General features: G+C 44.7%; 8 protein-coding genes across 18 annotated transcripts; 4 read left to right on the forward strand and 4 right to left on the reverse strand.

Annotated features, from left to right (window-relative positions):
• Positions 1–4,305: 4,305 nt before the first annotated feature.
• On the reverse strand, positions 4,306–17,593 carry LOC119159717 (tetraspanin-6-like). The gene is made up of 7 exons (XM_037412551.2): positions 17,368–17,593; positions 14,956–15,144; positions 13,708–13,881; positions 9,081–9,215; positions 6,064–6,147; positions 5,592–5,672; positions 4,306–4,701 (listed from the first exon to the last, which is right to left on the reverse strand). The coding sequence occupies exons 1-6, from the start codon at positions 17,443–17,445 to the stop codon at positions 5,604–5,606; spliced, it is 729 nt and encodes a 242-aa protein (XP_037268448.1). The 5' UTR covers positions 17,446–17,593; the 3' UTR covers positions 4,306–4,701; positions 5,592–5,603.
• A 3,658-nt stretch (positions 17,594–21,251) lies between these two features.
• Positions 21,252–80,783, forward strand: Karybeta3 (karyopherin beta 3). Its single transcript, XM_037412552.2, has 20 exons — positions 21,252–21,410; positions 30,156–30,429; positions 31,018–31,120; positions 31,483–31,579; positions 33,948–34,052; positions 35,842–35,967; positions 47,037–47,248; positions 48,361–48,467; positions 48,858–48,982; positions 51,466–51,948; positions 56,158–56,241; positions 56,306–56,438; positions 56,565–56,626; positions 56,694–57,023; positions 60,948–61,115; positions 63,497–63,619; positions 66,013–66,087; positions 69,208–69,581; positions 69,766–69,907; positions 80,510–80,783. The coding sequence occupies exons 1-20, from the start codon at positions 21,330–21,332 to the stop codon at positions 80,594–80,596; spliced, it is 3,291 nt and encodes a 1,096-aa protein (XP_037268449.2). The 5' UTR covers positions 21,252–21,329; the 3' UTR covers positions 80,597–80,783.
• Positions 80,784–83,316: 2,533 nt separating this feature from the next.
• On the reverse strand, positions 83,317–123,284 carry LOC119167214 (uncharacterized). 3 transcript variants are annotated; one of them, XM_075890110.1, is made up of 23 exons: positions 122,960–123,284; positions 120,603–120,677; positions 119,661–119,858; positions 119,050–119,097; positions 116,741–116,986; positions 114,432–114,572; positions 111,870–111,993; positions 111,351–111,454; positions 108,930–109,025; positions 99,667–99,807; positions 96,973–97,047; positions 96,383–96,487; positions 90,539–93,862; positions 89,619–89,717; positions 89,434–89,514; positions 88,655–88,715; positions 87,483–87,565; positions 86,556–86,629; positions 85,672–85,780; positions 85,535–85,582; positions 85,013–85,102; positions 84,732–84,770; positions 83,504–83,598 (listed from the first exon to the last, which is right to left on the reverse strand). In XM_075890110.1, exons 1-23 carry the CDS (start codon positions 123,038–123,040, stop codon positions 83,587–83,589), a joined length of 5,454 nt encoding a protein of 1,817 aa, XP_075746225.1. In that variant the 5' UTR covers positions 123,041–123,284; the 3' UTR covers positions 83,504–83,586. The 3 variants fall into 3 exon arrangements, with proteins under 3 accessions (XP_075746228.1, XP_075746225.1, XP_075746232.1); XM_075890113.1 differs by lacking the exon at positions 84,732–84,770 and having other exon boundaries at positions 83,317–83,598; XM_075890117.1 differs by lacking the exon at positions 90,539–93,862.
• A 214-nt stretch (positions 123,285–123,498) lies between these two features.
• Positions 123,499–174,288, forward strand: LOC119159719 (leucine-rich repeat flightless-interacting protein 2). 4 transcript variants are annotated; one of them, XM_037412554.2, is made up of 13 exons: positions 123,499–123,802; positions 134,933–135,046; positions 159,300–159,386; positions 159,473–159,544; positions 160,486–160,575; positions 161,340–161,510; positions 167,832–167,924; positions 168,025–168,121; positions 169,301–169,350; positions 169,524–169,644; positions 173,264–173,343; positions 173,576–173,680; positions 173,919–174,288. In XM_037412554.2, exons 2-13 carry the CDS (start codon positions 134,969–134,971, stop codon positions 174,018–174,020), a joined length of 1,146 nt encoding a protein of 381 aa, XP_037268451.1. In that variant the 5' UTR covers positions 123,499–123,802; positions 134,933–134,968; the 3' UTR covers positions 174,021–174,288. The 4 variants fall into 4 exon arrangements, with proteins under 4 accessions (XP_037268451.1, XP_037268450.1, XP_037268452.1 ...); XM_037412553.2 differs by lacking the exon at positions 123,499–123,802 and adding an exon at positions 124,089–124,121; XM_037412555.2 differs by lacking the exons at positions 123,499–123,802; positions 134,933–135,046 and adding an exon at positions 141,247–141,647.
• Positions 174,289–178,807: 4,519 nt separating this feature from the next.
• LOC119159722 (putative oxidoreductase YtbE) lies at positions 178,808–193,395 on the reverse strand. The gene is made up of 7 exons (XM_037412561.2): positions 193,211–193,395; positions 188,881–188,958; positions 184,326–184,616; positions 182,373–182,464; positions 182,197–182,307; positions 179,407–179,500; positions 178,808–179,276 (listed from the first exon to the last, which is right to left on the reverse strand). Exons 1-7 carry the CDS (start codon positions 193,272–193,274, stop codon positions 179,131–179,133), a joined length of 876 nt encoding a protein of 291 aa, XP_037268458.1. The 5' UTR covers positions 193,275–193,395; the 3' UTR covers positions 178,808–179,130.
• Positions 193,396–196,131: 2,736 nt separating this feature from the next.
• LOC119159721 (uncharacterized) lies at positions 196,132–209,866 on the reverse strand. 3 transcript variants are annotated; one of them, XM_037412560.2, is made up of 3 exons: positions 209,682–209,810; positions 203,439–203,668; positions 196,132–196,282 (listed from the first exon to the last, which is right to left on the reverse strand). In XM_037412560.2, coding segments are annotated over exons 1-3 (285 nt in total). In that variant the 5' UTR covers positions 209,684–209,810; the 3' UTR covers positions 196,132–196,229. The 3 variants fall into 3 exon arrangements, with proteins under 3 accessions (XP_037268457.1, XP_037268456.1, XP_075746288.1); XM_037412559.2 differs by having other exon boundaries at positions 203,379–203,668; XM_075890173.1 differs by lacking the exon at positions 196,132–196,282 and adding an exon at positions 205,236–205,313 and having other exon boundaries at positions 203,505–203,643; positions 209,682–209,866.
• A 604-nt stretch (positions 209,867–210,470) lies between these two features.
• Positions 210,471–232,886, forward strand: MED1 (Mediator complex subunit 1). Its single transcript, XM_037412564.2, has 17 exons — positions 210,471–210,573; positions 211,008–211,135; positions 212,701–212,779; positions 213,651–213,705; positions 213,769–213,898; positions 214,840–214,868; positions 214,961–215,032; positions 215,370–215,444; positions 215,935–216,002; positions 216,464–216,550; positions 218,126–218,240; positions 218,503–218,627; positions 219,608–219,714; positions 220,502–220,685; positions 228,986–229,081; positions 229,155–229,260; positions 230,005–232,886. Exons 1-17 carry the CDS (start codon positions 210,504–210,506, stop codon positions 232,688–232,690), a joined length of 4,212 nt encoding a protein of 1,403 aa, XP_037268461.2. The 5' UTR covers positions 210,471–210,503; the 3' UTR covers positions 232,691–232,886.
• A 5,933-nt stretch (positions 232,887–238,819) lies between these two features.
• icln (chloride nucleotide-sensitive channel icln) lies at positions 238,820–250,759 on the forward strand. Of its 4 annotated transcripts, XM_037412565.2 has the most exons (9): positions 238,820–239,201; positions 239,281–239,448; positions 239,823–239,958; positions 241,643–241,791; positions 243,959–244,033; positions 245,177–245,251; positions 245,325–245,429; positions 246,381–246,469; positions 250,261–250,759. In XM_037412565.2, the coding sequence occupies exons 1-8, from the start codon at positions 239,036–239,038 to the stop codon at positions 246,452–246,454; spliced, it is 948 nt and encodes a 315-aa protein (XP_037268462.2). In that variant the 5' UTR covers positions 238,820–239,035; the 3' UTR covers positions 246,455–246,469; positions 250,261–250,759. The 4 variants fall into 4 exon arrangements, with proteins under 4 accessions (XP_037268462.2, XP_075746312.1, XP_075746320.1 ...); XM_075890197.1 differs by lacking the exon at positions 239,281–239,448 and having other exon boundaries at positions 239,139–239,201; XM_075890205.1 differs by lacking the exons at positions 238,820–239,201; positions 239,281–239,448 and adding an exon at positions 239,488–239,563.
• Positions 250,760–258,547: the final 7,788 nt, after the last annotated feature.

A 258,547-nucleotide genomic window follows, 5' to 3' on the forward strand; every position in this document is an offset into this window, starting at 1 on the left:
TGCACTGAAGTGGTCTTTTATGGTACTGCTAAAATGAAGAGCACACTTTTTTTTTTTTTGGCAACAGTGAGCATATCCTGGTTGACTGCCAAGTGTTAGCAAAATTCAGCAAATGCGAGAAGCAAAAAATGCAGCCCACGATACACATGGGTTGTCTGAACAAAATTACAAGTTCCAGATGTCTGACCAGCACAAGATTAGCTACATCACATACACTTCTTTCCATTATTGTGTAAGCACACACACATCGGGAAGAAAGTATTGAAAATCAAGGAGTTCGTTTATATCGGTAGATCATGCTGCCAAGGGCGTAGTGGGACTGTGGCACGCCGGGCCAGGTTCACACTCGCGGTTAGTGGAACAGGCTTGTAACAGCACTGAGGCTGTCTCTTGCATTATCAGTATAACGATGATAGCTGTAATAATAATGCCTGCAGAACTGTAACACGCTCTTGCTATTTGAGTTTTCTAGTCATCTCTGCACGTTTTCCGTATGCATTTCATGTGCTTTGCATGAGATCTCTACAGGCATAGCTTGTACAGTGTGCGGTAGTTGCAGTTAGGTATACGATGTACAGATAATGCATAGGCCATGCAAAAGTTTTACTGCTACGAAGACAGCCTATATGTAACTGTTATTAGAGTTGTATAATATTTTTTTATGACTTTATCTGCTACTGTCAAGTGTAAACTGATCTGGAGTGAAATAGCTGAACGATTCCATTCCCTTTTTTATGCTTTTCGCCGTCATTAGCCGTCTGCGATTGGCCGAAGCGCACCTTGTGCGTGCTTTAACCAATCGTGCACATATAATGGCGACGAAAAGCATTGAAGAAAAATAAATGGAATCGTTCTGCTATTGCACTCCTGCTTCTCAATATCAATAAATTTGTATCTTCTTTTGCCTATGTTTAGTTATTAAAAGTGCTGTGAAGTGGCATCGCCGAAGACTCAATGTATAGCTATTCGAAAGTGGCCAGAGCAGTGCTAGCAAAGAAAAATCCATAGTTCCATAGTCAGTGGCCACAATGATTTGACAGAAAAAATACATAGCATTGTGAAGCAGTATCAATGCCATGCAATCAATGCCCCCGTTTTCAACTTATAGTACCATACCAGCATTTCGTCGTTAAGAACAATGATGATTTGTGATCATATTTTGAGGACTAGTCTCTCAACGTTGTATTTAGTTACCCTTCAAACTCTTAGTTGCACTTGGAAGGCTGCCAGAGCACCTCTGACATAACATTTTAAGTAAACAGGCACATTGTGTTACGAATGTCATCACGGTCAACAATGCCAAGCGCAGCTCTGCTACGAGCTGTGGGTGCCCCACAAATTCCAAGGAACATTCCGTTCTCTCTAAGCCTTTTGGCAGTGTTCAGGCCCTCTGTGTTCACTGCGACGTGAACATTTTCATCTGCTCATTATTCACAATACCCGTTTGTCAGCCCGCAGGTATGCGCGCTTGCTGCTTTTCCTCCTCACTCAGTGAGGGGAGTAGTGTTCAGGAGGAATGACAGGTCAATGAATGGAGCATAGCAAAGGAAATAGTGAAACCAGCAAGGGCCTTTTTTGTATAACCAAAAACATAGTGTTACGACACCATTTCGAAAAGTTCTCATGGCTAAGAGTTCATAATAGACACATGCACAACTATAACACAAACAAATTTTGACCACTGGGTGGTTTAAGGGTCCTTTACAATAACTGTTTGGGATAGAGTAATCAAAAGCAGCGTTATCATGACAGCAACAACTGTGATATTTAGGTGTTTAGGTGATGACACACGCTCAGCTCACCTTTGTTTGTGGACTACTTTATAAATCAGAAACGAAGCAGACTATGCCGTTACAGCATTTTATTTCAAGAGAGGCAAGACACACACATTTACCAAGCTGGAATCAAAAAAGATGTCTAGAACATGTACAAGCTGATAAACCGGTGACAGAAAATTGCCAATGGCCCCGCTCTTGTAGAAAAGTAGAAGCCCTGGCCCTGTTTCTTTTTTTTTTTTTTTCCTCCGACGAATTAATTAAGGCATGATCAACCCCCATAAAAACCTGCACTTAATAATTCTCTCTTTTAAAGGTTACTGGTAAATGCATCTGTACATAAAAACAATTGTTAAGCCTTTTGCAACATTCTAAGCAGTCAAGAAAAAAGTATCTCTTCAAATGACAAGTGCCAGAGTGTTATCAGAGGACACCAGGACTGTCAAAAAAAAAAAAAAAAAGAACAAGCATGAAAAAAACATTTCCAAGAGGCAACTGGCTTTGACACTGCAAGCAGACAGGATTCTCTCTCTTTCCGTCTTTTCTGCCCTCGTATTGTCTCTCGCACTGATGTTCAAGATTGTATAATATGCAGGGTTTTACACTACCTCCGTATAAATGACTGCCATGTCTACAGCACACAAGCTTTTTTTTTTTCCTGGCTTCCTTTGAGAAAACCACGAAGTGCCAAGAGCTGAAGTGCTTAATGTGTATGGAGAAAAAAACAGTGTACTAAAAAGGACATTGATACACTATGTAAAACCACATAAAAATTAAAAAAAAAAACATTTGCAATCCCAAATTGACGAGCTACAACAGAGACAGACTAAGTATTGAGGCACGAACACCGGGAAAATGTAAGAAGCACGGCTCCTGCACAGCTCCCAGGCACAGTGAAGCAGTGAAGGAGATGCCAAGCACAATAATCGCGTGCTCTTCGATTGCACAACGTTATGACCAGCTAGAGTGACTTGTGTGCAGCACCCAGTGCTAGCACGCTTAAATGCAGTTCAAGCAGAATGCAGCGAATTGAGACCAAGAGGCTTAGCTCCAGAGAAAATCCTAGGCAGCGGTATAACGTGCCCCCAGGAACCCTAAAGATTCGATAAATTGTACTCACAGAAAAAAAAAAAAAAGAAAGACTTCCGACCACCGAGACGGATATACGATGCAACAAAAGTAAGATCTCTTTAAAGCGTAAGGAGTATGTAAGTAAAACGAACACTAACGCTCGAGATTTTAAGACTGGAAATGGCCACACGAAGGCAGCAGATGCCGACACATTTTAAAAGTGACCGTAGCTTTCGGTACCGCAGTGAGGAAATTGTGAAAGAGTCGCGAGCTGAAGCCCTTACACTCTGCAACCCTGAAAAACGAGCTGTTCACGTGCTTGCAGAAACACTTTGGAATGAGAAATTTGTAAAAAGGGTTGAACACCTTTGCAGCTAGAGCATGTAGCCAGGTATGTAACCACATTGTCTGCATTGACACTATGTAAAATGTTCACCCTGAAGCGATACGAATGGCAACACTAGAATTGGATTCCTAAATATTTGCGATTCCCAGCCTTGAAGCACCTAATAGGAGTGCAGAATCGGTGGAAAAGCTACCACTGCAAGTTAAGACGTCGTATTCATATTTGTATGTCGCAAGTAATAGCTATTTGAAAAACAGTTTGCACTCTTTGGGACTAGCCTTGTCCCTAATCAATAACCATCATTCATATTGACTGCTTTTCCTTTCTTTAATGATGTATGTTAAAACTTCGTATGCAAATTTGTATGTCACAAGTAATAGCTTTTTGAAAAACAGTTTGCACTCTTTGGGACACGCCTTGTCCCTAACCAATAACCATCATTGATACTGACTGCTTTTCTTTTCTTCAATGATGTATGCTGCAATTTTACAGTCAAAATTATAAATGGCATTTACATTTAATAGTAGTGTTACACCCCACTCTTGAGTGTTTTTACAGAAGAAAGTGCATACATCACAAATAATTATTGTTTAGAAACAATAGACATCAAAAAGGAAGTAAGCAGTCTTTTCGTTGTTGTTGTTATTAATAAGTGACCCATATACTGCTCACAGTTGCACAGACCAGAACCTGGCGGCAAGCATGTATGTTCCAATTTTCATTGCCCATAAATTCTAATATCTGCCACAATCGTACGTATAATGAGCTCAGGGCAGGGCAGAGGCATCAGTACAATGACTGCCTAGGCCAGTACTCATCTCGCCAATCCAAAGCTGTGCCACTCAAGCCGCAGGCAACTGCTTCTTTCATGCGACCATTTCAAGGCTGCCAAAAGGGGCGCCAAAGTAGTTTCACACAAATAAATTGAGAGTTGAAGTACCGCAAAAGCGGGCAAGGGTCAGGGCTCATTCACACTGGTGGAAGCTGTGTCACATCAAGCTGGTCAGAAATGACCAAAGTAATTGTTTTGACTTGGTCGCCACTGGTAGATGTTTGCCATCACAGAACTCCAGTTGCAAACCTAATGACGCATTAATAGTAGACGAGCAGGATGTTGGAACGCACCGATACCGAGTTTACATTGCAGTGGCAATGAAAGCAAGGTGAAGGGCATGTATGGAGTGACAATCAGGCTGTCACCAATGGTTCCTTTGTTGCCAATCTTTGTTGGTCGTTCAAATCTTCCTCGGTATCCAGGTGAATGAGCCCTCAGGCGTGACCGCATATGGTGTGACTGAAGTGTGTTGTGCGGCCACCAACAAGTTGGCCGGTGCTCGGTGTGTGCCTTGAAAGCTGCACGAGCCCCTTACCCACCAAGAGCGGTTTCTGTAGATTCTGCCGGGAGACGTGAAGTTGTGCCTGGTGGAACAATGCTGGTCGCTCGGTGCCAGTGCAAGAAATAGTGTAAGCCTGCTGTTGTGATGTTCGACCAGCCAGTGTGCCCTCCACCTGTGCATATAATATCAGCAGAGTGTGAGGTTAAAGCGAAGTGTTGCAAATAATGGACGTGCATAGTGCATCTTAGCTGGAAGTACAATTAAGTATACCTGCGAAGGCCAACAGTGATATTTTCAGCTAAAACGCTTTCATCTTTGTTCATCCACTAATGCACCAATACTAAAAATTACAAGTGCAACACAAAACAAAATACATATGAGATTGTTCTCTTTGACTATGCTTGAAATTACAAAAGGCAGAGCTGTAGCTCATTCATGTCTGCTAAGCAGAAACCCCAAGACTAAACAATGCTTTTGAGACATTCAATCTTAAAATGTGTAACATGACATATGGTAACCTACTTGATAGCTTTACTAAAATCATCCCACTAACAGCTCAGGTAACTTCAGCTAGAATGCAGCTGTATTTTTTAAACTGTTTTGAAGATGAGCATCATGTATGTGATGCTGTAATCCTTATAAACAGACATAAATTCTCTACTAGTTTATAACCTAAAACAAACTGAAAAGTAAGCAAGCAAGTCTTCTAAATTGACCGCATGAACACTGCAACTCCTCATGAAACTGGCACCTGCCACACGACTGAAATCAACAGAAGGCATAATGTGGTTCATAAAAAAATATTTGAAACGCTAAAGCATATACTACCATCACAAGCACACACAACATAGGTAATGCTCCAGAAGCATTACCTATATTCCAAGTGCAGGTAATGGCCAATGCAGATGCATAAAAACTCCTCCAATCCTAAAGAAAAGTGAGAGATAGCAAGCTGGCCTAATCACAAGCCTGCATCAGAAACATATATCAGTGGGCTTTCTCCACAAAAATCATTTCTGAAAGCCACACATGACAAAATGGGCTCGTCAAATGGCTTCATACCTGGTGTGGCACTTAAACACGCTCGTATTTGGCTTTGTTGATATTTGAGGCCAAGCAGAAGGACAGCAACACACCAACAAGCTGAAAAAAAACAAAAAAATACTTTCACACTGAGAAAACATTGTCAATAAGTTTTTCCAAGGCTGCAGCCCATCCTCGAGACCAGCGGCATATTCTTCATTAAGCATACTAGCAATTCATATGCCCGATTTAAGTGTGAATGTATTGCTAGCATGTCTAAGCAAAATTAAGCAGCCTACAAGCAATCAGCAGTCAACAGCGCAATGGTCTTAGCTGCAATGGGAGTTCAAAATACCATTCGTGATTCTCATGAGTAAGTAGCATATGACTCCAAGCGGCCCTGTTATGTGAACTATCACTTCATTTTGATTTGGTTTGTTACAAGTCCCCGTATTCTGGCAAAATCAAAGAAGACAAAGAGTAATTAAAAGTTACCTGTTTGCAGCCTCACCTGAAAGAATGCAAAGCCGACAGCACCTCCCGCAATGGCACTCAGATTTGTGTCCAGGAAACGAATGACCTTCACATAGCAGCCCTGCAGAAACAAAATCAGAACACAAGTTCTGTGTTTCAAACAGATGCTTATTCACAACTCTGACACACAATGCATGAAGCTACCCTTAGCAAGAAAACATAAGTCAAGCTAGTTCAGGCTAATGTAAACCAGCCGTGCTTTTGTAATAAAATAATTAGGTTATTGTGAATACTGTTATACTCTCTTACAACTATGCTTGCACTAAATTTGTCATGAAAAATTTCAAATCGTCTCACTGCCACACAGCCCGCACATTTCATCAGTTTGAGACGACGTGCATGAATTAACGACTCTTTTATAATTGTATTTAACTCATTAATTAGGTATTTCCCTGCAATGCCGCATTTAAAGCAAGTACAGCGTTGTGAAAATCTAGTGAATATGGGACAACTGAGAACTCATAGACGAAACAAGCATCATGTAAGATACGATAACTGCAAATCAGCACAAGGACTGTTAAAAAAAAATCGCATTATTTCAAAATTTATTGGAACTTAAATGCAGTGAATGAATCTTGATTGCTCAAGACTTCTGAACAGCAACCAGGGTAAGGAGAACGAAATGAGTTTGTGACCACATCTCGCAGTGGAGCCGCTAGGTCACCTGCGCAAGTACTGCTACAGTATAGCTCCTTCTAAGAAGCTTGCGAAATATGACATCTTTAGGTTCCAGAAGTGGTTGTGCATTTGGACAGTGTAACTGGTATAAGTGCCAACAACTTTTCAAAAGCATCTACATATGCACACCTCCGCTTCTGAACTGTGCTGGGTGCTCAGTCATTACTATTTACAAAGAAAGACTATTAGGCAAGTTTCCTTTTAATTAATTCAGTGTGTAGAAATAAGATCACTTACACTCTTATCCACTTTGTCAGTTCCAAGCATACCTACAATTCAAGTGCTACAACATGATTAGAATGTGCACAAGTTGCGACCTGTAGTGAGTTTTTCTCCATTTAGAGCAGGTTTTTACAGTAGAGGGTCTGAACTTAAGCTGGAGGGTACTTACAACTAAATACAGTGCAAAACACAATGGGCCAAATATCCAGTCTTTCGTCATTTTATTTTGGAATATTTTTTGGCCACTACTAAAGATAGAGAACTCGGCAAACATGTCAATTAGCAAGCACCTCACAGATAAAAGCAATGCGTATGTACAACAGTAACTGTTTTTCAAAAAAAGCCGGTTCACAATGTACACACTTGATCTAATGATGTGGTTGCTTGTTTTTGAGCACTACAGAGCACTCTGGAGGTGTGCATCACATTCATCTGATCGAAATTGTGTGATTTAAATAGGTCTGGCTGATTCTTTCAGAGCACTGTGCTCTATCTCAGAGTGCTCTGAGGGCATAGCTATGCAAAAAAAAAAGTGGAGCTCACTCCGACCCACCAAAGGTTTCCTCAACAAGACTTACTCGGACTCAAACTCACTAAACTTTTTTTTCAAGTGGATTCCTTAGACTCGCAGACCGATATGGTCTGAGCGAGTCCGAGTGAGTTTTTTTTCCAAATTTTCGCTACCTAAAATCGACACTCGCGTTACAATCATGTTTACGAAATTCAAGTTGTCTAAAGAGCACTAGGATGCACACAATTTTTGTTTGTTTTACTTCTTTATTTTTTCTGGACACAATTAAAAGCCATCCCTTGCGTTACAATTGTGGTGACGTTACAATAAAGTAAATAAGGTATGTCGAACGTGTTCACACCAAGCCTGATCACGTGACTCTGGCAGTCTTCATTCTGGGATTACATCAGCCACAGCTGCAACTTACCGTATTTACTCGCATAATCCTTGCACTCGCATAATTCTCGCACCCCCGACATCGCCCGACAAAAATACGATTTCTTTTTTTTCTCAAGTAATTATCGCACCCCCGAAAATTACCGCAAAATGTCGTCTGCTTGTTCCAGCCACTGATGCCAATAGCATGCCCCGTCTGGTGCCATCTCCTAAGCATAAAGCTTACTATTACTGCACCGGAATTCAATCCAATCCAATCCAAGCCTAAGTGGCAAGTGCGCGTTGCTACGCGATTTGTATGTTGTGTCTGTAATCTTGCTACGCTATGGGGCGATGCGGAAGCTACATGGCTGCTTTCAAGTTGAAAGTGATTGATCATGCACTAAACAATGGCAACACGGCCGCCGGTATGCCTTCGTAGTAAATGAGTTTTGTGTTCGGTACTGGTGACGGCAGCTGAAAACCACCAAAGACATGCTGGGCCTTCCGTGTGCCTAAGGCTGGGATCGATGGTTAACTTTATTTCTTCAGAGGGCAACTGCAGACAATTCTGTTAAATGGCCATCAGCCCAATACTGACGTCCTTTGCTTACCTTTTGCGGACTCCTGTTGAGCGACGAACGCTACCGCTATGCCCGTAACGCCCACAAGGTTTGCGTGCCGTAGTCTAATTCTCAACTATTTGATTGCGCCTTTTGTGTCTCAAATAAATTTTGCCTTGTGTTGAATCTGTGCTTTTATTGTTCTGGCGTGAGAATCCCGACCTGCGGCCACTTCATTTTCCTTTTCGCTCTGTACGTTTTCGTGGAAAGTTTTCCCCGCGTAATTCTTGCACCCCCCAACTTTGCATCGGTTTTCCGAGAAAAAAGTGCGAGGATTATGCGAGTAAATACGGTAATTTGTTTGCAACAAAACATGCACGAGAGTGTTTCCTGTTCCGACCTGATTGCACTGACAAGCAACTGCATGTTCAATTTGAACACACCATCCCTGGCTCAAATCAACAGTGGCCTCCACGGCACTGGAATGGTCAGCCCAATGTGCTACAGGCTTGAAAGCCATAGCACAGAGAAAGTTGAAGACAGAATAAATTTGCCCAGGCATATTTCATACCTGATGTATGAAAAAAAAAAAAACGGAGCCAAAGTGAACTCAGTGAAGCAGACCACAAGGGTGCACATGCCTACCTCTTGGTGCAGGGTAGCATCCCCTGCGGTGCAGGTGTCACGGCTAGAGCAGCAGCTCTTGGGGTAATGCTGGCTCTTCTGGAAGAACTCAGTGTCGTTCCAGTCTTCCGGACTCTTCAGGCCACAGCATGACAACTGCAAGCACATAGCACGTTTCGTGTCACATTCTCATAATTATTTACATTAAAGAACACAAGGGGCTTTTTAGAACAATAAATGGCAAAAGAAAAATCTCAGTGTTATTTCTTCCATTACTGATGCAGAACCTCACCAACGTTCATACATCCTAGGTAACAGCAGTTTTAACCACAATGGCATTTTATATCACATCAGTGATCAATGATGTTTTTATTCTCTTAGTTTCACTTTTTTGTGGGGGAAGGGGGGGGGGGAGATATACAGCTCCTCGCAAGCTTTTCTTAGCTTTGACACAAACAATTTTGATCATTTTTGCTGTGCTGAAAAGCGAAATGTTAAAGGGTGCAAAATTCTATCAGGTGTAACTTCAGGAAATGCTTAGAAAAGTGTAACAAGAAAAGCCCTTTATTTTCAGTGATTCAAATGAGAACTTTGAAGCTTCAAGACCTTGCTTTATGAAAGCTAGAACCTTAAGAATATACATGTTGCACTCCTTGAAATTTGTGAATTCCAATGGCATTCAATACAGCAAGTACTGTGTAGCCAGTTTAATGAGCATGTGATCAACTGATGTTTGCATCAATATTTCACTTTAAAATTGACGGCATAGTCTTGTGGGGTCTCGGTAATGAAAGCGCCGCTCTCAAAGCGAACAGACACAGCAGACGGGGTTTGGCCAAGCCAAACAAGACGTTTATTTTAACTACTTTTGCATCGACAATATCGTCAGCCGAATCAAATACATTCTAATGACACGCTAAAACAACCTCATATAATATTCTAATACTCTAAATCAAACCTAAGAACAAATGCAAAGTAACGCGGAGGTGTCGCCGCCGATATTCGACTGACTGCTAGGGACCCACGGGAGACTGCCCATGATCACCGCATCCCGTGGGACCTCATCGGGAGACAACCATCCATGCCTGCCGCCACGTGCCAAAGAGGGTCCTCAATCATTTCTGTCCATCCTAGCCTCGCCGCCAGGCATCACTGCTGGCGATACCGCGCTAATCATAACCATGACCTACTGTACTCCTGACCTGCCCAGATAGCTTCTCTCCAGTGCCCACGCCTAGTTTGTACCTTCTGCCGCTAGTGCCATAACCTAAGAGCGACAGGGCGCTAGTCAGCACTTATTCACTGATGTCACCTTCAGCGTTAGTGGTCATATTCGGTTAACAAACACTCATAGTGCATAATTATTATGCACAAATAAAAAATAATTTGGAAGTAAATATACTAAAAGTCAATTGTTTGTAACTAAATGAATGCGACACCACATTGGCTGTCCTACACTATGTAAGTCTACGGGTTCACACGTTTGTCAACCAGTGTGCAATAAAAACTTTACCGCACTGAACAGCTTACTTGATCAGCCATCTAAGCGAAGAAATAGCCGCACATATGCCGGCAGTTCATCACAGAATACAGGCGTTCTTATTCCAGCGTCGTCCAAACAGCCGTAGAGTAGCAGACGAACAGGTTATAGGTAGTGCTATTAACTGTGAGTGGTTGAACGATAGGGAGGACACGCACTCTCATAGCAACCCCACCATATGGGCAGGTCAGGATTACAGTAGGTCACGAACATAACAATGATGATGATGATTATGAAGATCACGTGTGAATGTTGCGGCACCTACTGCCCAGCGACTTAAACCCTAAATGCGGCTCATCCGCGAGACACACGTTCGCCATATAGCGCAAACAACTTGGCAGGGGGTGGTAGCAGTCCACAGTCTCTACAAAAAATAGAAGTCATATTTAATATCAGCACATTAAAATACATTACTCAAGTGAGTTCCATGTTAAAATACAGCTAGATGAGGTAAGTAATGTAAATAAAGGAGAAAGACACTCATGTGCCAGTACAAGTTCAGCTGTAGAATAAATCAGCTTTAATACATGTGAAGAGCAGGAATACTTTTTCCGGTCCTCTTAAAGCTGCTGCAGAGACAGTGCTTGTGCTGTGTTTTATTAGCTTCACGTGGTACTGATGCACGAACAGCCCACATTTAATACCGCCTCCACGCAATTGTGTTTCTGGCGGCTGCTGAAAGCTCTAGATTCCTACAACAGTGACAGCTAGTCTACTAGCATCGTCCTAAAGTGTACCACACTACCAGAGCGGCTGGCCGAATGGTCTACCCACCACCTAGAGCACAGTCTACAGCAGCCAAACTACAGCGACCAGTGTGGTTACTATTACGTGTTTTCCTTAGTGTGGCAACAGTTATCTTGTCTTCTCCTGTAAACTTGTGCTCCCTCACTGCAAAATTTAGCCAGGTAGCAATAAACTGTAAGTTAAGCATAAACGAAATTATTGTATACTTAACCTATATACACAATATAACACTAATGAAAGTATGTATGTAACATAATGCTAAGAAATCAAGTGTTAGCAATACAAGTTCACAGAATGTGTGATATAAACATGGAAAAAAAATAGATTAAAAAAAATGAAAAGCTCTTTAAAGGTTTTAATAATGTGCACTGATGAGCTTATTAATATATGTGTCACCTTTGAAAAACTGGGCTCACGGATAAATTGGGAGCAGCTTACCAGGGAACTTTTTTCTCTTGTGTATCAACTTTTACCACTTCACAAATCCAGTGATGCCTCATCTTCATTTGTATGAATATTAAATGAGGTACACCAAGTGCCCATGTCAAATGGCATAGGGAAGTTTGATTTAACAATGTAATGCTTAAAGGGGCCCTGCGACACAAATTAAATGTGTTGTTTTCACTGCTTATTTTCAAACTGTGGAATGCACCGATACCGATGCGCGAGTGGCAACGTCAAAAATAAAGCTGTTGTACTTTTATTTCTACAGAAAAACTGCAATGCTTTCGGACTAACACAGTGGCTATCTTTGTGATCAGAAGTAATACTTACCACGTGGGAATGACAAGATAGGCCATACATTTGGATTAATTCAACGCAACAAATTGTACGTTCAACTGGATTCGTAGTTTTCTGACTAATCGGCAACAATTTGTGTACGCTAACAACCATTCATCTAACCATCTTCCCGTAATCTCTGGCGTCCCACAGGGCACAGTACTCGGACCCCTACTTTTCTTAATTTATATAAATGACCTCCCAGCTAACATTTCATCAAATATTCGCCTGTTTGCAGATGACTGCATCGTGTACCGTCCAATAAAAAACCCTACCGATATTGCTATACTTCAAAACGACCTTAACCTTATTGAATCCTGGTGTAACGACTGGCTAATGTCTTTAAACGTAAATAAGACATCGCTAATATCATTTCACCGTAAGCAACATTACCAGCAAGCGACTTACACCATTTCGGGCTCCACAATCTTAACAGCAGAATCCTATAAATACCTCGGCGTAACATTCTAAAGCAACCTCAGCTGGTCCACTCACGTTAACAACGTAGCATCCTCCGCTAATCGTGCGCTGGGTTTTCTTCGTAGGAATTTAAAACTTGCTCCCTCATCAGTGAAGTTGTTAGCTTACACCACATTTGTTCGCCCTAAATTGGAGTACGCATGCTCGGTTTGGGACCCTCATCAATCTAATCTATCTAACCTTCTCGAATCTGTACAAAATCGCGCAGCCCGGTTCATCTACTCCGTGTACTCTTATCATTCCAGCGTTTCCGAACTTAAAACTCGTGACCACCTCAACAACCTAGAATCACGTCGTCATATATCTCGGCTCTGTCTTTTTCACAAATTTTATCACGCTCCTTTCAACGTTCCAGCCATCTTGCCTGCTCATCGATTATCCAGCCGTACAAACCATCTCCGAGCCGTTTATCCACCGCCAGCGCAAACTACTGCCCACCTTCGCTCCTTTTTTGTTGCAACCGCCCGGGACTGGAACAAATTGCCTGCCTTCGCCATGCACCACTCCGACCCACATGTACTCAAGACCGTGATTGAATCGTTAATATGTTGCTAATTATGCCCCTCCCTCATGTAATACCCCGACTGGGGCCTTTGAGGTATACTAAATAAAAAAATAATATTCGCACGGTCCCAGAAAGACCACACTTGGGCACTAAAAATTATAAAAGCAGTTCTCATACATCCTGAGATACAAAATGATTTCTGTCTTTAAATATGAAAGTGCGAAAACAGTTGCAAAACAATATTAGGAGTTCTGAACAAAGGCCACCACAAGGCAACTCAAGTCGTCCGGTACGTCTCTGTGAGAGGCGCGCGGTGATTGGAAGCAGCCTTCGAAGTCGGTGGGAGAGTGAAATGTGAAATGGAACACTTTTTCTCGTCGTCTGCTAAGGTTTCAAAGTTTCAAGGTGAATAACTTCATTTCTGTGCATCGATTTTGACCATTTTTTCTTTTTTGGCGCTCATCTCGGTATTCGGCACTGTACGAACTCCAGTGGTGCAGAATGCAGACAAAGAAGTTCACAGGGCCCCTTTAAGTTTCAACGTCGTTCAACATGAACAGTGAAGAGTTCAATGGAAACAACACAGTAGTACTTGCCTTGTCCTGCACGAAATCCACTGTCTCGTCGGCCATGCCACCGTTGCCACTGTAGTGGGTTATGGAGACGTTCATGCCACGGCCAATGCCCTCGCGCACCTGCCGGATGTACACATATCCCACTATGCCAGCTGTGAGCTCTGCCACAAAGACCAGCACCAGCAGAGAGCCGAACTGAAATCACAACCAGCACACACTCGGCTTTATCAACACAATTCATAACCATCAAGAGGCCTATGCTAGTCACTCCTGAATGGCTTAGCATTAAAACGTGGTAAAAGCCTGTTATGTTTAGAAAAAAAGAGACAAGGTAAGGGCAAAACAGAAACAGTTGCCTGAAGTGTGCAATCAAATGACATATATACACAATGCTGGAGATTGGGCTAGTTGGTTCTTCATCTTCAACAAACAGCACAGTCAATGGACAAAGATAAGCACTGACTTACAACTAGAGATTTATTGGAAATGCACATACATAAGCAATAAGCATAATTTATCACAAGTAAAGTAGAAAAACTTTATCATACAGGATATAACAACTTGACACTCATTTGTTTTTGTCTTCCTTCCACATTTGCGAATCATTATTTATATCTACAGCAGGTTTCTAGAGGTCTAAACTTGAGTTGCGTAGTACTTACTCATAGCTAACAAACATCAGCATTCCTATTCTGTTCTCCTCCTTCTAATTGGTGTGGCAACCATTGCAGTGGCTTCGTTGCACACTTCCCATCATTAAAAGAGAAAGAAAAAGTCCCCTGAATCTTTTTATTACTTTCGATAAAATGCCTTTACTGTTTTGTACGTAAAGAAAATGCCACAACGCAGTGCTACCAGAGCTGATGCCAATGCAAACACCTACAGAACTCTGTAAACTTGATGAAGTTCAGTAGAAGTTGAAGTACAGGTGTCCAAAACAGGCACCCCATCGTTAAATCAGCATTGTCACAGCCTGACAAGGGTGCAAATTTAAGTTCGTTGCTTTTTCATCATGTAATACCTTGGAGTACAATGTAGCAAAAAATAAAGGTGCCAGAAGAAATTACTAGTGCAATCACAAGACACGATTACAAGTGCAAGAAACAAAGGCACAATTAAGGTGCTTGTGTGCACTTGTCATTTCTTGTATTCTTGTTTCCTGCTGCACAATACCATCCCACAAGGGGACTTGTATTTGACAGGACATCATATGCTCAGCGCTGAGCCACCAAAAGGACATTAAACTTCACCAGTGCTCTGCATACTCACAATGTACAGGAGAACAGACTGGCCCTTGGCTGTGGCCACACAGGCAAGTACGGCAACTAGAAGTACAAGCAGGCCAGTGGCAATGAAGAGCAATGGCATGTGCCGGTTGTAGTCAGTTGAGAGTTTCAGCACGTGGTACAGCGATACATTCATCCATACTCCGAGAATGAGCAGCACCAGGCCCGTCACCTACGAAGACAAAAATGGAAGTGGTTCGATCGAACATGCCCACAAGGGACTCGCAACAGCGGCTTGTCGACATTTCATGCACGTCTACGAGTAGAATCACTGCAGTGTACTGAGAACAGTTAGCTGAAAAAACAAAGCACAGAAAGTGCATAACAGGTTCTTTGCAGAAAAAAGGAAGGGTGGCAGGGGAAGTTACACATTACAGGTGCAAAGACTAAGAAATTGTGGAGCTGGTGGCATTCCATCCTTCTTTTTCTCCCCCATGCCCTCACTTCCCTTTCCAACCCATTTGTATATTATACTATACGAGACTCCCGCTTACTATACTACACATGGATATGCTATTCCTCACTTTATGCCTCAGTTCCCCCACATCACCCCCACATCATTCCTCAGTTCCTTCTCTCACCCATTCATAAACTATACAATACATGGCCATTTTATGCCACACCCTCTCCCCACTTTTCACCCTCACTTCCCTTACCTACCTTCTTGACATGCTTTACTATACTACATGTGGCTACGGTACTCTTTCTTTTGTTCATTCTCTCTCTTTCAGTCTTGCTTTTTGCTTTTCTATCTCATTTTTGTGCATGCTAAATCTTTTTCTCTCCCTGTGTTGTTCTTTCTCTGTCTTTCTATCTTTTTACGTCTTTCTTACATTTTCTCCTCTGGGTGCTTCTTCTCTTGCCCATCAGGGTTGTAGCATTCAATGCTGGGCAAACCGGTGCACGTGTTGGAGAGAAGCACATGAAGAAGACAAAAAGAGGGTGTGCCACTTCATATTGTTAATAATTTCCGTCTGCACTACACAATGCAACAAAAAGCTTAAACAGCCCAGCTGTTAAAGGGCACACTGGTCAATATTAATTAAAATTATTTTTCTTTGCTGTAACCCTGCTAAGTAATGAAGTGACTTTGATCAGTATATCGGGACGAAAAGCAACATACACTAGCCACTTAGGCAAACAGCTGACAATGACGTGCAACTGTACTTTGTGCTTAAAAGCGCTTCATATTACATGCAAGTAACTTGTAATAGGATGCATGGTTGAACCAAATTAATGAGGAAGCTGCACAATCATTGATAATCCAATACGGTGTTTTTTAGAAAACACACTAAGAAAGTAAAATGTAAGATATATACTTCGTCACAAGAGTTAAACTGGAGTTACAGTCCCACTAATTGAATTACCTCACAAAGAAGAAAACATCCACGGTCACTTCCTGTGCGTTCATGAGCATGCACAGCACCGATTGCTGTTCTTGTGTCCTGATTCAGTAACATAGACTAACGCTTCAAACTCTCTGCATATATTTCGGAGTGGTTCTTCTTGACAGTGCAGTGAATGTTGCAAGCGCACATTATTTCGTAACTCGTCACATGACAGTCTCTGCAGAGGCACACAGTGATAAATGAGTGTGTGAATTTTCACAAGTGCAGGTTGTTACGATTGCATGACAGTGCGTGAATCATACTGCACATCACAACGTGCACTGAAAAAAATAAAAAAAATGTAAGTTTGCATAGAATAGCAATCAGGTCAAAGCGATTAAATTATAAGCGATCACTCAGCGCGAAATGACTGAGATGTTTTATTCTTCTAGCAGGCGAAAAAAGGTGTCAACGCCTGGGCACTATTGCACACCGGCGTGTGCAAGTTACCTGGAGCCTTGCCTATCTTCGCGTTACATCTCTGACGCGGAAGTGAAGTAATTGTAAGCTTTTGGCATTGTGTGCGACCAAACATAACTAACGAAATGATCCAATTTGTTCATTAAACTCGAAAGTTATTGACCTTTTCGCGCCTCATTATGGAATGCGCGTCTCAAGTGTCATCCGCATGTCGTGATTGAACGGTTCGGTGCCCTCCTTTGTTTCTGCGCGTAAGCGAAACCAACTGCTGCAAGTGAAATTATTCTTCCAGGCTGGTAACTTTGAGATGTGCAAGTGTACGAGACTTCGACGAGGAAAACAGCATCGTACATTGCGAGAACTAGCACTCAAGACGCCAGAGCATCTCGCAGTACAGCAGCATTTCCTGATCGAGCATATGGCACTGCGAAATGGGAACACGAATCCGCTGAACCACCCTTCGCAGCGAACACCAGCGCGACACCAAAACTACTTGACTTCCAGTTACCCGCACAAAGTTCCTTCGATTTCAACGCAAAGAAGACGCGAAAGACGATGGTAAACAAAGTGATCCGGGTTCTACTTACGCCAAATATTATATTGAATGTCATGAGCAAAAGCTTCATGAGGTTAATGCAGGCCCCTGTTTGCAAGATTTTCCCCATCGCGATGCCTCTCTTCACACGTCGACGACTTCTCAAGTATGTTCACAGTCGCTCACAAGTGATGCAGCAACCGCAGTGGTATTGACGACTCGGCCGTGTGACGCACAAGCTCTGCAGGCGCACCGGCGCACACAAAATTCAGAAGCAACACATGCGGGCCCAGCAAAAGCAACAGTCGAACCAGTCCTGGCGCTTTAGCTCAGCTGATTCACGAGGGAAGGCGTTGTGAAGACAGGGGTTTAGAGAAAGGCGATCACGCTTAATGGCGCGCCAATCGTATTGTTACTTACTTTTCGCAAAAAAAGTTGTTTCGGTTTCGTTTTGGGTGGTTACTTGTCATTGGAGTGCATAGAGTTATTGCGGAGTATATAGACACGATTTTCTTTTCGTCTGATAGGTGCCACTATCTTGAACTAATAAGCGCTTGTTTTGTAGATTTTTTTTCATGTCACCATATAAAGTGATGATCTTCCTCATAAAACGTTGATTGTGCCGGCAAAGCGATCTCGTGCATGCGAGTTCACCGCAGAACTGTTTGTTTATTTGATACGAATACTAAACGGCAACGTTATAGAATATATAAGTGTATTCTAGACACTATAATACATGGGGTCATGAGTGACATAAATTTTTCTAAAATTAATCTTTATGTGAGCGAGTACCACGAGAGGCGCATTTAATGTGGGTTCTTGTGGCGGCGGAGCACATTCAAAGCAAAGCGAGCAAAAATAACCGCCAAGTCTTCTGGCTGCACTGATGGCAAGTACTTTTTTTTTCTGTCGCTGCTTTTATCCAATTTGCAAATAAAAGCATGACAACTGCTGAACTTTTTTGACATGGATCATTGTAATTAAGAAGGTATTAATTGTCTTTATTACCATCCGCTTTGTCTCTGTTCTAGCCTCCCCCTTTTTGGAGACGTGTATATAGAGGAAAACTGAGCTAATTATCATCGTTGAATCATATTGCCCTCCTGTATTCTTAGAGATCGTTTTACGTACTATTTTATCGCGTATGGATATATATGAGGTGGTCAACCATATACGCTCTGAGTGCCCTGATCGTGCCAATTAATTATTAATGTGGTAAGTAATTTTGCCGGAATATTGTGGAAGGCTATGATTAGCCGACCTACGTACATTTATTCTCCATGTCCTTCACAGTGAAAGTACCTGCAGTTATCACCGTCTCCTTTTTCGTCATGCGTATTTGTATTATGTTTTGGTAGCACAATATGGCAATATCGTTTTCATTTACAGTACTCTCGAACCAATAGGGTCGCTTACGCGGCCGAAAGGCTTCTTTCAGAAAAGTGGCTTCTTTCCAGAACGGCTTCTTTCGGAAAATATTGAACTCCCTAAAAGTAATCAGGTGAAATACCTTGCTGTCACGTTTTCAGCAAACTTAAGTTAGGAACCTCATATCGACACCGTCTGCAAAAAAGCAGTAGGGAAGCTATCCTTTCTTAGAAGAAGGTTGCGAAATGCTCCGGCCCAAGTCAAATTAAATGCATACAAGACTCTTATTCGCCCTGCCTTAGAATATGCCGACATAATATGGAGGCCCCACCAACAACACCAAAGTTGAACGCATTCAAAAATTAGCTGCACGGTTCATCTACTCTAATTATTCGCGGCATTCAACCGTCACCGACCTAGTTAATAGAGAGAATCTTCAGCCACTTTCCAAACGAAGAATAATATTAGGTTAAAATTCCTATACTTACTCTATCACTGTCATTTTAAGATACCGCGTAATCTGTACTTACAGGAACCATTTAAACACTCACTCAGGACAAACCATAACAAGGTCATTTTTCAACCTACTAGTCGTTTCAATACACATAAGTATTCTTTATTCCCAATGGCCATTAGTTTTTGGAATAGGTTGCTAGTCAATGCTGTGAATTGTTCTACGCTGAAATCTTTTGTCAACTGTCTAGAAGAGATAGATTTTTGTAAAAATGTATACATGTGAATGATGAAGTATCCTATGTGTATCAATACTTTCTTTTCTTTTTGTGGGGCGTTATTGTGTTTCATGTTACCTCTATGTATCCACTCCTGCATAGGCCCGGTTAGGCATGACGATAGTTATAGCGCGAGAACAAAACGACGACATAGAGACAAGAAGGGCACGAGCGCTCGTGTCTTTCGGGTCCTTCTTGTCTCTGTGTCGTCGTTTTGTTCTCGCGCTATAACTATCGTCATGCCATGCCAACTAGCCCAAGCTGCCACACGCCCGGTTAATTAGGGCCTGCAGTATGTGCAAATAAAAAATAAATAAAGAAAATAAAAAGTGCAGGTAGACTACAGAACTAAGAATAAAAAGTGTGACTTGTCACTACTATATATATTGTAGCGCGCGGCGTTTAATATCAGATACACAAAACTCTGAACGCATGGGGCGTTCTTCAACAAACAAAATATCTCGATGTTCGTTCTTACATTCCCCTACATATACACTGAACATCGTAGAACGTAGAAAACCAGGGAAGCCTCGCGGGCGAGTGCGAAGTGTTGTACGCTTTGAGGGCGCCGCTTTAGTGCCAGACTTGACGGCGTCGGCACATTGCGAGGAGAGAGCGGCCATTATTTCTTCGTAACGCGCCCATGCTGCAGCGTTTGCGTCGTTACCTTGCGTGCACGCGTTTCTGGCATTCCCCGTTATATTCAGGAGAGAAAATTTTGGCGTGGAAGTGAAAATTAATGTTTGATTCAGTAGCAGCGATTTGTTAATCAAATTTGACTTCAGTAATGTCGTTCTGCTGCGTTCCCTTCTGCATGTCAAATAGGAAAAAGCGGAAAAAGAAGCTCGGGCACGCAGTGGGGTTGTCGATGGCGCTGCCAACGCCGGTTTTTTGCGAGTAAGTGCGACTTTATGCCCCGCAAAAGCTGACTGGCTATCATATATGTGACTTCAATGCGTAATTCATGTCGTCGACTGCAGCCTTATTTCCCACCTCCCATGAATTATAACTGCCCTTTTCACTTGTCGGTACTGTTGCAAATGATTAAATCATGCATTCATTAGCATTCTGCCTGTTGGGTCAATATAATCGTCCATATCTTCTCTGTGCGCTTTCATAATATCTCCTAATATGATTACCTCGCACTTGATCTTTTTCTATGCACTGCACCATTTCTTGGTTTCCCTCTCTAACTTTTGCTCCTGTACACAAGTAAACAAAACCTAGGAGTGTCATCTGCCCTGCCACTTTCTCTTAGCCACAAATGTTCCCTGCACTCTTGCTTAACCCTTTGCCAGTCTGTACTTTTATGAATGCCCCGATACCACCCCTCTTTCTGCTTCCCTTTGTTCTATTACAACATTCCCATGCGTAGTCCGGATTGCTATAGGTGGTTGTTCCGCGTCCCTAAGATGTGTTTCTGCAAACCGATATACCATCAGCTTCTCCTCCCTAACCTGTTCTTCTATCTCTCCCTACTTCAATATAATCAACCTATTCCTGCCACCCTGCATATTATTGATATATATTCTATGTCTGAATTTGCTCGGCCCTCGTGCCTACGTCGACTTCTCCCCCGGACTCTTCGCGTCTTAAATATTGGTGTACAGCGTTCCTAGAACACTGTAATTGGTGCCACTTTGACCATATGAAGGAGCGCCGCGGTACGAAGAAAAGAGCGAGCCACGCCCACACACTTGCGCGCGCGTTTACCGTCTCGAAGGCCATGATCGCTTTTTGATAGTGCAACGAAAAACCGCAAGGTGCCACGACATTCGCTACTTCATTTTTTTTCCGCAAAAGACTGCGTCGCTGTGGCTCGCGTTCCACACTAGGTACCTCACAAACTCTTTCTCTCCTGCCTTTTTGCCTCCCGTGCGCGCCGTGGCCGCACGCCGTTTGAGCAGTGCCCATCATGGAACATGAACAAGTACAGTTTAACGCACTGCTTCAGAACCTGCTGAGCACAGATAATGAAACAAGAAGCAGCGCAGAGGTATGCATTGCTCTGATACGTCCTGTGTCACTTTCTTTGCTGCGCTGTCATGCACGAAACGTGGACCCGACCGCGATCCGAAAGGCGGTCTTGATAAATTCGTTCATGTGTTGCAAGGATTTTCTTTCAATTCCCCGTTATCGTTAGATTACGAATTTTCTTGCAATGTGTGCATCGCAACGCACTGTAACGTAATCCTGCGGCCTCGTTACGCTAGTTTCAGAGCGGGTCATTTGCCGGACGCTAGGCGGGAAAGGAGCACGTTGTTGCGCTTCTTCCGAAATCTAAGCCTAACTTGACACATCTCCGTAGTTGCGACGTGTTAGTTAACGTCGCGCGTAATAACAGCGTCATAATTTCACTCGAAGTTACCGTGAGATGTGACCGCTCGCGGTTCTCGTAGCCATTCATAGGAATTGATACCTGCTAATCTTTCGCTGTTGCGTTATTTCGCCGCCCTGTCACATTGCTACTCCCGTCAGCTGTCGTGTACGACTAATGCCGGTCATCGTGCGTGCGTGCGCTTCAACAATTATTGAGATCGGCGGAACGAAGCGATTTTACGGTGCCGAAAGCACACGTACAGCTGCAAAATTACCGGGAGAAGGGGGATGAGCAGAGGTGCGACCCGTGGTTGATCGTGCTCAATAAACCGGTACGCGCATTGCGCCTCGTTGCGTTCTAGGTTTTTTTTTTATTATTGGCAGTTAACAGCGTATTGACGGAGATTGTTCACAGTGGCACGTTTGTACGCACCCATTCGGTGTCGCCGCTAGATGCTACAACTTTTCCGTTTCGTTGCCCATGTGTGTAGCTCGGTAAAGCACCATATATTGAGTATGATCACTGCTATGATCAACGAAGTCGCAATGTCCTTACCCGAAAGAAATCGATTGTGTAGTTGCTCACCGTGTTCGAAACGCCGCCCGTCTAAAACACTGTAGGAGCGTGACAATAAAATGTTGAACTTGCAGGCTAGGTAACTGAATTATTCAGAACGTAATAAAGCACTCTTGTCGGAAATTTATGATGGTTTGACGCGACTGTCTGAGACCAAGATTTGTGGCCTATGGGCAAGGAACAAAATAATCTCCTCTTAGTAGTAGTACGCACATGTACTTCATAGACCTTTTTAACATGCAGACCGTTTTAAAGTCTGTGAACCTGTAGAAATTCTTAGATGGTCTGGTGCAGATCGTTCATTCATAGGCTTGTTTGCTCATTTCCATGTGTGATCCAGCCCTGATTAAAATTTTTGCATTCATTGCTCACTGAATTCCAAATACATACATGCCGGGCTTTGCGAATTTTCTAGAGTTGTCAAATACGGGTTCATTGTTAATTTTCAGAATATTTCGTCAAGGTTTACTAAATGTTAACACCTTGCGAAAAGCTTTGCTCATTTGACCACACCCTTGGAATCTACTGACCATGAAAGGATGCTAAGGAGGTACCTTCTTCCAGCAACTTTACTCAGAGAAGCTTCTGAAGCAGGCGTAATTGACAATAGTGGAGTCAACGAAAGGCGTTGCAGTTAGAGTTGCCTGTCAGCTTGTCGGGGCTCCAAGTTTGCTGGGGCTTGTGCGCCAAGTTTCAGGGGGAAGTATTCTTAGCAGGACTTGCACACGTTCCACAAACAAATGAAGGAACAGAATTGTTAGTACTTTTCCCCTACATGCCCAATTTTCTTCCCACATAGCTATCTTGGAATTTTTATCGATTTTGATGTTGGTAGATTGTCCGATTGACAAAAGCGCACTTAGGAACAGCTCAAAGTGTGATGCCAGTTCATTTTGTGAGGACATTCAATAAGTCTGTTGTGAGCAGTAATAAAGCTTCCTGCCCCATGCACTGTACCGCTTAGTCCATAGATGTCTCTGGTTCTAGATAAGCATGTGACGGGTATGAGAAACTGTTTAGCGCTGGGGTTCATCATGGTACATCATTCTAGCAGGAATTGTGCAGAACGCACAATTTCATGCATACATAACTGATGCACATTTAATAACAAACTAAAACATGCAGCCTTGTGTTTCATTTAGCTTAGTTAATGGCAGACAGGAACAAACCTTGCTGTTCACAAATAATTTGGATAAAGTGCGCCTTGGCAAGAAGCCAATTTCTTTTCTAAAGCTGACATAGTGATAGTCATTGCTTTTTATCATATTGGATGCAACTCTGAAGTCCTGTATATTAGCCATAGTTATAAGAAGAAACAGATTTTGCCACAATGAATGAAAATGGTCATTGGAATTTCAGTTTTTGCACCTCTTGCATTTCCTTCTTTGTTATTTCATGCATTAACTCATCAGGATTTGGCATACGAAATGAGCTAAAGCAGTCACATGAGTGCCAGTTATTAAGCAATGTGCATGTAAGCTCTCTTTAAAAGCTGGCCAGCCAATTGAAGTGCTTTTCATCTGCTATTCATGTCTGATGCGAGGTGCTGTCATTTGATTGAGGCCACTTAGAATGTGCTTTCTATCTGAGGTTCTTGCATATGCTTTAAGGGTGGGGCAGTACTTATTGCGCAAAAAAGGTCATTGTGTTGGAACACAAGCTGGAAAGAAAAAAATTATGCTTGCAGGGCTACAGCTGATGGTATTAGGACCTCTACTTATTGTCACTTTACTATAGTGTAGTAGCTTTTTCATTCTTGCATAACATGGCAGTTTGGGTCTTGAAAGCATTATGCTGTTGGAAGTTCTTGCTTCAATTAAATTTTGAAGCACTTTCCAGTTTCATTGAAAGCTTCAACTGAAAGAAAAGTGCCTTGTATTAGGTTTAGTTTTTATGCAAGCACTCTATGCTCATCGGAAAAAGGGTCGGAAGGGCTTTCAATCTTGACGTGAATTCAGTATTCACCAAAGGTGTTTCAAGTTCTCTGCTTTTTTTTTTTGCTTGATAAACTCCTCAGTCATGGCACTTTCGTGCGTGTAAGGCCTTGCACTCGCTAAGTACTAGGACAGTGATCCTTTCAATGAAATTACAACTCTGTCAGGCTGAGCTGCTCTAGTGGCAGACACTATAGATAGGCTAGGGTGCTAAATTTGCTGATAATGTTACCAGTTTTGTGTTAAACTTTTGATGCTGTGATTATACATTTAAAGCACACTTAAAGGGGCCCTGCGACACAATTTGAGCATGTGTTTTTCATAGGTTCTTCTGGCGCTGGAATGCGCCGATATCATTGCGCAAGTGGCATTGCCAAAATCGAAGCTGTTATAATTTTAATTCACGTGACAAACTACCTTAGTTTCCGACTATGGCGACACACATAGGCTATTTTTGTTGTGGGAAGTGACGTCATGCCGTGTAACGCGATGACAAAGACCGAATATTCACTTTTGATTGGCTTGATTGACAAGTAGCGTGAAATATTCAAATGATGGTAGCTAGGCTGGTTAGCTAGGTAGCTATGCTAAAAACAGAAAACTTTTTATATTTTCTCAGGAAAAATTCATTGCTGTGTCTAAATGATGTACTTTCAGAACAAAGAACATGACACTTAGTCTGCGAACAAGGCTATGGTACGCCAGCAACTAAATGTGGAAATGCACGCTGCGTTTTTAGCAAGCTGAAAATGTGACATGCGGCGAACGCAGTGTTGCAGTAGAACGCTTCTTGCTTGCAAGCTAAGAAGCGACCCTGTCCAAAGCGTATGTATCTTACACAGTGTGACCGTGGGAGCGTCTCCCACCCGAAGCGCATGGTTCTTAATAAAGATGCTTACCACTCCGTCAAAAAGAGCGGTAGAGAGGTATTGTGCAAAGGCCACGATGAGGTAAAAATTTTTGTATGTCTTAATGAGACGTGCGCTGTGATTGGAACCTTTCTTTGACGTCAGCAGGCAAGTGAAATGTGAAAGCTAACATTTCTCCTCATCATCTGCTCGAGTCGTGAACTTTGAGGACTCGTAAATTTATTTTTCGTGCACTAATTTCCATCATACTTGTTGCATGTGTCTAGGCAATCATTCCTACTCGCGTTCCTGTGCTAAGTAAGGCTGTCGCAGAAATGTCGCTGGGTCCCTTTATAGGGACACTATTTGTGCATGTATTTTTCATCGGTTCTTCTGGTGCTGCGGAACGAGCTGTTATCGTTGCGCACACGACAACGCCGCCCCGCCGCGGTGGTCTAGTGGCTAAGGTTCTCGGCTGCTGACCCGCAGGTCGCAGGTTCGAATCCCGGCTGCAGCGGCTGCATTCCCGTGGAAGCGGAAATGTTGTAGGCCCGTGTGCTCAGATTTGGGTGCACATTTAAGAATCGCAGGTTGTCGAAATTTCCGGAGCCCTCCACTACGGCGTCTCTCATAATCATATGGTGATTTTGGGACGTTAAACCCCACATATCAATCAATCAATCGCGACAACGCTGAAATCGACGCTGTTATAATTTTAATTCACAGGACAGACTACCTTGATTTCAGACTACGGCGACACACATCGGCTATTTTTGTTATGGGAAGTGACGTCGTGTCATGCGACGTGACGAGAAACACCGTTCGTTTTTGATTGGCTTGACGTGAGAAATGGTGTGTATTATTCATATGGTGGTAGCTAGGCCATACGAGTGAATGCTAAAAATGGCAGAAACCTTTTTTATAGTTTCTCAGAAAGAAATTATTCCTATTCCTAAATGATCTATCTTAAGAATAACGAACACAACACTTAGCCTGGAAACGAGGCTACGGTGCGCCAGCACGCCTCCTCTAGAAAGATGCCTGTAACATCACACGCTTTCCCATGGGGACGAGAGGTTCCCCGTAGTTTAGTGCTTTCTCCGCAAGGAGCTCCTAAAGCCGACACTACTACTTCCACTGGATTCGGAAGTGACACCATCTTATAAACATAACCGTGTTGCCTCCGAGACGGCAGTAGACATTGCTTTAATCTCAGAGGCTTCAAGGTTTTAAGCAGTCGCCACAACGAGCGCTTGCAGCCGACACTGTTTGAGGGGGCGGAGGAGGAGAGAACAGAAGAGAACCGGGAAATGGCTCTTCGGCTCAAGTCGCAGGCATCTTCGTAGAGGAGGCGTTGGCCAGCAACTAAAACTGAAAAGGCATGCTGCATTTTCGGTGAGCTGAAAATGCGACAGGTGGTGGGCGCCGACGTTGTCGCAGAATGCGTTGTGCATGCAAGCCGAAAAGTGACCCCGCCCAAAGCGTATGTGTGTATCTTGCATAGTGTGACCGTGGGAGCATCTGCTTCTAGACGCACGTAGTTCGAAGTAACCATGCTACCGACACCGTCAGAAAGAGCCGTAACGAGGTGTTGGTGACATTTCTGGAATATGTTTATGAGGCGCGTGCTGTGATTGGAAACGGTCTTTGATGTCAGCAGACGAGCGAAATGCGAAAGAGCACGTTTCTCGTCGTCGTATGCTCGAGTTTTGAACTTTGAGGACTCGTAACTTCTTTCCATTCACCGATTTCCATCATTCTTGTTGAGAGACTGCCACTCAATCTTTCGTGTAAACTTTAATGGGTGTGTTGTGTTTGCAAGATTACTACCATACAGTTGGCTTTGCTGGTGGTAGTGAGTTGCTTGTCACTTCAGAGTGACTTGATGCACAAAGTACCTGCTGTATTTTAAAATAGACAAGGCTTATCATTCTAGCACCTGTTCAGTTCCTTGTGCTTGTCATTGTTTTGCTGGTAGCAAACAGATACATACTGAAGTTTTATTTAAAAAAAAAATTATGGCAGTCTTGCACTCCAAGCCTGAAGAAAGAGTGCAGCTGGATGGCCTTCCCTGTGTCTCATTATTTTTCCCAGTATTTCATCTTTCATTCTCTATCTTTCGCCTCCCCCCCCACCTCTCTGCTTGTTTCTCTGCGCTTATATCACAATCTTATATCTCTTTCTCTCTCTATTTCCCCGCTTTCTTTCTTCCTTTTTCAGGTGTTCATTTTCGTTCCTGCTGTACACGGTAGTGTTGCTTGCCCAATTCTTTTGGTGCTTACCCACTTGAGTTTTCTCGTGACACTGCACAAACTGCGGCGAGTTACAAAGGCATCGCTTTTAAAAGGAGAACACGTTGAACTTGATATAAAACTGCCGTATTAAATATTTAGGGCTTAATTATCCGTAACTGTGTGAGGAAAGCAGCATGAATATTAAATCACCGGCTTTCTTCAGTTTTTCCTCACTTTTTTTTTTTTGACCAACACAGTGGCTGAATGACGTTGCAAAGCAGAGTTAGTGAGGCATGTTTATCATGTGCGAGCTCCAGTAAACTTCTCAAATCCATGTGTCATCAGAAGCTTCAGATGTGCCTGACTGTCGAGATGTCAAAGGCCAGAACGGAGGATGGCAGCTGCCTTCGCCACTGGTACTTTCTCAGGTAGAAAGTGGGATCAGTTTATACTAGTAGCCACCACCCTTACCCATGTTTTGTTTCTTTAGCATAACAGGATAATACAATACTTGGGATGTTAAACCCCACATATTAATCGAATTATTCAGGATGATAAAATATTACCTAAATATTCTTGTGTGGCTAATCAATGTACTATTAACAGCAAAAGCTTGCGGGACCGTCAAATGTTCGATAAAGCTAAATTCCCGCTTTGTCTGGGAATGTAATTTTGAAATAAATGTTCCATACTGCGCTTTGCATCCCATCCTATAGTCACCAGCTTGATTACAAGCTTTAAGCACCGATATAGCAGAAATTCGTATTTCGTTGTGAATCCAACATCTCACAATCTTTTGCTGTTGGTAGTACACTTTCAAGCACAAAACAGACATTATTTGTGGATGTGTTAAACATCAAGAGTCATTGTGAATGGCATCAGCACTACCTTTTTTCTCTGCTACATATTCTGTCCATTTCATGTTACTTGCATTGTCCTCAGGTGACAGCACCAAACATCATGCCAGAAAGGCGCTTGTTTAGTAGTCCATAGTTGCAGCAGCAAAGTTGATGGAAGTGTTCTAGAAGTTGTGCATCTTGTCATGGTCTGCAGTTTTCTGTTAACTGCTTGTCGGCTCCATCTAAAGGTACATCATTATTAATTAACAAAGCTTGTACTTATAAGGAGTGTTCACATGTCAATAGATGCCCTTGCATTGGGTGCGTTTTTTTCGAGTGTCGAAACTCCCAAGTTAGATATGAAAATGTGAATCAAGGTAAAGTGACTTTCTAAGTGCACTGCTCCCTACCTTACTTAAAGAGTAGGGACTTAGTTTGTGCCTGTGCTTCACGGCCTGTAGGATCTTCCTTCATGCAGTCTTTGCCCTTTGGCCTTGATGCTAGCCCCGATGGAGGCGGAAATGTTGTAGGCCCGTGTGCTCAGATTTGGGCGCACGTTAAAGAACCTCAGGTGGTCGTAATTTCCGGAGCTGTCCACTATGGCGTCTCTCATAATCATATGGTGGTTTTGGGACGTTAAACCCCACAAATCAATCAATCTTGATGCTAGCTGATCTTGAATATAGGCAGCGTTAACTTTTCAACGTGAATTCACCATCGAAATTTGCCGCAGCATTTCCTTTGGGCGCAAGTGCAATGGCTGATGATGGTGAAGGAATGCAGGGATGTATGATAGTAGTAGTAGTAGTAGTATTTTTATTTACAGTAAGCCAGATACAGAGCTCACTGCAGGGGCAAAGGGCTAAAGGCGAACAGCCTGACAAAGGCCCTTGTCCCTCCGCAGTCCGTGACAGTGCAAGCTTAAACAATATATATATTCAATACATTAGTTTCAAGCAACCTGAAATTGTAAACACAAAATTCAAACATAAATAGCATAAGAAGTTTACATAACACATTTAAAAAAGTGACTTTCTAAGTGCACTGCTCCCTACCTTACTTAAAGAGTAGGGACTTAGTTTGTGCCTGGGCTTCATGGCCTGTAGGATCTTCCTTCATGCAGTCTTTGCCCTTTGGCCTTGATGCTAGCTCCGATGGAGGCGGAAATGTTGTAGGCCCGTGTGCTCAGATTTGGGCGCACGTTAAAGAACCCCAGGTGGTCGTAATTTCCGGAGCTGTCCACTACGGCGTCTCTCATAATCATATGGTGGTTTTGGGACGTTAAACCCCACAAATCAATCAATCTTGATGCTAGCTGATCTTGAATATAGAATATAGATAGCTAATTAGCCACTGTTATCAAAAGGGCGTGGTTCACAAATGTGCCATTCACAATCTATATTCGAATATACCTAGGTGATGAACGACGCTGTGTAAACTAATATTTGAAACCACCTGCTTCCTCTTTTTGAAAGACGTACGAAAGCGAATATAGGCAGAAATACCTAATGATATTGCTTCTGAACTACGCACATTTTGTAACGGTGCTCACGTTGGTTTCATGTTCACTGAATGCCCACCGGCTCAGTGTATTTCTCATTTCATGGGTCCTCAGGGAGAGATTATATTTGCACAAAGTGAAGGTGAAGTTGATAAGGACAATGGGGAATGCTTAGAGAAGTTCGACATTTCACGGTGTGGGCATTTCAGAACGAGAAGCATCTCAAGTGATTGATCCTTCGCCAGTCTCTCTATGCCTTGCTTCCTCCTTGCCCATCTTCGGTATTCAGGGGAGGGAGTTGGGGAATGTTAAACACTCTACAGGGAGCTTGGTGGGCATTCATCCCGTAAACTGAATTACAATATCTGTTTAGTGTGATAGAGGGTACTGGTTTCTAGTTCATATTACAGTGCACTTTGCCAAACATTGTGAGCCATGACCATTGTGAAGCCACGTGGCAGTACGATAAGCATGGTCTTTCTTATGCAGACGGCCTACGATGCGGTTCCTGCGAGCAACCGTGTGCTGTTCCTGCTCGGGGCCATGGGCCCCTCTGCGGGACCAGAGGAGATGCGGGTGCTGGCGGCTGTGCTGCTGCGGCGCCTGCTGTCAACAGAGTTCGACTCTAGCTTCCCCAAGCTGCCGGCCGCTAACCAGCAGCAGATCAAGGAGCAGTTGCTGCAAAGCATTGAAACTGAAGCAAGCAACACCATGCGCAAGCGACTATGTGAATGTGCAGCTGAACTTGCTCGCAAGCTAATTGGTATGTTCTTGCAGGCCACCCCTGCTCGGGATTTCAATTTGTGCATGCTGCAACATGGCAATTGTAAAAGTGTGTTCTTATTTATGGTGGTCAGGGTGTGGTCAGCCTTGGCCGACTTAGTATGTATTTGTTTAATATTTAATTAACCCTTTTTATTTGATGCCCACTATATCTATCGATCTAGGAGTGTACACATTTTGTTTAATTTATTTACTATGAAACCCTGCAACGTTTTATAGGCATTATTCCTTCACGAAGTCTCTGGCCTTGATGCTAACTGAACTTGAACCTTGGCAGGATTAACTATTATAGCATAGTTGTAAGCGTTCAGAATTTCATACGTGATTCTATGAGCCCAGTATGAGAATAACATTCTAACACAGAAACAAATTTAGAATGAAAATGTGTAACTTCACATAAAACAGTAATGTTGTTACATTCACATATGTATACATGGCAGATAGCCGTGTCACTAATGAAAACTGTTTAATAAGCTGTGGAAGTTGTTAGGTATTGAGAAAGAGCATTATTTTTTCTATTATGTCAATTTTCGAGTCTGCCTGTTTTTTTCATGCTTTATTTGTGCAGACGACGATGCCAACAACCACTGGCCGGAGTTTCTGAGATTTTTGTTCCAGTGTGCCAGCTCCACCAACCCCTTGCTCAGAGAATCTGCACTGCAAATATTCACGTAAGCAGTCATACTCACCGTTACTGATCGAGATGTGAATTTCAGTTGCAGCTGCATTTTTCATGCTTCTGCCATTGGGTTAGTCAAACAAAATCAAGGGCAGCACTTCATTTTTGTTTCGAGTTCCTGCACATGTGTGTGAGCAACCATTCTTGGGCACTGTGCAGAGTGGTCCTCAAACTTGAAAGGTATACTAAATGGCATGGACGAATTGCACACCACATAGGTAGAAAAACACATGTGCTTACTGTGTTTTTCTTACTAGGCCGTGCATAACTTGTGCATGCTACATTTCACCTTTCAAGTATGAATGAACTTGTTTAGCAACATGCTTTATTAATGGTGATATTCAACCTTTGCAGGTCTGTTCCTGGAATTTTTGGAAACCAGCAGAGCCGCTACATGGAAATGATTCGGCAGATGCTGGTGCAAAGCTTAGCTGATGCAAGCAATGCCAATGTAAGTTAGTCTCTGATCGAAGCACTGTGCCTTGCAGGATATGTCTTGTTAATATGTTACCTGCTGCTTATTTGACACATTGCACACACTCACACAAGAGAAGTCAATTTGCTAAGCTTATTTTGTTAGAAAGTGTTTGGATCATTGTAACTCGTGATTTGTAATAGCCATCCTGTTACTTGATTAATCTCTGGCTCTGTTTCTGTGAGCGGTCTATGCAGTGCACCAGGAGCATTCAAAGAATTTTCATTTGTGTGAAAGCATAAGGTAGGCAACAATCTGAATTTGATAGGAACTTCATGTATTGTGGATGTTGTCATGCAGTGTTATGCACTGGGGTTGAAGGTAGGAAAGCCTATGATTCGAAACATTCCATGCTTGCAGCAGGTGTTTGTAAATGCCCACGAAAATATTTTAAAGATGCTAGTCTTTCTTGGTGATCTAGACGAAAAAATTTTGGCCTTCCTGTCTATCTGTACATTTGTCTGTTTATCCGCTCTTAACGATACCTCAAACGGCCGACCCCATCCGCAGCGCCCACCAATATTGCTCAAGATTTAGCATTCATACTTGTGCGATTGTCAAATAAAAAGCAATTGTTGCGCATATCTGAGGTACTACAACAACACATCAATGTTTTGTATGTGTGCCTTTATATTAGAGAAGGCACACACAAGTAATGCTAAGGAACGTAGCGTTAAACACGATGCGCTGGCAGTGCGATGCGATGCTCAAAAAGACAAGTGCTGAGGTGGTGCTTTGCTAAAACGAGATGGTGGTGGCACCTGTCCATCGCTTTGCGTTTTACACCTTATCGCCTCCGAGAATGGCACGCATCTTTCTCCGCAGGCGCGCATGCCTTCATTCGTTTTAGAAGATAAATGCCAGATGGTGCTCGTGTATAACGTGCCTCGATGCGCTCTTTTGCCTTCGCTGCACGCTCGAGGCACTCTAACGCAGCGCCTCCAGAATACCATTCACCGATTTTCTTGCGCAGAACATCAAATAAATGTTTTGTTCACTTTCTCTGGATGCAAGATTGTCTTTCGACGACATAACATGCAGATTCGGGGCCAATTTTTTTTAGAGTAATAATTTGCAAAATCTGATACTAATGTATAAATAAAGAACAGTGGTGAGATAGCAGAACGATTGGGGAGGCTTTTCATGTTTTGTAGCAGAGCACTGTCGAGAGCTGCGTGATCTGTTCATATTTTAAACAGACACTCGCTTTAGGAAATTTCGTCCTCAATTTGTACTTCTCTACAGATTCAGTAGCATGATTGGAAAATTCGCTTCCTTCTTGTTTTCACGTCAAACTGCATATATTTAAAACAAAAGCTGCTTTTTAAAAATTTTTAGTGCACAGTCGAACCCCGCTACAATGAAACTGAAGGGGTGCAGAAAAAAATTTCGTTGTAGTGAAATCGAAAAAAATATAGCCGATCTGAACTAGCAAAACAAAGGAACCTTTATTCTCAAAATTCAAAAAGGGTTCGCTTCTTTTTATACTATACCAGCTGCATCACGACACGATTCTCACCCATGCATAGCCAGGCCAAGGTGAAAAGCACTCTGAAACAATGACAACAATCGTTTTCGTGAACGAACCTAACAGTTGCATTAACACGTTAACACCAGCAGCTGTCCGCCGTCAAAACGCCAAGATGGCAGCAGGGTATTGTGGAGCGATGACTTTTGCCTTATTTTGTGCCATTCTTATCATCCATCACTCGCGGCAAGCTGATTTTATCGATAAGGCGGACGAACAGCCACTCTGATTAGTTACCACACTGGCCAAACAAGAACAGAATGATCATTGGAATTAAAAAACGCATCGTTCTGCAGATGCACCCAGCAGCTGCGCGAAGAAAACAATGAACTAAGCAACTGAGCTTCAGTTTCGGACCGTCTGCGGATATACAGTAAATCCAATCGTTGTGACTGCCCTGCTTTTGCCAGTGACAAAAGCAGGACAGTTTTATTGCCATCACTATTGAGCAATGGTGGCGCCCATACTTGCTGAACAGCAGTTGTTCTTGGTGGTGCCAACGTGTGTTTTAGACTTTGTCGACCTATTTTCAGGTTCTGAAAATGCATCAAAATGTAAAAGATTGGCTTTACTGTATAGCAATAAATATCTGAGCCTGGAATTGTATCGTGAAATTTGGTTGAAGCAGGATGGCAGGAGAAAAAGTGTTCGTTGTGGCAACAATATTTATGTATCGAATTCTATGGACTGCTGATGGGGAACCGTGAATTTTTCGTTGAAGCGGGAATTTCGTTGAAGCTGCGTTCGTTGTACCGAGGTTCGACTGTGTTACAGTTTGTGAAGGCTCTGCTTAGTAGCGAAACCTATTGTGTGCAGGTACGATTTGCTGCTGTGAAGGCCATCATCGCTTTCATTCTTGTGCACGAAAAGGAATTGGCCATTCAGAGGTTGTTTGTGGATTCCTTGCCTGCAATGCTTCAGGTGAGCTGGCTACAAAAAGGCTGTGCTTGCGCGATCACAAATTATTGTGAGAGGAGTCTTGTACGTGCAACATTTCCTATGTTTAGGTTCCTCTCAAATACTTTGCTAAGTTTAAGCAAATCCTTGTTGTACTGCATGCCAGAATGTTTTGTATGCAAAAGGATACAAATTCTGTAGCTGAGGTTCTTCTGCAAGTCTGGCATTACTCTTACACTGTGTTGCTGTGGCTTGTATAAAATTTCAAGAGCTTTCGTTAGGGCTATAAGTTGAAAAAAAAAAAAAAAGCGAAAAAATTTGACGTTTACTGTAAAGTGGGCATTGTTGATGTTAGCAAAACAATGCATGTGCGCTGGCAATTTCAGCAGCCACAGGAGGTGGGAGAGTTTGCATCATGTTCTCGAGCATCACTTTTGTGAATAATGCAAATTTTGCATGGCTAGTGCAAGAAGTTCGTATTGTAGCTTAAACTTTAATTATCTAATGTTGGATGTGTAGCGCGAAACTTGCACGACAAATGCACTGTGGCAGCTTTTTACGGCTTGGTGCCTGTATTGGCTCAGTCCGAGTGTTAGCCGTAGTTGGTGATTACTGGAGGTATTTTTAGTTTTAAAGGGGTTGATGATAAATAAAAACTAAAAATTTGCTATACAAATTTGTTTCCTTTGCCAAGCTAGCTTACGATTGGTTTGAATTATTGCATGACCTGTTGAACCTTGTTAAAAATAACATTATGCAGCCATTGTCAGTGCTGCAGAGCTGAGCAGACTGCATAGTGAAATTAGATAAGTCGACCCTTAAGCAGTGCACTTAAAGGGACTCTAAAGTCAAATAACAATTTATATCAGAGTGAAAGCTTAATGTATGACAACATTATCAACAACAGTGCACCACTTCCCGAGAAATTAAGGTAAATGCACAAGAACACATGTGCCGCAGTACGAAATTCTCAAAACGATCCTGATGACCTCAGACGGACCACCTACAATTAATCACTAGTGGTTGATCTAGCTGCCTTAAATAAGAAACCGTTCGTGCATCAAGAGACGCAATACAATGGTGCTTGTTTGTTTCTGTTTGGTTCACGGAAAAAAGAACCGCCGGGCGTTACTATGGGAAATGGCACGACTGGGTCAAAAATTCAATTTTCGCGTAGTTACACTGGACAGGTAGTGCCATCTATCGAGTCGCAGTTGAAACCAAAAACATCTGCAATCTCGGAGCCAATGGCAGGAAATTGATCGATGGCTGTTGTTGCTGCTGTGGCTCCCGCTGCTTTCGGTGTGCTGCTACTAGCACAGTAAAGCTCAGCAACGTTGTGCACGGCAACAGTGACATCAGTCGATCTGGTCGGTCTGCTTTTTGAGGTGGGTAGTTTGAAGTGTGCTAACCCGATGCGGACTACTAAAATGTGATTTTATTTCAAAATAGGCCTTTCCTTTGCACAAAAGTAACACTATGAGGTTTCTGGACCGCTATTTTTACAACCAACGTGGACCTAATAGTTGCCTTTAGTGTCCCTTTAAGATACAGTAGGGCTTTCAAAAGGCATCTGTAGGCTTGTGCCGATGCCAGAGCAGGCTCTGTGGTTTACCATTGTCTTGAGCAAGCATGCAATGCTAAATATCCCAGCCACTGCTTCTTGACTTATTCCAATATCTCTTGTAAAACAATCTTGAGGTTTCATATTTTCTGTATACAATTCTGCGACTCCCACTTACGAGTGGCAATTAGTGCAAGCCATTTGTTAGCACTTGTAACAGTTAGTGGTTTTCTGTAATAACTCTTGAAGGTGGTGTCTGAGAGTATAGAAGGCTTGGAAGACGACAGCGTGCTCAAGTGCTTTGTTGACTTGGCTGAAGTGTGTCCACGCTTTTTCCGGCCCCATTTGGACACCCTCATGCAAGTGTTCCTCAGGGTAAGCCGCTCTCATCAGCTCATCCTAATTGCAACAATGCTAGCATGACGATAACGACTTGAGTGCCATGCTCGCACAAATGTACAGTGTCAAGGCACAACACATTTGAACTACGTATCAATAAAAAATGGGGGAGTTACTTAGCATTCGTTAGGTAATAGGCAAGCTATTTGTATGCAGTACACACCTTTGGAATCAACATTGTACCATGCTTGAAATAATGAATTTCTTTGTATATTTTGCTGTAAAACATTGCCTTATGAGTTCATCTTTTCTCAGTGACTCATTATAGGCTATGCCATCTTGTTATTCATAATAGTGTTGTAATGTTTTACTTAAGGGGGGACGCGCCCTTTGAAAACCGAAAAATCGCGAAAAAGTCGATTTTTTGAAAACCACATACTCGGGCAGTATGACTCATAAACTGCCTCTACTGTAAATATCAATGTCTAATTCATCGCGAAAGTACGTCAAATAAATTTTATAACATGCCGCGGCAGCCAGCAAGCGGCGAGCGAGCGCCAAAAATACCCCAACTTCGCGCGCTCGCCATTTCCCAACCGCTCGGCCGATTGCCGCCATCTTGATGTTGTTTGGCTCGTGAATTCTTGCGCTTTTTTTTTTTTTCGCCACCCGCGGCAGTGGCGGTGGCGCTCCGAGGTGGGAGTCGCTCACGATTGGGGGGCTCGCGGAAGCTTTCGAATGTCCCGCTGCCTGGATGCGAAGCCGCGATTGGACAAAGCGCGCGCCTCTCGAGGGAATGGGGGAACGCGCGGCTCCTATTGGCTGCTGCGCGCGATGACGTAGCTGCTTCTCCGGCATGCGCCGGCTCGTCGTCTGCACCGGCGCTTGCAATGCCGGCGTTCTTTGTGTGCCCCGTTTGCCATCATTCCGATCGGTCGTCACACGTGCTCCTCTATCTTTCACCGTCTTCACGAGACGATCTTCTACCGTCTTCACGAGACGATCACTACCGTCCTCACGAGACGATCTTCCGCCGTGTTCACGGGACGCGGATTGTTGCGCTGACGGTCACGATGGGCATTTCGAAGTTTAAGACTCGGCACGCGTTCGGTTCAAGAAAGCGTCAGCTGAAGCTCGTACGCATGGCGAAGCTCACCTGCACGCCCACGCGCAGCGACAGTTGCACCGATGCTTCCGCTTCATCTTTTCAAGACGATTGCGTCGACGCTTCTAGCGACGAGACTTCTACACCATCGGCACAAGGATCCGTCGTGACGAGTGAGGCTGGTGTTTCGTGCTCAAGTGCGCCTGGTGTGTCGCGCTCGCCAACCGCATTGATTCCGGCCCCGAACAGTGAGACCGCGTCGTCGACTGTGCACTTCCAAACACGTTTTCGGACGTGCGAGGAGTTGGCGACGGCGGAGAGAGAACGTGCTGCTGTGCAACGAAAGCTTGGCGCTATGCCAGCGACCGAGAGGAAGTTTCAAGCGATGATGCCTGAACCCGAAGCTGCCACCGCTACGACCGAAGGCGAGAGATATTTCCTCGTGCAAGGGGATGCCCTTAGCGACATGCTGTCCAAGACCCCGTGCCCGCGCTGCCTCGCGACCGGGATGAAAGTTCAAGGAGGCACCCAGCTTGGACTTGCCACGAAGCTTGAGCTGGTATGTTCACATTGTGGAATAGTTTCAAGTTCGTGGAGCTCTGCTCGTCAGAACGAATCAAGGGCTCAGAAACGGATGAATGAGAAGCAGGAAAAGCGGCAAAGAAAAAGAGAGCCTAAGGACACATCTAGCTACTCTGCAGGGTCATTTTAGACCATAATAAATGTTTGAAACTTTCGAAGTCAATTTTCTCAGAATGACTTTTTTGGCCAGTGAGGCTGCTTAGTCAGGTGATCTCTCTGGAACTGCTGGTCTGATTTCTATCAGGTTTTTTTTATTATGCACCTTAATAAATTGCCCAGGGCAAGGCAAGCCCGCTTTTTCAATTTATTGTGTCTGTAATTTGTAATAATTAACTAAAACTTCATTGATGAGAGCCAAATTGTGAACACTAAATTCAGTGCTCTGCTAACATTTTTTGGCAAGGAAATTTAAAAAAAGGGCTCTGTCTTGCCCTAAAGCACCTATCCAGGAATCATCATAGTGAATTTCACAGTGCTAGCACATTTTTCAAATTCTCCAAACCCTGACTAAGGGACCCATGTGGACTACCCTGATAAATGGCTGTAACTTGGGAACCAGTGAACATAACTGCATGAAACTTTGTGGTTATTCAAATGGCTTTGCTATTAGTGTACCCTGAAAATTTCATTAAGATATCTCAACAAACAAAAAAGTTGCCCTTCGAAGGTAGCCTCCCCCCTTAATATACAAGAGTAGTGATTGTTACAAATTTAAGTAAACTTTCCTTAGTAATAAATATGCCTTGTTATTTCCTGTGGCATTCAATGCTGTCATTTTTATAGAATTCCAAAGGTCATCTCCATAGTTGTGATACCATACATAGTGGAACCCCGATTATACGACTTTCAAGTATTAAATGTGGCTTGTTATTTCCTTTGTCATTCAAAGCTGTCATTTTTTTTTTAAAAACTCCAAAGATTATCTCTATCGTTGTGTTAACATATACAGTCCAATTAATGACTTTCAGGAGACCATGCAAAATCGTTTAATCGAAAAACTAAGGTTATAGACAGTGACACTCGGCTTTGCTCGAAAAATGGGTACAGACTGCCTCAGTAAGCCCACGGCACCACCTTGTGTCTTTGCAAGAAAGGTAGATTAAATAATTCTTGCCAGTGGCAGTTGATGACTGAGTTACTTAGTTGAAGGAGGTGCGAGAGAATCTTTATTCGCAACCTTAGAAAATAATCCAATCCAACACGCATCTTTCTACCAATAAACAAAGTCAGAAAATTGCCTGCACGTGAAAATGAAACTAAAATTGTGTTGCCAACAGTCTCCCTTGAAAAGAGTCAGACAGTGTCATCGCTATCACATTATAGCGACAGATGAGTTTGTGCAGAATGCGTTTGTGCGCAACTTAGCTGTGTGCATTGTAATTTGCTGCCTTGTTAAAGGGGGGACATAGCAATGGGAATTGTGAATTTGGTAAAAATGTATAGTTTTTCAATTAATCTTTTTCTGTAATACTGAGATCATGTTTTACATCATAGTGGGATTTTAGACCAAGATAAGTACAGTAGAACCCCGCTGATGCGTTTTTCACGGGATCGTATAAAAAAACGTAGGAGCCGGGAAACGCAAGAGCCGAGAAACGTGAAAAATTGAGAAATAAGAGTAGTGGTGAACTGCACATAGTTTTATTTTAATTCTTTCGCTTGAAAAAATCATGCAGCATTGTCTGGTGCATCTTCTCACGCCCGACAAGCACAAGGTGTTTTTCAAGCACCTGTAGTGCCATGTGGCTCTCGCCATCGTCACTGGTGCGCACATATCTTCGCAATAAATCCAGTGCCGCTATGGCCGATGAGGACGTTGGCTCCGGTATCCGCTCCACCTCCTCCTCAACTTCCTCGTCACTGGTGCACGGATCGACGCACTCAGCCACGATGTCGTTGACGGATAACATCGTGGAGGTGACAACGGCGTCGTCAACAGAAGCGTAGTTGCTGTACGCGATTCCACTGGCACCAACAGTCTTCATGCCAGTCAAGCTGCACGTGCTCCGAACTCCGGGCTTGCTTGCACTTGACGTCGAAGGTTCGGGCATTTTCTTCAATGTCGATCCATTTTGCAACGATGGAGTTCAAGGTGGAAGGCGTCAGACCTAACTCCTTAGCTATGAACACCTTCTTCCGTATCGGGTTCTCTTTCACAACGCAGAGAATGTTCAACTTCTCTTGCAGCGAAAGTGATTTCCGCTTTCTTGATGTCATCCTGTTTGAAGACTATTTAGAGCGTTGGTAGTGTAAAGGCACTATGCAGCACACTTGTATAACCTGTGCAACGACCGACACGAAACAAAGGCAATGCGAGAAGACTGCAGCAAGCACGGGTAGCACGGGCACACATGGGCGATGGTGATGGCGATCGGGCTATACCCTTTGAATCGGGCCGCCTGCGCGACCCGGCGGCGATAAGTGGGATGCCAGCGTGACATCCCAAGAAAACAAAAACAGGTCTTGGAGACCTTACTTTTACATATGCCAAAACCAATTTTAGGTCCCCAACGCGTCATAGACACTATCTTTCTTAGAGTGTAAATACGGATCTCAAAGGTCATGCTTTTGCTGGCATGAACCGAAAATACGTCATAGGTGTTGCCCCCGGCACTTTGGGCGGCCAATTTCATCGTCGAGCCGCAAAGCCAAGCTACATGAAAGACAATATGGCCGCTCGGGCCGGCGCGTCGTGGCACTTCGCAACGTATGATGCGGGAACGGTCCCACAGTTGCGACGCAGCAGCGGGGTTCCCAATGCATTGGATGCTATGGGAGCTGTGCCGGGACCGGCCGAAAACGACGTAACAGCTAGGAAAACACAACACACGGGAACACAACAGCGCGGTTCTACTGTATAGTAGAAGTTAAGAAACAAGCATTTTACTGGTGGACTGTCGTCAAAAGCTATGTGAAAATTGGGCATAGCAAAATGCAAATTTACAGCTTTCCCTTGGCACAGGGCCATCATATTGGCATAATTATAAAGAGGACATATTGGAACTCGAGATGGCCACAAAGTTGCATTTCTTCTATAAAAAATAAAGCCAGCTTCCTTCCAAGTTGCGTTTTATCAAGTTCAAGCTCCTATTTCTTTGAGCTCCATTTTCTCAGCTTTCTTTTTTTTGAGCAGCTGCTGTCAGTCATCCCTGTGCCATATTCCAACAAATTAAGCTTTAGCCATTCCGTTTCCTGCAGTTAGATTCTGGGACATTAAGAGGTTTTGAGCAAACTACGGAAGCACGTTACGGAAAGGCGACAACACAGAACGGGCTGACGAATGCGCATACAGAAAGGAACCGTGTCGTATTTCATAATATGTTTCCGTAGCTTGCTAAAAACCTCTATCGGTGAGTGCCGTAAAGCTGCCCATATTTGTGTGCACATCATACAGACTTTTGTAATTGGCTTTTGTAAAAGTTGTTGGTAAGACAATATGTCCAAGACATTTCGGGAAGAAAAATTTTGTGTGCTTACTTAAATATTTAAAGTAAACCAATAGCATTACGGCACAAAATACCACAATACTAACGCACTTGAAATGGTTCAGCGCAAAGCTGTTAGATTTATTTTTTCTAAATTCCGTTCCACCGATTCGCCAACAGCGCTCATGCAAAATCATGGAATACAAACATTGAAATTAAGACGTAAAATACTCAGGCTCAAATTTCTTTTTCTTCTGAAGAATAACAAACTCTCTTTTCATCCTGGACCATATCTATGCCCGTTATCAACTAGACTAACCAGACATCATCATCCTCAATCTTTAACTCCATATCATACAAGAACTAACACCTTCAAATTTTCTTTTTTTCCTCGCACTATTAATGAATGGAACTCACTGCCATTATCATTGATTGATTCAGTTGAGTCGATTGACCTGATCGATTTCTCATAACCTAACATTGAAATTGAAATGTAAGTGTTTATTTTGTTTGTTTTTCGCCTTTTGAAATGCTGTGTTTTTGTTTTGCAATTTACCCCTCCTGCCTGGGCCCATGTGGGCCTGCAGTATGTTGTAAATAAATAAATAAATAAATAAATAAATAAATAAATAAATAAATAAAAATAGACCGTTGTGAATATACCGTACTCACTCGCGTAATCCTCGCACTCTCATAATTCTCTCACCCCCACATCGCCCAAGAAAAAATAAGATTTTTTTTCCCCTCGAGTAATTATCGCACCCCCCATAACTGCCGCAATAATGTCGTCTGCTCATTCCAGTCATTGATGATGATACCGCGTGCCATCTGGTGCCATGTCTTAAGCATCAAGCGTACTAGTGCACGGAGATAAAATCCATCGAAGCCAAGCCGAAGTGGCCAGTGCGCGTTGTGGCATTTTGTGTGTTGTGTCTACGGAGGAAGGAAAGGTAGGAGAGGCCCTGACGTCACTCGTTGTGAAGCCGCAATGAAGCCGGAAGTCGGCCATATTGACTGGGCAAATTCTCCTCTCTTGTTTACATATGAATGGAAAGCAGAAGGCGCGACTCCGTCTCTGTCTCAAAAAGCACGTGGCCTTCGCGCCGCGTGCGCCGGTGCTATCCGAAACCAACGGAACGGATTTCAACATGTTGTCTTGCCGCAATACGGCTGACGAAATCTCTGCGTATGGGTGTTGTAGTCTTGCACTGTCGGTGTTTACGATAAACACGGCAAGTTGCACGGTAAGCTTTTTTTTTATTTGATGTCTTCTTTGTGAAAATAAAGATAATATTTCGGACATTGCCGCGCGACGAACCACGCACCGAAGTTTGTTGTACGGCTTCTTTCAGATCACTCTTTCACCCTTTTGTGCTTCTTTTTAGGCTTTATGGAATTTTCGGTCAGGCTGTAGGCTAGACACAGTTTTGACGGACACTGCAAATTCGAAGTAAGTATACGCGCGCTCGTTTTGGGGTTTCTAGTTCAGACACCTGGTTACAACCACCACCGGAGGAAAATCGCGTCGCTAACAATGCGGCACAAAGAATGGATGCCGTCGAACACCTGCAGTACGTCACGGTTAGGTGCGAGGCTTATGATAACATGCACACCGCCGCTGGACCGCCTGAACGGTGCCGCACTGCACTACATCAACAATAACAAAACGCCGCCATTGTGCCCAGTGAATATGGCCGCTGTGACGTAATTTACGCCACATTTTTTACGCCCTGCGCCGGCTGGGCATGCCCTCTCCTACCTTTCCTTCCTCCGTGGTTGTGTCGGTAATCTTGTCACGTTATTTTTATTTTGAAAATATATTTTTCAAAATAAATATATTTTTCAAAATAAATAAATTTATTCTGAAAATATGTTTTTATTTATGAAAGATATAATTAAATCTGATGAAATTTGTACTATAAAAAGAACAATCCTTCTTGTAGTGGCCACTGCCAATAAAATACGCCAGCACCATCCCTTTTGGCTTTTTCGAGCGGACTCCTCACAGCCATTTCGTTCACAGACAGGGCCATAAAACACTTGCCAAACTTCCGCTCCATCTGCAGATCTTTGTGCCAACTGCAAGCTAGAAACCAGTTCGACCAGACTGCGAAATCAAAACTGAGCCCAGTGTTATGCCATTTTGTGGCCATGTTTGTGCCACTTGCCGTCGTACATAATGGCAATGTTGTCCCCGCTAAGTTCCCTAACTGCGAGCTCTTTTGACTTCGCAAGATTGACCTGACATCATCCATTGCCGCATCACGAACTTTCCAGCTGACGGGTGTGAATGACTTTTGATACATAGGCTTTTGCAAGCCAACAACTGCCGCAAATCAGACCAGCTGCTCGTAGGAAATTCCTACAGAGTGTGCCGCGCAACGGCTTTCATTTGCAAGCAATGGCTTTTTTTCATTCATAACGGAGACAACAACACGACAAAAGCATTGTTCAGCTGCGCTGCTCGACAAGACATAGACCCCGCAAATAGGCTTCACAGCAAATACAGGCGCGCAGCAACCAATGGCGGTCACCGATCTGTTCCTTGTGATAAGCCAGTCGCGGCACTCTAAAAACGTGCAGAAGCGTGCTTCTTTTTATTATTTCTTGCGCTGCATCAGCGAGGGAAACTGTTGTTATTTGAAGATTGAGGCTCAACTCTTCGCCTCATGCGATCAACAATGGCGAGCGGCGGCGCATTATCGGCGGCAAGGTTCTCGAAGACTGCACACATTGGACCTTTTAACAGGCACCTTTGGTAGTTAGGTGCAATGTTAAAGCATTTCCAGTAAATTTTTTTTTTCATAACAGTAGAGGTACTAATCTTATCAAAACAGGCTAAAATAAAAAATAGGTAATTTTGAAAAAAATGTCTTTTTTCGACCCGCATGTCCCCTTAAGTGCAACTACAGTGTAGACCGCTTATAACGTAAGTCACGGGAGTTGTAAAATTCTGCGCTATAAGCGGTACCGCATTATAACCAAAGCATGCTTCTTTCGGCCTTTGCATATGTCAAAAGGGCAACCCACCTTTCAAAAGCAATTTACTACAGTTTTCACTCGCAGACACATTCAACACAATCACAATACCGCACGGAAACAAAGTTCTCAAGTCCGGCATCAGCGGAAGAGCGCCGTTATTTTCGTCGGGCGATGCTTGCGAACAGCGCTGCGAACAATTTCGTCCTCCACAAAGCTTAAGCACTGAAGCGATTTCTCGCTCAAACTGTTTTTCGCACAGTACGTTTTCACTTTAGCGAGGTATTCTAATGCGTCTTTGCACGCGAAATCTGGTTCTGGCGTTGGGTCGACATCGTCTTCGCCGTCCGACTCGTCGTCCGTTGCAACCTCCGCACTACCGCGCACCGCTGCGACGATCGCATCATCTGTGCTCGCTTCCTCGCAGACAGAAAGTTCTGACTCCCCGGCATTGACAAATTCTTGGAAAGTGTCGGTGGCGGTTACAAAGTTCCTGTCAACGAGGCAGGACCACACGTCGTCAGTGTTGAGGGTCTCATCGGCGAGCGACGTGTCGCTCTGCTCATCGTCTTCCAGAGCCTCTGCATTGCGCACGAAGCCTGCCCTCTTGAAACACTTGCTTATGATATCGGCCTTTACCTGCCATCATGAAGCGACCACCATGTCAATTGCGTCTCTTAAGTTCACTTTAAGAGGCTGCTGCTGCTGCATGCTCAGCAAAACTCTCTCGCAAATGCGCTTTTTGTACAGCGCCTTTATGGTTGCCATGACACCCTGGTCGAGAGGTTGACTTTTTGCTGTAGTGTTGGCAGGCAAAAACTTTAGGTTGACTGCGGTCAACTTCGATTTGACGTTGTGGGCAATGCAGTTGTCGAGGGTAAGCACGACCCGCCACTTCTCTGCCACCATATCGTCATCAAACTTGCAAAGCCAGCTGGTGAGCAAATCCTGCGTCATCCACGCATTTTTATTGGCTTTGTAGGTCACTGGCAGGCACTCTCGCTTTTTAAAGCAATGTGGCCTTGCCGATTTACCTATGACAAAGAGGCGGCACTTGTCGCTCCCGTCCAAATTGGCGCAAAACAATACAGTTATGCGCTCCTTTGAGACCTTGCGGCTGGAGCAGGCTCCGGCTTTCAGCGCAAGCGTGCGGTTGGGCAAAAGGTTATAAAATAAACCAGCTTCGTCGGCATTATAAATGTCTCTGTCAGTATAGGTCGACAGCATACTCTCCAAGTTCAAGCGAAGCCAGACTTCGATAGACTCGTCGTCGACAGCTCCGCTTTCTTCGCACACCACTTTGCAGCTGATGCCATGGCGATCTTTGAAACGCTGAATCCGCCCGTTGAGTGGATTGAAGTCGACGTGGCCTAAAAAAGCTCCGAGACACTTGGCCTTTTGTTGGAGCATGGGGTCACTTACTGGGATGCTCCGAGCCCTAACTTCGCGGAACCACCTGAACAGCGCTGCGTCCACGTCTTCGTATTTTGACGTACGTATTTTATTCCGTGACAGGGAAGACGAATCTTGCTGCAGTTGCTGCCGCAGTTTGTCCTTGTTTTTGTAGATGGTCGACACGGTCGTGTCGGAAACGCCGTGTTTCGCCGCCACCGACGCCTTTTTTAGGCCACTCTCAATGTCCCTTATGACGCATTCCTTAATCTCCAGCGATAAGGTGCGGCGTTTTTTCACACCGCTTGAAGACGCCGCCGACGCCATGGCGACAGGAGCTACGCAGCACACGTGCTCTGGGCTCTCAGACGGCAACGACACGGCAAAGCGCGCACAGCAAATCCAAAGAGGCAAAAGAAGGAGGTCGAGAAAAAAAAAGCATGCTACCGCTTCTCTCCCCCACTTCGCGCAGCGCGCACCCGGATTGGACGCTGCCACGGTCGCCACGGTGACGAAAACACGCTCCCTCCTTCCAAGTCTCCCCGACTTCCTCCCTACTGTACCTTCTCTTCTCCTCCGCAATGTTTGACTTTTCGCGGCGGTCTCCAAGTGCACCCTCCCGCTCACACTCCCAACATTCCGGCGCGCCGGGAACGCCGCCGGGAAACCGTGCCTACCGTGCCCCATTCGCCGATTTTATGGTCGCGCGCCTAAAAACTCCGCACTATAACCGGTATTCTCCTTCGCGCGCCTACGCAATAAACGGTCGGCCTATACATTGAGTTCTATGGGCAACATATCGGTGGTCAAAAAACCCACGTTATAACCGGTCCCGCGCAAAAAGCAGTTACGTTATAAGTGGTCTGCACTGTAGTGCTTTCTCGCTGCTATTATGAACATTGACGTCTAGTGAAAATAATTATGTATGGTGAAAACAGCTGCATTACACCATTATTCATGCACAATTCAGTGACTGCGAGTGTGACAAAGGCAGGAGATCAGCTGTATGTCGACCACGAAAAGTTTCTACGGACCCTTCTTATGTGCATACTCTGTGAAGCTACTCTATGTGAATACAGCTTGACTAGGTATCGACCTTGGACACGTAAGTATCCAATTGAGGCGTATTATAAGCGCGTGAACTTCCAGATGAATAAATTTTCCATTCTATGAAGACGTCCTGCCTCACTCTCTACTTTTCCACTTGTCAAGCTAGGTGTATGCAAGTTCATATTTTGCTCTCGTGAATATTTGGTGGACTTTGATTTGAATAAAGGTGTTTTTTTCTTTCCGACAGAATCTGAAAGTCTTTGTAAAATGTGGTGGTCATTGTAAAACTGCGTCATATAAGCAAGGGATTTAATACATAATTTTCTTGGGGATTTTGCCGGGACCAATCCGATTCGTTGTAAAATGCGCGTCGTAAGAAATCGGCGGGGTCAAATGATCGAAGTTCCACTGTACTAGAAAGCTTTGGGAAGGTGATAAAATAATCTTTAGGTTTGAGGACTCGTAGTGCTGGTCTGTGGAGTTAAGGTATTAAATTGTGGCATGACCTGGTAGCTGATCAAGGAACCAGGTGCTAGGCATGTTTGTCAAAGCCAGATGTTGTTGGTGTGCAGGTAACTGGGGAGCCTTCCGCACCCGACACATGGCGTCACCTGTGCCTTGAAACGCTGGTGACGTTGGCAGAGAGTGCGCCAGCCATGGTGCGCAAACTGGCTGGTAGGCATGTTGCCCAGCTAGTTCCCCAGCTTTTGCATATGATGGTCCAGCTGGAGGATGAACCCGACTGGGCTACCCAGGACGAAGTTCTTGATGAAGACCATGACAGGTCTGTTCGCGTTTTGCGGTGCTGGCTTATTGCAATGTGTATGATTTAGCCTCAAGGTTTGTGCATACCTACCAGCTTTATATAGCAAAGCTGTCGTTGTCTGACCTGTGCCATCTTTGTCCTCATTGTAGTAGTAGTAGTAGTAGTAGTAGTAGTAGTAGTAGTAGTAGTAGTAGTAGTAGTAGTAGTAGTGGTAATAGTAGTCAGCATCATGCAGGTTGCATTATCAGAGGAGTGCATAAAGAAATAAAGTGAAATGATGATGAATGTCGATTTCCCAGCCAGTCACAGACTTGTGCACTTACTACTTTGCTGTTTCGGCAATTTTTTTGGCACGGAGCTGACTAAACTTTCTAAATCAGTGCTCTGGGTTGTAAGGTCAGGAATAATTATCTAGTCTTCCCAGGAAGAATAAATGGTGGAATACTATACAGTGGCATCATAATTGCCACTATGCATTAAGGCAGGCAGGTGGGTAGTGATAGGCGAATTAATATCAAGCTATTTGAGGGTAGGCTGTTTGCTTCAGATTAAGTTTGGTGTTGAAGAGTGCTTATGAAGAAAAAATTTAGATGCATTATGTGACGGGGTCTCCTAGATATACTTCACTTCAATACAGCCACACAAGTAGAATTTTTTTTTATAGGAGACAAGCACGGGGCAGCAATTTTGGTCTTTTATATGAGGTGTCACTAATAAGCAAGGTACCCATGGTCTTATCAACCCCTACTTCTATGCAGCACACTGGTGTCTCTTATACACCAAGTGTCTCTCTGAAAAAGGGGTTCAACTGTATTGCATTCAATCATGCTAAAATATTGCCGAAGTACACGGATGTACCTGTTCTCCCCGCTCACTGTATAAACATCAAGATGTCTGATAGCTGTGCTGATTGCGATCCTTGGCAATTTTTTATGTTTTTGTGGTACAGAACTGGCAAAAAAGAAAGTTATTTGCTGCACACACAGCTGAATTGACTCATAAGTACATTGCGTTACAAAGCGAAAAGGCTAACCTGTAGAGGTAAGCAAGATATTAGCACTTGCCTTGCAGCCCTCCCCATACTGATGAAGTAAGCCACACTCTTTGCCTTGTTATTGTATTGCATGCAGTGATCCTGTTGTTGGAGAGTCATCCCTAGACCGTCTGGCCTGCAGCCTCGGGGGCAAGACCGTACTGCCACTGGTCATGCAGTGCGTCACACAGATGCTCAACTCTGGTAAGTGGGAACAAGTAGAGTGCCAACGTAGTGGCAGGGGTGCTTAATGAGAGCAGGGCAAGCCTCTGCTTGACCCTGGCTGTGATAACCTCTGCGAAAGCAATTGCAATGAAGGCCAGAGTGGCGTATGTCCCTCTTACTGGGCATTGCGTCTCAAGAGTCTCCAACACTTTGGCCAACTTCCTTTAAATTCTGTGAAAGTAAGCAGTTTTTGCAACCCATTTAATTTTGATCGTTTCATGTTTACTGTATGCTAAATCAAAAGGACGGTAGTGCCAGTAGCTTGAACACTGCTCAGGCTGTTTTATACGTGAGCTGGTGCATTCTGAAAACTGCAGTGTTTTATGTGCAGTATTTTGCTACTAAATGTGTGCGGTTTGTTTGATGCAGAGGACTGGCGGCAGCGGCATGCGGCATTGATGGCAGTGTCGGCAGCGGGTGAGGGCTGTCACAAGCAGATGGAAGGCATGCTGCCGCAGTTGGTGGATGGCATCCTCAAGTATCTTCAAGACCCTGTGAGTTATGTGGGCGGTGACAACTGTTGGTGAGGGTTTCATGAAGATTGGATCGCATCAGCATGTCAATACTAAACATTAATGAACTTAAAATGCTGCTCTCGTCGCAAAGAATCACAGAACAGCTGTGAACAGCAATATTATGTATAATTAGTTACATAACTTCTAGTTGGCCTTGTTTCAGCTTATGGCACTAGCAACAGCATTGAAAAAGTTGGCAAGATGTTGTGGAGGTAGGGTGGAGTTATTGGGGAACAAGTAACATTGTAAATAGATTTAGGACTTTTGAAAAGCCCAGTTGCAGTCACAATTTGGGGCGCACAAGTTTCTTACATTGTCGTTTTTGAATAGGAAGAACTGAAATGCCTAACATCAAATAAAACTCAAACCTCAATATAACGCACATAGATATAACAAAATTATCGGTTATAACAAAGTAAATGAAAAATATCCTTACAATAGATAGTGTCAGGAATAGCCTTTACAGTTGAACCTCTTTACAAGAGACACTGATATAAGAGACAAATGGGTATAAGAGACACCAGCGTGCCTTCAGTAAAATATGGGTTGATAAGAAAATGCATACATAATACCCTGCTTATAAGAGACATCTCATATAAAAGACAAGAATTGCTGTCTGGAGCATGCCTTTTCTTAAGGGGTTTAACTGTATAATGAATTATTGGATATAACGAACTTATTTTCTTTCTAGGTGCAACTTTGTTATAATGAGGTTTGAGTGTATCGATAATATGAACTGAACATTACAAAATTCCTGAAGGAAAGCATCTGCTGCTTATGCACAGCAATTCACTTTCATTGTGTGGTAAAAATGTTGCCTGCTGCACTGTCTGTCACTTTTCTATCTAGAAATATACCGTATTTACTCGATTCTACCGCGCCCTCGATTGTAACGCGCACCCGATTTCCACGGGAAAAAAAAAAAAAAAACGTAAGACATCGATTGCAACGCGCACCTATTTTTCTCGCTGGCCCGCACGATCACACCAGTCGAAAAAATGACTCCTTTCGGGAGCGTCTTCCATTTAAATATGAGGTACGGGCGAAGCTTGTGCCCATCTGACGTGTAACAGAGCATTGCCGTCACTGTAGTTTTACCGTGGACCGATGTCAGCACGCGAACTTGCTTCGCCCCCTTCTTCTCGACGGTTGTGGTGCCAGGAATGTCGAAGTAAAGAGGCGTCTGATCGGCATTCCCGATTTGCCCAAGCAGGTAGCCGTTGTTGCACCGCAAGTTTAGGACGAACCTCTGAAAACTGTGAAACTTTTCATCTTACTCCTCCGCAAAACGTTTCGCATATGCATGTTCCCCTTCGGAGAGAAAAGCCTTTCCTCTTCATAAAGTTAGTTAGCCAGCACCTGCTCGCTATAAACTGGCTCCGCATTAGACCTTTTTCTAAGACTAATTGCATAGCCCGCACTTGGAGCAGTTCTGTCGTCACGGGCCGCTGTGCCGCTCGCTGCTCAAGCACATACTCGCCGAGCAGCTCTTTAATTTGCGGATACCGACCCTGCTGTGGTCCACTGAAGCCTTTGCGTGAAGCTTTGCTGTCGACAATCTTCTGCTTTTGTTTCCGCCGGTCCCGCACGCACGTTTCGGGAACTCCGAACGACCGCGATGCGGCCCGATTTCCGTCCGTTTCTGCACACGCGATGACTTTTCTTTTAAAAGCGACATCGTGGTGCACTCGAGTTTTTGGAGTCGGCCCTTCCACGCCGTCGATGCTAATGCACTACAAGATGATGAACTCCTCAGCACACGTACGAAGTGCCGCACATGGGAAACACATAGGCAGAAATGGCCGACGCGCCATGCCGACGCACGTAGGGGGCGGCCATTTTGAATTTGCCAATGGCAATAGATTGACCGTAATTTTTTTGTTCGTACTCGATTCTAACGTGCATGCGATTTATGAACTCGCTTAACCGGAAAAAAGGTGCGCGTTAGATTCGAGTAATTACGGTATATTGCTATGAAGCCTTTGCAATGAATTTTTTACATGTATAAGTGCACCTGTACAATGTTACTGTGTCTTTGGCTTTTTGGGTATGCTTGTAACGAAGAGGGTAGATGTCATGCACCTTTTGTCAGCCAGATGTGCAACCAGTAGGCGTAATCTTCGAGAGTATGGGAGGTGTGAATAATGGCCATCCTCTTTGTTCTTGTAATGGCGTTGCGTATGGGCTTTGTAGCGTTGCAGTTGCAGCGGTTATGTAAGAACTGCTATAACAGCTGGAATGTCCAGCTGTTTTGGTGCTCACATAATAGACCGAGAAAAGGAAGAAAACATGTGTTCACATAATAGACCGAGCAAAGGAAAACATATGTTCATTAGGATTGTTTTACCGAATCAAATTTGGGTACAACAAGTGTGTGCACAGCACTTACACACGCTGGCTTCAGTTTTTTTTTTTTTTTTTTTTTGATCTCTCACTTGACGCCTAGTGTCGCTGGCTTGCAGCATCCCCGTGTGCGCTATGCTGCCTGCAATGCACTGGGCCAGATGGCGACAGACTTCTCGCCTGGCTTTGAGAAGCGCTTCCACGACCGCGTGATCCCAGGCCTTGCGCTGCTGTTGGAGGACCACAGCAACCCGCGGGTGCAAGCTCATGCGGGCGCTGCGCTTGTCAACTTCTTTGAGGACTGCCCCAAGGTGGTGCTCCTACCCTACCTGGATGCGGTGGTGCAGAAGATCGAGGCAGTGTTGAATAGCAAGATGCGCGAGCTGGTCGAGAAAGGCACTAAGCTCATGCTGGAGCAGATTGTGGTCACTTTGGCTGCTCTGGCCGATCGTGCCGAAGAGAAGTTCGTAGACTACTACGACCGCTTCATGCCTTGCTTGAAGTACATCATCCAGCATGCTGCCACCCCTGAACTGCAGCTGCTGCGAGGAAAGGCTATTGAGTGTGTCAGCCTTATTGGACTTGCTGTGGGCAGAGAAAAGGTGGGTGCATGTTGGCTTCCTGTCGGTATAGCGCGTTGTGTTGCTGTATATATAGGCTTTTATGCTGATTTCAAATTTGTAATAAGTTTTGTAGTAAGTTGCACAGTTTTCTATTTGTTCTATGACAGTGTGCAAAGTATAGTTTGTTTTGAACAAACATTTTATGCCACTAAACTGTGGTTCTTATCTATTAATGGTTGATATTGCTGCACGTCGACTGTAGACTGCAAATAAGTATCAAGAAAAGGCAGTCAACACCCGATTTCCCGGACCCTCAAGGGACCGCGGAAACGTCCGGAAAAACGAATTCCAGAGAAAAAACACTTTATTACAGAGAGGGTCATAACAGGAGCAAGATTCTCATTGCAATTCAGCAAATGCATCGTTTAGGTGGCTCAGAAAAGAACCGGCTATATTTTACAAATATATTTAAGGGAAGAAAGAAAAAAATTCAATGTGGCCGGCGCTATCACATTTGTAATCACTTAGGTGCAAAAAATAGTTGCTTATTTTTGTTTGCACGGCGTTTCACTTGCCCACGATGATGTTTGCCTCAATATTAGTCAACATCATTCTGTGGCTGTGTCAGTGCTCGCAACTCCGATCTTGTTGGCTGTGTAGGTGCTGCCTCTTTGAGCTCGGTATCCGAGTCGTCAGAATACTTTGTAACTTGACGAATGGTTTTGTCACCGGTCAATTCCGCGCACAGCTCGAGGTTTTCCTCACTGTTGGCGAAGCCCTCTAAGGTCATCTCGGCTAGAATCGAAACACCGGCAGCGTGCAGTTCATCGAAGGCAATGTCTGTGGGTGGAAGTTCGTCACACACGCTGTTTACTCCGAGCGAGACAGCCGTTTCGGCGTCCAATATTTCAGGTTGCGAAGACAGTTCAAGAGGGTCTATTGCGTAACCGCCTTTCACGAGTCCGCAAGCATGCCAACAGAAGACCTCAGATAAACAGCGCAGCTTTTCCCACTTCGAGCACAGGCACAGCACCATGCACATGTGGCCACAGGTTTGACTAAGCTACGGCTAACAACAAATTGGTGAGCGCTGGATTGTAGCGTTTTCGGTTTCGAGAGTACGGCAGTCGCGGTGCGGTGGGTTTGAGGGTACGAAAACCAAAATAGCGGCATTAATAGTGACTGGGAGTCTGTGATTAGAGGTAAAAGAAAAATCCAGAAAATCGGGGGTTGAAAGCTAGAAACTTCCTGAATTTCAGACTATTTAATACATTGACTCTATGGGGATTACACAGCGTCACAGATGAGTCTGGGAAATCAGGCATGTCCGTACTTTCGGGCGTCTGAGAAATTGGACGTCGACTGTATCAGACATTTTAATGGACAAGAAAAATTGTAATGTGAGAATTCTTAGAATTCTGAGTCTAATTGGTTGCCTTGGGTTTATAGCAATTATACAAGCGATGTAAAGTGTTGAAGGGAATACTTGCACCCTTCGCATGTTAAGGAATATGTGGGTGAAATTTCATCCCAATCAGGCTATCAGAAGTACTATAAAAACGTGATGTCCAAACTCAAACGGTTGCTCAAAAATAAATCTTGAGAAAAACACATTTTAAAGGTGTCTTTTCAAGCTGTTGTTGGTTTATAATGTCTAGTCTTAGACAAATGTTTAAGATTTTGTGTGGTCAGTGCTTTTCTATTGAATTCAGGGGCTTATTAATGGGCCAGAAAACATGCTACAACTTTTCTTAACACCCCTAAAACAAGCTCTCCAATTCGTACAGTAGACTGCAGCTATCACAGTTTTCAAATATTATGGGGCTGAACGCCGCACAGACCCCCCATTTCAAAAAACAATCTCTACACCTGACCAATCTTTCTCGTACGTTCAGTGACGCCAACTTGTACGTGGCAACTCGACGTGCCACTGAGCTCTTCGATTGGTCTATTGCCCTACAAAATGGGGCCGTGGCCGTGCAATGATACAGTTTTTGTCACGCAATCCGCATTTTCATTTTCCTGTAGTGCCCTCTGCCGTTTTGCAGAGCCTGAGACTACAGGGAGAAGGGGCGTTGCCACAACGGAAGCCTTGAAATCTTGCTGCTTTACTGCTAGGAGAGGGGTGCTTTTTGCACTGCGCTTGCTTATCGTCACACTGCTATGACACGTGCTCATTTGGGAGAAGCCCTGCTCGGTTCTTGGTTGGGCGCCAATGCTGTATCGCTGGCATCTTGTCATGTAGCCGAAGTGGGAGGAGTCATGACGATAGCTACGCCTTCCGCTTCTTATGGCGCATATTTGACACCAGTTGAAATGAGTGTTGGAACCCCTGCAACTTCCTTATTATAGCGTGGATTTGCAAAATTCTTGCGGTAGCATGTTCACATAGCAAAAGTGTGCATACTTCTCTTCGTTACAATTTCGGGGCTTTGGGGTTGTTTATTAATCATTTAGTAGAAGTAAAGTAAAGTCTTGGTATAACGAACTTCAGGTGACTGTGGCAATTAGTTTGTTATTTTAAAAGGTCATTATGGTGAAAGCCCAGAAATTAACTACTTATTTTTCACCGACCAAAACGTCTTACCTTTACAACGTTAATTCGTTGAACTTGTTTTTCACGGTGAAAAACAAATGCGCGAGTGAACACCAAGAATGCACGTTTCTTTAAAAAAATCTGCGATTTTTTTTTTTTTTGACGCATGCAGCACAAACTTTGTAGTGTGAAGGCCTCCAGCTCATCCACTTTCTCCTTAGCGAAAACTGCTTCCCCTTCTTTGTCACAAGCAGAGATGAACTCATTGTAGTAGCACCGCAGCGCGAAAGCTGACTTGCTTTGCGATAAGTAATCACCGAAAAGATGAACATGACTGACAAGGCCACATCAGAGAACACGTATACCTCTTTGGCCTCCTGGATCACATGTAGAAGTGACAAAGATAAGAAAAACCTGAAGCATCGCGGCTGTCATTGCCTCTTATGAAGAAAAGAAAGAGCCAAAAAAGAAAATTTCTCGCATTTCCTTTTCTGCTCCCTCACTGTCTCAGGTTTTCCGCGCCCACGCTTTCTGCTCCGCAACTCCCACTCTGCTCTCTGCCTTGCTGACATTACCCTCCAGTGTTGTCCTCGCCTCTGCGCTTGTAAACCTGCAGCTATGGCATTTCAATAGAAAGAAAAGATAGTCGTCCTTTCGTTTTTTTCCCCCTCCACACCCTTGCACGTCTTCCTTTCGGAAGGAGTCCTTTCGCTGTGTCGTCTGCTTGGGTATCGCTCCGATGGTCGCGACAGATTTCAGAACATGAGTTTGTAGTACTGAGGCGTTGTTAATATAATGCGGAACTAAATTAGCGCTCGTTATTCTGAAAAGTTTAGTATTCTGAAGTTCCTAGTAGTGAAATAATTTCAAATTGAAACTATGTATTAGCAGTCGGCATGGGATCTTTTTAAAGGTTCGTTAATCTGAAAGGTTTGTTAAAATGGTGTTTGTTCAACCGAGACTTTACTGTACCTTTTGGATAGAGGCCACTGTTCCTGAGACGCTATGAATTGTTATAAGCTGGCATGTAGCGGGCAGGGGCGCTATTATAGTGCATGGGAAGGCCTGTGCCTAACCCCAATTCATATAGCCACCTGCAAAAACAAATGGGGGTTAGAGTGGCGTGCGTCCCTCTTGCTTGGATCGGTGCGTCTCATAAACCCCCAACATTGGCTCTTTGATAATGCTCAGGCATTTAGTTATTATTGGAAGCTAGTGGAAGAACTTTATCATGTAAGCAACTCTGCATGCATTTACTTGCTGGTAGCACTCTTGTAGTTTTCACGTAGATTTGCTGAACATTGCTGCTATAATGCTATCACACGGTGGCCTGCAACAACAGAGGTGCATTAGTGTGTTCCTGTGGTGAACGGAATAGTGGGAAACAGTGCCACAGTCAACAATACCTGAGGTTGTCAACGTTGCCTGTTTTACTTTCTTTTCCCTTTGCCCTCTTATAAAGTGGTAATTTGGTTGTTTTGCACATGCTGGCTGTTTTAGCAAGAAAGGCTACGGTTTCTTTTAAAAAAATCGCGCTTTGCCATAGATGACTCATTGCCAAGCATTCAATTTACAAAATATTTTATCAAAGGTTGTCCGTGGAACACGGTGGTGCCCTTACAGTAGCAGGGTCTGCAGAAAAGCGAGAAAAAGATGTCTATGCCACTTCTGCTCAGACTTGTGCTGATGATATGAATCGCTCGTCCTTGCAGTTCATCGCCGATGCAAGTGATGTGATGGACATGCTGTTGAAGACGCAAACTGGTGACATAGAAATCAGTGAGGACAATCCACAGGTGCGCGTTTTTTTTTTTTTTTTACTTTGAGAGTGAGTCCTTGAGGTACTTCCTTCTTTTGCAGCTCTCGTACATGATATCGGCTTGGGCCCGGATATGCAAGATATTGGGCAAGCAATTCGAACCTTACCTCCCGTATGTGATGGGACCAGTGCTGAAAGCAGCTGCACTAAAGCCAGAGATAGCCCTCATGGACAGTGAGTAGTCAAGAATATTGTTCATGCTCATTCATCCTGTAGACTGCCAGGGAAAGCCTGGGAAACTTTGCAAGTTGCGACGAATCGGATATCCCACCCTGGAGTGAGCTATTGTCTTATTTGCAGGTGATGACATGAAGGTTGTGGAAGGAGACGAGGACTGGCAGTTTGTCAGCTTTGGAGACCAGGTGAGGGGCAAACAGCAGCGGTTAGTGAACAGTGGCAGGCTGTGAATGGTGCTCTATTGTGTTGCAGCAAAACTTCGGCATCCGCACAGTGGGCCTGGAGGAGAAAGCAACAGCGTGCCAGATGCTGGTGTGCTATGCGCGTGAACTGAAGGAGGGCTTTGCATCGTACGCCGAAGAAGTGGTCAAACTGATGGTGCCCATGCTGAAGTTTTACTTCCACGATGCCGTGCGGTCGGCAGCGGCCGAGTCCCTACCTTGCCTCCTGGAGTGCGCTCGCATTCGTGGCGACGCCTACGTGGCTGAGATGTGGCAGTACATCTGCCCTGAGCTGCTCAGTGCCATCGACGGGGAGCCGGAGAAGGAAGTCCTGTCTGACCACATGTCTAGCTTTTCACAGGTGCAGAGATTTGGCATCTTTTATGGGGTACAACATAGTTTAAAAGACACCCGCACTAGCTCCAGTAACTTTATTAGCATTTAGAGTACAATGGAACCCCTGTCATACGTTTTTCAGTGGACTTGGTAGGAAAACTGTAACAGCTGAGAAAACGCAAGAGGGAGAAAAGCTCCAAAAATGAATGAGAGCACAGGAGCTTTAACTACAAATAATTTATTTCTATGAGGTGAGCCTAAGACTTATAATATTGTAAGATAGTTGACTGCCGTTTCTTTCGCTCGTTGGTAAGCAAAACACGTTTCTCAATAATCTGGAAGGCCGCATTGCTTTCAGCGTCGCTTTGGTGTGCGACGTACAGTGGACTCCCAATAAACGAAACTCGGCCTCATTAACAAAACTAAATGGGCTCATATAGCTGGATTTCTATGTGTTGCATAGTAAAATTGATCGGTTAATCGAAACAGTGCTTATTGGTCACCTACGGTTAAACGACACAAACTCTGAGACCCGCTCAGGCCAAAGGTAGTCTCACAACCATGGCAACACCTCGAGACAAGCTGGTGGCTGTAGTAGCCGAGTCGGTGAGTCAGTTTTGTGTTAAGACTATTTGTGCGGCTAAGTGATCACTTAGCCGCACATATAGCATAGCAGAAATAAGGGCACCATTCAGAGACTGTTTCAACAGTTGTCGGACAGCCTTTAGGGCAAAATGGCAAGAAGAGTGGCAGGCTCAAGTGCATAACAAGCTTCAAATTGTCAAGACTATTCTACAAGAATGAAAGTCGTGCAATCACCAAAAGCGCTTCATCGAAGTAATACTATGCCGCCTACGGATAGGTCATACTCACCTCACCCACAACTTCTTATTGCGCGGGGAAGTTCAGCCAGAATGCGAACATTGCAAGGAACCTCTGACTATCAATCATATTTTAATAACATGCCCAGTCTTCGAAAAAAGTAGACACGTTTGTTTTAAACAATTTTACAGAACACAAACACCTCTACACCGAATGTTAATACTGTCAGAAAATGCACTCATCCCCATACAGGATGTTTTTAGGTTTCTAGAAGCCGCAGGTCTTCTAAACAAACTGTAAACAGAAATCTGTTTTTCACCTCACATTTTAACCATATTATCAAAATCACCCAGTGTCTGGCGCATCATAGCCATTGTTGCTTTTGCGCCATGAAACTCAACGTAACTAACTAAGTGAGGTAGATCACGGCGTTATTTCAGCTTGATAGAAAGGAAGCGGCAGCACTATCCATTCTTGCTTGCAAAAAAGCTGCAAATTCTTCAGGAGCTTCATCGAAGCAGCCTGCCCAACATAGAGGTGGCAAAAAAAATACATCCCAAAATCGACGCTGTCGCGGACCTGCAAAGACAGAGAAAAGATTGAAGGCGCTGTAAAGAACGGGACATTTGCATCTAAACGGATCCGGACAATGCCTTATGAACAACTCGAAAAAGTTTTTTTTCTGTGGTTCAAGCGTGTACGGAGTTCCAATTTGCTCATAAGCAATCTCAGGTGAGAGTGCTGCAGTCAACAGGGAAATTTGCACCCACTGGCAACAGGTGCGGCTTAAGGAAATTTTGATGAGCTTTGAGCCACGAGACGTCTTCAACGTCGACGAGATGGGTGTTTCTTATAAAGTGCTTCCATCAAAGACTCTCACGTTCAAAGGCGAAGCCTGTAGTGGAGGAAAACACAGTAAAGATGGGTCCTCTTGCCCACTAGAGGCTGCTTCCAATTGTTGAGCTTTGATGGCAGGTTCCCCTTCATTGTACATACTGAACATACACCTTGCGAAGCAGTGCACTGCAGTGTACGCGCTCACTGCACTCCACGCTAATGCGACCATTACACGCTAATGCGACGCATGGCGTCGAGTGCCGAAATTGTCGTAGGCTGCTGTCCACGATCAATACGCGCGAGACAGCGCTTTCCACTTACGCGAGGCCATTAAGGCTTGACAAAGATTCCGTCGACAAGCTTAAGGGTATTCAACACTTTTGGCATTCCATAGTGAAACTTCTGTTGTAAGCACACTCGGTACAGTGATGATGGTGATCGCACTTTTCAGAAATGGCCATCTAGGCGCGGCCTCTACAACTCGCCTGCGGCTTCCTGCAGCCTGTTTGATTGATTTGTGGGGTTTGTGGGATTTGTGGGTGATTGATTTGTGTGTTTCGTAGCCACGCCAGGCCAAGACTGTGAAACGTCAAATTGAAATTATGGTACCCGGGCGGCGTGCCGAGCGGGTTCGGTGGACTAGGCTGCGGTGCATCATGCAGGAATGGTCTCGCAGTTGCGACGTAACAGTGGAGTTCGCAATACATGGGATTCTATGGGAGCTATGCTGGGACCGATGAAAGACAACGTAACCGTCGAGAAAACGTAGAAGTGAGGAAAGTAATAGCGGGGTTCCAATGTAAACGTGTTCATTGATTTCAGAATGCTGTCTCATGACAAACAATGCCAAATGTGGTAGCATTACAAGCTGTATGCATACCATAAATTTTTCAGAAACAATGTTTTGTCCTCTTCGGGCCTTTCAGTTACGCCTGCATTGGTCTAACGTCACCATTCATTAAAAAAGAGATAAAGAAAAAGAAAACCTGTTTGGTATGCTTGAAGGAGCACGCGCTCACTGCTATTCCTCCGCTTATTAAGGAGAGATGAGGCAACGAATCGAGCGTAGCCAAGGGAAGAGAGTGAAGGCTGCTTTTGGATCATGTAACATGTGTATCTCCGTTGTGATAATGTTTCGAAAAGTTCTGGCGGCTGCGCTATTGTTGTAAGACTCGTGCACAACTGCTGCACTATAACTACCAAATCTTGACCACAGGGTGGTTTAGGGAGCTTTTAACGTAAACTAGACATAAATACAAAGCTGTGTGCAGGAATTCAAATCTTTGTTTCCCTCATTGTTAAGAAAGGTCATCTTCGTTTCCCTCATTACGAAAGGTCAGGTTTATGAAAGCTTGGATCGCTTACGCTAACATGGGCATTACTGTAAAGAGCTTTTTAAAGACGATAGCCTTTCTTGGAGACCTTCGATGCCAAAATTTTGGTCTGTCTGTACATTTGTCTTTTTGTCCACGCCAACAATACCTTAAATATTAGCACCAAGTGATACCTCTAACAGCCAACCCCATCTGCAGCGCCCACCAATGTTGCTTTTGTTTCAGCTTTCATACTTGTGTGACTGTCAATTAAAGAGCAATTATTGCGCATATCTGAGGCACCGAAACAACACGTCGATATTTTGTATGAGTGTCTTTATACTAGAGAAGGCAGACAAGTAATTCTAAGGACAGTAGCGTTTATCACGTTGCCCTGACAGTGCAATGCGATGCCCAAAATGGCAAGTGTTTTCTAACGCTTTGCTAAGATGACATTGTGGTGGCACCTGCCCGTCGCTTTGCGTTCTACACCTTATCGCCTCTGACACAGGCGTGCATCTTTCTTCGTGGGCGCACACGCCTTCTTTCGTTTTCGAAGATCACTGTCAGATGGCACTCGTGTCTAACATGCCTCAATGCGCTCGTTCGCCTTCGCTGCACGGATCGAGACTCTAACGCAGCGCTTCCAGAATACAATTCACTGATTTTCTCGTGCAGAATGTCAAATAAACGTTTTGTTCACTCTCTCCACACGCAAGACCATCATTTTTTGACATTTGCAGTGAATCATGTTAATACAAGGCCAATTTTTTTTAGGCAGCTGGTTCCTGTTAAACTTGATGCTCATGTTAATTTCTTCAAATTGCATGATATTATGAAATGTGTACACACGCTTATGCACTCATCTTTCAACTTGTTGTGGAAAAGTGCTAATCTTTGGTAGGTATTGCGTCTCGTCGCTGTGGCTGCTGACCAATTTGATCATTCTTCATTGCTTCGTATGTGTGTCATTGCAGTGCCTGTCCGTATTGGGCACAAAGTGCCTGTCAGAGGAACAGATTAACACCTTGATTGCGATACTGGACAAGTACCTGAGGGAGCACTTTGAACGAGCCGACGAACGTCAAATGAAGCGTAGGGACGAAGACTATGATGAGCTTGTGGAGGAGGAGCTGCTCGATGAGGTAGGTTGGAGTTGTGCATAGCCCTCTGCTAGACTTTATTGACAGGATTGGATGATCCTTCGACATTTTTGAGCGACTGTAAGGTAAGTGTACTAGTTATAGTCCAGAACAGGAAAGATCTTCAGCAGTGCTGCTATTGTACAGTAGGAGCTTGAGGGGAAATGATTTTGGACCATCATTGTAGGGCACCTTTTGTGCCTATAAATGGAATGTCATAAACTGTCTTTTTGAGCCACTTTCGGAAGATTGGATATGCTTATACAGAAAAAAAAAAAAAAAAAAACACATCCGGGCACTATGACCTCCACAAGGCCATGAAAGTACTCCTGTGCTTCTACAGTGGAATCTCGATGATATGAATTCAAAGGGAGCACGCAAAATATTCGTATGATTCAGAATTCATATGAACCAAAAACAGGTAAAGCTTATCATGAAGATAAAGAAAAAATTTGTTGGGGTCAATTACTTCTTGCTGAAAAAGAAAAAAAAAAGCCATGACATTCTCCGGAACTTTCATGCTTCTACTGCCTCTTCAATAAAATGCGGTGGTTTCCTTACTCAGCGGCCGGAAAAATGCGCCAGGAAGCCGACACGAAAAAAAATCAGTTCTGGAGAATTCAAACGAAAATGCCAGAGGGGCCCGCAAACCACGTCCATGCCCGTTAAAAACGTTCACATTCGTTCCCCCCTTTGTACATGCTACCGCCGCCGCCTTCTCCGCTTGGGAATTCATTCCCTTTTGTCTGTTTTCTGAGCATTAAAATTTATACCAAGTTGTAGTTATACATTCAAAGCACTGAAAAGAAACAGTTTACGCCTTTACAAACATTGTTTTAGGAGATATGCCAAAAGAAACGACACGAGCGGGTGCACCAACAGCCGTGGCGGCTGATTCAGCCGGCAGTGCAAAAACGAGACACGTTAGGGCATGCCAACTTGTTGCTGCACCTTCTAGTTCCTGTGTTCTCAGATATTGCAAGCCAAACCAGGCGGTCGATGAACACGTCCTTGTCAAGGCCACGAGCTTTGCCGTGGTGCACGGTAGTTCGCAATTGCACCGATGCGAGTCAACGCCTTTGCCGCCATGTTGAATTTGCAGCTCGTTGTTTACATCACGTGGTCAGAGAATACCTACTGGTGTAGCCAAAGCCATGAAGCAAAAAGGCAATCTGCTATCTCGTGGCGGAGAAATTGGTTTTAGGTCTATTTTTTTTCGTGTCGACCTCGCTGCGAAGTTTTCCAGCCACTATGGTGGCGGCGAAGCTAGAGAAATTTCAGTGAGTTTTGCCGCATTCGCTCCCTTCGAGGCCAAGTGTGACCGGCCCTCCTCCCACAGACAAGCCGCATTGCGTCGTTTGTGTGCAGTGGTCAGTTGCGCATTCGTATCATCCACGGTGGCTGGGGAAACCGTACGTACAACACCGAATCATGGCGTATTTCATATACTGTAGTTCATCTGAAACAACCTTAAAATTTGTGCCATCGCAAAATTTGTATCAACTGCGATCATTGAGATTCTACTGTACTTTACCAGTCTTATACTACAGCATAAAGATTGAGTGTGCTGTGAGCATTTTCTTTTGTCCTGTATTCTATCCCCAGACCAAGGCTGTCTGTTGTTAAGCTTCCTGCATTTTAATTATCTTTTCACTTTTCTTATATGTCCATCTTGTGGGGTCTCGAAAAGAGAGCCACTGCTCTCGAAACACACAGACGAACACAATCGATCAGACCAACCAAACAGCATTCATTTATTTACTTTAACTACTTTTACCTCGACGATATCGTCAGCGGAATCAAAATACATCACTAGTGACCAGCTTGCTTAAACAACCTCATACACTATTCCAAAACACTCAATCAAACATAAGGAACACAAGGTAGCGCGGAGGCGGCGGTGGCAACACTCGACTAACTACGAGAAGCCACGGCAGACAACCCGCGGTTCCGTCGACTTATGGACCCATCGCGGGATACGACCGTTCACGCCAGCTGCCACACGGTAAAGAGGCTCGCCGATGTGTCATATGCCGGCACCCAGACTCGCTGCCAGGCATCGCTGCTGGTGCTACCTTGCCAACCATGATGATGATCGTGGTAAACGCTCGCGAGCACGCCACCTCCCGCCTAATGGTTATGAACCCTAAATGCGGCCTATCGCGATATATGTGTGCGCCACAAGGTGCAAATGACTTTATAGGGGGTGATAATTTCCCCACTGTCGTTTTTAAATACCCAGGGAGACTTTTCACCTTTCCAGTCTTGAGACAACGGCACACTTGTGCCATCTCCAGATTAGGCAACCCTGCCATAATGAGTTGTGTGTAAGCTGCCTTGGAAGTTTGTTCACGCTGAGATGGAAGTGGCATTTGTGTGTGCAGGACGACGAAGACGTGTTTCTGCTGAGCAAAATTGCCGACATTCTGAGGCCACTGCTGTCCTGCTACAAGGAGGAGTTCTTTCCTCACTTCGACAAGCTGTTGCCCCATTTTACGAGGCTGCTGGTGAGCATTATGGTTTGCTTGGCCATTGCGTTATTGCTGGTGCACTGTGGGAGTGGAGTACAGAGATGCTGATGACTTTGGCGGTGCAGTGTAGTCTATTCCTCAGCTAATCCAGTCGATGATAGAGTAATCACTTTTCTTTAAATAAGTGTTCATTTATTCATTTAGACAAGTGGTAATCTACAATTAATGATTGCGGTGTAATCAGGGCAGAGATGAGTTTTTGTAAGAAGCCCTCACAGCTGCTCTCTCCACTGGTAGCTTCAATGTACAGTTTTCGTGGCACTAGCCAATAGGATGGTAGCATGCGCCAAAGATGTCACACTGGCCCCTAAAAGATGGAAATGCAAAACTTTGATGGTTTGTAAAATACTAGGCTTGTGTGAATATTTGAATGCTTCAAATATTTGAACGAATAGTAGAGTATTCAAATTCACTTTAATTCAAGTTTAAATCATTGAAAATTTTTGAAGTACGTACTTGCAATGAACGAATAGAAAAACATATTAATCTCATGTAACTCCCCCCCCCCCTCCCCTCCCTGTAAAGGTGGTTTCACATTAGTGTAGGGGTGCTAAGCTGTGAAAACAGTCATCCAGGGGAAAGGCGTTTTGCTGCGAAGTTTTTTTTCAAATTTAAAGGGGCCCTGCTACACTTTGCGAGCATAGTCAGAAGACTCTGCCGATTGGTAGACGAGGCTACTTGAGTACTCGCGTGCCAAATATTGTAGTGCAGCACGTGGCCTGCAATTCATAATAAATTCTCAAAGTCAGCTAAAACTTGCTCTCTTCTGCAAATAATGCCACAAGCTCAAAAACCATTTGTCATGGCCGTTGTATCAGCCATTGGCTGATTTGAGCGTATTACCCTCAAATCAATTCATAATTTTTTTTAAGCTTAAAAGCTTGATATAGGCATATATGCTCTAAGTATAATAAATTTTAAAATGCTACGTATTTTAAATGGGCCGTGCAATACTTTTTGAGCATGGTCAGAAAACCCCGCCGATCGGTAGTAGAGAGAGGCTCTCGACGTCACCCGAGCCAAATAATATGCGCCGCACGCGGCCTGGAATTCACAATGAATTATCAAAGTCAGCTAAAAATTGCTTTCTCTTCTCTCGACAAATCACGGAATATACCCAAAAATCACACGTAGCAAGCCCATCTATCAGCCATTGGCTGATTTGAACATAGCACACTCGCTTGTTACAAAAATAAGTGGGAAGGCTGCTACTTGTCCACGCGTGCGCGTGCGATCATACTAAAAAAAAACGCGCATTCGAAGGAAAAAAAGTGCTCAAGGTCACGAGGCGCGCGTGACATTTTTCTTTGGCCCTGCCATCTCTCCTTGTGTAGCTTTCAGCGCTTTCGTCAGGACGAGAGGAGAGAGAATCCAATTGCAGCATGCAACAAATCTTTGCAACTCCGCTCGCACTGGACAAATTCTTAAAATTTTTGTGGCGTTGAATTCGTGAGAAAATAAGCTTTTCCAGTGAATTCATTCCATGGTTACTTGAAGAAGTGTTTCAGGGCCTCTTTAAAGGTTATCGCTTGCATCCTATCAAAAGTCAGATCCTGCTACTACTCGAAGTTGTTTCGACTTCCTTTGAACGAAAAAAAAAAAAGCATTTGCATAGAAGCCTTGCTTGAATTAAAGCAATATATTGTGCAGGTAAATATGGTCATGATAAATATGGCCATTTTTCTCCATCACATATACTATTTGACTTTGATTCGAAATTATTCGACCAAAATCACTATTCTCTTGGAACCTAAAATTCACTATTTGCACAAGCTTATAAATCACCAAGCTGGTCGTTCTTGATAGCATAAAAGCGAATTCCGGAAGCCTGAGTGTTCTTTTTTTTTTGCAACTTTGTGTTTAATTATGTATAAACATTTTTCGGGTATTTAGTGTGTTTTGAGTTACATCTAATTGCTATGGTGTAGGTTAGAGATTGCATGTACCAAAAGAAGAGTTTTTAAAACAACATTAGACGTAAATTTTGCAATACCAGAGTGGTCAAACTGCTGCATAGTTACGTGCATTTAATAAGAGGCTTATCAGAGATATTAGGGCAGAAAACAGAGATGTGCAAAGGTGTGCTGTAAATTAATATTTTTTGTCTGGAAGGAGTCAAACTTGGTAAATTTTTTGTTCATTTCTATGTAAGAGTTGGCTGGTTATGGACCGAAGAAATTCAAAGTGGCAGGAATATTTTGCATGCTGTAAGGAATTTGCTTTATTGAGATTCTACCATATAACAAGGAATACACCAAGTGCAAATATAATTGAGCAAGTCTAAAAAATTGTGCCTCAAGCATTGTGCCTCAAGCAAATTGTGCCTCTTTATTTATTTACCTTTTAATTTTCGGCGTTTTTTTTTTTAGGGTCCAGACCGACCGTGGCCGGACCACCAGTGGAGCCTGTGTGTTTTTGATGACATCATAGAATATGGGGGACCGGTAAGTTGAACTGTGTGTCTTTAAATACCTTATCTGAATACAATAAAGTTTTCCCAAACCAAACCTTATCTGAATACCTTTTTAGAGGTGCCTAATGTTATCTAATTGCATTGCCTGGAGTCGAGCTAACTGCTTTTTTCAAAGCCCCTGTTGACCATAAACTTGAAGGTGCACTGTTAGATTGCAGTGGAAAAAACAGCAAATAAAGTATTGCACGAATTTGCCATAAGGTTTGCATATAAAGCAGTGGCTCCCCACATTGCTCTTAGAAAATCGTTTATGGCTTGGTTACTGATGCACATGTAATTTATAACGCCGCAAAAAGTTATGCGTAGGCTTGTGCAAATAGTGAATTTTAGGTTCGAATATAATTCAAATAGCATATATCACATGTTATAATAAAAATTTGCATCGTCGTCATGACCTAAAAATTGCAACAAGTCCTGTGCAAATGCCATTCTTTTAGTTCAATATAGAGGAAGTGGTTGGAAGGAGCACTCCAAATTTTGACTGTTTAGAAACAGCTTCTTTTTGCACTTGACTCATCTTCGGTAGTTCATGGTGCTATCTTTTGCAATTAAGTTGTCCCTGCGCTGTCCCCGCATGCCATAAAAGCGTTTTGCGGCTATCTTTTCGCGCAATCGTTTGACCGCAACAGTTGTATCGGCTGTGATCTCGAGGGGCGCCCAAAAGCGTGCGCTGCGATGCCCTTTGCCAACTTCCCGGCAACCTCGCACAACGACTGTGACGGCGCCATTAACATTGCAGAAAGTACCGTATTTACTCGATTCCACCGCGCCCTCTATTGTAACGCGCACCCGATTTCCGCAATGAAAAAAAAAAGTAAGACATCGATTGCAACGCGCACCCATTTTTCTCGCTGGCCCGCACAATCACACCACTCTAAAAAACGACTCCTTTCGGAAGCGCCTTCCATTTAATTATGAGGTACGGGGGAAGCTTGTGCCCATCTGACGAGTAACAGAGTGTTGCCGTCACTGTAGTTTTACTGTGGACCGATGTCACCACGCGAACTTGCTTCGCCCCCTTTTTCTCGACGGTTGTGGTGCCAGGCATGTCGAAGTAAAGAGGTGTCTGATCGGCATTCCCGATTTTCCCAAACAGGTAGCCGTTGTTGTGGCGCAAGTTTAGGACGAACCTCTGAAAACTGTGACGCTTTTGATCGTACTCCTCTGCAAAAGTTTTCGCATATGCCCGTTCACCTTTGGAGAGAAAAGCCTTTCCTCTTCATAAAGTTAGTTGGCCAGCACCTGCTCTCTTTAAACTGGCTCCGCATTAGACCTTTTGTAAGGCTAATTGCATAGTTCGCACTTAGAGCAGTTGTGTCGTCACGGGCCGCTGTGCCGCTCGCTGCTCAAGGACATACTCGCCGAGCAGCTCTTCAATTTGCAGAAACTGACCCTGCTGTGGTCCACTGAAGCCTTTGCGTGAAGCTTTGCTGTCGACAATATTTTGCTTTTGTTTCCGCCAGTCCCGCACGCACGTTTCGGGAACTCCGAACGACCGCGATACGGCCCGATTTCCGTTCGTTTCTGCACATGCGATGACTTTTCTTTTAAAAGCAGCATCGTGGTGCACTCGAGTTTTAGGAATCGGCCCTTCCACGCCGTCGATGCTAATGCACTACTAGATGACGAACTCCTCAGCACACGTACAAAGTGCCGCACATGGGAAACACATAGGCAGAAATGGCCGACGCGCCATGTGAACGCACATAGGGGGCGGCCATTTTGGATTTGCCGATGGCAATAGATTGACCGTAATTTTTTTTTGTACTCAATTCTAACACGCATGCGATTTATGAACCCGCTTAACCGGAAAAAAGGTGCGTGTTAGATTCTAGTAATTACGGTAAGCAACATTCTTTCAGAATTGACGTACGCATACACTGTTTGGAAACGGCTTCTTTGTTGCACTTGACTCATCATCAGTGGCTGATGGCGCTATCTTCTGCAAGCTATGGCCGGGCCGCCCGCCCACGCCATAAACGCGCTTTCCAGCTGTCTTATTTCGCAATTGTTTGACCGCAACAGTGGTATCTGCTGTGATCTCGAGGGGCGCCCAAAAGTGTGCGCTACGACGCACTTAGCCAACTTTGCGGCAACCTCGCACAATGACCGTGACAACGCCATTAACATTGTAGCAAGCACGACGAGGTCGTGTTAGCAAGTAACCAACATTGCAGCAAGCTACCCCCGTAGCATCAAAAGAAACAGTCGATAGCAAGATTAACGACAAAATATGGCCGCCACCTCGCTTCTATATGAGAAGTTTCTCTACGCGCGGATAGCAAGCGAACCAAGAATCGGGGGTGCTACCGTGTTGCGAAAATCATCACAATCTTTTCTGGATGACAAGCGATTTTTTCTGGTTTTCCAGGAACCTGCGACGCGATAGTGCCTAAAGATCCCTCGCGACAGCAAATCCTGTCGTTGTCGCTCGAAAATTGCGTGCACGTGGTTGGGCTTTTTGAAACTGCCCGCGTCAGTTGGCTCGGGCAGTTTCGTGACCTTTGCTCGCTGTGTGCTTATCAGCTGCGATGTCTCTAAACTCGCACAATTTGTCAACACCGCTGTGGCACACAGATAAAATGGGGGACGTGCCGCGCACAGATAGAAAAATACAAGGCAACAGGCGAAAGGGGGAGGTGGGGAGTAAGCCGAAGTGGGTCGGCTGAATAATAAGACTGAAGAGATCCAACGGGTGAGAAGGCGCCAGGTGTCTGTTAGTGGGACTGCAATGGATGAATGTAGGGGGTGTGTTTCTGACACGGGGAAAAAAAAACATCCAAATTTTGATGACTGAAGTTGGGGGTGCGTTTATGCGAGTGTGTTCGTTTTGCGAGTAAATACGGTATCTATGCACTGTTGGCAGACCAGGCAGACACAGTATTTTTACGCACATAACATTCTCTTGAAAAGTTTTGTTGTACTGGAGAGCAGAATCTTGCAACTTCCCCTTGAGTTGTGCAGCAGAAAATAACATTAATATTTCAGAGCCACATGCTTGGAGTCTGATTGCCTCATTTTTGTAATATGCATAGTGTCACATTCTGCTTATTTGTTGCCATGCTTCAACTTTATCGAATTGTCATTGCAGGCATGCGAGCGCTATCGGAACTGCTTCCTTGAACGGCTACTAGCACTGCTGACCAGCACTAGTCCTGAGGTTCGGCAGGCGGCCAGCTACGGCATTGGTGTGCTGGCACAGTTTGGTGGTGAAGGCTTTGTCCAAACGTGTGTTCAGGCTGTGCCAGTGCTGGTCGCCATGATCGAAGCTCCGGACTCGAGGGCTCCCGAGCGTGTGTTTGCGACCGAAAATGCCATCTCTGCTGTCAGCAAGGTGTTGTTGTGGCGTTCCCAGGCCATCAATGCCGATGAACTTATTCCACGGTGGTTTTCTTGGCTGCCTGTCTGGGAAGATGACGAAGAAAACCCACATGTCTATGGGCTGCTTTGCTCACTGTTAGAAGTGTATGTACCCCTTGATTGACACATTTTTGTTAATGGCTGCTGTTCGATGTACATTTATTTTACACTTCACTGGCACATTTGCAGTAGCTGTGCGACACTGTAGACAGCAATTTTTCTGTTACAGATTTCAAAAAATGGATCATATGAAGTGAACATCCTTTTCGTATTTTTGTTACTGTCGCAGAAACCATCCGGCTTTGCTGGGAAAAGACAATGCCAACCTTCCACGAGTGGTAATGGTGATGGCAGAAGCATTTGCCAAGGAGGCAGTGGAGCCCAGTTCACCTGTTGGAGCTCGCATGGTGGCTCTGCTGAATTCTCTAAAGGTGTGTGCTTAGTGTTCATCTAAGAATACGTATGTGTGTGCTTACTCAATGCTACAATGATAACTTGATTCCTGTGTGGGCTGGACTGACAGGCATAGTGAGCTGGTAGGCTTGTGTGCATGTTTTATACTTTACCTTTTGGTGCTGATTACTCTCGCAAGTTTAGCTCTTTCGTTACCGCATGGTTATTTCTCATATGTCTCAGAAAAATCACTTTTGCCAGTTTGAAAAGTACTCCAGCACGCATCACAGCATACCAAACTTTACACAATGAAATGCTCTTTCCAAAAAAATATATGTTGTAGAGCAACAAAAACATTTTAGAATGAATAAAAATGTGAAAAGTGTGAAATTTTGAGTTACCAGATGGTAAACAGTACAATAAAAAACACTATGCATGAAAAAAGTATTCAAAACAAAGTTCAAAACAAAGAAAATTCTGAATATACATTTTGTAGATAAATGACCCAGGAACAGTGTAAAAAATAATGAATGTTGTAGAAAATGCTCCTCTTGACATAGTCAAAGAAAATCAGAACCAAGGTGCTGCTCCGTTGCTTGTGCCGTGCGGTGAAACATTGCATAGTTTTTCGTGAAAGACAAGTGTACTCATACTCTTTTCTCAGTAAATTTTTGTTGTCTTGTGATAAGAGTCTCCAGGTGTTCCAGTATAGATGGATACCCATGGTGTGAATAATTCCTCCATAAATGAAGTGTCCAATGAACTTCTCTATTTCATCTAGCGTGACATCTTTCCATGAGCCATCTCACTCCGTAAAGGTTGGCGTTCCCATATATGCATCCAAGCATATTTCTTTTTTCGTTTTTGAACATATCGTATTAAAGAAAAGGATATTGCGTGCAGTTCTAAAAGGTCTTGCACTGCACTGTAGTCAGGGCCAAGATGTGCTCCAGGAGCCTCCTCGTAGTTAAAGAAGCTCTACAGCCAGCGCCAGCACACCGCACTCCAGCGAAGTGTGGACCACGCACGTTACCAGCGCAGCTATAAGGTTGTGCACAAAGGTCAGAAGCTATACACGGTTGTGGCGGAGGAGACAACTTGAGGATGTACACAACAGAAACCCGTGAACGGCTGGCTGCAGATGTCTGAGGCTCATGCAAAACATCATTGCCATAAAACTTGAAGCTTAGGTGATGTCATCTTCGAACTCTTAAGCTTGTCCTCACTCAATTCAGGTGGGGTAACAACAGATTTTTGACGAGCGCTTGAGTTTTGCAGCGCTGATGAGCATCTATGCGTTCGTGACGACAGCGTCATAGGAGCTACTAGTGACACTAGATGCAACCCTGTTTCTGATATAACAATGCAAGCAAAACTAAAGTTGCTGGAAACTGTCGTAGAGACACTTTAGACATGCGGCGGACCTTCGCAAATATTTTTTGTAGAACAAATTTTCCCTGTTTTCCAGGAACAGCTCTCTATTGAATATCTGGCTTATTGTTATGGCACTTATTGCTGCTTAACATTGTCAAATTGCAAAGCTGACACTTTAGAATGACATTCGGCTTGCAAAGGTTTTTTTTTTTTTTTTCATTACAGAACTTCAATGTTACTGTACCATAATCACGAGAAGCACGCACTTCTGTCAAGTTCGCCAGCCTAGTGTACTTTTCGAGCAATACACGCACATTGATTCGTGCTAAGGTCTGTCAAAAATCACTTTGTTGCCGAAATGGGCGAATTCAAATTGATTCTGAGAGTTCAGTGTCTGAACTGACTACTAGAAAGTGCTGGGCACACGAGAAACAAATTTAACATGGCAAAATCTATGATCCAAAAGCGTCAATCACCGGTGATCGATTTGAATAGGCTTGGTAACGAAAGAGTTAAACCAACTACTTTTGAATTCAAACCTCGTTATCACAGTCAGGTTTGCCACAAAAATACTTTGTTGTATCCAAAAACTCGTTATGACCGTATATTCTTAACACCATTTACTACAAAAATATTCTTCATATACTTTGTTATAACCGATAGTTTGTTATATTGAGATTTCAGTGTGCCTGCAAAGCAGTCTTGGGAAGCCTCTCGTCTTTTGTACTGTCACGCAGTTTATTCACGTACAGACCTACTGGAAGGCCGAGGAACGCCAGAAGAGCGAGGAACGCCAACAGGCCGAAAATACAAAACAAACGCAAGCTCGGGTCGCGCGTGCACCAACGCTGTGGCTTGCCGTTTCATGCTGCTTCTTTGTCGTTCGCATAGTTCCCTACATTGGCCCCCGGTGAATAGCGTAGCCAACCTGGCGACTTAAGGGGAGATGCGGGTCGAAAAATCGCGTTTTTTGCGAAAATTTCCACTTTTGAGATATTGCTTCTAAAATCACTTTTGATCATTCAACTATCATTTCCCCAAAGGTCATAGCTGAATTCAAACGAGAAAGTGGTAAAAAGTCGATCTGCGCTAGTGAAGGTAGCTGCCGAAGTCGCGAATTCACGCATCCGACGGCTATTTTTGAAAATCCGCCACTCGGCAACACGATGACGTCCGCCATCGGGGTTTGTTCGGTGGTGTAGATCAAGGCTCCTTCTAGTGTACAGGCGTCCCCCTAGTTTCGTATTTTAGTGAGGAATTTCACAAAACAGTCGTTTCCAAGTCGGTTTGCAGCCAAGCTGCAGCCGCTTCGCGCATCTCTACCGGTCACATGGTACGCTACCGAGGCCGCCATTGGCTACATCTGATCGGCCTCGCTCGCTGAGCGCTTGCGACGATCGGCACTTGCCGTGCGTTTCTACGTTTTTCCGAGTTCACCATGGATAACTCGAAGAAGCGAGACTTCCGAGCACGAAAGTTTGCAAGCAAGAACAAGTACCAAGGGCGTCGACGTAAACCGAAGCGCAAAGCAGCGGTAGAAGAATGCGAGCCGCGGGCCACTAGGCCTAATCAAGGCAGCGGGGATACGGCGGCTTGCGGGAACTTTGACGAAATCGACGCCGCGATCAAGTTCATCAGCGCATCAGAAAAAAAGATTGAACAGTTCGAAAGCGAAAGAACGAAGAGTGTTTGTGGCTCTGTGAGCGGAGTATTTTGTGACATCGGCGCACTGACATCGATGGTAAGCCGTGCTGTTTGTCCAACATGCCACACCGCTGGACTCGTCGTTCGCGACACCGCAAGTAAACGTAAGGGCCTCTCTTCGTTCCTCGAGCTGCACTGTGATAACAGTGAGTGTCCTGAGTCAGTGGTTTCTGCCGCGCATAGTTCGCGGCGTGTTCTGCCGGAAAGACAGCCCACCGATGCCGGTGATGACTGGAGCTACCGAAGCGGCAGCTCGCGTGACAGCTTCGCTGTCAATGTGAAGGTAGTTGTGGCTGCGCGTGCAATAGGCATTGGGCATGAACAGCTGTCGCGTTTTTGCGCTATTCTTGGACTGCCAATACCTATGCATCATAAGACTTTTATTGCAATTGGCAAAAAAGTTCATGCTGCAGCTACCAAAGCTGTGCAAGAAAACCTGGCGAAAGCGCGGATGATAACTAAAGAGAAAGTGGATGGGGCTGATGTTGCTGTCATGTATGATGGCACATGGCAAAAAAGAGGGCACAAGAGCCACAATGGCATCGGCACTGCTGTGTCTGTGGACACTGGTTTGTGCCTAGATTTTGAAGTGCTATCGAATTACTGCCTTGCCTGTAGCCGGCACCAGGACTTGGGTGATGAGGAAGAAATATGGCAAGCATTCCACACACCTGTCTGCGAAAAAAATACAGAGTGCTCCTCTCATGCCATGGAGACTGAGGCAGCTTTGCGCATATGGGGCAGGACATCCTCATACACAACACCATTGCGCTTCACCAAGTTCCTCAGTGATGGGGACAGCAAAGCTTATACCGCTGTCGCTGAGGCCAAGGTATATGGTGAAGCTGTTGTGGACAAGGAGGAGTGCACAAACCATGTGGCCAAGCGTCTAGGCACTGCACTTCGGAAACTGCCAACAAGACTTCCACGAGGGGAAAAGCTGACAGATGGCACAATTCAGAAGCTGCAGAACTATTACCGTATTGCAATCACAAACAACAGAGGTGATATTCTGAAAATGCATCGTGCCATCTGGGCCTCATATTTCCATTCATCATCGAGCAACACAGCAGGCAGCCACCGATACTGTCCAGAAGGGGCGACTTCCTGGTGCAAGCATAGGCGAGCTGAAGCGCTTGGGGAGGCCCCACCCGACCACACACCAATCTTGACCAAGGCTCAAGGATTGGCTGTGCCTCCCATTTACAAGCGGCTCACAGATGAAAAGTTGCTGGTGCGTTGTATCCAAGGGAAGACCCAAAACGCTGCAGAATCTTTGAACAGCAAAATCTGGTTGTTGTGTCCGAAGACTAAGTTTGCCTCCCGGACAACAGTGGAAACTGCAGCTGCTATGGCCGTGTTGTGGTTCAATAAAGGACATTCAAGCTTTGAACACGTGCTACAGGAGCTTGGTGTAGTCCCACCAGATCAACTGATCACCCTGGGCCAATCCCGCGACCAGAGGAGAATCGAAAGAATGTCTGCGTGTGAAACAGCCGAGGCAAGGGCCCATCGGCGGAACGTGGCAAAGAAAGCGCGCCTTGATGACTCCCTTCTCAAGCGGCGAGAAGGATCCACATATGGAGCAGGACAATTTTAGGTGCTCTAGCTGTGTCCCTTCTATGATATCACCAAGTTTTGTGCAAATCGCACTGTGTAATCATGAGTAAACATATTTACAACTTTCAAATGCATTTTTCTCGATTTCCATTTTGAGGTAATTCTCTCATCTTGTGCACAATCTTTTTTAGGCATAAAATAGTCCTATCTTGATGAAATTTTGCACAGAGCTTAATCAGCCACTCTAGAATACAAGTATCTACTTTAGGTTGCATTATACATCACAGATTTTTTGTTACACAACTTGATACACTGATAGAGAGATGTAAAATATGCATTTAGTACTTTTAATTTTTTTTTTTTAATGTAGCAAATAAATTTTCTGTTTGAGGTACTTTTCTGTATTGTACTGCTCAAGTGCAGCAGAATGAGCCATTTTGCAATTCTGTGTGAAAATTTTTAGTAAGCTTTATTATGTGCACAAAAAACACTATATTTTGATATCAAAGTTGTAGTAACTCCGGAACTACTATAGCTATCAAACAAATAATTGCAGTTATGAAATCAGCACTGCAAGCTTTACTAACACCTAAAATTTCAAGGAGCTGGGTTATGAAATAAAAAAAAACCTTTTTCGAGTAGCATCTCCCCTTAAGGCGTAGTCACTATAGCGGGGTCGTAATACGGCTTCAGGCGACTCACATGCACAATTTCTCGGCCACGACGGCGTAAGTCATGAGACTGTGTCAATGGCTCAATCTCATAATTGACGGGTGACGTACGGGCGAGAATGCGGTAGGGCCCGTGGTATCGTGCCAGTAATTTCGACGAAAGGCCAGGAGTGCTCGGTGGAACCCAGAGCCAAACGAGAGCACCAGTCGTGAAAGTAGAGAGATGTCGGCCGGTGTCAAGCCGTAGCTTCTGGTGGCCTTGGTCCTCGGTTGTCAGAGAACGGGCCAATCGTCTGCAATCTTCTGCGTACCTGGCAACATCAGAAATTGCAGTGTACTCAGAGGAGTCGGGCGTGTATGGGAGGATAGTGTCTAGCGTGCACGATGGTTCGCGTCCGTACAACAGAAAGAAAGGGGAGAATCCTGTTGTCGCGTGCGTAGCGGTGTTATACGCATACGTGACGAATGGAAGGACAGTGTCCCAATTAGTCTGGTCTGAAGCTGTGTACATCGTCAACATATCACCGAGAGTGCGATTAAATCGTTCTGTGAGGCCATTCGTCTGCGGGTGATATGCTGTCGTCAGGCGATGAACCATGTTGCACTGAGCGAGCAACGCTTGAATGGCGTCAGACAAGAAAACACGCCCCCGGTCACTCAAAAGTTCGCGGGGAGCACCATGGCGAAGAACAAAGTTGCGCACAAATCGACGAAAGTATGAGCACAGGCCGATAAAACTTCGAAGCGTCTTGATGGAATTGGGCTTCGGATAGTCGGCCACGGCGCGGAGTTTCGCCGGATCCGGGAGAACACCCTCTTTGCAGACGACGTGACCCAGTATGGTGAGCTGACGTGCGGCAAAATGGCACTTCTTGATGTTAAGTTGAAGGCCAGCAGAGGTGAGACACGTGAGAATAGCACGAAGACGAACAAGGTGAGTGGAAAAGTCGAGAGAAAAAACGACGATATCGTCTAGGTAGCAAAGGCACGTGTTCCACTTGTAGCCGCGAAGGATGGTGTCCATCATCCGTTCGAAGGTAGCTGGGGCGTTGCAGAGTCCAAACGGCATGACGTTAAACTCATACAGCCCATCAGGTGTTACAAATGCAGTCTTCGATCGGTCAGGATCAGCCATTGGAACTTGCCAATATCCTGAGCGTAAATCTAAGGAGGAGAAATATTCTGCCCCTTGCAAGCAATCGAGAGCGTCGTCGATGCGTGGCAACGGGTACACATCCTTCCGAGTTATCTTATTGAGCCGGCGGTAGTCGACACAGAATCGGATAGACCCATCCTTTTTGCGCACAAGTACAACAGGGGACGACCAAGGGCTCTGCGATGGCTGGATGACACCACGCTTGAGCATATCGTCGACTTGTTCGTTGATAATACGGCGCTCTTCCGCTGAAACTCGATATGGTCGTTGGCGTAAGGGAGCATGAGTACCAGTGTCAATGTGGTGCGTGATGTTCGCTGTGCGACCCAAAGATGGTTGAGCGCAATCGAAGACAGAACGGAACTCTCGAAGAAGGGACAAGAGTTCGCTTCTTTGTGTCGGCGATAGCTCAGCGGCAACAGAGGGCTGGAATGAGTCTGGCGCGGGCACTGTGGCCACAGGTGGCGTCATAGCATTGAGCTGGAGGTGAGGTGCGTGTTCGGCGAACTCTAGAGGGCGCAAGAGGTCAACGTCTTGTATGTTACCCAAACATTCTCCGCGAAGTAAGGTAACTGGCGACGATAGCGAGTTCGCGACGAGCATGGCGGTAGCACCGGATTCCACGGTGAGTACGGCAAAGGGCAGGTGTAGGCTACGGCGGCGGGTAAATACGTCAGACGGAGTGAACAAAACAGTTCCGGCTGGAGCGGCCGTACAGGTCAGGGCTACAAGGGCGGATGTTCTCGGTGCTATTTCCGTGTCTGCAACAACGACAAGTTTGTAAGGTTCAGGAAGAGAATCCACAAAACAAGAGGTTGGCAGCGGTGTAAGGGCAACTTCTGCACGTGAGCAATCTATGATGGCCCGATGACGCGAAAGAAAGTCCCATCCAAGAATGACTTCGTGGGAGCAGGATGCCAGCACAAAAAATTCAATGGCATAAAGTTCACCTTGGATAATGACACGTGCAGTGCACACAGCTGTAGGTTCTATGCACTGCGAGTTGGCCGTGTGGAGCATCAGGCCCGAAAGAGGCGTCGTCACCTTTTTCAACTTGCGGCATAAGGGCTCACAGATTATGGAAACGGCGGCCCCTGTGTCGATAAGCGCTTGTGCGGCGGTCCCTTCAACATTGACGTCAAAAACGTTTTGCGGCGAGAAAGATGGAGGCCTTAAGCAGTTCGAATTGTATGCAGCTGTTGCCTCCGGAGCTGCAGCGATCAGTTTCCCTCTTCCGTAGCAGGTCGGCGACGCATAGGTGACAGGGAGCGTCGTCGTGGCGATGGTGACCGTTGGTTTGCGTAGGGTCGAGGACCGTCAGTGGTGTACCTTGATGGCGTCCTAGACGACGACGCCATTGGCCGGCCCACGGCGTCGACTGGAGGGGGATCTCGGCGACAGTGGCGGGCGACGTGTCCAGCGATACCACAGGTGAAACAGATGGGCCTATTATCTGGCGTCCTCCAAGCGTCTGAGCGACGATAAAATGGAGCTGGAGATCTCGCGTAGGGATACGGCGCCGCAATTGGGGTTGTAGACACGAAATAGGGTGGCGTGGCAGGTTGAGCATACGGCATACGCTGTTGCGTAGGCCGAGCAGCGACGGCGGCGTACGTGAGAGGCGTTGTGACTGGTGGTTGCTGATGCACCGGCGGAAGGGCTTCAGCGACTTGGGTCCGAATGACGTGTTGGAGGTCCGGTGCCAAAGCTTGCGTGGGCTCATGTGTCAGTGGCAGCAGTGACAGCTGGCGCGCTACCTCTTCGCGGACGAAGTCCTTGATTGTCGAAAGCAGCGGCTGCTGGTCGGTAGGATGGGCAGCCAGGTGCAAGCTTGCGAGCGTGTCTGGCGTCGTGATGGCTTGACGAGCAATTGCGCGCTGCCTACGCAATTCATCGAAGCTTTGACAGAGGGAAACGAGGACAGCAATGGTGGGGGGATTTCTCGCGAGCAACATCTGAAAGGCGCCGTCGTCAATGCCTTGCATTCAAGACGTCCGTAATAGCCGTCTTGAATGCAGACCACGTAGTAATGTCAGCTGCGTGGTTATTAAACCACAGCTGCGCGGTGTCCGCAAGGTAGAATGTGACGTAGCCAAGCTTACTTGGGTCGTCCCATTTGTTACTTGCGCCGACTTTGTCGTACCTCGCCAACCAATCTTCGACGTCCGACTCAGTGGAGCCCGTGAAGATAGGAGGGTCTCGTTGAGGATACACGGCACCGCAAGTGACATGGACGGTCGAAGGTCCCACCTGGAGAGGCGTCTCGGTGGCCATGTTCGTGTCACGTAGAGGGGGAAGCTTACGGGAGCGAAGTTCCAGGTTTGTACGGGAGTCCACACACCTCCACCAGATGTCACGCAGTTTATTCACGTACAGACCTACTGGAAGGCCGAGGAACGCCAGAAGAGCGAGGAACGCCAACAGGCCGAAAATACAAAACAAACGCAAGCTCGGGTCGCGCGTGCACCAACGCTGTGGCTTGCCGTTTCATGCTGCTTCTTCGTCGTTCGCATAGTTCCCTACAGTACTTACAAGAAAATTTCAGTGCGACTGTTGATAACTGTAAACAGAACCTTATTCGGTGTAGGAAAAGCAGTAAGTAACCTTTTGAAACATCTATTAATATTTGACAGAATGCTGAAAATTTTAAGTGAGAAACTTTAAATTTGACATATTCTAGCACAAGATAAGTTGTGCCCGCTGCTGTGACTCTCAGAGGTCATTTTTGTTGAATGGCTGCAATGCATTTGCTACTAAAGCAGGGTTCATGCAAGTCCTTAAAATCATTGAAAACTCCTGAATTTGAAAAGCTTGTTCTCAAAGCTTTGAGAGTGCCAGAATTTTTGTAAATCCTTGAAATTTCTTTTTTTTTTTTTTTTTTAGCAAACAGTGCCCCACATATCACAGTGCATTATTTGTGATGCCGTAAATGTAGCAGGTGGCATATAGAATGTGCATCACAAAAGAATTGTGAACATCAGCATCTTCTGCATGGAATCACCAGCCTTCCCAAACCAAACCAAATTCAGGAGGAGGTGGAAATGCCTACAAAAAAGCAAAAGAAACTAGAAGCTGCTGTCTTCTTCTGGTCAGTCTGCAAGCAGACTGACCAGAAGTCATAGGCTTTTACTTGACCAATCTCAGCATATTTGGCATATTCGGCTCGGCGCATCACGCGGAGACCCAAAAGGCCCAGAAAGAAGAAGAGATTGTTTCTTGGAATTTGTGGTGCCGGCGGCTCGTACCGCTTCCGCGTGTAGAATCGTTGATCGCGATCACATTCTGCACACGATGCGCACGTTTACTTAAAATGCTTGAAAAAATATCGGAGGTTGTTTATGGGTCCTTTGGAAAAATTAAGAAACAATCATTATGCCACGCCTTGTTGCTGTTCCTGAATCTTTATATCGTTATGCACTATCTCCTCCTGCTGCTTGGTCTTGGCAGTATCCCTAAGGCTGTTTGGCTTGATTCGTGTCCGGTCACTGATTGTCCCTGCCTTTTCTCCATACGAGTCCGCTGTAGCTCTTAATTCAGTTGTGGTGGGGAAACGCCAGCAAGTACGCAGCTACAACCACCCAGAGGTTTTTGAAAATGCACACACATTGCCTTGGAAGTCCTTGAAAACCCTTGAATTTTTGTCATTTAAATGAGCATGAACCCTGTAAAGGTGCCCTTTTTATTCCTTATGTTTTGTTGATATTGTGATGCTTTCATAGCTTGCTTTATGTGAAGCGGCAAAATAAAAATGCCATTTCATAGATTAGCTTTGTAAATGTTACACTTCAGGTACACTCAAGGCACCCAGAGTTTCTTGAATATGCACACACATTGTCTTGGAAGTCCTTGAAAACCCTTGAATTTTTGTCATTTAAATGAGCACAAACCCTGTGAAGGTGCCCTTTTTATTTATTTCCTTATGTTTTGTTGATATTGTGATGCTTTCATAGCTCGCTTATGTGAAGCGGCAAAATAAAAATGCCATTTCATAGATTAGCTTTGTAAATGTTACACTTCAGGTACACTCGAGGCATGCAAACCCCATCTTTTTGCACCGAGCATTGCTTATCATTGTAACACTCTAGGAATTGGCCTGTGAAAAAAGTTGGTTTAGGGGTGAACATCGGGGTTCGTGCAACAGAGTCATTACTTTGCACATTGTTTCTTTCTTGCAGGGCAACGCACAGATGTTTGCCATGTGCTTAGCTCCACTAAGCTTGCCACAGCAAGAAGCGCTACAAAAGGTTCTTGGCGGATGCTGATGCCTTGACCCCATATTTATTGGACTGACAGCCACTTTTAGGCAGCACACTCTGTGAATAGGATAATTTTGTACATTTGCCTAACATTAGGTTTCTTCTGTGTGATAAGTGCAGGCCCGTTGTCGTGGAGGCCCACCCAGCTTCCGGGTGGACGAAAATAAATGTGTGGAAGCAAAAATACACAAAACTGGTTTCTGTGTCTGGTTAAACAGCTACTACTCCGGGTGCCTTCGTATGTAGTTTTCTCCTTACCTTTTGAAAACATATCAAGAGTCATTCCAATGCTTCAGTTATCTTGGATGCAGGCAGTGAACCGTTTCTTCCAAGGTGACAACAAAGTTAAGCACCTTTTATCTGCCAATAACAAACGTTTCAGAAACCTGCTTATAATGCCTATAAACCTTTTCAACCGAGGTGGGACGCACCTCCCTTCTGAATGGCGGCACGACAGTTCGAAGGCTGACACGCACTGACGTCGCTGCCTCAGCAGTGCATTTTTGGGGAGTCCTGTGCAATCCGCCTTTTCTATTTTTCTGTGCTGCCCTCTGGTGTTTTGGTAGGGTTTAGTAGGGGCCGGGAGAAATGGCATAGCTGGAACGAAGGCTTCCCAGACTGGAATTCGCTTCGCGACTTTTCCGCCACGAAAGGGTGCATGTGCCGTGACATCGTAAAAAAGGCAGATTGGCACAGCCTAGAAGGGATTAAGAGTGCACCCAGGGAGCCCTCATTTTGATATCTGGTGTTTAATGTCCCAAAACCATGATCTGATTATGAGATGCCGCAATGGAGGGCTCCAGAACTTCCAACTATCTGGTGTTATTAAACATGCAATGACATCGCACAGTACACGGGCCTTTTGGTAACTTTTTTTCTCGTGAAAAAAATAGCTCCAAGCCACACGAACACACACGGAGCCAAAAGCAGGCCAGAAGTACGAATATTAGACAAATGTGTGTACTACCCATCATTCCCATGCTTGCTGAAGCGCCGTACGTTGCAGCTCCCATAGACACTAGCGCCAGAGTTCCCTCTAGTGTATATTAGGAAACTCTATGGTTGATACAAGTCAGGACATGAAACTGCAGACATTCCGGGCGTTGAAAGGCATCCTGTATTTTCACATCACTAACTGTCCATTGCACAGGGTCCACGAATGGATTTAATCTCGTCACATACGTAAGGAGCTCAAAATTGAAGGCAATTGTAAAATGCACGCGAGCGCAACCATGACCGAACTGCTGCTTGTGCTGCTGCTCTCCAGGGGGAGACCTCACAAGAACCACTGCCAAGGTACCCAATGGCTGTAGCGTGCGCATCGTAAGAGCAGAGATCTAGTGTACGCATCTTTCTTACGTACAGCGCATGCGCAGCCGTGCTCCCTCTCGGGCGGTGCAACCGCTAGGCCATTGTGTGCACTGAACTAAAATTCTCTATTGATCGATTGATGTGTGGCGCAGGAAGGCTTTCTTGGGTTCGAGGGTGTATCGATAAAATCAAACGAGAATAAGAATATGGTTTTAGTTTTTAAGTGGTATTGGGAACATCAACTTTCCTAAAATTTTACTAGAAGGGACTCTAGCATTGTGATTGTTGATTTGATATGTGGGGTTTAACTTCCCAAAACCACCATATGATTATTAGAGGCGCCAATGTGGAGGGCTCCGTGAATTTCGACCTCCTGGGGTTCTTTAACGTGCACCCAAATCTGAGCACACAGGCCTACAGCATTTCCGCTTCCACCGAAAATGCAGCTGCCGCAGCCAGGATTAAATGCCGCGACCTGTGGGTCAGCAGCCGAGTATCACCGCGGCGGGAGCATTCATGTCACATTAAACAGGATAACGCTAGCAGCTGCTGCAATGCTCAGCTAGGTGGGAGTGGTTGCTATGGTCCAAAGATTTCATATGTTCATTAAGGAGAGTGTTAATGCACTGGCCAGTCTGAGGGTGTGCTGATAACTGTGTAAGCAGCTCATTGATTGTTCTGACTAGGAGTTTGCCTGTTTGAGCTATACTTGACTTTTACATTCTGCTGTACGTTGTAGATACCATTTGTGTAAAAAATCACTACATTGTGCGTTTTGGTTTGTTTCTTGCCTTTTCACATACATGCGCTCTTGAGCTACCCTGGGATATATATTTGGTGTACTTCCTGAAATACCACGAGTTGTGAGCTTGTGCCCATTTGTCTTCTCGCCTTTTGTTATTTCGTGTATTGTGTGTGTGCCGAAATGTTTCCAAGGACATCAAGAACCACAATGGCTTTATCACAAGACCCTTGCTCAAGTGAAAGAAAAAGGGAATCAATCGATGGGCTCATTGCTTCGTTAGATGCAACATAATGAAGTCAAGGAAAGCATAAGAGACATTGCCTGTAGTTCTGTTTTCCTTCTTTAGCTCTCAGTCAAGTCAATCCTTAGTCGCATGAATCGGTCGAATAACCTTCTAACCAACACTGCTTGCAGTTTGCCAGATCAAGGCATCAAAATTTATGATTGTGTTTCTAGTGTATTGTGATAGTGTTTGGCTGTGCTTCGAATTGAGAAATAATCTCCAACACTGCTTCTGGGACATGCATAGCCTTCCCTAACTTTATTCAAAATCCATTATTTTTGGACCTCCTCCCGTTATCACATGCTGAAACTGGCCTCGCAATGCCACCTAGAAGCTGTATTGCAGACGTATCTTTAGTCTTGCGATGCTAGTCACAGTGGCAAGAAATGGTCGTGCAAGCACACATCCATTTGCACATGAATTGTCATGGCGGTACAGTCTACTTGAAGGGTGCACGCAGTGGGGAGCTTGATGAGATGTGTCCGTGCTTGTTAGGCCACACCATTGAATGTTTGATGTAGACGATATGCGCAGCACTTTTCCAGTGCTGCTGCAAATGCAGTGCCCACGGCGCTTTCGAAAAAATGAATCAGTCGTGTTCATTGCACAGTGTGTGCTTGGTGCAGGCACGCTGTGACCACCAGGACTTGTTCACATTCAGGATTTGACCTGCATAGAGTCGACACAAAGCTTTGGTTCCAGCTGAAGGTAACAGAATCTAAGATATCTAAGTTGATGTTTAGACAGTATGCCATTAGTCGAATATGGTGCACTACTTTATTGAAATATTCAAGTTACATTAAGCAGCCAACACATTTAGAACCTAGCTTACTGGTAGCTTTAGCACCACCCATAGTCTCTGGGTGTGATCTTGCATGGTTTTTATAAACCAACAAATATTTTTTGATGCATATATTTAGTCAAAGCTCGCCCATATGTTCAGTTTTTGTGCGAGCTTCAACCAGTCATGTGTGGCAGAAATGTTCATATGTTTGAACACTGTGTACAAGATAATACTCATGGATGAAACTTTCGTACACACTTAGAGCCATAGCTATTTTTCAGTATGTCGTAATGTAAGTAAGTACCTGTCCAATAAAACCTGGTTTTAAAAAAAAATACACTTGAGGCAAAGCCGCAGAAACAATTTTGAAGACATTTTATCGCACTTTGGGGGCCTAGCTCGTCCATCCATAGTCTCTTGTTGCATGGTCATGCAATGGTCAATACAGGCCTAAACCAAAGCTAACGATGCACAAAACCAGTGTAAGAAATAGTCTAAAATAATAAAAACTATAGAAATAACCAAGAATCAATCACAATAACTTACCTAAAATCTCGAAAACCCCTTTTTCAAATATAACCACACCATGCAATAGATGGCACGCTATCAATGAAGCGTTGCAAAAAAAATTATTGGGTTGCCCCTGCTACGCACTTCCTCGGCTTTCACGCTAGTGAAGCCACATTAGGCTCGGATTACAAGCTACACCAAGACCTACATATGTACGACATATGAGCAGCATTTTTCTTCAACCTTGATAACCTTTTCACCTGATGAGTGAAGTTTTCCTGGAGTGCAACTGCAAGCCCATTCATCCCACCAAACTCATGTAAGGAAAGTAAATAAAATTGGTAGATGGCGACATCTATTTTCTCTTATAATATGCTCCACAGAAGAAATGCTGAAATGGTAAAATGTAATTCACTTTACACTACTTCACTGAATGGTGACAATTGTAAAATAACAAATACATGCTCTTATAATTAAAGAATAGTACTTGTCCTTGGCAAAAACTCACTTGCGCCCCTGAAGATGCAGAGCTCGTCTCAGAATTGACCTAGAATAATGAAATTTGGTAGAAGTGCTCTTAGAACAGATGTAAGGCCAATCTTAAATGCTTCAGCATTATCAAAGAAGTACTTGTAGAAGTTCAACGTTTTGGGGTGCATAGACCTCCCCCAAGGAAATGGCGTTCTTTGTTCCAAAACCAGGTGCCCTATTTCCATGCTTATTAAGCCCCATCCACCTGCATGCTCTGGAGAAATCAATGCGGTCACCACTATTAAATGATGCCCTTACCTGTGGCTGTATTGCCTCTTGTCTCTGCAATATTTGGTTCTTCTGCTCATCACTAAACTTGAGCACAGCTGCAATGACTTTGGACAACGTCTGTAACAAAAACAAACGATTCAAAGCCAGGTCAAGCGTATCACTGTTAGTAAATTCAGCCAGTCTGGGCAGATTGTGTTTGGTATTCGCAGCCTCTCATAAATGCATTGAAAGCCACTTGATAGCGGCTGTGCAGAGCATGCGTTTTCAATGCAGTTGCACTGTACAGGGTAAATCTCCAAAATATTACTGCGTGCAGGGGTGTATATGTTAATTTCCGAGCTGAACCATTCTGCACCCAATCATTTTCTGGCTTCTTATAAATGAAGAAAGTGAGCATACCGAGAGTGTATGTACCTATTTAGTCGCTTATTATTCTTATCCCTTCGGCTAACATACTTTATTCCCATCGAAAGATTTTATGTGATAAGTGATTGACAGGTTTGACTTGACAGCATTTGCATACCATTGGTGAGAACAAAAATACCTTACCATTGTTTCTTTTCCCATCATGTACTCAAACAGGATGTTTCGCAAGTACTAGAAAAAAAAAGAGAGATTAAGTGGACTGGTCTCTGTTTTTCTTTTTCCATGAAAGGATACCTCTAAGGGTCTTTCCTATGACATACCTCATATTCTGTGGGCTCAGGGAGCTGCACAGGGTTTTTGCCAGTGTGATTTGTTGCATTGTTGTTCTGCTGGGCCCGCAAAATGCCGCGCAGGTCGTTGATTTCATCCCTGAGTGGAAGGAAACGAGCACTAAGGAATAGGCAGCAAATAGAGTACCTAATGCCCCTGTCAAACGCGACTTCTGTTTTAATTTATTTGTTAACAGCCGTTGATTGAACCTGACTGTGTTTTAAAGGGCTATGCGGCACGAGAACTACCATGACATATAAAGAAGCTTTCCATGATACTACGCTTCCCTCCGAACGATGCAGTTTTGTTTGCAAGCCTATTTTGAAGAAGAGTGCATAGTGCGAAAAAATAGTAACATTGCTGCATGTAAGAGGGGACTTGAGCTATTGGTCAGCTTCGATCTCAATAAATCAAACACTATAGTTAAAAGCGTAAACTTTCTTGTAACACAACTGGCAAACTGATCTGAACGAAACTTGTATTTGAAAGAAGCTAAGTTGTAATATAGTGGGGAGTAAAACCTAAGCTTGACACCTGAAGTTTGTAATGAAAATAGCCAAAATACTTTGTCTCTCTAAAGCACCATTTTTATAGCTCCGCAATGTTAAACTAAAAACAAACATCACACATTCTATAACCTATACCCGCTATATTGCCTATATCGGACAAATATGGTGCATGAGTATACAGCTTACATGAAACTTACATAACTTGCACAAGCAGTGAAAGTGATAGAAAAAAATACTGGCATATAACTTGGAGCAATGTACACATAATAGGCACCTTAGTTTCACCTTCTTAAGATGTTTCGGCAGATGATTCTCACACTCCACATCAGAAATGGGCTTCGTAGAAAGGCTATTGTGCCACTTACCGATAACGGCCAAGGGTCATTTGAAGAGCTTCTATTCGTTCGTCAGCTGGGCACTCACGAGGGCCCCACTCCTCCTGCAGGTATCAGCAAGGAAATTTCCATCGCCATAATGAGTGCCAATGGTAAGAGTCATGCCAATGCATGCATTTACGCTGTGCTTTATAAAAATTTAAAAATCTAGTTAATGTTACTGCTACATGCATGCAAGCAGGCATAAGTTCGTAACGAGAGGTAGGCAAACTTGTTACTAGTGTAGACAAAACAATTTGGTGGTAGCAATGGACCATGGTTGGAAGTCATAAGATTAGTTCTCATGCTTTGAATTGATTTAAATATAAAGGCGCAACTGCATCCTTACTGAGTGATAACTTGAACAGCTAGGGGACCCTTTCATTGGTTTCCGAGGAAGTTCGTCAACATGAACTTTGTTTGAGAAAGGCATACATTTTAGGTTTGCATTTTATGTGCTGTCATTGACTCTATCTTGTGACACCTGTGGCCATGCACAATCAGCTGTCGAAATAGCTGAACGTCTTGAAGTGCCATAATTTCACGTGTATAATATTAAGACAAAACATGAACGAGGTATCCCAGCTTCAAGCAAGCTTCACAACAGGTACATTCGAAGGAACATGTTATATATATCTCAAAGTGCTAATGACAAAGAAATGGATGAATTGAATACACAACACAAAACTCTATTTTTAGCAATGTGCTGTGTTGCACTTCCTGTAACTTGGTTGTATTAAAAAAATATAAGTGCAGGTTTAGGCAAACATTTGTGCATATGTGAACATTGCTTCGTCTTTTTATTGATGGTTGCTCTAGGAGTGGGGCCTGCTATATGAGTGAATATACAGCAGCATATTTCCGCTTAGCAATGAAGTGCAAATAGTCAATATGCATCTTGCTAAGTCATCAGCTCACCTCATCTGGCCAAGCATCATCCCAACCACTGCCGTGTGTGGCTGCTGGCGTGTCTGCCTCTTCGTCAACCTTGTCTGTATGGCCTGAACAAAAAACGTAGGTGAATACAATCATACTTTCAGTTGACTGCTCATTTACTTGTGTGGAAATGTGTGCGACAATGTGTAGTGGCACGAATCACTACAGAGAGTCTAAGAACACCAACTTTAGACTACACTAGCTTTTGCTAGAATAACACCACGCTTTGCAAAGTGATAACCATGTTCTCTATGCCAGAGATATGATTGTACTTGATGACGGGACTGCTGCTAAAGACATAACTACTGTCTACCGAATTTTAGCCCTGCCATCTGCTGGGCACTCTATCTTTTAGACCTGTCTTTCAAGTAACTACAAATGTTGTTAGAACAGATTTAAAAATTTCAATATTATTAAACAAGACATTTCAAGATATCATTTATGTACTTTAATTGCAACAGATACTTATACATACCATAGCATATAAGCACTATTATGAAGTTCAGAGAAATACCATTCAACAATCTCTATATACAATGTGCAAAACACTGCTGCTGCCACTACAACCAGCAAGAATGAAAAAAAGAAGTGTTCGTGACTGTGTTGTCCAAATCGCAATACAAAAATATATGTGCACAGCATTTTTCAAACATTAGTAGACAAATTTCTTTAGGATGTATTATGTTTCCAAAGCAAAAAGGCACAGACATAAGGGAAGGGAGAAAAAGGTACAGTTAAGCATGCTTGGATGAACTGCAATCAGTGGCGGAGCCAGATGCGGGGCGGTAGAGGCGATTCTTCCCCGCCGATGTTTGTGACAGCACCCCCCTCACTTCAGCGCTCATAGACCACCTCCTATCACCAATTAGGACAAATGAGTGAAACCACTGTTGGCACACGTTAACAGTTTTCATGCTATGAAGGGATTTGTCTGCTAGTAAAAAAAAAGTCATGACCACACCCCCTCTACGGTATTACTTCAGATGACCGCCCTCCCCCGCCTAAAATGAGTGGCTGGATTTGCACCTGACTGCAATTGAAAGACATTTTTGAAAAATGACTAGTGTGGCTACTTTTTACATACACAATACAATAAATCTACGTACAATGAACAAAAACATTTGCAGCTGGGTGAATACCAAAAAGGGGCTGACCTGACATTTCAGACTTGTGTGGCTGCTGTGGTTGCCCATCACTTGGCTGATGAGTCGCCACCTGTCACAAATCGAGGAATGATGAGGTAAGCCACTTTCAGCCTAAGAGCAGGCGCAATGACTCCACAACCGTAACTACAACTACAAAGGGCAATCTTTAAAGGGGCCCTGCAACAGTTTTTCAGCATGGTCAGAATACGCTGCCAATCAGTAGTCGAGGCTCCCAAGAACATGCAAGCCAAATATGGTGGCGCCAGCACGAGATCCAGAATTCGCAACAAAATCCTCAAAGTCAGCAAAAAAAATGCTTTCTCTTCTCTTGACAAATGACGCTACAAGCTCAAAAATTGCTCGTCACAGCCATTTTATCAGCCATCGGCTGATTTAAGCATTGCGCACTTGGTTGTTACTGGGGCAGCCCAGTAACAACTGCTGCGACTTGTCCATGCATGAACACACGATCGCACCGAAAAGCTACGTATTCAAAAGAAAAAAGAAAAGTGCTCAAGGTCACAAGGTGCACGTGACAAGTTTTCTCTTCCTGTGCTATAGCTTTCTGTTTAGCTTCCAGCGCCTTGGTCTGGACAAGAGAAGACAGAATGCAATTGCAGCATGCGGCAAATCTTTGCAACTCTGCTTGTACTGGACGGATTCTGAAAACTTTTGCGGTGGTGAATTCATGAAGCAATAAGCTCCTTTAGTGAATCCATTACATGGCTACACGAAAAACTGTTGCAGGGCCCCTTTAAAGCTCTTACCAGCGAAGTCAGTAAACGAACCGTTTTTGTGCTACTGGTGAGTCGATCTTGGAGGGCCTGCAACTGTTCCTCGTAGCTCTTGGCAAGTGTCTCAGCTTCTAACTGAAACGGTGAAAAAAAAAAAAATGTTGTGCTGTTTCACGCTATCTGAGTGGCAACTGAGCACGATGATACAGCAACGAGCATGTGGTGTATGCCGAGCTCACCAGCTGCTTCCCAAGGCTTTCTCGGACTTCCTGGAGAGATTCTTCCAGTTCCCTGACACGCTTTTGCTGATTATTTTCAGCTGCCGAAAGGCGCTGCCTCTGAAACGACACACGCAGAGAATGTGATGAGGAGGCATTCCATCAGAAATATAATATAATGGACATGAAACCAAGCGGTAGAACAGAATTATTCGGAACGGAACTAGAGATTGTGAAAGCCATATGCTACAGTGTACAGTACGATAAACTCTTACAACACTCAAATACACACCGCTCACACTGCTGGTGCTCTAATTGCAAGTGGTTGAGAAAACAATGTTGATGCATTGCACAGATTTGCTCAAAGGAGTCAAAAGTGCTAGCTATGGCTTATCTATTGCGATTCCAGGCTACCATGCTCATGTCAGAGAGAGCTAGATCCGAACATGTGCTGTATGCGAGTGTTTTTTAGCAGTAGACTGTAACATACACCATCTATTTCGAACTTGAGCACCCCATCCCTGCCTCAGTGCCCAGAAAATAAAAACACGAAAATAATAATAAAAAGGATGCAGCTGCATCATGCTTCAGGAACTGTGAAAAGGATGTTGTGCACTTGTACATGTTCCCTCAACTCTTTCTTTGTTCCGCGTTGAGCTGCTTTTCTATAGTTTGCTACAGTACTCTTAATGATGACAAGTGGCTTTGGTGAAGCCCCAGTAAACAAATCCCAGGATAATCCCTATTGTGGTACATCATCTCCGCACTGTAAGCTTTTATTACAGACACATCTGCAGTTTAATTTAAATGTCGTAGACATTGCACACTTTTCTGGCCTATAGAATGACCTAATGCTCACTGTCATTGGCAATGAAAATTACAGATACATAGTCAGCTCTCTTCCAAGGGACTGTAGCTTGCTACAGAATATGAAACATTACCTCTTGCAGAAGAGCAGTGAGTTTCTCCTTCAGCTGCACAATAGAAGAATGTTGTTCTTCATTGTTACTGTTGTGGAATGCTTGTGTCTGCAGCAATTCCTGCCTTGTGCAGACAACCTCCGACTCTCCTTCTACTAACGAACTTTCCACAAGCTGCTCTCCTACTGAAACAGGTTGTAGCCTTTCGTCGGCACCCTCACTCTCACGGTGGCTGTGTTGTGTTTTGGACATATTCATTCCTTCGACATCATTTTCGATACCCCTAAAGCACTCCAGAAGAGCATCCTGCTCTTGCTTAGCTTTCAACTTCAATGACTCCAGTTCTTGCATCAAGTGAAACTCTTTCCGCCTGCTTTGGTCCAGTTGAAATATACTCGCCTGCAGTTCTTTGCGTAGGTTCTCAGATTCGGAAGTCAGTTTTGCAACCTCCAACTGTCTGTCTTCCGCAAGTGACTTTGCTTCTTCAACATCCTTCTCAAGAACACCGCATCGCTGTGAAAGCACACTTTGTTCCTGTTCCACTTGTAGTTTTAACTGTTGAACCTCATCCGCTAGCTGCAATTCTCTTTGCTGGCTCTCTCTAACGTGCGACGAACTGAGCTGCAGCTCCCTTCGGAGACTCTCGGCTTCAGCATTGAGTCTGGAAACTTCAGCCTGCTTTTCATCCAACATAAATTTGACTTGTGTCATCTCCTGTTCTAAAGCCTTCCACGAATCCAACAGTGCACATTGGCCTTGTTCCGTTTGCAGTTTCAGAGAACTCAGCTCTTCAGAAAGCTGCAACTCTCTCTCCTTGCTTTCCTTTAACTGAGACGAACTTTCGTGCAGTTTGCCATGCAGCTCATGCACTTCGGAGCTCAGTCCAGCAACCTCAGAATTCCTCTCTACAGAAAGTTGTTTGAACCTTTCAACGTCTTTCTCTAGTTCTGTGCACCGGGCCAAAGTAGCACTCTGTTCTTGCTCTATTTGTGACTTCATACTCTTCAGCTCTTTCATTAACTGTGATTCTCGCTGCTTGCTTTGTTTAAGTGTAGCTATATTATCCTGGAGGTCCTTCTGCAAGACTTCGGCTTCAGCTTTTAGCCTGACTATTTCAGACTGCCTCTGATCCGACAAAAGTGTGGCCTGCTCAACATCCTTTTCCAGGCCCTTACACCTTTCCTGGACTGCATTTTGGTTTTCGCTTGCTTGTGATTTGAGCAGATGCACTTCTTGTACTAGCAGGGACTCTCTTTGCCTAGCATCCTCAAGCTTTGATAAGTTGACCTGCATTTTCTTGCGGAGGTCATCAGCTTCCATAGCCAGAGCAGCCATGGCAGAGTTCCTTTCTTCGGAAACCTGCCTGGCTTCTTGAAGCTCTTTTTCTAGGCTCTTGCAGCGTTCAGAAAGAGTGCTATGCTCTTGTTCCATTTGCGATTTTAGCAGATTCACTTCCTGCATTAACTGGGATTCTGTTTGCTTACTTTCCTCAAGCTGGAATGTACTTGTCTGCAGTTCTTTTTGGAGGCTACCAACCTCATTAGTCAGTCTATCCACCTCAGACTGGCTTTTCTCTGCGACTCGTCTGGTATTGTTGATTTCCTCTTCAAGTTCTCTGCATTGCTCGAGGAGTGTACCTTGATTTTGCTCTGTTTGGGACTTGGACAACTGTAGCTCTTTCACCAGCTGTGTTTCTTTTTGCCTACTCACTTCTAGCTGGGCTAAGTTTGCCTGCAGTTCCTTCTGAAGTACCTGGGCCTCGGAAGTCACTCTGGACACTTCAGACTGCTTCTCTTCAGCCAGTTGCCTCGTTTCATTTATTTCCTTTTCTAGAGATGTGCATCGCTCAATGAGTGCACCGTGCTCTTCCTTCACTTGCGATCTAAACAGCTCCAGCTCTTGTGCTAATTCCGATTCTATCTCTCCACTTTTCTTCAGCTGGACTACACGCAGCTCAAGTTCCTTCTGAAGGCTTGCAACATCAGAGGCGATTTTCACAACCTCAGACTGCTTTTCATTGGCAGCATGCTTGGTTTTGTGAACCTCTCTTTCTAGAGTTCTGCATCTCTCCAGGAGTGAACTGTGGTCTTGCTCCGTCTGTGATTTCAACAACTGCAACTCTTGTGTCAGTTGTGATTCTCTCGTTGTGCTTTCCTCCAAACGAACCAAGCTTGTGTCGAGCTCCTTCCGGAGGCCGTCAAGCTCCGACGTCAGTCTAATGACTTCAAACTGCTTTTCTTCAGCCAGTTTTCTTGATTCTTCAATATTCGTCTCGAGACATTTAACCTGTTCTTCAAGTACACTCTGCTTCAGCTCCATTTGTGATTTGAAGGATTTGCTCTCTTCCGTCATCTGATGTTCCCTTTGTTTAGCTTCCTTTAGCTCTAACGAGTTTGTCTGCAGCTCCTTGCGTAACTCTTCAGCCTCGGAAGTCAGCCTGTTCACCTCGGAAAGCCGCTCTTCTGCAAGTAACCTGTGATCTTCAACATGCTTCTTTAGGCCTTCACATTGCTTCAGGATTGCACTTTTGTCCTCAACCTGCGACTTCAAATATTGCACCTCCTGTGTCAATTGACATTCTTTCTGCCTGCATTCCTCAAGCAGAGATAACGTTGCTGCCAATTCTTTACGCAATTCTTCTGCTTCAGAACTTAACCTGGCTATGTCGGACTGTCTCTCTTGCTCCAGCCTTTTGTTTTCTTCAGCGCTGCTCTCCAAAGCTTTGCAACGTTCCACGATCGCAATTTGGCCTTGCTCCGTTTGTGATTTCAACAATGACAGCTCGTCCACAAGCTGCGACTCTTTTTTTCTGCTTTCTTCCAGGTGGGCTAAGCTCGCCTGAAGTTCCTTATGAAGCTCCTCGGCTTCGGAAGTTAATCTAGCAACCTCAGACTGCTTCTCTTTGACAAGTAACCTGCTCTCCTCGGCACTTTGCTCCAAGTGCTTGCATCGCTCAATGTGCGCAGTCATCTCTTCCTCAGAGTGCGATTTCAGTAACTGAACTTCTTCGGTCAGCTGCGATTCCCTCTGCTTGCTCTTCTCAAGCTGTGACAGACTGGACTGCAGGTCTTTTCGAATGTCTTCAGTCTCAGAGATCAGCCTGGCTACCTCAGCTTTTCTTTCTTCTGCTAACTGTCTAACACTTTCGATTGTCTTTTCTAAAGCATCGCATTTTTCTTTATGTGCTCTTTGGTCTTGTTCCACTTGAGATCTAAGTGATTGCACTTCTTCTATGAGCTGAAGCTCTCTCTGTCTGCTTTCTTCAAGCTGGGATAAGGTATTCTTGTCATCTTCGGCATGACTGTCCATGAGTCTCTTCAGTTCTTCACTGAGGGTGATTTTTTCCTGAGAGAAAACAAACATCCAAATTCTGAACATCAATGGTTCTCTTGTAAAACCATATAAGGCCTCCTATCGATACAAGACAGAAGCATGTCAGATCAGTTCTATATTGTATGACTACATCCTACCCGAGCTGCTGTCAGTAATGAAAGATGCACTGTTTCCTTTTGTTACACTGAAAGCAGTTTGTGATACCAAGACAACCTGAATCCAGATGCCGATATTTGTACATACGCCTCCCACGTGCTTATGTAGCACATGTGCCACGCAAGTGCTGAAGTACCTATGTGCATGTGAAATGCAGAAAAACAACCAATAACCTGAAAAGTCAATCCATGCATACCTATGTCTCCAGCAAACATATGCTATTCGAATTTCCGGAGTATGGCTGGCTGACCATTCCTACAGGCCATTCACAGTTTCCTTAATGTGAGTAGTCACTAGGTAAAGCCTCTTAATTTATACTACTGATGGCATGCCAATGGAACTGTTACATCTATTGCACCACATTTTAGCTCAATATTACAACAAAAGTGTCCATCAAGTCAATCAGAAGCATTAATTGTAAGACAGACCACTCTAACGGTATTTGTTTGCATAGTATATTTATTTTATTCAAGTACGAAAAAAAATTACACTTCAGAAAGAGAGGACTAAAGGCATTCACACCTGACGAGGTCTTCCCACCAGAAACAATAACACTTTGCACATAAGCAACGACAACAAAAATGGAAGCAACTGAACAACTTACATAAAAGAATAGTATTTCACGTACAACTTTGAATACATATAAAAAGATAGAATAAGATTTTACAAGTAGATACACTCAAACCACGTTATAACGAAGTTGAAGGGGAGGCACAATTATTTAGTTATATTGATTATAACAGTTTGTGGCATTGTATGCTCAGATGGGCGCACACCTATAAGCATGCGAAGAAGGAAACCGCCTTGTGGCCCGATGTACTGCTTGCGACCACGCGTGCGACGGAAAATAAACACAGTTGAATCTCATTGATCCGAACACGCTTAATTCGAACTCAGGCTGAGCTCCCGTCAAAGCTATGTGTATTCCACTGGGTGAAAATGCCCTGCAATTCGAATGCGCTAGCACTTGCAACGTTTAATTCGAGCATACCGCGTTCCAAAAATGCTCTCAGCACCATACCCGATCCCGCAGTGGCACCTCTCAACGCGGCGCGCGAAGCAGGAAAAGAAGAAAAAAAAAAAATACTGTGGCGGATCGTTTGCTCTCTCTCAAATGCCGGTCTGCGACGCGCCTGTGCCACACTTCTCCCTTTTCCGTCTCTGCACGTAGAGACCCTTCTCCTTTCAAAACTGCGTGCGGAGAGAGAGAGAGAAAAAGAAAGCTGTCATGGAGAGTCCTCCTTTCTTGGTGCAGAGAGTAGCAGCGGAGGCGCAGTCCTTGTTGTCGTCTTTGAAGGGAAATCGCTTCGCACCGCGGCGCCGCCTCTCGGTCATGTGACCCGCTGAGCGCTTCCTCAATCCTCTCCGTTGGCTGTGTGAGAAGGACGGCTCTCTTGGCTGCACGTGGCGTGGCTGTGAGGTCGGCGCGGGAGTTTCGAAAAAGCCGCGCCGAACGAGCATCAAACTCCGCAGAAAACGATATACTTAACACACTACAGTAGGTTTTTTTATAGACTATTTGATAGACTAATTTAGTTTGTTATATCAATTTACCAGTGAATTTTACTTCATTACGAGGCTTAAAATGCATGGTTCCCAATTTAGCTTTCAAAGGGAATATCAGTTACTTTGTTATATACCGTTATGTTATAACGAGGTTTGAGTGTATATAATGAAATGTATCCTGGTTGACACTGAAAACATTGAGTGCTAATAACAGGCAATATGCACTGAATGAAACACAATGAAAAAAAAACTATAAAAGAAGCAGCTGAGTTATTTGATGCTTGATTATTTTTCCTGATTTGCAATTTCTTATTATTTCTTCTATTCCTTTGCTGTTGTTCAAGAGTGTTCTAATCTGGTAGTGCAACGTTTGCAAACCGTAGCTTGTCCATATTCTGTTATTCCTGTAGCTAACACGTCGGAATGCCCACACTTTCCTTCTTAAATTTTAGAAGGAGCAACTCCTTCACAATGAGAATGATTCAGTCTCTGAGTATGCGAACTCTTTCTCTATACACAGAATTTGTAACTCACTTAATGACGAAATAGAACCATTTCTGATTCTGATAGCAATCTTCTGACAATGCATGCTGAATTCATTCCTGCAACACAGTAATACTAATGCTATTTCGCTTCCCCCCCCCTGCTAATATCTTTCAGTGATTTCGGCATCACTGCGGCTACAATTGCCTTATCCTGGGTACATTGGCAAAATTAATGTTCCAAATTTACAAGCTCCGCATAGACAGCAAGGGAATCGCACAATGGTGCGGCCTTGAATTCAATACGAGTGAGCCATGTCCAAAAGATGTGTCGCATGCTGTGTCAATTGAAATGACCAGCGAGCATGCACTGTTCCTGCACACTCACCTGCAGTGCTTTATCAAGTTGAGCCTGCAAGTCGTGGAATGCGCTCGTTTGTTTCTGCAGCTCTGCCTGCAGTCGACCCACTTCTTCATTCAGCTGTAACTGAACCTGCAAAAGTTGAGTAGCTTTTCGAACTGCCTCCTACTGGCTTTCGTCAAAGTGAAAAAAGCTGACTGGCAATACTTTTAAAAGATGCAACTAAAGTAAGAGAAGAAGGAAGAAAGTAAAAAGGAAAAGAGAAAGAAGAGGGAGGAAGAGACAGATGGAGAGCTGATAAAAGAAACAAAATAAGGAAGGAAGAGAGAAACTTGCTCAAGTTGGACTTTTTGTTGGGCTAGTTGGCGCATGTTTAACCAAAGGAACAAGGCGCCAAAAAGAACACAAGAAGTGAAATGGACAAATGCCTACTAACAGCTGTTAGTAGGTGCTCGTCCATGTAACTTGTCCATGTCATGTCGCTTCTGGACAACGCCTACTAACAACTAACAGTTGTTAGTGGGTGTTCGTCCATGTCACTTCTTGTGCTCGTCTTGCATTCCTTCTGTTTGAAGAGACTCGTGTGGACCAAGACTGGAGAAACAACGGTTTCTCACCTGTGCTGCCCGTTCTTGCTCAGTGGTGAGCTCAGCCTTAAGCTGCTGCACGCTCTGCTCGAGGTTGTGCTTCACCTGGGAAAAAGTTTCAAGAGAAGTTTCACTGCAATGCAGGAAGAAGGCGCTGCTATAACAACTGCAGTAAATATTAAGCAATAAGACCTTTAAAACAGCACCGTGCAGCAGGATTTCAGACAGTTGAACATTGTTGCTAAGCAGATAAGGGCCCTTTTTTGACCACGGAGGTTTCAGCTACAATATTTTATGTGAAGGAGGTACTATGTTTCAGGACAAGTTAATTCAACCACTGCAGCAGCAATAGCTTATGTCAGCACTGCACTAGAAAGCAGTAACTGAGACTGTACGTACATACAACATGTGGGAGTGCTGACACCCCCTGTAAAGTTGTTTGCGCCGTGTGGCGCATGTCTCTCTCCCCAAAGCCGCATTTCGGGTGACGACCGTCGGGCGATAGGTGGCGTTGTATCCGCATTGAGCACCGCTATCATCCTCATCATCATGGGGTAGCACCGACAGTGACCCCTGGCGGAAGCCAGCCTTGGTGGCGGGCGAGAGTTGAGAGAGTCTCTTCTGCGCGTGGCAGCTGCCGCGAAAGGTTGTCTCTAGCGTGGGTCCTCTGCGCGTGGCACCGCGGGCCTACGCGCCGGGGGGGCCCACGTGGTAAGTCAAGCGTTGGCGACACCACCTTGGGTGTGTTAGCGTGTTTGTTGTGTTGTGTGTTTGTCGTGTTATTGTGTAACGATGTTCTAGCATACTACATAACGAGTTATGTATCAATTTGGTGGACGATATCGTCGTTATAAATTAGTTAAATAAATTTATGTTGTTTGGTTTGTACCGACCGTGTCAACTGTGTCCATTCACTCCAAGAGCATGGCATGGTGCGCGCTCGCCATATCGAGAGCCCACAAACAATGGCATGTACTTTTATCATGATGGAGAGAAATGCAAACAGTACTGAATCTACACACACTGCCATTTCGCATTTCTTTTCACATGGCTGTAGCCTGGATGGTAATAAAAAGTCACTAGGGCCATCCTAGATACAATCAAGGGCAACTATAGCTTCTTTTTATTACCCCTAAGGTCAGAGGATGGTGAAAGCAGTGTGCTGCACTGTTCATGTTTCTGTCCATATCTCCTGTTCATATGTATCACACCCATCATTGGACTTCAGTGATACAGTCGAACCCCGCTACAACGAAACTGACAGGGCGCAAAAAAAATTCCGTTGCAGCGAAAATTTTGTTGTAGTGAAATCCAAAAAAATATAGCTGATCTCAGCTAGCAAAACAAAGAAACGTTTATTCTCAAAATTAAAAAATGTCCTTTGCTTCCTATCCTTTCTCAGCAATGTCGCGACATGATTGTCACCCATGCATAGCGACACCATGGTGAAAAGCACGCTAAAACAACGCCTAAAACCGCCTTCGTGAACGAACCAAACAGTAGCATAAACGCGTTAACACCAGCAGCTGTTCGCCGTCAAAAGTATCCGACAACGCTGAGATGGAGGCAGGATATCGTGGAGCGGCTACTTTTGCATTATTCTATGCCATTCTTATCATCCATTACTCCCCGCTAGCTGATTTTGTTGATAATACGGACGAACAGCCGCTTTGATTAGTTACCACACTGGCCAAGCGCGAACATAATGATAAGCATCGGAATCGGAAAAGGCATCGTTCCGCAGTTGAACCCAGCAGCTGCGTGACAGAAACCATGAACTGAGCAACTGATGTTAAGCTTCGGATTGTCTGCAGCTCAAACCAAGCCAGTGGGAAAAGAAGGGCAGTCTCACTGCAATCGCTATTGAGCAATGGCGGCGCCCATGCTTGCTGAACTGCGGCAGTATAGCGGCGGTTTCTGGTGGTGCCAATGAGTGTTTTAGACTTTGTTGACGCATTTTCAGGCTCTGAAAATGCATCGAAATGTTAAAGATTGGGTTTACTGCATAAAAATAGGTGTCTGAGCCTGGAATGGCATCGTAAAATTTCGTTGAAGCGGGACGATCGAAGAAAAAGTGTTCGTTGTGGTGACATTATGTATTGACTCCTATGAACTGCTGACGGGGAATCGTGAATTTTTCGTTGCAGCACAAACTTCGTTGAAGCGGTGTTCGTTGCAGCGGAGTTCGACTGTAAAAGTACTGAGCTAGTGTGGAATCTTCAGTTCATGAATTTGCTTTTCATTAGTTTATTTTCATGCTTTTGTATAATTTTTTTTACTGTGATTCATCCTTTTGTGTTGTCTTTAATTTACTTTCCTTCTTCTTCAGAAGACACGGCTGTCATAGACGAGCAACTCATGCATGCTTTTACAACCCTCTTCCCTCATAGCGAAGCTTGTAATTCATATACAATCCCCCTGAGAGACAGTTACGAGGCTCACTTTTCTCTTCATTTAAAACCACTCACATAAACAATCTTATGGCCTGCATCTTCTCACTTGACGCAGTGTGACGCAGCTTGTAATTGCGAGCACACCCAAGAATCTCAGGTGCACAACTTGCCTTGATGCCTTTCATTGTGTTCAGCTTGGCTACTAATTACATAAAATGTATTTTATAAGTTGGCTTAACACAAGCAGAGTGCATTTATCCTGCCCAACAGGTGCAGCAAGAATATCTAAAAAGCTCTTCATCAAGAAAACTCAGCGCCTGATAATACATACCAGCTGGTAAGATTCGATGTCTCTCAAAAGGCCATCCCCGTGTCCAGTTTCAGCATCCTCTGTTCCCTCTTGCTCTTCAGCCTCCTCAGTTATGGACTTCAGCTCCGACAGTTTCTTAGCCACTCGTCGCAGTTCATTTTCCTGCACAGATGGGCCAACAACGTATGTGAACATAGCATGAGACCACTCTCCACTCGCTTTCAGAGACAAACTAGACTTGACTTCTGCTGCTGTCCAAACAATGAGGCATACATATTGTAACAGCGAGCTGTGATAAGATGGTTTTATTTACAGGAGGTGAACAATGGTCGTTTGTGGCAGCACACTGCGATCGTGCCAAGACTCTTCGTCTTGCTCTGCTTCTCTTCTCTACCTTTTTCTAGTCTGTTACATTCCCCCGCAAGCAGACGAAGCCCGTAGGGCGAGTTATGATGCACAAGGAGGGTAGAAACGTTTCAGGCGAGCAATGTGAGTGAGCTGCGTTCTGCTCAATCGTCGACCATTGAACAAAAAACGAGCTATTACGTAAGTGAGCTGGCTTAGACGCTGCAAAACTACAAATGGGCCTGAATATCGTGACAGAAGCTTTTGACACAATCCACGCTTGCGTTGCGGTGTCCAAAGTAACACCAAGTCACCTTTTTCGAATAAAACCGGTTCGTGACGGTCGTCGTATCGTTCCTTAGAACGACGTTGAGAGGCCAAAGAACGAAGATGAGCGATTCGACGGGCTTCTTCCACGAGGCACAGGGTGTTTGATACAGAGTCGTCATTGTGAAGAATGAAGGGTAAGAAACTGTCTAGAGGGCTTAGTGGCAACCTGGCGTACAACAGATAAAATGGGCTGAAGTTCGTTGTTTCATGTTTTGCCGTGTTGTACGCGTACGTGATAAAAGGCAGCACTTCATCCCAGTTCTTGTGATTGGAAGAAACGTACATGGCAAGCATGTTGGTCAGCGTTCTGTTTGTCCGTTCAACGAGGCCATTCGTCTGTGGGTGATACGGTGAGGAATGACGGAACTGTGTCGTGCACATGCGTAGTAATTCTTCAACGGCATCGGCACAGAACTGGCAGCCACGGTCGCTGATAATAACACGCGGTGGGCCATGGCGAAGGACCACGGAGTGAAGCAAGAAGTCCGCCACGGATGCAGCGGTAGAAGAGGGAATAGCTGCGGTTTCGGCATACCGCGTAAGATGATCTACGCAGACGATTATCCAACGCTTCTTATTGTTAGATAACGGAAATGGACCCATAATGTCAATTCCCACTTGTTCAAAAGGTGTGCTGGGTGGTGTTAACGGCTGAAGGGGACCTGGTGTAGTGGTGGCCGGGCGCTTGTGACGTTGGCACGTCTCGCAGCTAGCGACGTAACGCTTCGTCGTTTCGTACATCTTGGTCCAGTAAAAGCGTTCCTGCGTGCGGTTCAGCGTTCTAATAAAGCCGAAGTGACCGGACGTCGCATCGTCATGCATGGCACAAAGAACATCGGAGCGAAGGCTCTCGGGGACAACTAGAAGAAAACGTGCTCCAGGTCTGGTGTAGTTAGTTTTATAGAGCAACTTGTCTCGGACAGTAAAGCGACCGCTGTGTTGGGAGGCACGTGCGGCGGCAAAATGAGGATCCAAGTGGAGATCGTTGCATTGTTCTCTCTGGAAATCAGCCGCGTTGGGGAATGTGCTTGTAACAGCAGCAAGGCAGTCGTCAAAATTTTCAGCATCGCAGTCAGTAGTCGCAAGAGGAATCCGGGAGAGGCAGCCTGCGTCAGCGTGACGACGGCCACTCTTGTACGACACTGTAAAGTCGTATTCCTGAAGTCGCAGCGCCCAACGTGCGAGGCGGCCAGATGGGTCACACAAACCGACCAGCCAGCATAACGAATGGTGATCGGTAATTATCTTAAATGGCCTCCCGTAAAGATAACAACGAAACTTCTGTACAGCGAAAACAGCTGCCAGATATTCCTGTTCCGTAACTGTGTAATTGCGTTCCGATTTGTTCAGGCAACGGCTGGCAAATGCCACGACATGCTCTGCGCCATTGTGACGTTGTACAAGCACCGCGCCTACACCGATACCACTAGCGTCCGTGTGGACCTCAGTCGGGCAAGATGGATCGAAGTGACGCAACAGTGGTGCTGACGTTAGTACAAACTTAAGTTGTGAGAATGCGGCGTCACACTCTGGCGTCCAGTTGAAGGTTGCATCCTGTCGCAAGACGTTTGTCAGCGGATACACGATCTCCGCGAATCGTGGAACAAAACGACGAAAATATGAGCATAGGCTGACAAACGAGCGAAGGTCTCGTGCGGACTGCGGTGATTTAAAAGAGCTCACTGCTTCTATCTTGCGAGGATCGGGTCTGACGCCATCCTTGTCGACCAAGTGCCCCAGCACGAGAGTTTGACGTTCGCCAAAGCGACATTTTTTAGAATTCAGAACCAGCCCGGCTTTTTCGATGCAGTCGAGAACAAGACTGAGACGGTTGTTATGTTCCTCAAACGTACGGCCAAATATCACAACATCGTCAAGGTAGCACATGCATATCTCCCATTTTAGACCACGTAATACTGTGTCCATAAATCTTTCAAAGGTGGCTGGAGCATTACAAAGGCCAAAAGGCATGACATTAAATTCAAATAAGCCATCCGGAGTTATGAAAGCAGTCTTTTCTTTGTCGCCGGGTTCCATAGGTATTTGCCAATAACCTGACCGCAAATCAAGCGTTGAAAAATAGGAAGCGGCATGTAAGCAATCTATGACGTCATCAATCTGTGGTAAGGGATATACATCTTTCTTCGTCACAGTGTTTAGACGCCTGTAATCTACGCAGAATCTCCAGGAACTATCCTTTTTCCTGACAAGATTTACCGGGGCTGCCCACGGGCTGGACGACTCTTGCACGACCCCTTTGTTCAGCATGTCCTTTACTTGTTCGGCGATAACTTTGCACTCAGAGGATGACACTCGGTAGGGCTTTTGGCGGATGGGGTGTGCAGAGCCAGTGTCTATTCTGTGACGAGCGCAAGATGAGGTTAACTGAAGGGGTGCATCTCTATGTTTGAAGTCGAAAGCAGCAACATGCCGGGAAAGGACCTGCACCAGCGCTTGCCGTTCCGTCGTACTGAGAGTCTTGCTGATCATAGTGAGCATTAGATCTTCATTATGGCGAATATCACAAGTAGAGGAAGAGGTGGGGAGGTCCGTAGCTATTGCTGCTATCGAGTTGCATGAGGCTTCATCAAAGAGAGCTATCTTCATCCCGCGAGGAAGCACAACCGGCGTGGCAGAACAGTTCAGCGCCCACAATGTTGCTACTCCTTTTGTCATGCACACCACAGAACAAGGCACAAGTATGTCCTTCTTAAAACAGTTCTTGCGTAGAGGTCCCACTACGAGGTCAACACAAGCATCATCAATCGCTGTGGAAGAAACTCGAACGGGTGTCAAGCACCAAGATGGTGCTATCACTTCATCAATCACACTAAGTGTGTTCCTGTCTTCGCCACGGTAGTCTTCTTCGGAAAGCGACGGTATAAACAAATTGTTTAGTGATATTTCCCCACTACCACAGTCAACGGAAGCACCGCATTGCTCCAGGAAATCGATACCAAGAATGACATCGTGCGAACAACGAGATAGAACCAGAAATTCCGATACAAATACTTTTCCAGCCAATGAAACACTGACAGCACATACACCAAGAGGATTAAGCCACTCGCCGCCTACACCACGAAAGGTGATTGTATCGTCCCATGAAAACATAACTTTGCGACCTAAGTGGTTTCTGAAGGCGAGGCTCATCACAGACACAGTCGCCCCAGTGTCAACTAACGCCATCGTCGGTATTCCATCAATCAACACATTCACTTTGTTTTTGATCATAACAATAGGCAGAGGTATATCTGGAAAAGACCGTCCGGCGACCTCATCTCCATTGGCCGCGAATGCTAGTTTCCCGGCGGCGGAGAAGAACGACGCAAAGGAGACGGCGAGCGACGAGAACGGTTGGATGGTGGTGTCAAACTCCGCTCGCATGCTGGCGAATCACTGCGTTTGGTCTCGCGCGAAAAACGGTTTCTTGGAAACAAGTCGGTTGTCCGCAGGTCATATGAAGCACCGGGTTTTGGTGGCGAAGACATGGCTGGTGTCCTTCGTGATTGGCGGCGTTGTTGGCGGCAATACCGAGCAATATGCCCACTGAAACCACAGTTGTAGCACACGGGAGGGTCACGGTTTATACTATATTCAATGGTACGAATCCTGGGCCGCTGCTGTCGGCGAGGAAGTTCGTTATCACGCAAAGAACGGGTTTCTGTCACTCTCTGGAATTCATTGTATTCGTAGTAGGGTTGGTCGTAGGGTTGGTACTGTCCTTGCCGCAGCGGGGCGTAGTCCGGCTGAGAGCCCTGAGTATAAGAATGTGGCTGTGCTCGTCGTGATCGTGCGTCATAGGCAGGGCCTCTATCGCATAGACGTGGCTGATACTGAGGTGTGGCATCACAATCCTCAAAGCCCTCCGCCACTCGGTGCGAGGAGAATGAAGCAACGTTTCGCTCGAACTCTGGCGGCTGATAGGGGGGATGAGTGCTTGGGCAGTTTGCCACTTGCGCGTACAGGCCGAGTTCTTCACGTACTATCTGCCGGATTGTTGTTGCAAGATCAAGCGCCTGGTTGCTGTCTATGCTCGCAATGGTCGTCACATTGGGTAGCCTGCCGAACTTTGGCGTGATGCGCCTCGTCTTTAGTTGCTCAAAATTGCGGCAATGACGAATGACATCGGTGACAGATGTCAAGGTGTCTTTCACGATGAGGAAACTGTAAACATCCTCGGCGATTCCTTTTAGAATGTTCCCGACTTTGTCTTCCTCAGACATTCCGGAGTCAATGGTCCTACATAGCTTTATGACTTCCTTAATGTAGGTCGTGCAAGTTTCACCTGGCACTTGAGGGCGTTGCATTAGCGTCTGTTCTGCTCTTTTCTTTATCGTTGTTGGGTCACCGAAACACTCTTTGATTTCAGAAACAAATCTGTCGCACGTCGTTAGCGTTTCCTCCCGATTCTCGTACCACATTAATGCAGTATCCGTCAAAAAGAATGCGACGTACAAAAGCTGAGAAGCGGCATCCCATCTGTTAGCAGAGCTCACGCGTTTGTAATGGATGAGCCAAGCCTCGACTTCTTCATCTGGTCTGCCGGCAAAGGGACGAGCATCTCTCAGTTGTGGAGCCGAACTGGTCGGCGCAGAAGTCGAGAGGGGTCGATGTTCATTTGCGTTGTGGGACATGTCCAGACCAGATGGATTCGGTGGAAGTCCAGCAATGCCACGGCTCCGTCGAAGAACTTGCGGTTCACCTTCCGTCTTCGGGTGTCGATTACCCAGCACCTCCACCACAACTGTAACAGCGAGCTGTGATAAGATGGTTTTATTTACAGGAGGTGAACGATGGTCGTTTGCGGCAGCACACTGCGATCGTGCCAAGACTCTTCGTCTTCCTCTGCTTCTCTTCTCTACCTTTTTCTAGTCTTGTGGGGATCCGAGGCGCGCCCGCGACCATTTCGCGGGCATTCCGCCACACGGCCACACCCTTTCGCTTTCCTGCTCTGTTAACACCACGTGGCGATAGATGGCGCCACGTGCGGGCACGGCGCGCGCCACTGCGCGCGCTGAGGGAGCGGGCTCTTCTCCGTTGGTCGGCGCCGGGTAAGCACGTGTTTTCCTTCGTCCGCGTCCCCTTTGGGAATCGCCGGACTGCAGCCTGCCTGGGGTGGCCTTGGGCACCTCGGCAGGCGTGTTTACTTGAGTGCTAGCTTCGGTAGCGTACGCTAAGCCCACAGCGGTGCCTAGTGCTTGAAGTGGTCGTACCACAACGAGCCGCACTTGCCGTAGGCCCAGCGCGTACGAGGTTTGCCCTAACACTCGCGACCAGGCCCAGTGGCCATCGTGAGAGTGCGCAGCATAGCCGCGAGGGACCTTTTCCCGACCGGCGTGTCAAAGCTCGCCATTGCCAGCTGCGACGTGCTCGCGGTTTTCCCCTTATTGTGAACGTCCGCCACCGGGGACCCGCGCTACAGACAACCGTTCGCGGCAGCCGCCACGCGCAGAAGAGACCCGCTCAACGCTCGCCCACCACCAAGGCCTGCCTTCCGCCAGGGGCCACCGCCGGCGCTACCACTCTACCAACAGTGGTACTGAAAGCAAACACAACGCCATCTATCGCCCGGCGGTGGTCACCACCGCAATAAAGCCTTGGGGCGAGACACGTGCGCCACGCGGCGCAGACAACTTTACAGGGGGGGGGGGGGGGTGTCAGCACCCCCACAGTCTGTTACAATATTAATACTTTCATATTACTTTTCTTGGTATTTCAACATTTCTCACACCACACTTAAGACGTAAAGTCACTCCACGCTTCGCCAAGCAATCCTCTTGTCTTATATTCTCAGTGACTTTTTTCCTCATAACTGCTCTCCTCTTGAGAATGGCGAAATGTCGTAGACTAAAAGCGAGATTTGCCTTGAAGTGCAACTTTTCAGCAGCACAGAGGTTTCAGTCACTTGCACTGTCACTAATCATGAGGCAGAACATGAAGGCATAATTCACATGCAGCCAGCACCCTTGCGTAGTGCTCCATGGTCTTGCTCAGGTATACAGAACTAGTGTTTATCACTCACAATTTGTGATCTGTGACAACTGCTTATCCTAACGAATATTATTATATAGGTGTAATTATTTTGTTTGCTACTGGCTACAATGACACTTTTCGCAGCTAACACAAGGCAACAATGGTTGAGACGTCTTACGCTTACATTGTAACTACCGATGTCAAACACATCAGATATATATCAGTCTTTGCCAAAATCACTACAAGAACTTTAGCTCTGACAGCCAATGTTCCTATGCAGGAATTGTTTTGAAACATGCAATGCTACAATGTCACTGTAACAGAAATTTCATTGACTTATAGCTAGCAAACGACTTGACTTATGTCGTGCCTGACTTGAAATCCTTCATAACTTTCAACACGTTTCACCATCTCGTTTAAACAAGCTCGCTTGCACAGTACGAATACAGTTATTAGGAAATCTATGTATCAAATTGACAAATAATGGTTCCATTAATGAGGTAGTGAGTGCAGTAACTTGGACATTTGCACATTTGCACCAAAAGTACAGTTACAAAGGCTATCAAATTCAAAGAAGTTTATCCACCACTTGCTACAACAGTCTATCCAGGATATAAGGGGATCAGGAAATAGTTTGATATATCGATAATTCAAAATACAAAATGTGCATATTTAAGGCCTAAATTAAAGCATTTCAGGCCAAAGAAATTGTTACAACTGCTAATATAACAATCGCTCACAGTATACTGAAGAACAAGGTGGGAACTGCAAGGGACTGCACTTTATTTCGCATGACAATAGTCCGTAATCTTGTCATGCTTCTTGCGCGCCATCAAGTTCCAGTCATCCTCAATATCACTGAAGCTTTTCAAATAAGTGAATCCAGCTCCTACGGCCACAACAGCGTTGACTGATGCAGAATGCCGATGCAAGCTTTGTAGCGTGGCAAAAGATTGGTTAGAGGTGGCAGCGAAGACGTTGGCATATTCATAACCACACAGGTACACTTTCGTGGCACGGGCAAGGAAAGCCATAATCTCAGCATCGATGCAGTCAAAAACAGCCACATCATTATCTGCCCCTTTTAAATCGCTCAAGAAGGTGCCTGGAAACGCTGATAAGCCGCGGAATTCTCCACGGCATTGGACGCCATTGTCAGCGGTCATAACGCATCCGAACTCGTCACTTGGCTTGCAAGGGAAGTTTACGACGGTGCTTTACTTACAAGCGTCAGTCATAATTTTTATCGCTACGTGCGGGACAGAGTTCAGTTCAACTCCCCAATGAGGCTTTATCAGCAATGAGGAGAGAAGTGCACAAGTCCATAAGGCGCAAAAGAAAACACAGAGTTGGCAGCTGTTGCTTTATGCTGGTTTGATGCGAAAAGCAAGAAAAAGCGCAGTATCCTGTACATGCGCTTTAAAACCAAAAGCAATAAAAATGAGCCAAGATCTTTTAAGCAACAAATCAAACAAAACAAAACAAACCATCACAAAGCTGCACATATCGAAGGCCGTGCTTTTTAGGCTCGCATGCCATTGAGTGCTAACAAACAAGGGAATGCAAACATTGCAACAAGATAGCCGAGTCACTTCGCATTCTCATTTTGGTGTCTTTGGCAATAGTTTTTTTTTAGCACTGTGCCCGTGCATAAAGACCTGCAGATTGCACATCAAACATACCGGTGCACTTGCGGTGCACTCGCGAGCGCTGCGCAACGAAACAGATCAGCGCAATATAATGACACCACATTTTAGTCACCTGCGGGCGTAAAGAAATCGGAACTTGTTATAGTGCAGCTGAAAATTAATCAATATTTGCTAAGAAAAATGCATTTTTTGGGCCTCAGCACGGCGCAGCGTTCGACATAGCAAATTTCTCGCTGTGCGGGAGTTCAATATACGGATGCACTGGTCCCATACTTTTGCATGAAAAATTCAAGCCAATTTTCGAACTGTTCGATATAGCCAATAATTTAATATATCCCAGTTTGATATATCCAGGATAGGCTCTATGACATCCAAAATGATAGAAAAATAAAAAGTTGAGCAGAAGTGACATTTGGGAAATTGCATCTCGATTGCAGGTTACAGAGCACAGAATTGATAAAGACAATGCTTGAATACAAAAAAGTATTGCATTATCAGCTGTGGGGGTGCTGAGACCCCCTGTAGAGTTGTTTGCGCCGTGTGGCGCACGTGCCTCGCCCAGTTGTCTCTAGCTGTTGTCTCTAACGGTTGTCTCTAACGTGGGTCGTCGGCGCGTGGCACTGCGGGTCTGCGCGCAGGAGGGCCCACGTGGTAAGTCAAGCGTTGGCGACGCCGCCTTGGGTGTGTGAGTGTGTTTGTCATGTTATTGTGTAACGATGTCCTAGCATGTTAATTGGAATTGATGCATCAATTCGGCAGACGATATCATCGTTATAAATTAGTTAAATGGATGTGTATTGTTCTTTAGTTTGACGTGTCTGCTGTGTCCGTTCACTTCAAGAGCGTGGCGTGGCGCACGCTCGCCAATTCGAGGCCCCACACAGCATAATGATTATGCCATTGCTAAACTTTTTTTGTACAGTAAGTACTATTTGCCATATAATGAAATGCAAAAACGTTCTGTGCTCAGAAAATCATAAAATTCACCTTTTCTGACATCCGTCTGTGGTATTCTTTCTCAGACGCTTCCAGCTTCTGAACCCAGTTGTGCTCAGCTGCTGCAATCTTCTTGTCACACTCTTGCTGCAATGCAGAACGAAAATTTCAGACATCACCAACAACAACACCAATGAATATAATTTGCACACCAGCCGTCATAACGTTTTATTAGAACTCTCACTGTCAAAGGACATGCATGTTGCAATAGTAAAGCTATAAGGGCATTCTGAAAGTAAGTTCCCATAAAATTTAAATTTGACAGAAACACTAATAAATAATAGTGCTCATTGTCAGTATCGTCAGATATACTGTTGTTTATGGGCAGGTTCTTCAGATGTGAACCACCTTTTGAGAGTAAATTTTGAGAGTAATATGGACACTCTCGACTAGATTTTGCCTCCGGTGTTGGCATCAATGTGGACGTCGCCGTCATTCACCGTATATGTACATGTATGTATGTATATGAAAATGCAAGACAGAAAAATAATCGAGAAAAATACTCCAGTGCACAGAATCAAATCTCCGACCTCTTAATTGCGAGTATGAGACATTAGCCACTGAGCCATGAAGAAGCACCTCCTTCAAAGTTCAAACGGGGCAAGCTATTTATATGTACCACTTACCGCTGGTGATGGGAATCTCGGGGCAACTACTCTATTGTTTTCAGCATTATTAGCGAGATGGCGCAATGAGCCCGCGTCGCCAGATCGTCACGACGCAGCGGCGCGTGCTCTCATCTGCCACGCATACCTGCCCTGCGAAGAGGGAACGCTCTTGCGTGCGCTCGCTTATCTCATGGTGGGGACAATCGTAAACCTTGGCTTTCACTGGAATGATTCTGTTGTAGTTACCGGGTGCACAATTGTCACTGCACCCGATGCACGGTCTCCATTAGCGAAAAGGGCACGCTTTTCAGGCACAGCAAATTGACAACTGAGACGCTTATTCGCGTTCATTTGTACCTGTGAGTACGTGTCATGCGTCATTGGTGCGTGAGAAATGCGGGGCACAATTCGATCTGCTTGCCATTCTTCCATGACCTTCCAATTTGTTGCTATCGCGTTCTTTGCTTTGCCTTTGCGGCAAAGCTGTGACTTTTTTTTTAGAATGGTTTCGTAGTGAGGTTATGCCAGTGACTGAAACAAGGATGTTCTCTCATTTCTAAGTTTTAACTTATTTTCTGGATGTTTCTTTCAAAATGCAATAAAGCAGAAAACATGTACTAATGACCATGCAAAGGCTGCCTACTATGCATTCCTTCAAAGAAACAGCATCGTTTGATAAAATATGCTCATCAATCGGTAATTGCAAACAATTTTTGTAGTAGTACTTTATCAGTTATCAGCCGAAGGTTACAAACCTTTTAAAACCAATAAACATACGTAACCTGTTCACCCTACCTCAGCCCTACTTCTGTATCATATTTAGGGGGGGGGGGGGGGGGAGAAGAAAAAAAACTTTAACGACCCTTTTGGTGATGGGTGAGGCATGCTTCAGAGTACTAGTATCCTATTATCTCAAATGGCCAAGTTCCTGTAGTCACAAGCAAGAATAGGCTATAATACTTATATATATGACAGGTTGCCTTTTGATAAATGAAAACACGGTGCAAGAAAAATGGCTGTGGACACTCTCTGCCCATTGCAACGGAGTCGTAGCGCTATAATGAAAGCAAGCTGTGACATGGGGGCCCTAAAAAGAGCAAGCGCGATTAGGCAGGCACACGTTATTCTTTTCTTTTCTTTCTTTTTTCCTTGTATTTTTTTTTTTAAAGCACCGTGCATGTGACTGGCTCAACTGTGACTGGCTGGAAACGCAAGCTAGAAGACAAGCCACGTTTTTCGTCACCGAGAAACACTAGATGCAGCGAATGCTGCAGTTGCCTCCACGGTGTTCTCCCATATGCAATGACGTTACGGGCGCTACATATGCAGCTCGTCATCTATAGCACATACGCCGGTCGCAGTCGCATGCGGGGCACTGGGACATGGGAGCTGGAGGGACTGAAAGTGCCGAAAATTATGTGGATGTCCCTTGGGGTGAAGTGTGTACACCTAAACCATTTTTCTTACACCGTGGATGCAAAAAAATGCGACATGCAACTGCTTAACATGCACTTGTATTGCAAGCTTTCCAAAATCATAATTACGATTAGAAAACAGTGCAACGAAGGAACGTGGAACTCTGATGATGAAGAAGACAGAAAGACAGACGCTGAACTAGTTGGGAGTTCCAACGTCTGTCTTCGTATCATCTTTATCGCGAGTGTGTAGTTGAGAGTTCGGTGCCCGTCTTGTTGATGGTCATTGTTTTGCATCTCTTTGTTGCACCACTACCCAATGTCGAACCCTTACCAACTCGCCCAACTATCAGTGCTTCCCAAAATCAGTTGCAGCTTCACCAGCCTACCTTGAGAAGTTTGAGATCAGCCACCTTGCTGCGTGAGCGCTCTTCATCCAATGATTTTTCCAGTTCAGCCAGTTGCTGTTGGTGCTGAGCTTTGATCTCGTACACTGCAGGACAACCGTCAACAGCAATTGTCGCTGGCATTCACAAACTAAGAACTAGGCATGTAAAGAGCGATTGAAATAAACCTTCAACAGAAAAAATCTTGCATAATATACACACAGCCAAAGGTCTCAAAGTGACAAGGTGATGCCATTGTCACACCAACACTTTGATAAGCAGGGAACCAACCCCGATTGTACACGGGAACCAATAATGATTGAAAAATTCAGTCATGATTGGGCTCACTTGCAAGTGAACATGCCGTGGGTGGTTCAAGTACACTGCATGCACAAATCGGACAGTTTTCTCAGCTAAAACGCCAGACCTCTCGAAGTCTAAGCAGCACGAGTGAGCACTTTGCAACGAATGTTCAGCACCTTCCACTCGTTGCCTTGGTCGGACTGTGTTGCAACCACTTACGCTGATTATGAAGCTGGTCTCGCTCGGCTGAGGCAGCATCAAGAGACTCGGACAGCTGGCGTGCTCGCTGCTCCAGCTCTTGCTGCTCCACGCGCCACTTGGCCTGCGTCTCGGCTTCACTTTCCTGCAAAGCCCACAGTACGACCGCATCATGAAAACATGAAGAAACCTTATAAGGGCATCCCGTGGGCACTTTGGATAGCAATCGGGATTGAATTTCTCAACTGTGACCGGCTTCATATTGCACCTTGTAGAAATAATCCAATCGAGATCGAGACACTCAATCTTTCTTAGGCTTAACTGCAAGCAGAAGTTCACCGTATGACACCTGTGTTAAATGTAGTGTCTTACAAATTGCAGGTGCTGTCTCTCTCTTTCTCAGTGATCGTATTTCTCTCTTTCAAAATGATTGTACAGTGAATATTGTGTCAGTCTTAACAGATGACATTACTAATCTTAAAAATATGAAGACTCAAAGAGCATCAGATAACTTGAATATGGAACAAACGATATTCTCACATTCCTCAATAATGAAGTAGTTAATAAGGCTAATCAATTGAGACCTCCCAACAAACAATAAAAACTTAATGCACAAACTTTTTGTTGGCTTCACACAGGTGCCTGGCAGAAAGTACAAACACAACAGCAATAATAAGAACAATAAAAGATAGTGAAAACTTTCAGAACATAAAACCGCACATCAGAATGTAATTGACGAAGTCGTGGTTGAAAATGGAACCTGTGTTTTACCTCTCACATGGCAGATTTCGCATGATCTGTAGAAGGAAGGACGAAAATATAATTTTTCTTCCCACTTCTTACCTAGAATCCAGCACCAAGCGGCACTCATGTCTAGCTGATTTTGATCAGTTTTAAAAACTTCCAGCAATATTAAAATGCACAGCAGATACATTAGATACATAAAAATTGTAGCACAAGTTTCCCACAGCGATTGTTCACCATCACTCATTTTTCTGCATCACTCAATTCTCACTGTCACCGGCATCACTTTTTAGCAACTCTTGTCAAGACGTACGGAAGCCAGTGAATAAGTTTTCCTAGAATTTCAAGGTTAATGATGGATGTGTGTTGCCTGATAGGTACATCACCTCTATCCTTCAAACCAGCGTATCCCTTTCCCCGTCATTAGGTAGCATATTGATGTTTTCTAGGCTGGTTAATATGCCTGCCTTTCCATTACCTCCAGTTCCTTCCTTTGATCACACTGCTGTACTATGAGAAAATTTATGAACCTAAGCTTCCATGCGCTACAGATTTCGGCAGGGGCATTAACATAGCTCAAAAAATCCGGCGCCGACCAGTGTTCAGAAGGGCGGACGTACACAAACAGGCCCTTGAAAGTGCACTGGTCACAAGCATATTTGCATATGCCATTTTTCAATAACTTATGCACTCTCTATCGCGGGCTTGTCGGTGATCAGCCGTTTCTGATATGGAAAGCTGATCTCCTACTGAGGTTATTCTTTTGTCATTTCACATTGCCAGATTTCATTGTTGTCTCATTGCTTTATGCCCGAACATTGTTGTTGCCTGCAGCAAAATAAAGCATCGCACGGTCAAGCACTGAGATGAAGGGCCCATTCCCAGCATGGAGGAAGCAAACTTGTTAGGAAGCAGCATTGCACAATGCAATAGAAGAAAAAAAAACAGAATGAAAAATTGTAGGTCAGGCATGCGCACAACGAGCTTTGCTCACCCCCATTTTCCAGGTAGCAGAAAGGCTCCTAATTTTTTAGTTCGTCAGCTTTAGGGCCAAACAACGAAACGTTCCTTTCCTCAGTGAGGAAGCCTTCATTTTTGTGGGGCCGCCTTATGTCCCTCTAAAAGCTTCCTCACTGAGGAGCCCTCGGTAAAGGCTTCCTTGGCGCTTCCTCAGCTTAAGGTTGCTTTGGGGCTACCTTCGTGCGCCCTTAGGTCCGCTCCTTGCCCTGAACGAGCGCTTCGCCTCACAGCTAGCCCACGTGATGTTTTCGTTTTCGAGGCAACCCTCCCACCCCACCTCTGTGGGGAGACACGAGCGGCGAGCGTGCGTGCACGGTGCCAGGCACGACGGCGCGCAGTGTTGCTAGAGTGCACCACGTTTTGCGCTCGACTACGGTGGCTTTTCACATTCAGTAATCGTAGTTGGAAAAAAGTGTACACGCGTCTCTATATTAACACTTCAGTTTGGTAATGATGTGGTGACCCAACTTCTTTTTTACAGAATAAACGCTTGTGAGCAAAGCTTATATTCGATAATCTCGAACGTAGGAGCGCGGCAACCATTCCTCCCGCGAGGACGGGTTAAGGGAGCTTTCAGAGTACGCTTGCTTCCTCCGTCGGTACTTGGTTGTAAGGAAGCCTCACGTAAGGAGAGGACGCGGTCAAAGGAAAGGAACGTTTCGTTGTTTGGGCCTTAGACTAAAAACATAGCCTGAGAAGCAAAGCTCCAGCACTTTTATGAATAATTTCGAATACTTCTGAACTGACAACTGCGTTTTTAATTATTATGAGTGAGAGGCAAGTGCCAAAACTGCAAGCACACAAGTGAATAAAACACACCTGCAGCTGCTGCAGCTGGCGTCCTTTTTCGTCGAGTGCTCGGGCCAGAGCTTCTCTCTCCTGCATGAGCTGAGTGGACCGCTCACGGCTGTTCTGGATGGTGTCTTTGCACTTGGCCATCAGGGTTTCCAGGCGCTGAACCTGGATTGAACAAGTAGGGGCGACATCCTTAGACCAGGGAAGGTTCTCCCCGAGCAGAAAATTTGGAACAGATGTCTACATGAACATATACTTTATCCAGCCCTATTAGGTTCGGCAACACCACTACAGTCAAGACTCGATGTAACAAGTTCGTGCTGGCGGCTAAAAACTTCGTGACACTGCATATTCTGCTAAGCTGAGGTTGCTATGTTTCAACAAGAACAATCACACAGGCTTCTTCTAGAACACCTTATAAGTAAGTATGCCGAAGCATGACTGTCGAAGAAAAGGAGTGTGGAGTAATGCAACTGGCTTTCCACGAGGGCCGAGAACTCGATGCGAGAAAATAATTCTGGCTCTCTCACACGACCTTACAGCCGTGAAAGTTAGTGATACAAAAGGGCTTCTAAACCGGGAACATGGCAGCAAAGCCAGTGACACGACTCGCTTTGTTGGTTATACTGATTTTGTTGAATTGAGCTTTGCTAGTATTAATAAGGGCTTCTTTTATGGCAGAATAAGCAGGCAGCATGGAAACACATTGAACCGATATACATCAATAGCATGTACAACTTGTGCCTTTCCAGAACTACTTTAGGGTGTATTGTTACAGTGTCAGTTTACCATGTATGTTACTAAACTAAGGTAATAATGCGTGGATGAGAAGATTACAAGTCTATCTTGCTTGAAATCTGGGAGGCTGACAAGAACCCCATGCCATGCACTGGAATCTCCAGAATCACTTATTAGTAAAGATTAATTATATTGTGTTCTTGGGAAGCTACACACTCAGCATGCCATGTTTCAGCAATTTTCATTCAATGCAATCAAAATATAAAAAAATTAGGAATGTGCAAATATTAGAACTTTTGAATATTTCTCAAATATTTCTTGCTATTCGATTTGATTCGCACTGGAGTTTTACATTCAAACTTCCTGAAGACAAATACAGTCAACGTCTGATTGACAATGGCCTCTTAAAATTTTTGTTATGTTTCGCCCTATCATACAGCCGCATTGCAGTGAAGCTGCTTTTCAAATTCTGCTACGGTCGTAAGTGTATGAACTGAAGGAAACGCTGGGTCCAAACATGGAGAATATAGATGCGGTCAGCCAAGAAGTTCAATTAATGGCGCTTTGGACCTGAAAATCGATTAGAAAATCGGACACCAAAGATTTTTAGCACCTTAATTTACAGACGTTCTTATATGTTGACGTATTTCAGATAGATTAAGATATCGAAATTTTAAGGGAGTGCACCCTAGTCTGCCAAATCAGTCGGGCTTCCACAGAAGTTGAAGAATCGGAAAAGTGGAGGAAATAGCATACTCTCCTTTCACATGTAAAGTGTTATGATAACACATTGGTTGCACCAAATCATGCAAATAAATACAACTCGGGCTCTGCATTGCCTCACCCTTAATAAAACAACTATAAAACACCATCCATTCAGCACTTCACCAACCTATACAAACTAATACTTCTATGTTTCTATTGTATACACTTAGGGACTCTCTGCACCCTTTTTTCAGTACTGTCACTTTGAGGTATTAGAAAAATATTAAACAAACATTTGACAACTTTTTGCAAAACATTCGATTTAATTCACTCAATCGTTATTATCCAAATTTAATATGCATCCAAAATTTTGTTATTTGCACAGCATTGGAAAAAATACTATACAATACATAATGTCACACTGATGTACAGCACTCATAAATTGCACCATGAAAGTTTATGGCTGTATAATGCACATGCTTTTGCTTCCAGCATACACAGGAGTCATATTGGTAAAATTTTAAATGAACACTTGATCAAAACCAACATCACATTCAGTAATCAGATTTCACCAATGCTCGGCTGCTATCAAGAGCAACTGCCCATAGCAGTAGTTACACTAAAGAACAAAACAAAGATGGTGTTACATTTCAATCCAAGAGTACCGTATAGCGGTGCTCAACTCTGACAGGAAGAAGAAAGCTTGCCTTTATTTTCTCTTCTAATAAACACTCAATGATTGATGACAATAAAGTTCTCTAAAAATAGGTTATCGATTTAGTGTTTCCGTACAGTGTTCATTTGATGGTTTAGCAGTTATGCACATCACAGCGTGGCCGCCTGTGTACAAGCGTACACGGACAAGAAAGTGTGATCTACGGCTCCCCCACCTTCTCCTTGTAGTGGGCCAGCTCTTCGTCTTGCGCCGTGGTGTCGCACGGCGCACCGGGGATGGCATTGTTGGCTTTCAGCAGGGCCACCTTGGTCTCGAGCGTCTGTATGATGTGCTCTTTCTCCTCCAGCTGGCAGCGCAGGTTCTCCTCCAGATGCGCCTTGGCCTGCTGCTCCAGCTGGGCCTGCTCACGCAGCTCACCCATTCGGCGCAAAGCCTTGTCCTGGCTCTCGCTCAAGATGCGCTACAATGGGCCCATACACATACACACAGCAATGCTTCAACTTGGGCCAGTTTGTACGGCACCCTAATCTGGTTATGCTGAAAGACAGAATGGTCAAACGACAACGAGAGCTGCACAGGTAGTGTGCAAGGAGTTGACAGGCAAGCTTATTAGTATAGATTCATTATGTTTGTTCAATTTTTCTTCATTATAGACAAAAGGACACAATTAATTATGTCCTTTGTCCCACTTGTTTGCGCTAACAATTTGTCATAATGAGGTAGTGTGCAAACCTTCAACTTTTTTTTTGCATATGTTTTCAATGTTTTTTGCAAAAATAAACAACCGGAAGTTTGTGCACTACCTGTCCAGTTCTTTTTTCATCTGCCCTTTGTGCCTTTCACTCAGTGCGATCACATTGGAACACACACATACATACAAGAAGATGTCTATGTGGCAGCTACTTGTGATGAGAGAGTGGCCACACGGACCAGCAAGTTTTGCGAAGTAACGATAAGTACAAAAACAGTCAGAATTTCTAGCATTATCCACATGGCCACACTCTCACAAGCTTTGTCTCAGATGCGATGCTAACAAGTATCCTAACTTTAAATGCCGTCATCTGACAGGAATCTGTCCTTTGGAGAAGAAGCTATAGCTTTAAGGCCTTAGTATGAATCTATCATAACATTTCAGCTACTGCTTTAGGGAGATATGTTAACAATTTGTTAGCAAGCAATAATGGCATACAGTACTACACATACATCATAATGGACATCTTTCAGACTCTGGCAATTGCGAAATGTTGTGCTTTAACTACAGGTGAATGAAACATATAGTGAGTGAAACTTACATTATGTGAATGATATATGTTATTTCTTTCTTTAATTCAATATTTCTGTATTATTTCACTTATCTATGCACTGTTTTACACACAAAAAAGATGGTTTCACAAACAAGCTTCAAACAAAATTCATGGATAACATCCACAAGAGGACTTGAGAACTAGCCAACGTAAAATCTCATGTGGAAGAGTACGAATATGGCTGCATTTAATTTTTAACCTCCCATATTTTGCTGATCATCAAGCATCTATGTTCGTTTTTTACCAGTAATGTTGCTTTCCTTACCGTAAGCTGCGTCAGCTATGGAGAAAGAGACACGCGAGGCATCATTTCACATTCGTAAAACTTGTCGAATCAGGTTGTGTTATAAAAAAAAATCCATGTTGCTACCTATGACGTCCATATGAGCGTCTGCTTAACACAGTTCATAGTAGACAGTGCAAGATATGGGACAAGAAAATGCATAGGCAAAGCTCGAATTAGCCAATATTCTTCCCAATTTTAACTGTCACTTTTGGCTCATTTCTATGAAAGCGGTTTGTACATGCAAGACATTTATGCCTATCTGAGAAGTTCAAAAAAGGAACCTTAATGCAAGACTAAATGTTTAATAATAATAATAATTGGGGTTTAACGTTCCTGAACCATGACATGATTATGAGAGATGTCGTGGTGGAGGGCTCCGGAAGTTTCGACCACCTGGGGTTCTTTAATGTGCAACTAAATCTAAGCACGCAGGCCTCAAGCCCCTTTGCTTCCACCAAGAATGCAGCCGCCGCAGCCAGGATTCGTTCCCACGACCTGCGGGTCAGCAGCTGAGTGCCTTAGCCACTAGACCACTGGCGTATTAGACTGAATTTTTAGCTGACTGACAGAAGAAAATGTGTCCTTAATTTAATCAAGCATGCTTTTAACGATTCCTTCCGCTCTAACTTACTTTAACAGTGGCAGGCTCTCACAATGGCTCCACTACAACCTTCAGAACTTCATTGAAATGTGGACTTTTTTTTTTAACTACGCCTCAGAACTAACCTTGCCATTGACCATAAGAGGCCTGGTTTGTGCACTGTTACATAAGACAGGCAGTATTAATTAGTGTAGAAAAGTTGAATATGCTGCCAGCAATAGACATAATTTCATTTTTACAAAAATGGCCTCAGGCTGAGTGGCTTAGCTTTTCGAATTGCAATAGTAGCTGGGTCGCTCCATTATGCTCCATCATTCAAAAAGCAAACTTACCCTAATCTTCTCCTTTTCCGTATCCAAGGAACGGTATGCCTGAACAGCCTGCACAATGAAATCGCGGTTTAAAAAGCTCGTGCCAGGTGCAAACCAATCTGACAGAGCCCATAGAAAGCATTTGTGCATCAGTTTGGTAGCCATAGTGGCACACATTGGTCAAGTTAATGAAACATTTTTTTAACAACTGAATGAATGATTGTTAGGTCAGCCAAACGTGGGAATAATCTACAATGTAGGGCCACTGTTCAACTGACATTACAAACTGGCTTCATCTCCGAGCTGATTTTCACTTCATCATTTTCTCACATACTAAGCAATCCACCACTCTCATAGCAGTCAGTAATTCTATTTAGTCAGCAGTCCAACAGGAGGCATGTGTGCTCTATTGAAATGGAAACTTTCAAACTCTCCAAATGTAGGACTGCATATATACACACGTATTCATTTTGTGTCATTTTTATTATTTATTTTTATCCTGACAACCAAATGGACAGGTGTAGTCATCACCTAGAAATGGCGATGGTCACTTAACTTGACATGCTCTGTAGTGTTATTTTAATAAGCACACAAGTGTCATACGAAAGAAGATACAGCCTTGCAAAACTTGCCTCCGAGTACTTGTTGCGATACTTGCGGACGCGCGCGCGGGCAGTCTGGAATGCGGTCCAGAGCTCCTCTTTGGAAACATGGTCCAGGCTGAGTTCCTCTGTCTCACTCTCCGCGTCTGAGGGGGCGACCAAGGCCGGACTGTTTTCGGGTGGACGGTACAGCGGCAGCAGGTCTGTGCTGTTGCTTGCACCATCCTCCTGGGCAAAGCAAGCATGTTGGCCATCAGAAATGTGTTGTCTAATCTCTAATGCAGTGCGCTTGCCCTTAAGAAGACTGACAACAGGCCAGAACATGTGATTTGATCCTGGTGGAAATTAAAAAAACAAAGTCAATAAAAGTGACAGATTCAAGCCTTCTTTTTACGATCCAAGTAGAATCCACACTTTCAAACTGCATTGAAATGTCACAAACAACTGGTATGTCGCGCAGCCTAGTGGAAGAGCCTTTAAGCGGGATTATGGAGTCGCTCACATAGCTATACTTTGCTGTTTCATGCTTTCATCAGCAACAGAATGAGGGCTCAAAACTCGAGTGTGTAAATGATTATTTATCTCTACTCATTTTTATGCTGCTTACAAGGCAAATAGGAGTTGCACGCTAAGAAGCAACAGTGCCGTCATGGCAACTAGTGGAACACATCAAGTCATAGAGCACCCATGCGAAGCACCCTCATGTGCATACAACACACAAACACTAATCACTCTCACACCCATCTCTTGCTGTTCGTACAATGTGTTGTGTACGTGGGACTTTATGTTGTTGAAGACCATAATGTTTTGATCATGAATATGTCAAGACGTTTTCTGCAATACCATTTCATGATCAAACACTATGACCGGTAAGCTTTCAATTGCACTAATGAAAACATGTACCCCAAAAATTGTGTGTCAGTCCCTTTAAGTTTAAGGAACAGATGCAACGTCAAAATGAAAGATAATCACCTCGTTTGGTTGCTGGTCATCTTCAGTAATGCTAAAGGATGCATCGCTGTTGCTTCCACTTTCTCCGGGGCCCACCTGCATAACATGAGAGAAATACAAGCATGACAGTTTGTCTGGTAAAGTGGTCAATCTGGCGGTAACATGTCATACAAAAAAGTATGGTACGTGGTGTGTCGTAGCTGTCATGATGCTTTCACTTCGAGTTCAGTCAACATGACAGCTAAATGAGAGATCACTATTGGCAATTATGCGCAATCACTGGATAATTTCTCCCATGGTATTTCAATGGGCAGGTAGCGACATTATGGGGACATGTGGCACACACTACAGCCTTCAGTGGACTCTCTATCACACAGCCTGCTTTCAATCAACCAATGTTACTGCCTCCCAATGGTTAATAAAAATATTGATGGTATGCCGACCAGCATACCGTCAAATTTGGTCACTTTGCTGGCTTACGGTTGTTGTAAAATTAAGAATGCAGTATGAAGAAAAGTGTAAACTTAAGGGCTCATTTTCTTTGTTAGACACAATGTTAATGAGAAATAGCAGACAATAATGCCAGGGAAAGCATAGGGGATCTTAATATAAGTAATTGTAATGTAAATGAGAAGGAACAAAGTAGACGAAAAGATAACTTGCCACTGGCAGGATCCAAACCTGCGACCTTCGAATGCAACACAAAGAAGCAGACAGCGACATGCGTGTGCCTCAGATATATCAGTTGAGTGTCAAATGTGCACTATGTTGGCAAAAGGTTTCACTGCAGTAGTGGGCATGGCACTTTTTTGGGTGCACACTGGCAACGTTGTTTCCGCGGCTGTGAATACAAGCATATCCATTATATGAGGACTGATAACGTGTGGAGATGAAAGTGAAAAGTGGTGACATTATGAAAGGCCGAGATACAAGCATAATAGTTATTTTCAGAAAGTGTGCAGTGATGTGCATAATATAATGTTCTGATTAGCTGTACCTTAATACCATATCTCACACTTGTCTAAACAAGCTTGGACTATATGTACTGCCGAAGATAAAGCTATAAATAAAAAATGAGGATGATAGACATTTAGTAGCACAAGTACGCACATCAATAATTCTCCTCTATTGCTTGTTCCTTTTTTTATTGCACACCTTAGTTCAGTTTCAACAGAATTTTGTGCCCAGAACATGATATACCAATATGTATGGTGTAATAAATACGTTGAAGAAACAAGCAACACACTGGTTTTTCTTTACTATCACTCGCCTTATTTTCCATAGATATTACGTTAGTATGAAAGTGATCCAATTTAAGTGGCGCTTTTGCATGGTATAGACTTCAGATGCATATTGCTGATGGCATGAAGATGTCTTAGTTTAATGGTTACTGTATATAAAACCTAATAAGTAACAGTTAAATGCGACCAGTAGCTCCCAAATCGCAGTTCGTGACTACAACATTGCATTTAAGGATGAAATTATCTTTTCTAATGATACAGTACTGACCCATATGTGGCCCTATGTTTAGTGGCTGACAGCAGGACCGTGCGAGAGTGTCATTTTTTAAACTTAAGCTTATTGTGGCTGTTGCCTTCCTCGATAAAAATGTCCACGTACACTGAGTCGGTATTGAGTACAGATTGTTCTTTACGATTTGACTCGATGCCTAGTATACATGGCCAGTAAATATGCAACATATATGCCTAAGTGAAATAAATAAATACAGGCTTGTAACCGTAACCAACAGGCAGGTGGTGGAGCTAACACGCAACACTAGGTTAGAAATCAAACAGCTTGGTAAGTAAGTTTTCAGTACCGTAGTTTCCTGCGGTTCCAGTTTAAACAAGCTCCATCGGGATATCAACTACGACGCGTACAACGTTGCGAAATTACTATTTCGGCCCGCTCTGCATTGTTATACTCGTTCGTGAGCGAAGTCGGGCTTACAGTGAGTTCAAGTTATAGTGGCAGCACAGAAACAAGTCATGACGCAACACTGCGATTGCTGGAATGAGTGAAACTGTAGTTTAGAGGATACAGCTACCACTATAAACACAACCGCGAACGGTGACCCAATTTTCTTATCTATGAGCGAGGCTAATCTTCAAACGAAACCCACGGACAGCCACGACAACCAAAATCGTCACTACAACCTCTACATCGGGTGTGCCATGTCGATGGAAGATGTTCATTCGTGTTCACCAGATGTCACGGTACTCTACGCTGTCCACGCGGCCGCAAGCGCCCGTGACGCCTTTGCCGCACTCTCGGTTCGTACAGGTGCTACGCGAAACTATTCTAATTTACGAAGAGGCCATAGCAACCGATTGCCGCACTCGAAGCAGCGATAAAAACTCGCGTGTAAACAAACTCACCTGTCCTGCTGGAAACTGCGGGAATCGTATGGGCGACTGCTTCACTTCTTCCACAATTTTCTCCTTGAGCCGCTTGAACATTTCTGGGGGGCCACCTCTAGGTGCGTATCACGCCACAAAACATCGTCGACCTGACCCGAAACCACGGCAGTTTCGATGATCAACCACACGCTCCACACACGGCAACCTCCATACGCCAGTTGCCTTTAGCATGCCTGGCACGAACGCCACCGAAGCACGCCCACCCACTTTTTTGATAATCAATTATTACTGCCGTTTTCACACATCCTAATAGTCTCACTTTATTATTACAGACGGATTTCGCTCGATCTGACACTCGATACGAAAATCGCAATGAAATAAGCAATTAGCCAATGCACTTCCGGTATATGTTGCGCTGTATTTGGAGACGTCCGGAAAATCATGGCGCTTGCGCGCTCGTGAACTTCACGTAGATTTATTTGTTCGTGGGTTTTGTTACCACGTGTGGAAAAAAATCGCGCTGTTGTGAACTGCGGATGTGCGAGGACATCGTTGTCATCGGCGCTGTAGAATGCTGCCGTCCATATCGAGGTTCAAAAGGCATTAGCTGAGACGTCCAGCCAGTGCGCCCATTTCGATTGAGGTTCGCATCTCGATTTCCTTTCGCCCCCGCACTTCTGTGCGACCCGCTGCCCGAGCCAACGTCCAGCGAAGATTTGTGTCGGAAGACTTTCCGGCGACTACGATGAGAACATGTGTTTTGTTGCCCTTGTGCTAGTGTCATACCTATGCTGCCAAGTCGGCGAAGGAAAGACACCTTGGCAAGGTGTGGCTGTGTGACAGCGGCGGTGCTCTACTACTGTGAGTACGGCTCGGAACCTTTCGAATATTTCGCTAAACACTGGTCTGGCACGTTGAGTCCGAGTTCCAGACGTTTGCTGTCATGTCGGAACATTAGTTTACGGGAACTTGCGGCTTTGCTGTTGGGCGCACTAACGTCTTTTCTCGGAACCCGAATTGTTTTTTTGTTTTCTCGGGGGGGGGGGGGGGGGGGCGTGTAGGTTGCTGACTAGTGATAAGGAACTTGCATTTCTAAGCTACCTGGCTGCGACTTATCCGTACGAGGTGTCCGAGGTGTCCCACGTGTGCACTTGAAGTTTTGATGCGAGTGGATAACTGCGTAAGCGATACCGTTTCACAAGTTTTCGAAGTGCTGGTACCGTGGCTGGTCACGATCGCCGTTGTAATCGATTTGATCGTTGTTTAATGAGTCAATATTTGAAACTTTTTGATGGGCCCCGCGTTGAGTACTTGCTGTTACGAGGATAAATCGTTAGTGCTGCTGGAGGTCTTGCCTGCCTCTGAGAAACTGGATTACCCGAGCGGCCCGGCTACAGTATTAATCCGAAATGAAGGCATTTAGCATGTTTCCACGACGTGGCATTCATTCTTCTATGAGTAAACAGCTTTGAGGAAATGTTGGCATATGAGCGAAGGTCTCGCTATGTAGAGTTGCCGAACTTTTTATTGGTGCTATCGACCCTCGATCCTTCACACATGTTGCTAAGGGTTATTCGTACCGCGCACTTAACTTTAAGGTTAACGAAAATGTGGTTTTGGGTAGTCTTTACGGCGGGCATTGTAGCAGGCCAGCTGATGTACTGGCCTTAAGATGAAAGGAGTCGTTTTTTATGGGAAGTGCCGCGCATTAAAATTAATTGTGGTCTATTTGAAGCTTTCTTTCATACGTCTGCTGTGTTTCTTCATAGTAGTGCTGTCTTTTATCGAACTACCTATGTGTACTAGCGAAACATTGACCTTGGATTAATGCCCACTGGGAGGTCCGATTGAAGTAGAAATTGAACAGCGAGCATAACGGTACTGTTACATTTCGCTTGACTGGTTCCTTCATTTCTGTGCGCACATTCAGTTTGCTTGTCTGAAATGCTTTAGGCGCAGTGTTTGGACAACTGGCGCTTAGTACACGTAGCGACCTTCAATGAAAACTTTTCATTTTGCTGTTGGCGTCTTTAGCGGCTTTGAATGCTACATCCAGGTTTGTTTGGAATGTCTGGAATTCTATCTATTTTATGTTGTGGATTGAATTGTTTTTTTCTTACAGTGTTGGTATTTTCACTCAACCATGTGGGACGAAATCAATACTATAGTACTTTATTGCTAAAAGCTTGTGGGTTGAATAGCAACATATCCTTTTTTCATTAGATTTTTCTTTGTAGCTTTATAAACGCACATGCAAAGAAACGTTACATTTAAACTGATTTTGCTATTCTTTACAAGCTGTCACTGTGATGATGTCTCCCTATTGTGTCCGCAGCAATGAGGCATTGTCACTGCATAGCTAGCACAAAACTGCCCAAATAAGAGTAACTAATGGCTGTGCTTGGGATTCTCAGGTTTGCTTCCAGGGAACAAAGTCAAGTGAAATTTTATTTACGACATGCACGAAGTACAATAATTAAGGCTACTCTAGCAAGAAAAGTGTAAGCATAAGGCTTGACGAAGCTAGGGGGCCAAAACCAGGCAACAGCAGCAGTGCACACATGCGCAGTACAGACAACACTTTTGGTTATTGTAAATGCATATAATTACATGTGTGCACACTGTGAATACGTTAGAAACCTACATGGAAGAAATTTCTCTTCTTTATGCAGATTTAAAATGAAATAATCTCTATTTGGCCAAAGCCTTCAGTTTTAAACAGTGTTTATAAAAGCAAAACGCTATTGCTTTTTTTCAATTCTATGTGTTTCGAATTGTTGAGCCAGGTTTCTCACACTAGCAAATTAACGGAGGCAGACTCCGGGAACCCTGCAAGCTTGCAGTGCGAGAATCAAACCCATTCTCGCGTGGTAGATTGTTTGTGGGTCAGTGTTTCTGTTTTGCGCCGCAGCGAACATTGTGGACGCTTGCCAAGTACCGCTCTGTCCTCCTGTTGACTCAACACTTTGAGATGGCTAGTGATGTCTGTATCAAAAGCTAGCGCACTGACAGTTTATCGAATGCCTACTTCTCTGTCGCATTACGGATTTATCTACTTATAAACACTTAAGTCTCCATACAGAAAATTTTAGTGGCAGAGGGAAGGCAGAAAATAGAAACGGCTAGTAAAATGTACGATTTTAACCACAAATGCAGCATTGTAATTGAACGCACAGGAAGAGACAAGGCAAATTCGAGGTAAACAAGCCAATAATTTTAATAATACACCTTTGCTAAGGCTATCGCATTCATGCACTATTCTTTGAGTGAAGAAGTGCAACAACCAATAAAGGATAAAAATAGGCCAATATTCACTACTTGTATAATTACTAGGAAAGAAAAAGATGTTTGTGACATTTCATAGTATCCTTGGACAAAATCTACTTGATAGCCAGAGCCGGGTGAAAGATACTTTGACATTGTATCGCGATACGATACAAGATACTCGAGCAAAACGTATTGGAGATATAGATACAAGGTACTGCCTCAAAAATTGTATCCGATATGATACTTGCCAATTGTATCTTGAGATACTTTAATACATTCGCGAATTTCTTGTTATAGATCCCGACAATCTAGTAGGTAACACGTATACACAAAAACAATGACTTGAAAATTTATAAAATGTGCCCAATTTTACTTTAATGACATGTTCGATGGTATCTCAAAAGTTTTGTCCCAAAGTAAACTAGTTCTCTTTCTAAGAACTTGTTAGAATTTGCATTACCTGCTTAAAGGCCAACTCCAGTGATTTTTTTACCATGTCAGGATAATGGTGCTTTTATGTTCCTTAGACACTCTTCTCACGCATTCGATAACTGAAATGCTCAAAAAAACTTGAAAATAATTTTTAATTATCGAAAAATCGCAATACCGAAACCCAACCGAGTGCGCTTCTGCGTGTGATGTAAAGATATTTGCCTGACGCTGCCGGAACCTGCTTGATTGCTCATAATGCCCACCAAATGGCACTACCTGTCCACGCCATCCGCAACGATCGGCTAAAACGCTTGCGCTGTTATGGTGAGTATATGGTGAATCGTGTGTGGCTTACAAAGCAACACCACTTGGCACCTATCGCACGCCCACCAATACGGAAAAGGAAATCGCATGCTCAACCAAGGAAGCGCCAGCCAAACCCACACAATCCATAGCTAACAAGCATACACGGCAGTGGCACATGTTCGTCACTTCCGCCAGGCAAAACTCAACGTCACACACACATTGTTGCCATTAATTCTGGCAAGCAAGGTGAGCGTTTCGAGGTAAGCTATAAATCTAATTTGAAAATAATCTGCAAAACTCTCAAGCCTGCAATTTGGCATGAATTGCGCAAACTTGCGAATGAACGTACCCAGTGAATTTCATTGAGATCTACTGACCTCGAAAAATCGCGATAGTTGGCCATTAACAGGACAACTCTGCAGACCCTTAACTGACTTGTTCTTGCTTGTCATTTGTGTAATAAATGGGAGTGGCTACTGAGCTTGCTGACCAGCTAGCGGATTTCCATCTCACATGAGCTTCAATAAAAAGTGTTTGCACTATGGCACAAGTACCAGTGTGCAGTTTCAGCTTGTCCATAAGAGACCGTTATGAAAACCGAATCACCGACGCACAGCAGCGGCAATGCTGGTAACTACGCTATTGTGGAACATTGTGTATATAGGCCTACAATGTATGTATAAAGCTGCTATTGCTTTTCTGAATCTTATCTGCTAGCATAGACCGTTTGTTATCTTTGTATTAGCTAACGTGCAGTCAGTTTTCTTGAGTGAGAAACTCACCTGTGTACCTCAGAAAATCCTTGGACATATTGTAATGTCACATGGTGGTGACAATAAAGCAAGTGGTTGTCACTCTGGTGGAAATGAAACTCGCTAAAAAGTGAACTTGGGCCCAGAAATCTATGTAGGCATAATTTAAAGTGCAAGCAAAGTTCGCTGTACTCTGATAGCGGCTATAGGTGTCGTCGGCCTTCCATAATCGGATCATCAACAGAGTGCGTCTTGTATTTTACAGCAGTGATGGCACTTTCCAGCGTTATCGCTGGTGCACGCGTAAGCTCATGAATTGACAGAAACCCTCATACTGTGCGTAATCCGAATAATAATTGCGTTTTTACGTCCTAAAACTACGATATGATTATGAGAACGCAGAAATGGAGTGCTTCATAAATTTTGAATGTGTGATGTTCTTTAACGTGCAATATAATAAGTACGTGAGCCTCTAGCATTACACCTCTATTGACATGCAGCTGCCGCAGCAAGATTTCTGTGCAATGTTAGCAGCCCCATCTGAGAATCTCTAAGTTTACGAAACATTGTGGTGGCTTACGCCAAGCGGTCATAAGTTTTTTGAGACTTAGACCCAATCACGTCAAAATAAATAAAATAAGAGTGCGTGGCAGCATAGTTGCACAAATCATCGTGGGACAACGCCGCTATTCACACTATCGCCGCCTATAGCTACAATTACCTGGCAATTATTAATAGTAAAAAATAGGGAGGACTCAAAAAGGAAGCCAATTATAACCAAAACAGAAAAGCCTTCGTGGTGAATAAGCTGAGACACACTGTACAAGTCGAACTTCTATTAAATATGACAATTAAGAAGGACGTATAATCAACTTGGATGATAAGGTACAATAATAAAAAGATCAGTGCCTATGCAAAATTGGCTGAAATGGCCTCTAGGGATGTTGATAAGGAAAACAAACCATATGACATAACAAATATTTCTTTAATTCCCTTACTAAGATATTTAAGATGGGTTCTACTTATTCTCATTATTTTAATGTAAACACAATTTAGTCATTTTAGAAAGCAGTAGAATGTTTGGTGCTGTATACTCCACGCATGCCCACGTAATGACACATTTGTTAAATCATCTTGGCAGGTGATGATGGTAAACTCTGGTGAATATAAAGATGCAAGTAGTAGCAAAAGTAATGTCGACAATTAAAGGTAAAGATAAAACAGAGAGCTTATTTTGACTGAACTTTACAAAAAGGCATATTGCATTCTCAAGACCTAAATAAAATAACAGTTCAGAGCACTTGGTTATGTATGGGGTACAAGAGAAGCACAACTGAGAAAGCACTTGTGCTATCAATTATATCATAATTTTGAATTGAAATGGCAGGAAGAAAACTACATGGTATGCCAATATATCGTCTTATCAGTAAATGCCTGTTCTATTCGATATGGAATCGGTACTTCCGCACGCATTGTTCTGCACGGCACTTGCAAGTGGCTAAGGGTAAGTGTCATGACATTGACACAACTGAAAAAGGGAAAAATTGAGAAAATAAATGCAGGCTTGAATAATTGATGGACTCATTGATTGATTGATTGATTGATTGATATATGGGGTTTAACATTCCAAAACCATGATATGATTATGAGACACGTCGTAGTGGAGGGCTCCGCAAATCTCGACCACCTTGGGCTTTTAAATGTGCACCCAAATCTAAGCACTCGGAAATACATCCAGGCAAGCACATTAACGCAGTTTCTATCGAGACAGCGCGAGCTGTTATGCTCCTCTGCATCACCAAAAGGGATGCGTAGACCTCATTGTCTGGCTTCAGTGGTGGAGTCGGGCGAAAAGAGAAAGTTATGTCTCCAGTACGGGGGGGGAGGCTGGGAAGTGGAGTTAAGCCAGCGGTTAATGCTTGGCACAATATAGCATAAGTTGTGAGTAAAGTATCTTGTATCTTAAGATTCACAACACATTATCGAGTGTAACAGAAATGCAGATACAGATGCTCGTCTTGCGAGACGTATCACGATACAGATACAAGACACCCAGATACATGTATCTTCGATGCTGCTCTGCCCTGTTGACAACAGTGTTGCCAGGTTTAAGAGACAAAAAATTGCCAAGAAAGTGGAAGAATTGGGCAAAAAGTATCCAGCTTGAGGCATGGGCAGTAGAAGATTTAGTAGCCATAAGTAACCATATCTGTGTGAAAACAATGGTTGTGTTTTTATTTTAATGACTGACTGAATATATAAAAGCCTTTTGGCAGAAAATCTAAATAAGTGTGGCATGAACCCCTCAAAATTAAAAGTGCTAAGATTGAAGAATAGGGGGTTGACTTGAGCAATGATTCCGTCCACCGATTTCTTGCGCTGTCACAAAATTGGGCAATTTTGAAATAGGGCATGCAAACCTTTCCATCGCATTGGTGCTACTGGCAATGCATCATACATAGGGCTCCGTGTTTTCGTTTATTTTTCTTGAAAATTGGAAGGTGTTTTTCAGAATATATTTTTAAACAAATGTGGCATTTATTTTCAATAATAATCCCCAATTTTGTGCAATTCGGTTTTTCATGAAAAAGTTATTTTATTGTGGTCTTATTAATGGTTATTTCCAATAAAATTACATTGCATTATTCCTCATAATCTTGCTTCTTAATTCTTTCATTTTTTTCTAGCTCCCTGTTCATTGATCCTATTGACAAGGCTTTTCATGTTCACTGCTGTATAATCGCCAAAGTGTAATTTAGGGGGGGGGGGGGGGGGGAAGCACAGGAGCTAGTCAAGCTACTCCTCAGCATTTTCTCCCAGCCTCTTTCACCTTCTTGATTAAAAATATTACCTACAATAATTATTATTATTATCAATACTGTAAAGTCTTAGATGAAATTATATCTGGCCTTGAAAATATGCAAACCCATATGAAATGTAGGGTTTAACGTCCCAAAACCACCATATGATTATGAGAGATGCTGTAGTGAAGGACTCCGGAAATTTCAACCATCTGTGGTTCTTTAACGTGCGCCCAAATCTGAGCACAGGGGCCTACAACATTTCCGCCTCCATCAGAAATGCAGCTGCCGCAGCCAGGATTCGATCCCGCGACCTGCGGGTCAGCAGCCGAGTACCTTAGCTACTACACCGCTGCGGCGGGGCAATATGCGAACCCAGTCAGTGCATTTTAGATGCCATGAATATGGGTACACACAAATACAAATACTTCAATACAAAACGTGTTCGTATTACGACCTTAAAGCTTGTGTAATAGATACAAGCGTACTTGATAAAGTTACTGCCAGTAATAGAGGTGTGCTTCGTTCGATTGATGATTCTCAGCTTTGAAAATGCCTTTTGAACATTCAGAATGCCCTTATAAAATTTCAGTTTATCGAATAAATGCGTATTGGCAAAAATATTATCGGTAGGTTTCACAGGAATTTTTATGATTTATCCGAAAATACGGTGCTCTAGTCATACGCAAATTTTTTTGGTGCTCACTTGATATCTGTAAAATATTCCCAAAGCATCGGGTAAGTTTATAGCTCTAAATTTAGAAAATTTAAGCTTAAAGTGGCGGGAGAGTTTATTTTATTCATATAAAGAATAGTGTGTGCACTAAAGAAACATAATCCTTACGAACTAGAAGCTTTTTAATGATGCCATCTTCATGCTTTTTTTGTGACTTGTCTTAAGAGAACTTAATAAAGGCCTTGTGTTGACAACAAAGTTGATTACAGCATGACTGTGCTTAAGAACAGAGTTACTGGGGTAATGGCATTAAAGCATAAATTGTCATTATTGTGATCACCCATTGCATGATGACGAAGTCTAAGCAGTAAATTTCGTTGAGTCACAGTGCATACCAAATTCTGAAAAATGACAACCAGTTCATCGAATATTAGAGTTCCGATGTCAATAAGAGCAGAGCACCTCGGATGCAGACTGCTTTCAATTGTTTGGTCCACTTCTTATTACAGTCTTAAGTTGCGTAGAGTAGTACATGGTCTAAAAAATAGTTGACTCGTGTAACAATCTGAAACCTTTTCTTTTTGTGTAATGCAAGTGCCTAATTCAATTCTGGGATCTTCGTCATGTTTTGACATCACATACTCGAAACTTCAGTAGCTGCAACATCGCCAAATATTTATATATTCGTTCAAATCGAGGGGAAGGAAAAGAAAGTAGCCATGTAGTCAGGGCATTTTTTTTCTGCCACCTTTGGCCTAAGCAAGTAGCCATAGTGGCACAAAGTAACCCAGTTGGGAAACCCTGAAAAATTTCTGTATATTTTTTATTTGATTAATAGATAAAATGGTAAATGAATTACATCTCTTGATGGTCAAATAAATAAATTTCTTAATGTTTGGCTGTCCAGTCTAGACCTATCAGAAACAACTTGAACCAATTATTCAGTGCTTGTATCACTTCGTGGAAACCATTTTGACATCTTTTTAGGCAGCTGTATGGGAAGGTTCTCATGGAGTAATTGCAAACTCTGAAATGACGTGTGGGCAGAGATACCCATACTGATCATGTGAATGTCCCTTGTATGACTAGTCTGTGACTAGTCAGATGGTTGGGGAACTGTTAATGTCAGTTTACATACATTAGCTAGAATTACTCATCATCAGCATCATCATCATTATCAGCAGCCTGACTATGCCCACTGCAGGGCAAAGGCCTCTCCCATAATCTTCCAATCACTTCGGCCTTGGGCTTTCTGCTGCCACGTTATACCTCCAACTTCTAATCTCGACCCACCTAACTTTCTGTCTACCCCTTCATGCGTTTGTCTTCTCTGGGAATCCAGTTAGTTACCCTTAATGACCAGCGGTTCCTGCCTACAAGCAGCATGCCTGGCCCATGTCCATTTCTTCGTCTTAATTTCAACTATGATATACTTAACCCTGGTTTGTTCCCTAATCCACTCTTTTCTCTTATCTCTTAAGGGTACGCCTATCATTTTCCTTTCCGTCGCTCGTTGCGTCATCCTCAATTTAAGCTGAACCTTTTTTTTTTAAGCCTCATGTTTCTATCCGTAGGTAAGTACTGGCAAGATGCAGCTTTTAGGTATCTTCCTCCTGAGGGTTAGTAACAGATTACCATTCCTGATTTGAGAATTCTTGCCGAGTGTGATCCACCCGATCCTTATTCTTCTAGTTATTCCACTCTCATGGTTTGGCTCCGCGGTTACTGCCTGCCCTAAGTAGACATATTCCTTTGCAACATCCAGCATCTCTCCTCCTATCGCAAAGTGCTGTTTTCTGCTAAGACTGTTGCACATTACTTTAGTTTTGTGCATATTAATTTTCAGACATACTCTTCCGCCTTCCGTGTCCAGTTCAGTAATCATGAGCTGTAATTCATCCCCTGAGTTACTCATCAAGGCAATGTCATCAGCGAATCATAGGTTACTAAGATACTCTCCATCAACTCTCATCCCTAACTCTTCCCAGTATAGGGCCCTGAAAACCTTCTGTAAAGACGCGGTGAATTGCATGGGAGAGATCGTGTCTCCTTGCCTTACACCCTTCTTTATTGGGATTCTGTCGCTTTCCTTATGGAGAACTCCGGTGACTGTGGATCTGCTGATGATTTCTTCCAGGATGTTTATGTAGGGTTCGTCAATGCTCCGATTCCGTAGTGCCTGCATTACTGCTGATGTCTCGACTGAGTCAAACGCCTTCTCGTAATCTATGATTCTATGTATAGGGGTTGGTTGTATTCCATGTATTTCTGTATTACCTGATTGATAGTATGAATATGGTCTATTGTGGAGTAACCTGCACGAAATCCTGCTTGGTCCTTCGGTTGATCGAACTCTAATGTCCCCATTATTCTATTAGCTATTATTTTTGGAAATAGTTTGTAGAGAACAGACAATAAAGGGATCGGTCTGTAATTTTTCAAGTCCTTGACGTCTCCTTTCTTATAAATTAAGATGATGTTGTTGATGTTCTTCCAAGATTCTGGTACCCTTCCTGTCAACAGACACTTGGTATAAAGGTGGCCAGTTTTTCCAACACAATTTCTCTGCCATCTTTCATCAAGTCCATTGTTATCTTATCCTCACCAGCGGCTTTGCATTTTTGCATTATCTTCAAGGCTTTTCTGCTGATAGTTCTTACATTATGGTCGTAGTTGTCCCAGCTACTGTACAGATCTCTGCAAAACTCCTCCGCTGCTTTAACTGTTCTATCTATATTCATTATTTGTAGTTACTTTGCCTTCCTTTTCCTTTATTGAATACATCTGGTTTTTGTCTATCCCAAGTTTTCTCTTCACTACTTTGAGGCTTCCTCCATTCCTTAAAGCATGTTGAATCATCTCCATGTTATACCTTCTTAAATCACATACCTTACGCTTGTTAATCAACTTCAAAAGCTCTGCCAGTTCTATATTGTCTGTTGTATTTGAGGCTTTCATGTCCTGACGTTTCTTAATGCGGTTCTTCGTCTCCTGAGACAGCTTGCTAGTGCCCCACCTAACTACTGTACCTCTAACTTCCACTGCACACTCCGTAATGATACTTGTCAGATTATCATTCATTGAGTCAGCGCTAAGCGCGTATATATGTGCATTTAAACGTGGGAGCGTCAGTCAGTGCCAGCTTTTTCCATGGCGGTGAGTGTGGAACGCTCGTCTTTCCTGTCTGGCGTCACATTTTACAGCATCTTATTACGAGGTCGCAGCTGACCAGTAATCCCTCGCATACTACCTCAAGGAATCAAGTCTGCCAGAACAAGACCCTCGCTGTGAATGAAGGAAAGTGTAAATTTAATGGCTCATTTTCTTTGTTAGACACAACATCAATGAGAACATACGCGCAATAATGCCTGGAAAAGTATCATAACTTCTGACAGAGGCATAAATTGCTCTGTAGGTTGTTGTTATAGCCACAGAAACTAGGCTTCATCTCCCGAGTTTATGATGTGCAGTGCAAGTTATCAATATTTCGATTGCCCGTAGAAAATTTACTGATATAGGCACTGCGATTAACACGACACCTTGTCCACCAAGGTTTCTGTCGCCAAATATAGTTTGTCACGATATTTGCAGTTTTCAGGACATCCAGCCTTGTGCGTGTACATTTGTAAATGAAAGTGAGAGATGAGCTTGACATTACCGGTATATGAATTCGAAGTGTGAATGCTTTTCATGCACATCTACTGTTCAGAATTTCGGGAAAATGATGAAGCTGCTTTAATGGCTGGTTGTGTTGCAGATAAGGTGTCCCGGATGTGAGCATCTGCCAGTCCAGATGGCAACCGGTGGTCGACGCAGGGTGGCCACTAAGCTCTACAGTGCGGCAGAGGACCTGGATCAGATCGCCAGGGAGGTAAGTGGCTGCTATGCCTAAAGCATTTAGTTTTGTTGCTCTTATTACAATGGCTGTCGGATAGAAGGCAAATTAATCCCCTCTTGCATCTTGTCATGGTCGTGAAGCATGGCAGATTTCGGTGTGCCTGGAAACCTTGGAAATGCTCCAATAAGGCAAAGCACCCCGAATAATTTTTCCTGCCAATCGTGGCTCCTTCAATGCTACTTCAAGAAATGCTTCAAAGTTCATCTTTTATGGCTCAAGTGTGCTTGATTCCGTTATGGCTCAAATGTACTTGATTCCGTTAGAATAAGAGGACTGACTAACACTTACTGTGCGAGCACCATCTATGGGAACTTTTGCTGGGTAGGATGCAGCAGAAAGTAAAAGCAAGGCTGCTGAGAAATTAATAATGATAATATTTAAATGGGTTGCACATAGAGTATTGTTGAACCAAAATAATGTATCTAGAAAAAAAAAGTCTCTTTTCAAGTAAGCAGGTGGGGCGTGGATTTAACGGTGCTGCATGTATGCTTGTGCATGCATTTGTATGTGTGCATATTTATATACACAAGCAATATTCGAAAGTTTTGGTAGGGGGAGGGGGAGTGGAACACTCCGTCTTTTTCCTCCTGGCAGCACCAGCGGTACAAGCACAACATAGGCAAGACGAAAGTTCACGCATACATGAAGGCTTGAAATGATGTGCAGTTGAGCATCGAATCTCACTGGAGCCACCATTTTCAAAGTAACACTTGTCTTTGTGAAGGCAGCAACTGATTTCCTCATAGGGAGTGACATTTTCATGTGCATATAGCCACTCTCCCACTGCTCCTGCGCTGAAGAAGAAAGGAATACGCCAGTGTTGCCTAGAGAAAGACAATGAGTGTAATTTGTAAGAAGTCGGTTTAACTATAATTGGCAAAGTTAGTGTATACTCTATAATGTTAAAATGAGACTCCTAAAATCAAGGTGTAATTTCGCTTAGTCCTGTAGGAAATTATATTAAAGACGTCCTTGCAAGTGAGAAGATGGTGTTATTATCGTGCTTCTTTGGATTATCATATCTAAAGGCGGACCAGCGCTATCGTGCCAGTTGATCGAAAATTCTCAGCCTGCAAGTGTGACTCAGAATTCCTTGCACTTGATTTCTGTTTCAGTACACTTCTCTCATCTTAATTTGTTGTCCCTGTTTCACATGCATGGTAGTAGACATCAATTATTATTATTATTATTATTATTATTATTGTTATTATTATTATTATTATTATTATTATTATTATTATTATTATTATTATTATTATTATTATTATTATTATTATTATGTGGTTATTGCCTCTCTGTTTCTGGTTGTTATGGAATGAAGCGAACTGCGAATAAACCAGGACTGCACGAAAAAATAGCAGAAATGGACAGTTTTACAACTCGTAGGAATCGAGCTTTTCCCCCAAGGAGCGCTTGTGCAGATGTTCTTGAGCGAAGGTATCGCACGCCTGGATACGGATGAAGCACGGCCTCCGAGCTTGTGGGCCAGCCTTCCGACGCGCAATCTTGGGGGGGACTTGGATGGGAGAAAGTTAATTACGCGCGCTCGTCATAGGTGGCGGCACAGTCCCGTGCGCCCCAAGGCTCGAGCGTATACCGCGCTATGGTGTGGCAGCTTGGGCTAGTTGGTATGGCATGACGATAGTTATAGCGCGAAAACAAAAACGGCGACACAGAGACAAGCGCTCGTGTCCTTCGTGTCGCTGTGTCGTCGTTTTGTTTTCGCGCTATATGGTGTAATAAGTGCGCGAACACCGGTTGCGAGGACTGTAGTGTGCGAGCGGTCCGGTCGGTTTCAGCGGTGTGTGTGCCGAACTGTCGAGAACGTGCCGCTACGTGGATGCTGTAGGTAAAAACAAAGTGCACGAATAAACGAATTTGGAAACAATCAAATATGCCGTACGTACTCTTTCTTTTCGGCATTTACAACGTAAAAAAATAAACCTGTGCACTTAGAGGGGGCATTGGGTAATGGGCGGGCGTAAACGAGGGGTGAAAACTTCCGAGGTCGTACGCATGCCCGAGAATCAGGTTGACAAGGTACGTGCGCTCGGGTGCGTTCAGGTGCTGTATTTTTTGTTGCGAAATGGTGTGACGTACACAATTTTGATACGTGCCCACTGCTCCCTGATTGAGCAATGAGAACTTGTCGGCGTGTTTTGGCTGAAGCCCTTTAGCCCTTTAGTTTTGACACGCTTCACCGCGAACGCGCTTTCGACCGTCCACGTTAAGCTGCCGAGTGGAGTGCACTTGCACTGACTGACGTGCACCGTGAGCGAGTTCGGACAGAAGTTTCATATGTTACACGCTTCGTCCTGTCCTCAATTTCAAATAAAAATTATTATTTGAATTATTTACCGTCCCAGATAATGGTCATCGCGAAATTGTCAGTGCATTTATAGCTCACAAGATGTTCAAATTAATGTTTTATCGCCTGGTATTACAAATGGATCCAGGCTTATGGGGTATTTCAAAACTATTGTTCCGTTTGTTTGGCTAAACAGTGTTAGTTTACCATCGAAAAAAAAAAAAGGAAGGCTGAAATTGCCGCTTTTGTATTGCGTGGTCGAGCAGCAGCGCGCAGACGTGACGGTGACGTTACGTATGCTCAAAATCGCGGTGCACTTTCGCTACGGAAAAACGTGCACATTTTCAAGAATGCAGTCTCTCATTTGACTTCTTTTTTCTTTCTTTCTGAATCAGAACTTGCCAGATTCACTCCGGGCGGTTCCCTTTCGGCATAGCTTATCTATGTTGAACAGTTCACTGGTTCTGAGCGAACGCTGTCGGAATTTACGACGTCATGGGACGAGTTTAAGTGCGCAAACTTCACTGTGGAGTCGCCACCGTTGCTTGGTTTACGCGTATGCCCTGATTTCCAGGCCACCGCTGCTATTGTTCTCTCGGTGCAACCGTTGCGGCCAGTTTAGAATACACAACTCCGTTCTCTAGAGCAGGGATGACTGCGGTGTGAACGATAGGGCCTCATCGCGGCCGCTAAGTGTGAGGGGAAAAAAAAAACGAAAAAAAAAAACGCGATATTGAATATGTGGCAAACCGAAAAGCGGACGAAGATTCAGAACTCGGGGAAACTCGGACGAAGCTCGTCCCTTTGCATCGCGATCATCAACAAACGTTAAGTTATGGGATGAGAAGTTTTCGTTTAAGACTGGGTCGTGTACGACGGATCAGTCTAACCTTGTTATGCAAACTTCTCCTAATGCCTTTCTTTTCCCTTTTTCCTTATCCCGGTGAGGAGTAGCAATGCTAGGAGCCCGCGTTCTAGGACGACCACTGCTCATTCTCATTAAACGTCCTCTTTTTCTTTCATTTTTATTGATGTGCAATCAGATTTTGGGTTGGCCCGGGAACGGTGACAGCAATCAGAAGTGCATGTGTATAACTCCGCCAAGTTCTGTAGAGTCGCGGGCAGATTTTGCAATGCCTTGTAACACGCGCTCGCGCCGGGGCATGAGCGCGCGATTCGAAAACAGGGCTATTCATTACCGAAGCCTTTCTTGCTGCTTCATAAAAACGGCTTTGTTTTGTCGGGCCTGTTTGCTTTTATCGTGTTCAAGAGGAAGTGCAGTCGGACTCTAACACTTCGCTTAGGTGCGATCATTATGCAATTCAAGCCAATTTTGTGTGTATATCCCACGCGGAGGTGAAGTACCGAGCTTGAGTGTGCAAGCGAGAAGTTGTCGTCGACCAAAAGCTTTCCTTATTAGAACTTTAAGTTGCAGCGTTGGCGGACGTCCTTATAGGTAGAAAAGCTGGGCTATAGTTGCCGATTGCAGCCGTGAGACCTACGTAACCAGCAAAAAACGAGACCCGTAGTGTGTTTCTTGATCTCGTCCGACGTCTATCTTGCGCATTCTATAGGTATACATGGCTGATCTTTATCCACCTTACAATTCTCTGAAAGTTTGATTCACCATCATAGCACGTGGGGGGGGGGGGGGAGAGAGGCGCAAGGGCAGCCCTACACATTGACATTATAGGGAGGGGGATGCTGCGACGAACCCCCCCCCCTCTTCCTGAAGGGCCCGCTTATGTTTGTCATACATACTGTAACGAGTTACCTTCGAGATAGGTAATAGTGCACTTGAAGTTGTAAAAGACTATGTCTACTTAGGGCAGGTAATAACCGCAGAGCCTAACCACGAGATTGAAGTAACTAGAAGAATAAGAATGGGGTGGAGCACATTCGGCAAGCACTCTCAAATTATGACAGGTAGATTGCCACTATCCCTCAAGAGGAAGGTATATAACAGCTGTATCTTGCCGGTACTTAGCTACGGAGCAGAAACCTGGAGACTTACAAAGAGGGTTCAGCTTAAATTGAGGACGACGCAGCGAGCAATGGAAAGAAAAATGGTAGGTGTAACCTTAAGAGACAAGAAGAGAGCAGAGTGGATTAGGGGACAAACGGGGGTTAAGGATATCATAGTTGAAATCAAGAAGAGGAAACGGACATGGGCCGGGCATGTAGCGCGTAGACAGGATAACCGCTGGTCATTAAGGGGGGTAACTAACTGGATTCCCAGAGAAGGGAAGCGGGTTAGGGGGAGACAGAAGGTTAGGTGGGCAGATGAGATTAAGAATTTTGCGGGTATAAATTGGCAGCAGCAAGCACAGGACCGGGTTAACTGGCGGAACATGGGAGAGGCCTTTGTCCTGCAGTGGACGTAGTCAGGCTGATGATGATGACTGTAACGACTGTGCGTGCTATAAGTGACACCACGTGGGGCCTATATGCACAGGGTCGTCAGCATAGAAGGTGAACACTACACTAGCGTTTAAGACCTCATTGATGATTATGCTTAAACTCGTCGACAACTTATCTTGTCATGGGAGAGAAGGCTACGGAGGTGGGGTTTCCGCACATTTGTGTTGCTCACGCAATTGGCACGTCAGCTTGCGGCTGATTACCAACAACAACAACGAAAATTCAAGGCGCGAAAGAAAATTTATTTCGCGCCTTGTTTGAATTTTTTTGTTGTTGTTGTTGTTGGGACGATGTCCCTGCGCAACGTGTTGAAAGATGTATGAAGGTGTGGATCCTCCTCCAATAAAGCCTGTTCTCGTCTGGTTCTTCTCGTGTGCCCTGTTTAGTGGCGCTCTCACGATGGTTTCCACGTCAAAACATCAACTCGCCCTAAAGTCAACGCTCAAAGAAAAAAAAAATAAGTTGTATTCGGAGAGTAGTTTTGCTACACAGCAGCAATCGTCATCCGACTTGCTTGCGTTTCCTTTCTTAAAACGTTGGCCTCTTTCCTTTCAAGAATGCCATGTCACACTGATAACGCGGCGCGCCTTTCGTGACCGCCAAGTATCATACTGGAACCGCGGGGATAAAGCGAGGATGGTACTTGAAGTAGATTACGATTGTTGTTTTGCGGCAGGAACACTCCCCAAACGCTCGATCTTTTTAGAGTAAACTCGTCTAAACTATATGTAACCCACGACTTTCAACAAATTTCGGAATCTCATAATGAATAAATCGACATTCATTTCAGCTTTTAAAAAATTATCAGTAAATTTAAGTACTATCTTTTGTGGCGTGGTAGCCGGCACGCGCTTCGATTGTTTATCTTCCACTGCGTTGACAAGAAATGTTTGGAAAATTATTGTTGTGCTTATCGACACAGTGATTAGACCTCCTGCTACAGACATTTTTCTCTAGTGAGGCCGAAAAAGTGTTTGTTTTATCGGTTCGAATAAAAAAAAAAGTGTTCACTTTAGATGCGGTCGACTCTGTGCATATGTTCGGCCTTGTACATACGTGGTGGCGCGTGCGGACGAAGTATATGATCTTTTTTGCGATTCTCGCATCAACTTCGTATCGCATGCTTCGACGGTTGCAATGCTGCTTTAGTGCAGGATTGGAAGCTGATGGACTGGCATCTAAAGCTGTGTCATGTTCCCGTTGTCCTATTTATGGTATAACCCGTTGAGTTTCGCGTGCCGTATTCAAACGTCACGTCACACTGTCTTCCTCCAGAGAATACATTGCCCGCGCAACCTTGCTACTGCACGCGCGCGTTTAAGCCATCTCGCCCATGAGATCGGGGAGCTTGCGTGCGGAGAGAACGCCCTGCCGTTTGCTGCGCATCTACCCTTGTCACATCCGGATCTATTCTAGCCGTGGCCAGAAGCGCAGGCCGAGACGATGCACCCGACTGCGGGCTCGAGGTTACCGACCACGTGCCGGGCACGCTGGAAGTTCTTCCTTTTCCGGATTCGCCGTCCCCTCTACCTCATCCATCTCCTCCCCTGCAGTCTGCCAAGCGTGCGCGGCGGGCGGCGCAAGCCGCGGCCCGTCTTCGACGCGGGTTGACGGTGGGTTCATCGTGTTGGAAGGGCAGGGGGCGTTGTCGTCGAAGGGTGAACCAGCGCCTCCTTGTGGCGGCGCACAGTCCTTCTCGTGCGCGCCGAGTGTCGGCCGCGCTTTGAGCGAGTGCGCGTAGCTCTTTGCCCCGAGATAAGCGTGGCACTCGGCATGGTGCACCAGGCCGGCCTGCTGGCTGCGCTGGAGGAGCCGCCGCGCAAGTTCTACATCCGCAACTATCGCGTGAGTCTCTCTCTCCCTCCGTCCTAGCACGATGCCTCCCTCGCTTCTCCGAGAGTGTCTTGCTGCGAGATCGCGCAACTACAGCTTTGCGCGAGCCGTTCTCTTTTTGTCCGCACTCCAGCGCGTCCGTCGAGGGCCACGTCGCGACTGACCATCGCTAGCTGTAGAGCGTGGCATACCCTCGTGTCCACCTGATGTCCTTTGAAGTGTCGCAGCGCTATCCACTTTTCGGAAGCAGTGGAGGAGGGATATTTTTGTTTTTTTTGTACAGTGATGGAAGTGCTGCTCCAACTGCTCCAAAAGAGAAATGCTGCCCGAAACAGTAATTTTTTTTTTTCTGCCATGGCATATAGAGAGTGAAAAATGGCCATTCTAAGGGAGTGTCTTTCCCATAAGTTCGGGTGCCCCCCCCTCCCCCTCGAAAAAAAATTTCTGGCTACGCGCCTGGCTGATGGGCCTTCGCTCGCACACCGAACTTTAACGAGACCGCCCGAATACCCACACTTATATTGCGCGTTGTCCGCTAACAATTATCTGTTTTTCTGTCATCACGAAAATTGTGTCTACAGACGGAACGGCCCCGTTTTCGGTGCCACGACCAGATACGTGCGAATGCTGGCCACCACGCGAACCACCGCACTGCCGGAATTCACGCTTAACACAAACACTACAGCATACAAATATCAAGCCTCACACCTCTAACCCAACTCATCGAAGAAAGCAAAAAATAAATAAATAAATGTGAATCTGCCTGTGTGCAGTGTGTGAACCAGAGCTGCCTATCAGGTATATTCGCCAGGATACCTTGCGAACGTAATGGGTCAGCGTACTGTTCAACAAAGCCATTCCGATTCACCTCCAGGCGCGTATGTGCCCACGACTCCGATGTTAGCGAATTAGCAGCAGCAGCGCCGTTCCGTGTCGAATCGGGCTGCGCAGAAAAGAGAGAGGATATCGAGGCGACGGTATAGCGCAAACAGTTGGCACGGGGCCGTTTCATGCTTGCCTAATCGCGGCCAGCATCGGGAAGCTAAGAGGCAAGGCGTTAGAGTAGAAGCTTCTGAAGTATGGTTGCAGCAGGATTATGGAAAAAAAGAAGAAAAAATAAGAAAAACGAAACTATACGTATGATGACGTCGCCCTGATGCTCAGTACGCATGATTTCTCCGTGGCTTCATTACTGCAGCTAACGCACGCATGGCTCTAATTGAGCACTTGTTCACTGATATATATTCATAATGACGGCACTGCATTCGGAATAAGAAATACCGAAAGCAATGTTCGATTACTTTCCCCGCGCCAGAGCAGCCGAGGATGTGCTCAGATACTCGTGACGTCACCAGCGTGGAGATTTTCGGCGTGAAAGTGAATTGAGACTATAATTTGACGTTGTCATCTGCGCTTATGTATCAAAATACTTTTTTTTTTTCAATCTAAACCGTTTCACTGCGACCGTTAGGCGAGGTAACTAACTCGACGAACGTGTGCGAGCTTCGTTGCATTGCATTGGCTTGCCGTGGAGAAGGACCAAAACGTGCCGCCGTTGCTGAGAGAAGTTTCGCCGCTTAAGTGCGGCTGCGAAAGTGTTGAAACTATTTACGCTTTGTATGTGTGTATGTGTACGCAGACATAGACGCACGCTCACGAACATCTATTAAGGGGTGTCGGGCTGCCCCCTTCTTTTTGTCACACAAAGAGAAAAAACCCAGGTGGTCGAAATTTCCGGAGCCTTCCACTACGGGTTCTCTCGTAGTCATGTGGATGATGATGATAATAATAATAATAATAATAATAATAATAATAATAATAATTATTATTATTATTATTATTATTATTATTATTATTATTATTATTATTATTATTATTATTATTATTATTATTATTATTATTCGACACATTTTCTCTCGGACAAGCATCAATTTTCACGTGAACGCAGTATATGGTACATCGGTCTGGAAAGGGAGTACGTGAATGCTTATAGCCATAGCCTCCGCTTCTCCGTTGCAATTTTTACTGTCTGCGGAAACATGGTTGACATGTAGGTACAACAGAGGCACTTGAGCTTGGTGCAAAAAGACTGTTGTAGTGCTCTTGTCCAAGCAGAAAAAAAAAAGAGAAGTATAGTCTCTACGAATGATTGTACTTTTATGACAGCAAATGGATGGTGGTGCTGCAGTCCAACCTTTCAAAGCTCTTCATCCGCTTCTGTTCTTCCTCTCTGCCTTTCTTATACGCATACATGTCTGTTACAATACGTTGCTTAATATTCATGTTCTATTAACATAATACTCTGTTATTCCAGTGTTGCGTCATTTGTTTGAACTCAGTGGTGCAAGATGGTGCCACCAGTTTTTCTCCGTTGCTAAACGAATTTTTGGACCTGTACCTTCGCCGAGCCCTGACTGATGCTTTTGAGTGCGTGGGACGCTTATTTCACCTTTTTTTTTTCCTTTTTTTTTTCTTACCGCCGGCTCAAGCATACGTCTCGCATTGCAAGGTTTGTCGGTTTCGCGGGAAATATTTACAACGCCCCACGCTGCGTCGGCTCCATTCACCTCTGTGTATGTACGTGGTGATTTATGCTCGCCAGTGGGCGCGGCTCGTCTGACTCTCGATGCTCCTTCGCGCCATGGCGGAAGCGTCCGTCTTGATGCACATAAGTAAGGATTAGGAGAGGAGGAGGTAGAAATAACAGCTATAGCCGATTTGTTAAGCTTTCCGATCTATTGCCCCGCTGATTCACTTTGGGAGCGTGCCTTGCCGGATCCTGAAATGAAACAAAACAAAAGGGAGTGTCTGCAAGAGTTGCTTGGCCGGCTCTTCTCGTTGGCAGTGTTTCGACTTGTTCGATGTTTCGCAGCGCTGACTCGTGGCCCGCGTTTTGAAACCCTTAGCTCTCGCGTCTTTTTTTTTTTGTTGTTGTTTTTCCGTCGAGAGGTACTTGCGTGTGTGCGTTGTATATGTATGTGTCGGTCTTCTGTTCGCTAAGCACCCGTTTGAACTGCGCCGAAGGAAGGGCGGGAGGAAAAGCAAGGCGCTTTCTTCAAGACGGCGGCGTTCTAAAATACCCCGGCGGTGGCTGGAACGAGACGGGCTCGCGTCTCGGTCGCCTTTCCTAGTCATCCGCGGCTGCTGCTTCTCCGTTTCATTTGTTGCGTGCAGCGTGCCGGAGAAGTGACGGCATACTGGTTCCAAAGAGTGGTTCGTCGCGCCACCCAGGCGCAGCTCGACGGTACGCGACTGCCAACTTTCGGGGAAAAAAAGAAAAAAGACCCCGCGCTTCCAAAAACAAACGCCCGTCTTCCGGGAGCTTCGGAGAAATAGAATCGTAAAAAGCTTTTACAAGGTTGCATATAGAACGCTTCGAAAGGGCAGCGGTATGATACAGTACATTTCGACTGCTTGCAGAAGCGCGCGCGGAACCGGGGGGCTTCAGCATTCGTGATGGTGCATGAAAGGTGGCTCGAGATCGCCACCGTCTTCAGTCAACCGCTGAGAATACTTTTCGCCCCGTTGCATGTCCAATGTTTTTTTCACCTACAACGAGCTCGTCTCCAGCAAGCCGCCGAGGGTTTCCATGGAAACAAAAGGGCGTGTAAGCAAGCCGTTATACTGGACATGCACGCGTCGTAGTCGGTTGTTGTTGGCGCAGCTTCAATTTCACCACACCTCAGCTTGACACGTCAATAATTTAACGCGTGAAGAGGAACCTCGTTGCACTCGGAAGAAAGCTTAAACGAAGAACGATGGCGACAATATGATTGATCGCAGGACGTCACCACGGCTTCCCAGGCAAGCGTGTTGGCGCGAATTTGCGGTGCGAAGTTTGGTCATCACTGTCTCCTCTGTGCCGTACTTGGTGAAGTCTCGGCTGCGCTGGCCTGTTTTATGTTTATTTTCAGTGACCGTTGAACTGTCTTTGTATGGCGATACCTTTAGATTCTCGAGAACCACCGTGCTAATGATCACGCACTTCGCGGACTAAGCCTGGAGCGCGCAATCACCCATTGCGGAAAGGCTCGTTTCTCTTTGTGTAACTATCGGGCCTCTTGAATTATTCGTCCTGACCACCTGTCCCGCTCTGACCTGGCGACCAGTGGCGGAAGGCATCACCTCAGACAATCTGGGACTGTCACGGAAAGACAGTCGGAAAAGACCAGCGAATCAAGCGTTCGCAGTCCATCTATTCGTGTGCGAGCCGCAGAACTCGGGTATTGCATGTCAACTGCCAGCACGATTCTCGCAATCTGTCTCTGAGGACAGACAAAGAAAAAAAATGCGAATTCCTGCGCTCCCTACATGTGTTTGGCACGGAGCTCGCGAAGCATAATGATGGCGCAGGAGTGTCGGGCCGAATTCCTACCGCGCAACAGTGCGACCGCCAAAACGCACCTCGCCGCTAAACACAAACGCCTCCCCCTGTTTGTGAGTCACCGTCAACCATGACGGACGGGGCAGGGCCATGCTGGCGCGATAGATGCGTCTGCACGGGTGCCAAGATCAAAGTCGCGACGACACTAAAAGGGTGGGTGGGGGGGGGGGGGGAGTTTGTTCCCGCAGCTCTGCCCTGGGGCATAGAGTCGTTGGAGTCGCTCCAGGGTCGAGGTGTGGCAAGCGTTCCGAAGGGACCGAGGCGGAGTCCCGCGTTCCACAGCCAGCTGCTGCAGCCAGCCAGGCGGGGAGGACAAACTTCGTCGCGCTGTCCAGGGCTGTACTTGCTGCATGCATATGGCGGCACATACGGAGCGCGAAGGCTTGCCGCTTCCTCCTTTTCCCCTTGCCACTGTCGTCACCTGTCAGGTGTGAGACGACGTGCGGCTGTTTTCGCACCCGCTGAGGTGTGCGAAAACATGCGACAGAAGGCGTTCACGCTTGACATTTCCCACTGAGCACACCGGACTGTCTGTCGACAAGACAGCAACACTGTCCGGTGCCTCATGCTTGATTTCGCGCTGTCCAATCGGGCAGTCATGGCCAGTCGCATACTCGTACACTTTGCCACTGCAGCACTTGCAATCAGAGATTCGCGGACAACGCACGAAGAACCCGGGAAGTAGAGGGGTGTGGGGTTGCTTCCCGAAGTAATAGGGACAAGGTGCACAATCTGCCCCGTAAATTTACTCTGTCGGCCTCGTCTTCTATGTCTTTCTCTTTCTAGTATTTTTTTATCCCCTTACCCCATCCCCTACAAAGAACTTGACTGTGTCGCCTAAGAGGCAGACAGAAATTAGCTCCTTTTTCATTTCCCCGAAGAATTACTTACTACCACTTCCCGGCGCTGAGCCGTGTTCCCAACTAGGGCTGCAAAAGTTGCGTCTTTTCCTTTCCTCGGCCTCTCCTGCTCGGACCTTCCCCGTCATTGTTTAAAGAGCGTGCAGGTTATGGCCACGTAGGTTTTCCGTAATGGCGGCCGAAGGTCCATTATAGTGCAATCTAAGAACTGTTTATACTACCGGGAAGACCAGGACAAAAGGCAGGCTATCGCGAGAAACACATCATCGCTTCATTTTTAGATGCGGAGCATCTTATACTCGCGCCTTGTAGTGCGCCGTCCGCGCCGTCCGCACCGCTTCTCGAACATTCGACAGCTGACGCGCGCGCATGCGCCGTCGCCCACTCTTCCACCATCTGTGCATCCCTTCCTCCTCTACACACCGCGCGCGCTTCACTCCTCCACCATCTGTGCACCCTTCCTCCTCTACACACCGCGTTCGACATCTACAATTCTGATTCTCCAGTGGACGCGCATGTGGCGTCGCGCTTCGAGAACATTCAACAGCTGACAGTGCATGCGCCGTCGTGCTGTATATATACTCAAGGTCGGCGCTCGCTCGCTCAGTTGCCGCTCGTCGGTTGGTTTGTACGGCGCGTCGACGTCCAAGGTCGCGGTGAAATGAATTCCAACGAATCCACAAACACAATGATCGACGTCCCTTCGACCAGCGCCGCCCTTTCGCATACGTGTGTACGTGTTCACTCATTTAACACCCCCTCCTACAACCACGTTAACCAATTTAGCCATCGACCCAAGTAAGTCGCAATTTAACACCCCATTTCACAACCACGTTAACCAATTTAGCCATCGACCCAAGTAAGTCGCACTTTAACACCCCGTTAACCAATTATATGGTCCGCATCCTCCTCAGTGTTCCCCCGAGGGAAGCTGCGGGCAATTTTTTTTATTTGTTCGTGTACTGATAGGCATGAGCCCTGCGAATAACACTTTGAAAGCACGTACGTATTGGTGGATAAAAAGACGTGTTTGTCAGTTTTGGTCTTCTGTGCTCCGAAAGCAGCGGTGCTCCGAGCGTCGTCCTGGTCGACTGGTAGCCTCAGACGATGCGCGGAAGAAGCAGTCACAATAAAAAAAGTTACTCGCATCACGTGTAGCCTGCCCTTTAGGGGCGCCTGTATGAATGCGACAGATGCATACCGTATCAAAATTTGCTTATTGGTGGTTTCGAATTTAATCGCGTTTCTAGGGCTCATTTATACGCCTGCAAACAGCAGCGTGTCGTGTCTGTAATTATTGTAACGCATAGCGAGTGACATTCGCTGTGGCGACGACGGCGCCTGCTTTATCGCTGTAGGGGTGACATTTTGGGCTGGCGTATTGTCGCATTCCACTATTGGTCAACTCTGATTGGCCTAGAGGCATATACGTCTGTCCGGGAGAGGGGGCAGAGGGTAATCATTTAAAGGGGGGGCGCCAGTTATGTCCCAGCTTTTTACCGAGTCGTATTTTATACACACCATATTTTAATGCACAAGTTTGTGGCTACGCATGCTTTTTGGCTGTAATGGCTGCCGAGGGTGTCTAGTGGTGCATTAAGAATTCTTCGCTCGTTTAGCCACTCCCCCCCCCCCCCCCCACTCTCGAAAAGCCGACTACCTGTGGTAGGCTCTTGTGAAAAGCAGGACAGCACTTCATTTTCATTTTTAACACGAAAGTGTTTTATGCCGGAGTCCACCGAGACTTCAGTGACGTATTGCTGTCACGGAATTGACGTAAAAAATGCACACTATCAGATGACAAAGAAAAACTTCGAGACGTTTTATCAACAGAAGTCGAGCCCACGACATCCACGTCTGCGACAAGAAATACTGGGCATGCCATCCACTGCGCCACGGTCAAGCATTCCGGATATTTTACAAACACGCCCTTTGTATCTCATACTTTCTTCTCGCACTGATCTTGGTCGGCGTTTAAGAGCGGTAGGGCAATACACCGTGACCGTGCCACCTCCGCGACTCCTGCAGCGCGTCCGTCCCATTCGGCATGTTTCCAAGAGGATGATGATGATGATGAAAAACTTTATCTATTGAGAAATGGGTGGAGTCTCTATAGTCTGGGACCCCATTAGCTTGCGCCCCGGTCCTTGCGTGGGCCATTAGGGCCTCTTGGTCCGGACTTGACAGGGCCGCATCCCACCGATCTCTATTCAAATCCTTTGAAGACATCTGTTGTAGATGTGTTTCTCTGGCACTCCCATGCTATATGATAGAGTGTAGCTAGATTAGTGTTGCATAGCCTACATATGGGTGAGGGGTGGTGCAATTTCGGAAAGCCCCAACGCACCGCGATATGGTGACCTTATAGCCACGGCCTCAAAATAAAAACGGGCCTTAGCCCAAGCCTCGGCCTCGATCATAGCATTCCTTCATATTAACAAGGCCTCTGCGACGCGTGCTTTTCTCGCATTGCTGTAACACCTCGTTCCCGCATAAAAAATCGCGGCTAGCGACACTGCAGCACATGTTGTGGGAGTGCACCAGTAGCGTGCAGAAGTCCCCCATAAACCGGAACACCTCGTTCCCGCATAAAAAATCGCGGCTAGCGACACTGCAGCACATGTTGTGGGAGTGCACCAGTAGCGTGCAGAAGTCCCCCATGAACCGGAACACCTCGTTCCCGCATAAAACATCGCGGCTAGCGACGCTGCAGCACATGTTGTGGGAGTGCACCAGTAGCGTGCAGAAGTCCCCCATGAACCGGAACACCTCGTTCCCGCATAAAACATCGCGGCTAGCGACGCTGCAGCACATGTTGTGGGAGTGCACCAGTAGCGTGCAGAAGTCCCCCATGAACCGGAACACCTCGTTCCCGCATAAAACATCGCGGCTAGCGACGCTGCAGCACATGTTGTGGGAGTGCACCAGTAGCGTGCAGAAGTCCCCCATGAACCGGAACACCTCGTTCCCGCATAAAACATCGCGGCTAGCGACGCTGCAGCACATGTTGTGGGAGTGCACCAGTAGCGTGCAGAAGTCCCCCATGAACCGGAACACCTCGTTCCCGCATAAAACATCGCGGCTAGCGACGCTGCAGCACATGTTGTGGGAGTGCACCAGTAGCGTGCAGAAGTCCCCCATGAACCGGAACACCTCGTTCCCGCATAAAACATCGCGGCTAGCGACGCTGCAGCACATGTTGTGGGAGTGCACCAGTAGCGTGCAGAAGTCCCCCATGAACCGGAACACCTCGTTCCCGCATAAAACATCGCGGCTAGCGACGCTGCAGCACATGTTGTGGGAGTGCACCAGTAGCGTGCAGAAGTCCCCCATGAACCGGAACACCTCGTTCCCGCATAAAACATCGCGGCTAGCGACGCTGCAGCACATGTTGTGGGAGTGCACCAGTAGCGTGCAGAAGTCCCCCATGAACCGGAACACCTCGTTCCCGCATAAAACATCGCGGCTAGCGACGCTGCAGCACATGTTGTGGGAGTGCACCAGTAGCGTGCAGAAGTCCCCCATGAACCGGAACACCTCGTTCCCGCATAAAACATCGCGGCTAGCGACGCTGCAGCACATGTTGTGGGAGTGCACCAGTAGCGTGCAGAAGTCCCCCATGAACCGGAACACCTCGTTCCCGCATAAAACATCGCGGCTAGCGACGCTGCAGCACATGTTGTGGGAGTGCACCAGTAGCGTGCAGAAGTCCCCCATGAACCGGAACACCTCGTTCCCGCATAAAACATCGCGGCTAGCGACGCTGCAGCACATGTTGTGGGAGTGCACCAGTAGCGTGCAGAAGTCCCCCATGAACGGGAACACCTCGTTCCCGCATAAAACATCGCGGCTAGCGACGCTGCAGCACATGTGGGTGTGCACCAGTAGCGTGCAGAAGTCCCCCATGAACCGGGCAGACATGGCAGCCGCGATGCGAGGCGGCTATGCTCAGCCGTGACCTCGCCGATCAACTGTGGGCATTCCGGTACGCCCAGGAAGCCGCCCGTGTCCAACGACTCGAGGCCGTCACCTAGGCTGGGGTGCTTGTAGCCCCACCCCGCTAAATACCGCCGGACATTCTCAATCAAGTTTTTGCTCGCTCACTGGGAAAGAAAGAGAGGAGGAGACAGGATGCGCGTTGCGCTTCCACCTAGTCTGGCCGTGCTGTTTTCGGCCTCCAATAAGCGACGCTTTTCAGGCTGTCATGGCGCTTTCTCCGATTACGTTCTCATTGCTTCACTGCCGCTAACACAAAGGTCTGTCTTATCATTGCTCACTGTCGGCAACGTGGACACATCAACGTTAAAGTACTTCTGTAAGGATGCGTTTTACATTTGTGTAAATCGATTCATATATCACGGAGGCCTTTGAAACCATGCTCTGAATCCATTGGCGGAGCTTGATTTCTTTTGGTGGCGGGGGGGGGGGGGGGGGGACTTGGTTAGAATCAAGTCTAAACGGTGACGCCGGCAAGCGTTAATTTCATTAAGAGAATAGTAGACAGTGTTTACTTCACTAACTTTTACTGCGTCTGTGCCGCTTTGCAGTGTTGGCTCCGCTGTGAGCAGGACAGCTCGTTGCAACTCGTATACTCATATTGGGCATGATAAGTGTGCGCAAGGTCTCCTTTCGTGGGGGGGGGGGGGATTCGTCGCAGCTTTTCCTTTCTCTATAATGTCAATGTAAGGGACGCCCCCTCCACTAGACGCGCACTCATATGGGCCTGAATATCGTATATGAAGTGGTCTACAACCGAAACCGTTTGCTGCACGCCGTCGTGCGGCACAAGTGGGGGCCCAGCTACGAGCGCTTTTCGTATCGTGTCGTACGACGTAGGCCTGCTGTCAGCCAAAGCAGCCCGAGACGCAACCGTCAGGGGGCTTCACGCATCGCGCATATTCGCTCAAGGGATAGTGGCACTGTACTTTGGAGCCAACTTTTGTTCCACAGCATGTTGAGACACTGTTGTTAATCATCTAAAGGCTACCTTGATTTTTTTCCTTTTCTTTAAATTTTGATGGACGGGAAAAACCTTGAGGAATCAGCGATAGGGAGTACGAAAAAAAGAAAGAAAAAAAAAACACCACTGGGGTGGTGGTGGTAGTGGTTAGAAGAGGAGAAAGGCACCTAATTTCTGCAGCTCGGTCGGGTGCACGGCGCAGTGCCCCACGGGGCTGCCGGGTTGCTGCCGTGATGTGTCCCATGCACGGACCCCCCCCCCCCCCCCTCCTTTTTTTTCTTTTTTCGTGGGGAATTTACAGTTCTCATTTTGGACGAAAAGGAATGAACGAAATTAGCTTTATTTGGACCAGGCGTTTAGTACTTCAGCCCTAAGGTGCGTGGCTTCCTCAGTCCAGGTAGCCATATGGCTCGCCGACGCCGCCCGACCCGGTTCACCAATCGCAGCTGGCGGTCGGGGTCTTGCGTCACCAGCAAAGTCTCCCACTGGTCTTCGAATACTTCCTCTGGATCCGTTTCTTCGTTTGCACTGGGCGGTGACGACGGTGTATGTCCGGATTGTTGTCACACTCCAGCACCTTGCGGCGCAAAGTGTTGCGCGTGTCTGAAGGGCAAAACTTGCAGTCCCGTCTCAAGGTCCCTGGATACATTGAAAAATGGAATTTTTTATATTTTGCGGGGAATTTCGGGAATAAATTACATTCGCCTATAAGCACCAATATATTGCAGCCATGGTGCTCCTTCAGCTTCTGCAATCTGTTCTGACGCATGCCGCTCGCAAGTATAGATAGCCCTTAAGATTTCTTTTTGATGTGGAGCGATTTAAAGTTCACTTCTGGTGTGGCAGCTTGGGCTAGTTGGTACGGCATGACGATAGCTATAGCGCGAGAACAAAACGACGACACAGAGACAAGAATGTCTTCGTGTCCTTCTTGTCTCTGTGTCGTCGTTTTGTTCTCGCGCTATAACTATCGTCACTTCTGATGTTTGACTCGAAGCCCACTGTGCACAACGTACCTACAGCACATGATTTAAGATAGTCGTTTTTTTCGTTATGCAAGAGCGCAAGTCATCATTTCAGTAGTTGCAAACACGTTATGCACATGCATTTACAGTGCTGGGGGGAGGGGACGAGGGGGGGGGCGTATATGGTGACAGTTGTCAACGTATTGCGGTGAAAAAGTACCCGAAATATAGAATTCCCATGCCTCGGGATGGGAATTTTCCGGCGTTGTACGGAACATCAGTGCCGCTGCCGTCGTGGCGCGGGTGAGTTCTCCGAAGACGTAGAAATTTTGCGGGCGGGCGTTCCTTGACTTTTTTACGCAGCTTGCAAGTGTGCCATGTCCGGTGACGCGGATGAACGCGTAATCAGAGTACACGGTCACGTTGGTGAAACAAACTATGGCAGCGCCGGCACGGCGTCTGCGCGTCACGTGTGACGTCGCAACGCATAACCGCACGGAAACAGCCCGCAAATTTCCAGGGTCATCGCGTTGCTAGGGTGCCGCTTCTCGCCGTGCTTGGCGGCGGCGCCCTCCGCAACACCGTGCGGCCATGGACGCGTCCGACCCAGCCGCGCCCGTCACGTTGCTGACACCGCGACGGAGCCACGTGTGCGTATAGTACATACGTGCAGCCGAACTCTCGCTCGCGCTGCACATGTTGCGCTTGGAACAAAGAACAATGAAAACGAGGCTTCCTGCCCGCTGCTTTCCGGGGGAGCGTTTCCGCCCCTATCCCGGGACCGCGGCAAAGAACTCGCGCCCGCCGACCGTGGAGCTGGCAGAAGACGCGCTCGCCGAGCGATTTCGCCGTTCGGTGTCTGGTCCTGCGCGTGCTCTGCATTCGTCTCCTCCCGAAACGAGCTGAGCGACGGCGTTCGTCTGAGCTGCCAGTGCGCATGCGTTGCTGACTCTCCGGGCCGAGGAGCTTGAGAATGGGTATGAGGCCCGTATTCTTTCGTTCGAATGGCGGGTAAATAAAGCAGTCGGGTCCTGTACGCGTCTTGGATGTTCAGAAGACGCCCGTGTGCCACCTCTGTTGACCGGCTTCCGGGCTGCTGCCGAGGCGTAAACAGGATTTTATTTGGGAGAGGATTTGACTCACTGTCCACCTGTTTGTGTGTGTCAGTGGCGCGTATCCAAAAGAGTCAACGGGGTGAACAGATAGATTTTTGCCATGGTAGCCGTTTTGCTTTAGTAAATGTGGGCCTTATATTTAATTATGTATAAATATAAAACTGCACCTTGAAGTAAAGTAAATAAACGAGCATGATTAAGAAAAAAATAACATCCTAGTCGAGCAATCGGGTTTGTACTTCATTGTCACTGGCTTCCACCTAATAGTCAACTAATTAATAACAGTAGGTATTAGAGGGTTTTTCATTTACTTTGCATAGCTGAATCCAGTGTAGTAAAAATTTGCAGCATGTGAGCCTGTAGCATCCACCATAGAATATCCTAAAATTAACGAGAGGGAACTCTGGCACTGCAATAGTTAAGCGACCATGAGAATTATGCATATGCCATGGATTTTCCTAGTCTTCGTGCTTGCGGGCAGCGAATTGCATTTGTGGCTTCGTTGATTGCTGTGTTTTCGTTTTGTTTCAAAAGAAAGAACAAACCGTTTTGAACTTCATGAGCCGATTTCAAATGGTGATCCTAAAAAGTTGAGGGTGATGAAGTGTAACTGCCGAATATTTGCCAATTGTCGTTTCGTGCCAAAGCAACTTGAGCCACATGAAGTCAAACAGAACGCGAAGCATGGAGACTAGGCAAATAAATGTACTACCTATATTTCCCATGCTCGCTGAAATGCCATGTGTTGCAGCTCCCATAGACACTAGCACCACAGTTCCCTCTAATTTATATTTAGAAAACTATGGCATCCACAAAGCTTGTGTTCTAACAGTGTCTTTTGAAAGGACAAGTAGCCTTCACTCTTATACTTTGTGTCTGCTTTTTGCAAGGGCTTCAGAAATCATTTTGTCTTATGGAGAGTGCGCTATGTTTAACTACCAAGCAAAAAAAAAAAGAAAAAGACGTTTGATAGGTAAATCTTCAAGGGGTGCACGTGTAAATAGTGTCTCTGTTATCCTGAACACAAGGGAATTAAGAACCTCCCTGACACCTTCCATGAGCTGCACGATTGGTGAGCGTATATGATTATCTACTGCAAAAAATTTCTATGGGAAGGAATTTCACCCAGTCGTCCCCGTTTCAGCTATGCCTATGCGTGCCACGCTTCGACATTCCGATGTGTAGAGGCGCGGCTGCTTGCCTAATATTAAAAAATATACATATCCAAGAAGTTCGCAACAATGAGGTTTTTGTGAGAAAGCCATCAGGTCTGCTACAAACTTTGCGTTCCCCATGATACATCAAAACACATTTGAAGTGCTTGTGAACTACTGAGGGATTTCCTTGGGTCACAGTGATTACACTCTGAATAATCACTAAAGAGGAACAGTAAATCAGTCTAGACTGGTAAAAAACTGAATTTCGCAGATCATTGTAGGGGCCACTGAAATGCTTGATGAAAGTTGTCACAAATTTATAAATGAAAGATGCATGCTGTAAACATGCTGCAAACCTACTGGCACTTCGTAAGCTTGTGTTACAGTTCTTTATCACTTGCACTTTTTAGATTTCTTCGGTTATATGTGTCAGAGTCCCTTTTGCGAATTCCTGTTGTAGTTTCGAAATTTATTGAAAAAAGAAGTCGCAGCTTTGCAGCAAAGGCGATGCAATGAACGCAATAGCAACAAATTGGAAAGTCACGCGAAGAATGGCAAGCAGATTGAAACGTGCCCCGCCTTTCTCACGCGAAAATGATGCATGAAACATACTCATGCCCCTGTCACATGTAGCAACTTAAGTGCACTTCGAGTGAGTACACTTAGCTGCGAGTGTCATTTGCACGCTGTCACACGAGCAAGTCTAGTGTCACTCGCTGCAAAATACACTTGCTGGCAAGTGTGTTCCCCAACCCTATTTCACTGCGACGGCTGCGATGAAGTGTGTAGCCTTAGTACCAGTGGCTTGTACGGAATGACGCAGTTGCCCAAAGCGGCGCTCGTAATATATTTAAGCCATTGTTTTTGTTATGATGGATATTGTTATGTATAAAACAAGTCACAAAGTACAACATTAACCTCGCTACTTTCACCGTCGGGCTGTTTGTGGCCACGTCCGCTTGGAGGATGCGGCAGCGCATGCACAGCAATGGCTGCATTCGTCGCGTTGTTTACTTCCAGGTACACTTGCACATGTGTAGGTGAATCGTTCTCTAGTCATTTAAGATGGAATTTGCCACAGCTGCTACTTCCACGAAGACAACGAGGTCCAAAGATGAGACACAGGCTCAAAAATAACTAATATACATGGTGCTGCAAATCCGTCAATCGCCACTGCCATCATTTCCAAAGTACGCTTCGCTTTCTCGTGTAGCAGCGAACCGCCAAAATGACACTTCGTGAGCGTAAGTACACTCGCTCTAAGTGCACTTAAGTTGCCACGTGTGACTATCACATGTGGCACAAGTACGTCACAAGTACAGATGAACGCGAATAAGCGTCTCAGTTACTTCGCTGTGTCTGAAAAGCGCGTCATTTTCGCAAACGGAGACTGTCCAATGATTGCCGTGAACGTTGTTCGCCTGGTAACTACAACAGAATCGTTCCGGTGAAAGCCCAAGGTGTACGATTGTCCACACTGCGAGATAAGCAAGCCTATGTATGATGTCCCCTCTCCGCATGAGAGATGAGAGCGCGCACCGCCGCGTTGTTACGGCACTCATTGCTCCATCTCGCTGGTAATGCTGAAAGTACGATAGTTCCCCTGCCAGCGGTAAGTGGTAGATATAAATAGCCTGCAGTTTGAACGTTGAAGGAGGTGCTCCTTTGTGACTTTAATACTTCTTTCAGTCTGTCTGTTCATTCGTGGAATTACAAAAATTTCAACAAGATGTGCTTGAGTGGTTTTATCAAGTAGAAAGTCTTCTAATAATTAAGGAATTTTAAAAAGCCTGTGAACTTTGATGGTTTTACCTATTCTCTTTTGCTCATGTTTGTTTTTTGTTTGATGTATATTTGTCTGTGAATGCTGTATGTACACAGGCAATAAAGAAAGAAAAAAGCTCCTTTGTGGCTTAGTGGCTCACACCTCACACTCACAATTCAGCGGTTGGACGTTCGATTCCATGGGGTGGAGTCTTTTTCTGGGTTATTTTTCTTTCTTGCGTTTTCATATATATAGGTAGGTATGCACATACGGTGAATGACAAAGACGCTGACGGCAAAATTCCGCCGAGTGTGTCCATATAATTGCTATCGCAATAATGAAATTTGTTATATCTGCTTTAAATCGAGTTCGCACACTTGAAACCATGATGGTACTGATGTTCGTCTTGCTGAGTTGATAGCTTTGAACTTAATTCTCCACTTCTGCTTATTTGCAGGTTCTACCAATTTTCATACTCAAAACTATTTAGCTTCTTTTGACATGTGGGTATGTGTATAGTTACATGTAGTAAAAATGTCAAAATCATTGCAAAATCAAATTCGGATTCTTCAAGGATAACATTAACATTGGCCATAGTGCATGGATAAAGAAAGGTGTGGTCTTATATTACTCATGGAGGTAGTTCATATCTATTAAAAGGGGCACTGACACAAAATTTTGCATCCGTGATAGCCTGTGACATCGATTCCCGTGTGCATGCATATACCATCTGCAAAATATCAACAGCGAATATAGATTGGAATGTATTTCAAAATAATTTTGAAGTTCAAACTTTGAAGCTGTTGACACCATCAGAAGGGACCTGATGGGGACCCCCTTACTTTTCTCAGGTCACCGCACTGCAGTCACTAAAACAGTTTATTATGACGTCATAGCCGCCATTTTTCTTTTGTTGCATTCGTTACAGTAGTCTATACTTCTCGGCGGCTGCTTGCGAGTCTGTGGCTGCGGCGCATGCGCTTTATGTTCTGTTTTTATTGAGACTGCTATTAAGTTTCTTGTTCGAAGGGACTTCTTGATGTGGGCGGTGCAGAAGTGCGTCACAGTTGTGTGCTTTTTGAAAAGAAACTCTTAACTCTAGTGACTCGCTGGAAATATTAATGAGAACTTACTGATAAAGAAAACGAGCCCTTCAATTTACACTTCTGTCCTTTATTGTTGGAAATGTATTGTTTGACTAGGCTTTCTGTAATTTGCTAAAAAATTCACGTATATAAGGTTTTTTTCTTTTTGCATGTAGTACTAGGTCTACAGCATTGAAAAAGTAAAGAAATATTACGATTCCTCCAGCTGCATATTTTGGGGGGTTCTTAAATATACTAAGTATAGGTCATGTGTACCCTGTGCTCAGTTGCTAAGTGAGAACCTTCAAATTCAATACAAAGTTCACCCGCAAAACGGCATTGCACCACTCTGAAGCATAGTCAGCAAAAAGGTGACAGAATTAGCAGTAATTTGTCTCTGCCGTGACATCACAAAAATTGGGTAATGTAATTGGTTAGCATGTTGCAGTAGCATACCCAGATATTTCTTTTAGGCAAGCAGGTTCAACCATATGCTTTGTGTTTGTCCATGGGTTTGTGTGCATATACATGGTCATGCAAAATTTAAAAAATTGGGAGGGGGTCACTCTACCATGTCAATCTCTCGTGTGCACAGACTACTCTGAGGAAGTGTGGAGCTTAGCAAATGCCGATAAGATACTTTATTTTGATATTTAAGTCAATTTTTTCTAGACCCACCTGCGGACGTAGACACTAGCTTGACCATAGGCTACAGTACTAGTACTGGTGACTTCACGCAGCAGTATGACTAGTTTGGATGACGTCAGGTACCGAATCTTTTACAACTGGCGCTTTTACGTTATCAAAACATTCAAGATTGCCGCTTGTATGGTGGCAACAGAGCCCCAATAAAGAGCGGTCGTGGTAACGTCTTGGTATTTTGAGCCTAGCATGTGACGAGAAGCTGATATCGTACGTATTGTGGTGGAAGACTACAGTAGGAACCGAAACTAGCTCATAAAAACATACTGTAATTAATTTTTTAGGGTAGACTCGCCGTTAGCAGTGTATTTTTTAGGCTCTTGAGGGTTTGGCCTTTCACTCTACGAAAAAAAAAAGTTGTGTCGGTATTTTTTTAGAGCCCTTATTTTAAACCTTCTGCTGAGGTATCTATATTGAATTCAGGGTGGGAAATTCTCAGGTGGGTAGCTAAATGTGATATGAATGGATGTGTTTCATTAAAATCTCCTTAGAAGTAAGATGGGAGACAGATTGCTATAAAACTTGATACCTATGGTTGTTTTGTAATGTCATGTCTTCGTCACATGGTGCAGTACACAGTGTTGTTGCAAAGCTAATATGTTGCAAAGGTAATAATACCCTGTCGTTATTGTCTGACCGTGCATTGACCTTGTTTGGGTTCTGTGCTGCAGGCGGAGGCCCGACTAGCACAGCGCAGGCAGGCCCGAGCCGAGGCCAGGGCAATACGACTCCGGGAGCTCGAAAAGCAGGCCCGTGAAGTATGCACCGCTATCACGTGTTTGCTTGCTTGCTTTCACTGCTCTCTGGTAACCTTCAGCATGCCTATACCCTTTTCCTGTTCCAGAATGACGAGCAATTGGACAGGCATTGTGACAGTGGCCCAGAGCCTGTGCGACCAATGCGCATCTCGAGAGAGGTGAGCCGCACCAGCCATATTCGGTGGATGTGGGGCACTGGTCATACTGGTTCAAGATAATTCACTCATAGGATTTTGTTTTGGTGGTCATTTTTTCTCACCAAAGCTTTTACGTAATTGTTTTACTGCTAATGTTTTCATCATTTATCTTTGTATATTTTAAACATGGCTGGTTTAGGCCAGTTTGCGATGTTTATTTTATGCATCGAAGTGAAAGCTTGACTATGTCAGTTATAAAGAGTGTGCTTACCGTTCAACACCCTAAACGTGTGCATCCCTGGTTGCCTTTATTAATCTAAACTTACCTTGTTTGAGCTCATAACTTGAATGCTGCTTGTGAATTCTTGCGTAGAGTGACAAGTGTGTGTTTTAATTGGAGGAAGCTCGCATTTCAGCCTAGCGTCGTGTGGAATGCCCTTTGTGTCTGGTACTCTACATTCAGCAGATACGGAGGGGAGGCCCTTTATCGTGTTATCAGTGCTATCGGGAATTCGTAACCCGTGCAAGACGCTCTCGCAGCGTCAGCTTGTCCTTGAGTCATATTCATTGCAGTCTGTGGCAGGATGGGGCCGTCATATGTGTGTTCATCTCAATGCTTGTGCTAGTATGTTATCAAATTATGCTGTCTGTCTATTGAGCTTTCTGTTCTGCTGTTTTGTGGTTTATATTAGTTTGTGAGTGTACGTTTTCTTCTGTCATCGACACTATCTCTACCGATGAGCCATTTCATACATTTGGTTAAGCAATATAAACGGGTAGTTTATATGAATGCTTGAGCCGCCTATTGTATCCGAGTCAACATTGTTGTCACGAAATCACATTTTCATGTGGTGCAAGCTAGCTTGCTTAATAAACAAGCAGTTTGCTTGCTATTTGTTGCTTTCCTCCTCTGCCTTGACTATTCATGGATAACATCATAGTGACACACCTCCTGTGCGCAGGGTCGCCCTTTCACATCAAGCTCCTCCTACTCCGGGTCCCGAAGAAGCAGCGAGGACTCGACTGATGGCCTCGATGGCCGCGACATCAGGGTATGTATTTGGCCACTTGTGGCAGTCTCTTTCCTCGGCATGTTACTTTGGGAGTGTACAGTATAAAACTGGATGTGTAACATTGATGTCCTTTTGAAGCCTTTTACTCTAGGAACAAATTAAGATGGAATAAATGGACATATAGCGGTGTACACGAATTCTGTTGGGAACTAGGTTTCACACTGGTAGTTCAGACAAGTGAGAGTGCCTAACCTACATTTTATAGTTACACTTTTCCTGCCTTCTAGTTCTTTTGTATAAAAGTAAATGCTAAGGTTACATTAAACTTCCTTTTTTCTGTCTTTTGTTGCAACTATTTCATCATGAAAACAAAGCCTTGTTGTTCTTGTTGTAATATCAAACTGCCAGCAGATGCTAGTTAGTTTAGACATCTACTGGACATGTTTAGAAGGTTGATGTAAATAACACAGGCAGCTTCAAAACTTGCCAACATAAAACTAGGGTTACTGGAAGACATTGCTAAGCTGAATGCGTTATCTTGCAAAAAGTAATCCATTTTTCTTATTTTAAATATACGTGTTACGTGTGTGCATGTTTTTGAGGAAGTAGGAGTGATCATTGTTTCGGGATGACGTTTACTTATGTAATGTGCTATTTGTCACTGTAACAAAATAGATGTGAATCCCTTTGTCAAAATTAAACTTGTATTGGCAGCTATTTTGTAACAGCAAGAAATTATTTACAGTTTCTTCCCCTGAGCAGTCTCCAATTCTATCAGTTTAAAATGCTGTTCTCTTTCACAGCATCAGCTACAAGATGTTGAGGAGAGCTTCCGCAAGGCCATGATCAGCAATGCACAGCTTGACAATGAGCGCACCGCGCTGGCCTACCATGTGGACACACTCAAGGATGACATGGAAGAGCTCACCGAAAAGTTCCTGCACGTGCAAAAGGATCACAGGGAAAAATCGCGGGTAAGTGCTAAAGGGTTCGTCTGCCTTAAGATATATTAGAAAACGCTCTGCTTTGCGGGGCTAGGAAATAAAATTTAGCTTTTCTGGCGATCATGGCATTAATTGATAATTCATAGGGCTGCAGATGTATTTAAGGCTGGAATATTTGTAAATGAAAATTTGTATGGGTAGCAACGCATGGCAGAACAGCTGGTGATGACAACAAAGTGCAGACGGATATACCTTTATGCACGCTTGGTATCCCTGCATTGCCCCGCAGGGGCGCCTGCGCAAGTAGGCGTTTGGTGTGTAGCGACACCACGGACCCGAGCTAACGGGGGAGTTTTGACTCCCTCCCACGCCTAGCCGTGCGTGGCTTTGCCGTGTCCGGGGAAAAGGTGATCCTGGGGGTTGAGCCGACGCTGGGTGATTGGACCTTTAAGGCCCCCCGGCAGAGGCAACACACCCCTTTGGCCCCGGCTTCACGTAGACGGCACCCCTGGGCTGACCCACCCAGGGGAAATCGGCAGTCGCCTTTTCCTATCTCTCTCTCTCTACATCTTCGTCTTTCTTACTTTTTTAGCTTTCCTGTCTACTTCTCTCTTCTGCTTACTTCCAATTTTCTCGGCGGCAAGGGTTAACCCTGTGCAAATAGCCTACCTTGGCCTAGGCGCATTGGGTTATAGCAGGGTTGTACGGCTGACGTCTGCAAGCTTTCAGCATCCGCAAACTTGCAGCGTCCCCTCGTTGGGCTCCGTGGTGGGTGGCCGCCAACGCTGCTGAACAACATACAATTAGCATGCAGAAAGCATTCCCTTTACTCAGTGATCGTGCCTCCTCAAAGCGGGTACGCACCGAAGATATCAATTTTTTCATCCGGCCAAGACAAATGTTTCCTCATTTCCACGTTATACACTGCGAACAAACTAACAAACAAGCCAGAACTGTATCCCCCTTCGTAGTGGCTAGATGCTTAACCCAAACTCTCGGTGCCGGGTACAAGGTTACCAAAATGGCCAGCGGAGATCTACTCCTTGAAATACGTGACAAAGACCAATTCGATAAACTGAACACCCTCACAACGTTTGCAGACACACCCATCAGTATTACGCCACACAGGTCCATGAACTCATCTCGCGGGGTCGTATCGGACGCAGATTTGCTTGACCTGACCGAAGCTGAACTTCTGGAAGGATGGAAGAGCCAGAACGTGACAAATGTACAGCGTATTAAGATAAGAAGAGATCAAAAAGAAATACCAACCAAACATTTAGTACTGACCTTTGCTTCGAGCGATTTGCCAGAAACCATTCAGACTGGATATACAAAGACATCCGTGAGGCCCTATATTCCCAACCCCCGCCGTTGCTTCCATTGTCAGAGATATGGCCACGGCTCGCAAAGCTGTCGTGGCCGGAAAACTTGTGCCCTGTGTGGAGTCGTGGGCCATGCCTCCGACAACTGCGAAGCACCTGCACACTGTGTGAACTGTGGTGGTAATCATGCCGCGTACTCGCGTTCCTGTTCTTTCTGGAAAAAAGAAAAAGAGATCATCACTTTAAAGATAAAAGAAAACATTACATTTAAAGAAGCAAGAAAAAGAGTCTCGCCATTTTATGGCCCCACATATGCTGATGCGGCGCGCCAGGGGGCAGTGTCGCACCAGCCCTTGCCACTCCTTCGGCCTGCGCAGAGCGAGCCATTGGCTGTGGTGCCTGCCCCCAAGGCGGCAGTAGTTGAGTCTACTCCGCCTACTATTGAACAGAGACCAGAGACTCCAGGGTCCTCGGGTCTCAAGGCCTCACCTCGCCAGGCGAGGCCCAAGCTTCGAAAAACCAGCTCGCATGAGCGGGCATCCAGTGCCTCCGAGGAGGCAATGGATACGGCGGCACCCCTTGTGCCAAAAGAACGGCGCGGCTCTCTGGAGCGCGCCAGAGAACTAAAAAGCTCATAACAGGGCCTGATAATAGCCCTGTTATTTGAGCTCGACCTTTCAGCTTAAACAAGTCACTCCTTTAACGTACACACAGCACTACTTTACTTCCAATATGGAAACACAAATTATACATTGGAACGTCAGAGGACTGCTTAAGAACCTCGACGACGTCCAAGAGCTTTTATACAAACAGTCTCAAGTGCTGTGTACAGTACAGGAAAGTACAGGAAACACACCTCAAGTACAGGAAACACACCTAAAATCCTCCAATACAAATTTTTTACGTGCTTACGTCATATACCAAAAGGACCGAGATGATGCTGTTGCGTCATCCGGTGGCGTAGCCATTATTATTAACCAAGGAGTAGCGTGTACACATTTACCACTCAAGACATCCCTTGAGGCGGTGGCTGTTCGAGCGGTACTTTTAAACAAACTCGTCACCATCTGCTCTTTGTATGTACCTCCCCACCACCGTCTTGAAAGACGTGAATTTCAGTCTTTAATAGACGAACTGCCTGAACCCTATTTGCTTCTTGGGGACCTAAATGCACATAGTGGACTGTGGGGCGATTCTCGCTGTGATGCACGAGGTCGTCTCATTGAACAATTTCTCTTCTCTTCTGGTGCCTGTTTGTTGAATAGGAAAGAGCCAACCTACTATAACGTTGCCAACAAAACTTACTCGTCTATAGACCTCAGCATCGTATCACCTTCACTTCTACCCCTACTGAAATGGAAAATCATAAATAATCCATATGGAAGTGACCATTTTCCGGTAGTGTTGAGTTCACAAACAACATATGAATGTCCTCTACATGTTCTCAAATGGCTGATAAACAAAGCAGACTGGGAACAGTTCCACAACACCACACGTTTGAGTTGGACAGACATATGTAGGTTAAACATAGATGAAGCTGTGCAGTACTTCACAGCTTTTCTAACTGACGCAGCAGCCAGGTGCATACCGCAAACATCTGGAATGCCCGGCAAACAACACGTCCCATGGTGGAACACAGAGTGTCGTAATGCGCGAAAGGAACAGAACGGGGCATGGAGATTGCTTCGTAACTCACCAACAGCCGAAAATCTTGACACCTTCAAGAAAATAAAGTCTCAAGGAAGGAGAACGCGTCGGCAGGCCAGAAGAGAAAGTTGGCACAAGTTTTTATCAGAGATAAATTCATATACACAAGAGGCCAAAGTCTGGAACATGGTTCGAAGGGTAGCAGGAAGAAAAGTACACTCACTCCCACTCGTAAACACTCAAGGTGATACCTTGGAAGATCAGGCAAACTTCCTCGGCGCACATTTTGAACAAGTATCCAGCTCGTCCCACTATACTGACACTTTCCAAAAATACAGAACAAAAATAGAAAAACAGAAACTCGAACACAAATCCACTAGATATGAGGCATATAACCAAGCTTTCAGTCTAGCGGAGCTCCGAACATCTCTAAACTCCTGCAGTACTTCTGCCCCAGGTTCTGACCGTGTGGTGTATGAAATGTTAAAAAACCTACCAGCCGAAACACAAAAAACCTTACTTTGTTTGTACAATGTTATCTGGTTTTCTGGCACTATCGCTACCTCCTGGAAAGAGGCTATTATTATTCCCATTTTGAAAGAGGGCAAGGACCCTTCTTTAGCTTCAAGCTATAGGCCTATTGCACTTACAAGTTGCTTGTGCAAAGTATTCGAAAAAATGATAAACTGCCGACTTGTAAATGTCCTTGAAACAAACAATTTGCTCGACCCATTTCAGTGCGGGTTTCGAGGAAGTAGATCCACCACAGACCACCTTGTTCGTATCGAGGCACAGATCAGAGACGCCGTCGTTCATAAACAATATTTTCTCTCTGTGTTCCTCGATATCGAAAAGGCGTATGATACAACATGGCGTTTCGGAATTCTAAGAGACCTGTCCCACCTTGGTGTGCGCGGAAGAATGTTTCATATAATCGAAAGTTACCTGTCAAACCGGACATTCCGTGTCCGTCTGGGCAGTGTGCCCTCCCAAACATTTGTCCAGGAAACAGGCGTGCCACAAGGTGGCGTGCTTAGTTGCACACTTTTTATTATCAAAATGAATTCTTTGCACTTGTCCATTCCCCGCAATATGTTCTATTGTACATATGTCGACGACATTCAGCTTGGCTTCAAGTCATGCAACTTGGCCATGTGTGAGCGGCAGGTTCAGCTGGGTTTAAATAAGGTCTCCAAATGGGCAGATGAAAACGGATTTCGACTTAACCCACAAAAAAGCACGTGTGTTTTGTTCTCTCGAAAGAGAGGCATGCACTCGGAACCTGACATTCGACTGAACGGGCAACGTCTGTCCGTCAAAGCCGAGCATAAATTCTTAGGCCTAATCTTGGACAACAAGTTGACATTCGTGCCGTACATCAAGTATTTAAAAACAAAATGTTTAAAAGCCATGAATGTTATAAAAGTGTTGTCACGTACTACGTGGGGTAGTGATAGGCAATGCCTCATGAACCTCTATAGAAGCCTCATTCGCACCCGCTTAGATTATGGGGCCGTTGTCTATCAGTCTGCTACTCAAAGTGCCTTGAAGATGCTGGACCCCGTGCACCATTTGGGCATCCGCCTTTCTACGGGTGCTTTTCGCACCAGCCCCGTAGAAAGCCTTTACGTTGAGTCAAATGAGTGGTCGCTTCATCTGCAAAGAACTTACATGTCCTTTGTTTATTTCCTTAAGGTGAAAGCAGACAAGGAGCACCCCTCATACTCTACAATTAATGATTTGTCGAGCTCAACTCTGTTTCAAAACAGGCCTTCGATGAGGCAGCCCTTCTCAGTTCGCCTGAAGTGTCTAGCTGAAGAAACTGCAGTGTCACTTGAACACAGTTTAATGGCTCCTGTAGCATACCCGCCACCGTGGCAGTGGCAGACTATAGACTGCGATGTGTCTTTCCTAGAAGTTACAAAACATGCACCTATTGCCCACATCCGAACATACTTTTTGGAACTTCAACACAAATACACACGTCCTGAGTTCTTCACAGATGCCTCCAAGACTAACTCCTCTGTGTCCTACGCTGCTGTCGGCCCATCCTTTTTGGATGCTGGCCCTCTACATCCACGCACAAGTATCTTCACAGCAGAAGCTTACGCGATACTTGTGGCAGCTAAACACATCAAACAATTACAAATACAAAAAGCAGTAATTTATACAGACTCCCTCAGTGTGGTAACGGCTCTGCACAGTCTTAAAAAACAAAAAAACCCGGTCCTTGTCTCACTTTACTCCATTTTGTGCACACTCTACACACTCAAACAACATGTTGTAGTGTGCTGGGTGCCAGGGCACCGTGAAATCCAAGGCAACGTGAGGGCGGATCAGCTCGCTGCATCCGTCCATGAGAGCACCGCCATTACATCCATATCAATCCCGGCCCTTGATCTTAAGCCGTCTCTCAAACGAAACCTCAGGGACTACTGGCAGAGCAAGTGGGATACACACACACAAAACAAACTACACGTTATTAAGCCACACCTTGGTCATTGGCTGCCCGTATCGAAATTGCGTCATACAGAGGTAATACTAACGAGACTCAGGATAGGACACACATACACGACACACACACACCTTTTGTCCGGTGGCGATCCACCATTGTGTGACAGATGTGGTGAAGCATTAACAGTCCTTCACATTTTAATTCAGTGCAAACAATTGGACACTGTAAGAAAACAACACTTTCCATTACCCTACCGACAACATATACCTTTACACCCTGCAATGTTCGTCGGTAGGGAACCGCTTTTTAGTCACAAATCATTGTTAGCGTTTTTTAAAGAAATTCATAGTTTTCATATCATATACCCGGGCATCCCGTAGCATGACCTCTCCAGAGAGGTTTTTGCTGCGGTGATTACACAAGAAAGCACGTGCCTCACGGCCCTTGGACGCAAGGGTATGAACGTGTGAGGCACTTGTGCTAATGCCATACATATCCACCATCGTCTTTTATTATCACCAACTTTTGTCATCTATTCACACCACACACACCTTTCACGGCATGGTCATGATTTTATTACTTGTACGTTTTTACCCGCCTTACCGCGAGGAATTTTATGGCCCTTATACAGCCGCTAATCACAATCATCGTCCACATTCCATGTCCCATGAACTGGCGCTCTTTGGCCATCAAATGGCCCTTGCGCCAAAAACACCATATATCATCATGGTATCCCTGCATTGGCACTGAGACAGAGTGCGTAGTTTCTTACTCCACAGTTGTAGCAAGCTGAAGCGCCCCCTCTTATGAGCTTCATTCGGTTTGTCGCAATTTTTACTTGCTGTGAATTGAGTCCTTCTGTTTCTTGGATCCTTCTTGCTTGTGTAATGGCCAAAGTAACATTCAATTTTTTGGTTGTGACAGGCTCTGGACCAGTTACAGAGGGATCTGCGGAAGCTACAGGAGGAGAACGCCATGCTGCAAGAGGGCATTCGGCAGCGAGATGAGCTCATTGAGGTGTGTTTGTGTTTTGGGAAAGTTACTTGGAGTAGCAACAAGCAGAAAAGCGCTAAATGGTATGATTGTCGACCAACAACTGCGACTTATGCTGGTGCAGGCAAACGGTCTAGTACTGGTGCAAAATGGAGACGGTCCGGACTTGGTCACGCAGGAGGCAGCCGAACTATTAGACCAGGCAGGACATGGCTCCTTGGGTGAGGAACTGTAGTTCGCTTATTTATAAACAGATGTTCATCTTCTAAGGCACTGTTTTGTGCCCAAATTTCTGTGTGGGCGGGCCACAACAAGGTTTCACTCTTAAAGGGACACCAAAGAGAAACAGTGACTTGGTTTAGATTGATAAACTGCGCTCCGAGAACCCTGACGCCATCACAAGTTCATGATTAGCGGAGAAAATCTAAGAATGAAGTTTCATTTTCTAAATTTCGTGCCAAAATTTCCGTGCATGCCGTCGAAATTTTTTAGATGTATTTATCCTATTTTCGAAACTTCGGCTCAATGAAATTTTCTGAAACTTTGTATGCTAAATCTAAGGCACCCACAGATGACAATGTATTTCATTTTTATTGATTAGAGGCTATGTAGGAACTAATAGATGCCTTCAATATTTCTTACGGCGCGGTGTTTAGTGCGGGAATCTCAAGGTGGCGTCTCCTCCTACATTTTTTTTTTCGTGCGTTTTCTTGATCATCAAGTGTCATCGCACGGTGAGAGTGGTGTTTTCGGGGTTGTGAAACTGTACTTTACTGATATGCGAAAAATTGTTTTGATTTTTAGTGTCTCTTAAGAGGAAGTGGATGAGATTCAAAAAAAAGAAAAGAGAAAATTGTTTAATCTATTCTGAAGACATGAAATCTGCCCTGGTTTCTCCATTCAGAAGCAATATTAGTGGTGTATTGTTCACTGAAAAATTTGACATGTGTCCCAATCTGCACCATCTAGGGATAAAGCTAAGCCTTTCTATCATATTTGGGAGGGAGCATAGCTTGTGGACTCAATGAGCAAAAAATTTTGTTGATTGAATGTTTTGATGGGATGCTGAAGAGACATGTGGATGAACATATTGTTACGGGTTCACCCGTAACAATATTTTGAGGGGTTTTAACTCTTCCTATGGGCCATGCAGTCTGCATCCTTGGCAGTGCTTCAAGCAACTACGGAAAAGGGGTATAGCACACTATGACATCACAGGAATTAATGCTGGTGTTTAGGCACAGATGACTAAAATCATTTGTGTGAAAGGAGAAATTACCTCAACCAAATATTTAAGCTGCCTCGATAGCTTGAGGCCATGGCTGCTTTATTTTTTTAAGAAACTTTGGAACTATTGAAATGTTGGCAGGAAATCCAGTATTTTTTATTTGCATTTGCAGATGTCCGGTTGAAGCGGTTTGCAGAAGAAAAGCAGCAACTCCAAGATGAGGTGCGCAATTTTGAGGCCACTGCATGTATGTTACCTGAATACACAGTCAGTTTTGGTATAATGTTAAAAATAAGTGTCCATGCACATTTTTTTTGCTCACTTATAAACTGACTGTGGATTTATTCAATATGGTCTACTTGCATATAGTATGTGTATGTCCTCTCAATTTGCAGATCAATCGACTGCAGTTGGACTTGGCTGAGGAACGCCAGAAAGTTTCTCGCCTAGAACAGATCTCACTTGTGCATGGCCCACAGACCAATGGACCTGAATTGAGGCTCATTGAAGTGCAAAGTGAGTCATGTGATGCAGTATGCGAGCTTGTAACGATATTGCACATCCCAAAACGTTAGGTGCTGTACGGGAGGACGAGTTTGGCACACTCTTGCCTTGGCCAGTCTGCGTAAGTTTAGTTTATAGGAAAGGTAGCACGGGCTGTACAAAACTAGTCAGCCTGAATATGGTAGAATGTATAAGGAACTGTGGTGCATAACGTGCACACAAGTCAACAGTTGTGAACACTGATCATATTGAGATTGAAAAACTTCGGCACTCTTTGTATGGTTTAATAATTGTTGCAATACCGTCATGCTACTATTCATATAGAAAATTCGTCCCACTGTATTTGACAGCTCATGATGCCTCAGCAATGTTTACCACTGAATACTTCAGAGTGCCCGAGTTGATGGTTACAGTGCGTTAGATATTTTTTTTTTTATTAGCATGGTAAGAACTTCTCTTGATAAACTTTAATGGAAATGTCACTTGCACAATAATTATAAGTTTGTCAATTCAGCTTTTAATATAAGGGAATATAACTGACAAAACTGACGCCACAGTGTGGAGCTGCCTAAAGAACTGCTGGTCTGTAGACGTGCACAATCGACGCATGTTGTACAGTTTTGTTTCGTGCGTTAATTCTGATGCACCTATAGCAATCACATGCATTTCAGGCAGACATTGCATCACTTGAGACATTAGTTGCACTTGCATAGAATACAGATTGTATGGGCATATCTGAACCTTCAGTGTTTTTTTATTACTACAGGTGTACATGAGGGTCAAAAAATGCGCGTTTTCTAAAAAAATGATATAATTATTTGTTTTGATATGATTAATACCTGTACTGTTCTGAAAAAAAAAAAGCAATAAATCGATGTCGAGACTCTACTGGAAATGCCTTAAAATTGCGGTAAAAGGCCAAAAGTGTGCAGTCTTCGAGCACTTAGCCACTGATAATGTGCTGTCGCTCACAATTGTCGATCCCATGGGGCCAAGTGCCTAGCCTCACTCTTGAAATAACGACAGTTTCCCGTGCTGCTGCACGCAAAAAATAATAAAAAGAAGCACGCTATTGCGGCGTTTTTCGAGTGCTGTGACTAGCTTTTAAAGCACGTAGTACGGATCGACGACAGCCGTTGGCTGCTGCGTGTGCCTGTGAAGCGTACTTGCAGGGGCCATGTCACGTCGAGCAGCGCAGATGAACAACGTTCTTGCCCGTGTGTTTATCTCCTTTTTCATGAAGAAGGTCGAAACTCGCTCGATAGCTACGCTGTCAATGTGAAAGTTGTTGTGGCGGCACACTTAGTAGGAATGGGTTACCAGCAGCTGGTCCAATTTGCAGCTATTCTTGGCTTGCAAAAGCCACTGCATCAGTCATTCACAGCCATCAGCCAGAAAGTCTGTGATGCAGCATTGGATACCATCCATGACAGTCATGTCAGATAGAGGGAGCTCACAGTGTGGCAAGTTAGCGGGGACGACATTGCAGTTATGTACGACAGTACGTGGCACAATCGCGGCCGCAAAAGCCACAATGGCATCGGCACTGTCGTGTTCCTCCACAATGAATTTTGCTTAGATTTCAAAGTCTGGTCGAACTTCCCCCTAGCTTGCAGTCCGCACAAGGCTCTGCCAGATGGAGCGAACGAAGTTTGGCAAGCATTTGATGGCCTTGTCTGTGAGTGAAATGTCTGTGAATGAAATGTCTGTGAGGAGTCGGATCGAAAGGGCCGTGAGAGACAAACCTATGGCAATGACGCATTTTGGTGGCAGTGGCCACTACAAGAAAGATTATTTTTGTAGTGCTCCAATTTCATTACATTTAATGACATCTAACATAAAATAAAAGTTCAATTTTAGCGTTTTTCTCAAAATACAGATTCTGACATTTTTTCAATGTTCCCCTCCTTTTTCGAGTACTTCTGGTGTTCGGATATGCATGAAATTTTGCCCTCATATTTTCCGAAGTATGACAAATGCAATTGTCTGCTTTTTAATTTTAGTATTTTTATTATTTAATAAAAAATTCTATGTAAACCTTTATTAAGGTAGCGGAAATATCGACTTTTTTCACATCTATTATTTTTCTCATTTGTTATATTTTGTATGTGCTTCCTATCTAGTTATTTGCATTCTACACTTCACTTGAAACATTACAAACTATGAATGGTGAAAAATTATGGAAGTTTAGTGATGAAAAGGGGGGGGGGAGCAAAAGGCATAAGGTTTTCACTTTGCCAAGAAAGGTAGTAGTATATTTGAAATCAGCATAAAACGTTCTATAAACAGCTCAAGTTTCATTGTGCTAGAGTGAATATTAAAAAGAAACTGTCTTCGAGTAGCATTGCCCCTTAACAGGCTTTTATACTGGTGTGACACGGGCACATTTAATCGCGAACAGGGCGATCCGGATCAGTTTTCTTGATCTCGGTGAACTTTATGGCAGCTGCTACACGGCCCAAGCTAATCCGGTTCGAGCTTGGGTCAGATGAAACGCACCAGGTGGCGCTTGCATGTATGTCATTGACAAAACTCGGCATACGATATTGCTATAGAGCCCTTTATCAGCAATATTATTGGTGCAAGAACCACTCGAACATTGCAATGTTGCGTGCCACTACAAAAACTATTTAATTAATCTGTCATTCGATGGAGTTTTCTCCTGTATTGGCGTGTGAGATTATCTCCACTTTTATGCCTGATGGCAACCGCTCGAAACGTCTACTCGCAGCGATGCGGCAATCTCGTTGTACATGCCCGAGTTTCACTTCTGGCTCTTCGGGTCTCCCAGTCGCTCCTGCCAGCGGTAAATTACTTTAAAGGTCTCTTCATTCGACCACGTAGCGCATGCTCCGACGTAGTTGAAAAGCTGGCGACACTCCGACACTCCTAATCAGTTTGCTTCGAGGTGCTCCAACTTCTCCTACAGTGGGAGACTTGAACGAAGCGCAGAAGGCAACGGTTTTCTGCTTCTCCCGTAACTACGTGCGGTCAATACCAATCTTAAAATATGCAACATTTCAGATATTGTTCCAATTTAAACAGTTTACGACTTCCTTTTTTATAAAAATCTAGCTGTTCTAATGTGTTGTTATTTAACTACGCTCGGTTTTCTTGTTTATTGTGCTTTCAAGAAGCTCGGCCATGGGGTGCAGACGACCGCAAAATCGCGATCTCCCAGCCAGATCGCGATGCGGGGATCGCGATAGTCCTCATCTTGATCAAGCCTGATCGCGATGAAAAGTGACCGTGTAGCAGTACCTAATCTGGATCTTGTTTAATCTTGATTGGCACTGATCGCAATTAAAAATGCCTGTGTGCACAGGTACTATATGCTTGCAAAGCTCAAGTATCTTTTACCGCAACACTGTGTTTTGCACAAGATTAGCCCGTGCTGTTAGGTGCTGCTGAGGATTGTTTTGGTAACTGTGGCTAGTAAAATAGTTGTCAAACTTCATAATGGCCCTAGCGGGAGCTTGCTAATCTGCTTTTCAGACATCGAAAATCTCCAATTCTGCAGTTTGGTATCAGTAGACTTGCCGAGAAGCATGGTTGCCGTCATTGAAAGGTCCATCCCGTGCTAAAGCATGCATCGTTATTAAACCAGTGTGATGGCCTTCTTCTTGCACAGGGGAAGCCAACAAGCAGGTGGACGACTACAAGTACAGGCTGCGCAAAGCAGAGCAGGAGAATATTGCACTCCAGAGCACTGTAAGTGGCAAAGACTGACACTTATTGTGTATTCACAGATGTGCGCACCTGTCAACTCCAGCCTTTTTATGACTGCAGCAAATATTGTTGTCACTACTCCTCAGAGCTGATTAGTCACTGTGCCATAGTAATGCTCTCAGCAATTTAATGCAAGAAGCAGCAGCTCCAGCAGGAGGAAAGATGTGCAGACAGGTAAAATTGTCTATAATGCTGCCTGTGCTTCCTTCTACAGGTGTCGCGTCTTGAGACGCAGGTCTTGCGCTTCAAGGCTACACTCGAGGAATCCGAGAAGCTTGAAGATGACCTGAAGGCTGAGAAACGCAAACTCCAGAGAGAGGTGAGCGCATTGTTGGTGATGCAGATGCTTGATAGTTGCTAATGAAATTGTGGTTTTGAATTATATATCATTCAAAAGGAGGTGCATATGCTCACCATGCTTCTGGTATTGCAAATTCTGACAGGCGAGTCTCTGGTCTGCTCAACGCAAATGCAACTGTGGTTTTCTTAGTTTTATAATGACAGTGGGACACAGTAAAGAAGGCCAGTGTCGCCTATGTCCTTTTGTGTTTTTACAGTGCCGAGAAGCTCAGGCCAGGATCGAAGAGCTGGAGACGGCTAACAAGCACCTCCAAAAGCGTATTGACAAGCTCAAGTCAGCACGGAACAGCCTCAAGTGACTCCAGAGCGCAGCGTCTCCAGTGCTGGCCAGAGCTTGCATACAGGGGCTTCGAGGTTTAACTTATTATTACCACGCGGTCTCTGCCTTCCTCTTCCTCCTGCCCCGACCCCTGTGCTGTCCACATAATGCGTGATGCAAGGCGTGCGAACAAGGCGCATTCCACTTGCGGCGGCCTCTGCCAGCGCCTTCGGGCATTAATAACAAGCCAGCAGCCATGCTGCGCGTGGGTTCAGTGTCAAGCCTGTGAAATATAGTTTGTTCCTGCAGTTTGTCTAGAAACCTGTACATATCTAGAGGCCAGGAGTCGCACAGAAACCGCCATATTTTGCTTTGCCCCCTGAGTGGTGTGCTCCCATCCTCGTGGCAATGAACAGTGTCTCAGCATTCGCTACGTGCGCCACACTGCACACCGAAAACTTTATGGTCGCATGCGAACATGCTCGAAGGCCAGTGACCACAGCGGTAGGCAAACGGCTGGCCTATATCCGTCCCGTAGATGTGACCACGGGATAGTACAGCTCTCGCAACTTTTTTCCAGCAGCTGGATTTTATACGAACACTGACGATAAGCTATTACTGGTAATATAATTGCGTGAATGTTTCTAAGACTTGCGGGAATTTAATGTGGTTGTGGTGGTTTGTGCGTAACAACACACAATGTGGCTCGCATTGTGTTTGTATGGCTCGCAGATCCAATTTTTCGTGTTGCAACCAGTGTGTTGCATGAGGGCCTCTTTGTCCACAGTGTGCTGGACCTTTCCCCGATTTGGCGTGCCTACGTCTAGTGGTGCAGAAGCTCAAGCTTGAACGAAGTATGCAATTCTCGCCATCTGATGATAATAGGCCTGCAGAGAAGGTGAACTGCACACGTGCATACAATAAAATGTCTACTTTTAATTCTTTCACTCCCTTTTCTTCTTTAATGAAAAGCCAAAGAGAATGTTTCCGCTGGCATCACTACATGGCCAGTGTACACATGTGCTGCTCGGTTTTTCTTAACGTTGCAGTTACGAGTGTCCCATTGCACGGACTTGCCTTAAGTTCCCTTGCTGTTGTGCAGTTTCATTTCAGTTATTCTGCAGTGCACAAACTTGTCTAATGTGCCTCTAGACGTCCTTGTTGAAGCAGGCATGCTCCCTAGGGCATAGCTCTAAGGTTTTGAGTTAGGCGATCATCTCTGTCCACTGGGCGAACGGCATTTAGGGTGTGTGTTCTTGCCAGTTGAGCACGAGGTGAGACTGTGGATCTAAGTGTGTGCAGTGCTGTGATGTTCCCACGAGTGCCAATTACTTTCCTCCCCCCCTCCCCTTTTTTTTGATTGTCACCCACTTTGCTGATGCTCAAAGTCCTATCAGTTTCCCCAACTCTTATTGAACTGCCTGCGAGCCTTTCTTGCCATAAAAACCTGAAAGAGCTTTTTTTATAAAGTCCATGGTCATGCAGTGTACTCTTTCTATATAATAATCTTTCAGAATTTTTTATGCAAACAAGTCTACCCCTTTTCTTTAGCTTCTCGAGACTCAATTCAAGGGCACATTGGCTTGGTGGGTCTCTAAGTCTGCATTCTTTGTATGCAGTGTTCAAGTCATTTGACGAACCCACATAACTTTGGTTAGGTGGCACCATGCATCATTTTTTGCCATGATAGCTCAAAAGTATCTTTCTTAACACAAATCAAGAAAGGGCACACTGTTGTGTTCAACATGTTTCAGTCATGAAATTAAGGAGTTGTAAAGACTTCCCTTATAGTGAACAAACATCACAATTGCCCATTCAATGGGACTATGTGAACTTCTGCTTTTAGTCTTCTCTCAGTTATTGTGCTTATATTTGTATACCTCACTGCAAAAAAAGAAAAAAAATGGGGAGGTCAAATAGCGTTTCATGCTGTTAAATGTTCAGCAGTTCATCATGTGAAGTAGTTATCTATTGCAGCTCACTTGCAAAAGCAAACAATGCCTTTTTGATCAAATCATTTAATTGAAGACATTATCGCTTATTTGGTAGCATTCTCAGTTCAAACTGTTCCTACCCAAAAATGCAAAATAATCTTTGTTTTCATTGTACCTGTCAAATAGCCTGTGTATGCCCTGCTGCAGTACAAGTCCTGCGAAAACTTGGCCTAATGCTGTGGTTGTAGGTAAATCGATTTACCTTCAGTTCACAGTTAAGATGTACTTTTTAGAGTATCAAACAGTGCAATTTAACTTCTTTTCTGCCCTGCCCCTTTCCAAGAAAAAAAAAATGAGCAAGGCTTTAGCTAAAAGCAATATGAAGCAATGGATGGGTGTACGAAATACATTGTGCGCACATATTTTTTTGTCGTGCTAGCAGTGAAGCTTTTTCTTTTTTTTTTTTTTTTATCCTGAAAGCACGGATTGTCATGCTAGACTGCTGGATACTCCGCAGGGTGAACTTTGACTGAATGTATAGGTTAACAATCAGAGGCCTTTGCGCCAAGGTGATAGCTTCCGCCACTCTGATACAGTTCATCTTGCTGATATAAACTGAAAAACAGCTCAAACTGCGCAACGGAGATGAAGCGTGTGAACACTTTGAGCAAATAAAATTTACAAAAAATAAACCTAGACACTGTCTGTTGTCTGTCAAGTGTTTGCTGCGCTGTTGTGAATCACCTATTTTGCATTATGCACAGGAACACATGCCTACACAGCCATACTGCACTAACCTGGCTGCCTCAGCAGTTTTTCCGGTAGAACTGTTTTGGAATGCGCTTGCAGTAGTGGATTGCCAATCACATTTGCAAAAGGGCACTCTATAAGCTCCAAGACACTGCACTGTAGTGCACTTCTCCGCGTGATGCCACAATATTTGACTCTGCGAAAGCGCCCCACGCGTAGCATTAGTGCAAATGATGTGCTGCAAGAGTCAAATCTTGGGTCAGTCAATGAGGATCCATTAAGAATTGCTTCTGACACACAAATGATTAAGACATGATTGTGGAGGATTCATACTTGGGCACAGAAAGCTGGCTGTGAATGATACTGTGGTCCTTTTATAAAAAGGAGTGAAAGAAGCTGATTAGCTATAAGGTTCTGAGACATTTAGTTTCCCACAGCTTCAGTGAACTTCCCTGACCCCTTTTCTCCCACATTTTTTAGGTAAAGCAGTCTTTGGAAAATTTCTACACAGGGTCCCACAATACCTCACCAGATTTTCAATTCGTCATACTAAGTTTGTCCAAGTGGCTTTTTGGGCAAGCTGGTTACATGTGTAAAAAATGTGGCATAGTGATAAAACACACAGACAAGGAAGTGACAGAAGGATATGTGCTAACATTCAACTGATCGTTTATTTTCAGAAGAAACAACATAAATAGATCTAAGCACAGAAGGTCCAATGATTGCACATGAAAACCAGCCGCATCCAGAATTTCATTCACAGTCAGCGCTATCGACGGGCAGCTGACACAGCTATTACCGGCCCTCTCAATCTGAAAATAAACAATCAGTTAAAAGTTAGCGCTACACCACTATTTTAAGCTTACTCAATGTAACACTGGAGCACAACGGTTATCTATCCTAACTGTAGTCAGATACAACTTTAGAAGTTTGCAGAATTGCCTCCCCAAAGATGGATGCACACAAGCCAGCGCCAGTAGGTGCGCTTTCCGGACTAACATCACAAGCTGAAGGGCCGGTGACCCTGCCTTCAGACTATTTTTTTGTTGTTTTTGTTGTACAGGCAATCCGCTATCTGGGAGGGACCTTTTCCGACATCTTGCGCAGCTAAATCTCGGTAGGAGTGAAGGTTGCCAATCATTGTGTCGTCACCAGTACTCAGTAAAACCCAAAAAATTCACAAGTTCAATGAATAATTATATGAATACCTTGGGTTTATTGTCGTGATACGATTATGGGAGATGCTGTAGTGGAGGGCTCGGGAAATTTTGAGTATCTGGTGTTCTTTAACGTGCACTGACATCGCACAGGATAAAGGTCTCTTACTATTTCCCCTCTACTGAAATGTTACCGCTGTGGCTAGGATTGAACTCGCAACCTTCAGGTCGGCAGGTGAATACCCTACCCGCTACACAGCCGCGGCAGATGGAAGTTCGACGAGATGAAAAATTCGTGAATGCAGGATGGCACTGGAGCCAACAACTACACAGGCGGATTTCTTCAAGGCTGCATCACCTGCAGCCTTGAGGAAGACAAATCGGCCTGTCGAAATGTTGGCTCCAGTGAAACCCCTAGTTTAAGAATTTTTTATTGTCTCTACACACCATGCTTGAATATCTTTTGAGCTCGTAGTTTAGTGCAAGCTTACCTTTTTCTCACCACCAAAGTACACTTTATTAATTGCCCAGTCTGTGGGATCAATAGCTATTCAGTAACCAGCTGAGGGCCTGTCCACATGTGCAATCATACGCCACCCAAAAAGTACTGTTTGGACTTAAGCTCACCTACACACAGAACTATTTCACGATGGACGGTCATGGCCCACCAATCCGGTGCGCGTCACTGTTTTGTGCTTTCCAGAATATCGAATGCACTATATTTTTAGGAGTACCTTTCAGCCCTTGTTGGGTTTTTTCATGTGTTGGCTCTGTACGTTTTTTATGCCCCACAGAAACTTATTCTCTAATTAATTTTGCCCAATTTAAAAATCTTGAACAGGTAATAAGATTTGTCTGTCAGGTTGCAGACGAACATGCAACATCGCAGTGCCTGTATCACACTTAAGAAAAAAAAAATTATCTCGTCCTGCTCCTGTACAAAGGCATGGCAATTATTGTCAAGTCATGGATGTGTATTGCGGTACTTCATTTCAAAATAGTTTTATTGCACAGCCTTTGCACAAGTTTTGCTTTTAATGGCACCTGCATAAACTGTCACTCGTGCTGACTTCTCCAATTAACAAAAAATTAGCCCCTGCAATCAGTCATATTGCAGTACTTTACCCTTTCATAAAACATGTACTACTTGCTCTACTCCTTCTTGCTAACTTGGTCGTGCAAAGACAGAAGCACAAGAACAGTTTTCTAAGTGCAACTGCACAACTGGCAGGCTTGCAGATAGGCTGAGTTGGCTAAAGAACAATATTTTTACACAGATTAAGAAGTGTCACGCCGCTGTTCACTCGCTTTAGGCAATGTTTGTGGGGTCCCAGCAGTAGTGCTTGTTCTTGTTCAGGCTACTGATGGTGGCCACTTCATCGTCGGTGAGTGCAAAGTCGAAGATTTTCGCGTTCTCTTCAATTCGTTGAGCATTACTTGACTTGGGGATGATTGCTGAGAAAAAAAAAAATTACTACTGTAAGTGGCGAACTTGGAAAGTTTTTCTGCATCGTAATGGGAGGGGGGGGGGGGGGGTCATTCAATGCAACTTCAAGAAGACATGACATGAGGAAAATCACTCTACCTATGCCGAGTTGAAGAGCCCATCGCAGAACAACCTGTGCCGGCTGCTTCTTGTGCTTCCCGGCAATTTCCACAATGGCCGGCTCTTGAAGAACCTGCAAACACGCAGTCATGGAGCAAGTCAACGAGATTGCGCTGCTCCTGCTAACTTGCACAACAATTATGAACATTGTAGTTACAGTGTGGCTCATAGGTGGGGCCTCAATTGAAGGCGTTGAATTGCAACTATAATGCATACTGCCTTTTAATGTGCATGTGCACGCTCTACTACTATCAAGGATAAACTGTGTGAGAAAAATATTAATGAAAACTAACAGACAATGATTCTTAAAATGAGGCTGAAGTGGATGAGGGGATGACCGCTGCTGTAGCTTAGTTGGAAGGGCATAGGACGTGTTGTTTGAAAGTCAAAAGTTCGGTCTATGCCAGCGAAAAGTTCTCTTTTCGTACGCTTTTCTTTCTTCACATGCATATTACAATTACTACTACAGTGGACTCTCGGTAAACGGAAATCTGTTTAACGGAACTGCTGCTTAAATGGAACAACTGGCTCTGATATGATGGGTTTTATACTTGAGTGCTGCAACCCAGCTCGCCTCTCAGTAAATGGAACTACTGTTAAATGGAACACATTTTCCCGGTCCCTTCAGGTTCTGTTTAATAAGAGTCAACTATAATGACATCTGCTATACTCTCTTTTGTATCATTGCTAGTTCCCATTAATATAGCTTCTAACAAACAAAAAATGAGCACTTGAATTCCCAGTTCTTCTCTTCGTTGGGAAATTATGTTTTATGTTTGGAGGCATCACTTTTGCAGAAGCTCACTAGAATTGATGAACAGAAGCAGCAGTAAACGTGAACAGTGGACGTTTGAAAAAACTTGACTGAATCTCGAGGTGTTATGTATGCATTCTTTTCATTTAAAACAGTGAAAGAAGGGCTTGCAAAAGGAAGATATGGTTGATTGATATGTGGGGTTTAACGTCCCAAAACCACCATATGATTATGAGAGACGCCGTAATGGAGGGCTCCGGAAATTTCGACCACCTGGGGTTTTTTAACGTGCACCGAAATCTGAGCACACGGGCCTACAACATTTCCGCCTCCATCGGAAATGCAGCCGCCGCAGCCGGGATTCGATCCCGCCACCTGCGGGTCGGCAGTCGAGTACCTTAGCCACTAGACCACCACGGCGGGGCAGGAAGATATGGTTTCCCTAGCATGCAGTGCTGCTATTTGTGTTTTCATTATCTTGCACCAGCAAGGTACCTTAGCCACCAGACCAGTGGTACCTTAGCCACCAGACCACCGCGGTGGGTCGTTACTGTCAGTCTTTTAGTCACATACGACATGGGGGGCTCAGACTAGAGGCTTTTTATTGCAATGTTTTTGTACCAGTCTGAAGCATGTATAGGTAACTTAGCACGAAAATCCAATTTTGCAAGAGCTGGCAATGCTGGTGAAAACATAGATAAAAAGAAAAGATGTCACTCACTTACGAGTATTGTTAAGCTACAGAACATAAATTTTTCCTAGAAAGAAGGCATTGCTCTTGACAAAGAGACACTATTCTGGTCTGGGAAATTTCCTTTGGACATCATTAACTAGCAGAAGATTTTTCTTCTATGCTATTTTTGTACTTTTTGTGCATCTTGCAGCTTACACATTAGAAAGGGAAATATCTCTCCAAATGCTGCATAATGTGTAGAGATAGAACAAGACTGACCAGCACACATTTACTTTATCCAGAACTCTTTCAGCCTAAAAGCATGATAAACAAGTTTGCTGCATAGAAACACAGTTGTGCAGAAACCCACAAAGTGGTGAAACTTTAATAGGAAAAAAGTTGTAATTCACCTTAAATCTGTATTCACCCGGTGGACTAAATAGCGATTCGAGCCTGCGGATTGCGTACGTACTACGTCACCATACACCAGCCATTCCCACGTTCCTGCTTTGGTCCGCATGAACCAAATCGTGAGACGACGGAAGCCCAGATTGCTGTTGGGACATTTGGGGAACAATGCCGAAATCTTCGCTTGTAGCATGAATTCTTTCCTGTCGTGTGAACGCTGGCTGCGAAGATATCTGAATTATGTCGCATGTCATGTGACTGATCCGCCCGCAATCACGGTCGTCGTGCGAACATAGCTTAAAGACGTAGGAGGCTACAAATAAATATTGGTACCACTATAAACAAATATCTTACGTGTTTATCAAAACAAGGAATTGCAGCTAAAGAACTTGTCTCACTCTGGCTATTAAACCTGAGACCAACACTTTTCCTGGCTAGTTGCAGGGGGCGGTTTTCCAACTCAAGCAAAGATATTCATGGGTTTCTATGACACTGGCGGCAAATCCAATCTACACACCAAGATGAATTTTCCTACAGCTTAGAGGCACTCTTTCTGAGAAATATGCATAACTTCTCTTTTTTATAGTTTCATGCTGTCTCCCATGTTCTTTCATGATCTTGGTATGTGCCTTATTTTACTGATGTCAATGCTTAACTGTGAGGCATCAAGTACAAACTGACAAAAGCAGCAATTTCACTGCCTTGGGCTAGAATGGTGTATCCTTTTACTTTCACATGGCAAGGCGCTACCTGCTTACAAACATTCTTGCATTCCTGCTGCCAACACTCAAGCTTTTCCTTACAAGACTTGGTACTAATACGGCAAGCTTGCGTTCAACCAAATGATGTACAAGAAAAATGATATCACTCATCTAAGGTACTGAGTTACCACTACAATTTCCTGCATAAAAATGAAGTGAGAGCTGGCACTCACTGCAGCAACGCCCCCTGCTGCGCCAAGGGACGAATAAGCCTGCAGCACGATTTGGTGGTCCTTGCAGTAGCGCAACAGGTCGCTTTGTACCAGGTGCGGGTGAAACTCCACCTGATAAGGAAGATGAGTCATTCCTAATACACATATACAATGGTTTAGACCCTGCAAAAGCTCACCTGGTTAACTGTAGGTCGCACACTGCAGTATGTCAGCAGTTCCTGCAAGTGCCTAATGGTGTAGTTGGAAACGCCAATGGCACCCACTTTACCTGCAGGCAGTCCACAGACAAAACAACACTGTTTACAGAGTCCAAGCCATGGGAAGAAATACTCTACAAGGATATCACTGGAATGTGTACAGAGCTAGCACCCAAATACGACTGGTATACTTGAGAACTGCTGAATAATTTGTATGTTGTTACAACAGCTCCCTAGGGAAACAGCCAAAGACACAGATGCAGATATTGTAGTCATGTGAATTGCGATGCATCACTAACATACAGTGAAAACCTTCTAATACCCTTTTTGCAGAACTGTGAAAAATGAACTGGGGGATCCTTAAGCTTTGCCATTATGATTTGAATGCAATAGCAATATTCTGTTCCTAGTACGTACTTCAACCACTTAGCGCATACTTTTTATAGTATGATGTTAGTTTATTGTTCAGATTAGTTCAGATTCATTGCATGCTTTAAATCGTAACCCTGCCCCCCCTCCCCCAAGCATAAAAAAGCATGGTATGGTACCTAGGTAGTGTGGCAAAGGTCGCCGAGCAGCTAGCACTGGCATCGAAAGGAACTTCCAGATTAGGCGGCTGTACTTCTCTTCCCGAAGAAATCGTGGGTTGTCAGCCGGTAATTAATGCTGCTCTAAGCAGTAAACATAAGGAAACTTCAAGAGACAAATTGCGTGTAAAAAAGGGATCACTCAGATGTTAGGCACGTGAAACTCGTGCCTATTCAAGAAGCAGCACCCTTAATACCGAAGCGAGCGGTGGCAAAAGCGCCGAGCTGCTATAACCGCGACATTGAAAGTACCCGCGTCAAGAAAGCGATTGGCGCTCACAAACGTGTGTCCAGAACAACTGCGCATTCGTGTGCAGACTCAATTGAAAGGTCTGGAATAAGACATCTAGCACGACCATTGCCTTCATTTGATTACTTGGGTAGCAGCGCGTGAGAGACGAGCCGGATATAAACCAATGCGATTGCTTCTGTCTTACATAGTCGTGTTTCATTCCGTTCACCTTCCTCCCCGTAATTGTGGCACTGCCAGAATAGAAAGCTTTACTACCGCATAAACAGAATCGCCCTTTTATCAGGCGCGAACACGTTGTCGAGCAGATCCAGCAGTAGCTGTTCGCATGAGGAGCACGGAGCATGAGCATCGTCTTTAAACACTGGTGAGCAACGACGTACCGCTTCGAGGCATCATAAATACGCATATAATTGGGCTATGAGGTAATTCTTAACACAATGCGTTATCGCGCGGTGTTAAAACACTTTAAATGCGCTGCTATTTATAAGGTTGGTTCGTACTGCCAAGCAAACTACGCGTGCCTTTTTAAGTAAACAGCTTTCATTCGTCGTCGAAACTGGATCACGTTTATACTGATCTGATGGCATCGCTGCGTTCAGTGACGTTTAATAAAAGGTAACAGGAAGAACAGCACGCACATAATCACGTCAAAACGTCGGCAATAGTGTGCATATAATTCCAGCACTGGCGGCATGGCCCCCTTACGACTGGTTGTGCCTCTAGCTGGAGATTTTGTCCCAATATCAACCTTTGGGCGGAGTTTCGTGACCAGAAAGCATAGAAGGACTCTGGCTTGATCTATACATTTTCCTGCAGAGAAAATGCCTTTTGCATTTGTATTAACTACTTGAGAGGGACCTTGCATTGACTTGCTGCATAACAAATTGTCAAATGAGCTGTATGATAACAGATTTTCACTTCAGATGTCTGCATCTCAGCTTACAACCATACAGGAGACTTTGCTGTTAAAATGACAACATCAAGGAAAAGAAGGATGCATGGGCAGCTTCTGGGAGCTCTAAATGCGCGAAAATACACAGGCAGAGTTTATCGACACAAAAACAAACCAAAACAGAAAAAACAGTTGTATACCTTCCTTGTATAGGTTCTCTAGATCCAGCCAGCTTTCCTTGCGCAGTACGGCTTGCTCCGGGTCTTCGGGCTTGCGCCCCTGCACTCCAGGCCAGTGAAGCAGCAGCAGATCTAGCCTTCCACCGAGCTTCTCGATTATTCCCAGCGCATATTGGCGGCACTTGTCTCGGCCTTGGGCTATGGGTGGCAGCTTGCTTGCCACCCAGACGTCGGATCTCTGCAATCCATACTCTTGCAGTGACTGCAGGGCGCCAACGACCGCTGCCTCGTTCCTGTACAATGGCGCCGAGTCTGGCACCCACACAGCTCAAAATTGTACTGCTTCAGCAGTGCAATGAACGAAATGAAGGATTGATTGAGGGCTTGTGTTTTTTTTTGTTAGACGCAAACAAGAGACAAAAAAGCTAAGGAATGTATGGGGGACATTACTTGAATATTTTTAATGCAGTCTAGTAATTACAACATAAATAAAAAGGGGTTGAAAGAACTGAAAAATCAACTCTCTCCAAGTAAAGGCTGAACCTAATATCATGCCCTATACTATACCAACTGAGCTACAGCGGCGGTTGTTTTCCAATCCACTTTATTGGGTGTTTATTTTTCTGTAATCCTGAGAGCATCAGCCATGCTGAAGCAGAATCGTGAGTTGGGAAAGTTGATGGAAGTTCATAGAATATTTTACAGTGCAACAGATTAGAAATGCTGTGTCTCTTCTCTGTACTTCTGTGACGTGTTGCGCTGTAAAATATTCTACGATGAGCATTAGTCACTCCCAGAATACAGAGCTATGTGGCTTAACGTATGGCTTCAGAAAAGTGCAAAGAGCAAAGTCAGCAACATATAGTTGCGGCATTGGGTTAATAAAATGCTTTGTTGCGCGTGCTGGTTCATTCTGGAATAGATTTGAGCGCAAACGGACAACTTAAAAGAAGGAAGGACGACTATGCGAGGCATTGGGCTATTTGATATTTCAGCTTATAGAAGAAACGGTTTGAGAAGTGACGACTGAGGCGCCCACAACATCACCACCACAAGCTCTTGAGGTGATCACTCTTCGCAAGTATGGTGTTGCGAGTGCATAAGCCGTCTTTCTCCAAGATGCTGCTTCTACAAGACAAGAGAGCAACTGGAAGGCTTTGCCACCAGGTTATATAGAGGACTTAATTCTCTAAATAATCACATGCGTATTTTCCCTTAATGCAAAATGCTCACAGAGGCCACATCAATTTAATGTCTGATTTATGATACGCCTTGACTTGTATTATCAGCTTACATTGCTTGTGTTGACAAGCTATTGCCTCCATAGCTAAAGTCTGTCAATATAGCTTTGTGAATGGAAGAGTAAATTACAGCATGCTTTTTGTACACAAATTAAAAACAAAAAACAAAAAAGTTAAAAACAAAAAAATGGCAGCATATCCACGGAGTGAATGATGGAGAGTGGGGCGAAGCATTCGTCCGTCCATGCGTCCGTCTGTGTGACCGTCCATGCGTCCCTCTGTGTGACCATCCATGCGTCTGTTTGTGCGCCCGTCCCTGCGTTCTTTCATGCACCCGCCCCTGCGTCCGTTCATGCGTCCATCCATGCATCTGTTTGTGTGTCCGTTCGTTCATCTATTCAACACTCCAAGTCCCACCATCTCGCATCTTTTTATCATATATTCCCCATATAGAAGCACCGCCATCCAGCGGACATTCCAAGGACTAAACGAGAGGTGGCACACGCACACTTTCTTACGGCCTGCGCTTTGGGTCCACTTCCCACCTTTAACCACCTCGAGTTCATGGTATATTCTAGTTCACTGTATTCATGGCACTGCGACCAAACGCTCGCTAAACCTTTCGAAAACCAAGGAGGTTACGCCCAGCGAGTATAACGTAGCAACCTTTCCCTGTCAGATAGGGCTCAATTTACATGCCAATGGCTGCTAATGAGAAATGAGAGACAGGAGAATTCGGCTTTTACTTTCTTACGGCTTGCACTTCGTATCTACTTCTCATATTTAACCACCTTGTGTTCATTCATGGTATATACAAGTTCATTGTATTCATGGCACTGCGGCTCAACGCTCGCTAAACCTTTCTAAAGCTAAGGAGGTTACACCTAGCGAGTATAATGTAGCATCCCTTTCTTGTCCGATAGTGCTCAATGTACATGTCAATGGCTGCTAATGGGGATCGCAGCGTGCGCGTTGACTAAAAGCCGAATGCTCATGTCTCTCATTCCCCATTAGTAGCCATTGGCATGTACATTGAGCACTATTTTTTATTGTTAAACAACGCACAGAAGAAATCTCTCACTGGCACCACCTTGGAGGTCAAGTGTTATACCTATTTCGGGTATGTGCCACTGGTGGTTACATACGAGGGACGCCCTAGCCACGCCATAAGGAGCTTCGCCCCTAAAAAAATATTCCGATCTCAAAGTGCCAAGCACAAGCACTATGCCGCTCATCTGGCACAATGAGCTATCAAAATCGTAGCCTACAAAATTTTCATTCATGCACAAGAGCAAAAAGGAGGCATTTATAAATGAAACTGAGATGAATGGCTGTGTGCCTAAAATTAATTTACAAATAATTACCATCACTTTTGCTGCTACACTGAAATGAGAGCAAAGCGTGTCACCTTGTCTTGCAAACGCATCAGCCGACAGGCACTAGCTACACCTACACAAACAATAACTGCTGTATCCAACAGGCTGCACTGACAGGTTGTCATTGCAATTTGTGTCTTGCTTCTACTGATCTATTTTGCTGACAAGTCAATGGTCATACGCGATGATGCGTCAGTCATCGATTGTGCTGAGTGATGCATCACTATACCTGAATGCTAGCTGTTAATCTTACACCATCAATCAAGAGATTCGAAGTTGATTAGAATCACGAAATGTTTGTGTTAGGGCAACCATTTAGAAATTACTGATACTTTCCTGGATCCAGTTTACTATAAAGCAAGATGATAGATGCAGCAATATAAAAAACACGAACGATTGGCATCTATTTATTATAAGTTAGCACGAACAATGCATTGCAGTAATACGGCCTGCCGGAAAGAAAAAAACGTAAGACCAGCTTTTGGAGGATCGAAACTTTTTCTTATTCTTCAACTACTGCTACAAATAATAAACCACACTCTCCGATTCAGACATATTGATATTGACAAGGTTGTAGGTAAATTCAAATGTAGGTCGACCCTTCTAATATTGCAAAAAAAAAGGAAACTAAATGTGCAAGAGCATTTCATAAAGGAAATTTATTTACTACAATGCCGATGAAGAAAGCAAACTCGAGTTATAGCATGCAAAGGAGCTTTTAGGGCTGGTGCTTCACAGCTATGCAGAAAAGCTACCTTTGCAACAGTATGCGAGGATAGTTCTTAAAAAATTTTCTGCATATCATTGCTAAGGGTGTGGGTGGTACGCAATAAAATACTATATATGATACAGACTGAGCCATAGTATAAACTAAATCTCATACTAATGCCACAACAAGTCTGACTTGTTATTCATTTCAGCATTATTTTGACCTTACAACCGAATCTTTTCTGTTTCAATTTTAATTGAACCTTTAAATTCGAATTTAGGCAAATGATTTTAGAGATTCAGACTACACTCGAGTCAACTTACACAATTGATGCATATGAAATGTTTGAATTGGAGAGTATGGTTTATGATTTGTGGTAGCAGCTGATACACAAGAAAAAGTATTGATCCTCAAGACCTACTCTCGTGTAAACATTGTGCAACTTGGACAAAAAAACAATGATAAGATGAAATGCAGAATGTACAAGCGCACACACACAAAGAAACAATCATGAACATAGTTTCAATCATTGTGGTAGATAACTTAAATCACATGCACTGCACACCTCTCATTCTTGTATGTAGCATTTTTCTAATGTAAGAAATCTGTTATTGAAAGCACTATCAATATAAAATCAAATAAAACCCAACTGGAAGACCTTCTGGAAGCAGCCTTAATACACAAAATACAAACAACCGCATGATCAGCCTCTAAATGCGTTACTGTAACGAGTACTGCTGAATGCTGAAATGTCCGAAAAGGTAGAGACAGCAGGACGTACATTGGCAAGTGAAATTCTGTGATTACACATGTGAACACCGCAATATCATTACGAGGCATGGTGCCTCAAGAAACATTGCATTAGTTTTGACCATGTGGGGTTTTTTGACATGTACTTGATTCTAAATACACAGTCATTTTTGAAATACAGACAAGCACTCAGATATCTGTCTTCTGTCATGCTTAAGTTCTACTCGTGCTGCACTACCAACTAACCCACTTCGAAGTTCTGCTTAATAGCAGCTTGGTACCTATACCGAGCCACTGTGGTAATCACAAGTAGACCTAAATGTGCAAAAAAAAAAAAACTGAAATTGCAGTGATAGTGCACATCATTGTGTCAGGGCAAATTTATATCTTAATACTAATACCTGTCTGTCCCAGATTAAATAGTTTTTCTGAAATATACTGGTGTCTGTTCCTAAGAAAATGCAAAGCTTGCAGTTGATAATTTCAGGACTGCCACATACCAATCAGCCTGTATCCCTGCTGCAGCACAACAGGCATCAGGGACTTGAGGGCGGCTTCCGAGATTCGATACGTCCCAACTGGATTCGGCAGCAATGCATCTCGTGAAAACTTGTACATTGAAAATGCGTATGTAATGTAAACCAGCACAGTGCAAAGTGTATGTCTCGTGGAATCCAGCGAAATCAAGATGAATTCTGAAAAGACGGGAACCAAACTGAAAAGATGGGGCTTAGGAAAAAACAGCAGCAGCTGTCCCATCTAGTCTTTTCCTTACCGTTCCAGTTGGTTTTGCTGGATTCCACTAAAGTCAACGTGCATTGTTTATGCATTCTTTGGCCAAGCAACTTATATTACATAAATGTTTGGTGGCTAAGCAAAGGACAGGCAAGGACAAAATGCAAACATGCGCCAGCAAACACCAAACTGGTGTGCTGCATTTTGAAGGTTTCACATGGCACACCTGTATGCCTTGGCCATTGCCGGCTTAAAAAACTAGAAAGCGTCAGATGAAGCTAGAAATAAGGTTTGTGTAAGACGCAGGTGTCTGACCACATTGCATAAAATTTCTGGTTGGCAATGCTTGCAATCTAGGATATGCACTAGCATATTTCTCTTATGAAGTACAATATGTTGCAAACGACACATGTGCAAAAGGAAAGTGGATAAAAAAAAATTTGGAGGGCATATACAGTCATGCCAATAGGGATAGACAATGCAACGAGACATTAACAATGTCTACAATTACAACACAATGTCAATGCACCTGCATCGACATTGTGTTGTAATTGGCAACACAATGTCGATGCAGGTGCCTCTGATGGTGGTTGCGTTGGGGTTTTCAAGGAAGATGCATTTGAGTCCGTACGTTTCTGACATGTGATGCATCAACCAATGTTTGTTGGGGTCTGTAATGTCAACGTTGAAGTCACCGACTAGCATGAAAGGTTTCGACTAGTCATATATACACATGTCTCTGTCGATGAACAGTTTGATGTCTTCAATGGGAAGATTTGGTTCCAGGTACAGTATCAAGACGGTGATGCCACCAAAGTCGATTGCAGCACTTTCTTCATCGTCGCTCTGTGTGCAGTGTGATAGTTCCATATCTCAAGCTTCTTTGGCTTGCTTTACGTAAACTGCAGCACCACCGGCAGGTCGTACCGGGTCATCGATGGATACGACTAGTGCACAGCCCTTGATGTAGAGGCGTTTGGCGTTCCAGGTCTCGGTAAAGCAGAGCATGTCGACTTCGGTTAGGATGGGGTCCCGTTCCAGAGCTTGGTAGCGTGCATTGAGAGAAGGGATGTTGAGGAGGGCAAACGTGAACTCGGCAGTGTGATCGACGTTGTCTTACAGGGCTTGACGGTATCGCTGCGTGACTATAGGTAGCCGATGTTGGTAGAGCCGTTGGAATTCGTTAGCCATGGCTCTGTCCTCGTTGTTCGCCTTGTGGTATAACTTGTGGTCTCCTTTTGCATTCGTGAGATAGAGGTTATTTATACTCGTGCACCTAGTGAGTGCGACGTGAACTAATTTCTGTGGGTGTGTTTTACTGTATTCGTAGAGAATGGACGTGTAGGTGGCACCTTGTAATTAATGTACAGTGATTGCACTAGCTGGCACAGATGGGAATTGCTTTCTCTTGCAAGAGACGCCGGTTTTACGATCCAGAGTGAGTGTCATAACTCGAGGTTCTATGGGAACCCAGGAGTTGTCAACGACGTAACCACTTCGTCTGGCTTCGTCAGCTGCATACGCGCATCGCTGACGAGTAAGCCTACCGGTCGTAGCCACATCGGCAATTAAGTGCAACCACAGGCGTGCAACCACGAACAGCGGGATCTTGGCGGCGACGTCATGCAGATTCCCGGCGCGCTTCTGCCTCTCGGGCTCTAACTTCAGGTTTCTGTTTGCGAGCGCGCGCCGCCGCTGCCTCGCGTTCTCTCACATCCGGGTTCGACTGGCGATATGCGCGCTTCCTCGCCGCTTCCCATCGTCGAACGTTTGCAAGATCTGCTTTGCGACGTTGACGTGCAGCTTCGGCCTCTCGTTCCCGTACGGCGGGATCCTGGCGACGCTGCCTTGCTGCTGCGGCTTCTTGTTCTCGTACGGCGGGATCTTGGCGGCGACGTCGCGCAGCTTCCCGGCGCGCTTCTGCCTCTCGGGCTCTAATTTCAGGATCTTGTCTGCGAGCGCGCGCCGCCGCTGCCCTGCGCGCCCGCCTTTCGGCATCCGAATCCATACGAGCACACACCGACGGGGCAAGGTTTTGTTTGGTAGGTGTTCTGTTGTTCTGTTTGGCCAACAAATAAACAGAAAAGGCGTCGATTTAACGTTGCATAAATCAGTTGCCAGACTTTGGGGTGGTTGTTGCCAGACTGCTACCAAATCTAGCGAAGAAGTTTGCCCCTGTAGTTGTGGCTTTTCCGTGAGAATTCCGTGTCGACCTCGGTGAATTTTGCGAGTGCGTGAGCTATGCTGGCCGTTTCAATTAACAAAATGAACGTAAAACGAGCGTTCCAGAAGTCGGGGCGCGTTATCTTGCTGTGTGCGCAGCTGTGCAATTAAGAGGGGGACGACGGGGAAAACTGAATAGAGGCGCAGCAGGTGGTGCGCTGCCCCCCCCCCCCCCCCGCATATGCATTCATTATTTGGAATTTTGGTCGTTTGTGCTTATTGTGGGAGCGACCCAGCAAGCAACGGCGGCTCGTCGGCGGGGTCCTATTTACAGGTACGCGCGAGTCACGCTTAATTCGCTGCAACTGCGTCGATAAAGCAGCCTGCCAGGCGTATATAGCTGTAGCATATCCGACGTACTCCGATTAGCCAGCCTTGAAACGTTTATTCGTCACATGTACACGAGTCCGAACGATATGTCTTGTGCTGACACAGCTAGGAGAAGCGTAGCGTCCCCGTCGTGGCACGCGGTCGACGCGGCACGATCAGCTGTGGGAAAAAAAGAGGGGGGGGGGGGGGGCAGCGCACCGCCTGCTGCGACTCTATTTAGTTTTCCCCGTCGTCCCTAATACTGAGACGCGATCTCTTAATTGCACAGCTGCGCACACAGGAAGAGAACTCGCCCTGACTTCAGTTAAGCGCGGTTCATTGCGTTAATTACGTCGCACACACACTCGCGAATTCATCGCACTCGCGAAATGCACGGCGGACGACGCGTCGTTGATTCCCTAACTCTGAGACACAGCTAGAAAACGCGTCAAAACGTTTGCAAGGCGCGGTTCATTTCGTTCATTAAAACGGCCAGCGTCGCTCATGCACTCGCAAAATGCACCGCGGACGACACCAAATTTTCACGGAGAAGCCACAACTACAGGGGAAAATTTCTGTGCCAAATTTGGCAACAATCTGGCAACACTGACCCTACAAGTCTGGCAACAGTTTATGCAACGCTAAACAGAACCTCGCTCGTTTTCCTACTGGAACATGCCAATGACTACTGCTAACGGGGAATGAGAGACAGGAGAATTCGGCTTTTAGTTAACGCGCACGCTGCGAATTTCTTATTGTTCAACAATGGACAAGAGAAATCTCCCACCGGCACCACCTTGCCGGTCAAAGCGTAAAACATGTTACGTTCTACGACGAGGAACGAACGGGTGCCGCTTTGAGGAGCTTCGCCTCTAAGCTCAAGAGACACGTATGGAGATCCTAAACTCGTGGCTCACACCCACCCTGAAGGATCGGCCAAGAATCGGGTAGCTTACCAAAAATAAAAACGAATGTATAGAATTAAATACTGGCGAAAAGTAAATTAACAGAAATATTGTTTGTTAATTATTTTTGAGAACAATTGATGAATCACTTCCTACTGACTGAGCAATAAATGATTAATATCAAAGAAAATTTTTCAATAGCCTACATGGGTTAACTGAGAACCTTTTGGTATGGAGGTTTTGGTATTGAAGTAATTCTCTTAGACTGTACAATGAAATTTTGCACAGTTGCGCACACTTTCCCGTTGCTGTGCCCTAGGGTGTGTGCACCTAAGGGTAGTAAATTTGACGTTGTCAAAGCTAGGCCATAGATTTGTAATGGTATTTCTAGTGATACCTTTCCTAATGTTGAAAACTTTCTACAAGAGATGAAAAAGTGCTCCACAGTTTCCTCTTCCCCACAAAAGAACAAAGTGGAAAGGGAGTAAAACCTCTGCTCTAAACAAATAAAAATTTAATGGAGAAATACGACAGCGTAATCAAGTGATTAAAACTTCCAGGCATCGGTTATGACATGACGAAGTTTTCCAGGCTGTCATGCCGTCTTTATCGCGCGTATCTTTCTCGCTGAAAAATGCTACGTATGAAGCAGGCTCACATCCGATGGCAGGTAGATGAGCTCCGTTGTTTAGCAGAATCTTCGAGGACATCGAAAGAGCCATGGCTCGCCCAAGGAGTCGAGTACACGGAGATTACGACTTGAAAAGTAAGACGTAAACAATTTAAACGTGCGCCAGAGGATATCAGACGCTCAAGGTGAAAAACAAGCACAGTTGCCCGGTGGCCCGGTCCCGCATTAAAGAAAGCGCCAGAAACGGCCAATATGTTGAAATTTTTGCTGTAAAATTTCTTAGTAATTTAACTTTTTGTGCTCTGCGGTTTTTTAACAACCTTTTTAAAACAAGAATATCAGGAAAATTGAAACTGAAAGCATAAAAGCAACACTCGCTCTTTGACGTAAAAAAAGTCTACAAAAATGTTTGGCAGAGACTGCTGCGCCGCGCTGCGCACAAGCCACCACACAAAAACGGCTGCTGCGCTGCACGGAAGTGACGTCATGCATTTATCAATTAGAGCAGGTCCGTTCGATTCACCTGCACCGGTCGGAACCGGTTCACGGCTGTGCACGCGAAGTTCAGAAATTGTGCAGCGTGAGTTCAGCGGTGCAGGCACAGCACGACACCCGAAACAAATGACGATGTGCCGACAAGGTGTTGGCCTTATTTCTTTTCGGTTAATTTACACCACTCGGCAAACACCGACCTATGGCGAAACGCACATGCGGACAGTTTATGAGGCGCAAACACCTTGGCAAAACACGCCTCATTTGTAGAGGTGGGTATGGCACCTAAGCCACCTACGTCTAAAGTGCTGCGTCGTCTGCTCAGCTGCACGTGCGCCTGCACCAAGCCGGCACCGTCAGCGAAGGAGGTGCAGGAAAATTGTGAACCGGTGCTGCACCTCTTCTGCACCTTTCTAAACGAATAGCAGGGTTCAGCGGTTGTCAATGCTGCACCGCTGAAACGAATGGTAAGGTGCAGCACCTTGTGAACTGGTTCACGTGGTGCAGGCGAATCGAACGGACCTGTTATGTTTGAATAGTCGGGAATGGCTAGTGGTACGTCTAGGCATAACGATAGAAGCTGTTAAAATTACGTCCAAACGAAAAAGTGAACAAAAATATTAGTTAGGTTTAGCGTGAAAACAATACAAAACCAACTTGTATGTCATGTCAAACTGATCGACAGCTGTGGCGTAGTCATTCTGCTTCTGCTGGTCACCGACGCGTGCGGACGCAGGATGGCAGGCTCGTCAAGAGCTGGTACAGCGGCCGGCGCTGGCCGCGGTTTCTCGTGCACATCACTTCCCAAGGACTACCGTTTAATTCTGCCACCACTGCCCACAGGAGAAGGACTCAGACGCACGTTAGTTCTGCACTGCGACATCGCAGCGCGTCCGTACGGGATTAATGACTTCCGAAAGCCGCTCAAGGAACTAGGCATCATTCAAGAGGTAAGCGGCATATGTCGCACGTCTGGCTTCTTAACATGAAGACAGATGAAGCCAAGAAGACACCTCTAGACGCTGGCCTACTCTCCGTGAAAGACCGGTCGTCGTCGACCCAGAGAGGCAAGAGGTGCGTCTCAAGTTGCATTGGGTAGCATTTGACGTCAACGCAGAGACCGTACGGCGTGCATTCCGGGAGTACGGTGAAGTGAAAGAAGTTATCAGCGACAAGTGGAGAGACGAAGACTTCGAAGGAGTTGAGTCAACCACAAGATTCGTTCGGCTGTTACTTAAAGGAGGCGTTACTGCGGATCGTATACCCCACCAGACGCGTCTCAAGAGCGGCATGGCACTGGTGGTCGTGCCAGGAAGAGCGCCGCTGTGCCTGCGTTGCCGGAACACGGGACACATTCGTCGTGACTGCAGGGTGCCCAGGTGCGCTGGTTGTCGCGCTTTTGGGCATGAGCAGGTGGACTGTACTCGTTCCTATGCCAGTGCAGCAAGTAGAGCAACAAATGCCGACCACAGTGAATTGCTCATGGATGAAGAGGAAGCAGAGAGGGCCGCGGCGTCGAAGGCAGGAGTGGAGGCGTGTCATGCAGTGGCGACCAGCGAGAGAGACACAGAGACACCTAAGCAAGACACAGATGAAAATACAGTTATGGGCACTCCAACGCAACGGCGTTCGACTCAAATGGAAAACCAGCACAAGGCTGAACCAGTCATCGGGTTCGACGCTACTTCGGACATGGATACAGTCGAAACTATGCCAGTAAAGCGACGCCTGAATGAGGGAGATGGGGCGTCCCAGCAGCGTCTGACCCAGGAAGATGCCAAGATGCATATTTGGCCTGAGCAGTCGCAAATGCTTATATTTGTTTGATGCACAAGTGGCCTGTGCATACGTTCATTCCGTATCATGTAATGCTCTTCTGCTCACGCTGGCTTTACCGCAGTGCTTTCACAAGGCAGTGAAGCTTGACCATACTTGCTTTTACGTGTATTGCGACTTATCAAAGTTTTGTAATAGCTCAACTGTTGACGCTAGAAGTGATGCATTCTATGTGAAAGTTTTATACTTATCTTCGGGGATTCATGTTTTCATAAAGTTTTCACAATATATCAGTAAGGTCGAGTAGGAAACTATGCATTCTTGGAAAACAGCCATGAACACGACAAAGACAGGAGATGAAAAAGACTCAGTACTTCGCCTTTGTCTTGTGCTTCCGTCGTTTTCACGTTCATTTTCAAAGTATCTATCAAAATGCTGACAACGTTGTTTCACTGCCAGCAACCTTTGCCGTGCAAGACAGGGAGCTAAATTTTATCTCGGCCTGTAAACCAAGCAATCGCGGCTACTTGATGTGCGATAAATAAAAGACCAAAATTTAGAATGACCAGCTGATATTGATAACAGGTGCTCATAGCAGCACTTTTTTTGCTGTGCACTTGACTTTCTGTCTTATGTAATGTTATGGTCCGTGAATACACAATGACACTGCTACAACCAAGAAAAATTGTACTAACATTTATTTGTAAAATAACTGCTACAAAATAGAATTCTGATCCCCTTCTTAGTAGTTGCATAATTTAGCTGGAAGAAGACAGCATCATCCAACTTCCTGACGACTTGACAACAGGGTGAGTCCACAATGTACTGGACCTGTACAATATGAAGAAAGCAGACGAAAAAAACAACAGATAAATCAGAGTTTAAAAAATGGCACCTGAAACTTTCAACTTGCCCACCACAGCAGTGAAAAGACTCCTGTTGTCATATCTATTTTCTGCCTGTTGGTCCGCGGGCACAAGTGCCAGTCTTGTTTATTAATAGAAGCTGCTTAGCATCACTTCATTGCAAGACTTTTCTCTATCCACCACAGCAGTGAAAAGACTCCTGTTGTCATATCTATTTTCTGCCTGTTGGTCCGCGGGCACAAGTGCCAGTCTTGTTTATTAATAGAAGCTGCTTAGCATCACTTCATTTCAAGACTTTTCTCTATCTGCCACCCGAGAATGCGCTCTGTAGCGGTCAGGCTCCGCCTAGAGACTTGTGGCAGTGTGACGTTAATGTGGGCAATATATACACAGACTTTGGTTGCTTAATTTGTAGCAAACTCATTGTGAGCAAATTTCATAGTTGAATTCATAAAATACTTGAATGTAATATAACACCAAAATGCTGAGGCTTTAGAACATTACAAACTCAGCCTGCCTACATTAACAATCCCAGTGCCACAGGCATGCAAGAACTGCTTGCATAATCATGAATCAACTAAACCATTTTGATATATTGACAGGTTTTCAAAAATGACTTTTTGAAAATTTGATATTCATATTTTTCTCCTAAAGGGCAAGTTACTGTTGCTGAAAAGAAAAAAAAGCAAATCATATACAATATCCGATACTTTTTTTTTGCAGTTTACAGCTGCACATGGTAAAAGGCTGCATGCATGAGTGTTTGTTGTGTGCCATTCATGGTATTATTTCCGAAATTCTTATTCAGTTGACATTTAGCGATCAGCCTATAAATTTTCTTGTTTTTTTTTATTTTTCATTCCGTGCATTAGATATGAATATATTTTAGTTCAGGAAAATTTGCTCAACGAAGGGAAGTTTTTCTACTTTTGGCAAAAAAACAAAACAAAGCAAGAACTAGTTCTAGAACTTTTATGAAAGAGACAGGTTTGAGGTTTGACGTGATGAGAAGTCAATAAAGAAGGAATGCCACAGAAAGGAATGCCTCAACAAAGGAATTTGGCTCGTCGGGGTAACATACATTTGGCAATGTTTTTATGTACTTCTAGTTAACGTTCCACCACTAGCTTACAACAAGGGAGAAAAATAAGGTGGTGCATGCAGAAAGTTAACTCATCACATAACGTGAAAATTTGACCCAGAACAAGAGAAGGAACAAAGACGAGTGCTCACCTCCAACAAGATTTATCTTGAAGAGCAAACATATATACTCTTAAAATGCAAAAAACAGACAAATCATTCAAAAAGCCCATAACTGCCATGCACGAAAACCTTACATCCTCAGGAAAGACAATTCGTTTTGACAAATCCCTAGAGAGAGAGAAAGTACTGATGCAGTTCAGCTCTAGTCTACAAATCTTTTTCGCCACGACAATTTCTCTTGTAGTTTTTTTTTTCCCAATGATAATGGTGTCACACAAAAGTGGTTTGGAGCCACACCTGCTGCAGTGCAAGGCCAAGAAACGATTGCGACCATTCTTGAGGTTACAAGCGTGTTCATTGCAGCACTTGTGGCTGCAAAATAATTTTGCACAACATCATTATTGCTGGAAGAAAAAACAAATAAAATGACAAGAAAAATTATCGAGGCAAAGAGGATTTGTAGACTAGAGCTGAACTGCATCAGCACTCTGTCTCGGGCTTTGTCAAAACAAATTGTCTTTCTTGAAAATGTAAGATATTTGCGCATGGCAGTTGTGGGCGTCTTGAATGATTTGCCTGATTTTCACATTTCAGGAGTATATATGTGTTTGCTCTTCAAGGTAAATCTTCTTGGAAGTGAGCACTCGTGTTTGTTCCTTCTCTTGTCCTGGGTCAAATTTTTGTGCTATGTGATCAGTTATGCATTACCAACATGCCTAACTTCATACTTTCGATCTCTGAAGTCAGTCGTTAAAGGGCCACTCACCAGGTCCCATAACGAACTGTGGAAGTTGTTGTGTATATAACGGAGAGCATTATACCACAAAAAGTTTTTCAATTGGTTCATTAGGAGCTGAGAACACAGTTTCTTCTTTATTTAACAGCCAGAAACAAGGATGAAAGGAGGCAAGCTCAAAACCCTTGCCACTCCCCCGTGTAGCCTTCACAAGCCAAATCTCTTTCCTACCCTCTCCAGCATCCAACCAAGAGATCACGTGCACATGACGTGCTCAAACAAGCCCAACCCTCGAGCGCGCGAGCGTTGTTGTTTTGTTGACGAGCATTGTTTTGTGTCTACTGCCTGTTTTTGCGACATTGTTTGGATACGCTGGCTTTGGTGCGGTTCAAAAGATGAGCATAATGAGTGCTCGAATGCGCAGGACCATTAATTTCTTTTCCAGGACAGGCGTCTGCTTGATGCAGTAACCGCGGAGACACGAACGCATGCGAAACGCCAGCACATTAGCTCGGCGTCTCGTTGCAATTCACGGGGAAAAAAATGAAAAAGACAAACACATTCTCCTATTGCGTCTCAATATGTATCCCAAGTTTTATTAATCTCCTCAAGCAACAAATTACATTAACTACGCATGTCACGTTAAATAATTTCCGCCATGTCACGTGCCACTGTTGGCAGCGTCAGAGCACAGTCGTCTACATAGAGGACCAACGTCACTGCACTGCTGTGTATGTAGGGCGATTCATACGTGCACATCATACCCTCCTTTTCTGGGGGCGCGACCTCAAAAAAAGGGGGAGAAGCGTTCGTCGTGAAATTTGACCCATTTTCGCGTCGCATAGAGTTGCAATGTTTGGCAGACGTGACCATAAACTCCCGATGTACGCATTGCACTTGTCAGCTCAAAATCGCCAAACCCGGTGAGTGGCCCTTTAAAGAAAAGCAAAAATTAGAGGAAGAAACATGAAGAATGGTTAGAAATTTTGCCATATGTCTACACCAAAATGGAATGCTATTATTAATTAGGAGAATGTATCTTTTCCTTGGCAACCAGCAAACATGACTAAGAACACACGAATACTTTTTTGTCCAAGTTAGCTGCTAAAGAGCCGAGACAAGCTCCATGAAATCCTCTTGAGCAACCTGCACAAGTAATGTCCAATACTACCCCACTATATTGTGGTTGCCGGCAGACACAATGTAACTTGTAAATACTATCTCTTGGCTGCACGCGAGCAGCCATGGAGTTTATGAGGGGAAAGTCTTCGATCATACCATTCTGTATGCATTGCTGCAAATGTTTGCGTAGCATAACTTGGTTAGGGTTCAAAGTTTCTGGTTTTCTGTCTGACGCTATATAATACATGTTAGCAATTGCAAACAAGCCACAGTCAAGTGTGTTGCACTGGTTTTGTGCCTTCATTGTTTGAATGGTTAATGTTGGCAATTGTAATTTTAGAATATGACAGATTTGCCTAACAGCATCAGAAGAGGTATCTTGATCAATTGAATCATATATGGAGACTGTGTTTTTGCCCGCACCAACATTTGTTACTGTAAGCCAATGATTGGGGTTCTGAACATGCTAGATTTGAACGAAAGGGCCTTTGATTTGAGTGAATTGTAAACATCGTCCCAGTAAGACATCTTGAAAGCCGACACAAGTAGGATATTTTTTCTGAATTAAATACTGTGCGACATTGATTATGCTATCTGATATGGAGGTGCCCTGTACCAGAACATTTAAATCTGCATTTGAAAGAGAATACCGTTTGTAGACATTTAGAATGTCTACTTTAACCGTTGCAAGGCCTACCTTTTTTACTTGATTTGAAAAAAATTTACGCTTGACAGCTCTCACTTTTTTTGGCTGCCCCCTTCTTGCTTTAACCAAAGGTACCACAAGTTTTGTACTGTTAGAATGCCCAAGATAACTTGTGGCAGTAGTTTGTGCTAACTGAGCTGGTGCAGCCTTTATGGCTGCTGAAGTTTGGTTACGAGGAAATGTGGTTAAATTTCTGAAGAAAGCCTCGCAGGACGAAAGTTTTTCCATTAACTCCTTCTCACCACAATTAGATAATACGTTAGCCACGGTTTTTCACATTTCGCAGACTCCTATAAGCATAAGTATACTTCTCTTGTGCAGTGTCAAGCTTCACACAGGGTGGTGACTGAATGCTGCTTGTTACCACTGGTGTGGCACTAGTGGTTGCGCAGCTGTCACTCAGGAAATGATCCTTGCACCACCTGTCTGGTATGCAAGCCTTGTCAAAAAGATCTTGCTTAGTAAAGTCACGCACTGCTAAAATATGTGCACAAGGCAGAGTGTACTGGTTATAAAAAGCACATGTGCAAGAAGTCACGCACAATGAAACACTGTACTGTGATCTTGGTGAAACTACAACATAAGAATTAGGAGTGGAAGTGACTTGATAACTTACATTTTTAAACTTCTCATACTGCTCTAGTACTTTACTTGTAGCCTCAGAAGTGCAATTACGGGACAATTCTAGCTGAAATGGGTCATTGAAATCATTTATGTTTAGGTTGAGCTTCATTTTTTTAAGCTTAGAGAACTGTAGAGATAAAGAATCATTATCAATGTAACCTACTGATGATTCTATTGCTCGAACCAAATGCATGCTTGAAGAGAGATAATTTTTAATCTTTTGATTGTGGCACTCAATGCGATTATTAGTATTATTACTAAATGTAGGAAGGGCTTGCCGATATGCATGTACCCACATTTCCTTACACAAGTGCCAGTTATGCATATAGTAAGAAATGAAATCTGTGCAAGTCATAGCTTGGAGGTTAGCAAGCTCATCAAAGTAGTCTTGCTCAGTGGGGGAATAAACTAAGCTTTTTAAGAGAGGAAGCAACTGATCACGTTGCTGTCTAGCTTTTTCATTAACCTTTTGCTGGAAACAATGCAACACATGCCACGTACACAAAAGTATGTTAGAATTAGGAAGAATACTGGTTAAAATGCGCAGTTCATTGAGATCTTTATCAATCATCACTACCGTATTTACTCGCGTAATCCTCGCACTCGCACAATTCTCGCACCCCCCACATCGCCGAACAAAAATACGATTTCTTTTTTTCCTCGAGTGATTATAGCACCCCCAAAAACTGCTGCAATAATGTCGTCTGCTCTTTCTAGCTACTGATGGTGATAGCGCAATTCATCTGGCGCCACCTCTTAAGCATCAAGCGTACTATTGCACAGAGATTCAATCCAACTCAAGCGAAGCCGAAGTGGCCAGTGCGCGTTGCGGCGTGTTTTGTATGTTGCGTCGGTACCCTTGTCAAGTTATGAGGCGATACTGAAGCTGTACGGCTGCTTTCAAGTTGCAAGTAATAGATAATGCACTAAAGAACGGCAACAGGGCCACTGGTAGGCCCTTGGGATTGATGGTAAACTTCATTTCTTACGAAGGAAACTGCGGAAAATTCTGTTAAATAGCCATCAGCCCAATACTGACGTCCCACGCTTACCTTTTGAGGGCTCCTGTTGAGCGACGAACGCTACCGCTACGCCCGCAACGTCCGCAAGCTTTGCATATGGTATTCTAATTCTCGACTATTTGCTTCCACTTTTTGTGTCTCAATGTAATCTTGTCTTGTGTTGAACTTCTGCTTTTATTGTTGAGGTAAGTTTTACCTAGTACTTCTTAAAGCTTGCTGTTAGATGTTGGTGTGAGAATCCCGATTTGCGGCCACTTCGTTTTTTTTCCGCTTTGTACGTTTTTTTAGAAAGTTTTCCCCGCGTAATTCTCGAACCCCCGAACTTTTCATCGGTTTTCCGGCAACAAAAGTGTGAGGAATATGCGAGTAAATACGGTACTTTGCAAGCAGACACAACAAATGGGTTGAAATCTACAAACTTTGTGAACATGGGCTCAACAATTTCAGTCGTCTCATTTCGTAAGAAGGCATAACACACAGATCTCCCACGACCATCTTGAACTAATATAGAGTAAAGAATATAACCCTCAATATTCACTTTATACGTTCCATCAATAAATAGAATCTCTGGATACTTTTCTAAAATCTCACACATGTGCATTTAAATAAACTTTGCTACCACCACCATATAGTGTACTTACTGGGTTATTGAGGACAGTTGGGTTGGCACCAGTGTTTACACAAATAGCCTGGGCACCAGGGCTGGCAGGCCTGCTTCTGAATGTCAAAGCAGCCTCACAATACTTGTACTGCACAGCTGCAGTGCACCCAGCTTCCATAGGGTCACCAGCCTCTGTGCCAGGATCGCGCTCAATTCGCATGAAATCCCGAGTCAGTGCTGGTAGATGGCTTTTGCAGACAGAAACCTCGTTCACAGCGTCATTCGTGGCAGATTCACAGTGAGTTGCGGAACTAACTGAGCAGTCTTTCAACTGCTTGCTAGGAACGCGCTGCACCTTTTTAAAACTATCACGAATGACGTTGTGCGAGACACTGGCTCGTCCTTCAGGCTTTCTACCACAGACAGCAGAAGAAGCAGACTGAATTTGTTTCTGGCTCACAACTGCTGTCATAGGTGAAGTGGACCTGATGGACTTGACAGCTGTTACAGCAAGAACTTTGCCTTCACTGTCTGCACACAGTTTAGAGCTCTGTTCTTGCTTGTGCAGTGCCGCAGCCTTCCGCCGGCTCTTCTTTGACTGCACCAGTTTCCACTCACTGTCGCCACACTGGCCGACAGCCTGTGGTACAGCTGCTTTTCCAGCACTGGCCTCCTCTTCCCCCACAGAAGAGCGCACAAGAGCACTCTCATGCTCCTGTGAGGTTCTCCTTATTTTCCTGTCACAAGTGGTGCTTTCACCTCGACTAGGGATCATTGGCTGAACAGGCCTTTCCCCAGTGTTTCCCTTGCATGGTACACTTGTGCCATGGAAAATGGGGGAAGGCAGGCTGTCCCAAGTCCACCAAGCCTTGCTTCCCTTGCAGGGAACGCGGACACCGCCAACGAGCGTAAAGCCAATACCATGAATGGTACTGGCCAGTTGGTCAGTGTCGTGTCTCTGCATGAGAGCACTGCTGGTTTTCCAGACAGGAGCTGGTGCAGCGGAAGGTTCACCTACTGCTGGAGAATATTGAACTGCATGCATACCAAGTGCTGGAAAATCGACTTCCAAGTTGATGGCAAAGTGCTCCTGCCGAGCCCACCCACTCCATGCAGATGCCTTGGACTCCTTGTAGGACTGTTGGATGTGTCTCCTCTCTAGATGGGTGGACAAGGCACAGGCCTGCCGGTGCAGAAAGTCTGCCAGCACCTTGTTGCCAAGCCGGCTGGGGTGGACACCATCCCTGCTCAGGAATCCAGGCCAGCTGTCCACAAGACTATCCAGGATAGTGAAGCCCCTCTCCAGGCAAAGCTGTGCGAGTGCGGCATTCACATTCCTGTAGTGGTCAGTCATTATTATAAGTTACCACGAACAATGCATTGCAGTAATACGGCCTGCCGGAAAGAAAAAAAACGTAAGACCAGCTTTTGGAGGATTGAAACTATTTTTTATTCTTCAACTACTGCTACAAATCATAAACCACACTCTCCGATTCAGACATAATGTATTTACATGGTTGTAGGTCACTTCAAATGTAGGTCGACTCTTCTAAAATTGCGAAAAAAAGGAAACTAAATGTGCAAGAGCATTTCATAAAGGAAACTTATTTACTACAATGCCGATGAAGAAAGCAAACTCGAGATATAGCATGCGAAGGAGCTTTTATGGCTGGTGTTTCACAGCTATGCAGAAAAGCTACCTTTGCAACAGTATGCAAGGATAGTTCTTAGAAAATTTTCTGCATATCATTGCTAAGGGTGTAAGTGGTACGCAATAAAATACAATATATGATACAGACTGAGCCATAATATAAACTAAATCTCATACTAATGCCACAACAAGTCTGATATGTTATTCATTTCAGCATTTAATTGACCTTACAACCAAATCTTTTCTGTTTCAATTTTAATTGAACCCTCAAATTCGAATTTAGGCACATGATCTTAGAGATTCAGACTACACTCGAGTCGACTTACACAATTGATGCATATGAAATGTTTGAACTGGAGAGTATAGTTTATGATTTATAGTAGCAGTTGATACACAAGAAAAAGTATTGATCCTCAAGACCTACTCTCGCGTAAACATTGTGCAACTTGAACAAAAATACAATGATAAGATGAAATGCAGAATGTACAAGTGCACACACACAAAAAAACAATCGTGAACATAGGGTCAATCATTGTGGTAGATAACTTAAATCACATGCACAGCACACCTATTATTCTTGTATGTAGCATTTTTCTAATGTAAGACATCTGCTAATGAAAGCACTATCAATATAAAATTAAATAAAACCCAACTGGAAGACCTTCTGGAAGCAGCCTTAATACACAAAATACAAACAACCGCATGATCAGCCTTTAAATGCGTTACTGTAACAAGTACTGCTGAATGCTGAAATGTCCGAGAAAGGCAGAGACAGCAGGACGTACATTGGCAAGTGAAATTCTGTGATCACACATGTGAACACCGCAATATCATTACGAGGCATGATGCCTCAAGAAACATTGCATTAGTTTTGACCATGTGGAGTTTCTTGACATGTATTTGATTCTAAATACACAGTCATTTATGAAATACAGACAAGCACTCAGATATCTGTCTTCTGTCATGCTTAAGTTCTACTCGTGCTGCACTACCAACTAACCCACTTCGAAGTTCTGCTTAATAGCAGCTTGGTACCTATACCGAGCCACTGTGGTAATCACAAGTAGACCTAAATGTGCAAAAAAAAAAAACTGAAATTGCAGTGATAGTGCACATCATTGTGTCAGGGCAAATTTATATTTTAATACTAATACCTGTCTGTCCCAGATTAAATAGTTTTTCCGAGATATACTGGTGTCTGTTCCTAAGAAAATGCAAAGCTTGCAGTTGATAATTTCAGGACTGCCACATACCAATCAGCCTGTATCCCTGCTGCAGCACAATAGGCATCAGGGAATTGAGGGCGGCTTCTGAGATTCGATACGTCCCAACTGGATTCGGCAGCAATGCATCTCGTGAAAACTTGTACATTGAAAATGCGTATGTAATGTAAACCAGCACAGTGCAAAGTGTATGTCTCGTAGAATCCAGCGAAACCAAGATGAATTCTGAAAAGACGGGAACCAAACTGAAAAGATGGGGCTTAGGAAAAAACAGCAGCAGCTGTCCCATCCAGTCTCTTCCTTACCGTTCCAGTTGGTTTTGCTGGATTCCACTAAAGTCAACGTGCATTGCTTATGCATTCTTTGGCCAACCAACTTATATTACATAAATGTTTGGTGGCTAAGCAAAGGACAGGCAAGGGCAAAATGCAAACATGCGCCAGCAAACACCAAACTGGTGTGCTGCATTTTGAAGGTTTCACATTGCACACCTGTATGCCTTGGCCATTGCCGGCTTAAAAAACTAAAAAGCGTCAGATGAAGCTAGAAATAAGGATTGTGTAAGACGCAGGTGTCTGACCACACAGCATAAAATTTCTGGTTGGCAATGCTTGCAATCTAGGATATGCACTAGCATATTTCTCTTATGAAGTACAATATGTTGCAAACCACATGTGCAAAAGGAAATTGGATAAAAAAAATTTGGAGGGCATATACCGTCATGCCAATAGGGATAAACAATGCAACGAGACATTAACAATGTCAACAATTACAACACAATGTCAATGCAGGTGCCATTGATGGTGGTTGCGTTGGGGTTTTCAAGGGAGATGCATTTGAGTCCGTACGTTTCTGGCATGTGATGCCTCAACCAATGTTTGTTGGGGTCTGTAATGTCAACGTTGAAGTCACCAACTAGCATGAAAGGTTTCGACTTGTCATATATACACATGTCTCTGTCGATGAACAGTTTGATGTCTTCAATGGGAAGATTTAGTTCCAGGTACAGTATCAAGACGGTGATGCCACCAAAGTCGATTGCAGCACTTTCTTCATCGTCGCTATGTGTGCAGAGTGATAGTTCCATATCTCAAGCTTCTTTGGCTTGCTTTACGTAAACTGCAGCACCACCGGCAGGTCGTACCGAGTCATCGATGGATACGACTGGTGCATAGCCCTTGATGTAGAGGCGTTTGGCGTTCCAGGTCTCGGTGAAGCAGAGCATGTCGACTTCGGTTAAGATGGGGTCCCGTTCCACATCTTGGTAGCGTGCATTGAGAGAAGGGATGTTGAGGAGGGCAAACGTGAACTCGGCAGTGTGATCGACATTGCTTTGCAGGGCTTGACGGTATCGCTGCGTGACTGTAGGTAGCCAATGTTGGTCGAGCTGTTGGAATTCGTTAGCCATGGCTCTGTACTCGTTGTTCGCCTTGTGGTATAACTTGTGGTCTTCTTTTGCATTCGTGAGATAGAGGTTATTTATACTCGTGCACCTAGTGAGTGCGACGTAAACTAATTTCTGTGGGTGTGTCTTACTGTATTTGTAGACAATGGACGTGTAGGTGGCACCTTATAATTAATGTACAGTGATTGCACTAGCTTGCACTAATGGGAATTGCTTTCTCTTGCAAGAGACGCCGGTTTTTTCGATCGAGAGTGAGTGTCATAACTCGAGGTTCTATGTGAACCCAGGAGTTGTCAACGACGTAACCACTTCGTCTGGCTTCGTCAGCTGCATAGGCGCATCGCTGACGAGTAAGCCTACCGGTCGTAGCCACATCGGCAGTTAAGTGCAACCACGAACAGCAGGATCTTGGCGGCGACGTCATGCAGATTCCCGGCGCGCTTCTGCCTCTCGGGCTCTAACTTCAGGTTTCTGTTTGCGAGCGCGCGCCGCCGCTGCCTCGCGTTCTCTCACATCCGGGTTTGACTGGCGATATGCGCGCTTCCTCGCCGCTTCCCATCGACGAACGTTTGCAAGATCTGCTTTGCGACGTTGACGTGCAGCTTCGGCCTCTCGTTCCCGTACGGAAGGATCTCGCCGACGCTGACGTGCCGCTGCAGCTTTTTGTTCGCGTACGGCGGGATCTTGCCGACGCAGCCATGCTGATGTGGCCTCTCGTTCTCGTACAGCAGGATCTTGCCGACGCTGCCGTGCCGCTGCAGCTTCTTTTTCACGTACGGCGGGATCCTGCCGACGCTGCCTTGCTGCTGCGGCTTCTTGTTCTCGTACGGCGGGATCTTGGCGGCGACGTCGCGCAGCTTCCCGGCGCGCTTCTGCCTCTCGGGCTCTAACTTCAGGATCTTGTCTGCGAGCGCGCGCCGCCGCTGCCCTGCGCGCCCGCCTTTCGGCATCCGTATCCATACGAGCACACACCGACGGGGCAAGGTTTTGTTTGGTAGGTGTTTTGTGGTTCTGTTTTGCCAACAAATAAACAGAAAAGGCGTTGGTTTAACGTTGCATAAATCAGTTGCCAGACTTTGGGGTGGTTGTTGCCAGACTGCTACCAAATATAGCGAAGAAGTTTGCCCCTGTAGTTGTGGCTTTTTCGTGAGAATTCCGTGTCGTCCTCGGTGGATTTTATGAGTGCGTGAGCTATGTTGGCCGTTTCAATTAACAAAATGAACGTAAAACGAGCGTTCCAGAAGTCGGGGCGCGTTATCTTGCTGTGTGCGCAGCTGTGCAATTAACAGGGGGACGACGGGCAAAACTGAATAGAGTCGCAGCAGGTGGTGCGCTGCCCCCCCCCCCCCCCGCATATGCATTCATTATTTGGAATTTTGGTCGTTTGTGCTTATTGTGGGTGCGACCCTGCAAGCAACGGCGGCTCGTCGGCGGGGTCCTATTTACAGGTACGCGCGAGTCACGCTTAATTCGCTGCAACTGCGTCGACAAAGCAGCCGTCCAGGCGTATATAGCTGTAGCATATCCGACGTACTCCGATTAGCCAGCCTTGGGACGTTTATTCGTTACATGTACACGAGTCCGAACGATATGTCTTGTGCTGACACAGCTAGGGGAAGCGTAGCGTCCCCCGTCGTAGCGCGCGGTCGACGCGACACGATCAGCTGAGAAAAAAAAAAGTAAGGGGGGAGGGGGGCAGCGCATCACCTCCTGCGACTCTTCAGTTTTCCCCGTCGTCCCTAATACTGAGACGCGATCTCTTAATTGCACAACTGCGCACACAGCAAGAGAACGCGCCCTGACTTCTGTAAAGCGCGGTTCATTGCGTTAATTACGTCGCAAACACACTCGCGAATTCATCGCACTCGCGAAATGCACGGCGGACGACGCGTCCTTGATTCCCTAACTCTGAGACACAGCAGCACACAGCTAGAAAATGCGTCCCAACGTTTGCAAGGCGCGGTTCATTCCGTTCATTAAAACGGCCAGCGTCGCTCATGCACTCGCAAAATGCACCGCGGACGACACTAAATTTTCACGGAGAAGCCACAACTACAGGAGAAAATTTCTCTGCCAAATTTGGCAACAATCTGGCAACACTGACCCTACAAGTCTGGCAACAGTTCATGCAACGCTTAAACGAACCTCGCTCGTTTTCCTACTGGGACATGCCAATGACTACTGCTAACGGGGAATGAGAGACAGGAAAATTCGGCTTTTAGTTAACGCGCACGCTGCGAATTTCTTATTGTTCAACAATGCACAAGAGAAATCTCCCACCGGCACCACCTTGCTGGTCAAAGCGTAAGACATGTTACCTTCTACGACGAGGAACGAACGGGTGCCGCTTTAAGGAGCTTCGCCCCTAAGCTCAAGAGACACGTATGGAGATCCTAAACTCGTGGCTCACACGCACCCAGGGGGATCGGCCAAGAATCGGGTAGCTTACCAAGAAAAAAAAACAAAAAACGAATGTATAGAATTAAATACTGGCGAAACAAAAATTAACAGAAATATTGTTTCTTAATTATTTTTAAGAAAAAAATTGATGAATTACTTCCTACTGACTGAGCAATAAATGATTAATATCAAAGAAAATTTTTCAATAGCCTACATGGGTAAACTGGGAACCTTTCGGAATTGAGGTTTTGGTATTGAAGTAATTCTCTTAGACTGTACAATGAAATTTTGCACGGTTGCCCACACTTTCCCGTTGCTGTGCCCTAGGGTGTGTGCACCGAAGGATAGTAAATTTGACGTTGTCAAAGCTAGGCCGAAGATTCGTAATGGTATTTCTAGTGATACCTTTTTTAATGTTGAAAACTTTCTAGAAGAGATGAAAAAGTGCTCCACAGTTTCCTCTTCCCCACAAAAAGAACAAAGTGGAAAGGGAGTAAAACCTCTGCTCTAAACAAATAAAAATTTAATGGAGAAATACGACAGCGTAATCGAGTGAGTGATTAAAACTTCCAGGCATCGGTTATGACATGAGGAAGTTTTCCAGGGTGTCATGCCGTCGTTATCGCGCGTATCTTTCTCGCTGAAAAATGCTACGTATGAAGCAGGCTCACATCCGATGGCAGGTAGATGAGCTCCGTTGTTTAGCAGAATCTTCGAGGACATCGAAAGAGCCATGGCTCGCCCAAGGAGTCGAGTACACGGAGATTACGACTTGAAAAGTAAGACGTAAACAATTTAAACGTGCGCCAGAGGATATCAGACGCTCAAGGTGAAAAACAAGCACAGTTGCCTGGTGGCCCGGTCCCGCATTGAAGAAGGCGCCAGAAACGGCCAATATGTTGAAATCAGGAAAATCGAAACTGAAAGCATAAAAGCAACACTCGCACTTTGACTTAAAAAAAATCTACAAAAATATTTTATGCTGGGACGACAAAAAATGCAGGTCGACGACCCTGAATATTTAAATGAAGTTGTAGATCAGTAGTTATAAATTTTTAGAATCTTTTATATGCCATCTGAACAGTCGTGCTTACGCCTAAAACTAAGAAATTTAACCAAACTATTTTGCCGCTGACCATATTGCTAACGATGCTAGCGCCATCTAGCAATAGTGGCATTGTATTGTTTTAAACTCAAGTGCTTTATTTTAGTCAAAGTTCAATTATATGACGTAAAAAATAAAACAAATAAATACTTGAAGACATTTTCATACGCGTTTTTACTTTTTTGCTGTAAAAACTTTTTAGTAATATAACTTTTTCTGCACTGCGGTTTTTTATCAACATTTTCTTAAAGTAAGAATAAATTCTTAATTTATATTTATAACAAATTACTATTAAACGAAGTTTTTTGCTACACTGAAATGCACTGACCACGAATCGAGTTACAACAAAAGACGCAAACAAACCAGCAAAACAGTGTGCTTTTCAAGCATGGCGGCTGTCGAAAAGCCAGCAGCGGTTACTCCGTGCCCGCAAGTTGGCGCAAAGGACGTAATCGAGAGTGAGTCGATCCCACTACCTCTACTCAAACATGTCCCAAGTTGAACAACTTCGTGCGCCTCGCGACTGGCAGCGGTTTACCTCGCGCGTGTCTCGTTCCCGATCGTCCAAAACACAAGAGGCACCACCAACTCTCTCGGGAAGTTGGATCGAGCTTTCGGTTGAGTTTCTTGGTTCACCTCGTAGCGATCGAAACGTGGTGTGCCCGCTGCATCGCGGCAGCGCTGGAAATCAGTTTCTCGATAGCGCTGCCTTTGGCTGCGGCGAAAGTCCGCGGGGCGCCCGTCGGATTGACAGCGAAGTGTCAGTCGCACCATCCTCCGCGTTGTGATCAGTGCATGGTGTGTTTTTCTTTCGCGTTTGCGGTGCGTTGCCGATCTTTGATGATGTCGCTCGACCGACCGTGCCTCCCACTTACGACTGCCTCTGCAACAGCTTCGCAGAATGGGAAGGAAAGCGCGAACGAAAGTCCCAGGGAGAGCCTCCTGGAGAAGCTCCGGGCCAAGGCCAAACACTACAAGCCTTGGGGGGACATGGCCAAGGCGCTCCGCATGGCTATCATGGTGAGCTGGGCTGTTTGAATGCTGCGCTTTGCGTGGTATCGCGTGGGTGAGTTGTGCAGTAGTTGTCGCTTGCCGACGAAAGTGAACGCCTAACGTTTTGTGCGTGCTTCACGAGAATGAACGGCCACAGTTAAATAGAAGAGTCTCGGAACGGGATGCGCGTTGACTTGTAGTCTTTGAAATATTGTTACGATATTGTACACATTCGACGAGCCACCTTACGGCGTGTTTGCAGGTGTTACATACTCCAGCTCTCGTTCCGAAGAGTCAATTGCCATGAACTCAGTTTTGCGTGTGCCTAAATTTGAAAAAAAAAAAAAAACAAAAAAAAACAAGATACATGTAACCTTAATGACTGCAACTTGACTAACAGCGAATGTCGATGTATTGCAACACAAACGATGTACGCCGCTTTTCTACGAAGTAAAACTCCACACTCATTCATGTCGTCTTGGCATGACTAAATATATTTACTGTTGCAAAATGCACAAGCATGTAAGTGTGCTTCCGTGCTCAAAGAACCGACATCTGCCACATGCCAGCCTACAGTTCTATCCTAGAGATGTAATTCAATGTCGTAAGTAATAAAAAGCCATTGTATTTAAAATCATGCAGCTTTTGTGGAGAGAAGCCCGGGCAAGTTAATTGCTGGGCCTGGTGACATCTGCTGTTATGTGATAAGTTTTGTGCGTCTCAAAATTTAGATGCCTAACAGAGCATTCAGGAAGGGCAGTTAGCTTCCTCCGTGGTGGCCGCAAGAGAGCTGGGACACCGCTACGCGTAGTTGGCAGTGACGTTATCGTGGCCACCATCTTAGGGCAACCAGCTGGTTGAGATGCTGCGTGAACTCTTATTCAAAGAAATAATGACATCAGATTAGTGCCGGAGACCCTCATGTGTTTTTGTGTTCCGCTCTGATGCGGCTCACAAACGGAAAAATGTGGGGAGAGCCCAAACGAAGGCAGGTACTGAACGACTATTTGTCCTTTTGTGCACTGCCACTTTCTAATAAGGTAAAAATTCGCGATTGCCGCTATCTTAGGGCCTCCAGCACAGAAAACTTGTCTGTGACATCACGTGAAAAACCATGTAACATGTTCTAGTTAACTGCTCGATTCTCTTAATTATGCAATGACGCAACTAAAGCTGCCTAAATATTCTCATTCCAGCAGATATTTCTTGAAGGGCACGATTCCTCTGCTTACGTGTGTCGCTAACACCATTCGGTGATTTGCTTGCATTGACATTCTTCAACGATGCTTCCTGCACAATTTCTTTTTTCTTAATTTTCTGTGCTATGTGTTGAATGTTGTTTGAGTGGAATTTCTCTTGACTAGATTAGATTTTCCTCAGTCAATCAGGGCATAGTGCCTTGGGTTGTTTGCTGTGAAAGAAAAAAAAAAGCTTATAAACTGGTGCTGCTTATAAAATGCTAAATAACTAAAGTCTTGTTTACTATTTGCTGCCTCAGAGTATTTCACCAATATCATGTTGTGACCTAATTGAAAGTATTCAAACTTTAAATATGACACTTAACATTTCTGGCGCCTCCATCTATGCTACAGGAAAAACATCACTTGGTGGACAGCGCCGAGCGCAGCCAGTTGCAGAAGTGCCTTGACATGATCCAGAAGTCTATCAAAGGTACTCATTGCTTCATGGTTGACTTGAAGTTGAGAAACGCCGAGCATAATCATCTGTACAACTTGTTCATCCAACGAGTGAAGATGGCACTGGCTGGCATCCTTTTGATGTCATGATACAATATGGTGTAGCTTGTATTGACATTTTAACTACTCTGAACACATTGGTAGATGTAGCTTGCCAATATTAGATGCTACCCCATATTTCAAAACTTTTTTTTTCTTTGATTTCTTGCATAGCTCTTAGACAAACTGTTGCTAAATATGCTACTTGCAACAAATACTAGTTCATCTATATGCATTTGATTCCGACTTGGGAGGATGTAAACAGTCATAAAGGCTTTATGACAACTCATTTGCTGAAAAACCATGCAGTAAATGGGTAACTGCACACCATTTTTTCCCTAATATGTTGTCCTCTTCTTTTGGCAAGAATGGCACACACACAAGCCTGGAAATTTGCTATTTTAAATTTTACTTCCTTTGTACATGTAGTAAAGCTGTTCCATTCCCAAAGAAAGCAAGAAACTGATATTTCATGCCACCATACAGAGCTAAATATGCAGTGCGAGCATTGTTTACGCACTCCATTTGAAACCCACTTCTGTCAAGCATGAAGTTGTATTGTAATGCCACATGTCTTCTACATGACAGGTGTTTAATTAACCGTACATAAGTGCTTGTGACACTTTCACTGCTTTGTTTCGTGGAGTGGACTTTACGCAGACTGGTTATGACATTTGGAGTTCTTGAGTGTCACGCGTTAGTCCATACCAGTACTAATGTCTTTCTGGTGTTGAAAGGCCCAGCTGAAAAACTTTTCTTTGAAGCTTTCTTTTTTGCATGTTACACCGTTCATTTATGATTTCCAGTGACTTCGATGCAGTCCATGATAGAGAGGCTGGACACCATCACACGACAACAAGGGTGAGTTTGGCTATGAGGACACTCTTGGGGAAGGCTATGTGCTTACGATATGGCATGTTCCAGCCTCATGTTTACAACGGGTCCTGGAGGCCAGGAGTGCTTCATTAGCTCAGACATGTTCTATGTGGAAGTCCTGCTGGAGCCCAGTGGAACTGTGAACGACGTCAAGATTTCCCACCACGGAGATCCCCTGGTGAGCAATACTGTCTGCTCTTAGCGCGAGATTGTCGGCAATATATTGCGACTACCTTCACACATGATTGCGTGTGCCAGATTATTTCTTGTGCCACATTGTATTTGCTCTTTTATTTTGAGGTCCCGGTATCTTTTTGCAATTTTTTCGTGTGTTTATGCACGGGATATCCTGTACATGACACAGAAAGCTCCAAATTTTAGCTTCAAAATAGAATGGAGCCACATGCCTGAGGCAGGCTGGACAACGTTTTGATTGATGAAGGTTGCCACTTTGTCGGTTAAATTTTTCGAGGCATTGTTAATTCAATTTGTGGGCAAATAGATTAATAATGATCTGAGTACTGTGGCTGCTTTAGTGCAGTTCTTTATTGTTCATCACTCTGAAGTAGACTTTTATTAAATGAAACATGAAAAGACTAAAAAAATATGTTCTATTTAATGGCAGTTATGTTTGCTTAGTGTTCAACAGGATTGCAGAATACAACTGTGAAACCAATCTTGGCAGAAGTGCACATACAAGTACCAGCGCTCATTACTTAGTATGAAGTGCTCATTACTTGGTATCATGTTTATATTTGATCTCCTTTCTGGTTTGAACACAACCAGCATGCACTAGTGCTGAAATTCTGTGTGCAATTAGTCTAAGTGTTATGTGTTGATTTCATGTCCATACAATAACTCATCCACTTTCTTAAATGTAATACAGTTTTTTTCCTTTTTCGTACTGGCTAGCAGCACCATCTCTCTACACTAGGTCTTTTGACTTACACATGTTTTGTTTGTTAACAAAAAATTGCAGTACCAGCATTTCTGTTGTATTGAATCAAGTCAAAGATGTTGCAATGGCGTGACTTCTGTGCAACTAAAGCGTGCGTCATCGCTTGTAGCAAGTACCTGAATGATGTGTTTCTTTCTCTCTCTCTTTCTCCTTCACAATAGAGCTGTCCCGAGCTGACGCAAGTGCTTTTGTGAGTGAAGTCACTCTTTCTTTGGCCTCTGCACTGGTTGGTATTTTTGCTAAGAGCTTTCTTTGTTTTGTGTGTGTGTGTGTTTAACCCAGGCGTGGAGACTTTGCCGAGTTTACTAAACACCTCGAAGGGCTGGCATCAATCTACCAGCTGAATGCCGACAAGTGAGTTCACTTTGTTTCAAAGAAAATTTTGACCCTGAGAGAAGTGGCTTTAAAAAAATGCAAAAGTTGCTTACCCAAAATTTTCAGGCTTGCTCCATGGAGATGCGACATTTGTGCCTCTGAATACTTAATGCACCCAAAGAAATCTTGAACCGTGAAAGGTTTATTGATTTGAACCAAGAAAGTTGAGATATTTTGGTACAATAAAGAGTGCCCAATGCCATACAAACCATAGTTAAAATGTCAAAGTTATGAAAAAGCTATTGAGTCGTTATATGGGGTGAAGCCGTATTTGTCAAGGTCAGTTAATTATGTCTCAATTGCTTTCTTGCTACAGAAAACAGAAGACCAAGGCGTACCTGGCTCTTCAGGCCTTAGAGACTGACTTGAGCATCCTGTCTCAGTTGCAAAGGTATGAAAATGCATGTGAAGATCATGCTGTATTTAGTATTTAGTTTTGTGCTGTTCCCTCTATTTTGATTTCTCACAATAGATGTAGCATTGTACTTTATTAGAAGCTTGCAGGTTCAGTCGTAGCAGCCGTAGCCACATTTCATTTCAAGAAGAAGCATGCAAAATTTTCTGCGCCATGCTTTGGATGCTCATTAAAAGACCTCAGGTGGCGAAAATTAATCTGGAGCTTGTCCATTGTGCCCATTACTGGTTGCGCAATTATGAGACTTTGAATACCACAATCTAAATTTCTTTTTCAATCTTATCTTTTATTCAAGCATTGCAACGCCATGTCAGCCTCTTTCTTTTACAACATTCCCAGGTTAACTTGATTAAGGAAGACTGTCTAGATCTGGTGTAAATTTAACCCATCTTGACTTCCGGTCATTTGTAGGAACTTGTGTTTTATGAAGCATCATTCCCATTCAGACTGATCTCTTTCTTTTCAGCTTTATGAATGAGCCAAGCAACCTTGTTCACAAGTCTCCGGTTGGCATCTTGCAGCCGCGCAAGGGAGGTTTGTGTAATAAATTTTTTTTTTAGATGCTGCCTTTGTTGCGATTGCTTTGCTTACCCTGCTGTGTTGGCCTGTTAGGAGCGCTTCAAATGAATGTTCGTCGTAAACATGCACATTCTTTTGGTGGCTCAGTCTTTTGGCTGCAAAATTCTGCAGGCCACTTTATTTTATAGGAGTGCGATACAGTTACCTGCTCTGAGATTGTTTTCAAACAACCATTCTTTTCATTTCGCCTTTTCACAACAATTTTAGCTCCCATGTGTGACCAGCCCTGCATTACTGTTGATTTTTCGTTCCTGTGTAACGGTTTACTGAAATGCTTCCATCACTACAGCAGTCCTTGAGGCTTGCTTCTTAATTGATTTCGTCAAGCTGTGTGTGACTGTAAACGAATATTGTTTGTCCCAAGCTGTGGCACCAGTAATACCTCTGACCCCCCATGTCTCTCTTCTTTCTTTCAGGGCATCCTATGAAACTCACATTCTTTATCTCGCCTTACGACTTACTCGACGTGGACAGCCAATCCTCTATTCCTCTGACAGTCGAAGGCAGGTGTTTCACTGCTACCATCGTTTGTGTTTGTTGCAGACACTGTGCGGACGGAGTAATATACACCTTGCGTAATTGTAGAGTTCGACTTTCTGTTGTGCAGTTTGCCTTACTCATGGCGGCTAGTCACTTCAAACAGCGTGTTCCAGAGCAGTTTGCTTGTCCTATGATGTGGAAAGTGTAAACTCGGCTCTCTTCGCATCATCAGGCATAATAGACAAGCTTGAGCATGTGCAACTAGATCTCCACTTCAAGCAGAACAGGTGCCACCATTAGTTTGGTGAATGTGCAGTGCAGGGAAGCGCACTTGTGGATTGTATAAAGAGTCAATAGGCATGTTGAACTCCTCATGTTCTTTCTACAAAGGGAGGAAGACATGCTTCGATTGGGGACTGCATGAGTATGTTCGAGCACGAATTTAAAGCCATCTTGTTTGGCCTGTGCAAATGTTGGAAGTCCTTTGAATTCGAATTTGCTTCAACACAAATTTCAAATTTTTGAAATTCTGAAGTTTTAAATGAACTAATAAACATAATTATCTTATAAACCACCTGAAAAGGAAGTTTCACTGCAGCGTGAGTTAGCTATGTCGTGAAGCCACCTAGTCAGGGTAAACTTTTGCGGCTGCAAAAACGACATTTTATTGTTAAGTATACATATTATGTGCATACCAGTTAATTTTGTTTTAAATTTAGGAGCATGATATATTGGTTAGGTATAGTCATTTTAAAACTGTTACATATTTTACTGGTTATAGCATGCACCCTACTTAATTCCTGTTGTTTTTGCTATTTCAATTTGCTTTAAAGTTATTTGATGCTAGCTACCATTTGTTATGAACAAGAAAGTCATTTTTGCACAAGCCTAATTTCAGGTGGGTGCTAGTAAATGTCAGTCTGAGTTTTTGTCTTCTTCGGCTTTTCCACTTGCCAAATATGCATTGATGTGTTTTGTAACTGCAGTGGATTTGTAAGGGTTGTTTTTTAGCAGGAATTGCACTCTGATATAGATGTGCATAACAAAACAAGGCATTTATTTGGTTCTACTTTTTATGTACTGTTCAAACATGTATGACAGGCATAACTAAGCATAGGTATTGATTGATTGATATGTGGGGTTCCAAAACCACCATATGATTATGAGAGACGCCGTAGTGGAGGGCTCCGGAAATTTCGACCACCTGGGTTTCTTTAACGTGCACCCAGATCTGAACACATGGGTCTACAACATTTCCGCCTCCATCGGAAATGCAGCCGCCGCAGCTGGGATTCGATCCCGCGACCTGCGGGTCAGCAGCCGAGTACCTTAGCCACTAGACCACCGCGGCGGGGCTAGCTAAGCATAGGTAAAAAAAAAATTTTAAGTACGTCTGCACAAATTGTGTATGAACTTTATATTATGATATAAAGAGAGGTTGTTGTCATGAAAGCCTGAAAATGCTTTGCTAGAAAGGAAACGTGGCAAAATGTTCTGTGGCTCCCAAAGGAATTACTTAGCCCAGTACAAGAAACGAGGCAGTCTTGACTTAACGAATGTGATCTAGCCTGGCTGCACTCTGTTCTTGTTTCTCACAGCCATCTTGGAGAAGGGTCTTGGTCATTCTGTGTCCGTCTGCATCGAGAGCTCAGGCTCACACAAGCTGCAGACCACATCACTCATCAGCGTCACCAACACTCCAGAGGGAAAAAAGTGAGCACATGCTTTTACTGTGAGAATCGGAGTGCGCTGTTGAACAGCCTTTTATTGAAACAGTTTGTGATATGACTCGTGCAGAGTACCACTATTAAATTTTGTTTGCCATGAGAACGCTGATTACCAGCAGAGGTGAAAGGAGGGGCTAGACTTTCAACTTTTAATATGGATGACCTGTTTGCAAATCATGCCATTCGGTCCACCAGACCAGCTGAACTCTCCTTGGTGTTCCTTTAACACCGATGCTTGAACCTTGCAGTCTCCCGTCGTTTGCTGCCCTGAGCAACCTGAACAGCACAATGCTGCCAGCAAGCTTCGTGCTCAAGCTGCCCAAACCCTTCCCCATGGCTGTGGCATTGGTTCGCAAGATACATGCTGTCACCTGTAAGCACTCCCTTTGCCACATGATTCGCTAAATATAAATTTCTGCAAAACTTAAAGCAACTTACAGTAATTCACAAAAAAATACAAAATTATCACAAATCTTTTTATGTTACTTTCTTTAAAAAAGCAACATTTTGGAAATGATTGCAAATGTGTAAAAGTAGTGAATATTCATACACTCGATACTTCGCTCAGTGGCACAAGTAGACCCTCAGTAAAAAGAAACCTGTTAAACAGAACTGCTGCTTAAATGTAACAACTTTCTTCAGCACGATTGGTTTCATACTTGGATTCTCCACCTTTGTTCATCTCTCAGTGATCGGAACTCCTGTTAAACAAAGAACATTTTTCTGGTCCTTTCAGGTTCCGTTTAATACGAGTCTACTAAAAGTGATAGTGCTAAGTACCTCAGACAAACATGTCTAAGCAATGCTTGCATTAGACGGCAAGCAAAAGTATGAAATATCAATTAAAAATCACTTTGCATCAAAGTTGGCAGCCCACATTTTTAAGTAAGAACTGTGACTTGAGGTACTCTGTGCAAGGTATGTTGGCATGCATTAGTAGAGGCCGTCACAGTTTTGTGCACCATGGCACACAACTTTTAAGGCTTGGTTCTAAAGTCTGCACACTAAGCTAGAAGGTGCAAGGGTTCATAGGCGCACAATAAACTATAGTTAGGTGCCCTCTTGCTCTAGTTGTGCCTCCTCACTTATGGTACGAACCAACATTTGTGTGCCCAACTTACTCTAAGAGCACTTTCAAGTGATTCCTTTCTGGTTACGAACGGTGGTAAATAATCGACTTGTCATCTTCAGCTGTGTTAAACTTGTTATGTAATAATGTGGCTCAGAATCCTTTGCATTCATTGTAACAATCCCAATAAGTAATCACGATCATGTAAATGTGCAGGACAGTCGTAGCGCATTCACATTGGCAGGAAAGCATTTTTCCCACTGTGACAACTAGTTACTGCGCAGTGATTGAGTGTGCGGACACCAGCACGACACAGCCTCTGCTCTCCCTCATCATCAACCAGGCGTCCGAAGGGAAGCTCTCCGCTTCGAGTGACCGTGGACTCAACGTGGTGAGACGAGCATCTTTGCAGAATGTGCTCCTGTAATCCTTTGTTTTTCTGCATTTGCACGCAGCGGTCGTGCCTGTAAATAAGAGTTTGCGTTCCTCTAATATGTACTTATAGAAATACTCAAGTCTTTTAGTATGCGATGAAGACATAATGTGAATGTATAACTCACACTCGGCCCCCCGCATGCTGTAGAATGCAGAACACGTTCGGTGCATTACGTCAATGAAATATGCATCCGGTGAAAACAAACCATTGCCGGGAACAGTGAAGAAAACAGTTAGTAGCTCAGCTACTTTCCTGTCATCTTCACCATTCCTGTGATTGTTTGTTTTGGCTAGAAATATATCTTTTTAAACGTGTGGCATGCTTGGCTCTCTTGCACCACGACATGGTAACCCTACAGTTTGTGTTTGTCAGCGAAAACTAGAGGTAGAAAGTCTATTATGCCTATACAGGTCTGGAAAGTGGGCCATAAAAGGATATTTCGGGGCAAAAGAAGCCAGAGAAGTGGCCGGTTGCAAATCCCGCCCACTGCCAACGACCGCCATTTTGTTAAGACGTGCGTTAAGTCGTGAACTTGTGGGAGCAGAGCGTTGTACCAAAGTTTCTGTCTTTGCAAATTGTTAAGTTCAGTGACAAGCTGAAGAAAACTATAATATCTTAATTTGACGTTCAAAAAAACAGTAAGAGTACCGTTTTTTCGAAAATTGGGTGTCATGGAAAACTAGGTATCTGCGTAGGTGAAGCTGGCGACATTTTTTTGCGAAATAACCCTTTCGGCTTGCAGACACTGCCCGATCAGCAGCACTGTTACTACCTGTTGTCGGGCAGTCCGGAACTTCCAGGAGTCATGGTGTCTGGAGTGCCCTTCACACATCCCACGCATGTGCCACAGATCTTGGTGTTCCTGCGGCAGCAGCTGCTGTTCAACACCTTGGTGGCCAGCTGTGTGCGACCCTCTAGCCGACAGAGTTAGTATTGTGCTAATAGCCAATATTTATATCTTCATTTTATTTACGCTGCTTCCCTTTTATTCATCATAAAAAAAGCTAGTGGATAAGACCTTTGTCGATGTTCTACTGCAGGAGACTGTTGAATTGAACCAAGGTTACTATAACCTGGATTGCAGTTAATCTGTCGAAAGTGTGTGACACATCAATACACACATTAAGCCATCTGTTCCAGGAATTCTCAACATTTCTCCATTGAGAACAATATGGGCTTGGGCTTGCCTCTGTAACCTTTGCATTTTAGACATTTATTCTGTAGTGTGTATTAGGAGCATGACTTTAATGAACATTAAATTTTCCTCAGTTAGTGTACAGCAAATGTATAATTGCTCATGAACATTTCTTCAAAGGTGATATGGCAGTTTCCCAAAACCAAGGTGCTATGTATTTGGTCACGGGACCAAATACATATAGCACCTTTAGTTTCGGGAAACTGCCAACTTTGCCAGTGTTTGGACTTACATTGCGATTTGTCTTTGCAAAACTCTGCCATAATGGGAAATTCAGTGTCTAGTTTTTATATAGCACCTGTTTTTATTTTATTTTTTTGCACGTCTTTTCATATGTTCCGACTTGGGCTTTAAATGCCACCACCAATCTAGGAGTGCTGTTTCTTTTGCGTTTTCGTACATGTAATGAAGATAGTGGACATGCGGCTTGACCAAGTGGGGAGAGAGAAACTACGACAAGCGATCGCTAATAGTAAAATTGATGTCCAGATGTCGCAACTTCTGCCTTTAATACACCAGATCGCTCAAGCGCGAATGCGCTGCCACTTACTGGTCGCTACCAGATCACCGGAACAAGCGTCTGCGGGAAACAGACCCGGTATGACTTTTCGTCTTCCAGATAAAATCAGCCAAAGACATGCTAATATACTGCACCGGATTCGCCTGGGTGTCGCCTTCACTCGCCACTACACCCACCTAATCGGCCATGCGGACAGCCCGAATTGTGAGCGCTGCCAAGTGCGCGAAACTTTAGCTCACATATTTTGTGACTGTGCATTATACGTGGCGCAAATAAAAATGCTAACTGCAACGTTGGCAAGCATCGGGCGAACGCCATTGAGTGAAAGCCACATATTGTCAGCAATGAACAACCAAACAGTGTCAAAAACTGCTACAAAGGCTGTTTTAGATTTTATAAAAAGCACTGGACTAGATACTAGACTGTAGGGTACTATGCTAAGTGACTACTGTACATACGCACCACTTCTTCTTGTCCCCGTCATCACCCTTCATCCCTCTTTCCTTCCCCCTTCCCTTATCCCCTGTGTAGAGTAGCAGGCTAGAGCGAACTAGCTCAGGCCAACCTCTCTGCCTTCTAATAAATTCTCACACACACTTTAATACACCCTCGTTTGAATTGGTGGAGGCGCCTGGGTACACATGGTCATCATCCTGGAACTGCTCAAACTGTGCACCATACTGCCATGGCCTGTCACGATGGCCGATTTGGGACCATCTCAGGGCGCTCTTGATGTCGCACCAACGCCTGTTTTATGCCCTGACACGCTCCGGCAGCGTCATCCTCCCATATATTCACTAGCGCAGATGAGCACGACGTGGAAGACTGGCTTGCCGAGTATGAGCTGGTGACTGCTTGCAATAAGTGGGACGCCAGCGACAAGCTGACAAACCTATACTTCTACTTGACCGTCGTAGCGAAACTCTGGTACAAGAATCACCAGACCGATTGCACTACCTGGTGAGATTCCACGACAGCGTTCATGGAGTTCTTTAGACGCCCTGCTGTATGCCGGCTTCGAGTGAACAACGCTTCTGCGGCAGAGTCAAAAGACAGGGTGAAACATTCGTGAGCTAAATTGAGGATGTGCTCTCTCTTTGCAAGCTCGTCAACTCATCCCTGGACGAAGCAGGCAAGATCAAGCTCATCTTGAAAGGCAGTGATGACGATGCATTCCAGGTACTTGCTGTGAAAAATTCTCATACGGTCGCAGACGTCATCCATCTCTGCCAGAGTTACGATGACCTAGCTGCGCAGGCAGCGCCATTTCACACGTGGCGTTGCTCAAGACATCGCAAATCTTTAATCTCTGGGCTTACACCGTGATAGCGCCGATCATATGGCTTTGCTTCCACAGATAAAGCAGTTCATTCGTGAGGAAGTCGCACGGCAACTCTATAGACTATCCCCCGCAGGGGCGCCTGCGCAAGTAGGCGTTTGGTGTGTAGCGACACCACGGACCCGAGCTAACGGGGGAGTTTCTACTCCCTCCCACGCCTAGCCGTGCTTGGCTTTGCCGTGTCCGGGGAAAAGGGGATCCTGGGGGTTGAGCCGACGCTGGGTGATTGGACCGTTAAGGCCCCCCGGCAGAGGCAACACACCCCTTTGGCCCCGGCTTCACGTAGACGGCACCCCTGGGCTGACCCACCCAGGGGAAATCGGCAGTCGCCTTTTCCTATCTCTCTCTCCCTACATCTTCGTCTTTATCTCTTACTATTTATCTGTCCTGTCTTCTACTCTCTTCCGTTTACTTTCGATATTCGTGGCGGCAAGGGTTAACCTTGTGTAGGTATCCCACCTTGGATAATTACATTGGGTTATAGTGACAGCGTACGGCTGGCGTCGGGAGGGCTTGTTTCAACAAGTCCGACCGCGTCCCCTTGTTGGGCTCCGTGGTGGGTGGTCGCCGCTGTTACCGAACACATTTATACTTGTATGGCTTTACAAGCATCCGCCGACCTTGATCGGTCTCGCAAGAGAGGCCGCACCGAAGCAAGTTATCACGTCTCGAAAGAAACTAAAGTTACTTTTGCGATGTACCACATTATCCACAGTGACAGCACACCTCTAAGAAAATTATCCCCATTTTTGGTGGCCAAGTGCCTAAAAGAAAAAATAGGACCCACATACAAAGCATCTAAAATGTCAAGCGGTGACCTCCTTTTGGAGCTAACCGAAAAAGACCAAGTGCCTAAGCTATCCCAACTAACCAGCATTGGAGAAACAGCTGTCACCGGTTCGGTCCATCGCTCTCTAAACACCAGCAGGGGAGTAATCTCTGAGGAAGACTTCTTAGGCCTTAGTGACGAAGAGCTCCTCGAAGGTTTCCAAGACCAAAACGTCATCAAAGTCCAAAGAATTGTAATCCGTCGCAATAATCAGGAAGTGCCCACCAAACACGTAGTACTAACCTTTGGAACATGTGAAATGCCCACCTCTCTTAAGGCTGGGTACTTAAAAATAAATGTCAGACCCTACATTCCCAACCCCAGACGCTGTTTCAAATGTCAGAGATTCGGACACGCCTCGCACTCTTGCAGAGGCAAAGAAACATGCGCAAAATGCAGCGCAAACGACCACAAATCAGAAAACTGCTCATCCTCACCCCACTGTGTTAACTGTGACGGGGAACACCCAGCGTATTCCCGGTCATGCCCATGTTGGAAAAAAGAAAAAGAAGTGATCGCTCTGACCATCAAAGAAAAAATATCATTCAGCGAAGCGCGAACACTGCTATCATGCCTTTTCTACAGAAGTTACGCCGATGTGACGCAGTCGGGGGCAGCGTCACAAAGGCCTCAGGAGTCGACCGCTACCACACCCAGTGGTTCTATGGTGACTCAAACCGCCCTCGTAAAAGAAGCAGCGCCAGCTGCTCCATGCACATCAAAAGGCCCGCAGACTCCGGTCTCCCTGGGCCCTAAACTCAATAGAGTGCCAAGGCCTGAGATCCGTTTCTCAGCGCCTCACTCTCGATCGTCCAGCGCCTCAGACAAGGCAATGGAGATCGACCACAAAACTCCGGTGTCATCGACACTGAAGGACAAGCGCTCTCTCGAGCGTACCAAACAGGACAAGGACAAAGTCCCAGTAACCACAATAAGTAAGCGATAACCGTAATGGTTATCGTATTTCTCTCTATTTCTACTTCTTAATATTCTCACCTATCATCTTTTATACCGATCGATCCCCAGAAGTATATTTACTTAACTTTATTCTGCCATGGCTTTTATCGTACATTGGAACTGTAGAGGCTTAATTCATAACTTAGGTGACATAAAGGACATCATTAACAAATTCTCACCAGTAGCCTTTTGCCTCCAAGAGACAAATCTTGGTGCAAAACAAAGCCATTTGCTAAAAGGCTTCAAAGTTGCCCGAAAGGACCGCGAACATTGCAACCGTCTTTCAGGAGGAGTAGCCATAGTGGTGCAGGGTAGCACTCCTACGCGAGATGTCCAAATAAACACATCTTTCGAGGCCGTAGCCGTCACCATCCTATCATACAAAACCATCACCTTCTGCTCACTGTATATCCCACCTCACACCCTTTTCACCACCAAAAACCTAGAAAATCTAGTGGAACAGCTGCCAAAACCATTTATCTTAGTTGGGGATTTCAATGCTCATTCAACCCTTTGGGGTAGCGACAAAACTGACGCAAGAGGGCAAGCCGTGGAAGATTTCATTTTATCAAATGACATCTGCCTTCTTAATTCCGGTGCTTTTACCTACTTTTCACCAACCTCGCGCACTTTTAGTTGCTTAGATCTCGCCATGTGTTCATCGTGTATTTTTAATGATTTTAAATGGGACGTCGTCAACACGTCTTATGGTAGTGATCATCAACCCGGCATCATAAAACTCATACCATCTTACCCAACTCTAACAAGCAGGCCACGCCGGTGGAAACTACAGCTCGCGAATTGGCCAGTTTTCACAGAAAACGCTAAGCTCGATGAAGTTTTCTCATCGGAGCTTTCTGTTGAGGAACTAAATGAAGAGTTCGTCAAAGTTTTAATCTTAGCAGCAGAAAAAGCAATACCGCAATCATCCGGCATCGTACGCAAGAAATTCAACCCTTGGTGGACAAACGAGTGTACTGATGCCAAAAAACTACAAAATAAGGCCTGGGGAATTCTACGAAGATACCCTACCTACGCCAACCTCATCAACTTCAAACAGGCAAAAGCCAGAGCCCGATTTATTCGAAGACAGGCAGAAAAGGATTCATGGCAAAAATACATATCATCAATTAACAGTTCAGTCACATCTAAACACATCTGGGACCAGGTGAGGAAGTTCAAGGGAGAGTACTCCTCCTACACAATACCACTGCTTACAAGTCCAGACACACAATCAACACTAGAAGACCAGGCCAACCTATTAGGAGAACACTTTTATAAAGTATCATGCTCAGCAAATTACACCAATTCATTCATGAAATATAAAGAAAATGCAGAAAGACAAAGATTGCCTACTAGCAGTACCTCAAATGAAAGTTATAACCTTCCGCTTACGCTGCACGAATTGAACAGGGTACTTTCTGCCGGTAAAAAAACGGCAACAGGGTCTGACCAGATACACTACGCAATGTTGGCACACCTATCCCAAGCATCCGCGAAGGCACTTCTCCAATTCTTTAACAAAATATGGTACTCTGGCATAATGCCTGAAGATTGGAAAAAAGCCATAGTCATACCATTCCTAAAACCTGGTAAACCCCCAACAACCCCAAGTAGCTATAGACCCATTGCATTAACAAGTTGCCTTGCAAAAACTTACGAAAGCATCATAAATATTAGACTTACCTTCACTCTGCAATCGGAGCACCTAATAGATGCACACCAGTGCGGATACAAAAAGGGCTGTTCCACCACTGATCACATTGTTAGGCTGGAACAAGAAATACGACAAGCATTTCTACACAAACAGTTCTGTCTCTCGGTCTTCTTTGACTTAGAGAAAGCATATGACACAACTTGGAGATACGGAATTCTCAGAGATCTAGCTAACTTAGGGATTCACGGAAGAATGCTGAACTGCTTACACGATTTTTTATCGAATAGAACTTTTCAAGTACGGTTGGGTACGGTACTGTCACGAATATTTGTCCAAGAAAATGGTGTACCACAGGGCTGCGTTTTGAGCACCAGCCTGTTTATAGTGAAAATGAACTCCATCAACAGGGCTATACCCCGTACAGTCATGCACTCCATCTATGTTAATGATCTGCAAATTGCATGCCGAGCCTCCAGCCTATCGTCCTGCGAAAGGCAACTCCAAATTACAATAAATCGGCTTACAAAATGTGCCGACCAAAATGGTTTCCGCTTTTCAGCCCAAAAAACCACAGCTGTTCTCTTTACGCAAAAGAGAGGATTGTTCCCCGAACCCGCGCTCAAACTATACAACATCAACATGCCGGTAAAACAAGAACACAAATTTCTAGGAATCACATTCGACCGAAAACTAAACTTTCTGCCACACATAAATGCACTGAAAACTAAAGCAAACAGAGCACTCAATGTGCTGAAAGTATTCTCCCATAAACACTGGGGTTCCGATCGACTCTGCCTTATACGTATTTACCGATCTCTTGTACGCAGCATTTTAGACTACGTACGGATGCATAGTCTACGACTCGGCGCGAAACTCATACGTCCGCCGTCTTGACCCTATACACAACCTCGGTCTCCGTCTGTCAAGTGGTGCTTACAGAACATCACCTGTGCAAAGTCTATACGTAGAATGCAATGAGCCCCCTCTATGTGATCGAAGAGCATTACTAACCTTGTCATATGTTTTAAGAATAAGGTCGTCACCTGAACACATCTGCTATGAAATTGCCGCAAAATGTGACTCGCGCTCACACTACCTCAACAAATCGAACCTAATCAAACCACTTGTCCTACGTTTCGAGGAATACTGCCGCTTTTATACCATCCCTGATGGATCACTAGATGTCGCTATTAAACCACCAAGACTGCCGCCATGGTTTGACCTGTCACAGCTATGCGATTTTTCACTAAGCCGTTTCAACAAAAAAAGCACCCCACCAGAACACATAATCCAAGAATTTTATACACTTCAGCACGAATATAGGGATTACGAAGAATTTTACACAGATGGCTCAAAAACGGAGGACCACGTGGGTATTGGGATTGTGACGACGAAAAGCGCAATTTCTGTGAAAGTACCTCGTAGCTTTTCTATTTTTTCAGCTGAAGCTTATGCCTTGAGTGAAGCAGTTCGAAAAATCATCGCTGAAAAATACAAGAAAGCAATCATATACACCGACTCACTAAGCACACTAAAAGCACTACATATAAAATCCGAATGTGAGCCTATAGTAGGCGACATTCTAAACATGGTATACTTAAACAGCCAGGCAACCTGCATCCGTTTCTGCTGGGTCCCAAGTCATGTTGGGATACCCGGAAACGAAAAAGCAAATAAGTATGCTTCCCAGGCAGCCCATAAAACAGTAACAAAAGTAAAAATTCCCTTTAAAGACACCCAGAGAACAATTCGCCTGGCCCTACTAGCAAAATGGCAAAAGCAATGGGACACCTGCACGAACAATAAGCTCCACCTGGTGAAACCCACACTCGGGGAATGGAAGACCTGCCGTCACCAGCAACGGTTTATTGAAGTTGTATTATGCCGACTTCGCATTGGACACACACACTTGACACACAACTTCTTACTCGCAAAGGAAGAACAACCAACGTGTGAGAAATGCCAAGAAGCGTTAACACTTATGCACATCCTAATCACATGTCCTACCATTGAAACACAGAGACAAAAACATTTCAGCCAGCTATACAAACAACACGTACCTTTACACCCTGCTTTGTTCCTAGGAGATGATCCTCTAGTACCTCTGCCTGACTTGCTAAACTTTCTGAAAGAATGTAACCTGTTAAATAAGCTTTAAAATCTCATCTTTTCAGTGTCCATTCCTGAAAGTCTTGTGTCTGGCGCAGCATAGCCTTAGCTGCTTTTGCGCCATAAAAAACCAAATTAACCTAACCATCTATAGACTATCATCACTTCCAGATCAGAGCCTATGGGATCCTCGACGCCTTCTCTTCACCAATTCATCGAGATGCAAGTTGCCGAAGCATTGTCCTCTAGTTCAACCCGATTGCCTGTTGCCGCTCCACTCACCCACGCTGCCATTGCTGCTCGAGCGTGTGCTCCACAGCCCCCTGCAGCCCATTAAGCTACTGGCAGAGTTTACATGTCTCAGCCACTACTGACACGTCTGCCTTCAGTTCCTTATTCAGCCAACGAATGTGTCCAGTTGTCACAACTTGTGCCTCGTTTGATATAAATCAAAAGTATTCGCAAAAGCTCAGCCACCAATCTTTTCACACCTTTCAGTACTCACCTTACTGTTGCACATAACCCTAATGACATGTGCATGACTTGTTCCTGCAAACGTGGTTAGCACTCAAGCTCCTTGTAACGGTTTGTCTTTGTTCCCTGCTCCACTGTTCCTGCAGATGCCGAGATGTCGCACATGTTCGAGGTGAACACCACATCTATATCAAACATAAGCATCTCCTTCGAGCACCCGCTAGATGAATCTCTGGCCACAGGTATGAGTTTTCACTGCAGATTTGCCAATAGGTTGCTGTTTGTGGCTTATATGCTGCCTCTTTCTCCTTGCAGTTGACCTTAACCTTAGTGAGATCACCAGTGTCAAGTGTCGTATCTATACTCTCAACAGCGACATCAGTATCTGCACCGATGAGTATGCCAGCAAAGTTATGCAGCGGTGAGTTCGTTTACTAGTGGTATGTATCTGCATTTTGCACAAGAAAAAAAGAAGTGAAATTGTTTCTCAAACTGTTTGTCATGTATAAAAGGTAAAGCTAAGCTGCAGATATTATGCTGTAGGCATCAGAGTGGCAGTCCAGGCAATATAGGACCTTGCTGTGTACATACCAGCAGGGGTGTAGCTGGGGTTTTATTATAAGGGTTTGTATGTGCATGTGCACTTTTGTATATGTGCGTGTACTATACAAAATGTAGATGACTTAAGCTTTTCTAAGGGGGCAGAGGTTCTTTACAGCCCCTCCCTTCACACACACGTGCACACACACACACTCTCTCTCTTCCTGAGGCCTGCTTATGAATATACTATAGTATAGTAGAAAAATACTTTTTCCTCTTCCTTCAGCTATACAAAAAAGAGATAGAAATAGTTGTGTTCAGTGTAGCAGTACAGTAGTCCTGTGACACACTGTAAGCTAGCTTTCCTCTAGAAATATCATGCACATTTGTTATCCAACCAAATATCCTAGTAATGCGGTGGTGTTGGAGCAATGACTGGATTCATGTACTCCCAGCAGTCGTGTTGCAGTGAGCTTTGTGAGCACTGGCTCATGGGCAGCAGCCATTTTTGTGAGTCTGGTTTCAATAATATTTTTCATGCAACATGCTTGATTCATTCATTGCACTTACAAGTTGAGAAGCTCTGCACATGACTGCCTTTAGAGCAATTTTTTACCTTATGCAGGTGCCTCTCCATCCCAGTAACTATGCGAGCAGTAATCCGAAAGGCACAAGGTCAGCGAGCACGGATGTCCAGCCAAGGGGACTCGTACTGCAATGCACTGAACAGCAGTGGAAACACATATCTGACAGGTCTGCCTGGTTATGGCCCCAACCCTGCAACTGGCTCATTCGGTGACTTTACACCTGCCGGCAAAGCTGATGGCTATCGGGAATCTGAAGAGGAGCCCGGCACACTCGGTTCGCTCCTGGGAGGACCACTACCCTCGCAGAGCCCCAACATGATGTTGATGAGCATGCTGAGCGACGTGCCCTCGGCAAGCAACTCGCCCGCTGCTCCAGGGTTTCCTTTTTTAGGCCAGGCCAAGCCTCGGAACAAACGCAAGAGAAAAGCAACGACTTCATCAGATGGCCGCAGCCCCAAACGCAGAGAAGATGATGGCGGTGGGACAGATCCTGAGGAGGAGCCTTTTTTAGAGTCTGAAGCGGGGCAGAACAAGGCGGCGCTTCTGAACCCCGCTGAGCCGGCTGGCGCCACCGCGGAACTTGCCACTGACGACACCGCCAGCTTCCTTCGGGGTGCAGGGGGCGCACTCTTTCCCGAAGAAGGCGCAGATCCGGGTGAGACAAACAGGCCTCCGGGCCGGAAGGTCAAGCGTGTTCGCAGTGAGGAGGCCCGGGAAGACATCAAGCTCGAGAGGGAGGGCTCTCGGTCCCAGGACAGTGGTCCAAAAAACTTGCTTCCCGGTGGGGACTCCGATAAGCTGTCCCGCTCGGCGTCACCACCGGTCAGCTTCAAAATCGAAAAATCAGGGGACAGTCTAAAGATTTCCAAGACCGAAAGCAAGTCAGGGTCGAAGCCTCGTGATTCATCAGAGCTACGGAAGAAGATGGATAACAAGAAGGAGCGCAAGAGAAAAAGAGCTGAGAGTGTTGACTCCGGATGCCGTCAGCCAGCCGTGGCTGCTTCTCCAGAGCCACTAGAACTCTCCCAGCAAGCTTTTAACTTAACAACAAAGCCTCATGGCTCAGTGAGCCCTTCAACGTCTCGCCCTCCTCTGAAAAAGTCTGCCAGTTCACTTGTTAGCAATGGAAAGAAACTTGCTAAACCACTCCAGCCTGCACCTTCAAGTGGTATAAAGAGCAGCACAGAGACTGATAACCGACCCACCATGAAGTCCCCCCAGAAGAGCAGCCCCAGTAAGCCAGTGTCTTCTGTGTCAGGCAGCTCTTACGTACCCAGTAGCAGCCCTGTGACAAAGCAGCCTCCATCATCGCCAACAGGGACATTGAAGTTGAAGCACCTCAATTTGCCTTCATCAACAACAATTACACCAGTTGTGGCTAAACCTTCTTTACCATCACCAACGTCTACTGCACCTCCCAGTATTACAATAGTGCCTACTACATCTGTAGCCAGTGGCTCTAACAACTTAAACAAACCACCTAAGTCACGAAAGGGTTGTTTAAATGCAGTTATTGCCAAGCTAACCAATACAGTGGCTTCGCCACTCGTTGGGCCACCAGTTCCTGAACTTGCAGGTAGCAGGCCAGACATAACCTTAAAATCATGTGAGAAGAGAGACAGCCCAACACTGGGCAAAGAAGTCAAAGAAGGAAGGACACCATCAGCCGAAGGTAGCGCTGTAAAGGAAGGTTCAGGTATCAAGCTCACAGTCACCAAAACATCTGGAATTTATAAGTGCTCCTCAGGAAAGGCCAAAATGGGGGCCTCATCGTCCAAAGGAAGCCTCTCAAGCGGGCCAAAAGTCAAAAGCTCACAGAAGTTGATTGGCTTGCCTGTAGGGGTACCAGCCAAGAAACTTCCTACCAAGAGCCCTGCAAAGCTTAGTCCAAGCCAGGGGTTCAACCCATGCGACAGTGCCATGCCTAGTGCACTTCCAACACTGGTGCCACGTGTAGCCCATAACAATGCAGGCTCTCTGAAAAACTCGCCTAAACTTGCAGCAATGAGCAAGGCAGGCATACGTCCGGAGAAAAAACCCAGTGATACCACAAAACCCATTGTTGAGAAGGAAGCCACCAATTTGATGCCACCGCCTCTGCATTCTAGAACTGGACCCAAGAGCGTGGAAGGTGGCCAGCCTCTGTCTGACGAAGCTGCCCTGAGAATGCTTCTCGCCCCTGGGGAAAGTCCAGATGATGACCAGTGGCGTGCACTGAAAGGGAATGCAGGTAGCGAAGACCACCTGGCACCTAAAGTCGAAAATGGACCAGAAGTTGGACCTGTGGCCTTAACAGTGCCACGGGTCACTTCTGAAGTTCGTACCTCTGAGGATAAGGGACCCACTACGGCCCCGCCACTTCCTGTTTCCTTAACCAAGTCAGCATCCGCGGCTGCTGCCCCTACCGGTGATGATGACAGCAGCCCTGAGGATGGCCTTGTCATTGATTTTGCTATGGACAGCAAGAAGGTGGTGCCCCCTGTATGTCACAGCCCCCCACGGCCGCTAGAGCCTGTGGTGGCCCCCGAGCTGCCAGCGAGGGCGTCCCCAGCGCTCAGTCTCAGTGCCAAGTCGCCATACTTTGTGCCGTCCCCATCACTTAAATCTCCACAGGCAGGGAGCCCACCCTCCAACCATTCAGTGTCAAGCTCACTTTCGAGACCCTCACCGTGTGTCATTGACGACGACCTCATGGACGAAGCAATCGTGGGGCTTGGAAAGTGATGCATCCCGCTGCCATGTGTGTTTGCGTATTGAACGCTTGTGAGGTAGCCGTGCTCCAGGACAGTGCTGAGGAGTTAACATGTGCTGTTGTGCAGCCAGTTGCTGTCACAAACTCGTGCAGTGTTACTCATAGCCACTGCAAGTGGAGCAGCTAACCCAAAGCACCTTCAGCAGCACAGTTGGGACATATTTGACTGCCATGTAGATACTGTACATAACTTTTTAAGAGGTAATGTACATTAAGTGTTTATGTAACCATCGTGATTTTAGTTTACCTCAGCCCAAGACAGTGTTGGACAGTTCATGTGGATGCAAATACACGCATACTACATGAGGCGACAAAAATGCTTATGTCCTCTTATTATTAGAGTTACTGTCATCTTTGTTGACTTGCAGTCTAGACAGTTGCCTATCTTGGAGAATGACAGAAAAGTTTTGTTCACAAATCCAGCTGAAAGTGGCAGACAGCCAGGTAGCATCACTTTTTGTCATCAATATTTATTGTGGAATCATTGCATTTCACCTTATGGCGCAAGTGCTCAGTCTTCAAGAGTTTATATACCTTAAGTGTATTATATGGCATGCTTGCATCGGCACTTGTTGCTAACACCACCAATCTGAACCTAGCAGCACCTTTCTGGTTTACACATCTATCATTTGATTGGGCTGTTATTCCTATGCCAATAAGAGCACACCTTAAAATGGAGCATGAAATGGTTCAGGCAATGCCTGTAGATGTGTTCATTGTCAAGCGGGCTGATGTGACAAGTTTGACAGACAAATAGAAGGCAGATCACCAGATGTCATATAGCTTGTCTGTTCCCTGTGGCTTCGATTGGTTACATTAACCCGATTTACGTTATTTTTCTGTAGCATTGGGTTTCATGAGGGCTCTTCCTTTTTCTCCCCATTTATGATGCACAAGCTCAATGGAGGTATCCATTGAAATAGATATTGCTGTGGTTGCAGTTCTCTTTTGTGCTTTTGTCGCTATACAGGTTAAAAATGAGAGGCATTTCAAAGGTGAATGTAACTTAATGCATAGTATTTGCACTAGCATAAGAAATTTGTTTTTTTTATTTTCCTCTTAGTTCATACTTACGGAACTATTTTATTACTGGCTGAAGACCCAAAGTATAACCACAAAGCTCTAAAGCACCTTCAGAAACCACTGACTGAATTGTGTCCTATGATATGTCTCGCCAGATTGAAGGACTCTGGTCTCGCTTAGTCCTTTCTTCCACACTACAAAGAAAACCTGTGAAAAGTGAAAAAAAAAAAGCCATGTGACATCGTTAGCACACTGCTATCGTGCCACACTCAAGCGTGCAATGGGTGAACCAGGTCACCTGCAACGTTTTATGGGCAGTTTATTGCCACAGCAGCACACGGCCAGCAGCATGATATTGTGCCATCATCTGACAAGAGCTGCGTGACGGCTCTGTTGCTTACCCGTGACAACAGTCATGTTGCAGCTGGCCACGTTCGCTGATTGCACGCTTAATTAAGGTGGGCACGATAGAATTGGATAAGCACTTTGTCACATGGCACTTCCATATTTCACAGGCTCTCTTTGCAACGTGGCAGAAAGGACTACATGAAACATATCATACAGGAAACAATCCAATCAGTGTGTTCTAAAGATGTTATGAAACTCTGCTATCATAGCTCGGGTCTTGAGCCAATAACTAAGAACTTGGGTAATTTAACATAATCAATTGTATTCATTTAAGAAATGAAGAAATAGTTTGAGTAACTATGGGTTACCGTGAATAGTGTATGTTCAATGCAATCCATTTCTGACATGCCTTTGATCTTGAGTCTTAGCTGAAGTTTGTGGCGCAACCTGTAGAATACACATAACATAGAGCTTGCATTGGGCCAGTGGTTGCTGATGTGGCTATTTCAGAGGGTTAGGGCATGTCAACAATGTTTTCTTTTTATTGAAGACAGCTACTGGTATTGTTGCAGCAGCGAAGGCTACATTCCAAGCAAACATAACTGGGCGAGTGCTGTGCAATCCAAGTTCGTGAGTTTCCTTTTAAAAGTAGCTGGTTTGCCATTTGTGCGATGTTCTCCACTCCATCTATAGTATGATTACAGTGTAGATGGGCCCAAAACTACAAAAGAAACCCTTCTACAAAAGCATGTAACATTTGTTGCTAATGAAAACATTGTCCCTAGCGTGGTTTATTGATTTGTGCCTTTGAATGGGCTGCTGCACCAATTATGATGAAATTGGCATAGTTATTGTTGCAATACGGATACTACTACAGTTTCATAATATAATGATTGCATAACTATCACCTGTAATATTTATTTGAAGTTTACATTTGCTACCATGATGGTGTCACGATGGTGCCGCCCTCGCTGGCGCTTCTGCTCTTGCTACTGCAACAGGCCATGGGTATCCACAGGGCACGATGGATACCCATGGGGGCATGAGTATCCATTAACATCCAGTGGGCAATTCCAGAGTATAGCATAGGACACCCCGGCAAGAGAGTGTCACAACAATTGTTACCAAAATTGTATAAGTACTACCTCGCAAGTCTTTGATTGACTCCTCTGTACCATATCCAACGGTATGTCGCAGTGTGTGCATATGAGCTACCCGAGATGTCAACGACTACACATTGGGGTACTTGTTTCTTCACAATGGCTCGTTATGTACCTGCTCACATTCAGTTGATTGTTGCAAGCAATGCTGGCACAGCTAACTTGTCACACAGTGAATGTATTGATTGGGTAATAAACAGCAGCTTGTTTTTTACAGCACTTGTCATAGGAACTCACTGGGTACCTATCATGACTCTATGATAGACACCCAGTGATTTTAGTGGTGCTGCCATGACTAAATGTACCGCAAGACAGTGATGGTGAAGTGCTAGTTTCCCTTTGGAAAACTTAAACCCCCAACAAACTGCAGCATCATGGCATCAATGAAGAATACCAAGAGTAGTAGTACCTCTTAAGGAAATGGCTGTGGTGCAAGACACAGTTGGAAGCACGCATTATGATTAAGAATCTGCAAATTTAGCAGCATCAAACGAAGTGGGATGTGAAAATAGCGAATAAATTATACCATTTTTATCTTAGACATTTTTTGTTATGTTTTTAAAATGCTAGTCAGTACCTCGTCATGCACTCTTGAATTTCGTGCTCTTCAAACTCCAGCATATTATGAATGGAACTTGTAAACATTTTAGGCCTTGTACTCTTGAATTTCGTACGTTTCTGAATGTTATGAATGGATCTTGCAAGCACTTTAAGCCTTGCTACGACAGCACTGAACGGGGCAGCATAACAACACATTGAGAAGCGCAGCAGTTTTATTTTTCCAGCCAATAACTCTCTTCTAGCCTTCAGAAGGCACTGCAAGTGTCCAGAGAACCACCGAAATTAAAAGCAGGGAGTATACAGATTAGCAGTACTTAAAAACATTAAACCTTGAGAAGAACTCTTCAGATACAAACTCCAAAAATTGCATAGTTTCATGCAGAAGTTGGACACCTTCTGTGGAAGGCAGTGTTTTGAACTGCACTTGGCAGAAACCAACATAAGGATCTTCAAAGCTCAGTACATGTAAATTCAGAGCAACCTAGATTAATTTAATTAAATATTCTGATTTCCAGAGATAGCCATACTCTGTAGATGCACTCAATACATTACTAGCATGCAACAAATTACACTGAATTATAATTTGTTTTAGACAGAGCCACAGGAACATGTGAATTAGAAAAAAGAAATGGTTTGAATTGAGAGCAACCTATATTAATCAAATTGAATATTCTTTCACCAGATAGCCATACTCTGCACAAGCATTTAACACACAACTAGCATGTAACAAATTGCACTGAATTAAAATTTAAGAGAGCCACACCAACATGTAAATTAGAGAAAAAAAGGTTGCATACAGTCGGGATAAAATGAGTGGAAATGACTGATCATAATTAGGCGTTGTGATGCAATTATGCTCATTTGATATTCTAAAGCAACACAAAACATTGCTTCACATCCAGTTAAAATGACATCTCTGCTGGAATTGATGTATTTTCATGGACACTTCCATAAATTTGAAAAAAGTCACAGTATTGCATATAAACACTTTGTAACTGACCACTGAATTATTTTTAAGCTCGTAGAAAATTTTCTCTGTTAATGCGGCAACTTCCGCCGAAGTTGGACGTCAGTGGATTGCCCTGCCTCTGCACCTCATTTTGCTATGTTTTTTACATTCATTTTACTCCTCTACTTTTCCAGCGAAGCCCATTGGTTGCTTGTTTAAAGGGTTGAGAACTACGATTCTGTTCATGCAACACTCGTTCCAGCATTACGCGTCTAGAACATAAAGCAGCTGCTAAGGTATGACGCCTCTGAGGGCACTAAGCAACGGACCGCTGCAGCGCTGTTTTACTCTTGAGCAAGCTTCGATGACTTGTACTGTAGGTAATCGTCCAATTTGAAGAGGGACAACGCCGTTTCATGCACCACACCCGCTTCAGAGAGCGGCGCGTGGTCCAGTAGAATAAGCCTGTCGTCGTCGTCGGTGTTTATCACGGGGTCGTTGGACTTCGCCTTATGAGGCAAGTGCTCGATCTTCAGCGTGTCGTACGGATACGTTCTCACTGCCGACGGTATGCTCGTGTCGTTTTCCAGCGAAGACAGTACCGCCTTCTTGAACTCTGCCGCAGTTATAGCCGAGGACACATCTCGCATAATTACGTGCCGTATATTTCGATGCTCGAATGAGCGTATCACGCGCACGGTGAGTATGAGATTGTCCCGTCGAGTGTCCCCTGACATGACAAGCTGGAAGACCGCCGTCTGCCAGCTAAACACTATTTATGTGAACCAACACACGTCACACACCAAGTTCTTTTCTTCCTCTGTGGTCACTGTCACACATGTCAGGAGCATAGAGAAGGAGCGCGGCAATTGATTTGGGTGTTGAGTGGCTTGATGATGATAACTATAAAAATAGTGCCGTTTGTCACACTTAAAAAAAATTTTTTTCATCTGTAAAATAACTTCAAAACAAATAAAAAACGTGCACTTTTAAATATGACTTACATGTAGTTAAAAAAACAAGTACGAAACTGACATAGTTATAAGAACCTTTAGCCACCAACCATATCTTTATTCAGTGCAAAAAAAAAAAAAAGATAACGTTGTTGAGTTGTGCAGGAATGCCGCTTGAGTGCAGCACAGTTGTACCGAGCATTGCGTATCGCTGTTTTGATACATTGATAAATAAATCATGTTTATTCATGTTCTCTTTGTATCTTTATGATGTCTTTAGATGTCTGAGTCATATTATTTTTTTAGACTTTGTTATTATTTTTTAGACATTTACACAACCAAAAGCGCAAAGTGATGATGATGATGATTAAAGGCCTCCCCTTTGAATCGGGGTGACGGCATGCGCCATCTAGCCTATCTTAATAGTTCGAGTTTAAATTCTGCCCCTCAACTCGGATGTCTTTAATTTTGCCCAGCCGCTACTCTTGGCTGGGATGTTATTTTATCGACTTCTCTGCTTTTCCTCCACCAATACTCCAGCCGCTGCTTAGTAATACCTACTGCTGACCAGTTAATGCTTCCATCAACCGCGAAGCCCAGCGCCTCAGGAAGTGTGACCTTCCCCCCATTTCTATCCGGCTGAATCTTTTGACATTCCATGACTATGTGGTCGATTGTTTCTTTATTTATGCCACATCCAACACATGTCTCATCCTGTGACGAATATTTGCTCCTGTAAGTTAGAGTTCTCAAGCAGCCAGCCCGCGCCTCAAAGAGCAACGCACTACCTTTATTGTTGTCATAAAAGTTCTCTTTCCGGATCGCTTGTTTGCTTGCCTTGTAGATTCCCAGCGATCCCTTCTTTTCCATCCTCTCTTTCCACATGAGCGTCTCTGTTTCCCTCACTTGCTTTTTAACTGGCCCCCTTTGCTTATTTGCCGCGGTCAAGTTATATTTAGTCGCCAGCTTTCGCGTCCTCTTCCGCCATTTGGTGTCCACACTTTTCAGGTACAGGTATCTGTGCACTCTAGCTGCCCAGTTCTTCTCATCTAAATGTCTAAGTCGCTCCTCAAACCGTATTTTACTTTGTGCTTCCCTCGCCTCAAATGAAGCCCAACTCATATCGCCTTGTACAGCCTCGTTTGTAGTCTTACTGTGAGCTCCCAGAGCTAACCTGCCGACTGCCTTTTGGTTAACCTCCAGCCCCGACAGGATATCTGACTTTAAGCATAATACGGCATTAGAGAACGTGAGCGCCGGCACCATTACCCCTTTCCAGATGCCTCGTACTACCTCGTACTTATTGTGTCCCCAAAGTGCTCTATGTTTCATTACTGCTGCATTTCGTCTCCCTTTCAGTTTGAGGTGTTCTTCATGAGCATTCAGGTAGCCTTTTCCTTCATTAAGCCAGATCCCAGATCCCAAGTTTTCCAGATCCAGCCAGATCCCAAGTTTTCTGCGTTTGTGCTGCACTCTTGCGTCAGTCAAGGTAAGTAATTTGCGCTGCTGTGTTTTTGTCGGTTGTAGTAAGACACTGTAAAATGTGATTTCCTACTCGGGCTCTAAAGGCCTGCAGGTTTCATCCAATCAACGGTTTCGTTTTTCCTCTCGCGATACGCCTGCGCTACTTGAGCATCAACCAAGCAACATTGAAAAACCGCGAAAGGCTGCACGCACCGTGACGCACGAGGCACGATTCTCGTCGGGAGCCTTCATCGCGCACCTGGCTCTGAAAGGTTCTGTTTTGAGTCTCTGCTTCTGCTATTTTTGTGGCGTAAACTGCGTAACTGGTGTAACTGCGCTGCTCAAATGTAGTACTAACTGGCATTTTGTATTGCGTCTAATAACGGTGTAAGTGGAATAGGGATGCTAAGTGTCTAGGGCGGTGGTGATTGCATGTTTTGATCGCCGTTTCGTGAGTATGAGCAGCTTCGGCTTGTTTTAATGTAATATATCGATAACTTTAGCATAAGCTCTTAACCAGCTAGAGTAATCTATGCATGCTCCCCCTTAGGCGTGAAAATAAACCGCGAGCTGGGGCTCGCGGGCGCGGCTCAGTGGCCTCAATTGTAGCGGCATTGTCAAGTGCGTTTTCATTCTTGATTTGCAGACCGTTCTTGCGACAGCATGGTGATTCTTACCAGCTTCCCGCCGCCCGACGAAGGCGTCCGTCACCGCGAGGAGGCGACGGCCGCATTTATCCAAAGCAGAGACCTTGGCAAGGGAACGCTCTACATCGCCGAGAGGTGCGTGATGCTGGCTGTTTCTCTTGTACCGTTACAGCCTAGAAATGGTGACTGGTTCATGTGAACGGGTTCTGGGATACCTGGAACAGCCTGTGCGACAATTTAGGAGACCACCGTCTCTGGAAGAACATAGGCTCATGCAAATCAATAGTCTGATATGTTCGGTGCATTAAAAAAAGCTGCTTTTGTTCGGCCCGACCAGCAGTGACCTTAACTTAATTTCCTAGCCTTTGGACGAGTATGTTAGCAGAAAGCATTGTATAAATACTAAAGAAAGAAGGTTAGTGGTACACAAGATTTGTATTCTACAATTTCCTTCCCTCTGAATGTTATCACTTTAAGCTGCATCTGCTCGTGCGTGATATTGAAACTTTCAGTCAGCAGTTTATATACATAGCGTTTCTCCCTCATTAACCAAAAAGTATGTGTAGGCTGCCTGCAAGGTTCTCTCTCTCTTTTTTTCCCCAGAAATACTGAAGCTCATGTTATTTTCTTTTCTATTAAAAGAGGGAATACACTTAACTCTGAATTTGTTGCACTTGTTTTTATTCTTGTCACGTCAGTGGTTGTTATGATACGGCAGATGTAGCAGGTGTGTGATATGGCATAAATATGATACGACAGGTGTGGTACACATGATTACTGCATTTTGCTGAAGAGGAGTTGTACACACTTGCCTTTAAGTGCATTGGGAAAGCATGGTTGATGCAAGCTAACAGTGCATGCCTGTGGTATGTGTTGAAGCTGTTTGTAAACATGACATGTAAACGAGTAAGTACAGTGCTCAACTTGGCTCTCTATAACGACGGAGGGTCGCGCGCAGAACAGCACGAGCGACATCTGCAGTCGCAAATACGCCACATCTGAGCATGCGCGGTGCCAATCATGTGCCTGCCCTGCAGTTTCCACCCTTCTTTATCACCGCGGCCACAACGGCTGCTTTGGCCGTCGAAGCGCTGTCAACATTGCAAAATCAAAATAAAACAACAATAAAAAAGAAATATTCTCGCTTCGTGATATCACATCACAGCGACAACGGTTTTACTTCATCTTTCTATCTTGTTTTTTCGCGAAATCGCTCAGAGCGCTTTCGTCAGCCAAAGCGGTTGTTGCATCCGCGGCGCTAAACGGGGATCAGTATTGCAAGGCAGGCGCATCGCTGGTGCCGCGCATGCTCAAATGTGGCGTATTTGCGACTGCAGAAGTCGCCCGTGCTGTTTCGTGCACGACGCTCCGTCGTTATAGACAGCCGAGTTGAGCACTGTACATACTGGAGTTCAATAATTGTCCACATGTCCATGCTATGGCACCATCTGATGAATGCAAATGACCTTCTTGCAATTAGTGCCACATTTTTTATGGTTCTTCATGGTTCAGGCACTACAACACAAAGACATACGCACTACAGATGGATATGCAAGTCCTTTCAAGCATTTTAAACCAAGCTGTGACATTGGTAGAATAATGAGACTGCTCCTGTATGTGTCGTTGGGCAAAATAAAACTAGTATATGGATCCTTCTTTCCCAGTATTTGCCACATTCAGTTGAACATGGTAGTGTTTCATTTAGATAAATAAATTATTGCTTTCGGGAACAAACAACTGAATCATTGCAAGTGCCAAATGTGTCATCCAATAAAGCTTCCATTCCTATTCATCTCATCCTGTGTTGCAATTAATGCAGCCGTGTTTCGTGGGTCGGCCAGGACAGCTCTGGCTTTTCCCTGGAGTACCCATCGGTGGCACTGCATGCTTTGTCGCGGGACCTGCAGTCCTTTCCAGAGGAGTGCCTCTATCTGATGATTGATGGCGATCTGGGCGAGGGTGAAGAAGGTTGGTGTGCTGCCGAACCATCCTGTTACAGTTTCTCGTCAAAACCTTGGAATTCGTTAAGGATCATTGTTTCGATGCATATGCTTGCATAATGTTTCAAAGTACTAACTTGCTGCTCTAAGTGTGAGGGTGCTTCTTGTCTTGCGATCGTGTCATTTTATTCTTTTTTCAAAAAAAGCATATATTTGGTGTGGCTTATGTTTACAGTTTTTTAAATGTGCCTTAATGCGTGCTGAGGGACAAGTTGGTGGCTGCAGAAGCTAAACTGTAAGAAAAACATGTCTTGATGTCTCGAAAAAAAACAAAACAAAAAAACTTGAAAACCTTGAAGAGAAGAGTGCGATTGCATAAGCAGGCCCCATTCACATCGCCTTCAGCCATATTGCAAGAAAAGGAAAATTTGTGCACGTAAGATTGGCTATTTCAAACGGTTTCAAAGTACAGAGTGCCCATCATGTCATAATTCTTCCTGATTCGAATTGACACAGCACCCTCTCTCTACACAACCTTTAGGTGCCATGCACATTTGTGGAGCTGTACACTTGCAATGGGGGAACAGCTTTAAACCACCCACTTGTTGCACAATTTGCATGTTTTGATGCTAGGTGTGATCAACTATTCTGTATTACATGCATTCACAAGTTTCCTCCCACTACAGAAAATTTTTTTCGAGTTTTTTTTTATGCAGTAGTTTCAAGCCCTGGCATGACTTCATCGTAGAACACCTCCTTACTTAGCAGAAGTCCTGGGTTCCATTATCACCGAGACCGAAGATTTCTTATTGCTTATTTATTTGCATCTGTTTCGAATTTTTGCTCTCAGACAACACCTATTTTTTTGCTCAGAACCAACGACCCCAATTTCTGTAAAATGAGCTATTTAATGCTATCACTTTAATACTATTACATATATTAGAGTGATTGGTACCATAATTAGTCAGCCGAACCTGGACATGTCAAATTGTTCACTCTATAAAATATTCCTGACATCCCCTTGGAAATTCTATGCTGTAGAACTGCCAGGCAGTTATGTTGAATTCTGGTTCACCTTCATAATCTGCACATTGGACATTGTACCTGTTGCTATTGCACTTTTCCTGCATAGTTTGTGGTTGCTTGTCATCAAATCTGTGTAAATTTTTGCCAATGCTGTCACACATGGCATTGAATTTGGAGGACACATGAAAGAATATGAGCAAGGCGTGGGACTCGTACAGCAAAATTTTATTTATTTATAACAGCACTGGATTTTCTTTAATATGCACGACTGCAATGCAGCCGTGTAATGCGGTGAATACTACTAGCGGCAAAAACTGAATTATACTACGTGCCTGGAGCCATTTGCTTTCGGCAAGAAAGCTTCACACCCTGCTGCTTCAAGAAAGTGAAAGGCCTCCTGGTCTGTAGGTGCAGGAGGGCTGGAGTAACCCTTCGACTGGCAGACAGAGACCGAGCTTCCGCGAGGCTGACGGGAGACTGCTTTTCCACATTTATTGCAGGCAGCTTTATGGAAGGGGAAGATGGGCTATTGGCCAGCTGGTCACACGACCGGCATGGTCACTTCAGGTTGGCTTAGGAAGCAGGCATAGGTGGAGGCCTAGCTCTATCTAGCGGCATGTAAGAGGCATGTATCAGTGTGTACCACACTGATGCATTTAAATGGCACCAGGGGTTGCACTGCACAAAAGCGTGGGTGAAAAATTAGTAATGAGGAATTTTTGGTTCCGAAATGCAGCCTTCAGGAACCAGTGCCCCTGGTTTTCACTATCTCGAGAGACTCGGACGTGCAGTTCTCCAATAGGCTTCAGATGCACATATTTGATAAGTCAAATTATCAATATATCAAGCTATTTTCCAACATTGCGCAGGTTTTACATAACTACATTTGACTGCATACTATGTTATGCCACTGTGCATATTCAGAATACGTGAAAGCACCTTTGTGAGCAATTGTGCCCAGAATCACTATTTTTTACTAATTTTGATCATGGGCCCTCTTACTTTGACTATTGGTTACATGTGGTATATACTGCTACTTTACATTATTGTGTCTTGGTACACACGTATGCACACATACACCAAGAGGTCTTTGTCGCTGTATTGTGAGTGAATTGTGCTACAACTTTCTAATGTGTTGAATCACCATTCACCTTCTCGACTATTTGTAGAGTCCAGCGAGAATGGACAGGATGATGAGCAACCTGCTTCAGAGGTCCGCTTTGTGCCAGATGACAAGTCACATCGTGAGTGAATTCACTTGCTCAAAGGACGCTTGAAACATGTAAACATGTACCTTTCAAAACATGATAAATCCAGCATTATCTTTATTCACTTTTGCATTTTCGTGCTTGTAGCGTAAGTATATTCCATAATTTCCTGCCTTTCTGTGTTGCACTCATAATGCTTCTAGGTACATGTGAAAGGAAAGGCTGGCATTGGTGTTTGACAGTGTTTGTTAGATCGAACAAATAGAAGTGCTGGTTAAATTACAATGGGCAGTTTGTTGTTGGCAAGAGCTAATCATGCTTTTGCTGTCATGAAAAATAAAATCGGGGATGATGTTGGAAGGTTTCTTTAACAAGATGTAAATTTACAGTTTACTACCCTGCAGGGAGCCTGGAAAAAAAGAAACAGTGAAATAAAAGAATAAGTATGAAGCAGCAAGGCATTCACATGCAGGCCTTGCTGGATACTTGAACTGCATATGAGGCTATTCCACCCAAAGCTATCATCATTTATTTAAAAATACCTTACAGGCCCTTGTTGCAAAGCATTGTTGCAGGGCATTGCAGGTCATCACCTTGTCATGCCATTTTGAAAACTAGATATAATTTTATAGTTGATACAATAACATAATTGCAAAACTCCACCCGCTCCTCTGCCTTTGTCAAACAGAGAAGTAGGGCGGAGCGGAGCTTTCATCATGCTGTCACCCACATACAACCATAAGGACCCTTATGTGTTCTTTTCATAGCAGTTTGACTAGGGGAAAGTAGTGTGTGCAGAAACAACATGCAATCTATGCCCTTTTTTTCTTTATCTTGGTTCATTTACAGCATTTTTTGTAGAAGGGGATAAGTGGCATACAATAGCAACACTGTATCAAATTTTTCTGCATTATGGCTTTGTATCAAAATTGGAACCATTGCAGATTTATAGTATGCCTAGATTTTAAAACAGTTTTGTGTAAACATGAATTCACTCACGTGGAAACCTGAAACATGAATTTTTCCATGTTGATACTCTGTAACAACGTAGTTCCTTCTCTTTTTTTGGTCATCATAGATTTTGCCTGAAGTAAGTAAGCAAAGTAAACATTTAAAGTTCTTTAGCCACGCAAGCATTAACAGGCAGTAGTACATGACTGTCTCCATTGTTCACTGCAGTGGAAGCTATGTACAAGGCCATGTCGGAGTGCCAAGCCCTGCACCCAGATCCCGCTGATGTTGGCGATTCAGATGGTAAGTCTTCTGGCAGTTTTGACTGATCGAACGGCTGTCTCAAGCTGACATGCACTTTCTCGCTCTTGTGCAGACGATGGCGTTTATGAGGATGCTGACGAGGAGGACGAAGGTGCAGAGTATGATGTTCGAGCAGCCGAGCAGCAGCGTGGCTGCCACCAGCTTGAGGCAGATGCAGGTGCTGCGATTTGTTCCTACTGTGCAACTCTTCCCCATTTATTTATCTGCTCCGTGTACATGTACACATTGTCAGTGTTTGTCGGTGATCACTATTTCAGCGAGAATTTCAGCAGAAACTGTCTCTGCATTGGGCGACTTAGATGTTACTGCCACGAAGGCACTGAAGTGACACACCTTATTGCCACCGCTTAAACAGGTCATGTAATAGGCATTTGCTGCTGCCAAGCTTTCTTTGTACATGCTGTGCCTTCTAGATGTGTCTAAGTACAGTAGAATTTCGATGATACAGCTGCAGTTGATCCCAATTTTGCGATATACTAGTTTTGAAGTTCGCAATGATACAAGTTTTGAAAGTGTCCCAGATGGATTGCATTACATAGAGTATGGCATGATTTGGGATTGGGCAAAGAGTTTCTAAATTCTTCGTGGGCAATACAAATATGCAAACTATTGGTACAAGCAAGTGGGGAGAGTACCCTTTGCACCCACAGCCCCCCCCGCCATCCGTTCTCCCTTTTTTCAACCTGGAGTCTCTTCCAACCCAGCCATAGGGATAAGTAGCAAGGATGTGAGGGAAGGAGCCATGCAGCATCTTTGTTTGCTCAGTAAACTGTAATTCAGCGCTTGCCTGAGCAAGCTCCCCCTTTCCAATGTTGCTTTCACGAGCTTACTAGTGTGCTGGTAGGCTAGCACATCACCCCACCAGCAGGACAAATAGAGTGTGTAAAGGCAATGTAGAGGACGATATTGTGACTATTGCAACCATAAAAAAAAGGGTCAAATTTGGAAAACACCTACAAAATGGGCACTCCAACTAAGCACCTACATGTGCCGGCACAGCCCAGCCAAGTACAAGACCTTTTTCTTCGTCATCATTTCTGCACCTGTCATGAAAACATAATCTGTTGCTGTGTCCTCATTGAAAAGGTTGTTTGCATTATTTTTGCAGGCAACGGTGACTGGGAAGCTGGGGACGAGCCCATGGAGACGGGGCAGTTTGAAGACGCAGAGCCAGACCATTGAAATTAGCTTCCTTCAGTAAGCAGTTCATTGCGTCACTTTCAACGTGTCACCCTGCTACTGTGCCAGTTAGATTTGCTGGCAACATAGTTTACATGGTTCTTAAAAAAGAACCTTGTAACAGACTCTTCTGTTTACAGCTCTTTTGAAGCAGAAAGAATGAATTCTTGCGTTCATTGACAAGCAGGAATGGTGCAATGGTGTTTTCATGAATTACTCAAAGGTGTTTGATAGCATCAGTCAAGAAATACTTTTGGAAAAGCTGCTTTAATGAGAACTGACAGACAATTATGCCAAGGAGAGTATAAGGGATACTAGAAGTAATTAGAATGCCGATGTGAAAAAAAAAAAAGCCCATAAGTTTAATTTTTATTCTTTTTGGAAAAGCGGGAGTTATATGCTATTCGTGGGATTCCAGCACTCCTAAAAACTTGCCTACAATATCGATGCCAGCATGTAGCAATAGGAAACCTTGTGTCTACCTGCCAGAGTGTCACCTCAGGAGCCCCCAAGGAAGTATGCTAGGCCAATTATTGTTTCTGCTATATATTAATGTTATAACTATTATAAACGACAATCCAATTTACATCTTGTATGCAGATCACACAAGCCAAGTAATGACATGCAGAACCAGATCTTCATTGTTAACGAAACAATAGAAAAACTTTGTGCATGGAGCACTGCTAACTGCCCGTTAAAAAATTCCAAAAAAAAAAAGCTGTGTTCCATGTTCAACAAAGTTTGCCTATATTAGAGCCAGTGTTGAAGTTTAACGATGGCAACATTCAAATGGTTGATACTGTAAAAACGTTACGAATACTGTTCAATAAAAACATCAGCTAGGATTCTTAAGTTAGCTCATTTGTGTTTTGCCAGAATAAGTGTGTTGGCATTCTGGTGAAATTTCGCTCATGTACCTTCCTGTATCCATAAAATTGTTGATCTATAACACTCTATTTATCACATATTAAGTGTTGCTTTTTTATTCGGGAAAATACAACATCAATGAACATTTACAAACTGCTCATGCATCAAAAAGAAAGCATTACGTCATATCACGTGTGCTGATTACAATGCACACACCGCTGATCTGTTTCGTCGCTTTAAAATTATTCTGTTGCCCAAACTTTGAGTATTTTTTATATATGCGATACAGAAAACCTGTTTATAGTTGTGATCATGCATTCCTAAGCATGTCATCTGTGCGAACGAATACCATTGTATACCCATTTTGCTGCAAAAAGTATTGGCACATTCCGTTCTGTCGTACTCAGCATGGGCAGCAGATATGTCATGCACATTCAGCTTTGCTGAACAGGCTAACCTCGCAAGACATTCAAGTAGAAACGTGCAGTGCAGCATACATAGCATACGAGGATACTGCATGCCATAATGTCAGTACTGTTTCTCCACTACTATAAGTGTTTTTAATGTATTTGTAATTACTGTGAAGCTGTTAATATTGTATTACACTGCACAGGCCTGAAGATTGTTTTGCAATGTTAAATAGTTATTATGTCTTGTTTGCGTATATTGTGGCCATTTTTGTATGTTTCGTATTGGGGGGCTCAGGCACTTCTCAAGTGAATTGAATTTCACTTTTTGCTCGAGCATTTCCGCATTTTTCATGATGCAGGTAAATTTCAACTTTAACTTTAAAGCAGTTCTGTTCTTGAAAACACTAAGCCAACAAGCTTTGAAAACACTGTGCAGCTTTTCTCTTATGTTTAGCATTGTAACTGTCCTTTAAAGGGCCCCTAAACCACCCAGGGGTCGAAATTTAGTTGAGGTGATGAAGTTGTGCTCGAGTTTACATTGAACACGTAACCGTGAAAAATTTTCGAAACGGTGCCGTAATAGCAGAGTTACACGCGTTCGATGATTGAAACGCGATGATCGCTTCTTTCTCTTTTTCTTATGCTACCTTCTTTCAAAACCGCTTGGCTCCTCCTTTGAGTCAGCTGAGTGCCTCTCCTCATCTCGCGTGGCATACGTCATTGCTGACGTGCTGTTCGAGACAGCGTCTACTTCCGGTTGCCGCGATCCGCCACTCCGGCACCCCAGCTCGCCATTTACTGTGTTGTGTGTGTCATCTGGGTGCACTGATTCTTGACTAGCCGCTGTTGCTGTCGTGCTGGCCCGTGCCCCTATGCTAGTGACTTGGCGGTTGCATTACGGACCGCAGATGTTGATTCGCAAGTGGCAACACGATCAAGAACAGCAAGGTGCACGCGAACAGCTGTTTGCAGAGTGACCGGCAGTCGTCGGTTGTCGTTTGGACAATCGCAAGCATCGAAAGCAGTAACGTCATCGAGTTTCACTGGTGATGTCACACATGTCAGTGGCAGGAATGACGGGGACCGGAAAGGAGAAGCTATTGTTTTTTCGATATTCTTGCACCCGCTACCTGTAGCCCTGCGGCGTGTCGCATCGTTGATCGCGGCGGCATTCCGCACGCGATACGCTTGTTTATTTGAAATGTTTGGGAAAATATTAGAGGGGGTTTAGGGGCCCTTTAACAACTTCAACATAGGTTCAAGAAATTCTGGGAAGTGCATGTTAGCAGCTGCCGCGTTGTGACAGCTATAAAAAAAAAAGAAGCTTTTCGAAAAAGAACACTCATTCATCGAGCACATGTTTTTATAGATTTCATGATTTAGAACTAACCTAGGAGGTAAAACACAAGGAGATGTTTTGCCCACTGTTAAAGCAAAATATAATGAAGCTTGTGCACCCTGCAATTAAAATAATAATGTAGTTAAGATGAGTACCTCTTGTTTAAGGTTATGCATTTTCAGGTGTGTTCGAGTGGCTTGCTTTATTTTTCTTTTTTCATTGCTGCATTCCTAAATTTTTACATTGCTGGAGAATGATGTACTCGTGTTTAAAAGATCATGGCTGAGTGTCCGCCAATAAACCGCTTAACAATATGAATAATTTACAAGAGCACAAGAGACCTAATAATAGAATGTTTTAGCAGTACCAGTAGTACTGTACCATTTGTACTACGACATCACTATTCTGTGTTAGCATACCAAAATCCAAACGCATTTTGAACACACAAGTTTTTATGTGTACAGTAACATGATGAAATGGTGACAGTGTCTAATACAGGTCTTGTAGACTAATGTCTTCATGCAGACTGCAGCAGTAAGTTATTGCTGGCCTTACCTTGTGGTAAACCAACAACACCGCTAGAACACCCTAGTATCTGCTTTTGGTTCTGGCTGTGCTGCCATTGGTTTGAACATCATGTGGCTTTTATGTCTGCAAGGATGCATACACATTGAGGTTTTTATAAAAGAGTCGCCGACGTGAAAGATGAAATGGAGCATGGTTACGAGCAGCTTGTAGCAGACTGCTTTCGAGAAGTTGTATGAGATTCCTGAATGCCACTGTACATAATAGGCGTCAGAAGTGAAATGTGGTGCATGCTAATTACAACAAGCCAAACTTATATTTTACGGCACTCCATTGTTCAATATAGCTCAGGAGACGCCTAATTCAATGAATCTTCAGGTGTGGTGATTTTGCAGTGTCCTATGCTCAGGCTTTTTTTATTTCCCATACATAGATTGGCCTTGAGCCAATCCATGTTTCTAAATGTATTATATTGGCTTTGTGAAGAATGCTTTTAACTTAACTATCTTGTGTTGTGGGCCCGTGTACTCAGATTTGGGTGCACGTTAAAGAACCCCAGGTGGTCGAAATTTCCGACGTCTCTCATAATCATATAGTGGTTTCGGGACGTTAAACCCCACATATCAATCAATCAATCTTAACTATCTTGTTTCTTTCTTTTGTTTCAGCGTTGCTGGACGCTTCTGCTATAAAAGGCAGTGATATACAGAGAATACATCTTGTCATTTGCATGAAGAAATGGCTGAGCGGTCCATTTCACCAACCTTTGTTCAACTGGTTGGTAGGATCAATGAACAGCGGGAGGATACTGCAAAGTTAGCAACATCACAACGAGCGGCACCTTGTGTTTGCTTGCCTGAAGTCGTCTCCTTGTCTGCGTGGAAGCCGAATAGACATTGCCTGCTGCTTTGTTTACGTTATGACGCTGCGGCGATTGCACGAGATAAGCAGAAATACATTATGCATATGGAGAGCACCTTTACTAATGAATTTGACATCACATAATACACTGTATTTATCGCCTCCAACACTACACTTTTGCTCAGCCAAAGAGAAAAGCGTGTTGACCTGTTTCGCATGTATGTGCTATGTGCCCATTATGTTTCTCATTCTTTACCTCCTTGAGGAGGATCATGGCAACGAATAAACTTTGTTACTCATTCTGCATTCTGTCTTGTCAGTTTTGTTAGTATCACTGCATGGCATATAGGTTATGATGGCAATGAACAATTGGATACCTCTGCCTCAATACTGTAGCAATGTATATTCTTGAAGGGATCTGACCTGTTCTAGAAAACATTAAATTTTTTATAGCTTCAATGAAAATTTATTCTTTTGTAAAAATTGTTTTTGCCGTGTTCAAGCGTTTTTTATGTTAAACTTGCAGTGAAAACACGTTTGCATTTTCATTTCTATAGGGATACATGGTGTTATAGCTCTGCTTTTGAATTATTATTGCTTCTAGGGAGCTGTGGTGAAATTATTTAGAGTTTGTAATAATGTATTCCACAACACTATTGTATTCCTTGGTTTCTTTCCTAGTACAAATTTATTATTGTGGAAAATTGTGTCAAGCTTAGCGCCTGTAGCATTCTGGTACCGAAGTTCGTACAATTTTTTCATCCAGCTGCATAAGCATGAGGCGACGTGGACAGGGCGACACAGGTGGTTGCACCCGAAGTCCAGGTTAACAAGATTGACAGCCGACTAGCCCACCTCTGGGAAGCCAAGACGTAACTTCATGCAAGGTGGAAGACGCAACAACATAAAGGCTTCGTAACATCGCACAGATCAATGGTCAGCTTTGAGAGCATTGCCGGAACTTAAGCCGCCAGCAGTGGTACGACATCTACAACACAATCGAAGGGCAGGTGCACAATGCAATCATGTGACGCCGCCTGCGTCACCGCTATGCGCGAGAAATGACCCGCTGTGCAGAGACCTCTTCGTAGAGTTCGGACCTCCTGGTTCAAAAACGTGGGAGAATGCTTAGTTGGGTATAACGATATTACCAAGCACTAAACAGTTAGGCAGGCGGATGTGGCCCCTACCTCACCCCAAGCTGAAACGATGCCAGGCAGTTTGGCGACAGCTGTAGACAAACACGTTCCTCGGTCCGGTGCGATTACGGCAAATACAAGCGCAATACCTGAGTGCTACATGCAAATTATGTCTGGTAACTCTAGCGACACTCTCGCACATGTTCTGGAAGTGCACTGTTACAGCAGCTTAAATGGCAGTAGCTCCGGATGCTCTTGCGTCGAAGTGGGCAGCCGCTCTGCGGAGCTCCAACTTCAAGGCACGGGAGTGGGCAGTCCAGCGGGCCCGAGAGGTGGCGATGAGGCGAGGTAGGTGTTCTGTGGCGAGGTCTTGAAGTCCCCTCATGGGAGATCTAAGCCCGGGTTGTAAACATCTCCGGACTTTCAATAAAGTTGTTTCCATCCATGAGTCATACCTAAAGCAGCCCTCTCATGTGCAGCTACAATTCACGGTTTTACTTGAAGTCAAACAATTCTCCAGTGTGTGCAAATGCCTTTCATTATGTCCAATATTCAATGCACGGTGTGAAGTACAGGTTCACTATCAAACAGGTCTCTAGTGGGTGCAAATGCCTTTCATTATGTCCTATATTCAATGCACGGTGTGAAGTACAGATTCACTACGGACTGATAAAAGGTATCGTGGTCCTTGTTATAAAAAAAAAAATTGCCCCTGCCTCTCCGAAGGGAATCGTGGGGAAATGCGAATGGATTTTTTGCGCCGAGAGTACATGGCGTAGTAATTTTGATGACGTAAATTAAGGAGGAGACGACGATTTGTACCGTAACCAGTAAGTGGGGCGGAGAGTAGGAGCGGCGAAGCACTGCGCCTACCTTCTACACTATGGTCCCTAGAATATATTGCCTCCACACACGTGAGAGCTCCGCCGAGCTTCCGCGATGCGAGCGCCCTCACATGCCAGTGCGTGCTCTTCCTCTCCACTCACTATCCGCTACTCCGCCCGCACCAGCTGCTTCGGTTGCTAGGAGCAAAAATAAGCGCGCGCGCCCGCAGCTGTTTCTATGAGAGAGGGAGTGAGAGCGAAGATACAACACCTGCCGGTGCGCGGACGCCGCCGGACGCTGGACATAGCCCGCTGAAATGCATTCGCATTAAAAAAAAGGGGGCATTCTTATGGTATGCACGGTGTCCCAGCTAACTCGACCTCTTACAGTTCTTTGCGTTGTCCTGTTCGTGAATAAGCTAACTGCTATTTGTCAATTTCGATGGGACCTATGTTTACATGCACAATGCTTCGTTTGAGTCACCTTTTTGTATGCTGGCTACGAGTTAGACCATAACTATGGTGCGGTTGTACGCAGATTGTCTTTGTACCTCCTGCCTGGGACTGTTTATTTCTGTTTTCTTACTACCCATTATGATTTCTACATCATTTGATATGGTTGCATGACTTGCGCACATAGTGGCTGATCCAGAGGGGGGGGGGGGGCTTAGGGGCGATCGCCCCCTCGCAATGTCTGTGTCAGCACCCCACCCTCACTTCAGAGCTTGTAGTCCACCTTCTATCACCAATCAGCACAAATGAGTGAAACCATGGTGAACATACATTACCAGTATGCGATGACGGGGTATTTCTGCTTGCAAAGACAAAAATTTGACAGATCCCACGTACCTGGGAATCGACGTTACGCGAAGCATGCGGAGGGAAGGTGACCGTGTTGCAAATTTTTGATTGCGCGATACGTCGTAAAATGACTGTAAATATATGTAGAAATGTTGCACGCACAGACATGTTGAAAAGTTGCACATGTTTATATAACCAGTTATTTGCACTTGCACGACGATGCCAACTGGAACATGCGTATTAGCAACACCAGGAGCTGATATGAAGCGCTGATGCTTGCGAGGATGCTGGCCCTGGACACTGCTACATAAATCATCTTCAGCGCATGGCAACTAACTACAATTGACGTTAACTCGACGTGACGGTTGTATCAAATGAGTACATGTGTAACGTTTAGAAAATTGTGTAGGCAGCACTGCAACCACAATCGACGTTTGACGAAGATCAGCGTCTATTTGAAAAAGTAGTTTCGAAGCCTGGCATAGCTCAGTGGTAAAATGCTACATTGCCACGCAGAATGCTTGGGTTCGATTCCAGATGGGACCTGTAGATTTATTCTTTGCATTCGTCTGGTCAGCGCTACCGATGTCGGTGATTTCTTAACGCTTGCTTGCGCATTAAAATTGCCTTTGAGTGTTCTTGTCGTTTCTGGGTAGATACTGAGTGTCAATCACCTGTGGCACATACCTTCATACCAGTGGCACATACCCGCCCGTGGGTATGTGCCACTGTCTGGCGGGACGTGTTTGACGACGTACGCGACGGGATTCTGACAGTATTCATGTCTTGACCAGCGCGTCACATTCTTCAAAACAACTTACCCCCCCATGCTAATTTTGGTTCATGCCAAGTTAAGGGGGTATGCATCTCTCATAATCATATGGTGGTTTTGGGACGTTAAACCCCACATATCAATCAAAATCAATCAATCAATCAAGTTAAGGGGGTGACCACGAGAGCACCCAAACGTAAGTGGCTAGATAGATAGATAGATAGATAGATAGATAGATACGCTCGCCGACATTCGCTAAGAAATGCTTCGCATTTAAAAAATCATGACCACGCCCCCATCTCTAATGTGATGCCCCTCCCCCCCCCCCCCCCCCACCTAAAATGAGTGGCTGGATACCGCCCGTGCACATAGTATTGTGTGGGTTAGGCTCTTAAGTGCAGTACGTTCTTCTGGCCATCACCTATTTTTGTTTTACTAGCATCGCAATATTCTGTGGTGGCACGTACCACCAATCGTTGAGCTCCTTTGTTTGGGGACGTACAAATCGCACTAGAGTAGTTGTCGCAGTTGCCCTTTGAGCTCGCTATGAGACGGACGCTTGAGGTTCGCTTGGTGTTAGAACAGGAATTTATATGAAGCACCAACGCGTACAGAAGCGCGAATGAACGGGAAAACGACGTGAAGGCGCTGGTTTCCATTTTCACAGTAGTGGAAGGGCTCTGAATTTTTTTTATTTTTTTTGCTCGCTGGCTGGTTGCCGGCGAAGATCCAACTGCTTTGGTGTCTGCCGCTGAGAAGCAAGTAAGTCGTGCGTCCCTGCCACCTTAATTCCGATATATACGGGGAATTTAAAAAAATGCCCCTGTAATTGTGTAATTATATTGTAGGTGCATGCGCTCAGACCAGTGATAGACCCCCCCCCCCCCCTTTTTTTTTTCTTCTTTTGAGGCCACGCTAACGTTGGCTGGCGCTAATGGTCCCTTAACTCATTGAAACATATTTTAAGGGGAAATGTGCCCAGTCTACGGCACATGTGTGCCGTCGTCCACGGGCTTTTTATTTCAGAGTACGAGAAACCGACATATCTTTACACTAGTGTGACAGCTTCGCCGCAATAAAAGGTAATGCGTGGTGGTGCACGCTTTGCAGGCTGGCCGTGTGTGTGTGTGTGTGTGTGTGTGTGTGTGTGTGTGTGTGTGTGTGTGTGTGTCTTTTATGTGCACAGAGATTTTGTATGCTTCCAAGATGGCGTGTGTCGCAACACTGGTGTGTGTTGTCCTCTTGCGAAGTGTTGCGCAATCCACTTTCGGCTGCAACTTGGGCAGCGTTTGCAGCTTAAAAAACCGGATGCACACATGCCTACAACAATGGGCATGCGCTCCAGACTGACGTCATAAACCGGACGGCCCGTAACCCCGCCTTCGTAGAGCATTGCCGAGTTCACGAGTGGGACTATTTGTCTGGTGTGCGACTGGTGGTGACGCTGCGAACCGCGCTTGTAAAGGGTACAGCCATATCAATCCATGCATCCATCGTATGACGTCACTTCGAGGATTTGCGCGCCTCAAGGCTCCGCGCGCGTGAGCTGCGCGGATCACTTCGTCTTTGCAACGTTCGCGTGACTCGGCCTAAATTTGCATGACCACATCGTTGTTCGAGGCGTTCGCATCACGCCTGTTCACTTCATCTATTCGGCGTTTCTATGAAGTAATGTGCGCGGTAAAAGGGCCGCACCGGATAGCTTCCACCTTCGAGACGTCTTATAGACGAGTGCGTAAGACACCATGCGTAATTGCAGATTGCTTGAAACCAATGTATTGAATATATATATTGTTTGTCAGTGCTGATGTCTAAGCTTTGCACTGTCACGGACTGCGGAGGGACAAGGGCCTTTGTCAGGCTGTTCGCCTTTAGCCCTTTGCCCCTGCAGTGAGCTCTGTGTCCGGCTTACTGTAAATAAAGTACTACTACTACTACTACTACTACTACTACTACTACTACTACTACTACTACCAATAGCGTAAGTCATTGATGTGTCAGGGGGGCCCTGATCCCCCTTGTGTTTAGCCGTAGAGGGGGAGACCCTTCACAAAGTTCCTCCTCCCCCCTTTTTTTGATGTATATTTTCAAACGTCATGCATGAATTGTTTGACAGTGAAGTATGCCTAACGCACATTCCCTAAAACCAACTCTGAAATCTGAAGCCTTTCCAACGAGCAGAAACGACCGAAGTATAAAAGCGAAACCTTCTATTTTCGTTTCAAAAATGCATTGTAGAACACGAGCTTTCTAAAATGCTGCGGGTTTCTTCTAGCATGCAGTGAATGTTTATGTTGGCCGACTTCATTATGTAAATTAATTAGGAATCCCAGATTATGTTTATTTATTTATGTAGACTATTTGTGGAAGCCATCGACAATGGAGTATGAACCCCATCACCCGACTATGATTGTGTTACTTTAAATCTCCGGTGAACCCAATGTAGGTATGTATAAGCCGTGTCTCGTGTGCGTTTGTTACACGAAGAACATTGCTACCTCGAATTAGTCGAAATAGGGGCGGCCGTACTTCAGGACATTCGTATTTCCAGCCGCCAGTGTTAGAAGGAAGCGGCAAAGAAACTACTTTCTCGTCTTTGAACTCGGTGCTGGTTTCCCCCAGGTGGCAAACAACAACAACAAAAAATCTTAAGAGTGGTTTAGGGGCCCTTTAAGAAAGCCACTCTCCTTTCTCACGTTTTATGTTATACCGGCCCGAAAAACGTGTCGATACTGCCTTGCACCATGGCTGCGTGACTGGAAACTATCTAGATAATATTAGAGCCTCCGACGCGATTACGTGCTCGACGCGAACATTAGAGTTACTTCTGTAACTTACGCGACCGCTATAGCGTTAACGCTGGAACCTTCGATGATACATGTACGCGTATAATGGCCGACGCGCTTGACGGCTGCTAAGTTTATCGACGATTGACGCTCCGTCAACGCCTATATGCTATAAACATAGGAGGTGTTGGCTCTGCAGGTGCTCTGATGTCAGTGCACTACTTGCTGTATTTTCAGTGTCTATTTCATGGCCACAAGTTCGGCCAAATAAAGAGTTTCCCCTTGAGGATGCGCTGACTGCTTCCTTAGTCCACGTCACGACCTTGGGACATCATCCTGCTGTCCAGTTCTTTACCCATTCGATTTTGCGGGTGAGTGCAATTAGGAAGAATGCAAATAGGAAGAGTGCAATTAGGAATCATCACCACCAAGGAAGAAGAAGATTGATTAGGAAAAGACCTACAGTTGTTCCGTTTTCCACAGTATAGGCTTCAACTTAACTGCAGATAATGTTCTTACTATTTCGGTGCCTCTAGCCTGGGACGTTGCCACAGAAACGTACTCGATGCTGTATGCAATTTTATTCAAGAATCTAAGCGCATGTCATTATAAGGCCTGCTTTAATATATTTTTGACGAATGCTTGCGATAATGTGAATGAAAGTCGCACATTCATTCGATTTTGACCAGGTGAGATAAACTCAACTGTCTGGTCTACTCAAAAGGTCGGTCTTCTAATATAGTATTAGCTCGCATTTTGTCTTATTGATTCATCTTTATTTTATTTTTTTACTCTTATTGGTTCATCTTCATTTTATTTTTAGTTTATTATTTTTTATTATTTCATTATTTTTGTTTTTTGACAATAGGCTCTCAATCAGTGTATCCCATATTAGGGTACTACTAGATTTCATGGCCGATCCCCCCCCCGAGTGGGTATGTGCCAGTACGTACAGGCAACAAACAAACAAATTTAGTTGCTTTGTTCCAAGGCTTCCGCGTATGTTCACCTTCTGCACGCATTCGCACTCTTCAGACATGGACAACTCGTCGACGGTGTCCCTGTGGGCGCGCCAATCAACGAAGCGTCGGCGTCCACTCTTCGACCTCAAAGAGCGTTCGCCGAGGCTCATCCTCCGCGCCGCCTTCACCGGCACCTTGCTGCTGGTCAGCGTCGCCATCACGGTGGCCATCCGCCTCTTTGCCAACTGACGTGTCCCGGCGGGCCAGACGCAGTGTGCGTGAAGCGACTCCACCCTCTCTCATTGCCTCGTGAGCCTGAGACCGTGACATCTCCTGTGTGTACAATGTATGGACTATATATACGTTTCCCTAAACGCCAACGGCCCATCGATGAAGGACGAATGCGGAGGCTTCTCGGAGAGTACCACGGGAACTTTTTTTTCTGCCACTTCAGCGCTATTTACGCATGTACTGAATGAATTTCTGAGGGGTGGTTGTAGCAGATGTCTTGCTGTGGAAACAAGCGCCACCTGAAGAGCCCATCTTTCGGTTCTGGATGGAGCGGCAGCCCAACCTTTCGTGTGACTAATTAAACTCTCACGTATCTTCGCAAATTACCAATTCCTGCTCGTTCAATTTCCTGCACTGTGTCTTAATTTGCTCGATATTATTCACTGAGATGCCTTAACTGTACCTCGTAATTTCTAAACGCATCGCTTAAATCTAGGCCATGAACAGTGAATTTTGGCTCGAGTGTCTGTCGGTGTGCAGGAAAAAGTGATGCGCACAGTGTCGCGTTGGCATCAATTT

The sequence above is a fragment of the Rhipicephalus microplus genome, chromosome 1, assembly GCF_043290135.1.
Source record: "Rhipicephalus microplus isolate Deutch F79 chromosome 1, USDA_Rmic, whole genome shotgun sequence".
Lineage (NCBI taxonomy): Eukaryota > Metazoa > Arthropoda > Arachnida > Ixodida > Ixodidae > Rhipicephalus > Rhipicephalus microplus.

Coding starts and splice junctions, on each gene's coding strand:
- LOC119159721 (XM_037412559.2), bottom strand. Junction 196,283..203,378: donor AGTCGATTTTCCAGCACTTG/GTATGCATGCAG, acceptor CATATTGTACAG/GTCCAGTACATTGTGGACTC.
- LOC119167214 (XM_075890110.1), bottom strand. CDS start 123,040: ATGTTCAAGCGGCTCAAGGAGAAAATTGTGGAAGAAGTGAAGCAGTCG. Junction 119,859..120,602: donor ATGACCAGCAACCAAACGAG/GTGATTATCTTT, acceptor TGCTTTGCCCAG/GAGGATGGTGCAAGCAACAG. Junction 99,808..108,929: donor ACAGACGGATGTCAGAAAAG/GTGAATTTTATG, acceptor CCATCTGTGCAG/GAAAATGAACTGCGACGAGT.
- icln (XM_037412565.2), top strand. CDS start 239,036: ATGTTTCATTACTGCTGCATTTCGTCTCCCTTTCAGTTTGAGGTGTTC. Junction 239,959..241,642: donor ACGCTCTACATCGCCGAGAG/GTGCGTGATGCT, acceptor CAATTAATGCAG/CCGTGTTTCGTGGGTCGGCC. Junction 241,792..243,958: donor TCTGGGCGAGGGTGAAGAAG/GTTGGTGTGCTG, acceptor GACTATTTGTAG/AGTCCAGCGAGAATGGACAG.
- LOC119159719 (XM_037412553.2), top strand. Junction 159,545..160,485: donor CAATGCGCATCTCGAGAGAG/GTGAGCCGCACC, acceptor TCCTGTGCGCAG/GGTCGCCCTTTCACATCAAG. Junction 173,681..173,918: donor AACGCAAACTCCAGAGAGAG/GTGAGCGCATTG, acceptor GTGTTTTTACAG/TGCCGAGAAGCTCAGGCCAG.
- Karybeta3 (XM_037412552.2), top strand. CDS start 21,330: ATGGAACATGAACAAGTACAGTTTAACGCACTGCTTCAGAACCTGCTG. Junction 31,580..33,947: donor CTGATGCAAGCAATGCCAAT/GTAAGTTAGTCT, acceptor TATTGTGTGCAG/GTACGATTTGCTGCTGTGAA. Junction 51,949..56,157: donor TTGCTGTGGGCAGAGAAAAG/GTGGGTGCATGT, acceptor TCGTCCTTGCAG/TTCATCGCCGATGCAAGTGA.
- MED1 (XM_037412564.2), top strand. CDS start 210,504: ATGGCGGCTGTCGAAAAGCCAGCAGCGGTTACTCCGTGCCCGCAAGTT. Junction 212,780..213,650: donor GATCCAGAAGTCTATCAAAG/GTACTCATTGCT, acceptor TATGATTTCCAG/TGACTTCGATGCAGTCCATG. Junction 215,033..215,369: donor TACCAGCTGAATGCCGACAA/GTGAGTTCACTT, acceptor TTCTTGCTACAG/AAAACAGAAGACCAAGGCGT.
- LOC119159717 (XM_037412551.2), bottom strand. CDS start 17,445: ATGGGGAAAATCTTGCAAACAGGGGCCTGCATTAACCTCATGAAGCTT. Junction 9,216..13,707: donor TGGATTTCGTGCAGGACAAG/GCAAGTACTACT, acceptor ATGTGCTTGCAG/TTGTCATGCTGTGGCCTGAA. Junction 5,673..6,063: donor TCGGCTTTGCATTCTTTCAG/GTGAGGCTGCAA, acceptor GTTTTTTTTCAG/CTTGTTGGTGTGTTGCTGTC.
- LOC119159722 (XM_037412561.2), bottom strand. CDS start 193,274: ATGGCTCTTTCGATGTCCTCGAAGATTCTGCTAAACAACGGAGCTCAT. Junction 184,617..188,880: donor GCAGGGATACAGGCTGATTG/GTATGTGGCAGT, acceptor TGTGGGTGCCAG/ACTCGGCGCCATTGTACAGG. Junction 179,277..179,406: donor GGCTCTTCAACTCGGCATAG/GTAGAGTGATTT, acceptor TTTTTTTCTCAG/CAATCATCCCCAAGTCAAGT.